At 40.4% G+C, this 245,410-nt stretch overlaps 9 protein-coding genes, 1 long non-coding RNA gene and 1 other non-coding gene across 31 annotated transcripts; 4 read left to right on the forward strand and 7 right to left on the reverse strand.

Moving 5' to 3' along the window:
• Nucleotides 1-541: 541 nt before the first annotated feature.
• Nucleotides 542-8,946, forward strand: LOC115582557 (ninjurin-1-like). Of its 2 annotated transcripts, none has more exons than XM_030418568.1 (3): nucleotides 542-872; nucleotides 5,855-6,095; nucleotides 8,070-8,946. In XM_030418568.1, exons 1-3 carry the CDS (start codon nucleotides 816-818, stop codon nucleotides 8,210-8,212), a joined length of 441 nt encoding a protein of 146 aa, XP_030274428.1. In that variant the 5' UTR covers nucleotides 542-815; the 3' UTR covers nucleotides 8,213-8,946. The 2 variants fall into 2 exon arrangements, with proteins under 2 accessions (XP_030274428.1, XP_030274429.1); XM_030418569.1 differs by lacking the exon at nucleotides 542-872 and adding an exon at nucleotides 885-1,015.
• card19 (caspase recruitment domain family, member 19) lies at nucleotides 7,909-13,969 on the reverse strand. Of its 3 annotated transcripts, XR_003984187.1 has the most exons (7): nucleotides 13,536-13,808; nucleotides 13,278-13,417; nucleotides 12,301-12,457; nucleotides 12,129-12,188; nucleotides 11,849-11,914; nucleotides 10,466-11,713; nucleotides 7,909-8,229 (listed from the first exon to the last, which is right to left on the reverse strand). XR_003984187.1 is itself a non-coding variant. In XM_030418566.1 (6 exons), the coding sequence occupies exons 1-6, from the start codon at nucleotides 13,879-13,881 to the stop codon at nucleotides 11,604-11,606; spliced, it is 540 nt and encodes a 179-aa protein (XP_030274426.1). In that variant the 5' UTR covers nucleotides 13,882-13,969; the 3' UTR covers nucleotides 9,104-11,603. The 3 variants fall into 3 exon arrangements, 2 of the variants coding, with proteins under 2 accessions (XP_030274426.1, XP_030274425.1); XM_030418566.1 differs by lacking the exons at nucleotides 7,909-8,229; nucleotides 13,536-13,808 and adding an exon at nucleotides 13,875-13,969 and having other exon boundaries at nucleotides 9,104-11,713; XM_030418565.1 differs by lacking the exon at nucleotides 7,909-8,229 and having other exon boundaries at nucleotides 9,104-11,713.
• LOC115584194 (U6atac minor spliceosomal RNA) lies at nucleotides 10,276-10,403 on the reverse strand. The gene has a single exon (XR_003984515.1). It is a non-coding gene; the product is annotated as a U6atac minor spliceosomal RNA (small nuclear RNA).
• A 1,024-nt stretch (nucleotides 13,970-14,993) lies between the features above and the next one.
• bicd2 (bicaudal D homolog 2 (Drosophila)) lies at nucleotides 14,994-26,954 on the reverse strand. Its single transcript, XM_030418563.1, has 8 exons — nucleotides 26,572-26,954; nucleotides 21,507-21,719; nucleotides 20,647-20,799; nucleotides 19,870-20,316; nucleotides 18,606-19,595; nucleotides 18,272-18,423; nucleotides 17,554-17,785; nucleotides 14,994-16,268 (listed from the first exon to the last, which is right to left on the reverse strand). The coding sequence occupies exons 1-8, from the start codon at nucleotides 26,809-26,811 to the stop codon at nucleotides 16,266-16,268; spliced, it is 2,430 nt and encodes an 809-aa protein (XP_030274423.1). The 5' UTR covers nucleotides 26,812-26,954; the 3' UTR covers nucleotides 14,994-16,265.
• A 3,374-nt stretch (nucleotides 26,955-30,328) lies between these two features.
• On the reverse strand, nucleotides 30,329-41,219 carry LOC115582555 (transketolase-like). The gene is made up of 14 exons (XM_030418564.1): nucleotides 40,870-41,219; nucleotides 38,779-38,896; nucleotides 38,539-38,652; nucleotides 38,339-38,436; nucleotides 37,370-37,561; nucleotides 37,092-37,210; nucleotides 36,337-36,533; nucleotides 36,094-36,258; nucleotides 34,800-34,956; nucleotides 34,188-34,318; nucleotides 34,018-34,101; nucleotides 33,808-33,901; nucleotides 32,860-32,982; nucleotides 30,329-31,443 (listed from the first exon to the last, which is right to left on the reverse strand). The coding sequence occupies exons 1-14, from the start codon at nucleotides 40,974-40,976 to the stop codon at nucleotides 31,256-31,258; spliced, it is 1,887 nt and encodes a 628-aa protein (XP_030274424.1). The 5' UTR covers nucleotides 40,977-41,219; the 3' UTR covers nucleotides 30,329-31,255.
• Nucleotides 41,220-51,347: 10,128 nt separating this feature from the next.
• On the forward strand, nucleotides 51,348-129,696 carry cacna1da (calcium channel, voltage-dependent, L type, alpha 1D subunit, a). Of its 16 annotated transcripts, none has more exons than XM_030418749.1 (50): nucleotides 51,348-51,804; nucleotides 54,102-54,567; nucleotides 57,460-57,565; nucleotides 82,533-82,672; nucleotides 87,769-87,941; nucleotides 89,017-89,169; nucleotides 89,748-89,944; nucleotides 90,325-90,428; nucleotides 92,992-93,161; nucleotides 95,130-95,204; nucleotides 97,693-97,780; nucleotides 98,093-98,119; nucleotides 98,497-98,657; nucleotides 99,067-99,292; nucleotides 99,452-99,659; nucleotides 100,955-101,075; nucleotides 101,218-101,305; nucleotides 101,403-101,433; nucleotides 101,510-101,664; nucleotides 101,744-101,873; nucleotides 104,115-104,174; nucleotides 104,253-104,312; nucleotides 105,644-105,750; nucleotides 106,835-106,922; nucleotides 107,041-107,148; nucleotides 107,243-107,295; nucleotides 107,389-107,535; nucleotides 107,689-107,890; nucleotides 108,247-108,405; nucleotides 108,981-109,091; nucleotides 110,528-110,611; nucleotides 111,358-111,369; nucleotides 114,835-114,867; nucleotides 115,823-115,951; nucleotides 116,676-116,741; nucleotides 116,821-116,912; nucleotides 117,276-117,435; nucleotides 118,101-118,228; nucleotides 118,313-118,409; nucleotides 118,520-118,622; nucleotides 118,762-118,863; nucleotides 120,348-120,481; nucleotides 121,302-121,418; nucleotides 121,775-122,163; nucleotides 124,035-124,058; nucleotides 124,723-124,851; nucleotides 124,966-125,105; nucleotides 125,645-125,751; nucleotides 125,972-126,289; nucleotides 126,407-129,696. In XM_030418749.1, exons 2-50 carry the CDS (start codon nucleotides 54,248-54,250, stop codon nucleotides 126,710-126,712), a joined length of 6,438 nt encoding a protein of 2,145 aa, XP_030274609.1. In that variant the 5' UTR covers nucleotides 51,348-51,804; nucleotides 54,102-54,247; the 3' UTR covers nucleotides 126,713-129,696. The 16 variants fall into 16 exon arrangements, with proteins under 16 accessions (XP_030274609.1, XP_030274607.1, XP_030274611.1 ...); XM_030418747.1 differs by having other exon boundaries at nucleotides 124,032-124,058; nucleotides 126,407-126,712; XM_030418751.1 differs by lacking the exon at nucleotides 124,035-124,058.
• A 117-nt stretch (nucleotides 129,697-129,813) lies between these two features.
• On the reverse strand, nucleotides 129,814-133,642 carry LOC115583713 (parapinopsin-like). The gene is made up of 4 exons (XM_030420851.1): nucleotides 133,095-133,642; nucleotides 132,533-132,861; nucleotides 131,033-131,275; nucleotides 129,814-130,067 (listed from the first exon to the last, which is right to left on the reverse strand). Exons 1-4 carry the CDS (start codon nucleotides 133,423-133,425, stop codon nucleotides 129,954-129,956), a joined length of 1,017 nt encoding a protein of 338 aa, XP_030276711.1. The 5' UTR covers nucleotides 133,426-133,642; the 3' UTR covers nucleotides 129,814-129,953.
• A 5,857-nt stretch (nucleotides 133,643-139,499) lies between these two features.
• On the forward strand, nucleotides 139,500-176,336 carry LOC115584136 (voltage-dependent calcium channel subunit alpha-2/delta-3-like). 3 transcript variants are annotated; one of them, XM_030421566.1, is made up of 39 exons: nucleotides 139,500-139,760; nucleotides 141,395-141,476; nucleotides 143,732-143,944; nucleotides 145,434-145,550; nucleotides 147,668-147,727; nucleotides 152,519-152,681; nucleotides 153,180-153,311; nucleotides 154,490-154,550; nucleotides 154,681-154,831; nucleotides 155,490-155,564; nucleotides 155,666-155,755; nucleotides 158,834-158,947; nucleotides 159,984-160,062; nucleotides 161,484-161,617; nucleotides 162,061-162,078; nucleotides 163,719-163,790; nucleotides 165,701-165,781; nucleotides 165,885-165,959; nucleotides 166,861-166,944; nucleotides 167,798-167,869; nucleotides 167,987-168,048; nucleotides 168,147-168,214; nucleotides 168,351-168,396; nucleotides 168,512-168,609; nucleotides 168,718-168,811; nucleotides 170,544-170,639; nucleotides 170,762-170,883; nucleotides 171,548-171,625; nucleotides 171,706-171,767; nucleotides 171,850-171,894; nucleotides 171,976-172,038; nucleotides 172,398-172,468; nucleotides 172,595-172,670; nucleotides 172,941-172,981; nucleotides 173,435-173,490; nucleotides 173,624-173,741; nucleotides 173,927-174,039; nucleotides 174,234-174,316; nucleotides 175,252-176,336. In XM_030421566.1, the coding sequence occupies exons 1-39, from the start codon at nucleotides 139,636-139,638 to the stop codon at nucleotides 175,342-175,344; spliced, it is 3,483 nt and encodes a 1,160-aa protein (XP_030277426.1). In that variant the 5' UTR covers nucleotides 139,500-139,635; the 3' UTR covers nucleotides 175,345-176,336. The 3 variants fall into 3 exon arrangements, 1 of the variants encoding a protein (XP_030277426.1); XR_003984485.1 differs by lacking the exons at nucleotides 173,927-174,039; nucleotides 174,234-174,316; nucleotides 175,252-176,336 and having other exon boundaries at nucleotides 172,941-173,014; nucleotides 173,624-173,708; XR_003984486.1 differs by lacking the exons at nucleotides 173,435-173,490; nucleotides 173,624-173,741; nucleotides 173,927-174,039; nucleotides 174,234-174,316; nucleotides 175,252-176,336 and having other exon boundaries at nucleotides 172,402-172,468; nucleotides 172,941-172,971.
• LOC115582901 (uncharacterized) lies at nucleotides 175,999-181,692 on the reverse strand. The gene is made up of 9 exons (XM_030419137.1): nucleotides 181,572-181,692; nucleotides 180,844-181,158; nucleotides 180,549-180,608; nucleotides 180,402-180,440; nucleotides 180,118-180,311; nucleotides 179,426-179,510; nucleotides 178,561-178,638; nucleotides 178,152-178,195; nucleotides 175,999-176,844 (listed from the first exon to the last, which is right to left on the reverse strand). Exons 1-9 carry the CDS (start codon nucleotides 181,690-181,692, stop codon nucleotides 176,752-176,754), a joined length of 1,029 nt encoding a protein of 342 aa, XP_030274997.1. The 3' UTR covers nucleotides 175,999-176,751.
• A 2,059-nt stretch (nucleotides 181,693-183,751) lies between these two features.
• Nucleotides 183,752-184,681, reverse strand: LOC115584138 (uncharacterized). The gene is made up of 4 exons (XR_003984487.1): nucleotides 184,670-184,681; nucleotides 184,545-184,561; nucleotides 184,375-184,423; nucleotides 183,752-184,001 (listed from the first exon to the last, which is right to left on the reverse strand). It is a non-coding gene; the product is annotated as an uncharacterized LOC115584138 (long non-coding RNA).
• A 15,825-nt stretch (nucleotides 184,682-200,506) lies between these two features.
• Nucleotides 200,507-214,837, forward strand: LOC115584137 (NLR family CARD domain-containing protein 3-like). Its single transcript, XM_030421567.1, has 13 exons — nucleotides 200,507-200,632; nucleotides 200,858-200,936; nucleotides 201,890-202,003; nucleotides 203,988-204,100; nucleotides 204,892-205,005; nucleotides 205,218-205,296; nucleotides 205,459-205,681; nucleotides 206,882-208,685; nucleotides 208,799-208,972; nucleotides 210,014-210,187; nucleotides 210,979-211,152; nucleotides 212,702-212,748; nucleotides 213,321-214,837. The coding sequence occupies exons 6-13, from the start codon at nucleotides 205,294-205,296 to the stop codon at nucleotides 213,869-213,871; spliced, it is 3,150 nt and encodes a 1,049-aa protein (XP_030277427.1). The 5' UTR covers nucleotides 200,507-200,632; nucleotides 200,858-200,936; nucleotides 201,890-202,003; nucleotides 203,988-204,100; nucleotides 204,892-205,005; nucleotides 205,218-205,293; the 3' UTR covers nucleotides 213,872-214,837.
• The last annotated feature ends 30,573 nt before the right edge of the window (nucleotides 214,838-245,410 follow it).

Raw genomic sequence — 245,410 nt, forward strand, 5'->3', positions numbered from 1 at the left:
AATTGAGTTTCTTTTGGAGTCACCAAAGGCTGGATTAAAAAAAAAAAACAGAGGGCCTCAAGACTCATACTATCTACGTTCCACTTTATGTCTTTTATTAACATGCACTACCAAAGCACACATAATTAAGGGCCCTAATGGGGTCGTGTAGAGCGTTAACAGATAAGATCGGCTGTTCAAATAAATATGTAGCTCCCAGAGAATTGGAAACCATTTTATGTTTTATTAAAACTAGTCCCCGATTGGAGAGACAGCTGCAGCGCCTTTGTGGTGCCAGAAATGTTTAGTGGGATACATGAACTTCACCAGACTTTCAGTCCACATGGAGGTGAGATGATAGTGACGGCATTTTCATGTTTGGGCTTATGTACCCTTTAATTTTTGGGTTTAAGCATACATTTAAAAAAAAAAAATGTGTCCAAAAATGCAACCCCAGCTTTAAAACGCAGGGTGGCAATAAAGAGTCGCGCTGCCTGCCTGCCCTGTCTGTCTGTCAATGACAAACTCTGCGAATAAAGTCCAAATGAGAGCACCGCACGGCTCGTGTAGCTGACACACTTAATGGTTTCAGTTCAGACATGGAAATAACCACATAACTACTATCGCTGAGTGAATTTCCTCCCCTGCTCTCACTTCCCCCGGCTTTGTGAGGGCAGCCGCCCTCTTGTCGGAGGGGCGGTAGCCTGAGCTCCCCCCTCCTGCCGTCAGCACAGGCTTTATAAACAGTCGGTGCCAGTCTGTTCCATCGACTTTTGGCTGAACCCCGTTCCACGAATGACCGACACACCCGGGATACAACGCGGTTATTAACAAACATGGCTACGGAAAGATTGGAAATGAACGGTGATGCTGACCGAAACGGTGAGACTGAGGTACGTAAACGCAACACCACACGCGACCGTTACAAAGACTAAAAACACGCTTCTTCTTCATCAGTGTTGTTAAACCGGCACTAAATGTCCTCGTCGGGCTCACTGGAGGGTGAAGCCTCACAGAAACATCCTCCAAGTACGAGGTAGTGTTTTCCCACAGGGCTGTCCGTGTTTTCATCCATCTCTCTCATCCATTCAGACATCTTGTGTTGTTTGACGTTAGCCTCCCAAACAAGTGTCGTGTGTGGGGGCTTCATGAAGCTAATGTGAGCGTTAAGCGGCTGAGCTGCGGATTAGTTAGCTCTCGTTTCAGGGCTAACTATTTTTACTAGTTTATGGAACCAGTTCACAAAGTTATACTCGTATGTGTGTTGTTTAGTCTACCTCCGTCCCTCTGCTGTAATCACAACAGGCTCAGGCTCACTGAAATGACCATGTGGCTGCGGGTAACAGTCATGTCTCTGTTCAGGAATCCAGGTGTTTAACCTCTGTCACTGACCCAGAGCTTCAGTTCAGGGACAATGTTCATTTTAGTACAGCCAATAGTCATTATAGTTTTAATGAGTCAACAATCAAATGTTATATTACCCTAGTAAATTATCAAATACATAGTGATGCAGAATGTGTCACCTTATAGATACATGACACAGGATACAGGTGGTGTGTAAGGCTTTCTGTCTGACTAAAACCCCAATATCTTTTATCTACCTTCAGTTTTAGGACAATGATCACTGGAATTTTGTAAGCGTCACTAATCAAACCCTATCTTGTATTACTTTTATTTTGTATTATTAAAAGCTTATTATCAGTAATTTCTTAGTGGGAAATAATAATCTAATCTAATAAACATCCCTGGTAAAGGCAAACATGAATAAATAGGACGGTGACGCAGAGTGTGTCAACTCATACATAAATGAAGCAGAATACAGTTGGTAGGTAAGGCTATCTGTCTGACTAAATTGTTAATAAGAGCGAAGACACTGAGTTTTAGGAAAATGATCATTGGAATTTTGGAAGCGAAAATTTTTTTTTATTATTAAAAACATATTATCAGTAATACCTTTTAGTGGGAAACAAGCTTCCTTGTTAAAGGCATACCGGAATAAATATGACAGTGATGCAGAGTGTGCCTGAATAAATGAAGCAGAATACAGTAGGTATGTAAGGCTTTCTGTCTGACTCAAACGGTGTTAATTAAAGCTAATAGTGGTAAAGACATTTAATCAAATTTACTTGTTAAAAACTAATCTCTTTCATTATGTTTTAGCGCATTTTAAAGACCCACAAACAGCGACACTTCCAACCTAAATTCTCTAAGACGAGGCAAAATTTCCCCCAGACACCAAAATGCAATGGAAACAATGAAAAAGACCTCAGAAGGCATTTCAAACGGAAAACACAGCTGCACCGGTAGAAGAGGTGCGCATGAGAGATGTGATATGTGACAGCGATCATACTCCTCTGTTGGGCCACCACATGAGCGCCCTTTTCTTCTGAGGCTTGACAGGTTTTCAGGGGGCTCAGTTTACACAGAATGATCATGTGGCTGTGGTTAACAATCGTCTCTCTGTTTAGGAATCCAGGTTGGTATCCTAAATAAGTGACCCAAATCAGATTATGGTTTTAACGAGTTTGGTTAAAATGGTGCCTGTTATAAAGAGGTCACGTTCAGAATTGCAAATACAAGTTTAAATCGCCTTTAACTTCAACAATACATCTTTGCACTGAAATAGAAAAGTCTGTCCTAAAGATTTAAGCTTACGACATCAGTTACATTACACAAGTAGTGTAACAAGTACATTCTGTGTTGATTTTATTAAATGGTTTCAAGTCATAACGTCTGTCACGTTTTCCACAATTAGAGACACAATATGTAGCAATTCTGAATTAAAATGTAAAAAAACAAGTAAACTTTTATTTTTTAAAGTATTTCTAACAACGTTCAAACCCAGACTGAAATACGCAAGTTTACTTAAACTAAGGGTACGTTTCATTTGGTCGCCTACTTCTGTTACCTGCCATTACCTCATCTGTGAACATTTAGCTGGTCACATGAGATAGATGTGGTGGTTGCTTAGTGGTGTAAACATCAACAGTGAAGCTACTTCATTTGTGTTTATTTGCATTACTCGTATAGTGTTTATCTTCCCCAAACAGCCGGTTTACTTTACTGTACACTAGCCATAAGCAACGACACCCACCAAAGTTGTGTGTGTCCATGTGGTTAAATTCAGGACCACTCTCAGTTTAGTAAGGGGAAGGTACATTTCCCCTCCAGCTCCAATTTTCAGTTTACAGTTACAATTACAGGGTCCATAAACACCCAAATTCGGAGGTCAGCTCCATAGATCGCTGCTGCAGTCAGGTGGATAAAAAGGAGTGACTCATCGATAGCAGCCATCCAAATGTGCATGATTTTTCTTTCCCATCTCGATTCAAGCATTTGTTTCTCTGAGAGAGTAACAAAAGTGTGGGAAAAAGTCCCATCTCATAATGTCAAGCATGTGAGAAAAGGCCCTGGATCTGTCCCTATATGTGGATCCACACCAAAAGTAAATGGGGTCTATTCTGGGTTGAGACCCATCCTCCAACTAACTCTGGCCATCCCTTGAGCATTTTTTGTGTAACCCTTGCCCACAAACAAACATGGGTAGTATATCAGTATTATGCTATAATGTATGGCAACTATGTAATTCAGATTTTTCATTTTGAGTTAGTTAAGAGGAAGATGGAAGATATGGTTTGCATTTTTGTTTGGTGGTTTGCTCAGAGCATCTTACTACTTAATAGCCTTAACTTTTATTAATTAACTCAGAAAAAGGTTAATTTATTATTATTGTTGATTTTCATCCACCAGATTATAAAGATTCTGGAAGATAGGAGACTGACAATCAACAATCATGTGTATGCATTTATTAATTCCTGTTATTTGTGAAATATTTATGTACATTTAGTCAGGCAGTTTTCAAACGTTATCTATCACGCCCCCCTTCAGAAGCCAACAAAAAGTTAAAGCTCCTCGCCCCACAATTTTTATGGATCATTAACAACAACTGAAGAAGCAATGGATAAAAATAGATCCAAGATGAATCTTAGTGAACTAGGTTGTGTATTTTATCCAAACCAATTCATAGGTTAATTGGTCAATTGACAAAATAAATCTACAGCTATTTTAACAGTTGATGACAATCAAGGCACTCCAAACAACAACATAACACAACGAGAAAGGAATTAATATAAAGCATTTATTTAAGTGGCAAAATCATTAAAAGGGCAATCACTAAATGAGCTGACTTGATTGGACCATTAGGACTTCATCGGGGCTCGGATGAGGCTTTTTAATAATTAATTCCTCATTTTGATATTTTCTCGTTTACAGTGCCTAGATGCCCTCTGGTTTTTGGATCCCTATTTTTTCCTTTTTTTGACACAATCTTTGTCTACGCTGTGTTACACAGAAAAACATCTTCTTTTCGTGGTTCGTTGTAATTTGTAATGTTAGTTATTTTGTTGGATTTTTTAAATTAACCCTCATGTCAATTTAAATATATCTTTCACATTTTGACTGTGACTCAATTGTGGACAAAAACAATTGTGTGATGTCATCCTGGGCTCTGGGAAGCTGTGTTCTTAATTTCAACAGAACAATCTATTAGGTAAAATGAGTTCCTATAATTTATGTCTTAGGAAAATGATCATTTTCACTTATCAAACATATTCTTTTATTATTAAGCATATATACATTTCAGTGATTTCTTATTCTAGGAAAAAAGTATGTCCACTTAATAAATTAATCAAACAGCATACAGTAGGTGTGTAAGACTTTCTGTCTGACAAAAACCTTGTCAGTTAGTGAAAAGTGGTAGAAACATTGAGTCATATTTACTATTATTAAAACCCCAATATCTTTTATGATGTGTCAAGTGAGTTTTAGAGGCTGACAAATATCAGTACAAGTGAGAATAACAACTAATGTGACAGCACTTACATTTCCACACACCCTTTTTCCTCTGAGGTTGGCAGATTTGCTGAACCTCAGGGTGTTGATGGTTCAAACTTTGGGCAAAAGGGCTGCTTTTGTTGGACTGCTGCACTGTACTCCACCCAGATGAGACCCTGAGTACTGAACTAAACATGTGAAGAGAAACAGGGGTCTCGAGAGTGACCACGGTTTCCTGTTGTGCAGTGTTTACAACATGCTTTTAAATTAACCCTTCATAGTCATTTCACTTGTTAGACAAACCTTTCTTAGCTGCTCGGAAAAAAGGGGAAGGAAACTGATTCTGCAACATGACTTTTCAGGGTTCCTTTGACCTTCCACAACATTGCATATGTCATATTTAGTTTATTTTCTTTACAAAATGATATAAAATATATTCAGTAATAATCCATTGATAAAAAACGATCTTGTTCAAGCCTTTTCAGGTAACTTTTATAAAGTTTTTGTGATCTTCACTTGTTCCTCAGTGTCTCACTTCTTCCACAATATTTAGGGGGAGGCTACCAAGAGCTCTTGTGTTTCAGTAATGTGTAACCTGGTTTTTCTTTCAGGTCGACTGGGTCACTACCCGGATATGGTTGGAATGTGGCTTGACAGACAATGTCTGACCTCTGGACTGAAACCAATCCAGTGTCCTTGCTCAGTCGCGGGTGTTCCTGTTTGAATTCCCCCATTAGACACTTTCATTTCAAGTATCTGGGTCTTAGTTTTGGATTAAGTTGATCTGAAACTCACAAAACCCCTTTAGAGCCTGCAAAAAAATCCCCACATAAGCTGCATGTTGACCAAGAAGGTGAAAAACAGGTCACAGGTTTATTTGAAATCCAGTATGATGGCAGCAGCATTAAAATATTGTTTAAATCACAAGGACAAGATCGCAGGTGCTTTTTGCAAAGTGGAAATGGTCAAAATTTAAATTTCTCTTAGGGAGGTTAAGAGACAGAGAGGAAGTACTGATGTCAGGGTTTGTGTTTGTGCTCAGGTCCCGCTGCGAGGCCGCACGAGGAGGCAGTCAGACAGACCCCTGAACATGAACCATTATGCCAATAAGAAGAGTGCAGCGGAGAGCATGCTGGATGTGGCTCTTCTGATGGCCAATGCCTCACAGCTGAAGGCTGTGATGGAGCAAGGATCCGACTTCACCTTCTATGTGCCCCTCATTACTCTAATCAGCATCTCCCTCATCCTGCAGATCATAGTGGGAGTTCTGCTCATCTTCATAGGTAAGCTTGGAGTTTCTCTGTGGTGAGGCCTGTAACTGGCTGATCAGTATTTACAAATAAGAAGAGTTACAGTAACACTAAAACATACGTAATAATTATTGTATTATGTGTCCTCAACTTTACCCAGAATAGCTAAATGTGACAACTAAACAATATTAACCTTGTTCATGTTACATAAAGACAACTGCATGCAAACCTCCCACACAGCATGATGTGTGACACTGAAATAATGCTGTGTTCCAGTCAACCTTGACGGTCTGTGATCTGTGTTTTTGACAAGTGTACACGCAGTTGAAACCTCAACAGTGCAGCATCCCTGCATATATAAACAAAATAGATCAGGGAAACCCATGTAATGGAACACACACATTATACATTGTATTTTATATCTAAATATTCCACTCTGTCCCCTAATATTAATAATTTCATCTATGAATACATCCTAACCCCTTCCCATTGGTGCTGCCATTGTTGTGTGATGACAGACAAGTGCTCGGGGTAGATGGATGTGCCCTGAGTTCACAAGTAAGAATTCCAACTTCAAGTGGCTTTCCATTGTAGTCTTCTGGTACGAGGTTGGAAAGTGTCCAAGTTCCTTTTTGGCTCGAACACAGCATCACACATAAACATAGCCACACATGCAGTGGTGGAAATAACTAATACCACACTAGGAAAATATTCCACTACAAGTAAAAGTCTTGTGAGTATTATCAGCAAAATGTACTTAAGTATCAAAAGTAAAAGAAGTCAGTGCAGTAAAATGCATCCTGTCAGTTTTTACTGCTGCCTTAATGTGTATGTTGTATTTTACCTCTGCAGATGTTTATGTTTGAGCTAAAAACTACTACATATACTTTCTGGTAGTTTAATCTACAGCAATGCATCCTATTCTGCAAGATTGTCATATGTCCTGTGAGAATAACATCAAGTTTTTATGAGCTCAGAAGAACGGTCCGGTTTTTAGCTCGATTACGATGCACTTTCCTGCTAATCCAAAAGGGTTCTTAAATTTAGTTTATTTAGCCTCAGGAAATCAGGAAAATTGACAGGATAGATATAAAAAAATATAATCTGAAGAAAAGTAGTGGAGTAAAAAGTACAATTTTTTGCCTCTAAGATGTAGTGGAGTAGAAGTTGGAATGGAAATACTAAGTAAAGTACAAGTTCAATGTCACATTTGGGGAACACGAGAAACAACTCCTTTCAGTTGGGTGTCAAACGTTCACAAAATCGACATCAATCAACGTCACTAAGGATAGAATTCGACTCACATATATTCACACATTTTCAATTTTCCTCCACAACTGTAAATCCTTTCTATACATTGAAAAATGCACAAACTAATTGCACATGCAGTTTTTTTTTCCCCTAGCTTTACAAGCACAAGCCTGGAAATCATTTATGCACATCGTCGCACAAGCACAAAATCTCCTTCACGCTTATCCGAGCACATAAATCTTAGAGCCACACTCTTGTCTTTATAAAATGCTGATGACTCATGCATTGGACTGAACCATGCAGTACAACTCTTGCCTTCCCATACGCTGGTATGCTCCCTTCTCCCCCTCCGGACAGTATCCTTATCTCATCCCCACAGAGAAAGCTATTGTGAGCTGAGTTTAGGGAGCAACAGCAAGAAGGAACGCCTCTGCTGTCAGCTGTTTCTAGTTTCAAAGAGTCTTAGGAGATTCTGTGTATAACCCGATGACAAGATGAAAAATATGGACTTCCCCTCCATCTGGAAAAATGTTCCCTTTTTGAGGGCATATATCGTCATAATAGAGGAAGAAACTAATGATTCACCTGCGGGCACTGCTGTCAAAAGCTGTTAGTTTTAATCCTAGTGCTCAGTCATAGTGAAGTAATGATTACTTCCCTGCTAAGCTGACAGGAAACTCTGTGCTGCCCCCTTGTGGGGAAAACAGGTAATTCCTGATGACTAATGTCCTCATGTTTTGATTTCTCTTCTGACAGTCAAATGGAACCTGAATGATGAGAGCATGCACTACAAGCTGAACATCCTGGAGAACCTCGCCACAGCCTTTGTTTTCATCATAGTTGTGGTGAACGTCTTCATCACAGCGTTTGGTGTCCAGCGGCCCCCTCCAAGTTCTTGATCGCCTTTTACATGACTCTGTAAAGATGGACCTCTGCATTATTTGTGCAAATGGACAAGCCAGTTATTTATTCACCAAGCTAAATGGCATGAAGGTGTACTGCCATTCTGTAATTCAACCTCGGGAGCTGGTCACTTGACACCCTGAGGATCAGGTGACATTGTGTGTGTGTGAGTGTGTTGGTTGGTGTGAGTGGGGGTTAGAGAGTATCACTTCTCTAACCATGTCTATGGACAAATTTGTAGTCCGTTTTAATTTCATGTGACAATTCACCAGTTTTTTTTTGTTTTTTTGTATCTCTTTTAATGTTCAGGTTACTGAAGCAGTCAGCTTGTTGCCTTTACTTTTAAAACAAACTTATCAGGAGCAATATGCTGTATATCAGTCACGACCAATGTGAATGTTTCAAAGACATTCTGCTGTTTTTTTGTTTTTTTTTGTTGAAGTTTGTCAGTACCAGTCTAAACCTTATGCCTACATCTTTAGATAAAAAAGAAGAAATTGAAGTAACAGCATAATCCAAACGACATCATTAAGTGCATCAGGGCTGTCTTGGTCTCCTGCCGCTCACGAGACATTACATGATTTAAAAGCTTTATTATGGAGGGATATGTTCTGTTGACAGTGTTATAAACATCAACCAATTTATGAAGTGGACCTTACATGTTTGTTTATTTGGGTGCTATGCAAAGTCTAGTCTGTAAAACTGATGTATTCATGTTGTTATTATTTAATGTCTACAAATGTGGATTTCTCAATAGCATGTCGTTATTTTTAAGCTTTTTTAATTATTATTTTTTTTTTTTTAATGGACCAAAACTTTTTCACAGCTTTTATGATCTTGGATGATCCACTGTGAGCTTTATAAATAAAACTACAAAAGCAATATGATGTTTTTATTGTCCTGTTTATTGTCATCGTAAGTCTTTTTGTTTTGTTGTAAAAAAAAAAGACAGAAGTCTCAATCTTACAAATTGTGGCACTTCCACATTTTAGGCATTTAGTACACAACACAGTACACAGTGAGTTTGACACACTGTCAGGCACTGGACCTTAATGAGTGCACAATAAATCTGAAATCAAATCCTCTAAGGGTGCACTGCGTAGTTTTGGAGAAGAAATCTTAATCAGAAGACACAGATCTTTATTGACAGATTTTTGTATGCCTAAAGAAAAAACTGAGTAAACAAACTCTTAATTTCCATGACAGAATAATCAAACTGACCTCAAAGCACAATTTCATGCTTGTTAACAGACCCTGCCACTTTTCTAGCTTCAATTGGTGTTCTGGAGACCTTCCTCTAAGAACAGCTTGTTTATTCAGTTATTGAGTTTGTATTTTTTTCTCCATTAAAATTGTGAATATTAAAACTCTAAGTTTGAACATCTTCTCAAAAACTACTTAGTGCCCCTTTAAGAATAATATTACAAAAGTGTTGAATACAATCATGTACAATCACAAATCATGCAAGTTGTAGAAATGTTTCCAGGTGTTTGTGATAATGGCTTCTGATATCCTGAGGTTTGACCACCATACCATTAAGAAATAAAGCACCATCATGATAGTTACTGTTATGTTCTCTGTCATACATTGTTTACCAACAGCCTGAGAAATACTATAAAAATGTATCTGCTTGTCATTGTGGGTTAAATTCAGTTACTGTCGGACATTGTGTTTAAAATATTTGAAACAAACTTTGCAATATACAGTCAGCGAAAAGGCACAGAACAAACACATTCCCACACTGTAGGATTACAATAGCTATCAATAGCCGAAGGTGGAATTTATAAACCTTTACGTGTATTTTAACTCTCACAAACTCGTCTTCTCCCCACTGTGGGACGGGCAGCGGACATAACTACAGTCCGACAGGAAAAGTCAAATTTTCTGTCTTGCCCAGCCCACTGGAAACAAAGACTTCGGAAAAGATTCAGCTTGCTTCCGGTCTCAAAGCAGGCTCGATGTTGAGAACAAGTGATGTAGTTTGAGATAAGTACGTATGAATTTTAGCCATAGTAAGGCATCGTTTAAAAAAAGTATAAATGTAACAGATGAAGAGGGAAAAAAAACTTGGTTAGAGATGCCACGAAGTAGGTGGCAATGCCTTAACCGTATGTGTGTTGATGGCCACAAGGGCCAATTCCATCCTTGTCAAGGGGAGTGCTAACCTTCTCTCCTTTCATACAACACATCCTTAACGGCGGAACACATCACCATATATATCCCGAGCTAAGCAAGACAATGTCACTTACGGTGCAATTTCCGGGTTTTCAAGTGTTGAATCTATTTCAACAGCTCTTATATGTTTCGCTTCCACGCACGCACTCGCTGTTAGGATTCGCGTTGTTGTTGAGGTTTTAAACTTAACATTTGTTTGTTTTTGACTTGGTCGTAGCTCTCTACCCATGATGCCCTGCGCTGGTAGAGAGGGATATTATTGGCAGATGCGGTCACATGAGGCAGCGCTCTTCAAGAATTCGTCTAAAATGGTTTCATACTAACTCCGCTCCATATTATACCTAGATAATACATTTCAAAAATACATTTTCTCTCAGTGATAGCTGCAGAGTGTCGGGGAGCTCTTATGGAACCAGCACAAACCACACCGACTGTGTGTGGCGGTTTAGTCCACTTTTGACCACAAGAGGGCGATGAAGTTCTACCAAGAGCTCGGCTTCGTGGACAAGTTTGTTTCTTGGATTAGCTTGTGGAGGGTTAGTCTGAGTGAGTCTTTTCAGTACGCTAGACATTGTATGTATATATGAACTTAAATTGCTCAGCACACTGCAAATATATACAAGGACTGCTGTCTGGACTAAAATGAAAACGCTAAATATCATAAATCTGGCCTGAATCTTTCTTTCTATGAAGTGCATTCAAGGACAATTATCATATTGCTGCAAAATATATCGATGAATTGGAGGTTTTCTTTTTAGTAGGGATGAAATTTAAATGTATGCTTATCCTATACAAATAAGAATGCACCTCAAAATGTTACTATTTAGTGGTTTAAAATGCCTTATTTTGTCATTAATGCAATGCATGTTTCCATTTTAATTGATTTGTTAAAGGGGCTTTTTCCCACATTTGTAGACTGTAGCAAGAACATCATGTTATTGATTTAACTGTAATCATCCCTCGAGTGTATTCAATCCCTTTTAACCCAGTTAAATAGGTACAACAACAACAACAACATATGAGGAAATAAGAGCAAAGTGTCAAAAGTAGTTCTGAATTTGCCCCATCTTTCTAATTTTAGATCAAAAGCAAAATATTATATACAATTGCGAACAAAATTAGCATTCAGCTCTTGAAAAGATAAGTTGTGCTGTGCTTTGGTGCAAGTAGCATTAAGAAGAGCATCACTGGTGAAGCACCTGGAGTCACCCTTTACTTCATGAGGCTTTCTTCAGTGTACCATATGAGGACCTCCTGAGCTTTTCTTTTCAAACCCAGAGCGGCCATCCCGAGGGCCCGGCTGCCTCCTGACAATCTGGACTCTGCAGAACAAAGAAAGCTTAATAGTAACTCTGATTAACAGAATTAAGTCAATATATATACATTAGTTTGTGAATTATACTAACAATATCACAATTTCAATGTCAGGTGCGGTTTTAAAGTTAATATGTACTTACCACTGTAGTAATAGAGGAAAGCCATTCCCACTGCAACACTGAAACAGCCCAGAAAGAACAGGGGACCTGGAAAAACAACATAAATGTAAGTCATTATCTGGTGTGTTTGTCAGTGCTTAATAATTACCTGACACACTTCTAGCCTGAAAACAGTTTAAATCACGCAAACCATTCCTTATTTAGTGATTATGAAAAAACGTTTTCTGATTTTGCCACATGTAGAAATAGCATTTTAACAGTTCAAGCACTGACAATAAATCCTTTAACAAAAACATGTTACCTCTGTCGTTCAGAACATACTTCTGCTGGACATGTGGATAGTTGAGTGGATTTGAGTAATCTGCAAACAGGACAGATACATTTCAGTGTGTGGAATCAAATATCTAAATATCATCATCAGAAATGTCTCACTAGCGATATGGAGAGACAGTTTTGAGTTTCGGGGGACTAACCTCTGAGGCGGAGCCGTGTGGGTAAACTGTAGTACACCTCCTCTATATGCAGGTGAAGAGCTCTGTAAAACTCCCTGCATGCTTCCTCTCCTTTCCCCTGCAGATGCGTCAGTAACTCACCCAGTCGAACACCAGTGGGCACGTCCAACTTTCGGAACTGGATGACAATAACTTTTTATTTGACTACATAAAATCCAGATCACGCATGTATGTCAAGAAATATAAAGACACCATCAGGCTTATGTATCTAATTTTACATGCAGTGATACAACATTCAAGCATGTCAGTGAGTACAAAACTTTAAATGTACACTTGTACACAAAATGTACACAAACACACACACACACACACACACACACACACACAAAACTAACTCACTAAGTCAATATATACAATATTAATAAAGTACAAATACAAATCCAGAAAATAATTACATGATATATACAAACAAGCCATCCTTGAGGGGAATAAGGTCTATGCTAAAAGAGTAACTACTTAGAAGGGTCCTGCCTACAAAATAAAATCAAAAACAATATGACATTTTGTTGTTCATTCAAGACAGTTTGTTTATTCAGTCATGAAAATCAAAACATTAAGATTTTTCCCCTTCTTTCTCTAATATTTCTTCAACAAAACTACATAGGGGCACCTTTTAGTAAAAGTTTATGGTATTTGCACACCTGATTAAGCATTTTCTTTCTGTCTTTCCAATTCAGCTGGAAATATTGAAATATATATGTTTATGTATGTTATACATATGTATGTGTTACTCCACAACACTCCTCTCCCTGTAAATCACTTTTCAGGTTAAGATATTGCATAGGAAACCTACTGTGGGTGTAAACACTACAACACAAACATGGTCACAGCATTGACTGCTGTCAAATTAACAGACAGAAACTATTTGGTCACATAAGATAAGGCTGTATGATGCTGACAGGGGTTATACTTGTGCTACTTTGAGCATGAGGACTTACTTTGGTGGCCTCCTTGTCTGTGAGGATCTGTGGGTAGATCCTGTTGAGCTGAAGGATGACTTTGTCCACCAGGTCTGTGTCCAATCTCTGCTCAGCTCTGAGGAAGGCGCTGTCCTCTATCAGCTGCTCACGAAAACTGTCTGTCAGAGGAATCAGAGAGGAGAGGTGTTCTTTAACAAGTAAATCAGCAAGACCCTAGCATAGCATACACTGGCGGGGAAGGGGGAGCCAGTTTGCATATCGATACAGGCTACTGACAGTATTTCCTCGTAGCTGTGGCAGGGGAGGAGTATGAGGGCATGAAGGACCGGGAATGAAGCGAAAAAACACTTTATTCAACTTGCATGTTGGCCGCCATTTCAAAAACAAGGCTCTTTCTAGTCTCAGACGTGTTGAGAAAGTTTTCAGAACGCTCAACAGGACGCAGAATGAGACGTTACATTGTCATTGGCACGCGAGGCAACTTTTCAGCTTGATAATACGACAGTGGTCATGTTTGTGATTTGGACCAGACAGGAAGACATTAAAAGAAACCAAACGGAAGGATTACTAGGTGGTAAAAATGAAGGTTATTTCTAGTTAAAGAAAGACACAAACCTCCCATTGTGGAGTCCGCTCTGTCCTTTGTTTGGACACGCCCTCTTGCGTCACCTCGCTGGGAGGGAGGGGCTTACGTCAACGTCTTCCAAAAAGGAAAAACACACTTTCCTTTTCACCGGAAATGGAAAGGAATGTAGCAGAGGCCAAGCTAGGCTATTTGTTTTAATGTTGACCCTTATCAATTAAATTTATAGATATACTCTAATTTATGTTGTGTAGAAATGGCTATTGTGTTTTAACAAGGCTAAAAGCTATTATAATCATAGTTTAATGTAAAAATTAACTTAATCAAAAATTGAATGTAAGTATCAAGATGGTAATGGCTAAATTTCAGTGTTTTTTAGATCTTCATTTCTGTTTTACCTGTTTATTATGTACATATTTTTGATAATACCATGAGTCATGAGGCCTTTATTTAATGACTTGTTTATGTATTCCATATAATGTGGAATTTTTGTATACACAGTGTATTAATGTGATTAAAGAGCTATATGTTTCAGAGAGAAAGAAAATACACAGATCAGCCACACCATTAAAACCACTGACAGTTCAAGTGAACAACATCTCGTTGCAGCACAATGTTCTTCTGGGAAGGGTCCTGGCATTCATGTAGATGCCACTTGACATACACCACCCACCTCAATTTGGTCACAGACCAAGTGCATCCTCTCACGGTACTCTCTAATGGCAATGACCCTCCCAAGCAGGACAATGAGCCCTTCTACTGCAAAAACTGCTCACGAATGACCCAAAGAATGTGACAAAAAGCTCGAGATCGCAACAAAGCCTCTGAATTTCCTAGATCTCAATGAGATCGAGCATCTGTGGGATGCCTGGACTCTACTTGTTGCCAGACACTACAGGGCACCCCCAGAAATCCTGTGTCGATGCCTCAACGGGTCGGAGCCAAGTCTGATCCACAGCTCATCCTCCACAGATTATAATTGTTCCAGGATGTCCCATGGATGCTCATTCTGATTAGTTTTGGGGAATTTCTCAAAATACTATGAAGTTTTTTAAATTTCTCTACTGTGAAAGAACATAGCTCCACTGTCAAAATTACTGTGGAATGGTTGCTTACTCATGTTCAAATGAAAAAGAACAATGACTACAACATTGTGAAAGTTAGATTTATTTCATCACCAGCCATAACTGTTAGCAGAGACAGTAACCCGCAGTCATGAATCTTGCTAGTGTTTTCCACAAGTTCAGTCTTGTCGACACCCACTTAAGCTCCCTTTATAAAACAAAAAGGATGAGGACATCCTGCAGTCTGAACAGTGTCAAATAAATACAATTGTAGTTATAGTAAAAACATATAAAATCAATTAGGACCAGGTATGTGAGCAACAATGTGTAAAATATTTTCACATAGCATAGACATTTTGCTTTTTTTCCTTGTCATGTTTGCAAATTGCACTTGTATACACAAAACACATAAAGCAGGCTTACTGTTGCAGACAATGGACTCAAAGGTTTACAAAAAGTAGTATTAAAACAATGACATTTAAAAAAAAAAACTCTCCTTCATGAATAAAGTTTATGAATACTATTAACATCTGACCTTAACTTAGACATCTTTAAATAAGCTTGGCATTAATACTTTTCCTTAGTCACAACAAGCATACTTTTAATTTGTAACAGCTCTGCCATGTGTACAAAGGTGGAGCCAAATTATACAAAATCTAGGTAACGCCCTGAATATGAAGCTCCATATTTGCAGGATTATAAAGTGAAAATTAACAGGAGATCTATGTGGCTGTTAAAAAGCCACCTCTAAATCTAAGGCCAAAAGAAAAAGAAAAAAAACAAGGCAGAAAAAGGGATTTCCTCTCTTTTGTTTGATTTCAACCAGTTGGTTGAAAGGTCTGGTTTTAAAAGAATTATTCAAAGTATAATCTCTGATTTTGTTGCTATCAAATAAATACTGATAAAACATGTTGGAATCACTTAAAATGTCATCATGGATCTGTCAGATAAACATGCACATCCAGTAAAAACATTGTGCGACACCTGAAACAATTAGTATGATTTTAGAAAGAAGGGGGAATCACCTAAGTGCTCAGTCAGGGTAACATAGGCAATGAGTAATCAGCACAACACCCATCTTGATTCTTCCTCTTTTTCAGTAATGATAGTGGTGCATATTGTTGGAAGACTGAAGGGACTGAAGTGGGCAGCTGATGCGATGAGTCATTCTTTTTGCAGTCAAAGTGTTTCTCTTTTTTTAAATACGTGTTTTGGCACTATAAAGCATACTGTTGGATTTGTTCTTGTGTTAACAATAATGTGATTCGGACCGTGATTAGAAAGTGAAGGAACCAGGAGCACTGGTGACTGTGTCTCAGACACTGACGGACCTCCTTAAGGACACTTGGCATCAAAGATTTACTGCAAATGGAAAAGATAAAACAGGAAAATCACATTTAATTGACTGTTGATTGAATTTCAATTTCCACTTCATTAGTGAGATGAAGTTTATCAATTAATTAAATTAAAAGTCAGCAATGAGGAAAGTTAGAGGCTTGCAGGGAGCAGAAGATTGAGGAGTGTTATGCATGCAGGCTTCTGTGAGTAGCTCAAGACAGATTCCCTTCAAAGAGTTCAAGAATTTTGAAGTTTTGTGTTAGAATACAAGGGCAAAGTAAAAGGTTTAGAGAAAGGAAAATGGAGGATAGAAAGAAAAAGCTTCTTATTTGTAGTAGAAAAACATGATTTATTGTAGTAACAAACTAAAAATATTCATGCAGACAGTTTGGTTTGTTGTTTTTGTTTTCAACCTACTTGAAATTCACATTTATACATTTTTTTGTTATCAATTTCTCACAAGCTGTTTTAGACAAGTGAGACTGAAAAACAGTTACACTTTGAACTGAGATCACAAAGAGATGAATTTTCGACAACATTTCTACTACAACTGTTGGGACTGAGGTTTAGGTTTGTATATCTAAAAGTGTTGTCAGTTTTAACACATCATGTCATAAAATTCTAAAAATACATTCAAACAGTGAATAACACAAAACTAGTTACAGCTTATGGCAAACTCTTCAGAAAGGCTGCAACTGCTTAAGGCTTTGTCACCTCATGCTTTCTTCATTAAGTGTAGCATGATCCTCACTGAAAGCTCCACCCCCAAAATGATTCACCAGCACCCGAACATGTCACAGAACTCAAACACTGATGAAGGCTTGGTACTTTCCATGATAAATTATACCTGCTTATAGTGAATTTGAGGGATGCAGCCTGGAATCAAATGGCAGTTGAATTAAAATTAGCACGTAGGTTTCCAGTTTCATGTTGTTCTCGGGTCAAATGAGGATATAAATACCTTACATAGAATAAGATTTAAGCTCCACACTTGGGAGATTTATGCTTTCCCTGTGCCAACTGAATAGATTCTATGTATCAATTCTATTCTGAAAACAACTATACTATAGCGTTAAGAAGTAATATTATTAGTGTGATAAAAATATTTCATTAGATGTATAATGGCTACAAAAACAGAGAGCATGGTGTTAGACAAAATGAGAGCATGCAAATCCTTAGAGAGACGCAAATTCTGCAAACGTAGATATAAAAGTTTTAAAAGGCCACAAAAACCCTTGCAGAGGAACCCAGGTCCTCTGCTGAGGCTTTGTAGCTCAGAGTTGGTTCTGCAGTACAGCCTCCGACTTACATGAAGGTTGGAAGCGGCTCCCTTGCCCTTTGTTTTCCCCTTGCCTCCTGCCGCTGTGGCTGTTTTACGACGCGCCTGCTCGTGGTCGAACTCCAAGTCCTCCAGGCGCTGCGTTAAGGCCAGCTTCTGCTGGATGGCCATACGCAAGAGAGAATTTAGGGTCTTCTTCTCGTCCTCAGCAGCAGCCAGCTGCCTCTGCATGTCATCCAGCTGGGTAACATACTCGTCACACCTGCGAGAAAGCGGGAAAAAGGAATAAATGAGAGATACCCATTATTTCCAGCAGGTGCCGCAATGAGCCTTTGAAGTGCTGCTGCTGTCACATGTTTTCTCCATTCCCCAGGCAGCATTTTCCAGATGGCAGGATGAGTTCTCTGCTAGCCGACTCACACAAGTATTACATCAGACTGTTCCCACAATGCTTTGTGTCTTTCTCGCAGACATATAGAGACACTCAGGCAAAACAGCTATGCAGAATATGCACAGAAACTTTGAATTTTCTTTCCATTGCAAGAAAAAGATTCAGAACTGAGTCAGAATTGGCAGAATATAAAGATATCTATGTTTGATATAAAGCATTTATGTTTCCTCTTCCTAACAAACAGTCATACATTATTGGTGTAAGCCCTGGACCACCTTGAACCATCACGTGACATCCTGGTGACATTTCGTGTTTGTCAGGAAAGAAAGGTAAACTGTTGATTATTTATAATCATACCTTGTAGCAAACATGGCTCGAAGAGAGGAGAAGGTAGCAGCATCCTCTTTCAGAGCCTTTAGTTCATTGCGGAGCTTCATCATCGTCTCAGTCACCATGCCCTTCTCACTGTCGTACTTACTCTTCAGGTTGGCCAGAGCAACCTCAGCCGTCTAAAGGGAAGAAGATCTCATTATAATTATCTATTTCATGCATTTCAGGTCTAAACTCAGTGGTTATTTTAAGCTAAAGCCTGTTGGACAGTTTTGGAAACAATGAACATCCTTCCTTTAAAGAAACATACACAGCAGGCATGCATACACACACTTATAGCCACACTGAGTGGTGTCCTGACCTGTTTGTTGGCCTTAAGCACAGCTCTGAGGGTGGCAATCTGTTCCCTTTTGGTGCTCAGCAGGGACTTTAGTTTGAGGATCTCTTCCATGCAAGCCTCTTTGTCTTTGTCTGCCACTGTGCTCAGCTCCAGGTTCGCAAGTCTCTGGCGCGACAGGTCTGTGGTGCGGTCCACTGCCTGCTGCAGGTGGCAGATCTGGTCCCTGATGATAGCTACAAGGTTATAGATGTTCATGGGTTCTGGCCGATGCTCTGGAGCAGGAGTGCTGCTTGAGTTAGACTTTTTCATTTCAGTCTCACTGATCAGCCCATTAGTGAGAAGCACTGAAGACTGGTGCTCCTTCCCTTCTTGCCCTCTTCTTACTATGGCCCTGCCTTGCTTGTAGTAGTCGAGCATGACACGATTAGGAGTTTCATTGTTGCACATACACACGTGGTTGTAGAGATTGGCCAGCTCTTCACTGAAAGCTATGAGCTCATCCTGGGCCACATTTAGGCTGCCGAGTGATTCTCCTGCAGTCTCGCTGACCAGACGGAGCTCCTTCTCTAGGCGAGCCACTTCTGTTTTATCTGCCTGGCTGGTCTTCTCCAGGGACGCCAACCTCGACCTCAACTCGTGGACGTCGCTATCCAGCCGTGCTCGCTCGTCTTCATACTGGGTTCGACACTCATCGTACTTTGCCCTCAGAGTCTTCAGCTCCTGCCTCAGCTCCCCAGCTTCAGACACAGCCACAGTGTATTTACACTGCAGGATCTCCGGTCCGTTGATGTCCAGCTCGTAGTAGTCTCCATCGTCATGGCTGTCCCGGTCTTTTTCACTGTCAAGGGCAGACTGGCGCTCCTTACTGGCCTGAAGTTTCCTCATTGCACTGAGGTTCTCAGTCAGCCTGTTGACAGTCTCCTTTTGCTCAGACACAGTACCATAGGCCTGTTCCAGATGTTTCTGGCTCTCCTGGAGAGAGTTGATCAAGGCCACCTTCTCCCGCTCCACCTAAAACACAAAAGTTAAAATGCATAAGCAACCGATACAGCCATAGATGATCATTAACCATGTAGTTACACTCTTAGCAACATAGATTTTTCTATTCTCCCATGTGAGGACTGTCAACTGTGTACATCTTATACAGTAACATTTTGAACAAACAACATGTTTTGACATTGGCAAAATCGATCAAATAGCTTCAGAACCAGACTTAAACTTTAAACTAAATTGTGGTGTGGTAAAAACATGCCAGCTGGCAAAGAGCATCTCATGGTCTTCATACCTGCACAAGCTGTTGTTTCAGTTTTTGGATCTCGGAGATGTTGAGCTCACTCAGCAGGTCGTCCACCAGGCTGGGTGCAGGCTTGAAAGCCTCTCCTCTCTTGTTTTCATCACCTTCGCCCATTTTGATCAAGCCGTTTTCAAAGCCTCTGATCAGATCATCGTTGTCAGGCTCGGTGGCAGCGGAGGGATCGTCGTGGTGTTTTAGGTTGTCGATGGAGATGTTGAAAGAGCTGTTGTACACAGAGCCGCCGATGGTCATATAGTGGGAGAGCTCCTTGCGCAAGGTGGCCTTTTGCTCACGCTCTGTTTTAATCGTTTCCAAGGCCTCTGTCAGCTGTCGCTCAGCAATTTCTCTCAGACGCATGGCTTCCTCCAGCTGGCTGTGTAGGCACTGGGAGTCCTCCTCCAGACGGCGGATCTCATGCTTTAGACCTTCATATTCCACCTAAGCAGATGGCAAAAAAAAAAATTATAAGTATGTCAATTTTCCTCAAATAATGTGTTCACTGTCATTTCTCTATTGGGCCTCATATCTCTGAAAAACAAATCACTGTAAACTAAAAAAATGTAAGAAAATTGTGTTAAGACTCCTGTTCTGAATTAAAGAAGGAAGGTGACAAGTTTTTGATGTTTTACCTTGTAACTTCCTTACAGGAACCAATGATTGTGTCTTTATATCAGAAACCAAATACATTAATATATCTTGTTTGGGACTATTTTTCAGGATCGTGATGTGTAACACAGTGAGTGTCAAGGTCTGTCTTTTTCAGCTCACCTGGTTCTGTCTCAGTACAGACACTTGTTTCTGAAGAGAGATGTTCTCCTCCTCCAGCTCACTGTAGTCCTGCAGCAGACGAGCCTCCCGCACCTTGTACTCTCTGATGTCATCACGCAGCTGACCACGCTGTAGCTCTGCCAGCTCTGAACTCTGAAATAAAAAATCATAGTTTGAAAAGAAAAACACTCTGGCTGTGTAAACTACATCCTTACAAGTGTCCAGACACTGTGAGGGAAATGAGGATCAGGGTGTCAGCATGTTTCAAATACCACTGGGTCAAGACTTTGGCAGGCAAATCTAATGACGGAAGGAGTACATGGTCCACTTACTGCTCCATGCTACAGAGACAGAGGCCTGGCGGAGGACATCCTTTGTGTCACTCACAGCGGACCATTACATCATCTTTCCTGCTGGTTCCACTGCAGTCCTTCTAACTGACCCTTCCCCCACTACAAGCACAAACTTAGACTCTCTCGCAACTCACCACTAGTGGTGGTGGTCTTCGCTCCATGTCTCAGTCAAAACTTCCATGAACTTTACCTCTTTCATCCTATTTACAGTAAATTGTAACTTAGCCTCAGCACAAGCCCTGTGAACGTGATTGTGTATAAAACAAACAGAAACTCCACATTTGATTTAGGGAAAGCCATTTAAAGTTTCCACAGCTTTACCACACGAAAGGCAACTATTAAAAAACACACATAACTCAACACAGATGTAAATGGTGGGTCTGTCTGTGAACAAAGTCAGGTTAACATATCACACAAAAAAGATCTAGCCTATAAGACCTACTTGTCATTGATATATACTGGCTTTATAGGTAATGCTGTGTAATAATCATATAATGAAATGATCACCTCTCTCAACTCCAGAGAGATGGCTGACAGGCGCTCATTTTCAGCCTGTACACCGCTGAAGGAGACTTTGGCCTGTCGGAGCTCATTCTGCAACTCCAGGATCTTCTGCTGGTACAGAGCCTCCTTACTGGCCGACTCGAGGATCAGGGACTCTTCCCTGCTTTCCCCATCTGCTGCCACCTTTTTGTGGGTTGAGTAAGCTTGTCCGAATGCCTGGGGAAACACAGTAAGAACAAACATCAGGGGCAAAATCATGACTGAGGACTAATAAAGATGCACAAAGAACCACAAGTATGAGCAAAATAACCACCGGTGATAAGATAAGGCTTTGCCTATCCAAACAGTTTCTTTTAAATACCTGGGGGCCTGTCATTCGCTGCATTTACTACTAGTCATTTGTTCCTCAGGAGACCTTTAAGTCACAAGTGCTGTGTCACCCTTATATCATGATGTAACTCCATGGCATCCAGCATGGAAAAAGATTGTTGCAAGCTCTGATTGGCTTTGAAGTGCATCAGTCATGTTCATTTGACAAGCTGGAGACAACTGGAGGCTGCTGTCTGCCAATCCACATTCAGAGACTAAAAAAAAAAAAAAAAAAAAAAAATACTTTCACTCAGTTTGATCTGTCTTGGAAATCTAATCCAGACTACCGCAGCAGCGTCAGTGGAATAATAGATTAGTTGACTAAAAGAACTTCCTACATGTGAGGATCTGCAGCTTTTCTTTGTCATTTATGACAGTAGGAAGTCACTTAGGGCACTACTTAAGTAGAAGGGCTGTTTCAACTTCTTTACTCAAGAAAAAAGGAAGAAAGTACAGGCTTTGAATTGTACTCAAAGTATAACAGTAAAAAGTATCCTTCTGAAGGATATTTCTACTGTCCTTTTCTGTGCAAAGCTGACTGAATCTCACCTCCCCATTTAACGGTTCCTCTCTATCCATTTCTGTCTCATTATGTCTTTTACGTTCTTCTGTCTTGCTACACCTGCCGTGCGTGATGCGCACTGATAAATTGAAATCAATCTTGTGCAGCATGTAACGTGGCAAAAATAAATATAATCAATAATTCCCCTAAAATGCATTCAAACTTAAGTATTGAGCCTGTTTTGAGAATGGTGTAGAAAGTACAGATATTTGTGTTAAAGTGTCGAGAGTAAGAGTAAAAAATTCAGAAAAATGAAACCTTAAAGAAAATATAGACACCTGAAAAATCGACTTTAGTACATTAACAAACTTTTTGTTCTTTGTAACTTCCCACCTCTGCAGACATGCAGACATGTATGTGAGTTTTGCCATGACTGCCCTTTTCTTGATACAATAATTCAATCAGAGTGACTGTCACAAGCCCCGAACAAACCTCAACAAAATACCTTGATAATATTTTCATATTCACAGCATTCAAATCACGAGTTAAGCATCACTTCATCACATCACAAGTTCTGCAAATTCAAATCTCTGCAAAACTCCTTCGTTTCCAAACTTAACCTTGCTTTAATAGCTGATGTACAGCACTCCTTTGCTCCTTTGATATGCAGCTTGAAGGTAAGAACTCCCTAACATCTCAAAAAAAGAACAAAAGTCATGATAATTTACCAAAAATCTATTAAATAAAACTGAATGTCAAAAAAAGTCTGTTAATTTAAATTCTTATCAAAGCTAATCCCACACTGCAACAGTACATTCTTTAAACAATTGTAATTTAATCGCAGTGGATTACAGTTTCTAAACATGACTACAATGTATTGCAAAATAAAAAAAGGTCACTCAGCTACTGACATTTTGGAATATTCAGTAATGTCAGACCACAACAACCCCAGCAAAACTCCAGAAGATGCAGGGGGAACTGACGACACAAATGCCTCGACTCTCAGGTCCTATAAAAATCTTTCCATAGCAGACAGGTGGGTGTAATGGAGGTGGCTATGATTGTGTTTAAGCTAAAGTCAAGATGACAGAACTGACAAAGTAAGGACAACACATTAATAGTTCATAGGAAGAACAGCCTGATGTCGGTTTCTTACAGTCAACTGACTTAAAAGCTTTTAGACATCCAGCCAACACACACAGACACTGAGCTGAACTGGTGATGTAACAACTCCTGTGCAAGAAAGTCCTGAAAGCCACCACAGAGCTGTAGGTCTCCACTGGCATCTGACCCCTCAGTAGTTTTCAGTCAGACCAATTTGTATGTATAACAAGAGGCGGTCAGTCGTGAGGGGAATTGATCTATAGCTTAATAAGAACAGTGGGCGCTGATGGATGGTTCCTTTTCCTACATCAGCCTCCATGACATACTCGACTGAAGAGAGAAGCAGCACTCAGAATCATGAGATACCAAGAGAGTGACTCCAACAATGAGTCAAACAATGAGTCAAACAATGAGTGGACTGTGACCTACATTGTGAATTAAGTAATGTGGACGAAAATCACCATCAACATACAACTGAGAAGAAGTCAGCGAAAGACCCACGTCAGTTCCTCATTAAACTGGACACGTAATTGATTGATTCAGTGTGAGAATCTGATGGTTTTCTTTGTCATACAGGATAGTAATCTGGCTACATTCAAGATTTAGACTCTTGGTCAAATAAAACAAGCAATCTGAATACATGACCTTGGACAGTGGGAAATAACGGGCAGCTTTCTCTATTTTGTGACAGGACTCAATCAGTATGAAGATAGTAATAAGTTGTGTCACGTAGACATAAACAAAGGCTTTATCTCAGCTAAGAAAAAGACTGACTACTCTCTGAGTTTATCTTGTTCTTTACACAGAGCAGTGATCTGCACGCAATATTACACATTTATGGCCTTCTAGCTAGCAGAAATACCACACAGTGAAGTATCCGAATACACTAAATTATTAAGAGTGAGCGGACTATAACTGCTGAATGCTGACGCCAATGTGGAAGTGGTCTTAAGACACAGTTCCTCTAAAGGTTTATAAACTAGATGCTTGAGAACTCTGACTAAACTGAACAGAAGGGAAAAACCCAAGTTCCCTCTGGAGACAGTCAACATTTCCCAAAAGTTAGGACCTTAGCTGCTAATGTAACTTCTTCTTTTGTCTTTTGCTAGGGCAATTTTTAAAAAATCACTGGTTTATGAGGTAGATATAAAGACCAAATGGATGAAATTGTATATTGTATATATTGCTTAACTGACATGTATCTTGGCCTCAGTTTTGCCCAAGCTCCTCCTCATCCACCAATTTAGCATTTTTTGTCTTCAAGAACTGTCGCAGATGGCAGCAAATGGTACAACCAAATTTCAAACCATCCCTTTAGAAATCAGTGGGTGATGTCTCAGATCACCATATTAATAAACAAAGGGAAGGACACAGCATTTGCTTAAGTGAGAATTAAATTACTCCACAGGTGTCAGGCTCATAATGGAGGTGAGGAAAGATTCCTTGACAACAGCTTGGCTTAAAGTCATAACATCTTAAGGCTGAAATGAGCTGGGTAAAAAGAGTCTCGGGCAGCTGAATTCATTAATGATGACAGATGAAAACCTCCTTGCCTTGTGAACTAAGGTCTAAGGAATTCACAGGCCAATTAGGACATCAGGATAGGTGTTGTGAAAATTACTATGGAGAAGATTTTTGAGTCCGCTTGCCAATAAAATAAAATGCATTTTAAAAGGCAATGCTTTGTCTCACGACTCAGTGTCCTGTCCACAACACTATCTGCTTGTTACATGTCACAAGCACGTGCGTAACACTGAATAATCTGAACCTACAGGGTAACTAACAGCACATGTTTAGGGGCTGACCGTTATGGCTTTTTCAGGGCAGACAACGATACTTAGAAATCAAGACCTGGAACCAATATTTGGGACTGATATTCATTTGCAGTAAAAATCAAAGTCTTTGTGTCAAAATTTCAATAGAAATGATGGAATAAACAGTAAAATTGTGTACAGTTACAGTAAAAGTGAAGTGAAGCACAGTTATCAGGTACTTTACCTGTACCTCCATTTTCTGCGACTGTAAAATTCCTCTCCACTACATCTATTTGACACATTTAGCTGATAGTGACTTTGCAAGTTCATATTATTCAATGTTTAAAGGCTACTAATTCAGATTATTAATCAGATATTGTTGGATCTGGGACATTCTGCAAGAGCATGTTGCACATTTTAACTTTAGTAAATTTTACCGGCAATCTGTCAGAAAATTTGCAGATACCGATATTAAATGATAAAATGTTTTGGAAGAGTGGAAGTACAGAGAAACAGAAAATGGAAATTCTTAAGTAAAGTAACTCAAAATGTTACTTTTGTACAGTCCTTAATTAAAAAGTACTTTGTCACATTTCATCACTGGTCATTCTCAATTTTCACTCCACGACCTTCATTTTTGATGCCTATGTATATATCGGCTCCACATATTGATTGACGATCACTTTGACTACTAGTTATCAGCACGGGGCTTGAAAAAACAATACTGCTAGATCCTTTCTAAGGATCCACTTATGCATAAAACCCTGAACCGCAAAACAAGTCTGAAACACAATTCTTTTTCAATACAGCCTGACCCTTCCAGCTACTTTTAGACCCAATAAACACACACCAGGTTGGCCACATAGGCATGTAAATATGATAGACTCCTGCAGCTGCAGACGTCTAATTTGAAGGCCTCAAGTACACAGCAAGAGAAACAAGTACTGGCAAGAAGTGACCGAAAAGAAATATCGATGTTTATCCTCAAATACCAGGAAAGCATTCAGCCAGGATGTTTATGTCATGCTTGAAAAACAGTCGATAGCTATCTGTCATAACCTTACAGACAGGATCCACCTAATCAATATACACTTTATGGCACTTTAAAGTTATATCTGAGACCTCAAAGCAGCCTGGGGCATGACTGATAGCTTACATGATGTAATGATGGTTCTGATTAAAGACTGTTTGTCTGAGTGTTTACCGCTGCTGCCCAAAATTAGTATCTCTTAGCGGGCGGCTAATAGGGTATTTTCTCCATGGCGGGTGTCCACATTCAGACACAAGCACCAGTACATGTTTTAAGGTGTCTGTCTGCGTGGCTATGACCCGAGGTTACCTCCTTCAGCTGATCCAGCTCATGTCGGACCGTCTCGTACTCCGTCTCCAACTCATCGAATCGCTGCTTGAGCTGCTGTTTCTCCTCCAGCACCGCCAGCCCGTACTCCGCCGCCTGGATCTTCTCGTGGGTCGTTTCTCGGAGCTCCCGGGTAAGACGCTCGACCTCGGCTCGGAGCCACTGCGGCCCGGCCTCTGTCACCAGTACCGCTTCGGCATATTCCTGCTCCTCCGTGGACATCTTGGTGAGCCTCGCCGACTCACAACTGTAACGGGACCCAGCCCTGGCTAACAGGAGCAGCAGAGAAAACCACCGAGACCGCAAAATCACTGCCTTCTTTGTTTGAACCGCATTGTCAGGACTTAAATGGCGTTTAGTTCATTTTGCCTTCTCCCGCCACAGACTTCGACAGTGCTCAACCTAGACGACACTTTTATCATTCTCGAGGAGTTTCTTGAGCTTCTTCATGAAGCTGGCGGAGGAAACTTGAGTTGAGATCATCTATTGGAAAAAGCTGCCCCTGAACGGCATTCAAATCTGTGTAAGTGGGGAGGGAAATGTAGTTTTAAGTTGAGCGCGAGCATCCCAACGTTGGCGTCCCTCAGCGGCCACATTGACTTCAAGGACCAGAATGCACCGCGCAAGTTTAGCTAGGATTCGGCCACCTCCTGCAGATGTCAATACAACACTGCCATCTAGAGGCCTTATAATGAACTACAACTATAACAACGAGACAGACACTGTGCTTAAACTATTAAAGACACAATTTGTGTTTATGGCTGCAAATATAATAATTTTCATTATTAATAATGAATTATGTTCTGACTGACTGATTCATTATGCATGTAAAGAAAAAAAAATAAAACTCCCCATCAGAAACTACCAGAGCCTGTTTTTATCCGACAAACAAACCCCCGAATTATTTCATTTTAAATTATTTAAAATGCCGAAAAAGCAGGGTGGGGTCATCAAATATTTGATATTCTTCTCTAATGTAACAACTAATATGATTCATCAATATCCAAACATTTGCAGATTAATTGACTGTCACAACACTAAGTGATTAATTGTCTAATTGTATCACCTCTGCTCAGAATTTAAATGTAAACGCTGCTCCCAAAATGATTGACTTTTATTTGAATGCATAGACCTAGACAGCAAAACTATTAAAGTCAGTTATTTGTGTTTTTTTTTTTTTTTTTTGTTAACACCAGTATTTCCTGGGCAATGTTCACAGACATTAGAAATGCCAAACAAAAATGTTTCTTTCATCTAGTTGTAAAACGCTTGCACTAAATATAAGATTGCATATATACCAATGGAAAACACAGAGAGGTCTCTGAGGTTTTCTATTGTCTTTGATCTTTGACACAAACAGTACTTTTAAAGGCCTCAGGACATACTGGGAACCAAATGAATGTGAAAGCAAACCAGTCTTATGTGGGACTTCCTTCTGTCTGTCACATTACTTGGCAGAGTGGTTTATCTGGTTGAGGCAGCTGACGGGATGTTTGATCGTTCAGTTGTTGCTGCACCTGCCAAGAGACTTCACCTGAATCTGAACCTTCAGTAAATGGTGGGTACACCTGCATTCCTGACTTTTAAGGTCTTCCACATGTGGTAATGTTAATACATTCTGTTAATATATATATATTTAGTATGTATAATATTCTGTGTTTATACATTCTCTCCTGCTGTCTTTGTCTTCTTCTTTCAGTTTCCCTCTCTCTTGCTTTCTCTCTTTGTGTTTATCCAATCAAGTTATCTGAATTGATTTCTATTTACATACAGATCATGATTATGTTTCTTCTTTCAGGAACATGTCAGGAGAGTTGCTGACGCTTACAAACACTGTATGTACTGTGTAGTCTAAATGAAAAGTGTACGGTTATCACACTCCCTAAAACAAATTCATATGTATTTAGAAGCTATTTCTTGACTTTAATCTAGTGTTTCGAACATTTTCAGACAAATATTACCATTTTTACTCAATCTGCTTTGGTCTCGGATGGGCAGCAGCGCTTTATAGTCCTTATCGTTGTAAGTACAGTCACTTTCTTGGAACAATTGACATTTCCAATTCTTTCTTATTTACAATCAAACCTACCTTTTATTGTATTTCAATTTCAACATTAAAACATGCACTCTGTTAGTCTTGATGTCCTTCTTGCATTTCCAGCACTCACAGATCCAATACCTTTTGCTGTGTTCTTCACCTTTCTGTTTGAGGTTGTGGGCATAATATCTGGTAAGACGAACTTTGTTTTAAACTTTCACTCAGTATTTTAAAACATATTAACCAGAACATTATTTTACCAGAGGCTGTTCCTTTTTTAGACTGCTGTACATGGTATTTTGGTTGACGACTTAATCATATGTTTTGTTGCTCAACAATGTTCACTGTGTCTGCTTCCTGTCAGAACTGCCGGCACATACAAGGCAATGTAAAGGTCGTCCATATGACATAAAAGGTACACACACACACACACACACACACACACCTAATAAATAATTTGTTTATGAATCGTGCCAGCATTTTATTTTTTAACTTAGAGCATATAAAGAATTACAATAAATGATGTATTTATCACTAACAAGTGTTGTTTTTAATAATTGGTTCATTAATATCCAATAGCATGTGCATTATTTATAGCTGATCAATAATGGAGTGAGCAATAATATTGCTTGAAAGATGCAGCAACCATCAATACATACAGTTTAAATGATTAAACAATGACCTTGAATGTTATAAATTAGAACCCCCATTCAAACATGCTCTTCATAAAGACTATAATGTTCCTTTAACTGTGTTTAGATGTTTGCTGGGGATTTGGTTTTGCACTTTTTGTGGCCATCCTGAACCTCAGATCATACCACGGTAAAGCTACATGACTTATACAGCACATGTAACATACCTTGGGAAAATAGATTTTCTGTAATGTCATGTTGTGCTTTATTCCAGTCTACACGGTGTCTTATGGATGTGGAATCATTGTGTTTGCTCTAAGAGGAGCAAAACGGAAATACAGCTCTCTATGGTGGGTAGGATAACAAAACCAACTCTTTTTTCACATCGTTCAGATAGATTGGCAATTTTTGTAGCTATATTACAGTTTCTATTCAGTGTCTTCTAATGTTTTTTAAAAGTGACAGGATGGTATTTGTATGATCTGAGAGTGTTCTTTGTCTCTTTTGGTCAGGGAACTGAGAGAAAGACGACACCCCTGGCAGTAGAGAGAGTGTACAACCCCATTGTCAATTTAAATCAGTCCAAAGTACAGAAATGTGTTTGATAGAATGAACTTCAGACTCAAAGATGTTGAATTCTACCGGGAAGTGAACAAGCAAACAAGTAATTCACTGTGGTTATCTGTCATAACTGTAAATAAATAATTAACTTATAAAACACATGATGCAGATATGTACTGTATGAATTGTGTTATCTTGTCAATAATCATGGTTTTCTACCTTTATATTAATCTTTTAATTAATGTATGTATATGTAAATGTGAATACGCAATATTGTGTGTGTGTGTGTGTGTGTGTGTGTGTGTGTGTGTGCGCGCTCTGATTTATGCCACTTTTGGAGACACACATCCGACTAAAGCCCAGTTAATTTGGTACAACTGATGCAATTGGGAACACACATTGTGTCTGTGTGTGTGTGTGCACGCATATGTGAATTGCTTGCATGTCAAATATTGACAACATTTGGGAAGATTGGGGGAAAAGAACAAACTACTGGAAATGCTCAAAGTCAAATGCAGAGGGCTTTATTACATGAAAGTATGGTACATAGAAAATTTCAAGTAACAAAGAAAGTGTTTGTTCTTGGGTCCATAAGTCAGATGTAACTCTACCTTCATCGTCACAATCAGCCAGATTCTCCATTCTCCAGCACTTGAGGGGCCCTCAGCCCTTCCAGCTTATGTTAAAAAAAGGAAGATGATGCCATTGAACACATAATGATTATCATCACACTGCTGGTATGGTCCAGTTGTACAGCACAAATGAACACTGAGGTGTCTAAGTTGATGGTAACTTTAAAATGGATAATGAATAAAAAAAATGTGCTGAAGAGATTAAATTAAACAGTTTAAATTGTCTGAGGATGTGATTCGTTGTTTTGAGTGACTGCTCTTTATGACCTACGTACATTTGTTTGATTTTTTTTCTCCACTACCGTCTACAAACAACAACTCAATTAGCTTCTTTCTGACACTGTAGTCATGAGAAACACTTAGTTAAAAACTACGCCCCACCCAGTTTACTGAGAGCTACATCAGAACAATATAAAAACATTTCCTTTAATTGAAGTTAATCAAAAAAGCATTTTAAAAAACACACCAGAGCATCACATAGTACTCATGTTGAACATGTAATATTGAATGGTTTTGTATCGTGAGCATCCACCACTGACAGAGTTTGTTATTTTGACGACAGTACTTTGAGTTTAGATATGAGGATATGTATCTGTCCTTGTGTGTGATGTGATGCACGCATGAAAGAGAGGTAAACTACTTGAAAGTGTACAGCACAAAATCACATTACTTCGGTACACACTTAGGGGGCATTCACAGTGAAGGAATTTAAAGAGCTGGGTGTCGTGTGAATCAAAAACATATTCGACTTCTTTATTGTCATCTGCAGGGGTGTGATACAAGAGGGTGGGGCGAGGAGAAAGTTACTTGGCATTGGTAGAGCTGCTGAGCATTTTGCGGACAGCTTGGGCAATAGCATCACGGTCGATGCCGTAGATCTTGAGCAGCTCTTGAGGTTTGCCACTGCGAGGAACATGGGACACAGCCAGGCGGTGCAGATTGAAGCCAGACTCGTTGACCATAGCTGAGGACACTGCCTCCCCAAGGCCTCCTGTGGAAGGACAATTTATGACATGAGAGGGATGCTGAGGGGAGAATAATCATTCTCAGTGGTGGTGGAAGAAGTATTCATATCTGTTATTGTAAGTAAATGAATCAACACCACACTTGAAAATCTCCTATGGAAGTAAAAGTCCGGCTTTCAAATTCCATCCAAGCAAAGTATTCAAATGTGATAAAAATTTTCTTCAAACATTTTAAAATGAAATGACCCATTGTTTTTTTAATATGATTCATTTCGAATACTGTTATTGTTTCTCTAGCCTTTTACTAGCTCATTTTAAGTAGTTCTCTATACTTTTGGATAGTTTAATCCACAACAGTGAATCATATTCTATAAGATCATCATATGTTTGTGAAATCTCTGTACTGTGATAACCGTGTATTTCTGTATACAGTGCCATTTTTCAGCATGTGATGATGTATATTCAACCTAATCCTAGAAGGTTTTGATCATAATTATTTATCTTAAGTAAGGGCAACAGTTAATTCTCTAATTCATCTGGAAAAAAAATGGCTAAATATAGCTTTCAGGCAAATGCAGTGGAGTAAAAAGTACAATATTTGCCTTGGAGCTTGACAGCTTAAATGTTGGCTGTGTACAGGGTTGAGGGGGTTACTTTAAAAATGTATTCTAATACAGATCACAAAACAGATTTAATGTAATTGTGCAGACTAGTTTATCATTCTTTATTTTAAAATTAAAATCCTGTTGGTAAATCCCCATTTTATATAAGGTATCTTAAATCTAATTACATATTCTTTCTATAATTTTACCGGATATAGTTATCTTTTTTGTATCATTTTCACGTTATCCTGTTACATGTATTCTGTTACTCCCCAAGCTTGGCTGCTTAATAACACAATTAATCACATGCATTATACATGTACACAAAATAGAGAAGAAAAGACATCATCATCTAAACATTTCCCCTTGAACGCTATGCCCTCTTAGTCCAGATGTAAATGCATGAGATATCCTAACATCAGACTGATTACAGTTGCCAAATATCCTTTGTCTAGTCGAGTCCGTACCATCACCCATCCCCTATCTCTTAACAGGCACAGGGCATGGCTGTCTGTGCTATTTAGGTCACAGAGAGCCCCATGGGCACATGCTCAGTTAAAGAAATCTGACAGCACTCTGCCTCTCTGCCTCTCACACTTACCAAATGCACCACAATACCAATACCTTGCCTGCAATGAGGGGACACAGCAGTCAGCCTCCCTTCACAGCCAATAAGCAAATGCCACCACATCACCTCTCTGTAGCTGAACCAATGGACGCATGCCACCGCAACACACCCGACGATGTGGACCAATGGCTGAGCTGTGTTACGCTGAGAAGCGTGTTGCTGTCATTGCTGTCATACAATATGCAGGAGCTGAACAGTTTAAAAGAGCCTACCTTCATAGTAGTGGTCTTCCACAGTGATGATTCGTCCCCTAGTGGCACGTGTGTGGTCAGTGATGGTTTTGGCATCCAGTGGTTTGATTGTGAAGGGGTCAATGACCCTGACGGAGATCCGCTCTGGAAATTCAGTTAATTTAATTGAATAACACAACATCTAAAAAAATCGCTGCAACTGTGACACGCGGTTCATATAATGTCACTAAGATAAGGATGGCTTTATGAATCCTGTATCTTTTACCTAGTGTTTTAATCACTAAAACGTAAGAACTATCACAGTGAAAATCACTATTTGCTCTGCTGTAAGTGAAGGTTTCTCTCCATGAAAAGCAATTATTGTCTATGTTTGCAAAGCAGTGAAAACAACTAGGCAGTATGTGTGGGGGAAGTCTAAAAAGATGAAAGGTCCCATATTATGGTTATCTACAGGTTCTCCTTCTGAAAGCCCAATCGTCTGATTCAGCTGGGGGTGTGGCTGACTTTATTACTGTGACATCTCAACCTTAAAGAAGTCTTGATGGCTTGTTTAAAGGTTATTGAATACAGGTAGTGTGCATTTCTTCATGGACTGAGCACCTACACCTGTCTTATGATTTAAAAAAAAGACATGGACATCTTTCTAAGTGCAATGTCATAGGTAACTGGACTTATTTCAGTTTTCTTGAAGACATTTAACTTCTCATCGAACAGGCTACTTCAGCTCTTACTAACTGCAGGGTGCATGCAGGCCTGGTTGCAAAGCTTTCACCTCCCCACCTGTTAGAACTGAAGATGCATCAACACATGCAGAGCTTGTTTACTATAATATGGGACCTTTAATAAGAATCACATCAGAGGATGGTTGGTACAAGAGGTTTTATCTCAGAAAATTTAAGATGCAAGTAATTTAACAAATATAATATTCAGTTGTTCTTTTGCTCAAAAGTGGCATTTAATGTATTGTACCTTTCTTTAAATGTTCAGCTGCAGCCAGGGCCTCGTGCAAAGTCACTCCAGCTGCCACCAAAGTCACCTGGTCCTCTTTGCTCTGGTACACCACCTGGCAAAGGGAAAGGTATTTTCTTCTTCGTCATGCCAATCACTCTTAACAGTGTTTTGAGTTTATCTTATCTCCCTTTCAGTGCAAACAGATATGCAAGCAGAAAGACGCCTCACCTTCGCCTGTCCAACATGAAAGTCCTCGTTGCTGTTATAGATGATGGGGCTGTCTTGGCGGCTGGTTCGGATGTAGCAAACACCCTTTACAGAGGGACACATGACAATTAGCAGACAGCAAATGGGATGTTTTTGCTAATGGGTAAATGTTCCACTGATACTGCACTTACCTTTGTGGTTGCGGCCAGTTCCACGGCCTTCTCTATAGACACACCGTCACTGGGATAGAAAATGGTCGCTGTGGGAAGAGCTCTGAACATAGCCACATCCTCTAGACCCATCAGAGAGGGGCCTTCCTCTCCTGTAATATATGTACATTTATAGTTGATCTCCTGCATCCAACATTCAAAAACTCCTCAAAATGTATTGACAGGTCAGGTGAGCTGATACATGCAGATCCAGAGAGCCAGACTTTGCATGCAGTGTACCTGCACTAACAGAGGGACACCTGGTTCCCTGCTGACAGCTTCCAGGGCAGACAGGAAGGGAGAAAAGGGGAGGATTGAGTACTAGCTGCAAGGCCGAAGAGGGTAAATGGTAGGGAAAACAGGATTAGAGGGAAAGAGAAAGGATTGAAACAACTGCACACACAAAAATACACATAATTCTTATATATATATTCATACCAAAGAAGGAATACAGTGGATGTGGTCTCAGAAAGTGTTGTGAAATGTCTGGCTTCAGTGAGGGGGGAGTAAAAGTGGATTTTGTGAAGGTGTGGGTGGGTAAGGTGTGTGAAAGGGGTTGTGGTGGGCACGGCTCATTAGCAGCAGTCGACTAACCAGTGGACAAGCCGCAGTGGGAGCCACACAGATTGATGTTGCTTTCAGAGATGGCTGCCATGCGGAGCTGGTCGTAGGCGCGGGTGAAAAAGGAAGCAAGAGTGCTGGCAAACACAACGTTCCTCTCACGGGCAGCACAGCCCATGGCAACACTGACCTGTGAAAGGAATTTATATTAATTTGATACAAGAGCACAAGAGATATAACATATAGACACAGGTCACACATGATGGGTCCTAAAAAGATCACCCAGAGGGTCAAATACCGGTGGCACCAAACCATATTTTGAAAGACTCTTTGAACCAAATTCCATGGTGAGTAGAGAGTCAGTGAGCAGAGATTTCTCCAAAGCTTTGCAGCTTATTTCCCCATATGGGTGGAATCAGTGGCATACCTCCTCTTACAAATAATTTCCTTTGTCCTGTCTCCACATTTCTCCCCAATCCAACAACGTCTTCCATTTGCTTTGTGAAAAGCAGCAACGAAACATCCATGAAAGTGCAACTGTGATGTTAGATAAATTCTTAAAGATATAATCAAAGAATACAAATGGCTTCTTTAAATGCTGCACTTTAACCAGTTTCACCCAAGATATCCAGTAGAATTTCATTTATCTGTGTTTACAGCAAATGAGGGTTTGATTTATGGCGTTAATCTAAAAAGTGATAGTTTATTTGATCTCATTTCTATAAGACACAAAAATGTCGTCATTCAACTTTTGACTTCCTTTACGCATTCAGCCAGATGGTCCCACCCACTGAGCTGATTAATATTTTAATCTGAATACACTTGTCATGACCGCTCATCATCACACACATGCCTGACCTACATTGGAGTTGGCTGCTGCTGGAGCCGTAACAGCGCAAGCAAGGAATTAATGTCTGATCGCCTCACTGCCATTTACTAATCTAAGATCGGACAGAATAGTGACTGGCAGAAGAAGGATGCTGCCCGCATACTTGTGTCAGCAGCAGCCACATTGGAAATAAGTGGGCAAATGGGTCATGTCTTTACCCGTCCTTACATTATGTATAGATAAACATGAATAATTAAGTGACACAGGCTCAAATGCACAGCTGTGAGATGAAGATGCACTCATGTCAAGTCGGAGCTGAGAAAGAGCAATTTAATCAGCAAAATCTCAGTATTAAAGAGAGAGAGGGAGGTTTTGTCTGCGTTTTTAAAAAATAAACTTCCAAAAAGTATTAGAGTATGTGACCAAAAATACCATAAAGCTAATGTAGATGTCTTTGTTTATAAAAATAATAATCTACAGAGTCATGAGGGGTCATACCATGTTCTGCTGAGCGATGTAGCACTCCACAAAGCGATTGGGATGCTCATTCTTGAAGATCTCTGAGTAGGTGAGGTTGTTGGTGTCTCCATCAAGGGCCACAACACGTTCATTGTAGCGGCCTAACTTGGCCAGCGCCATGCCATATGCCTTCCGTGTGGCAATCTTTAAAGAAAGAAAAAACATTAATCATTTTAAAACATAATTGAGTTATTTCCCTCTGCTTGCGTACAGGTGACAAACCTTTTCTCCAGCCTTGTAGCTGGGCGCACTTGGCATCCTGATGTTCCGCAGGCTGACTGGCGGGGCGTCCTCGATGGGAGCAGAAGGGTACAGGTGCTTGCTGCTGTTCATGATGCGGCTCTGCAGGTCCTTCATCACCATGTCGGCCATGTCTTTGGGCAGAGGTTTGGCATGCCACCCCAACTTGTCCTCTGCGGCTGAAACCACATAAACACGGCATCACATTGGTGGAGAGTATGACATTTGTGCTGCTGGAGGTCTCTCAATTAAAAAAAGCAAAACGCGAGTAGCATGTAATCATAGGAGTTGTTGTCTTTGTTTTTAAACAAGGACCATTCTGACGACTCAGGGCAGAAATGGTTATGGCAGAGGTAATATTTTATAGTTTTATTCTTGTGGTGTGAAAATACAATCACTTTCTCCCAGAAGTTATAGCAACAGGCAGCCAAACGAAACATAATCAAATTGATTCAAAATCTATTTTAAATTAGAGTAAGGATATCTCTGGTTTTAAACATGCTTGTAAATATTCAGGATAATGTATAACTCGGTAAAAAATAGTAAAGTCTTGTGTTGTTTTTTTTGTAATTTCAACATAGAAATTTTACTTAATATGTCTTTATATGTTGTTTGGTGGATGGGATTACATGTTTAGGCTGGAAAACTGATGATGTGTGCCTCAAAATCTCATATGCATTAGAGTGAGAGTGACGCATTTGCAGATGAGGAGCAGACAGCGGCAGACAGACTATTACCTGGAATGCCTTTGCCCTTGATGGTCTTGGCAATGATGGCGGTGGGTTGATGGCGTGGCTGGCTCAGAGCTTTGCAAAGCTCCTCCACACTGTGTCCATCCACAATGATGGCATGCCAACTGTACACACACACACACACACACACACATACATACACATCAAAGGCACCCGTTAAAACACACTTGGTACAGTATGATGTAAAGGAGCATGGCACGGACAGAATTCACTAAATGTAATAGTTGTGGATAGACAGATCTCTAGGATTTCTGCACTTTTACCCAAAAGCTTCGCAGCGTTTTTGATATTTCTCCACATGATGCTGCAGGGGTGCAGGGTCACTCTGGCCCAGACGGTTGACGTCCATGATGGCCACCAGGTTGTCCAGCTGGTAGTAGGAGGCGAATGACATGGCCTCCCAGACAGCACCCTCTGACATCTCACCATCCCCCACCAGGCAGTACACACGATAGCTGAGGTGGAGAACAGGGTGAGATGAGGGTGAGGGCGGGGTGTTCAAGAAGCAGGCAAATCTCACGTAAATTTCCTCTGACACATTTCCAGTCAGATTGATTCTCTTTTCCATTATCTGACAGTTGGCTCGGTAACCAGCTGTGACATGATAAAAGCTTCCCAAGGCCCCTGAAGGCGTGGCTGCTGAGTTTCACACCTGCCTCTGAAACAAGTCTCCCATAAGAAACCCACAGACTCATTGAAATAGGACAAATTACCATCAGATCATTCATAACATAAACGATAAACAGTATTGTTTGGGTCGAATATTACCAATTTCATCATGTTTGGTATTTAATGTGAATTTTTCCCCCATCTTTACAAAGGAAATAAAATCAGTTTGTGATAATAGATTAGAGCAATCGACTAAAAAATGAATGCATGGTTGAAAGCACAATGCATAAGCTTGATTCTGAGATTAGATCTGCTTGGATGGTAAAAATAAGTGAGATATGACTGCTGGGCATGTGATTATTAGAGCAGAATAATTGTGAGAGCAGAGCATGTAGCCGCAGCACACACCCACAGAATCTGGAAAGCCCTTATTTCTAAAGTACGATGCTGACCTTAAAATTTTTGGTCTATCAACACACTATAATATTGTGAATGTTACTATTGTATGTCAAATTAACTTGAGTCAGGGCAAATAATTTAAAACGCGTATATGTATACTAAAATATTCAAACTACAGAGACAGTGTTCTGCTTATGTGTGTATCCACATGTATGACAGATTACCTGGACTTGTCAAAGTATTTCCCAGTGTAAGCCATTCCACAGGCCACACCAAGACCCTGGCCCAAGGAGCCGGTGGCTATATCCACAAACTGCTGCTTCTGAAATGCGCATAACACACACAAAGCGTTATTTCAACATTCAGTGCACTGGTTGTGCTGCATAAGATGATGGCCAGTGTGCGAGTACATGTGGAAGCTTACAGGGGTTGGGTGGCCCTCCAGGGTGGAGTCAACATGGCACAAGCTGAGCAGCTCGCTCTCCTTAAGGAAGCCTGCTTCAACCCACATGGAATACAGGGCCGGAGCAGCGTGACCCTAAACGAAGAGAGAACATAAACAGATCAGTGTTATAAACTAGTAATTCAAGGAAACCAAATTCTGAACAGCGTTTAGACACAACCAAAAGTATAGAAATAACCGGTAGGACTGAGTGATCGTCACCTTGGACAGGATGAAGCGGTCATTGTTGAAGTTGCGTGGGTCATCGTAGCGGTACTTCATGGTGTGGAAGAACAGCACCGACATGATTTCTGCCACACTGCAGCATGATGTTGGATGTCTGCACGACAGAGGAGAGGCTGCTGTTACCCACATGTCAGCCACACTCGTGCACACAGACTGCTTCGATTTAAACACATTTATGATTAAGAGCAGGTTACTAAAAGACCATTTTGCATATTATTACAGGCGGAAGTTGATGCTACTGTCTCGAAATGCTATTCTGTTCTTGCAGAGGTGTAGCTATAGATGCAGCCCAGGTAATCATATTGTGAAATCATCCAGGGATGTGAATTATAATAACTGAAAATAGTGCACATACACTCTTTTGAGAAGAATACAAAAAACTAATATGTTGGTGTTTTTTTAAAACATATATATTAACATATATATTTATATTTAGTCACATTGCCAACCTTAACAGAAAACCCCAAATGACTCAAAGTTGGACAAGTTTCTTCATTAGAAAAGTGTTTGTGGTGCTAATAGAACATGCTGCATGCAAAGGCCCTCAACAGATTAGACAAAGAACCAGTTCTAAATACCATCTTATCGTACTATTAAAATTAGAAAATTGTAACTGGTATAATGGTATTGCTCTGCTCCAGCCAACTCGCCTGACTTAAACCCCTATAAGAATTTATGAAAGACACCAGACCAACAATACAGACAAACTGAGGGCAGCTATCAAAGCAACAGAGGCTTCCATGGCACATCACAAGCACCACAGGCTGATCGCCTACATGCTATGCCACACTGATGCAGTAATTCCCAACCAAATACTGAGTGCATAAATGAACATGTTTTTCAGAAAGTCGCCATTCCTGTATTATAAATCCTTTTTTGATGGTCTTATGTAATATTTATGTAATGATATTTTGAGATAATAGAGATAATAGCTTTTCATGAGCTGTAAGGCGTAATCATCAAATTAACACAGAACGAGGCTAAGTATTTTTCTTTATGTGTAATAAATCTTGAATATATGAATGTTTTACTTTTTGAATGAATGTACTTAAAAATTTGACTTTTCCATGATATTAAAATTTTTTGAGATGCACCTGTGATCTTCTTGATTCTTTGAATTAGACAGACAATTCTGGGCTCAGTTAGCTGTTCAAACAGCGAACATTCTGGGGAAAATCACAATTCTTCCACCGATTTCTAAAGAGACATTTCTTTAATATTATTTATGGTATGATATTACACACTGAATGATGCAGCAACAATCTATAATTAAGGTATAATGCGGACATGATACACAGGATCTTCATCACCTGCAAGTCAACATGCAATCCCTCACCAAGCATTGCACATGGAAGGCGGTCTGTTGTGCCTAATACTGCACAGTGGCACATTGTGTGTTCAGTCAGAAATCAAATACAATATTCATCCTGCAAAGACACAAAAGTAAATATGATAGTTTGAAAAAGCCTAAATGCACCAAAGAATAACACTTTTTTGTCGTTCTCCAGAAAATGAAAATCTGATCACCTGAAAAAAAATTAATTATTCAATTCCAATGTCAGCTGTGATTTAAACGTGTTGCAGATGTGGATGTTAACTGCACTAAATTTAAAAGGATAAAAACGAATGCACTTAACTTTCCTGCAACATGGTGCATGTTTTATAGTTCATAAATGTTATATAATGCAGAAAAAAGGCTGTGTGTAATCTGGATATTTTCATTTCATTTATTTTATTTAGGAGACATCCAGAGCGCAACTCATCAAATAACAACTGTGGATGTTCAAATGATTCTGTCAGTGGATCAGAGGAGGAGAACAAAGGCAGGACATGATGTTCCTTTGGCCCTTCACATGTCTGTGTGTGTGTGTGTGTGTGTGTGTGTGTGTGTGTGTGTGTGTGTGTGTGTGTGTGTGTGTGTGTGTGCACATGTGACTGTGATCATCTATGCCTGCTGCAAAGCAGTTTTAACTTTGCATTATGTTTTGCACCATTTTGTGTTTTTGCGTTGTGCATTGCATTAACAGCTGTAAAGGTGATGTGTGAGAGTCAGTGGAGGCGACTTACCCGCTGCCCGCTGCAGTTGTTGCCTTGATGGAGTTGATTCGGAGGCGGTTGGCGATGTTCCTCAGTGCCTGCACTGTCTGCTGGTCAGGTTTGTGGTAATCCTCCATGAAGGCAAAATGTCAAGTTCCTCAGCACCAGAAAAAAAGTGGATCGGCTAAGAACTGTTTGTTGAGTTTTGTGTGTTTTGAATGTGTGTGTGAGAGAGTGAGGGTTGCCAGAGAGCAGCACTGTATGTGTGTATGTGAGTGATGGAGGCAGAGAGAAAGAGAGAGAGAATAGAGGAGAAGCTGGATTTATCATATGAGGCGTGCAGACACATAGATGCACAAGGACACACACACACACACGCACACACAGACACACACATACAGAGGAGGGGGAGAGGAGGAGGAATCCAGTGACGTGAGCTGGGTGTTGCTGCTAAAATCCAACAGCAGTCATTTCATTGGCTACTGCATGACTGGGATGGTGGAGGTGTGTCACAGATACAAATGTGCATTAGAATGTGTATGTGCATGTGTGTGTGTGTGTGTGTGTGTGCCTGTAAGGAGGGGCTGGATGATTCGGGGGAGGAGGGGAGACATTGTAAGCATCTCACCCTGATTCACTTTGGCTTTTCTGTCTAAACAAATAATTCAGAGCTTGATGGTTGATTGTTCTTTGTTATTTACTCACACTCACAAAGGCCCCGCTCTTATTGCCGAAACTCATTTTTGAAAAGGCCCCAATTTGTTTTTGTTGGAAATTTAATAGGAAATAAAGATGATGAATGAGTGATGAACAGAGAGTTAAAAAAAAGAAAACAAAAAAGAGAAATATAAACAAAGACAAAGGAGAAAGAAAATTAGATTTGTTTTAATAAGATAAGCTAAGATAAAATATAACTTTATTCATCATGAAGAAATTCTTGTACAAGAGAGTGCTCAGAATTACAGTAACATAAGAAAACAATACAAAAACACAATAAACTAATAACACAAAAATGTGCAAGATAATACAAAGTGTAGAAGGGAGTAAATGCTAAAATCAGTGCCAAATAGAATAAAGATTAAAAAAAAATACAAGATAAGATAAAGATACATTCAGGAAAACAAGAAAACTATAATACATTCTAAAAAATTCTAAAAAAAAGAATAGGTGGTAGATAGGCAGTGTTATTGAGAATTAATAAATACATATTACTTGTATCAAATCAGCAGCCACCAAAACGAGAATGAACATCATGGAGAGAGTCAGTCTGCCATCTAGAGGATTATCCTTGCTGGCATGTTTGACCTGTTTCCACTTGTCACCTTCTAATATATGATGTTGTTGGAAAAAATCAATCAAATATGAAGCAAATGAAAACTGTCTTTGACCTTTTAGTAATGTCTTTTTTTTTATTTACTGAAGACACAAAGCACAAATTGTCCATTTTATTTTGAAACAGGATTACATTTGTGCTGATGTGGTACAGTCCAGAATCTTCCACTGGACGGAGGGGGGGTATCAAAATCATTGCACAATGTCATCCTTCTCGGGGAGCAGTGAGCAGATCTAAGTGAACACATTACACTCCATCTGTGTCTTTTAGGCATTTCCCCCCTTTTATTATATTAGAGCTGTAGCAGATTGATCGAAAATTAGTGTAGTGACTAGAAAGGTCACAGTCAAACAGTGAGGCATTACATGGAAATATCAGAAACACATTACACCGCATGTGCCGCAGGGACATGTTTCTTTACTCCATTTTGGACTTCCTTTCATTCCAGGCCAGTTGTATTCCTTACATTAAACACCAGAGGACACTGTCTCCCAATAAATGTTGGGTGACAAGCTCTATAAATTATGGTTTACTACAGGATAGTTCTATCCACTTTATTCACCTATAACTGAAGTAAAATCATTAGAACTTTGACAAATATATTTTGTGGAGAGTTATTTATCTTCTTTAAATTCATGTATTATTTATGAAATCACCACATTTGTATGTGTGAGGTCAAATGTATTTCAAACCATCGCTTCATGGAATGAGACCAACTGGATAGATGTGAAGTTTTTGGCAACCGAATGATCGGAAGACAACAAATTTAAGAGTCAGCTGAACCCATATGATCCTGACACGTGCTCTCTGACTGTCATTGCTGCAAATCATCGTCCACTCCCATCCCTCATTCATTCTCCTCTGCACCTCTCCAGCCATGTGATCCTCTCTCTGGATCCCTGCCCTTTGCTGTAGCTGGGAGGTCACGTCCCAGCACCTCGGCGCTCACAGCCATGGTGATGCCATCTCTTGAGCACCCCCACTGCTCTCCTGGTTCCACCGACATTGTCCTTCTCCCAGTTTCCAGCAACTCCTCTGGGCTCCTGGGTCCTGTCAGAAAAGCTTTTCTTCACAGAGCCCCACAGGTGCCAGCCAATGGCAGCCTGGGAAGCAGATGCCACGTGATGGTGTGCAGCCAATGTCACACACCCACAACTGCACACTTCCTGGAGGGAAAGTACATTCAGAGAGCATGAATGTTTCTATTTTTAATCTCTCTGGCAGAAAAAGAGGAGCAAAGCAACCACTTTTGAAACAATGCCTTAATATAACACAGATCCTGTGTGCGGCTCTTCCAACACAATGCGGAGCGAAGGTAAACATAAACCTACTCAGCATCACCAGGCTTTAACGATAAACAGCATTTTAATCCATGCATGCAGGCCTCCTCAGGTATTCATATGCACAGATGAAGTCAGGAATATTCACATAGTCATATGCATCAAATCTTACACACGCATCCATGAATCTTTGCTTTAATGCCAGTCGCTCCTTCAGGCTGGAGCCTCTTCCACTTTGCTCTTATCACTCCATTTCCTTAAATTGCTCTGCAGTCACCATGATGACATACTGCTTGCCCTTCTATCTGAGAGCCGTCTGTCACCCGGAGCCCCCACCCTCTGACGGTGCACGAGATAAGAGCAAAAGACTTATGATTGAGTTATCAGTGGGAATTCAGTCATAAAGATGTTCACAGGTGGACTGGTTGATTATCCTGGAATGGGGGTTGGGGCTGGGATGAGGGGAAGTCAACTGCCTGAGATGTCAAGACGTGGCCAAGGCATAGAGTTGAAATCAGTGAGCTAACTGAAGCGCAGTAGACACGGGAACCATTTAAAGATGAGGAATGTAAAGATTTAGATGGAGCGCCTTGGATAAGCAGAGAGAGTGGATGAAGAGACAACAAGGAGAGAGAGAGGAAGATTCAGAGAGAAGAGGAGAGTGTGCGAGCAGGGGTTAAGGCCGAGCGTGTGTTGTGGGCTCAGCAGTGAAGTTGACGATGCACTGGGAGAACAGCTGCGCTGCAGGGCTTTCAGGCTCCATCACTACTGCTCTCCTTCAAGCAGCTCCACCAACACACTCCCTCTCGCAGAGATACACACAAATACACACACAGCTCTCATAAACATGCAAAAGCACTGATTGTTGCATCCGTGCTCTGCATCAGTGCCTTCAAACCAGGTTTTATCTGCCTGGTCAGGCAGGGAAATCAGACATCAAGTCGCACATGCTAATATTCAAACTCGTTTCTAATATCCCATACCCTCATTACCACTATATGATTAAAAAGATTTCGGATATACACAGTGAAGATAAAGACATGCGACTGAGATTAAATGAAAGCAGCACTGGGAAGAAAATAGCAATTTTGCAGCTTATAAGCACTCGCATAGATTTATTGCAATCTGATTTAGAGCTGCAGAAAGAGAAGAAGAGCGACTGTTGGACAGTGGGCCTGAGGGATAAAGGAAGTACAGTAAAAAGCTAAGTGCATTCACAGAGAGAAAGGAAAAACATGACAGCTGTTCACTGTAAATTCCATGTGTAAACTGAACACATTTTATTGAGTCAACACATCCTAATCCTTTCAGAGGTCAACAAAACACAGCATTTAAACAAGACCTTCACTGCAGCAGAGTTAAGAGCTAAGGACCTCTCTGTGGAGTAGAGATGACATGACTTGTCTGTTTTCTTTCTTTATGCACAATTTACAGGCACCTCCATAGAGACATTTGGACAGAATTACACAGAAATTAAGATTCTAATGTTTGTTTATCTTGTGCTTTGAAATCAAGAAAAGTCTTCCCGTGGAATGATTGAAAGTGAGTCACCATGTCTGAATGCTAATTTCGGTTGGGAGAGTTTGGTGGCGCAGAGAGTGGAGAAGCAGATCAAATCGAAGGTGGGGGCAGACTGCTGTACTGAGCCAAATGGCATCAGTGGTCCCTTGGGGCCACTGCACCCTCCGTCTGTGTTTTTACTCTATTTTCAGTGAAAATGAACTGCATTGCGCTTTCCTACTGGGGACCAGAGATTGGGTCTGTGTGCGTTCGAAGGGGAGGAGAGACGCAGTTTGAACACAAACTCACACGGATACATGAACATCAGCAGCTCCAGGTGAATGAACACTGAAACATGTCACTGTTATTTCCACCATCCTCACTAACATACGGGGATCATTGTGGGGAAATCATGAGTGCAAAGGAAACCAGGTCAAGAGCAACTGGAGAAAAGAGTGAAAAAAAGAGAAAAAAGGAGACATTTTGTTAAGGGTGAAATTGGAAAACGAAAAAATGTCTGCTTCCTAATAAGGTATATTTGATAATGTATACACATATGCTAATACTATATTTAACTCAGTCAACCTCAAACGTCCTGGATGGGAAAGCTGTTGCTAGAGATTTCTGCCCATTGTTCCGAAAACCCCAATAGTCCAAAATTGCCCCATTGGATGGAAAAGCCAATTTGTTCGACAAACCATTATCCTGAAAACGAAATGCTCTAAAGGCCTCTCAATCCAAAAATACACACTCCCCCTAGAGTTTTTTGCCCTCAATATCTCACTGTTAGGGTTTGTTGTTTGTCGTAAGACCAGGAACAAAGCCTATTAAAAATATACAATCTAACGTTTCTGCAATAACATGCCTTAAAACATCTGGACATCTGTCATCTGTTATATTTTGTCGAGTTGTGAGCTCACATAGCCTAAATGTTTGCAACGATGTTCTCAGTGTAACAGTGCATTTCATTGGGTCAACCAATGCTTTAACTTCCTGGAGAAAATCTGAGAGTGAGGAAGCTTAGCTTAACTTAGTTTAGCTTAGCGTAAAGAACTTGAAACAACAAACTTGGATGCTTGCAAAGGGGAAATAAAACAAGGCCTACTGGCAACTCTAAAGTTCACTTAATGACGTCCAACACATGCTGGAAACATTTCTTAGCCAGATGCAGATGCCATTACATGTCACACATAGGGACACAAATAAAACTGTTAAACATGTAAGATTTAACGTTAATTAAAGCTATGCAGGCTAGTGCTTTCCCCTGTTTTCAGTGCTTATGCTAAGCTAAGCTAATCGCCTGCTGTCTCCATTTTCACATTTACCATTACGAGAGTAGTAACCATCTAACGCTTGCACTCAAAAACTATAATTGTGTATTTCCCAACATAAGTTTTTGAGGTTTGTCTTTATTCACCCACCATCAAATTACTTAAAGGTGACATATGATGCGCGTTTTCAGGTTCATAATTTTATTTTGGGTTTCTACTAAAATATGTTATCATGTTTTACTGCTCAAAAAGCACACCCGTTTTCTCATTCTGTCCAGGTCTGTAGCAATGTATTCCCCCTCTGTCTTAAACACTCTGTTTCAGCCCCTGTCTCTTTAAGGTCCCTCCCCTCCCCACACCAACACTGCACTGATAGGTTCAGCTCACACACACCTGAGCCAGCTCCACTTTCAATAACAGAGCAGCTATGCTAAATCAATTCTAGTGTGCCAAACTAGCCACTAGGAATAAATTATGCAAACATGTGATATGGTGACGTTGTGTGATGTCATAAAGTCACAGAATTAAAGACCGGACTGCTGACAAATATTTCAAGAGCAGTGTTTTCTGTGGGAGAGAGGAGCTTCTGTTGGTGCGGACTTGAACCTTTTTAACTTTCAGGATCTTTAATATATAAAGGAACCTATGAGTGTAACACACTGGAGGAACATAAACTTAGTAAGTCTCAAAGTACAAATTCATATTTGATACATAAACTGGCAAAAATGTTGAAAAATCCAGTCAAACCATTTTCTACCAAATGACATACACAGCCACCCAATACCCAGTAACATATGGGCACACACACACACACGCACACACACACACACACGTGCGCACACACACACACAGGTGAATAATTCAAGATGATTCAAGGAGAAACCATTATCCTGGGCAGACAGGTAAGTTGATACGGAGAGCCTCCTCCTCCACCTCGTGTCGTTCTCCACCTCTCACCAAATGCGGCTGCCGTTCGCTCACTGACCAGCCCGCCAGGGAAGAAGATGAGTGTTCTCTGCTCCTTGTTGTCAGCTGGGACATGTAGGTGAAACGGAGGCCTTGGCTCAGCTGTTCTACTCTGGCAGGTAGGATTTCCATTTCTTTTTTCTTTTTTTTTTCAACACTGACAACTGTGGCTCAGTAAAACTGAACCGTGGTCATTTGAACCGGCTGCAACTAAAAACACCAGTTTCTGTTTCTTGCTGAGGTTGTGGATATTAATGAAAGCCTTGTGCAGTGAAAGGAAAAGGCTCTTGGATAAAACCATCAATTATTATAATTCAACTTTTAAAGGACTGTTTCAACAGTTCTGGTGTTACTAAAGAGGCTTAATCACATAACAATCGACTGAAAGTCAAAGGGTCTTCGGTGGGTCAAAGCTATCATATGGCCATTAGTTTTTTATAAGGGTGGGATTAATGTGTAACAGTATATGCATGATGGACACACGAGTGCTGCTGTATTTACCATGGTGCCTTTTCACTTACAAAGCTTACAGCTACACAGCTTTTGCGTTGAAACAATCCTGACAGTGTTGGCTTAAAAGGTCATGCCTTTTACACAGCCGACCTCAGAAGGTAATGAGCTGGGATGACAATTTATTCTTTCACAGAATTACAGATCTTAACAGTAATGGCACTGACAATGTATTTCTGTGCAGTATTGTATGAAAAACACTCTCTAAAAATGTATATAAATTGTAAACTAACTGAAAGACCAAAGCTGCTATGACACAACATTTTTTTAGAGTTTCAAATTCATTCTGTACAATGTCTTTTTAGATAAAGTATAAAAGTAGATGTGTAGTGTTGTATTCATTAACATACATATAGAATACTCCAGAATCTGCTTGCTCATAAAGACCAGCTGTAACAGGAGAGAAGTGTGTGTGTTACAACTAGATCAGGCAGGGTGGTGTTGACTTACTTTCTCATCACGAACACATGCACTGGAGGCAAACGGGAAATGTAGTTCAGAAGGGAGCAACTTGAAGGAGGGCAACATATTGTCAGAGGAAACGACACATTTTCACTGACCTCGGCAGGACAGTCTTGAACATCATTACAGCGATGATTTGTAATTGGGTGATGACACCTCATTTATGTGACATGCAGACCTTCATTATATCCATCCTATAGGTTGGGGACACAGAATGGATGTGTGACAGCTATAGGGAGGTTTTTATTATAACAATGGACCAAATGATAATGTGAAAATAATGTGAAAAAGGTGGCGCTCATGGTGATTAAACTACAGAGGAATATCACACAAGACATGCTTTTCACACTGCGCTTAGTCACAGGCTATGCAAGCTGTTAACCCCAGGCTAAGTGAGCTGTTAGCCCCGGGCTAGCCCTAGGGTCTATTGACCTAGAGCAGGGTTAACCCTGACTTAGTGCGGTTATCCCCCGAGGTGCCAGTGTGAAACGGGGCTAAAGATAAAAGTAGTAGGAAAACACTCTAAAATGTTCAGATTAACTTCAAAGCGCTTGTTAATAACCCAGGGCTAGTAGAGGTGCAGTGTGAATCGTTCAGCCCTGGGCTTAGGTTAACCCTCAGTTAATTATCTGTGTGTGAAGAGGGGCTAAGAATATGAAGTGTGAAAAGCCCTAGATCTGCAGCCTCCCTTTGATTTATGGAGCTCTCCAGTGTATTTCAACTCTTTGTTTAACTCTCTTCCCCACAGCTTCAAGGAACGTAGGAAAAATTACCAAAATGCGTCCTCCTTGTCGAAACATCTGTATGCTGTGGTGTTATAAAATAGAGCTTTATTCACTTCATTATTTGGGGGCACTTACGCATCCTTTTACTCTCGTCAGTGGATAGATGGTTCAGGCTAATACAACTGTCAGCTCCTTTTCCTATGCCAACCAATGATCTACATGCAGATTCAGGACAGGAACACCAGGACCCATTTGGGCTTTTCATCCAATTGTGAAGCCCGTCTGTGAGAGAAATGGGAAAAGAAAAGGACTGCTCCTTAACTCTGCCCCCTTCTCAGTTACATTTGCAACTTTTTATCAGACATATTATTGATAATAAGAAGCTATATTAATAATAATGGTGTCCAAAAAGTTGCTGTATTATAATAACTGTATGTATGTCAGCAGTCGCGAGTCTTGCGGTTTCCCTCATGATGTATGAGTTGGTTGGCCATCAATGTAGTCATTGCACGCCTGCATTTGTCGTCCTTATAGGTCTTTGCATTTTCTGTGCCATGGTCGGAAACAAAGATTTGAAGGTTCCAGACACACCAAGCCAACATCAGAGACCTATTAACTGTGTTTTGTATTGATAAATCCATTGTACAGTCCTTTGTGCTCAAATCACAGACAAATGTGTAATTGCCTTGGATCTGTTATATTATCTAAACTAGAAACTACAAATACTATACTGCCTCTGTATCCTAGCCAATATACTCTATAGAGTAGTGTCACCTTCATGATCAAAGTCAATTGTAGAGACACAGTGCTGCAACCAGTGCTCCTTTACTATTTCAAGGATAATTCTGTTGCATCTCTGATGCTGACACGGCCTCTGACAAAGCCACCGCTGTAATAAAATATTTTTTATGGGAGCCATGACTACACATGCCCAGCTTTTGCTTTAGGGTTAGGGACAGGGTTTAGTTGGGTGAGCGTTGGGGCTTTCTCTCCTGTTTAAAGTTCAAAAGCCAACTGGCAGCATTCATCACACTGTCTTCTGAGCAAAGTGCAACAGGCTTCTCTCACTCTGTGTGGAGTGTGAGTGCAGAGATAAACAGGAGACCTGTTGTGTTTGGGAGCTGAGGGATTACATATGGCTTTCATCAGGGAGTGTAAATTGCTGAGGCTCCACTCTGCTCACATACTGTCTGCCAGCAAGGGCTGACCCCCGGAATCTCCCAGTGCTGTCATTTTAGAGAAAGCATGCTCACCCACATATCCTCCTAAGGTGACTGGGCAATTTTGTGATATGTGATATGCTTTCTCACATCTTGAGAACCTCGATTGTCAAGCCAGGGTATCTCTGCAGCACTATAGTAGTTCCTAATGAAGCTGTTTCTTTACATATTTTTCACCAAAGTTGCAGCCTCTTCGATTTGGATACTGCACTTGGCCATGTTGTGATTTCAATTATGATGTGATTAACTGTGCAGGAGAACATAAAGAGTGTCATTGCTGGGCTGCTAGATTTTATTTTATCTTTGCTGTCTGGGATTTCAGCCACATTTGCTACCACATTATAAGGCAACCCTTTATAAAAGAAGAAGAATCTATTGACAACTTACAGCTGCAAATATGACGTTTAAAGCCCCTTATTAGTGATCTGTTAATATGTAATACCACATACCTGATCACTTTTTCAGAAAGTGAGGAACACCTGAGGAGCTTTAAATGCCCCGTCAACATTTGTGACTGTTACAGTCTCAAATGAAAACAGCTGCTGATGGGAGGAGGTCACAACTTCGCAACCCAAAAATGTGCTCATATCTAAATCTCATAAGTGACCCTAAAATGAAATTAAATATCATTACCTCCTTGCCCTCATGTTGATGGAAAGACAGAGGAAGTTTTATAGTCCGCAAAACATTTCTGGAGCTTCACAGCTAAATAGCGTTGCAGCATTCTCCGAAGCACCTGAATTTGACTTATTTCAAAAACCTAAAAAAAAAACAAAAAAAAAAACCTAACATAAAATAGCTATATACAGCTCGTCTGGTGTAAATAAAGTCTTGAAAGAACCTTATTTATGCCCCTCGCTGTGTTGTCAAGCTCGCACATCCACTTCAGACGGAACAGACTTTCAGCTTAGCAGCTACCATGAGGCTATAAAGACAGAGATAATAACGTATTTTTTATTCAACTGTGATCCGTTCCGATCTGGACGAGCTGTATGGAGCCATTTTTGTAGCCATTTTTTAAAAGAAATCTGGTGAAACTCCAGAAATGTTTAACTTGACCTGCCTTTCCATCTGCATGAACATGAGAACTGAATTTTCACTTTTCAGTGAACTTTTCCTTAAAGGTGCAATTTATATTTAATTAGTTGCTGAGCATGTGTTTCCCCATTTCCCATCTTTAGTGGCCTAAATAAAACCCAACAGGCTCACTGGTTCCAGTTTCCTCACCAGTCATCTCATGACCTTCACGTGATTAATGGATACAGCATGTGACAACCTGTTTTGAAGGTGTCACCTTCTGGTGGAGCAGGTTAACATTGGGGACATGGCACCCAGTATTTGATGTGAGCAGGCTCTTGTGCAGCAGCAGCAGCAGGAGGGGAGTCGGGGCCAGGAGGAGGAGAGCTTGCTCTCTGATGTGCACTCGTTTCACTGTTCACTGGCGCCGTGACGATAAGCAGGCAGCGGACGAGGATGCTCTGTTGTCTGGTGCGCACTCTCCTGTCTCCAGCTCTCCGCGATCATCACCATGGAAGAGCTTAATTAATGCACAGGCTTGATGTGTCCCTCCTGCCCGCGGAGCCGATGAGTTTCAACCCGCCGTTTGACACCGGACCTGCGATTTTCAGCCTCCGAAGCACTGGAGCCGTGTTAGCGAGCGGAGAGGACCGCGGCTGAGCCACCAAGTCTTCAGAAAAGGTAGCGCACGGTGCGGTTCGAGCTCCACGGTCTGAAGTTAGCCTCTTAGCATAGCTGCGTTTTCCTGCATGCAGCCAGTGATGATGAAGCCGTTTTCTTTTATTGTCAGAGGACAGCAGTTATTAATGGGCACTTAGCTGTCAGCGCGCTCATGTTCGGTGGATTGAGAGGAGATTCACACATTTAAGTAGGTTTTAATAGAGCATGGGCAGACGGCAGGCTGGCACCTCTCCTACAGACTGAGGGGGGCTCCGGTCATGTGGACTGTCCACTGTAGTGTGAGAGGAGCCTGGTGGAGGTTTGTTGTAGCCTAATAACAGCTGTTTCTGCTGAGCGGATCATCTGACTGCTGTGCGCTGCTCAATTTTCACTACGAGCGCCTGAAGTCAGCCTGTCATCTCTCATCAGTTTTTTTTTTTTTTTTTTAGGGGAAGGGGGGGTGGGATTTTCACCGTCTCCTACCTTGGTGGGGTCCAAGGAGAAATGTGAGGACGCTCGATGAGGGTTATTTTGACACCAATCGCTCATGGAAATGTCAGTGCATGCTCATCACGGCCGCACGGTCGACGCACGTCGATGCAGCGGCGCAAATTAATATTCCAGAATAAGCGCATTTAACATGCGCATTGTTCATACGGGGAGCTCGCACTAGCCTCGGCTACATGAAGGCAGCAGCGCAGCACAAAGGAGACGCAGAGAGGCAGGCAGGCAGGCAGCCCGACTCAACCGCAAAGATGTGCGCTGTTACATCACATGAACACGCGTATCACATTTTATCTGTGCAATATGAAGATTAATTCTTCTTGGAGCATCACTGCAGTGTGACCTTTTCTGTTTCTTCCTCGGGGCCTGCTCGCAGTTCAAGGACTCACACAGCTGATGTGACCAAGTGATGTCTGAGAGTGGCAGCTCTGAATGTACAGCTCAGTGTGTGTGTGTGTAAGTGTGTGTGTTTTGGTTGGAGCTGCACATCGTCTGCCTCCACTCCTCCTAAAATATGTTCAGGTTCAGGACATTCTGGACATTTTGTTTTGGCTAAATTAAGACTTTTTTTGAGAGACGGGGCCAACCAAGAGCCTCGGCTTCAGCACATTTCATTCTGAGACACAAACCGGAGGGCATTTTACATTTATAGAATCACATTTGGGGCAAAGCACTTCCTTATACGTCAGCGCAGTTCAACATGTTGTCCAAGGCTTTATTCTGCCGTCTTTGACACTCTGTTTGTTGTGTGTGAGTTAATGTCCTCACTGTCATTATTCCAGTTATGTCTAAGGATAACTAAAAAGTTCTTGTGTGGTCCAAAGCATCAGTTGCAGGCCAGTATGTTCTGTATATTCCTTTATACTTCACTGACTGCCCTTGAAACAGTTTGCAGCATCTACTGTACAGTCTATATTTGGGCGGCTGTAGCTGAGGAGGTATTGTAGGTCATCCAGTGATCAGAAGGTCGCTGGTTCAAATAACCAGCTCCCCCGGCTGCATGTCAAAGCATCATAGGGCAAGATATTGAACCCCCAAAATTGCTCCTGATGAGCAGGTTGGCACTAGCATGGCAGCCTCTGCCATTAGTGTATGAATGTGAAAAGTGCTTTGAGTGATCAGTAGACTGAAAAGCATTATAAAAATGCAACTCCATTTAGCATTTCACCATTTATACCTGCCTGGTGCAACACTACAGCACAACAGGTGACTGTAAAAACAGAAATATTAGAGTTTGAGGTGGATGATCAGTTCTTATCTTGGACAAAGAAATGATACTGGTGATCATTCAGGCAAGGCAAGCTTTATCTGTACAGCACATTTCATACTCAGCTATACAAGAATTAAGAGGAAAGAGATAAAGACTCGCATCTACTATTCAGTCACATGCAGTATATTGCACTGCAATGAATGGCAACAGAAGAAAAGTGTTTTAATACATGTTTTTATGATAATAATAATAATAATAATAATAATGATAGCAATGAGAGAGTGGAAACATCTCACATCAGCCTATTCAAGCACATTTGGGCATAAAAGCTAAAAACAGCTTCACCAGTTGTTGAATTGACTCTAGAATTATTGAGAAATCAACATTCAAGTCAGCCAGGACACAAACAAATGGACACAGGTGAAAACATAACCTCCTTGTTGGAGGTAATAACCTGACTGAAGCCTTTCACCTGGTCCAGAAGAGTCTTTTCTTTTTCATATGTGTGTCAGTGCACCGGTGTAACGTGCTCTGCTCTCACTTAAAGGCTGAATACATTTTTGAAATAATGTGTGTTAAATGCCTTCTCTTTTTTCCTTCTCAGAGGCAAATTATGCCAGCAGGACCAGAGTCGCTCCCCCTGGTGACGTGCCAGCTCTTTGGTCAGACCTCTCTGCCCTTCTTTAGCCTCCCTGTCTACCCTGGCAGATCCATGCTGCTGGATGCTCCTCACAGAGCCACGCCCGCACCATGAGCGCCAACGGGCCCACCCCAGACCCAGCCCCTGCGGCCCCAGAGGCCACTCCCGCCTCCACCCCTGCTGTGGTCCCAGCTCCAGCCCCAGCTCCAGCCCCAGCCCCAGCCCCTGCGGCACCGCCTGCTCCTCCGGCCCTGCCCGCCCCAACGTCCGGCACCATCCCAGTAGGTGCGTTGGCACAGAAGAAGCGGCAGCAGTATGCCAAAAGCAAGAAACAGGGCAGTAACGCCAACAGCAGGCCACCCAGGGCCCTGTTCTGCCTCAACCTCAACAACCCCATACGAAGGGCCTGCATCAGCCTGGTGGAGTGGAAGTATCCTTTACATGTGGTGGTGCTGGGTGCATGTCTCAGGGCCGAGATGTTGAGATCAATACTTGTTTATGGAGCTGAAACAAATAGCTGATTTATCTTTTAGCCGATCGGTAACTGTTTTGATCATCTATTAATCATTTGAGTAATTTAACAAGAAGAATCACTCAACTCTCTCTTGTAAAATGTGGAATTTTTTCAAATTTTATCATGGTATATTAGTGAATATTTGCTATATTTAGGTCCAGACAAAACAAGACATTTAAAGATGCCACTTGACGTCACTGCAGGTGCTGGGAAACTGCGACGGACATTTTTCACAATTTTTCGGACCTTTTATAAAATAGAATGATTTATGGATTAGTTGTTGAAAATAATTGCCACATTATTCAATAATGATAATGATCATTAGCTGCACCCCTACTTGCGCATGGCTCCTCTGTGTGTGTAGATCCTAGTTGTGGTAATTATGTAACTGCCACATCAGGTGATTTCATATAGCGCTTTTCAAGGTAATCAGACTCAAGCTACTTAAAGGCTGGAAAAATAAAGAGAGAGAAAAAAGAACTCTTAGTGTAGACGTCGCCTGCCTGTTTTTGAATTCTACAAGTCAGCCTGTTAATTATAGCTGTAATAAACGCCAGCTGAAGCTTGACATGAAGCGTTTTCAAGAACCAGTCTATCAGTATATAGTTGAGTGCACTGCAGTTGATATATTTTTGATGCGTTCTACTGGGTCACAGTCAGAAAATGATGTTAACCTGAGGTGCAGAAACGTTTTTCCCTCACAAAAGATTAAATGAAAGTCACTGAATCCTAAAATACTGACTGGTACTGCGACTCTGTGCTGGTACAACGCAGCTGTGTGTAGGCCGGTGGGTTTGATGCTGCTTAAGCAGATGCTGTCCTCACAAAAGCCATCGGATGTTATAAAGGAGATTGTCGAATGTGAATCACAAAGATACATTTCATAATCCACCTTTGTGTGTTTGTTTGAAAAGAAAAAAAAAAAAAGGAAGTCAATAGGGATTTACCGGTGCACTTTGGGAAATGCAGCTGTGGTCAGAACAGGAGTCTCAGCTTGTTCTGCATGCAACAGTGCAAAACTGGTGTGTTTACTCTGACAGCTGAAATACTTTGTTATAGATCTAAGAGTGTGAGGAATGTGTTGGTATTACTGTCTGCAGTGTGACATTTTATAAATCGTATAAAGTCATGCAACAGTCACTGTGTCATTGTTACTGTACTGAAGACTGTAGGCTGCTAGGGATGCAGGATATGGATTTCCGGGTAATACTAGGAACTGATAATTAGCGGCATTTAAAATGAAGATAACCGATAGTTTCAGATTTGGGGATTTTAAAAAGAAGTTCACGACCTGTAACTTACAGTTTGCAACCCGGAGCGTAAGAAAGAGAAAGATAGATGGTTTGTTGTGTTACAACTCGGAGACATTATCCCTTCTCTCCTTGTGTGCTATGTGTTGCAAACTGCCATCGTGCTGTCTTCCTCTAAAGCTGTTAAAAAATGTCCACTCCGGCAACAACATGTTTAGCCCTCACTGCATGGCTCTGTTGAGCAGCTGTTTGACGTCATGAGTGCGACAACAAGCGCTTCGCTGCGCTTGTGCTTCTTCTCCATCTTCTTCTTCTGTTTATAGGTGGATCACAAACCATCCACAAACAGACACGTTTATTATTAGGCATCGCAACCAGAGTGCCGTTGCATGAATATTTGCAGGGATAGCAGCAGTGGTCACTCTGATGTAAGTTTTTCTTGTGTATTGAAGAATTGCAGAGTTTAGTCGTGGTCCAACTATAACCTGTACTGTACATGTACTGCTGCTAGACAACTTCACTGCTTAACTTTCCCTCTGCTCCGATTTATCTAACACCGGTCTGCTCCGAGCACCGTTGCTGTGTCCCGCACAACCACACACTCTACACACTGCTCTCTTCTTAAAGGAGCCACGCTGCTCTTATAACCCATATAAGACAAGCTTGGAGGATGATGCATCACTGCCGGATTAGATGACTGCCATTTTAGCAACAGCTTACATTTTTTATATTTTGAGCAAAAATAGTACATTATTTGTCAAAAGATATTTGGAGAACAGTGTGATGGCTCATCAACATTGTCAGGGAAAAAAAGAAATATCATATAAATTCCAAAATACACTGGAGGGGGGCTTTTATACCACCACCAACCGTGTTGGACTGCTTTGATGCTGGGCTTGTTAAAACAATCAAAACATTTAGTTTTTTTTATTATCGGCTCTATTTATTGGCTGTAATTCATTATAGCCTATAAATAGCCGATAATATACATTTCCTGTCATGAGGACATATTGTCAACCCCTGGTAAAATGTTTCCATTATTTCTTCATTAATCACTTAGGATAGTGGTTGTCACTCAGTTTCAGTTTAAAATGTTGATCTGTAACTGCCCAACCTTTTAAACTTCCCTTTATTAAAAGCTTTGTCTACATTTGACCCCTCTCCACAGGTGACTTGTATCTATGGATCAAAGGGTAATTAGGTTTTTTTAATGCTATTTTAGCCCAATGCTTCAGTGGGATTTGAAGAAACAAAAACATTGCAAAACCTTAAATGTGTCCTCTCGACCCTTAAAGGCCAAGGTAGGGAACCAGAGATCTAGTATACAATCAATCCAAAAACAATGCCATGGTTTAAACAGCAGCGAAGTCATACCAAAGGCCAAACAAAATCATACAGACTAAACTTAAAACTCAATCCAGCTTTCATGTGAATGTGAGTTTATGTTATATAATCTCAAAGCAGGGATTTCACATGTACATTTTGTCTGTATTATTTATCATTCTGCTTCATATGTTGCATCATTTTCTCCTGTGTCTTCCTTAACCTCCTCTCTCAGGCCATTTGATATCTTTATATTAATTGCTATTTTTGCCAATTGTATGGCCTTAGCTGTCTACGTCCCCTTCCCTGAAGATGATTCCAACTCCACAAACCACGACCTGGTGAGTAGTCTGTATATGTCATTATAATCCATGCTGTGACTCACGCTCAGTAGCTGCGGTCGAAGACGGACTTGAATTGCTCTGCAAGACTTTTGACGAGTCTGTCTGGCTTGAATTAAGATGTCTGTAAGATTGATATATGTTCTTGTGTCTGTTGTTGTTGTCTTCAATAGTTTGGAAATACAATAAAATGTGTAACTACTTCATCATCTTTGTCTTTGACTTGACAAAGTTTGACTGAATCGTTCTTTAGGGGTGAAGATACAGTCGGACATTTTGCAGAGACAGTAAGACGTTGCATGCAGATTGTGTCTTCAGCATATTGCTTCATCATGCAGATTTGAAGTATCTGCTGTGCCTACACAGAGAAACGCTTTGACAACTATCCTCATTGGTGCTTCATCATGTCATAGTTTCCCCGTACAGAGGTTTTATTCGGCTTTCTATTTTTAGAATTTCTCGTCATTGCACCACTCTGTGTACCTTGTGCATTTATGTCTGTGTGATGAATTATGGGTGATGTAGTGTTGTAAGCATTGTTCCACAGCTGAGGGTGAGTGCACTCTCCACAAGCCAGACAAACACGCAGAAAGTGCTCCTTACATGAGCAGAATTTAGCTGGAGAGCTTAATGATTCATGAGCAGCTTATACAGCGTGTCTGCAGACGTTTGAATGCTCTTGAAAGCTTCGTCGACATTCGAGAAAGGCTACCAGCCGTAAAGTAAAGCTGTTAAAAGACCGGCGGGAGTGTTTTTCCATGTGTTGCACTGCTGAACCCACTGCGCAAAGATAAGACACAGCCCCGGTTAAAAGTGTGTCTGGACTACTTTAGAGAAGTCAGGTGTTCTGCTTCTCAGTTTGACCTCCTGGAGGGTGACCTCAGGGTGTTTGTTTACACAGTGGTGGTGCATCGGAGGAAAGTGGGCCATCTGGGACGTTACAGTGTCTGATACAGTATTACAGATCATACAGGACAGTTCACACCAGTTAGTTCAGGAGTGAAGTTTGAAAGAATTGGATCTTCAGCTTGAAGAAAAATATGTGCACAATGCTGTGAGAGTGGTTGGACTGCTGAGACATTTGTGCATGTTCTCCCCCTAGTGTGACTATAAATACAGCAACAATCAAGTTTAAAGACTATTCTTATAGATTTAAGTGTGCAAACTCGTTGGACTGGAATAGTTACACACATCACAGCTTTCTTTTTGTCTTTGTTGTACAGACTCTCCAATCCGACTTATTATCAGTGCTCAAACTGACCTTAATAACTGTATCGGCCAGTCATGACCAATCAGCATTAGACTAAAAATAGTTTTCTTTTCAGTCACTTTTTGTGAAGAACAAATTTCAAGCTACTGCTAATGCCAAATTACTCTTTTACAGACGTCTAATGTTGCCAAAAATGTACGAGTGAGTGATTTAATATAAATTGCGATCTTTTTTCTCTGTTTTAAAATGCCCTTTAGACTTTATTAAACTGTACAGTATGTTGTACTGTTTACAATACGTCACCCAAAGAAATTATAATTATTTGTCCACCTAGCATAGCCAGCTAGTTGGCTACATTACTCTACTGGTTCTTTCACTTAGCAGAGATAAGAGGATATTCAAGGTCATATTGATAATTGTTTGTTGGGTCCAAATTATGGTTTTGTTTATGTCTGTGTCAGAATTCTGATGGTTGGTTCCAGTTTCTAGCAAGATGTGTGAGCCAATACTACAATGTCGTATTGTACAGTATATGCTCAGCACTAGCTAGTGTTAGCAACGGTAAAGTTAACTAGCATTAGCAACATTAGCAAGTGTAACAAATTGGCAAATGCTTGAGGGGGTTAAAAGAAGATACTCTAAGCCGAACAGCAATGTCTAGATTTTAAAATGACTGTTAAGCTTTTACAGCTCTCAGTGAATGATTCCACTTCTAATGTGTGCCCCACACTGATGATGGACCGTGTGTGTAGTACTGGCAGGTGCTTGTTACCTCCACCAAGGAGTTATGTTTTCACCCACATTTGTGTTTTGGTCGGTTGGTTTGTCAGAAAGATTGCACAAAAACAACTGAACAGATTTCCACAGAACTTGCACTGAGGATGGGTCAAAGCCCAGAATAGACCTCATTTACTTTCGGTGTGGATCCAGATAAAGTGATGAATCTATGAACTCTTTCTCACTTTCTTTAAGGTTTACAAGCGTTTTTTGGTCATTTTCATTAATTTCTCAGGGAATAATGCATTGATCTTGATGAAAAAAATCTGCCATACTTATGTGTTGGTATCTATGATTGAGCTATGAATGTTGGGCGACGGCGGAGGTATGCGCTCTACTGGTTGCCCTCCTTGTTGCCCTCCTTGTTGGTACCATTTTGTGTTGCCTTAAAAGCTCAGGTCTTTTGCAACCATCATTACTGAACCAAACTACTATGTTATATCTAATAAATTCAGAGGGTTGTCATAATTTATGTTCATATGTTTAAAGCTTCACCTTCTCATATGTTCAGATAAAATCCAAGGATGTCTGGAAGAGAAAAAGGTGTGGGAACATTTCAGTATTGACTCTTTAAATGAACAAATGGCACAAAATGAATTAACTAAGCTTGCTGGGAAAGAAGCTACATTGTGCATCTCGTCTCAACCTTCATAAAGCAAACCAGAACTGTAACTGTATTGTGAGATGGATATTTTGACACTCTTAATTATGCCTTCATTATGTCTGAACCTGTTGGAGCATCGCTGTGTAATATTTGTAACTCTTTTCCATTGAACCTTGTGACAGTCTCCTCTAAAAGTGTCAGATTGGATTTATGGATGAACCCACTAAGTATGAACTAGTATGCTGCTTATCTGATGGACCACTGCTGAGCAGTATCACTGATGAAGCTCACACACTTAATGAACATCATTAAGGCTAGATGAGAGGATGTGCTGATGATTAGATATAAAATTATTTATCATGAAGTGACTTCCTTTCATTGTAGTCAGGACAAACTTAACTTTTAAAACTGCAGACCGGCCTTCTCTGCCTCTATGGGTTCTTCTTTGAGTGCAGTGTATGATGTTTTTGCTGATCCTCATCCTGATCCTTGTCTTTACATTGCTTGCGCAGGACTTTGGTTTAATTCTGCAGTGTCAACACTGGTCAGATACCAGAGGGTGGATAATGCGTTCTTTACCTTTTCAGCAGAGGTTGAACAATAGAATACTTTGTAGGGCAGGTGTGCCAGCTTGGCCTTGTTGTTCTACAGAACTCACGCTGTAGTCACAGGAGGAGCGCTGGAGAGAAAAACGCTGAGCTAGTTTTGCTGTAGCAGCCAGCAAGTAAAGCTGTAGTGAAGAGTGCCATTTCACACCGCTCTGCTCTGCAGCCTCACAGGTAGACCGAGGGCTGATATGAAACCTGAGGTGGGTTGCTGAGAGGCCTGATGTGTAAAGCAAGGATCAAATTATATCACTGGATTGCGAGCAGGTTTTTTTTTACCCAGTGACACATTCAGATGGGGTGTAACTTTCAACACAAAGAGACACTGAAACCATGCGATACAATGAGCTGACTTCTAAACCTGTGCATGCAGACAGTTCACTTAACGCATTGTCAGTTAACATGAACTCCTGAGAGGTAAAGAGACCTGGATCTGTGTGCTTGCTTGTGCCACATGGCGTGCACACAGGGCCTAGGTGCTGCAGAGCTGCTGTGAAGCAATGCTGCAAAGTCACAGAGGCCTTAATAGCACGAGTCTGCCCGTCTTGTTAGTAAAGCTTGGTTAAATGCAGCAGCTCATTATAAATAGAAAGCAATTTCCTCCTCAGGCAGAACACAGGGCAAAAGATTGGGGTCCTGCTTCCACCAGGAGGCACAAGTGAGGGAAAGGATGTAGCGAGTAGGTGCATTTACACGCGTAAGATAACAAATCCTGTCAGGATCTCCGAGTCTTTTCTTTCATTCCTCTCCTTTTCTTTCTCTTTCTTTGTTTAGTCATTTTCACTGCGATAGTAAGGAGCACTAACAAGACTGCACGTGACTGTGTCTCCTCCACACCCACCTTGTCAAAGGGACAGACAAATAGTCTGCAACCGTCCTGCCTTTGCTTTAAGGTCATTTCTGACTTATCTATCTGAGACTCAACACCCCAGGCAGCTCCTGCTGAAGGTAGCTGAGCAAAACAATGACCTTTTCATGGTGAATATGATTCATACGTCTCATCCTTCGTAAGGCAACGCGCAACAAACTGCGTCTGGTATCATGTAGTGTTTGCCTGTACCACTGTCATTGCGTAACTCTGGAGCCGCAGAGCTATTTATTTTACTGGGGACAAAAGGACACAAACATGTAAAGACTGAAATGTCCGCTCACAAACCTATTGAGAGGTTGTTTTGCTGCCAGCAGTGAACTCAGTTCTGAATCAGGTTCACATTTAAATGCTGTTACAACTGAGGATGTCAGCATTTTTTAAAATATGAATCAGATTGTTAAATATTTTTCACACATGAATGATTTAAAAAAATATATTAGGATTGCAGGAAGACGGACGGACTTACAAGATGAGTACCTTATTATTTTGAATCTGACCAAAAACGATTTTGATGTTGACATTTGGTATCACAACGAGCCCAAGAAATAAGTTGTTCATACAGCAAGAGGTGAAGGGTAGCGAGAGATTGTCATTGTTGACTGTCCCGCTTGTTTAAGATGAACAAGTGCAGCTTGTTTACAGTAATGACAGCTGCACGCTTGTCTTCTCTCAGTAATGTGATCTAATGTTGCTGTGTTTCTTTAATGACACACTATCAGACAGACAGCACAGCTCTTGTATTGAGACGACTATTGAAACAGTTACAGTGAGTTCATTTTCATTTGCTTTTCTGCACATCTATATTAAAGTGCTGCTATTTCTCAGAGTAAATACTTATCAAACCTCTTTTGGGATAGTTGTCGTAGTCCTTAGAATTAGTTTTGTGATTTCCTGTTTTATCTTGAAAGTTTACCCTCATGTGTCATGTTTTACCTTCCACTTCCTGCCTTGGTCTGTTTCCCTGCTCACCTGTGTTCTATTTTTTAGTCTCTCCCTGTGTATTTAATGATGTGTTCATGTGCTCTTTGGATGATCCCACTTCCTGAGTCGGGAAGTTGATCTTCCAAGTTTGTGGTGTTCATGTGTGTCAAGTCGTAATGTGGGAACAGCATGGACGATGTTATGCATTTTGTCGCTCAGAGTGTTTAAACAACACAAAGCAAAGGAAATTGATCATGTAAGCATAATATGAATGTCTCAATACAACCAATGTTTACCAAGGCCCTCTTTTAGCATCATATGGTGTTAACTCTGCAACTCTTGTACCAGCTTTATGAGTTCAGCTGAATTTTCCCAGTACAAAAATACACATTTTTTTCTATCATTCCGACACTACATAGATGGACTGTAAGCCTGTGTTTTCCCATCACTCTTTGTTGGTTTGTCTGTTTTCTTCACACATTGATGCATTGTTGTGTTTCTGGTCTGTTCCTTGGTTCTGTCTTCCTCTCGTGTTTTACCTGCCTTTTTTGCCTGTGTTACACTGCTTTTTATTTGCAAATAATTTCTTTCTTTTTTTTTCTGTTATATGCTTGCCCCTGAGCATGCTGCTTTTGGGTCCATTTTTGCAAAACCTTGGCAAGATGACTCTTTTTTTATTGAGAAGTTAATATACAAGAACAACAAAAAGTCACACATATCACACTCCTGTCTTGGTATATATGGCCGTCAGTGCACATTAAACATTGTTCCTGTGCTGCAACACTCATTTAAATTCATTTCATATTGAATAATGCTTAGCTTTGTGGCACACTCCTGTGTTCAAGGTATGTTGGCTATAGTTCATCAGCACCATCTGTGGGGCCAGCAGGCAGCAGAAGATTCTGTCACAGGTTCAAATACTTCGCAGATTAACTCATCACACAGATATATCATCAGCTATCCCCTAAAGCTTCCATTGACAGTCAGTTTACACATGCACAATTTAAAACCGACTTCCATGAACTCTCAGGCGAGTCACACAAGACAAAAGCATTGTCAAAGCAAAGTGTGGTTAATACATACATACCTACTGTTATAGGCTTGAAATGCACAAATTAAGCACCACAACATGAGCAATCACCAGCAAACCAGAAGTCATTGATGATGTAGATATGTACCAACAACCATCATAGTTACTCGCAGCCAATCACAGTCACCAAGTGCTCCAGTGTGACAACCAGCCACTCAGAGGCATCTAGCAGATTGAAGTGGTTCTTGTCAAAGTTCATCAGAGGCACAATACAGCAAAGTTTTCCTTTTTTTGGGCTGACATCTATAACATAATCAATCATTTTGTCAGTGCCTCCATAATATCATCCTCCTGGCTTTTTTCTGCCTATTTATGCAGGTAGTGTCTTGTTGTCTTAAGAGTGTCAACAGGTTAGATTAGCCCTGCGTTGGTCAGTGTGCACAAATGTTTTTCAAAAACACTGAAAGTCTCTCCTGCAGGGAACAGATTTAAATCCAGTCTTCAGATCTTCTTCACAATTGTCTTAAATGACCCAGTAGTGTACATCAGAGACAAACAACTAACTGACCAGACAGGCCAGTCTGGGATACCTCTTGAAATGAAATAGTTAAGTGAAGTTAATGCAAGTTGTCACAGTTAGGCAGTCAAGATAAGATAATCCCTCTCACAGCTATCAGACGTGAGGAATATCAAAGAGTAGAGTTTCAATTGACAGGACTGTGGATGCTGTTGTGTTTAACAAGGAGTGTTGCTCGCCTTGTTATGTTTATCTTTTTATTCAAATCCAAAAAAACATTGTATGCCATCAATGTTGTGTCCCTGTGGTGTTGAACATAGTATCGAATACTGATGTTTTCCGAGTTATTGCATTGATGTGTGAAGACACGAGATGACTGAACTTGCTTGTGGATTACTTGATGGTGGACCTTTTAAGAAATGTGTTATCTGAATGTATATAATGTAAATAATTGTATATTAAAACGTGGGATTTCTGCGTCAGACCCCAGGAAGACTCGCTGACATCGTAGTGTTAGCTAATGGCTTATAAAGTGGATGGAGAAAGGAGTTAACACATAAAATAGGAATTAAAGGCAAACGCATATGATACATCTATCTTATACTGCAGCATTTACCTCATGTAGCTCTCCTAGGGCTCTGTGCCAGTTTAACAGTGCATGTTGTACAGCCACAGAATGGAAGGTTTTGGATGTTGATGTTTCCACAGTCCTTGTTTCTCTGTAGGAATCCTAATTATGTTTTGTTTGCTTGTGTTTGTGTATCTGTTCTTTTTTATCACCTGGAATGTTTTTATTCGGGGGAGGTCTATTGTGTTGGATGACGCTTTTGTTGCAATGTTGATGTATTGTGCTTCTAGATGATGGTGGGCTAACTAATATGCCGGGATCTTTGATCTGTTTTAAGTTAGTGTGTAAGTCTGAATACTTCCATTAAGGAATGAGTCATGTATGTGACCAGACATGAAAATGAATTATTTATTCATTCATTCATTCATTCATTCATACTCTGTGGTTCGAGTCTACACTGTGGGAGGTGATGACATGTATTTCCATTTGAGGAGTGCGGCTAAGCTTCATGTGCCAGTGTTTTGGCTGCATGTTTAAATAAGAGTGCTAATGTGTACGTGTGTGACTGATGAAGAAGTTGTCTCTGTGTGTGTGTGTGTGTGTGTGTAATGGTGGGCACAAGCAGCAACGTCTGGACTGTGGACTCCCATAGAGATGATGGTAGAAGTATGTGTTTAGTCACTTAACGTAACTGCTCATTTGTGCCTCACACAAGCACTGTCCCTGCTCGTTATCCTGAATGTGTATTCCTGCACGTGTGCGTAAGTGTGACTGTGTTTGTTTGTTTGTTTGTTTGTTTGTGTGTGTGTGTGTGTGTGTGCGTGTGTGTGTGTGTGTGTGTGTGTGAGTGAGTGAAGGAGACGCAGAGAAAGGGAGCGTAAAGAGGGAGTCAGAGCTTCGTGTGGATTGTGTGCGAAAATGCAGCCATGATGAAGTACAACAGCCGAGCGTGTTCAAAGTGCATGCGTCAAACAGGCTGTCTTAAAGGGGAACAACATGCCATTATGAAATAATTATTTTTTATTCTCAGGCTCGTTACTTGAGACTAAGACATTACTTTCCTCACACTCTGTTATTTTGTCCAGCTAATACTTTTAATGTAGTTAATTTCAGTAATGTAAATGTTACGTCAAGACATTCTCCAGTTGACATAATTGCAGATTCGGACAAAATTTGACGTAACATCAAATCCACACAAGATTCAGGAGAGCTGTATTGCTCCTGAATGGCAGCAAAACTGGTAACACTTTCTATGAAGCATATGTTTATGCATTGTAACACATTATGAATATACTTGTAATGTGTTATAATGCACCTATAGCGCTGTATAACCTCAATAATAAGCGCGCATGAATATTCATAATGCTTTATAGCAATCATTTTGATAATGATGCATTAAAAGCATACTTTAGATTCATTATAGTGTGTCTGTTCTTGTAAGCAATCATGAATATTCAGATTGCTGAAGAACAATCGTATATTTTGAATCATTTTATGATGATGTCGCTGGTCACTCACTATGTCGTATTACATTTCTCAAAGTTGTAATACATTAACATTTTTATGATGCATTATATTGTGATTGTAAGCTATTGTAAGTGGTAATTGGGTGCTCCAGGCTGCGTAAGGCTCTCAATCTTTAATAGTGTATGAATGCAAACACGTTGTTACATTTTGAGTTTGATTTTGGTTTGTCTTCAGATTCTCATGTGCTATTGACAAAAATGAAAGTGAAGCACACAGATTTAACACCATAGAGGGGGAAATAACGAATCACTTTTTACCACTTTTGTTTCCTGGTCTGTTTTGCTAATAGACCAGCATGGCAGCCTTTTATTTAGCACCCAGTTAAGATTGTTTTTCTGGCTTCCACAGTGTTTTATTAGGCTTTTAATGAGGAAGGAACATTCTGTGCAGCGCTGCTGACCTGACAACGTCACTCTTATTCACCAATCAGGGGAGCGCTCCTGCTTATAGGTACTGATTCATTTGGTGACAATCGTGATTCAGTCAGTTCATATTGAAGATTTGTTGTTGAAGTTTTGCTGTTAGATTTACTGAACACCACAGTGACTGAGCGCTGACAGAAAACTAGACTCCAAGGGTTCTTCTGCTCTTGTCTTTTGTTTGGTGCTAAACATATATTATTATATTAAAGTATGTATCAAATACAGCACTACGGTAATGATAGTAGAGTTGCATAATAAATCTCCTACAGACTGCTGATGTGAAACGGATCAAATTGTTCCATTTAAATACTTATTTGTGCTCTTACTTGGCTGACTTTCCCAATGTGTGTCTGTCTATCTTTGTGTGTGTGTGTGCGTGTGTGTGTGTGTGTGTATGTGTGTGTGTGTGTGAGGGAGACTGAACTCGACAGGATGAGAGAGATGAATTTAACATGCGAGGCATGATAACTGAGGTTGACACCAAATCAAAATGTGAAGTGCTGAACAAGTGAGGCTGCAAACCCAGACGGAGTGATGAGGACACCTTTACATTTTAAGTTTTTGTCTTCTCACATCAGCACAGATACTGTAAATGCTGCATGAAGTCAGTACAACCCAGTACTTCTTTATTTAAATACTTGACTTAAACATAGCCTTGTCCAGTACCTGCTTGAGCCAAGAACTACACAGAAAAGATTTTAATGAAACTCAAGAGCCGAGGTGATTGGTTGGCTTTTGAGATTTTTCTTTAATTTCCTGAGTTCAGCCATTGTTTTGGATTCCATGGCAGCCACTGTATGTCATATGTGCTCCCTTACGTGAACACATCTGTAGGCACTCATATGAGATCTTATAGATTTACTGTACCTATAGTAGGAGCACTCACATGTTTACAGGCACGCAGAGAAATGGAGGGGGTGGACCATAGGTCTTTATATTTGTAGTTTGCTTTATTTTTTGGACTATATGTGTTAGAGAGAAAGGTGTGTGTGAGCTGAGAATATAAATGAGAATACATACCTCAGTCCCCATCAGATGTTGCAGCATTCAGGTCACAGTGTTAAAATTTTTTACATGAGTACAGATGAATTTTTGTGTTGATATATGTTGCACAATAAAAAAAATACAACTTGAAAAGCTCTATTTGGAAAGAATTTATCATCATGCATATATCACAGTGATTTGAGTGATTTTCCATTTCATCAAAGAACTAAAGTAGGCCCAGCGTTGTTTGATAAATTGATCAAGAATGACTATGATCGGTAGTTCAATGTGCATGCAGAGCCTGCATGTCACCCAAGAACCCTTAAATTGGACTAAATTAGACAGATTTCTCTTCTAGATTAGTTATGGGTGAATGAGAACCCTGCGAGTTTTGCTTTCATATCATGCAGCAAAAATGTTGTGGCATGATGTCAGTTAGTCTGCGTTACTTGACATTGCATGTCCTGTTATGCATGCACAACATTTATGTCCACACTGAAACAGTATGTTGTTAATGGTAGAATGGTCTGCATGTATATGATGCTTTTCTGGTCTTACCGACCACTCAAAGCACTTAGCAAAACAAATCAACATTCACCCATTCTTACACTGGTGGGCTACCATGCAAGTCACTTAGAGCAATTTGGAGGTCTGTATGTTGCCCAAGGACAATTTCAAATGTCGACTGGAAAAGCTGGGGACCAAACCAGAGAACAAATGAACAACATTAAGAGAAGCATTGAGGATTTATCTAATGAGCTCTAAACTTTAAAACCACTTCACAACCACAGCAAATTGAATAGTAAAGGCTGACGGACTCATGTCTGCTCTACTCAGGTGTATCAAACATGACTGCTTTTAAAAATTGTGTTACCAGTAGTGAGGCTACACTGTGTTGTCTGAAGCTAAACTCTTTGGAGCCTGACAGCTTCAGTCTTTGACAAACTCAATTTAGCGACCACATTGGTTTTCACTCCCATGTCGATAGTGTAACTTTGGAAAAACCTTGGTACTACATCACGGAGCTTATGCAACATGCGTTCAGCGTGATGTTTTTCTTTTCTTTGTGGAGACTTTCACATGGTAGTGTGGGTATACTTAAGATGACCTGCACTTGAAGTGTTTTCCTTGGCAGAGTGACATCCAACATCCTCACAAAACTCCTGCCCGCCCCCACAGTGCTTCTCATATACACACTTATACACACATGCGCATAAAGTTGTGTATATACATGCGCTACACACAAGGATGCATTTGTGTGCTGTACATACCATGACACGGGCTCAGCTCTATAGAGCGATTAAGAACAGGGCATAAGAGCAGATGTGCAGTACGTTATGTTTTTCGTATCATAGCTGCTGGGTTCAATTGAATGCATTTTAGCAACGCAGTTATCATTTCATCGCTGGATTTATTCAGTAGTTAAGTATTAAACACATCTGAGCAATAAAAAACCAATGTAGAGACAAAAGGTTTAATTTCTATACACAATCTACTATGTCCTGAGGAGAAACAGCAGGGAATTATAAATAACCTGCGATAAAATGTGAAATTACTGTACGTAGGAACAGCTGGTGATGCAGCAGGCCTTATTCAAAGATGCAAAAGATAAACACAAACCGTATGCATAACACACACTTGAACAGGCATCCCGATATAGAACGCACACTCAAGCACACTTATTTACTGTGCAAACCTGCAGGAGTAGGCGGTGAAAATGCACTAAATGTTGGCTGCCCTCAGCCCCCCCTGGCTTGGCTGGATGGCACTGACTGATCCATACAGACAGGGGAAGGGAAGAGAAATAGCAGGAGATGGAGCGAGCATGGGGGAGGGAGATGTAGCAGAGAGGGAGATGTGGGAAGTCCTACAGAATATATGTCGGCTCAGTATGTGCAGAATCAGATGCAAAATGACATTATAACATTTCTGTGATATCGGCTCTCAGACTGTCCAATGGCTGACAGTTTAACTTGGTTGAAAGTTAAAGTGCGTGTATTGGCTGATATGATGTCTCGCTGCTGTGTACGTGTAGCATGTGTACGCTCTATTGTTCTACATATGGCTTGTGTTGACATTGGTTTTTATTGCCCGTAGTTTGTTGTGTTTGCTTGTAAGCGCTCTGGTCGCAAACATGGATGATGTCACTCTGACTCATGTAACTGTGGGCTCACCGCCACACACTCAGATGCTGGTTTCTTCACATGCACATGTAGTTCCACTCAGGTGGTCTTGTGATCAGAAATACATTTCATAGCCAGCACTATGTAGAAGGTAGAAAATTCATATATATACAGAAAATATATTAGTGAATTTATTAATGAGTTGTTTGACAGTAAATAAATCTAGATGAAACACTTGAATGGAAACATTTTCTGGTTCTAGCTTCTCAGATGAATGTTGTTTCTTTCTTTGTCCTTGAATATTTTGAAAGGGTTTCAGTGCTTTTTTCAGATAATTGATTCACAAGAAGTAGCTTTTGTCCTTGCTATATTTATTTTTCAATAAAAGTCTAAAATGTTATCCCCTCAGTTTTTCCTCATGGCATCAAACATGATATGAATTATCAACCATTTTCAAGGTCTTGTATGTAAGTTAGAATTTCCAGTATCGTGACAACACTAAAACTTTGACTTTTTGACTGTTGGATTGCGATACCACAAAGGTTTAGGGTGTTAATTTTGGCTTTGGTCAACTGCAATGAGTTTAACAAATTGACTAAATGAATGATTGATAAAATGATTGCTCGATAATGAAAGTAATCGTAAGCTGCAGCACTAACATATACACAGTTTATGTAATGGTTTCTGGTAGATATTTGCCATTTTGACCTGCTCTCTCTCAAAACTAGAGACAGAAACATTATGTGTGTCACAGCCCAATCTTTCGAAATTGCTCAATATTTGCACTGGTCACTTTCACAAGTTTAAACCACATGATATGATACTACACTATACTGTTACTGTGTAAAGCCAAAAACCTAAAAGGTAGAGCCTGATGTTGTACTGATGTATTGGGTGGCCAAGATTTTCGGCTGATATTGGCCTTTTTACAGATATCGGTATTGGCAGTATCGGCAGTGTTGGCAGTTCCCTAATTCTTGAGTTCCTTATAAGTCTAATGTTGTAGTGCATTGGTGTCGTTTTAGACCATAACGTTTATTGTTAAATTGTATTATACCATGGTCTGGGGGAATACTCGATTCTGATTGGCTGCAGGGTGTCCATTAACCCCTGATATATGGACACCTACTAAGTAGTTCCAGTCAAATTGACTGTTCACCGCTGTAAATTAATGCGCTAACTGGCGTATCAAATCTTAATATTTTATTTCCAGCACTGAGTGCAGTCTGTCAGTCCTTCAGTGTCTTATCCTCTGAACACCACAGGGTGGCGACTGTAACACACAAGCTGCAGAAAGTTCACTTCCCCTCTAAACTTACTGCTACGCGAATACGCTGTTCAGCTCTCTACTTCAGGCTGCGGCCACAGTAACGTTACACACGGCCGGTCATTTGTTCGTGAACATCTTGCTATTGATTTGGGGACAATGACATGACTGGTTAGTTAGCTAATCGTGTTAGCTAGCATACTGTCAAATTATATTTACTGTTTGTCAACCGTATGCAATGTTATTGACTTTGAATCTTGCTAGCATAGCGTTAGCTTTCTGGCTCATGGCTGTGCGGACTAGAATATCTCCCGTTGCCAAGTCGTATCTATGGTCCGTCCTATTTACTAGAGGAGTGAACACCGCTTCCGTTGCATAAGAATCTTACGGGAGATTAATGACTGTTCCAGGTATTAGTCAAACCCTCAGGCGTTACCAGGGAAACTAAGTTATGGCTTGTGAAAAACTTTATATTTTGATTGTAAAATGCATGAAAATGTAAATTAATAGTCCAAATTTCTTTTCTTTGGCAAGTGACCATGGCATAAGCGGGATAATGCCCTTCGAGGTGTCCATAAACATAAGTTAATGGACTGCGCGTCGGACGGTTCTTAGGCCTCCGCGTCGTCCATTAACTTCTGTTTATGGACACCTCGTCGGGCATTATCCCTTACATATATTCTGTTACTGTTCTTTGTTACAAGTGTCAGGTCAGGTCCTACTAAAAAGAAAAAAGAAGTGCTGTAGTTAATCATTTCCATTTTGCATTAACTCTTTTATGTTTCACCGTCATGCCAGTAATAGAATATGGAGATAATTTATGGCCACAGGCTTCCTCCCAATGTCTTCATGCCTTCGCTTCTCAACATAAGCGTTGGGATTTATTACAGATCTCAAAATGATTTAGAGGGATTATTTTGAAGTGGTTTTTATTAGGAAGATCCTGCATTGTATATCCTTAAATATAAAGTTTCAGGAAACTTAATGTAGGCTGCTGACTAGGGAAGTTTCGCAGGGACCTATATTAGTTAAAAAGAAATTATCCTATTCACCTGTGTTGTCCTCACTTAATGATGTTGCATGGCACTAGATAAAAATACTCTTTTTGTCATCTCTCACACTGAGATACCTCTCAGATACTATCTACCGTAGTCAAGGTTTCCCATATAGTCATAGTTCTTACAGTGTTCTGTGAATATGTGCTGAGACAAGTGTTGGACAGTGTGAAAACCAGATCAGAATGAGGTCAAGGTGAGATTTTGCTGTTCTGCTTAAACAATGTTGTTCCATACTCTATAAGTAGGACAACTGAATGAGTTTCTTTTTACCTTTGAAGTGACTGGACTCCCAGATGTTAAAGAAAATCAACATTTAACACAGAACAAAGGGGCAACGCTTTAAATTACAGGCTGTAACGTACTGTTTATGTCATGGTGTCTGGCAGATATTTGCCATCTTGAGCAAATTTCTCTCAAAACTGGAGGAAGACTCAAATTTGATGTAAAAGCCTAACCTTCTAAACGTACATCATTACACTGAAAATTTACTTAATATATCACTTTGACAAGCGAGCACACAACAATCATTAAAAAGAAACCTCTATAATAAATCATTTCCATTTTCCATTTTCAGCCATTTCAACCTCATGCCAGTAATGGAATATGGAGATATTTTATGACCTTAGGCCTCCTTCCAAAGTCTTCTTGCTGTCACTACTTAACGTAAAATATTGAGATTTATTACAGACCTTCAGTCAGTTTGACTGCAGTGCCTGGTTGACTAATTCATTGGTACATGAGACCTTTGTAAGCTGGCATCCTGGCTGTGCTCTTAGTATTTTCTTGATGTTGTTTGTGGTTTCAAGATTAATTTTTATATGTCTCTTTGTATCATGTTTGTTTGTGTCTCTGAGGATCAAGCAGATTAAGGCAAACATGCTTATCTGGTTCTTCTTAATGTAGTTTACTGCACAGTAAGTTACGGCTGAATGACTTGGTGTCTCCTGGTGAATTTGAAATGATAAAGCTTAGACTCAGTAAGGTTCAGTCATGCAGTCTATGCAGGATTCAATTATACATTTTGGTTAGTTTACATCATATTCTAGATGATCATGTTTCATTTTTGAAGCTGTGTCTAAATCAGTACTGCCTAGTCTTGCCAGCCATGAGGTTTGAATAGGCCTTCAGGTATTTGCCAGATATAAATCATTGTTTACGCCATTTTAATTTTGTGAGGAAAAAATGCTCTTGGAATATGTTCGATTTTTTCCATAATCGCTGACACATTATAGAACACATTCAGCAAGAATTCTGGCATTTGAACTGTCTTGTGAATTTACGGGAGCCTCAAGAGGCAATTGGAAAAAAATGTAAGGAACTTTGAAACATTATCCTGGTATAGAAAAAAAGAGATCCATGTATTGATTATGTTATAAACACAAGAGAGAAAACTTAAAAACATTTTAAAATCGATCTGATCTTTTTTTATTTGTTTGTCCCAGGGCTTGCCTAAAATCAAAATGTGCATATTCAGACATTACGTGTTTGCTTTAAGCCCCAGGGGTCCACTGTTAAATTTCGGGTTTTGGCCCTCCAACAGAAAGGTTTTTGGCAGCCCCTGATATGAATAAACTGTAACTTCACCCGTCATTCTCCCCTCAATGAAATTTTATCTCCAGGCTTTGTGGGGTTTTTTTCTGCATCTCACTATAAAAGAAACATCTTCGACAATATGTGAATGCTTTTATTTTGCTGGGTTTTTTGAAAGGATTGATATCACTTTCATGGATGTAGGCCAAATGTGAAGCTAATACCAGTAGCCACATAGCTTAGCTTAACACAAAGACTAGTTGAAACCTTTCCTGGCTCTGTGCAGGTGACGTAAAAATACTGCCAACACCTCTTAAGCTTTTAATTAAGATGCCTTATCTTGTTGAATCATTTGTCTCACTTCAGGAGGCTGGGCTTTTAAAAACAGCTCTACTTAGATGAAAAATGATAATGCATGCAATGATGCTATAATTGCAAGTCACGCTGTTTTATTGTAATGTTAAGACTCCATTTCCACTCTTTATTAGTGTGCATGCACAAAATTGAATTGGTGATTTTCTGTGTGTAGTCTGGAGGAGGATGCACAGAGCCTCCTGACGTTTGCACACAGGCCCTCCTGAATCCTTAATAGGTTCACATCACCTCAGTCTGCATGGCTCGATCATATGGCGAGTTATGTAGAAGAGTGCATGGTTCAGCGGGTTAGCATCCTTTGTCATATGGTGATCTGAGCCCTGTGAGTGTGTGAGATGAGCTGAGTCGTGCCTGTAGACATGAACACTCATCCCGTGGCAAAAGGAGGGTCTGTAAAGCTGTGGGGGTTGAGGAGGAACATGTGGTTTTCCTGCTTTTATTATGTGCAGTTAGCACGCATTTTAGGAAGCAATCATGTGTGTGCGTGAGTGCATTAAGTATCATGTTGTGATGTATAAAGCATGTTAGTCGCTGATGATATGCGTGAACTATATGAGAAAAGGAAACATACTACGGTGACTCTCTTTACAGCACAAATAAACTAAGATGAGTCAGAGATATTTATGGTCATCCCCAACGGCCTCTCTCCTCACTCTCTTTCTCTCTGTCTCTTCCTCTATCTTTCTATTCCTGCTTCTGCAGTCGAACATGCTGATGATTGGATAAATTGCTGGTTAATTGAGAGCGAATGGTTTGCTGTTATATTTAACACGCTTTTCACAAACCAGGAAGTGGCAATTTGCATAAATTCCGTGCCTTGGAAAAGCTGCTGTCACATGCTGTATTACAAGCTGGGCTAAGTATCTTTTCAATTATTACTTAATTACTGCTGTGGACCACACAAAAGGAAATCATACCTTTCTCTTTGATCAGGCGGGATTGTATGTAGATATACAGTCAGTAATATATCAGTCAATGGTGGTAATAAACACATACTTTAATAATGTCAATCTAACAAAAATATGGCAGATCAATCAAAAGTCATTTTAATAAATGCAATTGAGCAGGGATGTAAATCACTAGTTTCAGATAGTTTAACTGTATGATACCGATTCTGTGGACAACAATACAATATTTGCAGATATCACAATGTTTGTAACAATATAATTTATGATTTGATTTGTAACACAATCAGTTACAGAAGTAGCTGCCACCACTTTCACTTCTGCTTTTGGTCATAAAGAAATAACAACACATGAATAATTGTGACCAGCAAAGTAAGATTACTTCGATGCACATGACACATGTCAAGTTGAATAGTATTTTTTGCCATTCACCATTGTTAGCTATCCCAGCTAGCAGGGAATGTTCCCACAACATTGGCTAACATTCCCTACAAGTTCTTATTATGTTTTAAAAAAAAACGTTTTTATCTAATATTCAAAGAACATTTTAAGGATGTTCAAATTCATTTCAATTAATGTTCCTATAACGTTAAATGTTAAGAAAAGAAGAATGTTTTAGTGCAACATTCTGAAGATGTTTTGATGACGTTGTTGAAGTAACAGATTATATAATGTTCTTCTGTAAAACATTCCCATAATGTTACAAAATAGCAAAGGAAGAACATTCTTAAGGCAACATTTAGAAAATGTTTTTGGCATGATTTTAAGGCCTCCAATTACAGAACGTTTATTATAAAACTTTCCCACAATGTTTTACGATAACAAAGGAAGAACATTTTCAAAGCGACATATGGAAAATGTTTTCAGAATATTATTAAGGCCTACAATCCCAGAACATTTTTCTAAGACGTTCTTGTAATGTGATATGTTAACAAAGGAAGGAAGTTTTAGCTGTATCAGTCTCAGGATGTTTTGGGGATGTTGGTGACGTAACATATTATAGAATGTTCTTCTATAAAACATTCAGAGAATGTTACATGAAAACATTACGAAAGCAACATTTAGAAAATGTTTTCAGGATGCTTTTAGGGCCTCAGATTATATCACATTTTTTTTATAAAACATTCCGACGATTTTAAATGACAACAAAGGAAGAACATTCTGTAAGTAACACTTGGAAAATGTTTTTGGGATGTTATTAAGGCCTCAGTTCACAAAACATTTTTTCTACAACATTCCTGTGATGTGATATGTTAACAAAGGTAGAACATTTTGTCTGCAACATTCTGAGAATGTTTTGGTGACGTTGTTCAGTTAACAGATTATAGAATGTTCTTCTTTAAAACATTCCCACAATGTTAGATGATAACAAAGGAAAATATTCTCAAAGCAACACTCTGTTTTCAGAGTTCAGCATGTCTTTAAGGCCTCCAATTACCGAAAGTTTTTTAATAAAACATTCCCACAATGTTACACAATATCAACGGAAGAACATTGTCAAAGCAACATGCGGAAAATGTTTTCAGGATGTTATTAAAGCCTCAGATTTCAGCATGTTTTTTATAAAATGTTCCCACGATGTTATGTGATAACAAAGGAAAAACATTCTCAAAGCAACACACGGAAAATGCTTTGATACCTCAGATCACAGAAAAGAACATCCTAAAACGTTCCTGAAATATGATATGTTAACAAAGGAAGGATGTTTTAGGTGTAACATTCTTGGGATTTTTTGGGGATGTAATTAAGGCCTCAGATTACAGAACTTTTTTTTATAGAATGTTTCTGTATTGTGATATGTTCACAAAGGAATAACATTCTCACTTCAACATTCTGAGGATGTTTTGGGGACATTTTTTTTATAAATAATTCCCACAATATGACATGTTCACAAAGGAATAACATTCTCACTGCAACACTCTGAGGATGTTTTGGGGATATTGTTTTATAAATAATTCCCACAATATTACATGTTCACAAAGGAATAACATTCTCACTGCAACATTCTGAGGATGTTTCAGGGACATTGTTTTATAAATAATTCCCACGATATTACATGATCACACAGGAATAACATTCTCACTGCAACATTCACAAGATCTTTTATGGATGTTATTAAGGCTTCAGATTACAGAATGTTTTTTTATGAAACGTTTCTGTAATGTGATATGTTAACAAAGGAAGAACATTCTCAAAGCAACATTTTGAAAATGTTTTGGGGATGTTTTTAAGTCCTTAGATAACAGGTGACAGAACTTTTTTAAATAAAATGTCATAAACCCATGCCAACTCCCGGGAAGCAGGCTAAGTTACCTTAGCCAATGCAAGCCAAGACACGACCAAACACACCACAATGACATCGCTAATCCATCCAGACTCCCAGCCGTCCCAGGGCTGATAAATTGGCCAGGTTGCTGTTTGCAAATGACTTTATCAGCTACAAAGCACCTAATGCCAGATCCATGCTGTCTGGCCACTGGCTGCTTGCTCCTGTGCAAGGTCGCTGTCTGCAGTTGCCCTAATGGCCATCAGTGTCATTCTGATTCTTACACATAGGCCTAGTAGGCCTACCTTTAAATTGGTGAGAACATCCAATTGTAATGGATAAATGAATGGATTCTAACTTGTGACAATCACAAGCAATCACAATCAATGAGTCAAGGATATTCAGGTAAAATCAAACAAATCATTTTATAGCCCAATATCACAAATCAAAAAATTGCCCCAAGGGGCTTTACAATATATTCTACAACATAGGCTACATGGGACGGATTTCCGACAGGGTGAGCAATGGAGGAAACCTCAGGAAGAGCAACAGAGTTGGATCCCTCTCCTGGGATTGAAAGACATGTAATATGCATGTAAAATGCCAGTATGGACAATCTGGGTAAAAAAATTGGAGATAAATTCATGACAATGTCAGATCAACACAAGTGTTTTACAGTACGTTTTACATTATTGTTGTAGCCAAAAAGTTAATGTTAAAGTTTAGGTTTAAAGTGCACATGTCTGGGGAATTTTTTGGTTCTAGCAGAATGTCTAGTGGGGAAAGTGCAATTGAAAAAACTTGACCCTAACCCTTGTTTTAGCTTACATTAGGGCATAACGTTCAAGCAATGTTGTCCCTGAACATTTTAAGGAGGTTATCACAAAACATTTTTAGAATTTTTTAGAGAACGTTATCCTCAAACATTCTGGGAACTTAGAACGAGATATTTGGGGCGGCTGTAGCTCAGCTAGCGAGTAGAGCAGGTCGTCTGGTTGCCGGTTCAAATGCCGGCTCCCCCGGGCTGGGTTGAGCTGCGTGTTGAAGTGTCCTTGAGAAAGATACTGAACCCCAAATTGCTCCTGATGTGCAGTTGGCACATTGCATGGCAGCCTCCTCCATCAGTATATGAATGTGGCAAGTACTGTGAAGTGCTTTGAGTACTAGAAAAAGTGCTATATAAATGCAAGTCCATTTAAAGAAAACTTCCTGCTGAGAACGTTTTCAAGAACATTAGGGCATAACGTTCAAGCAGGGTTGTCACTGAACATTTTAAGGAGGTTATCTCAAAACATTTTTGGAATGTTTTTAGAGAACGTTATCCTTGAACATTCTGGGAACTTAAAGAAAACTTCCCGCTGAGAACGTTTTCAGGAACATTAGGGCATAACGTTCAAGCAATGTTGTCACTGAACATTTTAAGGAGGTTATCACAAAACATTTTTAGAATGTTTTTATAGAATGTTATCCTCGAACATTCTGGGAACTTCCCGCTGAAAACATTACAAGAACATTCTCGGTAACATTCTCAAAACGTTTTAAGAACAATAAATTGCTAGCTGGGATGACATTTTTAAAATGCATGGATTAGTGTAGTTTTCCTCCACTCGTGACTTAACAAATGACATGTAAACGTTAGTCACTGCATCTCCCTACAGAACCGCACCGTTGAACTTTAGTCTGCAAGAACTTTTGACGTTTGTTGATGCTCTATATGTCTGTTGGCTCGTCTTTTCTCCGAATTCCAGAATATTTCGACACTGCAGATTGTTTTCCTGATAGGAGCATGAATTTCCTCTTTGTATACTGAAATAAACACAAGGATGTAGTAAAGGACACAAAGTGAAAACCATTAATGGAAAAGGGATTAAAGCGGATGCTAGAACTTTTAACCCAGTAGTATAACACTGAAGGATTTTCTACAGTTAGTAAAGGTCAACAGATTGTAAAGCCCAAATAGAAACAAGGAACAATGAACAAAAAAGTATTGAAAATAAACGAATGGAACACATTTAAAAGAAGGAAAGAAAGTAGTTTAGAGTCGAGAGGCTTTTAAGATCCTCCACTGTTACTAATTTGTGTCATGTATGCGTGCTGTACACAATTCAAGAGAAACATACACATATAAACTTAAATCTAAGTTCACATAGAAAATATGTCCACATCAGGGTACTTGTTTGATAGGTCTTTGGCGACATGTAAATCTTTATTTGTACTCATTAACCGAAGCCCTGTCTTACCGCAGCAGTAGCAGCACTTGGTCCTTTTGCTTTGTAAAAGTCTCTTAAATGGTTCACTTGTCTCGCCGTCACTTTCCTTGTGTCCGCGTCTGAATTGCCCTGTTCCCTCCGGTCCCTCTGGGTCGAACTTGCTCTGTTATAGAGGCAGCAGCCTTAAGCTTAACTCAACCTTTTACTTCACGAACAAAGCGGCCCATGTCTCTTATTGTGGGCTAAGTGGTTCTCACAATTTGCAGTAAACTGCTGGGAAAACGAGCCCCACAGCCCTCTGTGCTCCTGCATTTATGGTGTCCGCAGAGAACACAGAGCAGGAGATTGAGGACTCCCTCAGGCGGAAGAGGTTATTATGTACAGCATGTGATGTTATATATGTATGTGTAGCTCTTTGCTTTTGTCTGTATTGTGTGCTAAAAAAAAATCCTGTGGGCATCCCAAGTGAAAAGTTAAATGAATGTTGTGTTGACAGACAGATATTACGAATACCAGCCTGTGTGCAGGGTTTTTCGTTGACCTGCCTCATGCATAAAGGATGAAGAGGGCCTCTCTCTGGTTGCATATCTCCCGGGAGGTCCCAGGACTGTCCTGAACAGCTGACTCACCCTTTGGTGTGTTCAACCTCCAGCATCTCACACATTTCACTGCACTAACATGCACACACCACCTTCACACAGCTACGTGTGCCTCTGCTGTCCGCTTCACTTCCAGTCGACCTCGACCTGATGGCTTGGTTGTTCCTGTGTCCCGCCTGTCTTTGAAACAACCTGAGAAAGGCGCACTGCTGAGTTACATCACTGGGTCTAATCTCCACATGCCCTCTAAAAACAGTCATTTTGTTCAAAGTGTACTAGCCCCTTTTTTCTTTAACCATTTTCAGATATATTCATGCATCAGTGAGGGAGAGGTCTCAGACTGGTTCTTTCACTGTTTTCACCCATTCCATGCCATTTTCTGAAACTCAATGGAGCTTTCTTGACATTGAAAACAGACTTTAACATTGTCAGAGCCATTGTGAAATCAACAAATATAGAATAAAAATAAACATATACAGATAAGTACAAGAAAAACCTAGACTACTGTATATAATTTTTCTTACACAGGCACAATGCTGAGTTTCAAAAGATTACTGGCTGAGAAAGCTTGTGCAATTTATTCTAATCTTACATATTATTAATTCATATTCAAAGCAAGTAGGAACAGGATTTTTTTTTTCTTCTTTTTGGATTACAAGCACAGAATATTGACTAGTTTTTAATGTTTTGTTACTGGCAGACCCAGACGCAGAGGCACGCGGTTTTGTGTTAAGTGAAAGGGGTTTATTTCAACAACAAAGATGAATGACGAAGAGGAGGGCAGGCAGGTGGTGAGCAGGTGGTGATGAGTGCCAGGGATGAGCAATCTTGCTGGTTATCTCACGAGAAGAAGCTGGCAACACAGGTGAGCTAGAGAAGGCACGGAGCAGAGAGCTGAGCAGAGAGACACCGGAGATATCTGCACGTGAAACCACGCAAAAAGTAGCGTCAAAAACACAGACATCCACAAATTCACACACGAGATCAAAAAAACACAAGATACTACACTGATTGATCGTGGAGAGTCACCGGTAGAGACGGCACAATCTGGCACCGGAGTGAAGAGAAGATCATAATTATTTAGTGGCAGTTGATGAAGCACAGGTGATTCATCAAGTCATCTCAACTCTCTGCTGCAGCGGCAACATCACGCCTACGAGCGCACACACTGGGAAAGGAGCAGGTGAGGGGAAAGGAGGAGGGAACAGGTAGGGAGAAACAACAAGGAAACGAAAACGAGACACAACAAGTCTGACACAGCACACACCGTAACATAGTTGTTCAGATGGTCCGGGCACGTCAGTGGTCAGCTGTACATCCAGTTTAGGTTATGTGGTGTGTTCACTTGCAAAATGTTCAAGCTTTTGAAGGCCTTGCACATTTGGTTTGGCTTTAATCATAAAGTCAAACAGCTTGTGGCCCAGTCTTAAGATGATACTGGATGAAAACTAAGAAAAAGGTTTATATATATTGTCACAGGTCTCACAGTGTTCTGTGAATATGTGCCGAGACAAGTATTGGACAATGTGAGAGCCAGATCAGAACAAGGTCAAGGTGAGATTTTGCTGCTCTGGTTACAATGTGGTTCAACATGCAGTACACCTGGATTTTTACCTTTTGGTTTGATTGCACTTTCTAATGTTGAAGAATAGCAACATGTTTATGCTGTTGAACTCTACTGTATAGTCATTCTCCTTTGCTGTGGTTCAACAAGAATGAGTAACTAATCCAAAAACATCTCATGAGTTGATTTACTTTACTAATCGCAGCCATCACAGTGACTGGCAGTTGTGTTACAGCATGCACCTTTTTAATTTGTTTCTTGCTTTAGTTTATTGATAACATTATAATATATTCATAAAAATACAACATATATTTTGTCATGGATGAATCAAAAGGCAATGTTTTAAGTCATGGCCTGCAATGTACAGCATATTCTTTCCCTCTCTACTGTGTCATTTTTTTGTACTAATTGTCCACCAGTACAGTACACACTGGTGCACACACACGGTATAGGTACAAGGGAACAAGATGTGAAATAAAGGAATAACGTGGCACCAATATGTGAATTTAAAAGTGATTTATATTGAAGGTATTTCTGAACTCAGAAACCTATTCCAGTGACAGGACAGTAGTAAGCAACAGTCTCTGCTTTAAGTATTTTTAACTGTAATGGTACGAATCCACTTATTAAACCCACTACAACCACTGTGATTGACACAAGTGTTCTGTGTTGGCAAACCTCTCATACTACAGAAACCTCTTGCTGCCTGTTCAAGCCTCGAAGAAGGTGTGCACACATTAAACATATTTTTTATCCGACAACAGTGATTGGGGTATGATTGTTGCTGTACTATTATTGTATGGCCTGGTTTAGATAAAACCTCTTTGTAAATGTGAAAAACTACATACAGAAAATGAAAACTAAATTCACACATTTCTCAATACTACAGCATTGGATTGAACTGTTCACTTCAAGTGTGTGTGTTGTCCGCTCAACACTCTTTATTAATACCATGCTCCTGCTGTTGCCTGATAATCAATCAGATGTTGTCCCCGTTAAAGAGCTTTGTTTGTCTTTTTTCTGCGTGTCTGCAGGAAACAGTTGAGTATGCCTTCCTCATCATTTTCACAATCGAGACCTTTCTGAAGATTATCGCTTACGGTTTGGTGATGCACCAGAATGCGTACGTGCGAAATGGTTGGAACATGCTGGATTTCGTCATTGTCGTCATCGGGTAAGTCCTCTAGTTTTATTTCAGTTGATTAATTATACTTATACATAGTGTGTATTGTTTTTTACCTAACATATCATCTGCCATGGTGGGCAGCATATCAGCTGATCTTTTGCAGGGTTTTTTTTTTTTTTGGGATGTGCACCTTGATCTCAGTTTGACAGTTTACAGTGTTTCTCTGAAAGACAGTCAGTGTTAAAGTTAAAGTTGGTTAAGCCTCTGCTCCAAGCGGCCAAGTGCTAATAGAGACCCTCATACACCCACAGTATATGACCCAGAAAAGACAGAGAGAATAAATCAGAGCTTTACCACCACTGGAGTGAGTCACCATCTCTCCATACTTCATCTCTTCTCCAACACTCTCTCCCGTCTCTCTCTCTCCTCTCGACTGTCTTTCGCTCACACTCTCCCATCCTCCTTTGCTTTGTCTCTGTGGCACGTTCTTATACTTCCCCCTTCCGTTTTGATCCCTCAAATTCATTCTTTACACTTCCCCACCTGACTCTGCCCTCATTCCCATCTCCTGCACACTCTGCTCTCGTTATCTTCATCCTCATCGCCGCTTCTCTGTTCTCTCCCCCCCCCCCCCCATCTCTTTCTCTCTCTCTCTCTCTCTCCTTCCTCTCTCTCTCCTCTAGCACACACAGTCCAGTGAGTAGCTGGGTCAGATCTCTGTCTGTATGCAGCATGCAGGGTTGATTTGCCATGCAGTCAAATGCAAAGACGGCTGCTCCTGCTATGAGGAGTGACTGTTGCTGCTAAATCACTGAACTGCCTCACTAGAATAATGCTGTCAGTGTCTGATGTCAAAATATAGCCATGCCCAATACAGCTCTGAAAGGGCTATATAAATTCACATCGAAGGTCAAAGTTTTTGTGTGTCTTGTATTTATAGATTAGAGCAGGTCACGTTATGGTTTAACAGAGGTTGGATAAAAGGTTATGGGCGCTTGATGATCCAGCTGTGGTTCACTGAGGGCTTCAGTGCTCGCCACAGAGAGGAAAGTGTTAAAATGCAAGACAAATATTGAAGGCTTGTAAAGTGTAATACAGTAAAAACCCTTTTATTTCTTTTTCCTGATGAAAACAAAGTCAAATACAAGTGTGGCGTAATGTATTAAAAACAGAATTGTATTAAAAGGATGTGGGTGTCAGAAATGTAAATTAGGTTTGCAGCAAAGAAAGGCTAACAGTAAGGTCACATTTAGTGAATTTCAGACAACATTTTTTAGGGTAGCCAGAGGTGACTAATTATGAAACAGGAAACACAACATACAAATAAGGCACTGCATAAATAAAGATTTTTATATCAACAGTGGACTAAATGACTGTGTAATTCTAAAAGGTGAATTCCCTGTGAGAAATCTGTAAAGAATAAATACCCTTATCTGTAGTTCCCTGCAGCTTTAGGGAACATTTTAATGTCTTTTAAAAGGTACAAGAGGTACAAGGTAATTTGTCATTTTACAACACAGGATTGCATGACAAAATGAAAGTTCATAAACTCCTTCATGCCACATATATTACAGACGATATATACAGTTATTGATATGCAAATATACATTAACACGTAGAGCATCTTTAGAATTTGAGTCAGGGTAATTGTAAACGGCAGCAAAACGCATCTTTATATCAAATGTTAAACATCTTGGAAACACTGTCCGTCAGCTGTGACTGTGTGTGAGCAATAAGCATCAAAGTTACAAACACAGAGTCCACCTCTCCTCGTCAGCTCAGAACAATGTCCGCCCGCTGAGTGCAACAGCTTGATCCGAGATGTCATAGTGGGGACCGGTCTCTGGGCACAACAGTCTCAGATTTCACATTGTTTGGTTTCCTGACTCCCATTTGTCCATTTCCGTTTACCTACTTTAGCCAGGAGCAGCCTTTTGCTTGATTAGCACAGTTTTTTATTCCACCTGGCCTCTATAGGGGGATATTATTTTCATTTTTAAATACTTGTTTTGCAGTTATATACATTTTGATGTACATTTTCCTAGTTTTCTATGTAACAGTTCCTTCCATTTCTGTCTGTACAGTGTAAAAATCAATTGGTAGACTTTAACAAAGGCGAGTTTGCCATATGGACAGAAAGCATATTTATGTGTGAAAGAGCATGTGTAAGTCAGTAATCAGTAATGTGGGCATGTTTGGGTGCTTATGAACGTCTGTAACAAAACAAAACTATAGCCAAGCTAAGATGGGACAGGGGAATATTTCATTAAGAAAGGAGGTGGTATTAAGCTTTTTATAGAGAACCACATAGGGTCCAGTTGTGGCTCATGACTCTCTCTACCCCGGCTGCTGCAAGACAAAAAACCCCCCAGCAAAACAGAAACGGGAACACCTATTGGAGAGTTCATCACATGTTTCCAGAGTCAGCTAATTGATTCTTTGTAACAGGCAATAACAGAGTGAATCTAATGGATGCCAACTTAGTTGGAAAACAAATGTAATATCTGGTGGTTTGCAAAGTGATTGTAGAGAAGAAACATGTGATCTGTAGTAAACAGGCTAAACCCACTTGTATGATTCCTTAAACAGTGGAGGAGACACATACCTTTTATCCGAGCGACTCCTCTCAGTTATGTTAAGTAAAAAGATGTCGATATGTGATGGGAGGTTTTCTGTTCAACATGACTGAATGAGTAATGAAACCCCAGTGGCAGGCGGTCAGTCTTACAGCTGTGACTCAGTATAACATAAGTCTGAGCAGACTGCGCTGATACGCCCTCAGAACTCCTTCCAGCCCCTATCGGCAGCTTCATTCACCGCTTTTTAGTCCGCAGCTTTGATGTGATGTGGCGAGATGATTTCCCTCTTGGCTAGGTGAGGAATATCTAGCTGACTGTATTGAAGTGTCCTATCTCTTGATAAAAGATTTGTTCACTTCTGATTTCACTTTTGTGACTGCAGAAGGAAACAGTTCTGGATATATCTGTTGTATGATGCAGTGCTGTGAAACTGTAGGTACCCTCTTCCTGAGTTCTTCTCCTTTTTGCATATTTGTCACACTTAATTATTTCAGACCTTCAAACAAATTTAAGACGACAACCTGGGGAGATTAAATACAGCTTTTACATGATCATTTATTCAAGGAACAAAGTGATCCCATCTATATTCCCCATGTGAATAAAACGGTGATGTGCGATATGTATGGGATGGTGTTATATTATGGACTATTTATCACTATTCTTTTTAAATAAAAAATGTGAAACTATTGGTAATGTTAACAGTATCAACCATGACAAGCAAGTTATTTATGGTGTTGGCTGAAAAACATTCATATGGTGCATCTTTACCCACTCATATTTAGAAACTGGTTGTGCCACCTAAATCAGCAGCAACTGCAATCAAACATTTCCTTTAACTGGACGTCAGACTTTCAGATTGCTATAGGGGAAGGACTGTTAAGGTGACGCTAGCATGCCCCTGGGTGTATATTGAAAATGAATAACTGTTTTTTTGGTCCGGTCTTAACCCTGTGAAAACTGACCTCTGGTGGGCGACCCCAAACTGCCCCTGGGAGGTTGTTGTTTGCACGGCAACCCTGTTTAAATTGATCTGAAATGAATTGGATAATGTTGATGAGTTACATATATATGTGGTGGAAACCGTACAGAAAACACACAGTGGCATCATGGGAGCGGAGAAGCTGGTAGATAATTCATGTCAGAGAGAGATCGAGTGAAATAGGATTTGATATTAAGAAATATGTTCTTCGTTTGTTGTACATGTTGTTTTTTTATATAGTGTTTATTCAGATTCAAAAATGTCATCAGTCATTGTTTAGTGACTCACACAGCCCAGATTGTACACATTATAGGCATATGAAGCATTTTTGGACACTCAAAGAATACAATGGCTCAGTGGTTAAAATATACTATGAATATATGGAACCTATACCAGTCAAGTGTTCAGTGACCGGTTTTATATCATCTCTTGACCACGCATTGTATTTCACATATTTGTAGACTTATAAATTGAACTGTATCCCGTTGATATCAATATGGTTTGTGGGTGGCTGTAAAGTAAACTGATGACACATCCTTCGTTATAGTTCCACAGCTAAATAATAGTTTGAAGGATCATTATATATACACACACACACACACAAACACGCATATGTGTATATACATATATATATATATATATATATGTGTATATACATATATATATATATGTATATATATACATATATATATATATGTATATGTATATATATATATATATATATACATAAAAAACATATGCTTAGGTTATAAGTTCAACACATTGCACTCATTGTTACGTGTGCTTACTTTTAGATCACATTAACAGCATAAACAACAACTTATAAGCTCTTTAGTATAATATAATATGTTGTTGTTGACAGAATTAATTAAGAAAGTAAGTGTTGGAAGATTAGGCACACCAAAGTAAAATCATTTTCTTTCGTCTGTAGCCCATCGGGTAAATTACGTCTCCAAACTAACATTAGTGAAAGTGTTAATAATGAGATGTGAAAAAAAACAAACGTGCATTGTAGATGAATGAAATGTATACAATTTAGAATAACGATTGTGAGAAAGGAATAGTACTGTAAAGTGATTGTAAACACACATCATGATTGGTTCTAAAGTCGTTGTGCTCTGTTCAGTTTTTGGCCTTCGAGATAGGTGTCTCAATAAGATCATAAAATCTGTATCTGATGGTTGTGCTACAGTAATATGTGTGTGTTAGTCCAATTTTTTGTAATAAGAAAAATGCACCTCTAGGGTACTGCTTGACAAACCATCTACTAGGAAAATGTAAAGATTTAAAAATGATATTGTTAAGGACTCTAACTATTTTCATAATCTGTTGAATATTTTCTTAATGAATCAACTGGTTGTGTTAAAAAACGTTCTTGTTTTTGGCTCAAAGCTGAAAAGATTTTCAGTTCACCTTCATATATGACAAATAAGAGCAGCAAATCCTCACATTTGCAAGCTGGAACGACCAAATGTTTTGCATTTCCGTCCTTGAAAATGGACTTAAACAATGAATCGACTGTCAGTTGTCAGATTGTCCTCCTTGGCAGACTAATAATGTGCATTTCTTCCTTTGTTTTCTGACAGACTCTTCAGTGTTGTCCTGGAGCTATTGACCAAAGAGGAGAAGGGAGAAGGCGAGGGAGAAGTTCCCCATCCTTCAATGCACGGGCACGGGGGTAAACCAGGTGGATTTGATGTTAAAGCCCTTCGAGCCTTCCGTGTGCTGCGACCCCTGCGGCTGGTCTCAGGAGTACCCAGTAAGTGCTGCGATGTGCTGAGCTCCGCATACCAGTGTAACCAGTGTAACCAGATCCTTAAGATCCACAACAAATTATCTGTACCTGTTATATGTATAATGTTGTCAGTCGTGATGAGCCCCAGTGAATTGTAGGTTGAGAGGTTACGCATGACGAGTCCAGATGGTCGATGTTCCATCCCCAGGGACTGTTTTCAGAAACATCTCTTCAACATCTACATCAGCTCCCTGGAGACATGAGCTGTGGCTGTAATAGAAACAAACAAACTCAGAGTAAAACACTCCTGACACATTTCTGGACAACAGTATCTGTGGTTGTAGATGTGCTGATATATACACATTGAAACTGGTATCACATTTGTTGAGAAAGGGTTAAGATTTTACAATAACAATCAATAAATTGTAAATGTGTGGTTAATTAAACTTTCGTTGATAGTTGTTTTACTTTTAACTAACAATGAAATGCACTATAAGCCGTTTATTGAACAATTGTTGGTGGTTAATAGATATTGTGGTGTTCATCTATAAACATTTTCTGGATTAGTTGCTTAATAAATGGTTTACAAGACATTTAATTGTATATGTGACAGTGACAGTGAATTAAATACACGATCATCATGACCAAAGGATTTAATGCGAACGATTTCATCACTCTCATAGTCGCAACAAATTCTGGTAGTAGCTTGTTTGCTTCTTCTCCTTCTTCTTCTTCTTCCTCATCAGTACCAGTATGTCGACACCTTTAGAAATAACCCTTAATTACTGTTAAATTTAGCATTTAATAATGACTGCTAAGATAAAATGTATTTTTCTACCTGTGGGAAAAACATACAGGAGGCTAGGGTTGCATTCATACTGTACGTTTTAAATCTGTTTTTGAGTCTTCCTATTTACGTCATCATCATCATGACTTATATCCTTTCAACAGTTGTGATTAGTAAATGATGCATGGCCAACCTACCTGCACTCTTCAACACACCAAGCTCATGCATGATCAACCACTGGACCAAACACAAGAGTTCATATCTTCATGCAGCCGAGCGTTGTTTAATGTGTTTATATTCCTCCTTGCTTAGGTTTACAGGTGGTGTTGAACTCCATCATTAAAGCCATGGTCCCTCTCCTTCACATTGCCCTCCTCGTCTTGTTCGTCATCATCATCTATGCTATTATCGGCCTGGAGCTTTTCATCGGTAAAATGCACGCAACCTGCTTTCTTCCTGGCTCAGGTAAGGTCCTCTTGATTTGCTGCTTCACATGTAATATCAAGTCATCTTTCTAGTCGACTTAACTTGTCGACTGTTAAAGCGATTTTAACAAACACTTTTAACTAGTTATCTAATAGTCAAAGTAGCCAGGTCTTAAAGCGACTGCCCATCATCACAAGGACATGCTCCTACAGTTTAGACTCCCTTCTAAATTACCTGGTGGCCACTGGCCAGGTTGTTCTCTCCTCAGGGGGCTACTTAGACTCTCCTTGTGCACATTGCTGCTCTGCATGTTCATTAGAGGAATACCGACTGAAAACAGCAGCTTTCTACAGTACCTGCACATGAGGAGGGAGGCGGTCACATTACACTGTATGAAAAAAAGAGATATCCACCTCTCTTGAAACCCTTTGTTCTCCAGGTCAACCTTCCTTCATGGTTTGAAGTGTGAGTTGCTGTTGATCATAGGGAGAAATGATACTGATATACCAATTAATCAAGCCAACCAATATTTTTTGACCAACACACATTTGCAGTAAAATGGATAAAGTAAAGAACATATCATTCCATACACTGTTTTCTTTCTTCTCTGCCTATAGATGGGTTAGCAGAAGAGGAACCAGCTCCGTGTGCGATCTCAGGGCACGGGCGCCAATGCCCCATCAACGGCAGCGAGTGCCGGGAAGGCTGGCAAGGTCCCAACGGTGGCATCACCAACTTCGACAACTTCCTGTTTGCCATGCTGACGGTGTTTCAGTGCATCACCATGGAGGGCTGGACAGACGTGCTGTACTGGGTGAGTGCTCCCGCTGTGACCTCCCAGTTCAATTTCCTGTGACTGTCACACGCCTTCAGCTTAAATGTCTCCTCGGATCAGACACACGGCAGTAATGAGAGTGACATTCTGATGATGAAGCTGCTGATAATTTCCCGAGGCACCTCTTATCACTCTGATATGATTGATTGACTAAATGATTGAGTGCATGCAACAACTCCCAATAACAACATGATGCTATCCTGGCACTTAAACTATCCCTTCAAGATCTCCATCTAAAGAGAAAGCTACTTTTGTCTAACTTTTGTTCTGCTATTCTTTACCTTTAACCACTGAGTTCACTCTTTTCTTCCTCTCTTCCCGTTGCTCTTCTGCCTCTTTGTTGGCGCCTCTTCCTCCAGATGAATGATGCTATGGGCTTTGAGCTTCCATGGGTGTACTTTGTCAGTCTTGTGATCTTCGGCTCCTTTTTCGTGCTGAACCTGGTTTTGGGTGTGTTGAGCGGGTAAGCCTTCCTCTCTTTGCAGACAGAGACCTCCTGCTTGATTTCAGGCTCGAGGATCTCTGTTCTTGTACACGTTTCTGTTTGTTAACCGGCTACTGTTTTGGCTCCTGTAGGTCAACGACGCCATCGGATGGGAAACACCTTGGATTTATTTTGTTAGCCTGATCATACTGGGCTCCTTTTTCGTGTTAAACCTTGTGTTGGGTGTGCTGAGTGGGTAAGAGGCAACGTGTGCAGTGGGTTTGGTCTGCAGTATTCAAAGCACAGTGTTGGGAAGGCTTTTTTTTAAATTTGGTAATCGGTTACAGATTACTTGTTACCTTGTAAAATGTTATGATAATGTAACATATTACATTTGATTTACTTTTTCATAACATTTCTCAGACATTTTTGAAAAAAATTGATAATAAAGCACAAAAAAACACGAATAGGTAGAATGCACCAACAACATACAGAGCCAAACTACATCTTGAAAACACAAATATCAATCAAATCAACCATCAGTCAAATCCAGCAATGTCCAATTAGCAGAATAGAGAACCAATCAAAATCAACACACAGACTTTCAGGCCTACTGCCCAATGAATGGAGCATATCCAGATATAGAGACATCTCGTGGTAGTTCATCCTAGTGGCCACACTGTGTAATTACGGCGTCACTTGATGCACTGGAACCCAAAGAGGGTACATTGCAAAAGAAGGGGCTGTAAAACTGTGGATACTTTTTTAAAAAAAGAATCTCTGTGAAATGATTGTTTTCACAGTCAGAACTTGATCCCTTCAGTTCAATAATATTTGGAAAGTATTTATTCCCATGATACAGAAGATCCAGGTAATTATTGGATAAGATAAGGCATTCCTGCTCTGTGAATGTTTTTTTCCTCAGTAACTGTGACAAATTACATTATGTTAATAATGTAATTAAATTATATGGGATACGTTACATCTAAGTAGTGACTTCCCAACACTGGCAAAGTGTGTATGCAGTGATTTATTTATTACTGGAATTACTTGCTGTGTAGTGTCAGCCTATACAAGCAGTGTTTCCCACACATAGATGTTACTTGGGAAGGTCATCCAGGTATATTAATGGCTGCCCAGGCATATTTGGTGACCCAGTTTAGCAAATTACACTTTTGTTGTTTATCCATCTGAGAGAAAATCTGTGATCAACTAGCTAGTGGACAGTCTGCCCTTGATCTGCCCCTGCTGTCTACAGGAAATCGGACATGCTCTGCAGATAGAGATAGATGTTCTCTGGTATTAAATCTCTCCTGTAATTCCTGTAATGCCAACCCTCCTATACATCTAGGCCTACTTATGATGTTATTCCATACAAGCTCACAAGTGCACCCGGTTGGTGTGATGTCATTTTGTTTCACGTTGGTTTGAATTTTTCCGTCAACGTCAAGCCTCCTCCACATTTGGCTCACCTGCTGTTGTGACAACTGAATCAGGGAGGGGGGGATCAAAAATGCGAGGTTTGTTTTTACTTAATGAAAAAGATGTGGGAAACACTGAAATTAGTTGATATGCTGCAGATTATTGTGATGTCGGCCACTGCAATGCATAGATCCTAATAATCTGTAAACAAATATATGGAGATATTAAACTCGTGATTGGCCGTTTTGCACTGGGACCTCGAGATGAAGGTATATTCTTGGCCGTTCTTCCCTGACCTTTGTTTGGCGCCAAACTATCACGTCCTTTCTGCGGCATCTGCAAAGTGAGCGTTTCCTCCACCACCCCTTCCTCAACTCATCCAACCTCCTGAGAGAGAAATTAATCTTATTCCTCGCCCTTCACTCCCTCTGCGCTCCTAAGCTCTTTCAGACCCCCGTTTGCTTTCCCAGCTCTGTGGAGTGGGGGTGGGGTATACAGTAGAATTAACTCTGGATGGTTGACCAGCCAGCAGAGCCTGATGGGGTTTTTTTTGTTTAGTTTTTAAAGCCAACAAGGTTAATACAATCATCAACTCAGATGCTGTTAGACGCTGGCCACTTGAGACAGGCATCATTTTTTTATCTGCATCGACTTTAGAAAACACAGTTTTACAAAACTGCTTTGTTTCTATGTTTGACTTTTTCCATCAGCACAGCTTAAACACACATTTTTCTCAGTAATGACAATATCCCAGCATGCACTGAATCTATTTACCTCCCGCCTTCTGAATATGGATTGCAGCTTCAACAGTGGTTTTATGTAATGGATCAGTTTAGATGTTGCCGATTCTTCAAACCATCTGTCTACCTAAATTGCCTTTTGTGTATGATTAAGACGCTCCCCTGAAGGATAAGCTACTGTACTGTGGGGCTCTAAATATAGTGCTGTTGTCTTTCAAAGGTGTACATCTCCCTCCAGTGGCTAAGGTTCACAAAAACACACAAGGCACTGATAGGTTGTGATTGAAGCATGCAGTTATATAGAAAACAATATGGACAAAGATGCACATGATTTTGTGCTGCATTTTGTTGTTTGCAGTGAAAGTAAGTTTGTCTTTGTGTGTGTTTGTGTGTTTGGTTTGTTTTTTGTTTTTTCTCCACGTATGCTTCTGCAAACCCAGAGAGTTCTCCAAAGAGAGAGAGAAGGCCAAAGCTCGTGGAGACTTCCAGAAGCTGCGTGAGAAGCAGCAGCTGGAGGAGGATCTGAAGGGTTACCTGGACTGGATCACTCAGGCTGAGGATATAGACCCGGACAACGAAGATGAGGCCGATGAGGAGAGCAAGCGCAACCGTAAGCACCTGCCCCCAAACTCCCCCCCCTCCCTTCCTTCATGCAGTGAAGAGTAATGCTGCGCCGGCGTCACACGCACCCTTCGATACAGCAAACTGATCGAATCTGTTCCGCTGCATTGAGAAAAACATCAAGCGGGGTGCATTATTGTTGGCTTGAGGGGGTTGTGCTTTTTGCAACTATAATTAGGCCTTATATTTACAAAATCAGCAATGAAAGAGATCGAACTCCAGAAATCTGAGTTTTGTAAGAAGTGAAAAACACAGTAATTTCCCTCTGGAGGAGAAATTTTTGTCCCATAACGCTGCCTCTCATTTCCCCAGATGACAGGTCAATCACGAGACACATCGAGCACAGACACAGACGGCATTCATTCATTAGGAAAAATGATCCGACACTCTAAAGCATCACACTCATCTGCTTCAATATGTAACAATAATGCAGGATGACATTTGCCAGAGAGGAGAGAAGTTCAACTTTTTCCATCAACAGTGTCAGTAGTCCAGAATGCAGTTCTTCTGTGGGTCCGATTAAAGGGTTACTCCACCAATTTTACATATTAAAGTGTGTTTGCAGGTCTTGACGAGTACTACGTCATATGTGGAAAAAAAGCGGTATGAAGCCTTTTGAGTCTCCGAAGGAGGCTGGATGTAATCTGATAACATGCCCCCAGTGATGTCACTCAGCGGTATTATGGGTAATGTAAGCTAAATGTTTTGAGAAGCAGCCCACTGGTCTAGTATCGTGCTGTTATAAGACTGACTCATTATTCTTCTTCCTTTTCATAACCTGATGCCAACATTACCCACAATGTAACTCAGCCACTGGTTGAAATCACTGGAGGCTTTAGAGATTACATTCAGCTTCCTCGAGAGCCACAAAAAGCTTCATGCTGCCTTTTATCACACATGAAGTAGTACTCTCACACACTAGTATGTGTAAAATTGGAGAATTTAGCACAAATTAACTCTGGGAATTATAGTTAATCAGCCAAAGCAGTAACAAAGGCAAAATAACTAGAGATAGATTGACAGTTTACACTTCATTAACAAATGATGAGGAAATTTTCACTTAAAAATTGCAAAATTAGCGATGATATTAGTGTCAAATAATCAACAAGACTGTCTTGGCCACATGCATATCAATGCACACACACACAAACGCTTAGACACACCTGCATATGGACATAGAGGCATGTATTAACAAAGAGAAAGGAGACCTATATAAACACATGAAAGGTGTTTTGCCGCAGAGCCGCACACACTGTTTTATCTTCACGCTCAATGTATGTCACTGATGGAAGTGGAGCACGCCGTGAGCACCACGAGAGTTTATCTGAGAAGGAAAAAAGGAAAGAAAGAAAAAAATATTACTTGAGTAGTCGAAAAACTCTTAATCCAAATCCTCTTTATATAAGCAGCACACATGATGCAGAACAGAGAAACTGCGACTGATACACCTTATAGTTTGAGAGTACAGTAGGATCTCTGCACGCCGTGTGCTCATTATGTTCTCCCCTCATTTTTACCTCTCCCCCCTGTCTTTTCCTCTTCTTCATGTATAAAGTCCGATGTTTAGTTTTCATTGCAGCAAACATTTTAACCATAAACTGAGAGGCTCCCGAGTAAAAAGCTGTGGAGGTTACGAGGAGGCAGGTCCATACTGCTTTTCTTCAACATCCATCACGGCTTTTGGTGTGTGTCGCCTCGTCACCTGCAGGCGCTTCCAGTGACTAACAGCTCTCCATGTTGTTCTTCTGCCCTCCTCAGTGTCCGCGGCCCCTGTGGCTCCTGCTGCTCTTGTCATTGTTGGATATTGATATTTTGAATACTGTTGTTGTCCTGTGGTGCTTGTCTGCTCTGACCCATTTTGATAGCAGCCCATTCTCGCCCCCCCCCCTTCCCCACCATGTCCCTCTGCCGTGCCATTGTGTCTGAATGCATGGACTTGCATGCATTACACATGAAGGGGTGACTCTGGCTGACCTTACTGAGAAGAAGAAAGGAAGGTTTGGGTGGTTCAGCCAGTCGTCCGACACTCATGGTAAATCCTGTGCTTTCCCTTCAGTGTTCTCTTGCTCTTGTGTATGTGTGTGTGTGTGTGTGTGCGCGCGCAACTGAGAGTGTGTGTGTTTGATGCTCGATTTAATTACATACAAAAAATGTTTTCAGTTTGATGTCAGTAGAGTTTTTTGTTTATAAATATTAACATTTTAGGTGTTGAGTTAAAGATATATGTTACATTTCTGGATACAATTTTTCTGAATTTTATTGAGTTGTGTGCTTATGTTATCCCAAATGTTTCTACCAGTGTTTGAAAAGCTGTAAATTTATTCGAGGTGCGTTTCATTTTCTCGCCTGCTGCTCTAACTTTCCAGGTGGGAAACATTAGATGATACATCAGAGTGAGAAAGGAGGTCAGCAAACATGACTAAACAAACATAAAACTTTTAAACATTACCTCATCTGTGAACATCTCTGCCCGAGTTACATCAGATAGATTTTCATCTGCAATGGTAGCTGATAAAGAATGAAGGCAAAACTCTCATAATCCAAACTTCAAGACATCAAATTACTTTGTGTTAAGTAATTTCCATTGAGAGCATCAGAAATTCGCATCTTTTTTACCGTTACAACAAACATTGTTAGAAACTTGCCTTAAAGGAAACGAATCCCAGAGCCCCTTTAATAGTACAAAACAATCATATATATGTTTTAATATATGTTTATGTATAAGAATGTATTAAAATATACAGACAGCTAAAAAAATATCCCTGTGTGAAAGGAAAGTTAAATAACCTACACATGTGCAAATATGCAAAATACCATAAATGATAATAAAAAAAAAACCTATAGAAACAAACCAAAAATTTAGGACAAAATGTACCTTAAAGGACAGAGGTTAAACATTTGTTGTTTTAATTACCATGCGGCTGCCTTTCTTTCCATTTTGCACATAAATAAGAAAAAACACAAATGAGAGATCAGTGACCTGTTCATACTCACTCATAGACGCCAGCCCCCTAAATATGCCTGATTTTTTTCATCAAGATCGTGCATTTTTCCTCAAGAAATCATCAAAATGGTCAAAAAAGGCTCTATCCCACAGTGTTAAAGAAAGTGAGAAAAGATTGCTGGCTCTGTCCCTTTATCCAGATCTGCACCAAAGGTTAATTGGGTTTATTCTTAGCCATCCAAGTTTCATGGAAAACTGATCAGTAGTTTTTGTGTAATCCTGCTGACAAACCAACAAATGAGCATGGATGAAAACATAATCTACTCGGCAGAGGTAAAAAAAACAAAAAACCAAATTAAACATCAATGATTCTATAATTGAAGAATCGTTGATCATAAGTGAGTAGATTTTTACTTAAACCTAAAAGATAAATCCAAAAGGTAAGCAGCAGTTACAGTTGGATCATCCTGATTGATTGCTGAGTGAGTCTGTGTGTGTTTGAGTGTGTGTCGTGTGCAGCCTGATGTAATACCTCATCACTGTGTGCTTTATTAGTGTGTTTATCCCGTCGTGTCCGAGCATCACAGCCTCTTCCGTTTTCTTTTCCCTTTTTTCCTCCCTGTTTTGTTCCTGTGAACGGTCTACTGGTTCAATTTTTTTTTAAAAAGCCCTTCATTTATCCATTAAGTGAGTTTAATATGGAGTAGAAATGCAGCTGCATTTGATAGCAGGCACGCCCCGTTTCCTTCCCCAATTCAAAAGCAGGGGCTCAGTGTGAATATAGGAAACAGGGCTAAACCCAGATCACTACTCCAGCAGTCAGCACTATTTTCAGAGCTGAGAGCTGTCCGACCACTCAGGAATCAAAGCCAACACGTCTTCATAAGCTAAGCGCTAGCACACACGGCGCTCCCTCGTACAAGTTAAAGCACTGAGACGTTTCACACAGTTAATCATCGTCTGTCTGCGCTGATAGTCTCTCCAAAGCGCTGGCAGTACTCTGAGCATAGCATTTCAGAGACAGCTTTAAGAGCTCTGTCCTCGTCGGCCTGCTCCCTTCTTCCCCTCTGCTCCTCATTGTCTGCATCAGTCAGCCCTCGTCGAGCAGCTGTCCACTCGCCTGTCCCGTGTCAGCTCCCTTTCAGCACTTGGTAAATGATACTAATGATGACAGTGATGCACAGCCACAGTGCATAGCTCCTTTCTCTCGATGAGGGCCAAAGTGTTTTTGGCTGCAACATGGCTTTGGAGATGAAAAATAAAACTATTCTTCTTTTCTTTTAAAAACAAGAGGAAATAAGTGCGATGCACTTGAATATATTTTGATGGAGTGTAATTATTTTATCTTTGCTGGTTCCTTTTGTACTTTTCTTAGTTTTTTTTTTTAGTTTTTTTTTTTAAATATACCAGCCACAATAGTCTGATGTGATGCCGGCAGTCTGCGTTTTATTTCTTTTCACACTTGTTCCCCCCGGGATGCACTGCACTCTGTTTCATCTGGAGAATCCAGAAGCCACTGCGCATTGCATGTGATTATTTTTTTTGTAAATGTCTTGCTTTTTTTTTGCTGCCGCAGCGAGCGTTCCAGCCAGCGAGACAGAATCTGTGAACACCGAGAATCAAAACGGGGAGGATGAAAAGACGCCGTGCTGCGGACCTCTGTGGTGAGAACGTACATCAATCCTTTTCAAAAAAACACAACCACTGTTCTTTCTTTCAATTACAGTACTTAAGATTGATGTCACTTGTGGTCCAACCATTTCTACAAAGTTCAGTCTGAAGAACTCAGGCTGTCACCAAATGTATCCTTAACTTTGTTACAAGTTGTTGATGTGTGGTGAAAATAAATGGTTAAAACAAACAACTCACCTCCATGTTTATATTGTCTTCATGCCCTGAAATGCTTCTGACAGGTTTAATGTTACTTTAACCAGTTACTGACCAGTCAATCTTTCACTAATTCTTCTGTCTTTCAGTCAAAAAATTTCAAAGTCAAAGTTCAGGTCAGTATATTTGTGGGTCTGTGTGTCTGCATGATGCTTATAGTATATTACCACAGCATGTGTGCCTGCATCAGATTATACAGATTTTATTTGTAACTGCTTGCCTTTCATTTTACTGTATTTTAATGAGACTTTACTGGGGATGATAAATCAACAGCTTCTATAAAGTCAGCATAAGGTATTTTTTCAGAGAATAGTCTTACGCAGAATTTTTCAGCCCATTTACTGTAAAGTATGACTTGCAAAAAAATACATCAGTGCAGTCCCCCTGTGGCTGATCCCCCCCTACTCCTCTGCATTCATGTTATTAATGGAAACAGACCGTAGTGATTACAAAGTGAGTCATACTGTACTGACCATGACTTCTGCTCCTGCAGTCGGCGCTGGCGCCGCTGGAACAGGTTCTGCCGCAGGAAGTGCCGACTGGCTGTCAAATCGGTGCCTTTCTATTGGCTGGTCATCATCCTGGTGTTCCTCAACACTCTCACCATATCGTCAGAGCACTACAACCAGCCTATGTGGCTGACTCAAGTGCAGGGTATGAACAACACTGCAGCATGCATTAAAATCGAATTACCTCATTTATCTGTTATTTGTGTTCTATGTATATTTGCTTACTGAAATACTGAATGCTGAATTTTGTGCACCCTTGGTCCTGGGTGTTTTACCCAATTTTGTCTATCAGTCGTAAAAGAGAAACTCTCTACAATATCTTTGTTTTGTTTTTTATTTTTTCATTTTTATTTGCACAAAAAACAGTAGCATCAAAAAATATAAATAAATATAAATAGAATTAAAGATTCACCCAAAAGAAAGAGAGAAATCGATAACATTCCAAACCTACTATAAGCGCTCTCTACAGTCTCTAATGTGTCACCCTAAATCTCTCTCCGTCTATTTCTAGTGTTTGTTTGTTTTTAATCTTAAATCTTCTCTCTGTGTTTCAGATGTGGCCAACAAGGTGCTGCTTGCCCTCTTCACATGTGAAATGTTGGTGAAGATGTACAGTCTCGGGCTGCAGGCGTATTTTGTTTCACTGTTCAACCGCTTCGACTGCTTTGTGGTGTGTGGAGGAATCACTGAAACCATCCTGGTAGAACTGGAAATCATGTCTCCGCTCGGTATCTCTGTGTTCCGCTGCGTCCGCCTGTTGAGGATCTTCAAGGTCACACGGTGAGAATGATATCATGCTGCGACTGTGACTGTGTGTGTGTGTGTGTGTGTGTTGAGTGTGTGTGTGTGTGTGTGTGTGTGTGTGTGTTGAGTGTATGTGTGGTGCTCACTGGATCACCTGGCTCTCGCTCATCTCTGCTCCCCTGTGATTATTCACAGTCACTGGCAGTCCTTGAGCAACCTGGTGGCTTCTCTGCTCAACTCCATGAAGTCCATCGCCTCCCTGCTGCTGCTGCTCTTCCTCTTCATCATCATCTTCTCACTGCTGGGCATGCAGGTCTTCGGTGGGAAGTTCAACTTTGACGAGACCCAGACCAAGAGGAGTACCTTTGACAACTTCCCCCAAGCCCTTCTGACTGTGTTTCAGGTATAAACAGTCAGAATCAGTTCAGATTAAGACACAACTGTGCAACACCGTCTCAACATTCCGCGTTTGTTTATTGTTACATTTGGTGGAAAATCTGATTTAATTATATATAAAAAAAAGCTTTTATACATACGCACAGACAGATTAAAAAAAGATTTAGTGCATGTTTCAGATGTTTCTCTGCCCCAGCAAACCGGAGTCAAATAAATGGGTCATTATCAGAATTTAGCAGCTCTTGATGACAAGCCGATTTGAATCAGGTGTGCTGGTGCAGGGAAACATCTAATACATGCAGGACAGGGCTCCCTGAGCACGAGGACTGAATTGAGAGGTTTCACAAACTGTTGACGATTAAAGAGAAAAGAACAATAAATCTGTCAGGCTGATGTATTGAGCAATATTAGTTTCTATGACATACACATCTGTGTACGTCAACTAGAGGTGTAACAATACTGAAACCAAGTCCACAGCTGACTGCGCTCTACGTAGTGCATTCAGGTGCACTTGGATATAAATATAGACTAGTTAAAATAATAGTTTATTTATTTGTTTTTTTTTACATAGTTAAGTTATGCGAATTTAATTATAAAGTTAATCTGCCCTCTGGCATTTTTTAGTGTTCCTGATGTTCTAAATTGTAGTTGCTTTAGTTTAACCCTGAAATGTGTTTTATCTCAAGTGTAAGCAGCAAGCATAAGGCAGCCTAAATGAAAAAGAATAAAACATTGTAGAAAAATACAAAGATGATTTGTGTGGACAAATCTATTGGATTTCTATCACGATCAATGTTTATGATAAAGAAATACGCGGTAAATCTAACCTTAACAAATCTTTTTAACTCCCAAATATCAGTAATAGTATCAATAGTCCAGTATTTCTTTGGGATACAATGAGAAACTAATGCATAAAAGCAATTCTAGAGCCAGTCATGAATATGTAGTTGCAGTTTAGTGTCAGGTGCAGTATGTTACATTGCCCTTGGATTTGTTTTGAGTCACTTGGAAAGCGCACCTCATGACCTTGTCTTTCAGCTGTTTGACTCTGTTTGACTGAAGTCAAAGTGAAAATTGTTTGGCATACTACCTCAGTGTACTCCATTGTTTCTATCATGCACATTCATCTCCTGTTATCTGCCCAGTTATAGAAGCTGTAACAGATTAATCGTGGCCACTCAGCAGGGATTCGTGTGGTTTTACCATGTGAAAGAATGTCTACACTCACCCTCTATGATCACTGAGCATGACCCACTGCTGTTGATGCTTCTCCCACGAAATATTTATTCTGATGGATTTTAGATCCTGACTGGAGAAGACTGGAACGCCGTGATGTACGATGGGATAATGGCGTACGGAGGCCCGTCCTCTTCTGGGATGATCGTGTGCTTTTACTTCATCATCCTCTTCATCTGCGGAAACTGTATCCTCTGTCACAGAGACAAACATACTTAAAAACTGCAGAAGTAGCGAATCTATCAGCTAATGTACACTTAACATCTGAAAGGAAATATAAAGCCATGCTTTTATCTATAGAGTTGTCCTTTACTGAACACCTCGCTCAGATATCCTCCTGAATGTGTTCTTGGCTATCGCTGTGGACAACCTGGCAGACGCAGAGTCTCTCAACACAGATGGAGGAGACAATAAAGGGTGACAGCTTGATCTCTACTCTGTCTCTCTGTGAAAAAAAACTGAGCTTTTCATGCCCAAACTCTCTTATTCATAACACTATGTATGTTCATTGCAGGGACAAGAAGGATGATGAGAAAGATGAGAAGGTATCCTTAATCCTAGTAACTTATCTTTACAGTATGAGGAGTTAAATACACTGACACACTTTCTGCTTGACTGTAGGAGGAGGAGGAGGACAACGAGGAGACCGCAGCGGAGGAGGAGGATCCAGAAGTTCCATCAGGGCCCCGGCCGGTCATCTCTGAGCTGGTCAAGAAGGAGAAGATCACTCCCATCCCAGAGGGAAGCGCCTTCTTCATCTTCAGCAGCACAAACCCGTAGGAAACACTGACCCGTCGTGCTCAGCGCACTTAACACGTATGGACATGCACTAACACCGTTTCCTTCGTCCTCCAGGTTTCGAGTGTTTTGCCACAGGCTGATCAATCATCATATATTCACCAACCTCATCCTGGTGTTCATCATGCTCAGCTCCGTCTCACTCGCTGCTGAGGATCCAATCAGAAACTTCTCTGCTCGCAATATTGTAAGTCCACAAACCTGCAATAGAAACTTGTATTTAGGGCTTCTAAGTAGCAAAGATAAAGAGGTGAAGTGAACAAAATATTTATATCTGTAGAACTTTGCGTTATAATTCTTTAGACTTTTAAATGACCATACTGGTGGCTTTGCATGTTTTAGCCCATTTATTATAACTTGCATACTTTATTTTACTACTGACAATTTTCCAAAGAAACATAAAAAATGTTTGTTTTACTAACACTTAAAAATATGCAAGACACATGCAACTTCACAAGATCCATCATCAACAATGTCTCTGGATGTAAAGCGTTTTCTGCACATGTCACGTGTGAAGCAACAATCAAACAATACATTTTCAGAGGGATGTCAATGATATCATTTTGCTGGCATATTATCTTTCGCGTCCATGGGTTTGAACACTACCAATCTGCCTGTAAATCACAGATTTCTCTGCTGAAGACTAAAGAGAGGGCAACAGATGATGACGAAAGAGAAAATCTAGATCTTCTTTTCCTTTGAAAATATCTACGTTATCTATCCTGTCCTTGACACATTATAAAAAGATACCTCACAGTTTATTTTCAAAAACATTAATTCTAGTGTAATTACCAGGACATAGACTGTTCCTGTCAGGACACTGGGATGAATTCTTGAAGATACCGGGCAGTACAAAGTTAATGGCGGCATCTGGTGACCCAGTTGATGTTGGTCTGTTCCATACTTAATGATTTAGGGATTAGGTACTCAGCAGCAACCTTTAAAAACCAAGCAACTACAGCAGCACATTCACATTATTCTTCTGACAATGTTGTTTTTTTTATCTTGGAAATGTTTTTCCAGCAACATAGATTATGAGTGCAAGGCTTTTAGAAGCTCACTCACACATAACAAATGTCAGATTGTTCTAGAATGCAACGTAAAGGAACGTTTTTAGAGACGTTGCCTGCATTAAAGGAGCAATTTAAAAAGATATGGCCAGATATGTAGTTTAAATCATTCACAGAGTGTGAAAAACAGTAGTGACATTCTGTTAAATGTGTCTGTGCACGGTGTTGCAGGGATATCTACTAAAGTTAGCATGCTAAACATTTAGCCCCAGCTCATCCTGTCTCATAATACAACTTTGCACTGCAAGAGAAGATCGGTGATGCTTAGTCGGATTTGAAACAATATAAACTCAGAAAAAAATCAAGAAATTGAACATTTTTGCAACTGTTTTTCTCACAAAACAGGAAAATACAATTGTTCTTATTTGAGCTTACTTGTCTCGTTTAGTCGTCCCAACAATGGCTCTGAGGCTAACGCGGCCATGAGCTAAAAGCTAACAGGTGCTGGCTATAGCCAAGGATAGCCAGCAAAGGTAAGCAGTTGTTGTTTACTCCGATGACACGCCGACCCCTATGACTTTGTAGTTAGCTTCAAATTCTGACCATATCTTGCAAATCAAATCTTAACTGTAACTCGTTGAGGACACAGCTCAATGATAAGGCATTGATTGTTTTGACGGGACGTTTAAATGTCAAGCTAGTGTCCTGTGTCAGCACACCTCCCTTGCTATCTAGCAGGTTTAAACTTCTTTTTCAGTTTGTTTGGCATTAATGTTAAAGGTGCATTATGTAAGAATGGGCCACATGTTGAATTCTTCCTCAAAACAAATAGGGAACGGCATATCACCACAGCAATCGCTAACTGCATCCTCTCTATACATCCATGACTGTAGCTGTCTTTGGCGAGCCAGCTCAGTCAGCCATGCAGCTAGCGGGACTACCAGGGTCAAGTTGATGTTTATGCTGGTAGCACAGGAGCTTTGGACCCCAAGGAGGAGGAGGTTTTTGGCTATTAAGACAGGACGGGCCGGGGTTTGATGGTTAGCATGCTAATGACATAGTGTCTGTTCCTTTTTCACATTCTGTTACTTTAAAAAATTACATTTTTGAAAGCCTTCAGCTAAAAGTCTTCCATATTGCACCTTTAAGTATATGTAATTTATATGGTATGAGCTAAAACAGGCAAAAACACTGGCATAGTCTTTATATAGTCAATTGGAATATACTTCATCAGAAATTAAGATGATTCTTTGTGCATGTCATTAAAAAATGACTGTGTTTCTCTAACAATCCTCTTCCAGAGAAAGCTTCAAATGTTTTCTTATTTTTTTCGTATTCTTATTCATCTTGTTTACATAATGATGTATGACGCTGAACGATGAACTGTCTCTGTTAAACATCTACGTTGCTTTTTGCAGATACTTGGTTACTTTGACTATGCTTTCACGGCTATCTTTACTGTTGAGATCGTTTTGAAGGTAAATGCCCTGTGTCCCCTGTCTGTGCTGTGACTAACCTCACCCCAATAACACTCCAAACGTCTCGTTGCCTTCCAGGTCCTAGGCTATGCAGATTATGTCTTCACTAGTATGTTTACATTTGAGATCGTATTGAAGGTAACCTCTTAAATGACAACGAGAGCCTTGCTGCATTCTCTCCTTGTGTGTCACCTGCCACTCAGTACAACCTGGCTTGTTTGTTTCCTTTCTCTTATTTACTTTTTTTATTCATGGCACCTCTTTTAAAAAAAAAGCCAAAACTAAATATTGGAGTTTTGCACACACTAACACAAACATGAGATTTGCTTAAATCAAAGAAAAACCTCACGTTGGGGGAAGGAAACATCACATCAGCATTACATTCTACTCACATGGGTGTCACGTCATTCGGGCAGTCATCGCTAAAATGATTTTGATGATGCAGATTATGTAAAAAAAACAAAAAAAACATGATGCAACCCCTTTTGTGCAGTGCAACACATTTTAATGGGCTGTTCAAACATCGTTCAGGCATTGGCTGAAGTTGAGTTTCATCTGCAGGGAGGTGTTCGAAAAGACGTAAAGTCAACTCCAGTCAAAGCCAACTCCATGCCTCTCGTACTGACTGCTCTTCAGATTATCCATAAAAGAGGGGGCAAAACCAACCATGTTCCTGCCGAGCATGGTTCAGTCTGCTTTCCCTGACTGAGTGCATAGAAATGTGGAGCTGTGTCTAGAGCCATTTGTGGCACACAAAAAAAAATCGCTGTTTTACTCAAAATTCTCTGATGCTCCTAGTTAGCACTGTCTCTCTCTCTGCGAGGCTCCACATTTACATGCACCCGGAAAATGAATCCTTTACTTTTATTATTTGGAAGAAGAGTTATTTTTGGCCGGTTTTTCTTCTCTGCCTGCTGAACTCTTGAGAGTTTTTTAATTGGGAGCTGCTTCCCCGTATTCTCAACTATTAAAGAACATAATGGAATGTGCTTTAAGATGACGGTCCACATGAATGTGACAGTAAGGCCATTTCAACTTTCCAATCACTATAACTAGAGCTCTTGCAGGTACTAAATATCCCTGACATCGCGGCAACAAAATGCATGTTTTATTGCCTCATCCCATAGTCGATTGTGAAATGAATGACTTACTACTACATTCATGTAGTTAAGGGCTGTGGGGGTGGCGAGGGTAGATTTAGCTTCCTGTTTTCACTGCTCTGAGCTCGCCACCCCGAATCAGAGTGATCAAAAAGAGTGTGGAGAAGTGTGCGCGTGTGCCTGGTGGAGAGTGATGTGTGTGAGCATATGTTTCTCCTTTTCAATATGTTTGTGCTTTCTGTCTCTGTCCTCTGAAGTGTGGAGCGGAAGTGTAACTGTTTGTGCGAGTCTAGTGCGTGTTGGATAAAAAGTGTTTTGTTTTTTTTTCTTTATCAAATGCTCCTCTAACTTCCTCCGTCCTCTCCTCAGATGACGACATATGGAGCCTTCCTCCATAAAGGAGCATTCTGTAGGAATTACTTCAACCTGCTGGACCTGTTGGTGGTGGGAGTGTCCCTCGTCTCCTTTGGCATCCAGTGAGAAAACATGCACACATATTTTCTCTGAACAGCACATCTTTTGTTAGGGTTGCACAAAACTTGATTTTTGCTGAAATCGAAATGGCAATATTTTCCAACTAATTTCGGCTGATGCTGATACATCAGGTTTCCTGTGTTGTGGAATTAACATAAATATGTATGATGCCTACTCTTATCCAGTTATGGCCGCTGGCAGACACAGATATACAATACTTTTTAACATTACATAAAAAATAAAAAAATAAATATTTCACCTTTTCTATTACCAGAAATATTCTAATCGAACTTCACAATCTTTTACAACTTCTGGCCAAGACAGAACTTTCACATTAAAGTGAAACTCTCGCCAAAAAGCAACCAAGGCTTTATTTGCGATTGAATATGAGTTAAACCTTCGTGTAAAAGCATAATTACCACGAAAGAGGCTCTTTTAAGATTTACGTATTTGCGTTTTCGGGCAGGGCAAGGTTTTTGAACTACTCACGTTAGCTGCTGCAGCTAACGTGAGTAGTTCAAAAACCTTCTTTTTCATAAACTCTGTGTACACAAACAATGTTCTCAATGCTCGTGTTCATGAGTAGAGACCCTGGTGATACTATGAGCAAAGTTTCATGTTGTGTCGAGCCTTCTTAGTGTTCTAAAAATAGTGACTTTGATGCTATCGTATCTCTGCCCCTTGCACTCCCGTTCAAAATTAACGTGCCTGAAAACGCAAATACGGTAAATCTTAAAAGTGCCTCTATCGTCGTAATTTTGCTTTTACACGAAGGTTTGACTCATATTCAATTGCAAATAAAGCCTTGGTTGCTTTTTGGTGAGAGTTTCACTTTAAGGAACAAATGATAACATAAAGCTACTTAGTCAGTGGTTCATGTCACTTGATAACAATTAAAGCATCATCTTCTTGGTCTGTTATATCTGAAATAATCATTTTGGGCTGATGCCTACATTTTAGGCCTTAGTAGATTGTTATTATTGTGTATCCCTAGTTTTAGCCCATTTTGACCAAATAGTTTCAGGAACTTTTCTAGAATGTCTTGCTTTAAAACTAACACTGCACCCATTTGTTTCCATTGTTCAGGTCTTCGGCCATCTCAGTGGTGAAGATTCTTAGGGTTCTTCGTGTTCTTCGCCCCCTGAGGGCCATCAACCGAGCTAAAGGCCTGAAGGTGAAACCTCATCACAAAGCCGTCCTGCTGCTTTACCACATTAAAAACTACAATCTTAGACTTGTCTGTGCAGAAAAGACACCACAGCTTATAAACGTGTATGTTTCTGTTTTCACAGCACGTGGTGCAGTGTGTGTTCGTGGCCATCCGAACTATCGGTAACATCATGATCGTCACCACTCTGCTACAGTTCATGTTCGCCTGCATAGGGGTGCAGCTGTTTAAGGTCAGCAAGTATTGAGTTTTTAAAAAATCTAGTGTTACACATAAAGACATAGTTTTAATATTTGTTTAATTGGAATAATTACATTTCTCCATAGGGAAAGTTTTATCGCTGCACGGATGAAGCCAAGTCCAGCCCAGAAGAGTGCAAGTTAGTTTTACCCGTCTTGTTCCTTCACAGTAAAAGTACTTGCAGTAATTATCATAGTCTTGTTCTTAACCTCCATTCAACACTTTCTCATAGGGGCACCTACATCCTGTATAAAGATGGAGATGTGAACCAGCCAACTATCCACAAAAGACTGTGGCACAACAGCGACTTCAATTTCGACAACGTCCTCATGGCTATGATGGCTCTGTTCACTGTGTCCACTTTTGAAGGCTGGCCTGCGTAAGATTCAGACTTCTAAATCCCTGTGTTAAAGCTTTGAAAATGAGAGAATTCAAAAGCTCATGATTTGAAGTGGTCTAACAGAACCGAACAAAACACAGAAGACATCTAGAGAACTTAGATCCAACGGGTTCTGGTTTCTTCTCTCCTCAGGTTACTGTACAAGGCCATTGACTCCAACAGGGAGAACCTCGGGCCCATTTACAACTACCGTGTGGAGATTTCCATCTTCTTCATCATCTACATCATCATCATTGCTTTCTTCATGATGAACATCTTCGTAGGTTTTGTGATCGTAACATTTCAGGAACAAGGAGAGAAAGAGTACAAAAACTGTGAGCTGGACAAGAACCAGGTCAGAGTCAGAACACGGTTCACAGAATGTGTGTTTATGTGTGTGTCAGGTCAAAAAATAAACTTAGGGAATGCTTGAAATATATAAATATAATATGTTGAGTCCTGAAAATGCTTCAGTATGTTTTTACTGACATTTATCTATAGAGTCAGAAGAGACATATACATATCTATATATATATATATAGATATGTATATATATATATATATATATATATATATATATATATACAGATATATATATACAGATATATATATATATATATATATACATCTTAGAACTGTAGCTCATATAAATGAAATATGAAGTGTGTTTTTAACAGGGCATTAAAACCAGTTTTGTATGTTTCTTCACAGCGTCAGTGTGTGGAGTACGCTCTAAAGGCTCGTCCACTGAGGAGGTACATCCCTAAGAACCCGTACCAATATAAGTTCTGGTATGTGGTGAACTCCACCGGGTTTGAGTACATCATGTTTGTGCTCATCATGCTCAACACGCTCTGCCTGGCCGTACAGGTAAGAAGTCATCAGCTCTATGTCTGTTCAAAAGAATGAGATTGCTTGTGAGAGCAAGGATTATTCAGTGGTCCTACTTCAATTTGACACACAATGAGCGTCATATATATTAACAGGTTAAATGTATTTTGTGTATGTTCATTTGATTTAAAAGCAGAGGCTAAGAAAAAGTTGTGGACATATAATGATCCTTCTAAATGTGTGGACATTTTGAGCGATTAAGTCAAATGTATTTCAGTCTACATTGTAGACAAGTATCAAATAATTGTTGAGTTCAATGATATACTAAAGAATATTTGTTGAACCCTAAAATCAAACATTTCACCAACTAGTAAATACACATCTCTGCATTTGTTTAAACTGTATAGCTGTACCTATGAATTTCTTGCATTATAGACATGTGGATAAGAATCAGTATATATAATAGCATCAGTATAAATGAATTAGTCTGTAAACGTGTTATACAGTATTTGCCAGCTTTGTACCTCCCTAATCGCCATGCACCACCTAGTGGTAAAATGAAAAAGACACTGTGGTATTAAAAAGCAGATTCCCTCTTTATCTCCGTCCTGCAGCACTACGGCCAGTCGGCGCTCTTCAACTATGTGATGGACATTCTTAATATGGTCTTCACCACTGTCTTCACTGTGGAAATGGTTCTCAAACTCATCGCTTTCAAACCCAGGGTGAGTCGACCTGCGTACGTCTTTTCATCCAGCCACTTTCACTAGAACACATACACGTACCAACTCAAACTGAAATTTACCTTAAGCACACACACACCGTGTTTCCTAGCTACTTTAACAAACATTTTACACAGTTTTATTTAAAGTTTCAAAGGCATATTCGAGAATACTGCGGAGACTTAAATGAGGTGATGAATACCAAACCTATATCCATCTGTTAAAAATTAAGCTACAGCTATCGTAGCTCAGCGTAAAGACTGGAATCAATGGGGAACAGCTAGCCTCGCTCCGTCAAAAGGTTACCAGTCTCCCAGGAGGTCATAGTGTGCTAATAGTGAGCTCCAGGCCAAGAAACAGTCCTGTACATAACTGCTGTAAACTTGCTGTTTTATGTATTTTTGAGGTCTGGTTGTGTTCCAGGACCAAGACATGCTACCTCTATCTCATTAGTATGCAAAAGATTGCAGTGTTACTGATTCTTCAGACAGTAGATTTGAATTTGAAGTAGTTTTCTCTCCCACAGCTAAACATCCTCTGTATGTACATTTCACAATGTTAACATTAGCGAGCTCCTTTAATAACATGTTCATGACACCGGACAGATCTCAGATTTGGTTACCTTTGGACAGAGCCGGGCTCGCTGTCTCAGCCTGTTTTATCAGTCGTTATGCCAATCCAGGCTAACGGTCTCCTGGCTGTAGCTTCATATTCAGTGGACGTGTATGAGGGTGGATTCACCCCTGTCATCACAGTGAACAAACGTCTGATCTCATAAAATGTTGAACTACTTCTGAAATGTTTAAGAGTGGAGCAGCGGATTCAGTCAGTGAATGATTCTCCTATATTTCTCCCTCAACGATGCGGCTCAACAGCTCTGTGTTGAGAAGAAGGACAGGATGCTAGTAAGAAACTGAGTTTGTGTGCAGTGCTGACTTTCTCCTTTTTCTGGACTCACTGTTTTGAATGATCAGAATAAGTCCAAATAGATTTCAGTGTAAGAATAAAGACTTTTTTGCTTTTTGCTGATCTCACATCCCACTTGCACACCACTCGCTGCACCTCACTCAGGGCTATTTTGGGGATGCCTGGAATGTGTTCGACGCCCTGGTTGTGATTGGCAGCATAGTAGACATTGTTCTCAGTGAGATTGATGTAAGTAAGCTCAGCCTCAGCGAGTCCCGCTGCTCTCTCCCCTCCCCCTGTCGGGGCCGCCTCGGCTCACACTGGCTCAGATTTCTGGGTTTTTGTCTAATCTTTCTTAACACTATATCTCCCTTTTTCCCTCTCTTTTTGTCCTCCCCTGACCCACTTCATTTCATTCACTCCGTTGGCCATCTTTACCTTCCACTCTCCTCTGATCACGATCATCTCCCTTTATATTCCTTCTCTCTTTCACTCCCATCTCTACTCTTACATTTATCGCCATGCATTAACAGCACTATTTCGCTGATGCTTGGAACACATTTGATGCCTTAATTGTTGTTGGTAGCGTCGTCGATATCGCTATCACTGAAGTTAACGTAAGTACTACTTTTTTCTGCTTCCTGAGTTGAACTAAAGCCTTGCAGGAAAGCCACATGGCAACTGACGGAATTATTTGTTGAACACTGATGGTGGTGACAGTTGATCCCAGACTTTTTTGTCTTGAGGACCCTAAAAATGAAGCAATGTCTACTCAAGGAGGGTTTTTTTTTGTTCTTCTCTGATTTCTTTTCATTATTTAAGAGCCCTTCAAAATAAAAGTAAAAGATAGAACTGTCTAATTTACTTTTATCTTCTGAAGACCCCTCAGATTTTCTTCTGGGAACTATTTTCCATTTTTAATTTGTTATCTGTTCAACTGTAGTAAAAGCTTTCATATACATCATGACAGTTCTTATTCCAAAACTTTGCAGCTCAATTTGTGAAAGGGCATTCATCGTTGTCAAAGTGCCATTGGCTTGTTCTGTAAAGCTTCAGTTTGACCTTCATTTACACCCTGTTATTAGTGCTACATCCACAGTACTAGCCTGTCCTGTTGGATCTTTGATTCTGCTAAATGTCATATTATCCACGTGTTGCAGAACTGTTTGTTGCAGGAATCCTGACATAATTTTCTGATGAACGTGCTGATTGTAAACCCCTCGGACCCTGGAAGTGAAAATATGTGTCAAAAACAGGAGTCTTCTCACAATTCTTTGTGAACTGAGGCCTGTTTCGTTCAGAGCAAGATGATTTATTGGTGTGGTTTTTCTAATTCTTACTCTTGTTCGTTTTGTTTCCATAGAAACTTGTAGAGGCAAGTATGGCAATGAACAAAAATGTTTTCTGTGTGTAACCTGTGGTGTATAACAACTTTATCTTCAGGGACCCCTTTACAGTGGATGAATAACAAAAATTGGTCATTTAATGTTTTATTAACTCAGGCGACATATAGATTTTTTGTTATTTTGGAGAATAGTAACTCACTGATTTTCCATATTAATCAAACTTGGTGAGTCAGCTGCTTTGAGAGAGCAATAAAAGTCACGTTAGATTACTTAATCTGTACATTGAGCAACAGTGAAAATACTCCCATTTAATGCTTCGCTCGTCACTTGAACACCTAGAACAAAGACTAAATATGTCTGTGATCGGCTTCGTTGTGCTGCAGTTGAGAGTAACTGGTACAAAAATGACGAAGATTCACAAACCAAAAGACAGGAATGCTTTGAGACCAAATTTCAAGTTTGAGACGAACAGTTATGGTGATGAAGGTGCTTGTTAGAGATGCAGCGTACCCAAGACTCAATCTGCCCCCTCCCCCACCGAGTGCTCTCGTTTCTGAGCTGCAGTGCTGTTTTTCTGGAGTTTTGTTTCATGTTTTTCTGTGTTTACTCAGTTCCCGAAATGTGTGTCTGCATGAGTATAAACACGCACTAACTTTGTTTAAAACATACGGTGGTGGTTATTAATTATCATTATTATTGTTCTGCATGTGTGTTTTACATGTGAACAGTGTGTATTTTAAGGTTAGTGTATGTATGAATGAACAAATGTGTGTGTGATGTGAGTTTTGGGGACTTGATGTTGATTTCACAAGGACTTTCATACCGGTTCTTGTGAGACATTCTCATCCACCATTTATGTTTATTTGTGGTTTGTGTTGCATGTAGTTGTTGCTGTCTGTGTCATGCAGCGAGCTGGCGAGATCAGATATTAAACTTTCATCATTTAATCAATTCTAATAGCTGATCTATAATGGGTTTGCATTTTTTATTTATTGCTTGCTCACTCTTACCACTGTGACCTCTCCCAATGCATGCTGGGAAGCCATTCACCTCATTTCTTTGTAACACCCTTTTCATGTCCCGCCTCTCACAGATGGCGCTTGGCCACCCGCTCCATTCCCCTCCGGTCAGTTTTTTCCCCATAGAGCCTTGAAGTTTGTCCTTTCTCTCTTGCCATACCCCTTGACCTTTACCTCCAGACAGAATGGCCCTGGAGCTCAGAGCTTGGAAACGTCCATCCTACACAACATTAAGGACAGTTTTAACACAGAACCTGTAAAACCAAAGCATTGCTTGAAAATAGAGCTGTACAAGATGGTAGAGAAATGTATATTTCAATTATTTTTGACAGATATTATGATTGGGATATGAGCTGTGATTGGTGGTAATGATCATTTTTGATTCACAAATGTTTGTTTTCACTGAAAAAAACTATTCAAATCATGATGAGGTGACATTTGTTGGAGTCTGTGCTTAACAAAAACTGGGCCAGGACATCTCAGCAGCTTTATGGTTCTTCATAATAAGCATGTTTTTTTTCCACACATTTTAGCTTTAGTAAGCACTGCAGTTTACATGACTTGGTCATGTTTCTATTTAAGTAGAATTTCAATCAATTGTGCAGCCCTACTTGAAAAGCTGAAATCATAATGAGATATTTTTTCAAAGAAAGAAAGAAATGTCTTTGTTAACTTTCCTTAAAGTTGTGTTTTAGCGCGTTCTCACAGGTGGTTGATCTAACGCATCGATATTGGATAAAACAGATAAGTCATGGTGTGAGCTGGATAGAGACAGCGACTAAAAAATTAGATTAGGCTTCAGTTACAGTCCTCAAATGACAGTTAATGTCTGAGCATCCTTTTCAGCATACTGTTATCAGGTAAGAATCCGTGAGCGGATCAGAAGAAAGACTTCATCTTTGTACACTTTCACTGATGGTGGTTTAATGCAGCTGAGTCTGAGGTTCTTTGATGATCTTGTGTTTGTGTCTCTGTGAGTGATTGTCTCTGTGTTTTGTTCTGTCTTCCTGTAGTGAGCTCTTAAAGCTCAGAATGGAGCTCATGTGTAGCGCAGGTGTGTAGACTCCAGTCAGGTGCATGAACTCTCCAACAGTGAACCTCTCTACTCTCTCCCTCTTGACACCTCTCTGCCTCTCCTCTTCTTCCAGTATGACTCAATCTGTCTGATTTCTATCCCAGTTCTGGTCTCTGGTTCTCCCCCTCTTGCTCTTGCCTCTCTATCTTCCTCTCTCCTCCTCTGTCATTGATCCACCTCTCTCTGCACCGGACTGTGAGAGCGCCCTGCTATGGCAGTTTTGTTGCAGGGCACTACTGACATGCATGAGTTGCTGCATTTGCTATGAGTTCACCAATGGCTCCTCATCATCAAAAAAAAAAAAGTGTCTTGCGTGTGCGTGCAGTGCCCCCCCCCCAGCAAACGTGGCAATGCTGAACGCATGCTCCATCAACGCTGTGGCCAGGATTACCTAAAGAACCTCCTCAAGCTAATTCTACATTATTTTTAATCATCTCTGCTCATTCTGCGCCTCATACTGTCGTGTAATGTGCTGAGGGACTTGAATGAAGCCATATCTGTCTGGAGTATCTCTTTGTTTTCGAGTGCTGAGTTAATCTCATTCTTTTGCAAAGATCACATTATCGTTATACAGGTTCTGCCTAACCACCACCACTGTGATCGATGTTCCTATTTTACTTTTGCACCTGGACTTTGTCTGTGTACAAAATGCTCGCTGAACACGACTGATATCCTGTTATTTATTGTTAATGACGAAAACTGTGTATGAGTGTGGATTTGTGTGAGCAACAATCAAATTATTTTATTACGTCAACCGTCTTAAGCATTTTCATTTCAGCCACAGGGGAAAAAATAAAAATTTAAAATACTTGGTTCACATTAAGTCATTGCCACCCAGAGGAGACAAACAGCCTACTGTGAGTCAAGGCTCTGTAAGGATAGCAGACGGCGCTTTTATCATGACTTGACTTTACATCATTTGTTACGTCAGTCGAGTCAACTTTCTCATTCACATCTCCTAAAGCTCAGCAGAGACATCTCAACCATACAGTCCATTTAATCCCATCAGTAATGACCATCACACCGGGGGAGTGATAAAGTTGTGTGCCAGTCTTACATGTTACTAAGTTATTAAGTAAGTTTATGTTGTTCGTCAGCCTGACATGCAAGCCCTACATAGAGAATGTTAATCCGTAAACCTGTTTTGTGGCAGTCCTTTAAAGTGTTTAGATAATGTTTGATGTGTGTACATAGACAGTGATACATGAATGTGTGTCTGTGTCATAGTGAAACGATAAGACAGTTTTGTCCCGTCAATGAGACGAGTAGTGACTCTGTTCTGTCTACGTCTTGACTGAGACTTTTCAAATGTAATGTTTACATGTTTGGCCCAATGTGTGTGTGTGTGTGACACCAGTGGTCTCTGTGCAAGTGATTAATACAGGTCTTTGATTTTAAAGCCAACGGAGACTCCTCAGGTGGATGAGCTGGGGGTAAGATGCTCCACCTCCCCCCCTCCCCCCCTCCTCTTTAGGGCTATGTTCAGATCTGCATTTCCTTGTTTGGTATTTTTTCTTCATCTCCTATGATCTACTGCTTATTCATTTATTTCCTCTTGATAAGGTTTTTCATTTCTGTATTTATTTTTGTCATTGGTTTTGTTTGTTCATTTCCTCAGAAAAAAAAAAAAAATGCTTTTCATATTCCTAAATGTTTGGAGTTATTTCTAAGGAGAGTGTGTCACTCAAACGTGATGCTGCGTGTCCAGTTAGGTGGGAGCGGTTTAGGGCCGCTCCCCACGTTTGTACTGTTGACACAGCTACATGGTCTCTCTGCCACCATTTTGGCGTGGGGTAGTGGCCTATGGATGACCCCTGGGATCAGGTCACCTAGCTCTGACCTGTGAACCTCCTGGCCGACCCGCTCGGGTTGGCCCCACTGTGACTCCGCATGCAGTGACTCTGGACTGAGGGTGCCATGCTTGTGCAGATGTGTCCTGTCAAGTATGGCAAGGTTTTCTCCAGCATGCTTGCCTCCTTGCTTCCTCCCCTGTAGGTCTGTACAGTGACAGGGCTCCTGACAGTGCTTTGGAAGCAGACTAAGAGACACATATCAGCTGCAGCTACACTGGTTTACAGACTCTGCTTCATTAGGTTTCGACCAGAAATTGCCTTAAATCTACATGCTTGTATATGCTGTAGTAAAACCTGCACTTTGAACATCCTAAAGATGACACTGCTACATCAGAAAACTAATCCTCAAATGCTAAAATTCAGTGCTCTAAACATGCAGATGTAAAGATGCAGTGCTGCTGTCTCAGCCCATATGTATCTGGCTTTGGGGTCTTACTTCAGACCTCATCATCCCGTAAAGCACAGCCAGATGCTCTGTTTTCACTACATATACCATCACCCTCCTGTCCTCTGACTCTGCATTGATTCTCCTCAGAACACGGAGGACAGCGCTCGCATCTCCATCACCTTCTTCCGTCTGTTTCGAGTCATGCGTCTGGTCAAGCTCCTCAGCAGAGGGGAGGGCATTCGCACCCTGCTCTGGACATTCATCAAGTCCTTTCAGGTGAGGCGTAGTAAAGTCAGTCAGTCAGTGACTGTTGGACATTTTAGAGATATAAATTGTTAGAGTTTTGCAGAGAAATCCAGTCTGTGAACGCGACTGAATATAATGTTGGAGTCCCCTCAGACAGATTTTCAGTAGCAGTGGTGGTTGTTTAGTGGTGTTTACCACCATCGAAGCAAGTTTGACCAGTTGATCATCATCATTCGTTTATATCGTGTTACTTGCCTGAGCCTTGCCTATTTGCCTCAAACAGCCAGATTACTTTACCATACATTAGCCAAAAGCTAGCGAACAACAACACACAAAGGGTGAGTGTATCTGCTTATTATTTGCATTTGCGCCTTACACGCCCCTCTGTAATGTAATCTCCATGGAGTGCACTTCCCTCCGGCTCCAGATTGCAGTCGCTTAACAGCAGATAGTGACAGGACCGTAGAGGTCACCCGTGCAGAAGGCTGCTGCAGTCAGGTTGATAAATGGGAATGAAGAAAAATCCACTTTTCTAAATCCCAAAAATTAAGAATTAGTCTCTGAGTTCCCCTCCCATCAGTAAACAGGTCTGGATCAGAGCAGAATCCACTGTGACTCAGTGTTTATGCCTCCAGAAGGTCTGGCTCTACATCCTCCTCAGAGAGAACACTGCAAACATCCCTCGCGGCAGAAAGTACATACTGTGCAAAGACGCTCATATTTATCTACTTTCTTTCCTTTCTTTTGCCTGAAGGCTCTGCCATATGTTGCTCTCCTGATAGCCATGCTGTTCTTCATCTACGCTGTCATCGGCATGCAGGTTGGTAACTACATGTGACAGAATATATGTTTCCTCTGTTTTAAAGCTGCAGTTAAATGTAATAATATTTGTGCTTCAGGTGTTTGGAAAGGTGGCTATGGTGGACGGGACACACATTAACAGAAACAACAACTTCCAGACCTTCCCTCAGGCTGTGCTCCTTCTCTTCAGGTGCGTCAGGTGTATTTTAAGAGGCAGGTTGTGACATCTCAAGTAATTTGGAAGTCAATTCTAGCTCAATTTGCAACTTAAAAATGTGATGTGTGAACTTGAAGCCTTCAGTGCACAAACACCCTCATGTCCAGCGGTTAAACTTCAGAAATTAACAAAGTTAGTAAATTAATAGACTCTGTAGGTAACTTTTTGAGAACTTCAATGTGGAAATTATACTTTTTGCAGGAAAATGTCAGACACACATTCCATGCAGACTATTTTTATATATGTCTCAATACATGCTGGAGGGGATCTTTAGGTTTTTTGTGGGTTACCTTTCCAGTGATTTTATAGTGTCTATCTTGCTGGTATGTTTCCCAGATGTGCCACCGGAGAGGCGTGGCAGGAGATCATGTTAGCGTGCATGCCGGGGAAGCTTTGTGACCCGGAGTCCGACTACAACCCCGGCGAAGAGATGACTTGTGGCAGTGGATTCGCAATAATTTACTTCATCACCTTCTACATGCTCTGCGCCTTCTTGGTACACACAAACATGAAACAGCATTTCGCTTAAAACTACTTATTTAGCTCTACATATTTTGTCATGCACCACCAAGGACCTCTACAGATATTCGGAAAACAAAATAGTTTCCAACTAAATTACAATACACAATAACGTGCTCAAAAAAATAATCTGTAATCAATGTGAATGTGGGAGCATACTTTCCACCTGCTGTTGCCATACTTGCCAACTTTGAGACCTCAAAAAAGGGAGAATTTCGAAATGAGTTGCTGTCCTTTAAGATTTTACAAAAGAAATGGGAATTCTTCTCTCCGGGGTGTCTGAAGTTTATACAAATATTCTATCTCCTCTTCATTTATTTGTCATACTCTCACTGACCGTGGAGGACAAGGTGCAACATTACAGCAGACTGCAGGCTGTACAGTGCCAGAAACAGGTTATGTTAACTTAAAAGGCAAAAAGTGTGAAATGTGTTCTTAAATCAGGAGAAATACAGGAGAACTGTGACCCAGGGAGCAAACTGGGAGAGGGCAATAAAAAGATGAGAGCCTCCTGGGAAAGTCGGAAAGGTTGACAAGTATGGCTATAGTTCAAAAACTACAAATGTTACTTGTCTAGTGATTGTTCTTAATAAAATGAGACTAAGCGAATGTATGTAAGACAGCTTTCTTGTGCCCGGCTAGATTATCAATCTGTTTGTGGCCGTCATCATGGACAACTTTGACTATCTGACACGTGATTGGTCCATTCTTGGTCCACACCACCTTGATGAATTCAAGAGAATATGGTCAGAGTACGACCCAGAGGCAAAGTATGTGCTCTATTACCTACAATATCCAAAAGTATTTCATTTTTTATCATTTTATCTTACGTCTGTTTACTTTTCTTCCTACAGGGGCAGAATTAAACATCTGGATGTCGTGACACTCCTTCGTCGTATCCAGCCTCCTCTGGGCTTCGGCAAACTGTGTCCTCACAGAGTTGCTTGCAAGGTCTCTGCTCCTTCCTTCTTTTATTATCTAATTTTTAAAATGCACAACATTGATCATTAAGCTGACCTGTTCTACCATGTTAAAGGCCTCTGTCTGCTCTTCTCTTTCAGAGGCTGGTAGCCATGAACATGCCTCTGAACAGTGACGGCACAGTCATGTTTAATGCCACTTTGTTTGCACTGGTGCGCACTGCCCTGAAGATCAAAACAGAAGGTATGAGCTTCACTAAAAACAGTACTGATGCATTCACTGAGCATTCTCTGTTACCTGTAATTACGAGCTCACCTGGACTTAAAATGGCTGTGAACTGGAGTGCTGGTTTCTCAGGGACGTTTGTGTCCCTGTGGTGCAGGTAATCTAGAGCAGGCCAACGAAGAGCTGCGAGCCGTCATCAAGAAAATCTGGAAGAGAACCAGCATGAAGCTGCTGGATCAAGTGGTGCCCCCCGCTGGTGGTTAGTGGAACCGACCTGTGTCTATCAGTGAAATTACATTTAGTCCTTCTGTTGCAGTTTGACACACACACGCCACGCTAGAGCAGCTTAAATCGCACACACACCATATGCAGCCCACATGCTGTTTGCATAAAATCACAGGAAGCTCCAAACTGCTCCTTCATAACTATATCCTTAAATAAAAAACTCACACACAAATTCTCACTCAGAAGTAAAGCTGTACCATGCTGTTTCTGCTCTGCTCATGTTCTCCTGGTTGCCCCCTCAGCAGTGTGTCTCTTATCCATGTGTGTGTTTGATCCGGCCCTGGATGCTGATGGAGGCCACCGACTGTCCGCTGGGCTTTGGGCTTTGGGCTTGCATGGCCGTATAGACCACAGTGCAAGAGCATGCTCTCTGTCTCTCTCACTAATCTCTCTGTCTCTCTCCTTCTCTACCTGTCTCTCCCCTCTCTCTGACTCTCTCGTTTGTCTTCTTCTCACTGCTTGAGCTTCTCACACTTTTATATCTCTGTATCCAAAACTCTGAAGCACTTCAGAATATTCTGAAGCAGTTCTGTTTTAGGGTGGTGGCATGGAACTAGTGTTGCCTCTCTCTCCGATCTCTGTCCCCAGCGTGCTTGTTCAAAGTGACTCAGACCCCTGCTTCAGAATGATTCTCACACAAACACTCTGATCAAACGGGCCAAAAAATATGCAAAGAACATTCCCATAAACAAAGTGCAATATCCCCAGACTAGCACACATCATATAAAAAACAAAGGCATACACAAGCACAAAGGTGAATTAATGCAAACATACTGACATGTTTGATGCATACTGTAGATCTGCTTGCTTGCATGTGCTAAAGTAGTAAATTAAATGGCATTCTCAGATATCTTCCAAAATAGTTTGGTTCATACACGTAAAATACATTCTCAAAGATTAATGGTTGTTTAGGATTAATGTCATCCAAATATTTAAAGTCTCTATTGTGCAGCTTATTGAAAAGCAGCATTATTCTCTAATTATACTGTGTGTTGATTCTATTTGACCTGAATTCTGCTCATCTGTCCTCTCCGTTAGTAGTCCAACATTAGAAAATAAGTTACACCAGTCATTTTTCTCAGCTTTAATACTGTAGGATGTGTGTTCTTTGAAATTCTCCGGTTTAAAATCAAACATACATATAATGTAAAAGATCTAACTTTTCATGCACAAGAACAACACAAGGAGTTTGATCTTCTGTTCTTTCTGAAACACAGTGAAGGATTTCAGGTGGTGCACACCGAGGTACAGTATATACACCATCAAGATGGATGTATATAATTTGGATTTAAAATCTTTTGGGGTTGATTGGGGTGTCTGCAGTCCCAAGGTGATGGACCTGCATTTTTTTGAAGGAGGATGGACGAGGGAGGAGAAGAGTCTCTCCTTCTCTCTCCCACGGTGCTGTGTGTAGTGACCTGCTGACACAGGAAGCATTTGTGTGGTCTGTTCACTCAGATGATGAGGTAACCGTGGGGAAGTTCTATGCCACCTTCCTGATACAGGACTACTTTAGGAAATTCAAGAAACGTAAAGAGGAAGGCCTGGTGGGTGCTCACCCCTCCCAGAACAACACGGCGATCGCTTTGCAGGTGAGTCTCACGGTGTCTGCGTATCTTCTTATTGAGAGAGGAGAGACTGACATTGTGTGGAAATAAATGAGCGTTGTAATGTTGTTTTTGTCTTTGTGCATTTCATTCAAATATCATCAAGTGTGCTAATGTTATGGTTTATGATCCAGCAGGTTGTTCATGATCTTGGTGTACAGTATGAATCTGTGCTTTATATGTTTCCAGTGTGTGAATTTGTTCTTCGTGTCTCTGCGTCTCTGAATATCATCGATGTTGATGTTAAGCGTGTGTCATCGTCTCCAGCCATCACTTCATGTGTTTTCTGTGCATCACAGTTCACTCATCCATTCATGAAATTCACATGCAAAGCTTGTTGCCATTTCTGTTACCTTATTATGTACGATATATGGCTACAACATACCACCATATATCTTTATTCAACAGGAAACAGCTTTTAAGTTGATTTTATAATGATATTTTTGTGTACGTTATGCTAATTTGGTTAAGTACACCTGCAAAACAGAGGAAAGGATGAAAAGTAGGTGTTTACCGCATACACTGCAGCATATGTGAGAAGAGCACAGCTGGATGCCACACAAGACATTTCAGCTGAGTAATCCTCACAGCTGGTCGCTTTCAGGAGAGCACATCTGTCTGTCTGTGTGTTCTCATCTCTCACAGTCCGTCAGTACTGTAAATGTCAGTATCCCAGCACAGGTGTGTGTATGCCCAGTATGTGTGGTGGTTGTGACTGTATGATGTCAGATTTTTTTCCTGCTGTGAGTTGTAAGATGAAGTTCCCCCGCTGTAGCATTTAGCCCTCTTATTGTCATGGTTACAGGCCGGCCTTCGCACGCTGCATGATATTGGGCCCGAAATTCGCCGAGCGATATCATGTGATCTGCAGGATGACGAGCTAGTAGACTTTATTCCTGAGGAAGACGAGGAAATTTATAGGGTAACTGATTCAATTTTACATGACAGGAGGAATGTTACATTTGAATATTGTGCTTGTTAAGTAACTTAATGTTAACCAGCTAAATATGTAGTCGATGTTATGTCTTTATTTTGCTACAATATGTAGCTTTTTGTTCATTTTGGCTTCCTTTGTTTTTCCTTCATTTCAATTCCAACAAACTACAAACAGTGCATTCATTTTGCTCACGTCATGTGCCATGAAACCAGCTTCTGAACTTAATTTTGCTCATACAGTTTCTGAAAAGAAAACCAGACTTAACATCAATAGCACATTTGTTCAGCTGCTTTGTAAGATGTCGAAGCCCTGGTGGTTTTACTTTGAGCGTTCCTTCACAGCGTAACGGCGGACTCTTCGGGAACCATCTCATGAACGGTGGCCACCGGCGATCCAACGGCCATCAGACCAATGCCACACAGCGACCTCTACAGGTGCAGCCTCCGCCTCACTACGCCCACATGGAGCAGCCGGTGGGACGCCTGTCTCGAGCCAATGCAATGTCCCACCCCAACCACCATCATCACCACCACCACCATCACCATCGCCACCACAACTCCTACGGCAAGTCTCCCAAATCCACCAACATCAACCTCAACAATGCCAACGTGTCCAGTCTACCCAACGGAGGACACCATCGTTACTACGAACACGCACCTCCCAATGGCTACCCAGGTCATCGCAGCACCTACTATGACTACGACAAGCCCCGGACACCCCAGGGCCAAAGGTATCAACACACCAAGCATCAGCCTTTTAATCTGACTCAGAAATGGTTCAAATAATCCATGCAGAATGAAACTCTTGTTTCCCAGGATTTGCTAAATGTAGAAATTAAAGTTACATCAGGATTTTCCCCATATAACCACGATGCTGTAGCTGTAACAATGAAGGCAAAACAGATCAGAGAGAAATTCTGTATCGAACAAGCAGAAAGCAGATTTATCAGGAGGTTCGTGAATAACTAATGTTACATGTAATTTGATAAGAATGATAAAAAGTGGAAAATAACTTTTATTTTGAAAGTGCAAATTATGCCATGGGCTATTCTGAAGATCATTCTAGTGTCATTTAAAAACAATCAATTTGAGCTCTTCTTACAGTATTAGTCAGACATTTTGGAAAATATTTGTAATTACTTTCATGCCAAGATGAAAAGACGAGAAGATTGATACCACTCTTGTGTCTATATCATCACTATAAAGCTTCAATCAGGAGATGGTTAATCAAGTCAAGCTTAGCATAGATACTGAAAGCCAGGAAAATAGCGAGTCTCGCCTACAGGATAACTGTTTCCCCCTTTCTCCTAGTCTTAAGGCTAAGCTTTGTTCAACTCACCAGTTGAAGACTGTTGATATAGCCTGCCACTGGCTGAATTTTTGACATGGCATCCTCTCCTGTCTGCTATGTGAGTGTTAGCATTTTTAAAATCCCTGTCTCTACCGGAAACCTTCAACATAGCAACCTACATCCTAAAATAACTCATTAAGCTAACTCTAGCTTTGTCCCTGACACTACGAACACTAGACAAGCATGTTGTTGTCACCTTTTCTCTAGCTGGGATTGAGGTGTTTTAATGCCAGAGTTCACAGGTTCCCTCCAAAGATATTTTGAAGGGACATTTTATAGTAATTACTTCTTGAAAGCAATTTAAAAGTGGTCATTGTGTGAGTTCAAGGCCCAAGTTGGGTGTGTTTTTCCCATTAAGCAAGTGTTTCTCATAACTTTTGTAGTTAGGAGATAACCAAAATTACTTAACAGTTACTCAAAAAATACTGTAGCTGATAGAATAAAAAGAATTCATATAGAATTGATAACATATGACAGTAAGTTTAGGCGTTTCAGAATTTATAGATATAGATTATGGATTCCCCTTTAATTATTTGGGCATTACTTCAGCAGAGAGAGCAAAAAAAGCACCTGCAGAAGTTTTAAAATGTATTTCTTGTTACTCTGTTCTCCATCAATGCAGCTATCTTAGTCTGTATGACAGCACATAACTGAAGAAATTTTAATAACACTGTTATTACTTTCTTTGCCTCAAGTGCTTGCTGTAATGAAAACACCTGTGCACATTATCTGTGGCATAAGTATGTTTGTTCCACAGGCAGGACCCGGCTTCTTATCAAACCTTCCCGTTTCACAAACCTTTATTGTAAAACCCTTCACTTCATAATGGATCACCAGCCGACTTTCATACTGACAGTTAATTTCATAAGTGACCAGAAGAACACTCATCTCCTGTATTCTCACGCTCTGTTCAGTCAGACGCTCCAGTGTTGGTATCCAGTTTTTCTTTAGCACCCAATAAGTTAGGGGGACAATTTCATTGCTGCCACTTTACGAAAGAGAAATGGTTTTTAGTTTGTGTCTTATCTGAAAAAGAGAAAATGGAATTGTCAGCCAACACTGGAGTCAACGTCCACCATCACACTCTGTCCTCCTCATACATATATATGAGAATGCTGTATATGATTCATATACTGTATGATATATATGTGTCACGCTCTCTCCGCCCTTTTCTCTGTGTTCTCTCCTCCCTTCTCCTTCCTAACCGAAATGCTTTCTCTCAACCCATCCCTCTGCTTTCTTGGACAGAAGGCGCTACTATGAGACCTATGTTAGGTATGTTTTTCTAGGTTTGGCTCCAGCAGTATGTCTCCACAGCAAAAGCAGGACTTTATTTTTTATGTTTATTTGTCTCATTGTGATTTGATTTTGGATCAGTGAATGGTTGCATCCTTGCTAAGTCAGTGTCATGTGCTATATGCTGGCCAGCCATTTGTCAGGTTACCAGCTGCCTCTGCTATGATGCAGTTGTGTCAATGGTTTGAAGTGAAAGGAGGAGTAATATGAATGTTAGTGGCCAGCATATCGCTAAGATCAGCACTGCTTTATGCATGTGTCAAAGTGACGTGCTTGCTTTGAAGAAGGACCCAGATGCTCGAAAACAAGGAAGTGTATGAGAATGTTTTTCAAAGTCCCACTGCTAGTCACCATCATAGTTCTACACTTAATTCACGTCATGATTCTTAGCCATTAGTGTTTTAATTAATCTAATGAAGGACCTCAAAGAGAATGGGATGTTATAGATAATAGAGTGATGCTGTTCAACCTGAAACTTGCTGCCTGCTGTCTTGGTCTGGCTGTGGTTAATATCTGGGGGTGGTCAGTTGCATTGCTGCCCCCTGGAGGCTTGCGTCTGCATGGCAGTGCATGGCCCTATTCCAGTAACCCCTCTAAACAGCAGCGTGTGCACACTCTGACCCCTGTGCTCACCTCTCGTCAGGTCCCGCGGTGTGGATGGACACCACCCCACCATCTGCAGGGAGGAGGAGTTTGATGAAGACCGCTTCTCCGGGGAGTATTACAGTGGGGAGGAGTTTTATGAAGATGACAGCATGCTGTCAGGGGAAAGGTAGGACTCTTTCAGACTGCCTGTTGAGCTCATTTAGAGAACACTTGTGCCACTATAGCCTGCTCAGATTATGAAACATAGATAAATAAGGATTTGTTTGTGTGTTGTTGACAGGTATCAGAACAGTGACACAGAGTATGAGACTCCCAAAGGTTACCATCACCCTGACAGTTACTATGACGATGATGAGCAGCCTCTCTACCGAGACTCGCGGAGGTCGCCAAAGAGACGGCTGCTTCCTGCCACACCTCAAGGTACATACATCCTGCAGCATGAGTTACATGTTAATCAAATAATCAAGGTTTAGGTTCTAAGTTTAAGTATTTTGCAGAAGCTTTGAAAACATTTAGATCAAAGATGTTGTGGGTTTGAAAAATTACGTAGAATCACTGAATCAGTGACAAAGTAGTAGTGCAGCATGGTACACAGAATCTAACATTATCAAAGAAGATGAATTTGCACGCATACATGAAATATTCCCATATACAAATGATGAGTAAAATGTTAAAAGTAAAAAGTTTGGACTCATGTTATCACCTTTTCATTCAAAGTACCAATCTGATATGTATGTGTTGGTAAGGGTGCATTTAAAAACAACACGCTGTAGGGTAGCTATAAACAAACTGTAGACCGTGCAGCTAAGGGTAAAATAAGTCATCTGTACTGAATGCCCTAAAACATTTAACACTCACTGTATGACTCACCACTCAGTCCTAAAGCTTTTTTGCAACGTTGCATGTCATCAAAGTTTCCTGCATGAGGTCACTCACTGGTCCCCTCCTGACTCATTCAGGTAACAGGAGGCCATCCTTCAACTTTGAGTGTCTGCGCAGACAAAGTAGCCAGGACGAGCTTCCACATCAGCGCACCGCTCTACCACTGCACCTTATGCAGCACCAGGTAACACAAGCACATGTCTCACCTGTACTGTTTGCTCACTTAGATCGATGTAAACACCTTTTAGATCTCTTTTATCACTTTCCTCTTTCTCTGAATTGAAAAGATCTTGTCCTATTTGTGCAAGCATTCTCCCTGAGTAGCAGGCGGTAGCTGTTAGTCACAGAGTAGTACAAGGAAAGTGCAGCTGAGTTTAATGTTTGTTTATCTCCTGACTCATCAGGTTATGGCTGTAGCAGGCCTGGACTCCAGCAGAGCCCACCGCCTCTCCCCGACCCGCTCCACTCGCTCCTGGGCCACACCCCCTGCCACCCCGGCCAGTAAAGACCAGTCACCGTACTACACCCCTCTCATCCGTGTGGACCATCCACAAAGGGGGAGCACTGCTAGCAGCCAAGTGTCGGTGCGTAAGAGCTCCTGGTACACGGACGACCCCGAGTTCTCTCAGAGGACGTACTCGCCGGTCCACCTGCAGGTGCCACCTGAGTACCACAACCAGTACCACCAGAAGAGAGGCAGTGCCACCAGCCTTGTGGAAGCGGTGAGTTTGAGGCTTTTGGATTGATCCCACAGGCACATTTTTAGGTTAATGCTTCAGAAAAGTGAAACCAATAAAAGTAAAACAAGATAAGTAATACATATTTCCTCTGTCGAGCAGGTTTTGATATCAGAAGGACTTGGGAGATACGCCAAGGACCCCAAGTTTGTTGCTGCCACAAAGCACGAGATAGCAGATGCGTGTGAGATGACAATAGATGAGATGGAGAGCGCAGCCAGCCATCTGCTGAATGGAGGGATGGCTCCGGCCATCAACGGGGTCAACGTGTTCCCCATTCTGACTCCAAGGGACTATGAACTGCAGGACACAGCAGCCAGCTACAGCGACGAGGAGCCAGAGACAGAACCGAGAGCTCCCTATGAGGAGGACCTGGCAGATGAGATGATCTGCATCACAACTTTATAGCAGTGGCTGGAGAATTCTGCAAACTAGAAACCTTGACAGACTAAATACGTGAAAATAAAAAATAAAAAATAAATGCATCTGTTGGCTCTGACCAAAAGAAGTGCCTTTTACATTGAAGAGAAAAGGCATATAGATGAGAGACACATTAGTCCCGTTCATTTAATTGTTCTCCACCTGCCAGCAAAGGAGGTCACAGCAGAGAGCCAGACACCATTCCTGCTGAGCACAGAGGGACTGACTGGACCCTCCTGTCAGAGGAGGTGACACACAGGTTCAGCCTGCAGCCAATCAGAGATGAGGACATTGATGCCAGTGAAAGATGGACCAAGTGGCAAAGGTGTGAGATACTCTCTCGGGCGGGTCTCTAAGGGTGATGACAATCAGATGTACGATGTCATTACCTCGGTCACTTTATTAAGGTTTGGCATATCATGCAAGAATTCAATGCAAGCATAGAAAGGCATATCTCCTCCCGTAGTCGTTAGTCTAACTTGATCCCTTTGTTGTTTGAACAGACCGTTAAATGATCGATACAGCTGAGTCAAAAAGTGAAGAGCACCTGTAGAGTTGTACCAGATTATGCAGGAACTAGCTGTCCTACTTATAGCATCTTTCAACTTGAGATATGTTCTTTTGAAGCGACAAAAGCATTTGTGATAAATGCACTAGCAGGCAGGTTATTTTAAACTTTTAGAATAGCCTGATTAATATTTCATAGTTGATATGCTGTAAATTGTATTATATAACAAAAAGAAACTTTGTAAAGAGATATTCTATATTTTGTAATTATGTATCATTTAAAAGATCAGCAATATGGACCCTTGTGACTCCTGTTATGCTATAAAAGCAGACTTGCATTATTTTATTAGGTACAAGATTCTGATATTCATTTGCCTTTTATTTTTTTGCTAATATGCACCCTTTATTTTGCCTATAAAAACAGCATTTTTAAGAGGATCTGCTTGTGTGACAACACTACTGCACAAGATATGCAAATGGCTTTGATTTCTTAGCATAGAGGTACACGTGTTACTTCATTCTACCAACACCAGTTGCATAAGGTAAAGCCCCCTTTAAAGGAGCATTTTTAGAAGGCGAGCCTCAAGGATCCAGTGCTGAAATTTTATACAGATGTGATGAACACATTTGTTTGCATATTTTGTGCAGGGCATGCACAAGAATTTAAAATGCATAGTGCATTAACAATGCTGCTTTTTTAGTTGGTTTCAGAGTCAAACCTAGGTTTCGTCAGCCCCTACTGAAATGCCTTTTTGCTGCTGAAAGAAAGAAAAACTGATAGCTGGTGATAACAGGGATAAATTCATACTTCTCATAGCTTGTGCTGGGGTTTTCCATGACGTACTCTTCGTTGATCATGGTGTAATTCCATTAAACCTTTGTACTGAATCTTGGCAATCACATCTCAGCCTTCATGTAGTGCGTGTGTATGTGTGTGTGAGGCCTTGGGTGGCCGAAGACACACGCACACATCCAAAGGTCAGAAACGGTCCAACATGTGTTGTAGGTTTAAAGGACAGAGGGTGTCCTGGTGTCAGGATGCTGGAGAGAGGCTAAGCAATACTAACCCCCCGCCCCTTTCTCTCTCAGCCTGCCTGGTTCCTGCATACAGTATACCTCGTTAGGCAACGGTGACAACATATCATTGTCTCAACTTACCTGTCTGTCACAGTGTCCCACAGTGGAGTCTTTGAGAGGGAATAGGTAGGATTGAACCTGGATGTCGTGTATTTTCCCCTTAATCATATTTATTAATGAGATGAGGAGGGAAAAACCAATGGATGCATAAAAAGGAGCAAGTGAAGCCCAAAGGTTTGAGCAACAAAATATCTTTTGATCAATTATCAAGTATGGACGCTGGATAAAATAAACTGCGGTGGTCTTTTTCAGGCGTTACCATGGAGAATTAGCACCGAGCATATTTAGGGTTAATGTGATCTGTTGTTCATGAGTGTTTGATTTGTAGGCGAGTGCGTCCTGTACTCTAATTCAACCGAATACTGTCATGAAAATGTAGGTTTTCCATTTTGTGTGCACATTGAAAGGGCTCTTTGAATTGTTTGTGAGTATTAAAAAAGAAATAATATTAATGTGTTATAGTCCTTTTGTTGATGACTATCATATAAAAGGACCAATGCACATAACAGGCACATTGTACTATTCGTAGCAATTACAGTACTGACGAACTGAAGATATGCATTATTTTGTAAAACACTTTTAAAAGTTGTGTTAAACTAAAGATGAAAAAGAACTTACTTTTACCTCATGTCAGGGATTCCTGAGAAAAGAAAAATAAAGATTTGGTTCAGTCTATACCAATGGTATTTAAATATTAGCACATAGCTGTTTGTCTTTGCACAAGTAACTGTATAGTGCTTTTGTTTCTCCTTTTTCTAAACAGATTTGTGTATTAAGGTGAGACAATTTTGTACTTTTTGTGACTGTGTGTATGGTTTAGTGGAATCTATATTTGTCATTTACACCTCACCTTACAATGCTGGGAATGAAAGAGTATTAAAAAATATTTTCAAGGTGCACTGTTTCTCTGTTTGCGGGTAGGGAGAAAAAAAAAATGACACGTTAAAGCTACCAGTTTACAGAGAAACACTTATTGATTTGAACGTTTCTATTAATTTTTCTTCATATTGTTATGATTCTAATTACTATTACAAATATTAATGTTCTGAAAGCTGTATTAAAATAGAAGATAATGTAAAATATGTACAAAGGTATGGAAAGACCCATGGTAATGTTCTCTACTTGAAAGTCTTGATATTTGCTCCTTAATGTTTTTATTCGGTAAACATCATTTCTCTTAGTAGCAAATGCTTTACTATAACCTTCTAGGTTTTGTATCAATACATTTTTTTGTATTTTTCATTTTATTTTGGCCTTGACTTTATTTGAATCGATACTGATATTTTATTTTCTATTGATCATCATTGAATAAACTTATGCTGAATTACTGTTGTCATTCATTGACATTCTGTTTTCACCCACAACATAAAAAAATCTCACAAACATTCAAACATTGCAGTCATAGTTTTACGGATGGCGACAAAAACAGATGCGCAAACTGAATCATCAGGCGAAAAGCATTTTAATGGGTTTGTTGCAGGTGTGTGTGTGTATGTGTCTGTGTGTGTGTGTGTGTGTGTATGTGTGTGTGTGTGTGTGTGTGTGTGTGTGTGTGTGTGTGTATGCGTGTGTGTATGTCTACATTTCAGGAAGGCGTCACTTTGTTTAATGGCTCTGTGGTCGTCACCATTTCTGATTCTTCGTCCTCCAGCAGCGGCTCTTTCCCACACAGCAGGAAGGGCACTGCGTATTTGCGGAACTGTAGAAAAATGCAATGAGCCGGAGTGTAAAACATTCAGACAAAGCATAGTGTTGTTTTTGATGTATCAACAAACACTCAGACATCATTCTCAGTTGGCATCAAAAATAAATTGTAATTTTATAGTAATTTCACTGTCAATGAACAAATGCTTTTTAATACACACATTAAGCAATTCTGAAGGTTTACAAACACCTGTTGCAACCTTACCCACGCATTTGCTTGATGAATGGGTTAAAAAGCATTTTATTGTCAACAGTGAAATAGTCATGAAATTCTAATTAACTTTAAAAAATACCATTTATTGATGAGGGTTATTATAAAGTGCTTTTAGATATTGCTGATTGAGAACAATAACTTAATGCTCTTCTTCGGCATCCTTTATTTAGCATTTATAAGCAGATAACGAACATTTAATATATGATTTATAACACACTAATGTCATTCCGAGCAGACATTTTTATGTGTCTTTATAGGAGAACTTGTAATTGTTGACAAATACTGTTCATTAATAACGACATGCCTTTATAACTGCTTAGAACTACACTTGTGGTAAATAATTTAAGAAATGTTGAAGTAAGACGTAAGACGAGATGTAATGTCCTTTTAGCGGCTTACAATGACATTGTAGTGTTATAAATTCCTGACTGCTTAAATTATGTAGTGCTTAAATGCTTAAGGCAGTTAAAGTAAAGTCCTCAGGGGAATTGGACTAGTTTATAATATACAGTTCTGTAAATCCAGTTTTTGTTTTTCATTAGGCTTAAAAAATGTGAAGACAAATTTTTTATATTTACAAGACGACACAAAGATTTATTCAGACTTTATCTGTTCCAAAACATCTTTCAGTACCACAAGATGGTGCCAACGTCCCAAAACAGAACAGTATTGCAAAGCTGAGACTCATCGAGCTGAGCCTCTCCAATATTTTCATCTCTTCTGACTGAGTTGTGGTGTCACAGTACCTGATTGTTGAGGTAGATGTAGATGATGGGGTTGTATACAGTGCTGCTCTTGGCCAGGTAAACTGGCACTGTGCCCACCAGCGGGTGAATCTTCACATCAGGGTCGTAGACCACCAGCATGGCCAGGCTGGCGTAAGGCATCCAACTGATCATAAAAGTCAGGACCATCAGGACCACCATGGACGCCACCTTCATCTCGCCTTTAGCTACTGCACCACCTTCAACACAGGCCATCCTTGACACCTGGAGCACAGAATATAAAGAGGTGAGAGGTTTATAGTCCTCCTTATGCCATATTTTGTTTTATTTTCTAACCTTATATAACCAGAAATCCCATATAGATTCAAAATCCCCTTTACAAGGGAGCCAGTGTAAACAAGAAAGATAACAGACTTAAAACAACTGCATACAACATCAAACAACAAATTAAGAGTAATGAGTAACAGGATGTGTATTTAGTCATCAGCAGTGGCTCACACGAAGAGAAGGGTGCAAAAACTTAAAAAGCACTTTCACCAAAGACAGTACAGGACTGCAAAGTGTCAGGTACGAACTGACAGGGTGTCACTCATGTCATGACCCTTAGTTCTCCTTTTGTGGCGACCAAACCAGGTTTTTTAAGGAGACTTCTGGACATCTCCGGCCGTGTTAAATCAGATATTTTAAGCCAAAACATAATGTTCTCCTAACCCTAACCAAGTGGGGTTTGCACCTAAACCTCAAGAGAGCAAGAGAGAGGAGAGAAAAAATGTAAACTAAACTGACTGTAATGTAAAGTTGCAACTTAAAGAAACATAACATTTTAACGTATCTGTGATTTTTGCAGAAACATACTTTGCCAACATAGATTCTGGCGATTGAGTGGTCAAATCTGAATGAATACTGTCGTGATTCCTGATTTTGTGTTGTGTTTTATGTTTGGATTTTCATGCCCCATGTGCCTCTAAGTGAGGAGTGAAGGGAACACAGAGACTAAATACACAAACACTGAAGAACAGACGAGGAACAGGTGAGGAGAGAGAGGAGGGAGGAGCCAGGTGAGGTAACGAGGGGGAGGAGCACAGAGAAGAAAACCAGGGGGGAACGAGACTGACAGACAGAGGGAGATAGAGGGAAGACCACAGGAAAATGTACAGGGAGAACTTAAAGGCACATGGGGCATGAAAATCCAAACATAAAACACAACACAAAATCAGGGAATCATGACAAATACAAGTGATTTAACATTCTGTCACACAGTCAAGTTGCAGTTTTGTTACCTTGTTTCTTATATTATATTAAGATTTAATTTAGTAATTAATTGTTAAATTTCTCAGTTAAATTTTGTGCTTTTTGCACCTTTGTCCGTTTGCCTTTCTTGCTTGGCCCCACTGTCAGGGGCAACAGTGCAATACACTGTATCTTATAAACTTAACAATAGTTTTTTTAGTGTGCAAAAAAAGTGCCCCAGGAGTATTATTACAGTGATACTTTCCACCACTGCGTATGATGAAGGCTCACCTGGTGCAACGTCCACATCAGCTTCGAGTAGGATGCCACGATGATGGCAAAGGGAGCAGCAAAGCACACTGCAAAGTAAGCCAGGATGTAGGAGACGGTATGAGGGTCTCGGCTGTGCCAGTCCGGTGCGCAGGACGTCCCGACACCCTCCAGCTCGTACCTGCCCCATCCAAACAGGGGGGGTAGGTTCCATGTGAGGGACCACAGCCAGGATAAGACGATACCTCCAATGGCGTGCTTCTTTTGGAAGGTCATCTGGCCCAGCGGTTTACATACAACAAACATCCTCTCCACTGCGATCAGAGCGACCGTGCACAGAGAGGTGATGCCTGCAGGAAGAGCAGAGTCAGTGTCTACTTACTGAGACATGTAAATGAATATCAGACTATACAGTGAGGAAATGCGTTTCCTATTAAAGTTTGTCATGAATTTGAATAAAAAACTGCAAAAGAAACATCACATTTTACATATGAAAAGATATTCATGTTGTACTATAATGCAATATTAATATGAGCAGTTAAAAAAACAACTGAGTCCAATCTGTGCACCTCTTTTCACTCACCAAACAAGGACACTGCAAAGCCCTCCATCACGCAGCCTGTTCTTCCCAGGGAGAAGTACCCCTGGGCGTTGTTGACCACAGACAGCACCCCTCCGGTCATGGCTGTGCCCAGGTCAGCCACAGCCATGTTCACCAGAGCATAGTTGAGCGGCTGCCTCAGCTGCTTGTGCATGAGGGACACGATGATCACTGTGGCGTTGAGTATGATGGCCGGGCCGGTGAAAAGAGCCATGATGATGGAGAGGATGATGAAGCCGACGCGTGACAGAGGGGGCTCCCCATGGGGGTCCAGGTAGGAGGAAGCATTTGGGTAAAAAACAGATGGCTGCATGGATGCAGAGCTTTAAAAAATGCTCAGGTTCGTTTCTTCTTGTCCTGGAGCTTCTGGACGATCAATATGTAGCTACCCAAGTGTGACAGCTGAGATTAGATGCCTCCGGTGTAAGGATAAATCCTCCAGAGCGGGACTAAGAATAATTCCTGCAAATGATGATCCTTGATCCTTCACCTTTTGCTTGATTGTAAATGCACTTTAACAGGATGACTCCACAGTGCTTTTCCACAGGATCAGTCCACTAAGCAAGTGTGAAAAACACAACAAACCCTGTGACCACTCCTACCTCCCAGAGGGATAGAGGGACTGCTGGTTTAGCCTTCTTAGAACTACTCGGTGGATGTGTCATAACCTAAAGTAACTACAGCAAAGACTGATGACGGCTGTTGATCTCCTGGTTCTCTCTCCCATTTCTTTCTTTTATCCTCCTTCTTGCATTCCTTACACAAACCAGGGGTCTGTGGAAGTCTAAACAGGCAAATAGGTGTTGCCAAGAAAATAAAAGTAACAATGTTGTTATTCCCTCTTGAGAACCAGTGAGGAGTGTTGCTGCTGGGTTGTGGACGAACTGCAGTTAAGGCGAGGAATTACTCACAGCTTGGCTTAATGATCTCCTCGTTTTAGGAAAAGTGTTTATTTTAAACACAAACAAAACAATAAATTACAAATTCAGTGATTTGAACCTGCTATAAAGCATGATTTTTCTGAGGATTTATTCATTTCTTAATCAATGACATGACAAAAATTTAACTAGAGAGAGAATACTTAGTCCGGCATTTGTTATTTGACGTACTTGAATATAATTTGGTGCACACTTTTATTAGTCTTGGCTTCACTTGTGGTCGACAGAAACGCTGCGAAAATGCCCCCTTGGATGACCCTCATGATAAAACATGATGAAGTGTCCTCTATTGTGCCCTTACAACAGAACATTGACAATAAAGAGCACTGGCAATAAAGAATGAAGATATTTGTCCTCCAGTGATGGGGATGGAGATGGAGGGGTTTTTTTGGCATGCAAATCTACAGTTTGTTTGTTGGTCAGAATGTAAATAACACCTTGATTTTTTGTTTGTGTGAAAGCTCCATCATGCAGCTTAAAGGAATCTTTACACATTTTTATGGGCTCTTGGGGCTTACAGAGTTACAAATCTTATTAAAGCTGATAATGGTTTCGTTTGGTCACCAATGACCAAATTGAAATGGTACGAACATACATCAAACCTAGTGTAGAGCTCGTACACCTGATTATACATCATTCAGCCCTCATCAACGTGGCAACAGTACAGTTCTTGTCATTGGCAGTGTTTAATTACGTGTAGATATTCCATCTAATGTGAAGCGTCACATTCAATGCAAAGCTTTTTTATCACGTTGAGCCAATGTGTATAATTTAAATAACTACATGTGGGATTTATTACAGGAGACAAAACACCTAATTTGAAATTCATTATCCTTTATGTATAACACTTGAATAATAAACACTTGGAAAACACCTTATATTTATGCAGAAGTTCCCCTTATGGGTAGAGAAGGCTAGTCTAGAGATATCCAGGTTTTCAAATACTTTCTGCATTGGTTTATCATTTTGGGCCAAATACAAGCGTCAGTTTCTTCAGAGTCACCTTTTACCTGTACATTCTATGTAATAAGTGAATAAACACATTAGGTTTATGAATACATATGCATTAATTACAATTTTAAAAACCTGACTCAACACAATGGCGTAAAGACTTTGCATTTGCAAGACATGCAAATGTGACACTTTACATTAAACTCATGCAATAAAATTCGATGGAAGATGTACATATGATTAAAACACTTTAAGTGTATGAACTTGCTGTGAGGTATTTTGTCTATTCCCTGCAGTGTTACAACTCAAACAATATACATTCTCTGCACTGTTTACAAATGAAAACATTAGATAAGATCTGACCTCAAATGTGTGTGAACAGCTTTCCCTTTCTATTTAGGGATTTCAAAATTAAGATGTCAGATGTCAGCTTAAGACAAGTAAGATCCCATAATGGTGAAGTAACTGGTTAAGCTTGTATTTACGTGGACAGTGTAACGTGCTGTCGGGGTCGGGATCACTGCGATGTGTGATGTGCTATTAATAGGTCTCTACTAAACATGTTATCAAACCCAGATTCAGAATGATGCTGAGTAACACACATGATAATGACACACACAAGGAGAAAGAGATAGTTTTTATATGTGCACTTTGCATGTTTAAAGCCTGGTTGATTTTGTAGGTTAAACTGTGTCATTGGATCAATGAAACATAAAAACACATCAAGACAACTGAGACAATAAAACTGCTATAGACTATAGACTATAAACACAATTCTACATAAAAGAAATTGTGTGTATGAGACCTTTGAACAAACACATGGCACGCTGAGGTGTGATACAATCTCTCTGCAGTCACAGTTCACTGGATGAGGGTAAACTGACTGTTGCAGGTGGTCTAAACAGACTTACTCCCTGCTGCTGAGGGCAGGAGGTGAGGTTAAGCTCCCAGACTTAACGTGACAACAAGTGCCCGTCGTTTAACCTTCTAAGAGGGTTACGTCCAATCAAATCAAGACAGAGATTACAACTGTTTGGGTCGAGGGCTCAACAGCAGTCTGGCTCCAATTATAGAACAAAACCCTTGTCTTTGACTTATTTGAAATGACACATGACTTTTTGAACAGAGAGGCTCATTTACCTGAACATGACATTATCTATTGTTTTGACCTGACAATCCAAACAACACTCCACTAGCTAACTTGTGGCGCAGATTTAAGATGTTTCATTATTTTAAGAGTTTTTTTTTCCAGTTGTTAAGCTCTGACAAATGCAAGCAAGTGGAACTTTAATTTGAATTGTTTCATCAAACTATTGTTTATGAGGTGAACGTAGATTTACACTAAGCCAATAGGGACAGGGACTCCTCAAAGTGCAATGGGTTATATGATAACAGCTACTGAGCTGGCATGTCATCAGATCCAGCCCAGTTCAACAGGATGAAATATTGACCATTACTGTTTTCTGCAAACCACTAACACGTTCACAACTGTATGTGGTGGAGGTTAGGGTTAGTGCTAGGTTTTAACATATCTGTCAACCTTATCTTTTTGCAGAAACGTACACTGCCAACATTTATTCCAGGGATTAGGTTGAGAAACAGACGCTGTGGACCAAATTCAGCACCATGGAGAGCACCTGAAGGCCTGTGAGCCTTTATTTCAGATGATAACATGTTAAGTTTCTCTGAGCTCAGACACAATTTAAGACGAGCAGCATTTTGTGATATCACAACTACCTGGGAAGCCAATCCTGCTCTTGTATGAAACTTACACTTGAAGCCTGCAGCACCCACACACTGAGAGCAGACTGTGTGGATCTCGTATCCACTAGTTAAACAAAAAAAAAAATTGGTATAAAGACCACTGAGAAAAATTCATGTACGTAATCCGATGAAGTGCCTCCAGTGATGTTACTCAATGGCTAATTTGCATTGTGGGTAATGTAGGCAGCAGGTTTTTAAATAGAAGAAAGACTGTGTGGAATGTAAAGGTGATATCTCTGGTTCTGCCGTGCTGAATATGATCAATTGTTTTGAACTGTCCGAGTGCAGTGCGAGCCCAGTGAACTGCTTTTTACCACCTGGTTACCCACAATGCAATTTAACCACTGGGTGACATCACCGGAGGCAATTTATGGGATTACAAATTATTAACACATTATGCAATAGTACTCCCTGAGACTTGTGAACACACTTTAATGTGTAAAAACTAGTGGCGTTACCTTTTATATATTTGCCTGTTCATAGATTTTAAGATTTTGAAGAACGCAAAAAACTTTAGAAGATTTTATGAGGAAAAAAAACATTTCAGATACAAAATTAAGTACTTTTATACATCTTGAAGGGGTCAAAGAAACACCGCCTCCCACTAGAAGTGTGATCCCTGCTGTGTTTACTTGACCTGCTGCACTGTGTGGGTGGAGGTCGCTTGTGGGTGGAGGTCGCGACACTGTTCGAGAGATCCAATCAAACGATGAAGTGTGTGGTTCGTATCCTCGTGCGTAACGGTGAGGCTGGTGCAACGACCCGGAAGTAGGTAATACATCCCTTGCTCAAGGATACTTCAGCAGGATGGAGGTGGAGGACTTTCCTCGGTGTTTTATTCGCCGTCGATAGTTAATTAAAGCGTCGAGGGAGGCGGCGCGCTGAGAGGGGAGACCGGATGATATTGTCCGTCAGCCGACAGGCAGGCAGCTTATCGGCACGTCCCAGACAGTACAGGCTCCTCACAACTTTGATGTACGATGCAATTACTAAACTAATAAAAGCCTCAAGTCGAAACACGGTTGCTGTGGAGGTGGAGGGGTGGAGGGGTGGCGCATCAGCCCGCCCGCTGCCTTGACAACATTATCGCCTCCTAATCAGCAGTCTGGAGTGGACGGTGGCCCCGCTCCTGTTTTATAGTCAGCAGCAAACTTTGTCTTCATGTGTGGAGAGTTTATTCTTTTCCTCCGTTTGTTCACTTCAGCTCAGTGACTGTGGGTATGGAAGACAGTTCAGGAAGAATACAAAAAAAGAGAAGCATAAAAAGAAAAGAAAAACATCGCATCGTAAATCATACTGACTTTATTATAGGACAAAATGTTACAATTATGAGTCAAAAAGTCAACATTCACGCCATAATCTCGTCTGTTTATCTCAAAATCTTAGTGTATTTTCTTTTACTTTTATCTAATGTTTGACTTTTTAACTCATAAATATGACTTCTTATCTCATAATTTCCACGTTTAATTTTCTTTTTTGACTTTTTAATCTCATAATTTGATTTTTGTCACATAATTTCAACATTTAATCACATTTTTTGAATTCTTATCTCACGATTATGCCTTTTTATCTCGTAGTTTCCACTTTTCAACTCTTCAACTATTTGAATTTTTATCTTTGTTTTTTTTTTTTTAACAGGCAGAAACAGGCTCCCATATAAGAAATAATCTCAGGGGCCCACGTGGAAAAGTTGCGGGAGAGTGACATGACGTCATTGGTCAAAGTGATAAATTGTTCAGCCAATCATAGACGAGTGCGCAAATCTAACAGATTTCAAGTGAAAAAGATTGACTCGTTGACATGTGTCGCTGTCATTTGAGTTGATCTGTAGTAGCTTCATCTTATGAACTCTCAAACACAAATGACTCCAGTGACTAAGTGTGTGTTTTTGTTGTATTGTGCTGCCGGCAGTGCGTAAGCCTTCATCAAATATCTGCAGTCTCATTATCGCCCACAGAGCCATTTTAGGGAAGTCATGAATCTCCCCTTCACCCTCCGCTTCTTGTTGTACCCTCTATGCTAGAAAATGATACTTCTGTGCTGGACGTGGTCACATTTCAATCACGGTAAAAACACTCCAGATGTTTTTTTTTGTGTGTAGCCTGGAGGTCGGAACACACAGCACAAAACCGTGAAGCGTGCACAGAATAACGCAGCGTCAGCGTTAAATTTAACAACTTTAGAGCAGTCGACGTTAGAGAAGTGTGTGACACAGGACGACCAGAGTTCACTATGTGAATTTTCAGCATTTTTTTTGTTTTGCAAATGAATTTCATTGTTCTCTTCAGCTCTGTGGGCGATACACCTGTCCGTGCTGCTCCTCTCGGCTGAATTTTTTTATTTTTATTTTTTGTTAAAAACCTCCTTCGTCTCCAGGAGTCGTTTTCTAGCCGACTTCGAGCTTTTAATTGAAGCTTTGTGGGGAAAGCTGACGGCTCGTTTCCAGGAATAAAAAAAAAAAAAGCTTCGTGATTGTTGCAGCAGAGGAGAAGCGACTGAGGGGGTTTTCCCTCTTCAGAGACGGAGCGGAGGATGGAGGCTGGAGGGTGATGCTTCCCCCCCCCCCTCTCTCTCTCTCCCTGTCTGTCTGTCTGTTTGCAAGTCTCTCTCTCTCTCTCTCTCTCTCTCTCTCTCTCTCTCTCTCTCTCGCTCTCACTCTCTCTCTCTCCCCCCCCCCTCTCTCTCTCCTCCCTCCCTGTCTGTCTGCACGTCTCTCTCTCACTCTCTCTACTATCAAATACAGTAAGCTACGTGCTGGCAGTGCCGCGGCTGGAGAACGGTGCACCGGGGTCCAGCCGTCCTGCACGCTGCTGCCTGCCTGGGACTGGATTTCTACTGTACAGATATATTTTTTATAAGCAGAGCTGAAGATGTTGGGGGACTGGAGGATCCTGTTCTCGCACGTGTACAGCACCAGCCTCCTGCTGCTCTGGATCCTCGCCGGCCTGAATGTGGTGGAGGTGACGGGGTCTCAGCCAGGGATCCCTCTGTCAGTGTGAGTGAGAGGCAGCTCTGCAACTTTTTTCTTTTTGGTAATATGTTGATCTGTTACATGCAGTGTTACAGAGGGGCAGCATTTTTAAATGGACATTTTAAAGGTGTTCAAATTAGGTGTTTTTCTTTTTTTTGGGGGGAGAGATGTTTTTTTTTTTTAATGCATCTCATTCTTGTCTTAGTTAAGTTGAACACCATGTGCAGTTTAATTTAACCTGACATGTCATGTTACAGTTTTATTAGCTTTAACTCATCGCTTATTGTTGGAAAGTGGTATGACTATTAATGTGGGAGGAAACAAGCAATTACAGATGGGATTTTAGTGATTAAGCATCAAGATTTTCTTCCTTTCTTTAAATCAAAAGGATGGAACACATTTCAAAAGAGCATGCAGACATCCTAACTCTGCATCCCTTTTTGTCTTATTTTGCTTTTCAGGTGCATTAAACACAGTAAATTGACAATAATAAATGTTTGTGTTATTATTAATAAGTCAGAAACGATAAGTGTTACCATCCATTGCGTAATTCTGCTAAAAAACAAGACAGAAATGTTCAGATTCATAGAGGGGTACATATTTAGACCTTTTATTGCAATCTTTTTTTTATCATAAGATTTAATTCAAATTGATAAAGTGAGATTTTGTTTTTTAACAACATATATATGATAACAGTAAAGTGTCACAGTTGGAATCACATCTGCAGGCCTTTACACGTGTAATCTTAATACCAATTCTTTACATAAAAAGAGCAGCAAGCTGATCACTTAAATCCCATTTTTCTTTTCAGTCAGATTGTTTCTGCAGCAAGTCAGGAGTGTTGTTAAAGTGCACATCGTCTCCTTTTTTCACAGGGTTTGTTCCACCTCCGTCAATTTAAAAAACAAAATTCCAAAATAAAAAGTAAAAGATGTAGTTGCAGATTTCGAACACTCACGGCAGAGCGGCATATCTTCTAAATCAAAATAAAGTTCAATAAGGTTCTTTCGTGCGCCTTTAAAATGAGACTCTTTCATGTAAGTTCATTTAACGGCCTGTTAAGTTTATAAAACACAATATTACATCACAACTCCATCAGATGTAGCAAACCAGTAGAAAATAGGATGAGATCAATAGAAATGAAATGATTCCTGTACAAATGTGGTTTTCCTGAATCCTTAGAACGGGCCACATTCTTAGAGCAGCGTCTGTGTCTCCTGAAGGACGGTCACATTCAACTTTGTTTTACAGCTCAGGTACAGTTTTCCTCTGCCACGCTGAGTCAGATTCATTTAAAGTTTAATAGGAGAAGCTCCAGTAACTACAGTATAGATCATCAAAATCGCAAGCAATCATCTGTCAGGAGAGTGAAGGTCAGGGTCGGCGGGCCTGCACGATTATATCTTGACTGATCGTGTCAGAAATAAAGCTTTTAAAAAAATAACAGCTTAGGAGAGATGAAAGGAGGTGAGGAGAGGACAGGGAGTGCTCAGTGAGGAGAGGGTGAGATTTGAGCCTCAAACTGAAGCTCTCATCATTTGTTAGAAACAGTTTTAAACAGGTTCTTATTTGAATTGAGTTATTTTCAATTGTTTAAAACGATCGCCCACCTTTCTATGTATTTTCTTGTCTAAGAATTGTCCCTCTTTGTGTTCTAGCGTGAAGCTCTGGGCCTCCGCATTCGGTGGTGAAATCAAATCCATCTCTGCAAAATATTCCGGATCCCAACTACTGCAGAAGGTATTCTTCCTATTTCCCAGTCTCGTGTGAGCCCAGATGCATTCCCCCCCTTTTGTCTGATGGTCATGTAGTTACACACATTGTACGCTGTAATGCCGTATTCCCTCTCTAATGGCTGCAGAGACATTTTGGTGTCTCAGCTGAATGCTGATGCGTTATTTTAGAGGAGACTCAGGTGTGTTTGGCACAGACAAGGCTCTGCGTGCGTGTGCGCTGGCAGAGCTGCGTGTGTGCATGTGTGTTTGTACTCGACACGGCCCATTAACCACGGCTCTGATTCCTCTCCCATCTCATCTCTTCAGTTAACTCTCTGGAGTCAAGAGTTTCAACCTCTGGATATGAATGCGACAAGGAGACAAATTGAATTACAGCGCGGTGGGGTTCGATAGCGGGCGAGGGGGGTTATGATATGACGAACAGGTGAAATCAGCAGAGAATGAACGATGACACAGCGCTGTGGATTTTACTTTCTGACTATATAAAGGAAAAAGGTGTCAGGTGGATTGATGGCGAACTGTCCGCCGGCACGCGTATAATGTGTTTTAAATCTCATGTTTAATGTGTTTATATAGACGCCTGCACAGTCACATTCATGTCTTTTTGGCATTTTAAAAGGCATTTAATCCTAAAGAAGAAATCCACCCTGCTTTTAGCCTTAGATTTAGTAAAAAAGAAAGAGAGGCTAAATGATTCAAAAAGTGGATGCAAACTGCACAAGTCATCTTGCAGAATTACTGTTATATTTAAGAAGATCTACATTTAGAAAAAAGACTCTTCACTCACTGGGACAGTTTCACAGACAGCTTGTTACTTGGATCATGTACAGAAAAGGGAGATGGCTGTTTGCTCTCTGTAACACAGGGTAGATGAAAATTGTGTTGTGTGCTCCTGGAAAATGGGAAAAAGACTTCTTTAAAAACCAGAGACAAATCAGGTACTCCAAAATATGTAGACAAGGAAAAAAATATTTTAAAAACCTCAGTGGCTAGTCATTTAAAGGGCAATCGATTTAAGAGCCAGCGTGTTTCGACCATTACGTCTTCATCAGGGCTCCAGACAACAACAAAAAACACTATGAGGCCCCATTTATATAGTAGCAACAGCCAATATAGAGGCATTCACATGGCCCACATGACAATATACCAGTTAGAACACACACAAACTCATGAAATACCAAGAGATCAGATGACGTGAGAGTTTACATGCTTACAACATACTAAAAAAAGACACCCATATATGTATCATGACACCCCAAAAGGCTGTAAAAATGACCCAAAAACATGTTTTTATTGCTGCATCATCACATCAAAAAAGAGTTAAACAGTAAAATAAAGTTGCACATTATTACATCCATAATTTGAAAGTTTGAAGGGGATTTGCATTAGAATTATATCATGTATTACATTTCTGTGAGTCTGATTAAAGCTCAGCCACAAAACTTTGAGTTTGTAACAATGGAGCAATGAAAAGATGGGAGTGTTAACTCAAATGAAGGGATATTTCCTTGCATATCTATCTATCTATCTATCTACAGTAGCAGGTTTTCAGAACTTAGTTTGCAGCCAAAGTAAATAATGTCTCCTGAAGGTGATGGACTGCACTGCATCGGGTCTCTTCACTGTCTACTAAGCACTAAAAACAACTTTTTGTACCTCAGACTAAACATCATGCTTGTCTTTGTTTGGTCTTAAATGAGGTTTTGAAGAACACACATTTTATAGTGTACTGTACAGTGAAATATGACTTTACTAAGTAATGGGGGAAAAAACTGTCCACATCGAGAAGTGTTGGGATACATCCTCATCGTCCCTGGTGTGAATGACACATGCGAAAATGTCAGGTTTTTAGTTATCTTTCTCTTTTGGTTTTAGTTTTAAGTTTCAGCTGTTTGCACAGTGACTCAGTTCTTCGTGTGGTGTTAAATTGTGTGGCATTGTACTGAATGGTGTTTTAAACACTGTGTGTTAGTCACATTGATATGTATTAATCGTTCTGGGCACCTTTTAATGATGCATTTTAAGTCAGGAACACAACAATCAACGCTTCTCTGACCACTGAGTAATACTGTTACTGGACTGCACTACAGTGGACAGTTTCTATATTTCTGGTCACTTAGTTAACGTGGCATCAATCTTACTCATGGACAATATAAATCCTGTTTAGACCATTTTTTACACAAGGTACTCTTTTTTATTACCTGAAACCTCTGTAATGCTTTTTAATCCTCTGCATTTGACCCATGTTAACTATTCTAGGAGCTGTGGGCTATCACAGCACCGCGTCCAGGGACCAACTCCAGTTCTGAGACCAGCACTCCAATCAAAGTCAATAGCAGGCTCAATCCTAAAACTACAGCTGCGTGTCTGTGGGAGGAAAGCGGAGGAGCCAGAAGTCCACGCAAACATGGGGAAAGCGTTCAAACTGCAATCAAGAGGCGGCTCCAGGCTCCGGGGCCCGCTTGCACCGAGGTGACACTTCTTTAATATAACACACATGACTTCAAACGTGTGGTGGAAGCTGAAGCCTTCCATTTGTTGCCATGTGTGCATTTTGTCTTTGTGCAAAAAAAAACATTTTTCCCAGTATGCCCCGCAGATTTGTTCCTATTCTGTTTTTGTGTGCATGTAAGCACTTTGCTCGTGTTCCTGTTCATGGAGGCATGTCTGGAGAGAACTGCGCAGAGCCAGTCAGCACAAAGCAGTGAGCTGTGAGGGAACTGACGGGTCGTTAGGGGCTGGTCATTAGGGCTGATCATTAGATGCTTTTATGGTGAATTACCCGATTTTACTAAGATTTCTGAAAAAAAAGGGGGGGGGGGACACAGGGCTCTATGGGCTCCCGGCAGGCAGGCCTCACTCCTGCACTGGTCATTACTCTAATCAATAATCATGATCAGTGCCTTTGATGGATGGGGCTTTACCTCCTCATGATGACTGGAGGAGTGTGAGGGAGTAGGAGTGGGGTGTGGGGGGGGGACTGGGGGGGACTGGGGGACACGGGGTGCTGAGGCGAGGAGGACAGGCGTGAAATGAACTGTTCTGCTCCACTGCAAGCCCACACTCTTCCTTTCAGTAGGTAATTTGTCGCCTCATGTACTGGAGTGTGTGTGTTTTTGTGTCCGCACAATGCGTAATATGTTTGAATGTGTGCTACGAGCCCTGCGCGGCTCTTGTTTATTTTTAGATAAGGTTATTGGAAGTGTGTGTGATGTGGCTTACTGGACAGCGTGAGAGGATCAGGTTTTTTGTTTTTATTTGACAGGTGTGTGTGTGTGTGTGTGTGTGTGTGTGTGTGTGTGTGTGTGGGTGTGTGTGTGTGTGTGTGTGTTTGTGCGTGTGAGTCAGGTGTGGGATTATGTAATGTTATATTCCTCCGAGCTGTGGCGGGCTTTGTTCTGTACCACTGGAGGTCCGGTGCATCCAGCAGCATCAGCATTATGTGAGGTGTAGTTCATTACCCAGAATCACCCGAGCTTGACACGTTATTATCTTTCTCCTGTGCTTTGACTCCATTTCAATTACCCTCTTACCATGCATAGCCTTCAGATCCAGCCCCGCCCCTCCCCACCGGCCACCCAACATGGCCATCTCCAGCCAATCGGAGAGGAAGAGGCAGCATGTGCAGCCAATGACTGAGACAGGATAAAGACTATCAATCATTCTGTGTTGCAGCGAGGGTTTTATCAAGCGTTCATCTGAGTCTGGGCTGCATGCAGCTTGTCAGCCAACATGTTGACGGCTTATAAGCCTTGTTTAACAATTCCCCACCTCTCAGGGGTAGGACGCGGAGGAACTGTAGTGCTCTAAAATGTTGCAGAACTCACATGCACACAGAAGAAGATGATTAAATTAATGTTTTAACGGGTTTATCAGCTCCATTAGAGTGCATTGCGTTTTCCTACAGTCGGTGTTGTGTGATTTGTAGTTGTTCCCTCTGTAAACGTTTGTTTGTTTTCAGAAATATAAAGAATTTGAAAAGTCAGTCAGAGTGGAAGAAATTGATGGCGTGAAACTGGTGAAAAACCTGGCGGTGAAGATGGAGGAAGTCTTCCGGAAAAAAGCAGAAGCCACCAGGGTAGGTTTGAAAACAGCCTTTTTTTCTGTATTTATTTACTCAGTCATTTTGATCTATTTCAGGGGGAAAGGGAAAGAACATTTTATTTATTTCAGCTAAAGGGAGGATGTTTTAAGGTTTTAAAATGCACTCATAGCACTGAACTTGTGTTTTCTGTATTTCATGGTGTGCTGTTTGGCACACTGCCCAGAGGAAACAGCCTCCTTTGAGCCTCCAACCCATCTGGTTATCAGGCACCAGTGATTGGTTTAATTATGATGGACAGTCATTTTATCAGACATCTGATCAAAACAGGCCGACAGCACTGGATCTAATTCATCTTTTATTGTATTATTTGGATCAAAAGACTGCAGGGGTACAGCCTCTGGAAATATACGAAGGCTGGAATATTTCATAAAAAAGGACATAACGTTTTTTTGATTTTGCAGTTTCTTTTGTATTGTTTTACTTTTATTTTGGCATCACAGATCTCTTTTTACAAGGGAAACCTGACTAAGAATTGCTCCAACACAGAGTTACAAACGTGAACTAGCAGAAAAACACACTAACATGATCAGATAAAACCTTTGCACACAGACAACCTGGACTCACTGGATTTTACCTCAGCTTTAAAATTGTCCAGCGGTACAATAAATTGGAGATTAAGTTTCGTCTGGTTTGTTCCATGCAAAAAATGTTGCAATCACTCTACTTTTAATGTGATTTTTGGTGTCAATGTGAAAATTATTGTTTTTGCCAACAGATTAAGATTTAGATAGAATAACATAATTATAGAATTTTCAGATTTAAGAGGGGTTGGTGTTGCATTTTTTTCTTAAAGGCTCCAAAGAAAATATTAATAAATATTCAGGAAGTGTTTTTTTGTTTTGTTTTGTTTTAAAATTCAAGTATAACCCTCTCTCCGCTCCATTAAAGGCCTCATTTTCCTACAGTCCCTGAATGGAGCTGATTAGTCAGGAGGAGAAGCAGAATATTGTGCAGCGTTCACAGATTAGGTCTGTGATCAGTGTTGTCTGTCATGAAAACTGTCTCGTGTTATTTGTGACAGTAGCAGCCTGTCTGCGACCTCAGCGCAGAGGAGCCTGCGACCATTTTAATGCTGCACCTGGCAGGGACTGCTGGGAAATGATAACGTTTATCTCCCCCTTACAATTCAGCCAATAAATGACACTTACACAGGGATATCAAAGTGTTGTTTTTTTTTAATTTAATCACACCTAAACAAGCCAGTCTGATATTTAAACCTGCCCGATCACAGGTGTGATTAATCCCACTCCAATGACGTCATCACGCTTGCTCCAAATTGAGTTTGAAAACGAGGCAGTGACCTCAATAAAGTGCTGAAGGTGAGCTGTGTGACCACTGCGCGTGCATTTTATAAGAAGGGACATTATGGAGGGGGGAAATCAAACGTTACATTCATTTTATTATGTTTTTATTGTTATTATTATGATTATTATTTGCGGAGTGCTGACGACATGAAAAACTCACCGTGAGGTCGATTGAATCTGTCCACCACCGCTCAGCAGATATTTTGACACATGTGACAGATGTTAATTACCTGCAAGAGGGAGACCGGAACGTTAAGGTGGCATTTCCCCCGGAAACACAGAGCCAAGCACATTTTTCCAGGAGCCGGTTATTATTATAGAGGCTATCGCTGCTTTGGTACACGGCGTGAAATCCTGCTTCAACCTGCCTCCATCAATCATTTTTACAGCGGCGCTCCACAGTGTAGTGCCCTATATTTTATGCATATATATTTTGGGGCCTTTAAAATAGTATAAGGATTGTCAAACGGGGGGACTGTTCTTGAGTTTGCTCTTTAAAAAAAAAAAAAAAAAAAGGATGAAGAAGAAGCTGGACATCGATTCCATCCAGAGATTAATCTAAAGCCTGGAAATGGTGCTCGATCATGTTCGTCCGCAGTAGAAATGACGCGTGTTGAGGTTTGGAAATGGCAAACAGAGAGAGGGTGACGAATACATAGAGCAGCAGAGGGTAACAGGAAACTTGTGGAGGTCCTGAACAATTACCTACTGTAAATACGCCTGTACATTATAATTTTTTATGTGCGTAATAGTTATTTTCTTAACCAACTTTTGTTCTCCTCTCAGCGACTGGTGGAGGCGGCGGAAGAAGCGCACCATCAGCACGAAGAGAACCCCGATCTGCAGGTGAGGTTTGAAGGAAAGAAAAGAAAAGAAAAGACAATAAAAGAAAATAAATGCGTAATGTAATAATTATAAAATGTGGTGCGTCATGGCGTGAGACCTGGGTGAATCATTTTTAGGAGGAGGTGCGGCTGCAAGGTGAGAGAAGGGCAACAGGCCCCTAAAAGTCTTTAACTGCAGCGTGGCACCGTCCTTCAGGTCACACTGACGTCCTGCCAGCCTCCTGATGCCTAATGCGTCTTCGATAAGCGATGCAGCGCCATGTGTCATAACTCACCCTGACTGTTTTTTAAGTGTAATCATGGCTCACACGCAGCTCTGTGCAGCTGCTGCAGTGCACTACACTACAGTACAGTACAATGTTACCTACAGGCAGTGTTGCATGCAGAATTAAAACGCTGCTGCAGGCTGTAAAGGTTGAACGTGTGTTTTTAAGTATGGACAGTTTAGTATTGGGTGACCGTGTGATCGTTGGAGCAGAGAGACAAACGGGAGACAGAAGTCGGCCTGCAGTGCTTCTACTTTTAATTATATTTCACAGGATATGCTCGCTGCTCTCACTCCGTGCAGGACATTATTTAGCGGCTCTCATTGCGGATTTCCACCGAGCCCTCCTGAGAGTCTGCAGAGGGAATGCAGCATTTCTCTCTCTCTCTCTCTCTCTCTCTCTCTCTCTCTCTCTCTCTCTCTCTGTCCAGTGGACAAAGATAAATGAAACTCTTTTGCGCGGCGCATTGTTTCACTTTCATGGCTCGAGATTGGAAAACCCAGTCGAGCAACAAAACACTGAAATAACGGCGGCACTTTACAGTTAATAGAAGCATTTACATCATGTGAATACATTTCAGCCACCTTGTTCCCCGCCCGGTTTCTCCTGCTGTTCACACGGCCGTAACAAGACAGGGCGGACTGGACCTTTTAAAAGCAAAAACAAGACATATGTTATACGAATAATAAAGGAAACGATCTGAGACTTGTTTTAAAACACATTCCTATTGTATTAAATTCAATTTGGCCTGTTATTACTGAGTTTCGGTTTTCTACAGATGCTTCTTCGACAATTTGTTGTCTTTCACTTTCAGTCCACGGATCCTCATCAACCAGTATATAAATGGACTCCACCAATGAAAGAAAACTCCAGTATTAATTCAATTCTTTGTAATATTTTGGTTGCAGAAATCCATCTGTGAACATGATTTAATGGCTTTTTTTTTCAGAGACACATATTTGTGTGTGTTGCATTTTAATAGCATCAACACCACCATTAATGTGTTTTTATAGATCGTATAATAATATTAAAAAATAAAATAAAAAAAATTCTTATACACCTTTGTTAAGTTCCAGCTCTTTAACAGCACACAGCACCGGCCTCTCACGCACACATCTCATCGTAAAGGCCATAAAAAATAATAAGGAAAATTCAATATCCACCTGCGATAATGATGTGATGTCATGATATTACTCCTCGTGGCATCATTTAGCCAACCTCGCCTCCCCTGACACCGCACATTTTTCACGCACCATTTCACTGACCACAATGAGATAAGCCGGCTGCTCTTATCTCAGCTGCTTCGTGTCAGGACAGTCAGTAGGGGGTTTGCATTGACCCCGCGGTTCAAGGGTGTGCAGATCAGGCCTGGTGATGGAGCAACAGAAGATTGGCTGTTACTTGATTAAAATTAATTTGATTTAATGTGTCTTTAGTTTCGTGATGGCTTGGAGAGCGTTTGCTTTGAACTCACAACATTGACGTGGGCCTGTAAAGCCTTCTGACAGATTTGAGAAACTTCCACAAACTCTTTTATTCCCGCTGTCGCTTCCATTTTAAATAGACTGTCACCACCTCTTAATGCTGCCTTGTACGCCTGCTATGAGTTATTTAAAACCTTTATTTAAACTCAAAGATGGTTTAAGAAAAGAAAAAGGATGAGACAAAAAGCATATTCATCTTTAGATCCATGCATTTCAGTCACTAAAAGAAACAGGATGACTTTCCAAATGTATGAAACTGTTTAAGCTTTAATGCAATTTTATGTGATTCTTTCACTAGTTTATGTTTTCACGTTGGTTTTTCAGTTTTCAACTTTTCTGACATTATGCGATAGATGATACAGTTTTTTTATCTTGAATCTTGAGGAACACTTTAGACTTTTAATTTTAAATTGAAAATCGAAACTCGCATTTTAGATAAATGACGAGGCACGCCAGCAGGATAAAAAACAACACTCTGAATGAAATGCTCTTTGCGTGCTTTTAAAGATTTCTCAAATCTTTCGGACGAAAATCCCTCCAAGCTTCACGCTAAAGGCTGACATTTCTGCTTCTGTGGTTGCCCCCGAAACATCTGAACCATAAGTAAAAAAAAAAAACAACAAAATGCTTTGCGTAATGTGTGTGTTTCATATGCTTTGTTTGAGAAGAAAAAAAATAAAGAGAGTGAGAAGGATGTTGGAAAATATTAAAATTCAGATAATTTCTTTAAAGAAAATATTCAATCAGTGGCTGCTAACATGCAGGTTTTATAAACATTATAAAAATTTGTGTTGAAAATAACACTGACACAATGCTAGTATTGCGAGTATTTAATAGTCTTTTCCCCATTTATGTTAATGCGGCTGAACATCTTGTGCAACGTGATCCGGGAAGCTTCAGATCAGTTAGTTTGGATTCTATTAAGAAGTAAGTTAAAGCAGCGACAGCGTGAGTCAGCGCCTGTTAAACCTTTCGGCGTGCAGAATAAAGCTTATTGAGACCCAGCATCTGCAGACATGTGACTGTGGGTACAGTAGGGCCCAGCAGCCTGTAATGGAGGGCACATCTCTGCAGTGGGGCCTCCAGCTAACTGCAGCGGTGTCAGAGTCAGCGGGGCGTCTCGGAGAGCTGCAGTGTCCCGTGGCCTGCTCTACAGTAATAACCCTGGTGGTTAACGTGCCTCTCTACAGCACTATCAGATCTGCTGAGGGTGCACGTTTCTCTCCCCTGCTGCTCCCCTCTCTGCAGCCCGTCCCCCCCCTCCTCCCCCTCCTCCTCCTCCCCCTCCTCCTCCCCCCTCGCCCCGCCGCAGCTCGTCAGAGAGCTGCTCAGGCGTGGTATGAGCTGTCAGGGGCTGCTTGATGGTGATGCCCGCGCGGCCTCCCCCAAGTGTGATGCTGTAGAGTCCATCACCCATCTCTCTCCCTCCCTCCATCTCTCCCTCCATCTCTCCTCTCCTTCCCTCTCAGTGCAGACAATGTGGACCAGAGGCCACAGAGAGGCCGCTCAGACAAGATGAGGCAGTCTTTTCCTCTGCTGCAGCAGGCAGTGAAGGACAGGACAGACAAACTGTTGGCTTTCACTTCAGGGAGGCCCGACTTTTCATGGGCGGTCACAGGAGTGCAGGTCCTTCTTAAACTGCAGTGACAATTTTAGCTAACACCCTGGTAAATTTTAAAACCGCGCTAAATAAAGAGTGGCACGGAAGAGCAGATGAATTGATTCCTGACTCGTCCTGTTCGTTGTGTCAAAGTGTCCCTGAGTTCCAAATAGTGTGTACAAATACCTATGATATATTTTATATTTAAAATGTGTCATCCTTTTCTTTTGTTTTATTGACCCTTCATTTTGTCCTGTCTACTTCTCAGTTTTTTTAGGATTTGAGATTTCATATGTTACAATGCCAGGACAACAGATTTAGAGTTAGCTCATGTTATTGTGCATTTGATAGTTAATCTGCGTTAGCAAGGCCTTAGAAAGGGGATGCTTACTTTTCATGTGCACATTGAAACTGTTTTTAGTTGTTGTAATTGTTCCTCGTCTTTCTATAGATTCCTACAGTCCTGCTCCCTTGTCTCAACGTGTCAGTTTAAAAAAAGCCTGAGACAGGGTCTGTGGTTACCACGGGCTTAAGATACTTTCACACTTTGTAAAGTAATTACCCCATTTGAATTAAAACATTTTTCACGTGTCATAAAAAACGGCGGCTGCTAACAAGTGGCTAAATAAGACTACAGCAGTTATCAGGAACATTAAACATCATCACACCAAAAATGCAGACTCATCTATTCACTAGTCCGTGGACCTTAATCTAACTCTTAACTTTTCAGTAAGTGTAGAGTGATCAATTTATAGTGACGTGTAGTAGGAAGCTCAGTGGTGATGTGATGTAGTTAGTGTTTAGTCAGACATTAGCTTTTTACTCCTGGTAGTTTCATTTATGCCTTAAAAATCACAAAAGTTGTGTTAATATGTGAAGATTATCTTGCTGAGCAGAAGTATCATAAAGTCTAAACCAAAATCCAATCCAAAGGGAAAAATCTAACAGGCAATATATTTCGATTGAGAGCCAGGGCATTGCTAACTCTCAGCTTAGCCTACAAAAATACGTCACCCCCTGCAGCACTGCAGCAGCACATTGTTGCTCCAACATAAGAGATCAGTCCTGGACTCCATCTTTGTGATCATAAACCTCTGCTGCAGCAACATTATCAGGGGAAAATGAAATCAGTTCATTAATTTTGTACTAAAAAAACTGTAAATGGAAGATGCTCGTTTGATTTGACTGATTCAGACAGCTCAGATTTGACTTCGACTGAATTTAAGGGTGAGGACGGCGGATTTGCTACTGTATTGTTGGATTGGATTTGTATTTGTATTGTTTCAAGTTAGGTTCATCTCATAAAAATACGAACCAATCCTTTAATATCCATATCAACATTGCTATTTAAGTTTTGTGATAAAAGAATAACAGTTCACGACTGCACATTTACGTCTCTCCAGGCTGCAGTTAACATTTGCCGTGTTCATTGCTCTCCACAGTATGAGTACTTCAACGCTGTGCTGATCAATGAAGTGGACGAGCAGGGCAATAACGTGGAGCTGGGGGGAGAGTTCCTCCTGGAGCCCAACGACCATTTCAATAACCTGTCTGTCAACCTGAGCCTCAGCGTGGTGCAGGTGCCCACCAACATGTACAACAAAGGTGAGAGCTCAGCCTGGACTGTGTGAGTGTTTATTGTGAGCCGATGAACGGCAGTGAAAGTGAGGAATGGTAGCTCCCGCTGGGAGAAGTGGAGTTAGGGGGATCGATAACAGTCCAGACGTAAACAGAAACAACTGCAGACCCCTCAAAGAGACTGGAGAGAGTGCAGATGGAAAAGCTGTTAGTCATATGCTGGCTGTTCACTCGTTTCTTGTTTTATAACGGAGAGTGTCACCTCACCCTGTGTATGGCCTCGGCCGCTTTTGTGTGGCTATAATGGACTCCCCATAACTCTCTGTTCACGGCACAAAGGGAGGCTCGTCCAGCAGCAGGAGAGGAAGGGAGGATTTAGTCACAGGCTTTGTATCTCCTTCAGAGGGGTCAATAAGGGACAAAGGTCAACCGCTCACTCGGTAATGGTGACCAGAATGATTACTATTATCACCATTTAATTCACTTCTCTGTTTGTGTGTGGGGGTTTGCCCTCTTCTTTTTCAGATCCCGACATCGTGAACGGAGTTTACTGGTCCGAGGCTCTCAATAAAGTGTTTGTGGATAATTTTGAAAGGGATCCAACGCTGATCTGGCAGTACTTCGGGAGTGCCAAGGGTTTCTTCAGGCAGTACCCTGGTGAGTGCTGTCTGTCGGTCTGTTGGCCTATTTCACTGTCTTTCCGTGTGTGTCGGTGTGTGTGTGGGAAGAGAAAGGCTGGTCTCAAGGGAGCCATCAGCCGTCAGCGCAGAGGGGAAAAAAAACAGATCAGAACAAATGATTTAGAATTACTAAAAGGGTAATTTGGCTAATGTTGTAATTTTACAGACCATCAGAGAGGATGCATATATACAGGCTGTAATTAATCAGAATTTGTCGGAGTGGGTCCACAGTCGTACGGAGGAACAGTGCGCGGCTGCTGTCTCCAACCGAAGCTATCAGACTGTTACAGTGATATAAAACAGGCGGTGGGCTCACTGCAGTGCCGGAGCGAAGCCGCAGAGATGAGATACAACTGATGATAATGTAATATATATAAACTCTGTATGTTTTATGCATTTGGAGCCATTCATATAATATATACATATATATATTTTTTAACAATACACTTTTACTAATGTATTTTTCATTTATCTGGAAATTACACTTTACTGAACTCCTACTGGTTTCTTATTTTGGAAGTAAAAGAGTGAGAGTGAAAAAAAAGAATAAAGATCCAGCCCTCAATAATAGTTTATATCCTAGACAGTGGTTGAAAGTACATTCACTCAGTTTCTTCTCTTCAGTACATTTTTTAGTTTTGCCCCTTTATGCTTTTATACACTTTTATTCCATTAAATTCCTATTTTTTACCATTACATTAATTTCCCTTACATATACCTTTCAGATTAAGATTGCACAAACAAAACATATGATAACTCTATAAAATATTATGTATTCTGATATATTTAGAAAACCCATTTTTTCCATAAAATATTAATTATTAATGTCAAAAAAGGCAATACAATTTAAAGTATGAAAAAAACTATTAAAAAATGTTTTATCAGCACTGTAAACTTCTTAGATCCAAATCGTGTACTCTCTATACAAAGTTTATTATAGCGTGGTGTTGTTAGCTTTACTTAAGTGAAAGGCTGTAATTACAACATGTGCAGCACCTTCAGTGATTCCAGTTACACTTTGAACTGACAGACTTGTTAAATGTTTAGTTACGGCAATATGTCAAGGACTCAGCGTTTGTGTTTGTCCACAGTCAAATGTTGTCATTTTCTGTGTCGTACACTTTCTCTTAAACAAGCGCCTGCTCTGTTCCCCAGGAGTGAAGTGGCACCCAGACGAACATGGTGTCATCGGCTTTGACTGTAGAAACAGGAAGTGGTAAGCCTCCACGTACCAGACAAAAATCACTGCTTGTGTTGCTGCATAACATTGTCTGTTAATACAGATTGTTCATGAATCGCAGTAACCCAATGTATCAGAATGTGTAATGTAGTCATTTGCATCTCAGGTACATTCAGGCAGCGACGTCTCCGAAGGATGTTGTAATCTTAGTGGATGTCAGTGGAAGCATGAAGGGACTGAGGCTGACCATCGCCAGGCAGACTGTTTCCTCCATATTAGACACGCTTGGTGATGACGACTTCTTCAACATCATCGCAGTAAGTTTTCGTTGAACCGACCTGTTGCCTTTTTCTCAGTTTGTGTCTGTACATGTTCGTCCTTGTTAATTTATACGCATCTCTCCGTCCTGTTGCTCTGTAATTTCATTTCAACATTTTCATTAATTTATCAGGGAATAATGTATGGATTTTGATGAAAAAAAAGGTTTATATTGGAGACTTGCCCAGTATATATGAATGAAGGAGATTCTAATAAAAATCTGTATTTCGCAGATTTAGGTATGTTTTCATAGTGGATAGTCTTTTTTCAGCTGCTTTACATTTAAAAAATGGGATATTGGATTGGGCTTTATTAAATTAATCGTGACTGTTGGGCCTTGGTGTTCATAAACACAAGTTTATAAAGTATTGTTAAGGGAGAATAACTGTTCTAGTGGTACCGCCTTGTAAAGCACATACTGAGCAAAGCATATTCAGATCTGAATTCATGGACAACAACTTTATCAATAAGCAGTACAGAGGATGTTCTGGAGGGAACACATGTTAATGGCGCAGTAGTGATTTAGACATTAATAACTTCTTCATAATGACTAATAAAGAGCCAGCATGTCACTGCACAGTAGCAAGCAGCTAGTTAATGGTTAATATGTGTTCTCTAACGTAAAGTGCAACTTGAATGTTACTTGTGTCTCCTCAGTATAACCAGGAGATCCACTACGTGGAGCCTTGTTTGAATGGCACGCTGGTCCGAGCCGACAGAACCAACAAAGATGTGAGTGTCGGAGTGATGAATGTCTGCGGATCATATCAGGTTGAATTTTTTGTGATTAATGCTCAAAACCTTTCTTTTCGACTTCTGTCATTATCTGTTAGCATTTCCGCGAACATCTGGACAAGCTGTTTGCCAAAGGGATCGGGCTGCTGGGTGAGGCGCTGGCTGAAGCATTCACAATCCTGAGTGATGTAAGTTCCAGAACTGTAGAGCTCTTTACACGAGCCTCGTCTGCATCTGTCACTGTCATCTTCACAGGGACACTTTGCAAACATCAGTCTTCTAATGTATCATGAGGCAGATCAACTAAATTCTGTTTTACTGTTTACTGATTATGTGACAGTGCTGTTGAGTATTCATGAGCCTCCTCCAACTGATTTATTTATGTATTGATTCATTTGACGTTTAAATAATGAATCTGTGCTCGACTATCACGGATTGCACTTTATTTTCATTTAATTGACAGACTCCACTTGACCAGAACATTAGGAAAACTTTCATTTTACAAGCCACATTTGTTTTCAGTGACAGAAAGTATTGGAGTACAACACTCCGCATGTTCTCCGCTAATCATAAAAAGTCTCACACTCCAGTCGAATATATTTGAGCATTTGGGGGGTGTGTCGCCTGTCGAAACGCTCCAGTGCTATCCCTGTTCCGCCCTCCAAACACAGACACATCTATTCTGAAGCGTGATTAATGGCTCTAATTAATGTCAATGATTAATAACGTGGCTGATTGGAACACAAAGCAGATAAGGCCAGGAGCCATGGCGCACTCCTTTTATCTCCCTGTTTTCAGGCGAGCTCTGGCTGCGCCAGAGAAGCTGAGGGACCGCAGCTTTTACCTCTGCATTTGTCAGATTAATTAAAGCCCTGCAATGAATATGGTAATCGGGTAGCCAGTAGCCTACTCTTGAAATTCATTGTTACACCACTGGCCAGCGAATAAAGTCAGAATTTCTGCCTATCATCGAGGAAATCAAAAAAGAAACACTTAAAGAGCACTGCAGCATTTTTGCAGCCAGTCTTGCCCAGCTGAAGGAGAGCAGTGTCTCAAAAAACACAGTGTCCTCCTCTCACAGGCACAAAGACATCACATATCTATACGTATATAAATCACAATATGTAAAGCTTCCCGTTGTTGGATTATTTGAGAACATCATTGATTAGACTCCAAAACAAAAGTGTTCGATTGATTAGATTTTATCAACATCGATTACCTGATTATCAAGGTGATTGATTATGTCTTTTATCATTAACATGTATATTCACTAATTCTTATTCGCCTAAATTACTGAAACAAATTGCATAATAAACCTTCCAACAAAAGGATGCAGGAACATCTTCAATAATGACTTTTGACATTTCCACTCTATACCCGAAAATCCTCCTCTGTCCAAGTAAACAAAAAAGAAACAGGTGCAGGTGGACGCCAGCTGCACAGAGAGAGAAAAGAGCATATGAGCTGCCATTTACAGTCCAGGTGAACTGTATGAGCTGCCGACCCTCCACTGTCAGCCAGTCGCCTCTTGACGAGGACAGCCCACTGACCCTGAAATAGAGCAGAGCCATCGTTCCTGTCATCACTATCGTGTTTTCCTACGAGGACAAGTCAAAACGTCTGCTGTGAAAAAAATCATATTATGAGCAAAACAATTAGCATTTTATCGCATTAAAATATTGTTGGCGAGGATGTTACTTTTCCTGTTCATCCTACAAGTAAATGAGCATGAAAATGTGTTTGTGTCAAACTAATCTTTAATGTCTGGATCACGTGTTTCATCCTTTTCTTGTTGTTTTCTTTATTGGAGTACAGCCTTCCTGCCAGCTCCAGCCTGGTTTGTAATAATAATAATAATAATAATAATAATAATAATAATAATAATAATAATAATAATAATAATAATCTTGATTGTCCACGAATGTGAAAATGTGCCATCTGCTTCACAGGTTGGTTAAAAACACAGTTAAGTGAATCACAGTACACACAACAACAAACAAGACATGAATATGCACAGTACAGAAAACAACAGTGGTTTCAGTGTACATGATGTTTACGAATTCATCCAAGCTATTTTATCTTTTATGAAAGACTGAAAAAGCTGAACTGGCTCTAGTTTTATGAATTTTGTGAAAGAGGGATTAACAGGATCAGACACAAATTTCTGGGCCATCCGTGGCCATGTTTGTAAATCTGGACACTATGCTTTCGTCCTTCACACCAATACCAAGTGCATACAGTATATTAAGTATATTACGAGTTATAACACTTTTAACAAGAATTCAGTAAAGTACAGCCTCTAAATTGTTCTGATTTACGTCATATGAATCCAGTTTCTGGATTAGACACAAGTGCTGCATTGCCTTTTCTTTTTTAAATTCTGTGATGGCTGTAAAAGGGCAATCAAAAAAGGCTTAAAAAGTATTCAAACCTCATCAGGCTGATCATGAGTCAAAACAGGTGGAAAATAATGACAGGCACTGTGGCGAGTCAGAATAACGATCTCGTTATTCCTAGCTCTGTTAATAAAAAAAGGGCTCTGTTAATAAAAAAAGGGCTCCATCTTTACACCACTCAGTTAGCTCAACAATATGGCGGAAACATTTTGTCTGACTAAACTGTGTACCCTGCCTGCATCAGACAAACTATCACCACATCATCAGCGTGTTAATACAATTGACAGGATGTGAAAGGAAATAAAAGGAGAGGTCGCTCTCTGGGAGGAACTCTTTAAATCCACCTGTCTAACATGACTGTGGGCATTAAAGCCTTTTGATCAGAGTGGATACAATTAAAAGTGTCTTCGGTTTCCCGTCCTATAATGTCGCAACTTCACGGTCACTCATGCTTTCAGACAGCAGTGTATCAGGCAGACATGAGTGAAGATTCATGCATCCATTACTCCGAAGGCCCTCTGATGCTCGGCTTGTGTGATCTGAGAGCAGCGTTGCTCAGCAGGTTTCATCTTGTGATCGTGTCATTACGCGCTCCTCTTTGTTTCCACATTCACTGTAACAGGTCAATAAACCACTTAATTACTGCGATGCATCTTCTAGATTCTGAATAAAGTGTACCACTCTCCTCAGGTTTATTTACTAAGACATTAATCTGTAGTTTATTGACTGATGGCTGCACAACTACCATTTCGTCCTCATGTACAGCGGAAAGGGACGTTTTTGGGTGTGTTTGTTTAATGTTTAAACAACAACTCGGGTGTGATTTGGGTTTTCAATCTTCGTCTTCATGTGTTTTCGCTCTTTCTGCAGTTTAACCAGACCGGACGCGGCAGCGTTTGCAGCCAGGCCATAATGCTGGTGACGGACGGGGCAACTGCAATGTATGACGACGTCTTTGAAAGGTACAATTGGCCCGAAAGAAAGGTGAGTCTCTGTCTGTCTCTCTCCTTTCTCTTTCTCCTCTGATCCACACGGTGTCTAATTTTAATGTTACATGTCCTTTTTTCTGAAGTTTCTGCTTGCTCTGCACTTTCATTCTAGCAGGGATTGATGTACATTTTAATACTTCATGTCAGGTGGAGCTCTGGTCTTGACGTTTTGAGGAATTGGCTTCCTACTTCATTACCACTCATCAATCTCTGATATTAAATCCATGTCAATAGGATGTTTTTCAACATGTTGACACATTACAGAGGGGTATTTTCTCCCCATTAGAGATTAAAAAACATGGGAAATTAACTGTTCAAGGGCAGAGTGTGTACAAGCAGCTCGGTCTCAGAGGCTCTCGTCCTCTTCGCTCTCCTCACACCTCTTCCTGGGAATCAAATCTTTTGTTCGCCTCCCTTTGAAAAACCTAAACGCAATTGAAAATGAAATGGACTGCGGTGCCACTCACAAAGCAATAAAAACAACAGCTCAAGGGCTTTTTCTCAGTCCTCTCAAGCATATGTATGTTGGCAGTGTTTGGCAGCGTACAGGGCAGTGTTTGGCAGGCTACCCCACCCCCCCGCCCATACACCCTCAGGGCTGTTATATGGCAGCCATTCAGTGTTTTCTATAGGCTTTATGCTTAGCAAAGCATCTGGAGCCAATGAGCCATGCAGGTTTGGCAAAGTGTCACACAGCGTTCTTTAAAAGGACAGTGTGACATGCCCTCGTGCCCAACCCCCAATGGAAGAAAATAAACTGAATTTAACTGCAGATAAAGCAAAGTGAAATAAAAAAAAAAATCACAGCTTACTGTTCAAAAAAATGTGCAAAGACGGACTGAAGGGTAAAGAAGAAGAAGAAGAAGCAGAAGAGAAGCTTAATGCTCAGTGTTTTCTCATGAGAATGTAAAAACATGCAGCGACTTCTTGCACCAGAGCAGATAGAATCAGGACAGGAAGATAAAGCACAGAGGAGACGAATCACTTTGCATGTTTTTTTTAATCCCTCCATCTATGTGTCCTCTGCACAGGTGCGGATATTCCCTTACCTGATTGGACGAGAGTCTGCATTTGCTGATAACCTCAAATGGATGGCCTGTGCCAACAAAGGTTTGGGACTTTTTGATAAACACTTCTCAGGACAGCTTCCTATCAGAGTGTCGAGAACGTTCTGATGTGGCGTTTCCGCGGCACGATATGAGGTTGAAGATGTGTCGTGTTTGTGTGGTTTGGCTGTGTGTGTGTGTGTGTTACGTGTGTTTCCATGTGTGTATGTGCTGGCTCAGACTCTTTCTGCCAAGAGGCAATGAAGTGGCACTTGGGCGGGTCAGAGGTCAATCCGCTCTAATCCCTCTTCCTGTCAGAGTGTCTCCCCCTTGGCTGCTCGCTGCTGATGGCTCCCACGTGTCAACGCTCTGGATGAGTGCCCTCTGGAAGGGAAAGTCGCAGCCAGGAAAACAGATCACAGAGCGACTGTGGGGAGACGAGCCCCAAACATCCTTCCCTATACAAACCCCCACTGTGGGGTAACCTTACATGTCCAGTATGAGGCATTGTCAGCAACAGCGGGAGCTGACAGCAAGTCAAATGGCTCCTGTGTCGCTCTAAGCTGAGCCACTGGAAGCCTGTTCCCAGTGTGGTTCAGTGAAGTCAGGGACATTAGCAGGCATGGGAAGTAGCTAAGTACATTAGTGCATGTAATCAGGAAACAATGTACTCTTTCTCTATTATTTTACAGCCATCATCTGTGGTTAATATGTCGATTAAACTGGATTATATCAAATACTTGAGAACCCAACAGTATGTACTGTTAAAGGATCTTTCAAATTATTCTGCGTGTATATACTTAAGGGTTAAAATAAATCAGTCCTGTTGAAAATTGCTGCTATCTCTATTTTGTTCTCACTCCACAAAACACTTTTGGAGCTTCAGAGCAAACTACTGCTGAAGCTTTCCTCTAAACAACTGAAGTAGTTGGGGACTTGTTTTAAAACGTAAAAAGTAACCCACACACACACACACACAAAAAAAAAACATGAACGCTCCATACAGCTCGTCCAGTGTTATCCACATCTGCAGAAGCCCAAAATCCAGAAGACTTGAAAATACGTTATCTACACTCACAACTCATGGTTGAGGTCGTGCTAGCTCTTTTAGCAGCTACAGTGAAGATTTCAGCTTTAAAAAAGGTGAAAGTAACCTCTTTTCAAATTAATTTGGGTTCCTGGGCGTCTGGAGACTTGGATTATACCGGACACACTGCATGAAGCCATTTCATGTTCATGACTACGAAACTTCTCCCGCCTTTGCATTGGGATGAGGATGTGTAGACAATGACTGCATTCTCATGTTTGGGACAAATGTTCTTTAAGTTTTAGACGCAGTATTTCACATCAGCTGGTCTGGTACTTATTCCACTGGGTATCAGTTTTAATGTTTTGACATGTAGTCGTAACTGACGATGATGCATTAAAAACGGTGCTCTGTGGAGGATGTGCCTCATGTTAATATGTTTGTGTATTCAATTGCAGGATACTTCAGTCAGATCTCCACCTTAGCAGATGTTCAGGAGAACGTGATGAGGTATCTCCACGTCATGAGCCGCCCAAAGGTCATTGATCACGAGCACGACACGGTGTGGACTGAAGCTTACGTGGACAGTGCTGTAAGTACGAGTCTCTTCATGACTTCCTGTGATTGTCTAAGTTATCAGTCCTCATTCCTACTTTACATTTATATATGAATGAGAGTGCATGCTTGAATGCAAAGTGCAGTAGTCATGCTTTTAAACAGAGACTGGACAAAATAACAGAAATCTCTTGTAATACTGTTAACTGTATTGTATCACAAAGATGTCCTGTATTACATTATATTGCAAGACATTCATGTTATTTTATCCGTCCTTGTACAGTAAGCGTGCACACGTGTGCGTCTGCTTTCTCATCATTATTCTTCATGCTGCTGGAATGATTCTTCATTATGAGCTTCATTAATCTGCATGGATCATCCCCCCGCGACGTACATCTGCGTCCACAAATTCAATGCACAATGTGAAGGCTTTAACTCACCGGATGATTCAATTTTTATGCGTCTTGTCTTTCATTTCAGCTTTCGCAGGCTTATAAGGTAAATATCTACACATGAGCTGATCTTTCATCATTTACGTGAAAAGAAAAAACATGATTTATTTGTTGTCTTAATATAAAAGAATCAACTGCATGCTGTGGGAAGTAGTCCTGAACAAGCATCAGAAAGAAGATCATGGGAGGTAATTCAAGGTTTCCACTGGGACTCACTAAACATAAGTCATATCTTATGAAGTGGAAGTGACTTTTGAGGTTAAATAGCTGCTCATTGTTCCTACTTTTCTACATTATGCTTTAATATTTCCTTGGAGGTCTAAAGTGAGGAGAGGCTGTTCTCTCTGAGGGGCAGGAGAAGCAGAGGAGCATTTATTGTAGTACTTTTCTCTCTCACACACACACACACACACACACACACACACAGAAGGGTTGGGAGATTGTCCTCTGGAGTGTGTGCTCTTGTATCTCAGCCTCAGACACACCATTCATCATTCTGTGGATCATTGCATTTTATCTCCTAAAGCCCATAATAAAACTGACATTGGAGGGGCGATCAAGAAAGGGAGAGAGAGAAAAGGAGACCGAGAGAGAGAGAGAGAGAGAGAGAGAGAGAGAGAGAGAGAGAGCGGTGGAGGTGGGTAGACGTTTACCTGGGTGTGTGTGTGTGTGTGTGTAAAGCAGTCCAGTTTCCACTTCCATTGTGTGTTGTGATGAATTTAAGGACCCACCATTCTTCATTTTGTCAAGCTGGCCAGTACACACTGCAGCTCACGCAGCTCCAGCGCCTCATATGCATGCACGTACACAAATGAACATCAACCACACACACACACACACACACACACACACACACACACACACACACACACTCTCACTCTCACACTCGGCTGTGTCAATTGACGAGGTGAGGGAATAGCAGACCTACTTTAGCGGCGCTCATGTGCTTAATTATGTCAGCCTTCATCCTGCTGAGCTGACCTCGTCTCCTCCTCTGAGGACGTCAGACTCACACGGCTCAGGTTTTGACAACAGGAGGGCTTTCGAGCAGGATCCTGTGTCATTCTGCAGGAATTCATTTTGGCGCTGGGTTTTAAACATTTCGTGCAAGAAATGAATGTTGAATCTGTGTTTAATAATACGCTGTTACTAGATCTAATGAAACTTTTCAATGTGCTATTTACTTAAGTTTGTAGCCACCTCTGGCATTGATAATGTCACGTCCTGAAGTCATTATTCCGCACTCAATAAGTCACACTCTTCTCTCTTCTATCTGGAAATTTTAATTGAATATCATGTCAGTTAGGCTGTCTCTTTACTGGTAATTGGCTGCTGAAGCTGTTCATTACTACTAATTAATTTCCCTGCCTGCTGTTTTGGTTTTGGTTTTTCATTCACTTATGATTGTATTGAATAGTTTAGAGGTTTTGTTAAATGAAAGGATTAATAGCATCACCTTGGAATTCAAATTTGTCTGAACATTAAATACACTGGCAGGATAATATATTGCATGAAATGCTGTGTTGACTACTGTTTAGACTTTCTTGATAATATCATATCTTGAATAATATAGTTTGAATATTTGTCTCTTTGTTGAAGAACCTGATCACAGAACACGCTAACGCTCCTCTCAGTGCGATGATTCAGCTAAAAGCATTCAACTATAAGAAATGTCCTTCTTTTCAGATGAAGGAGAAAGCCGGCCCAGCTCTGATGACCACAGTTGCCATGCCTGTGTTCAGCACAAAGAATGAAACAGTGAGTGATTGAGTTACAGTGGTGGAAATAACTACAGTAAATACTTTTTTTTGACATCCCTGTACTTTACTTGAGCACTTCCATTTTTTGCTGCTTCATGTCATGTTTCAGATGTCTATAACGTCGAACCTCTGAGATGCTTTTATTTTAACAGTTGTTTCCACGCCCAAAGAAGTGAAACTTTTAAATATGTTAACTAACAGAAAGATCAGAGAAAAGGCCATAAATGAAATATGAATTTGTTTAGCAGCATTAGTGTAGTGTTTTCCAACCAGATCAATCAACTCACAACCTGTAACGGTTGTAGTGGAACTGGTTGATCCAAAGTTGACGCCGAACAGGGAATATATTTGGAAGGTGAATTTACTGATCACAAAGGGATCACTGCCAGGTAAAGGTGGTAAGCTCGAGCTCAGGCAGGTGGCTGCCAGGGTGGCGCAGGTGGAGACTCCCGGTTACGCAGGTGGCTGGCTCAGGCAGGCAGATTTGTGTGGGTTGGCAGAGGTCCGGGAGGCTTGGTGGCGATAGGTGGAGGAGCTGGTTCACAGGAATGGTCCGGTCACACACTGGAGCTGGCGACAATAATCTGGCACAGTTCAGAGGGAAGATCTGGGTATAAGAGCAGATGCTGATTACATTCAGTGCGATTCAGCATCAAAGCCATGCCCAGCCTCACTAAGGACCTCTGAAACACAAAGCACAGAGACACAACACAAAACAGGCCACCACACAGTCCAATCATAACAACAAACAATCGTTAACAATGTAATGTCTATGTATTGCAGCGATTTTTCTAATAAAGTTAAAGTTAAAGTTAGCATGCTAACCAGCTAGCCCCAGCCCGCTCCTGTCTTGTTATACCACTCCGAGCTCCAAGTCTGGATCGCAAGCTGCATGGCTAGCTGAGCTAACTAGTTAACGTCCACTACAATTACTCTGGTGAAATGCTGCCAACTCTTTATTTGGAGTGACCTTAGGTGGGAAGCCAATTCTTACATATTGCACCTTTAAGGAATCTTAAACAAATTTCAAACAAAATTCCCATTGTATGTTTTTGATAACTTTTAAAGTGGAATGATGGAAAGCATCCCTACTGTAAACACTACAAACTGCCATGGTTTGACCCAGAACATGAAGGCTCTGCAGCAAGATGTTAAATATGACCAGAACATGCCTGATATGCATCAGAGATGTTGTTAAGGTTTCTGCACAGAGCCCACAAGATACTAAAAGACACCTCCTACCCCAGCCTGTTAACCCTGCTACCATACCACCAGACTACAGAGCTTCTTTGTTCAGACTGTGAGACTCTTGAACTCATCTTCAGCACTCCACCATGAATTACAAGTCTGTGTAGAATAAAAAGGGACTAGTCTACCTAATTAAATGTGACATGGTTGAACAGTAGCTCCACCTCAACCAGCTACAGCAGTGAAATGCTGCCTACACATTGATTAATCAGTATTAAAAATCTAAACATGTCATATGTAACAAGAATGTGTAACACCCCCTATGTTAAAGAAAGTAAGGGAAAGAATCCTGGATCAGTCCCATCATCAGGATCTCAACTAAAAGTTAATGGGGTCTTTTTTGGGCTGAGACCCATCCTCCATCCAATGTTCATAGAAATCTGATTGGTAGTCTTTGTGTGATCTTGCTCACAAACCACAATAACAACCAACAGTGGGTGAAAGGGTGAAAACATAACTCCATTTTTTTGTGTTGAACACCTGCTTTTACTTTTGATACTTCAGTGACATTTTAATAATACTCTAAATTACGTAGGAACTTGAATTCAGCACTGGAATTTAATTGTACTGGAGTACTTTTTCCACAACTGCTGACAGGCTGAGTTTTCATGTAGTTTTCATCTAAAGTTTTGTCCGTGTGTTTTGATTCTATTCATGCAGAAGAACCAGGGTATTCTGTTGGGGGTCGTAGGAACAGACATCCCTCTGCAGGAGCTGATGAAGCTCATCCCTAAACATATGGTACAATCAGCTGTTCTTGTACATTTTGCTTTGCACAAACTAATTCACAATCATGTTTATTTTTTAAATTACTTTCCTTGTGTTTCTCATCTTGCGCCTCTAGTTAGGAATCCACGGGTACGCGTTCGCTATCACGAACAACGGCTACATCCTGACACACCCGGAACTCAGACCCTTGGTAACCCAGTTTCTTAACGTTACTTTAACACCAAACTGTCTCACTGCATTCCTTGATTTTACCCTGTTTTCTTTCTTTTTGTTTTGTCCATGCAATTTAATACTTAACCGAAACTGATGAACTGAACGCCTCCGTTAACGAGTGCACACAGAGACAAATGTGTTATCTGGTTAGGAGGCTTTGTGGGCTCGTATAGTCTGTAATCCCCACCTTTTCCTTTGATGTATGCATGCAGGGATAAAGGCCACTCATAGGGCTGGCTGGCCTGAGATTTCCCAGAGGTAATTTAACACTCGCTGGCAGAGACCACAGCCGCTCGCCCTGGGACCGCTGGTTCCTCAGGAGCTATGGCTGTGCTAGTGGATCTGTGTGTGCCAGTGTTAGTGCTATTCCTCTCTGTGCAACTGTGTGTGTGCGTGTTAGTCTGTGCTGGTTTTTTCGTGAGTGTATCTTTGTGGCTAAGACTGTGCTGTGGTTGTAGTCATTGACTTTCTTGTTTCCTGTCAAGTTTGACGTGTAAAGTTAAATGCATTGTTGTTGACTTTTTTTTTTTAGCCTGGATATCCTATCAATCATATTAATTATTTTTAATTTACCTGACAGTGTTAATTTCACACACGACTTGTTAGATTATTAAACAGCAAAGTAGCTCCCTCCAAAGCAAGGCTTGATGAATAAGAGCACACAGCATCATTCTAGCACTGAAAGACAAAAAGACAGATTGCTACATTGATTTATTTCTTTAATATCAAGCTCATACATTTAAAAACTATGTGTCACATGCAGATTTCACAGTTGGGTGAGGCTAGATTAGCAGACATGTTTAGGCCATTAAGTCAAAATGTGCAGCATCACACAAAAGGGGAGCGTTGAATTGTGTATGTTGTGTTCCTGTGTGCAGTATCAGGACGGTCAGAAGAGGAGGAAGCCCAACTACAGCAGCGTGGATCTCTCGGAGGTGGAGTGGGAAGATAAAGATGATGCCGTATGTGTTCAACCTCTAAAAAAAACAGCGTTATAAAAGATATCATCCTTAATTACAAATGTCTTATGCATAATACAAAACACTAGGGGCATGTCCAACTCCCTTTTGCTACTTAAACAGCGGATTATCTAGTGAGCGAGGTGCACAGCGCAAAGGAAATGTATTTATACTCTTAACGAGTCACGGGTGTGTTATGGGCATAACATGAATTAAACAAATCCAAGAGTCATCTCCCATTCCCTTTAAGAGCCGAATTAATTCAGAGTTACCTCTATCCTGCCGAGTTTTTAACTAAAGCTTCTAGTTTTGCTGCTTACATGTATTTGTAACTGCAACTTTACTGCATGCAGGGAAACTGGGATCAGCCTCTCAAATCATTAAATCTGAGTGTATGCGCACTGTGAACCTGGCTGTGTTGGCGCATCTTACAATATGAATAATGCACATTTTAAATAACAAAGAAAAAATACTTGCCTTGATATTAGACCAGCTTTTTGTTGGTCCGTGGCGCAGTTGCTCTCTGCTGCATAAAGATAGCTGTGCCATCAGTGCGCCTGACCACACCTCATTTTAAGAACGAGAACACACCCAGAGGCGCACAGGAGGAAGCAAATGCATTTGCAATTTACACGACGAGGGCGGTGGGCGTGAAAATGGCAACTGCATCGGCTTGAAACTAGCGCTGACACTTGCTCTGCGCTGTTTTTTCGGATGATCAGGGAATTATCAGAAGAATTGTCAAGTATTATCAAGGTATTTTCAGTGAAATGGCCGTCACTTACAGGCTGCTAGATCAGCGACCCAGCCTTGACTTCTCTGCTCTATGAGCTTCTCTGTGCACTTTATCTTTCAGCTACGTAATGCTATGGTGAACAGAAGGACAGGCACTTTCTCCATGGAGGTGAAGAAGACTGTGGATAGAGGGGTGAGGCTGCAGATAAACATGTTTAGTGTCTCCATATCAGATGAGGGTTGTTCTATCTCTGTTGTCTCCAGACTAAAGGAGCAAATCTCACCTGCACCTCTTCTGCTTCTCCTTTAGAGACGTGTCCTGAAGATGCACAATGACTATTACTACACTGACATTAAAGGGACACCATTCAGGTGGAGGAAGGGTTTTATTACATTCCCATAACGACTTTCTTCCAGTTTATGTCTTGGTTGCACTTAATGTTAACTCTTTTCTTTGGCTGCGTCTCCAGTGTCGGAGTGGCTCTCTCCAGAGGTCATGGAAAGTACTTCTTCCGAGGAAATGTGTCAGTTGAAGCTGGTATGTCACTCCAGACTTCGGCATTTACTCTATACAGTGAGACGCATGTCACTCTGACCTGCCTGTTTCGAAGACCTTATTGGCTCGGTCTTCCCAGGCTGGCATTGCTGAAGCGTTACTGACTTGTGTTTTTCAGGGCTCCGTGATCTGGAACAGCCAGATGTCGCCCTAGCAGATGAATGGTAACGCCGGGGTTATGGAAGTGGGCATTCATGCGTTATGTAGGTTATCCCTCTGTGTTCATCAGGGATGTGGAGGCCTGTGATGTAACAGTGTTGGCTCTGTTTTGGACCACAGGACTTACTGCAACACAGAGGAGCAGCACGAGCACCGTCACCTGACCCAGATTCAAGCCATCAAGCTCTTCATGACGGGCCGCAGACCACACCTCAAATGTAAGACACTTGAGACAAACTGACTACAGGGAGATTGTTATAAAGCAAATGGATGTTTTGGGGTCATAAAGGTCCTTATTTGTTAAACTGGTCTGAAATGCTCCGCAGGTGACAGAGAGCTGATCCAGGAGGTGTTATTTGATGCAGTGGTCACAGCTCCACTGGAGGCCTACTGGACTGGACTGGCCCTCAACAAGTCAGAGTGAGAACATTTCTGCCACTAAAGCCCAGGCTAAAGTTACAATCCATTTACTACAACCCCTTTATAAAGTATGCCTTTATAGAAAACAGCAGCCACATTTTATTAAGAAACACTAAAACTATATCTCTTACCAATGAATGATACAATATTCACTAGCTTACATGTACTTGAAAGTACGCAGTTGGACACTTTAGTTGGATTTTTAAGTCGAAATGGTCTGTATTTGTTAAGCAGGTGTTTTTCAAAGATGTGATTACCATTAGCATTCCTTCTTAAAGCAATTTCCGGACAATATATAAGTTCCACAGGCCTCGCTCTGTGCAAAAAAGCATTTCACAGTTCAGCTGAAGCTAATGTGATCATCTGTCTAAGTTACCCAAATCAAGTTTGTATCTTCCAAAGTCAGTCTTTGTACTTACCCAGACACACTTCGCGTGTTTTGGGTTTTTTTTTTTTTTTGGGGGGGGGGGGGGTTTTGTGCAGTCGTGCAGGGAAGGAGAAGCTTAAGAGTCTTTTAACTTTGGGGGACAGACACTTTATTTCTTTAAATCAAACTACTGAAGCCTCATATTGGCTTCAGCTGAACTTTAAAGTTAATTTCTGCACAGAATAAGGACTGTGAATTTTGTCCCCCAACACTTCCAATAGAATTATGTTAGAGAGAAACCATCGAAGTAACCAAAACCTGTTAAAGCACATGGAAGGACACGGAAACATGGAAACTAAACTTATCATCAAAATCTCCTATTACAGTGCCATGAGTTACATTTTGTATGAGATCTGTCTTAGGATACATGTCATGTCATGTCAATGTGTATGTGTAACTTTTCAACTTATGGGTATTATTGATATTATTTAATAATTTTCATGGTAATAATCATATGATAATCATCAAAAATCAGAAACCTTTATAAGAATAGAAATATTTATAAGAACAGCTTATAGCTTCATGACATACTGTGCATGCTAATTAAAACCTTCATCAACCATGTAGTAATACTTGTTAGTACATCAATTTCGTAAGACAGTTGATTGTTAAGTCTCATTCCAGGCGGTCGGCCGACCTCCGAACCCGAGAGCGTCAGTATTTGACGAGTCTGGAATGAGACTCAACAAACAACTATGTTACAAATTGTACCTTTTCATTAACATGCAAACCCTGGATATATGTTTGTTATATAGCAATTTGTTAACATTTGTTGTTTAACGTTACTTATTGTTTATTCTTATATCAATTAACTGTTGATTGATGCTTATTATAGGATTAACTAATATTGATTAATGTGCCTGTACATAATAATAAATAACATAATGTACATAAAACCTATTAGCAAATACACAATAGACAATACAAACACAAACACAAGAATAAATACATACAAAGGCCCAAAGTGATGTTTTGCTTATTTACTAATATAGCTATAAAGCTATATAACCATGAAAAATTGCAAATTATTAACATAATATGAATAAATAAAAAGCAAACTAGTCTGAGAAGATGTTACTTATTGTATAGTATAATTATTTTAAAGTGGTATTTTTACATTATACCTCCAAAATAAAAGCTGTAACAGCAACCAAAACTTCCCTCTATATACTAATCTATTCAATGATAAGCAACCTAGTCGCACTCCATGAATACATTCAGAACATTATATAGCAAATACAATGTCCTACATCATATATGTAAAAGTACAGATGTGTTTATGTGGCCCTGCTCTGCATTACACAGGAACTCAGACAAAGGAGTGGAGATTGCCTTCCTGGGAACACGCACCGGCCTGTCGAGAACCAACCTGTTTGTGCCCGCTGATCAGCTCTCCAATCGGTGAGTGCCGCCGCTCAACATCTCTGTAATCATTACTTACAGCTCGAGGTGCCGCTGTGATTGTGCTTGATGAATCTGATCCTTCACTCGTCACGTCAGCTTCATTGTGTGTGCGTCCTCAGAGACTTCCTGACAGCGGAGGACAAGGAGGGTGTGTTTAATGCTGATCACTTCCCTCTGTGGTACAAGAGAGCGGCAGAGCAGGTCCCCGGCACATTTGTCTACTCCATCCCCTTCAGCACAGGTATGCAGAACAAAAAAACACATACAAGACATGGCAGCAAGTGTGCAGTATGGAAATAAAGTTCCCTGGGCCTGCACAAAGCTGCTGATCTACTGCTGCTAAGTTATCTGCATTGTACATTATACAAGTCACTCTCAATATACTTTCAATTATCAAGTGCAGCATTGTATAGGGTACTTCCAGGAAATCCATCTGGTTTCCTTAGTCACTCAGCATTTAAACATCTTAATCAGTCTTTTTCCATATCCCTCTTTCTGTTATGGATTGTGGCTTTTACTGGTTTCCACTGATAGGATGCGCAGCACAGCTCACCACCCTCACAGCTCTCCTGCAGTTAATGTGGCCCACACTCAGCCTGCTGTTCAGGGTGAGGGAGAATACAGCGTCACTCTACAGGACATTTACCACCTTTCCTCTGTTAATGATGACTGCGTCCACTCAGGCTTTGCCATGATAACGTGAAATGTCCAATCACAGCACCCATTACAGAATTATTAGAGTCATCTGGCTGTAGAAAACCCTCGGACTGCACTCCATTAGTGTGAAGTAATGGACTGGTGCTGCAGTTTCTTTTGAGGCTGCTGAGTAAAGGGTGCCATCTAGTGAGCAGTGGATGAAATCTGAACAAATCACCTCAAGTGAATTCTCTGCTCTTCCTCTCTAGCTTTAGAAAATAAGAGCGTGGTCTTGGCCAGCACTGCAATTCAGCTCCTCGATGACAGAAAGTCCCCAATTGTTGCAGGTAAAAACCTCTAAACCATCAATCTTAAAGTTATTTTTAGATACTGTGTCGTCTCTTATGTCTCTTGGTTTTGTGCTCAGCTGTCGGAATCCAGATGAAGCTCGAGTTCTTCCAGAGGAAGTTCTGGACCGCCTGCAGACAGGTAACGACTTCTGCAATATGTTTCACGATAACTGAGCTCCCTGATGAGGTGTGAAACTAAGCCACTCGTGTTTTGTGCTCAGTGTACAGCCCTGGATGGAAAATGTAGCATTAGCTGTGATAACGAGGTAAGACCTCTGGGTGACTCTGGGTTTTTTATTTTTTTCTCATGTTGTTTTGTTAAAATAATCTGTTTATTCTTTTGACAGGACATTAACTGTTATCTCATCGACAACAATGGCTTCATTCTCGTCACAGAGGAGCAATCTCAGGTACTGTGTACTTCATTGTTTGTGTTTACATGTTTGCATCTATGGACAAGATAACATCTGACAGAAGAAATTGTTCTTTTATGAGTTGAGAAATTGCTCCTACTTCTTAAAATAAACTGCTTCAAAACCTTGATTACAAAAGCAATACAGTCAAGAAAAATATCAAAAAACAATGCAGCAAATATTTTGTGGCTAAATCATGATTTGATCAAAATGCTCATGAGTATAATCTTTCACTTTTCATTTTTAATAAGCTTGGGGGTTTTTCTGTTACTTCGTCCAACCACGCGTGCGTGCGTGTGTGCGTGCGTGCGTGTTAAGCTTTCTGCCAGTGTGCATTGACGTAACTTCTCTCTCAGACAGGGCTCTTCTTTGGAGAGGTGGAGGGTGCTGTTATGAACAAACTTCTACAAATGGGGTCCTTCAAAAGGTGGGTGAGAGTGTATATCATTTCTAAGAGCTTGAAGTGATACATTAAACCTGACATTAAAAGCTTTTTGTAACAATGTCGTATTTATGGTTGATTGCAATTTTTTCTGTCCCATCTGTATTTCAGGATCACGCTGTATGATTACCAGGCCCTTTGCAAAGAGTACGCTGGGAGCAGCGACAGTGCACGCACTCTATCAGATGTAAGTGACACAACGTGAGCTGCTATATTCAAAGATGGAGACAATTCTAATCTGTGGTTGACTGCTGTACGTCTACAATTGTTCTACCTGAGTTAAAATCAGCAGCATAGATACCTCTCTCTGGGTTTGTGGTTGACGCTGTTTGAATGCTGGTCAAACATTAGTTTACTGCAGAGCGGTCTCATAATAAACAATGACATTTAAACCGCAGTAAACAATATTTCATTTCAACTCACAGAATCTAAATGTATTTACATTTCTCTCTTTCAGCCCTTCACTGTTGTTAAGTGGCTCCTGACTGAACTCGTCATGTAAGAGCAACTCAAAAACATTTTTTTTATATGGTATATATATTTTATATGGACTCATAAATAACACTATATAATGTTCATTATGTGGTAACTATTTTTGATTAAAGTATATTAATTAGTATTATTGTTATTTGATAAGAACAATGATACTTTTTAAATATATCTTTGTTTCCTGAGTGTTATAACTCAGCTATAAATACATTTACATATTACATCCTTCAGCTGACTATAATATTGACAACTGAGCATGTTAACCAGGAACAAGACACACAGGTTCATGGTTACGTACTGCTTATAACTTTTGGTTGATGTGCTTGATTAATTAATTATTAATACCCCTTTGTAAAGACAGATTCATCAGCTTACCCTTACATTAAGTCATATTCAGTATTTCCCATATCTGTCGCTGGAAATATATTATTTTTAATATGCCGTTTGTGTTTTTCTCTTCAGTTTTCTGCTAGAATTTAACCTGTACAGCTGGTGGAATATCGATCTTTCTGTTAAAGGTAACCATAGTTCATATATTTATATGTACATTACAGCCATGTACGAGTCTGTGAGAAAGCATTATAGTGAACACTGGAAACCTCCACTGGAAATTTCTGCAGTTCAGTTAAACATGTTTTGTCACACATTCAGCTCAGAGATCTCGAGGTAAACACATGATGGTGCCATGTGATACAGAATACCCTGCCTTTGTCTCCGAACGCACCATCAAAGAAACGACAGGCAACATCGACTGTGAGGGCTGTTTCAGGTACTGTATCAGGTGCTTTAAGCCACCTTAAAGTAGTTAATCACCCCCTTTGATAATCATATATATATATATATATATGTATATGTATATGTATATATATATATATATATATATGTACATATATATATATATAACATTATTAATAGTAAATGTTCAGTAATTGTTCATCTCTGTTTGGGCTGCAGGTCTTTTGTCATACAGCAGATTCCCAGTAGCAACCTCTTCATGGTGGTCGTGGACAAAAAGTGTGACTGCAGCAGTGCCCCTCCAGTAACAATGGATCCTATCGAGATAATGTATATCCTTTCAAGATGAAACACAGATATTTAATATGTAGAAACTTGGAAGTATCATAATAATAATACTTGTTAATTGCATTGAGAATTATTTTAAGCTGCACTACTAAAGTTTCACATCACGTCAAAGGAGTTATGTTAATGTTGGTGATGCTCTGAACTTGATAGTGTATTTTCATCCTTGACGCCTTTGAACACAATGAATCACTTAAATGTGACAGACTGAAGTTTCAGAAGGACAGGAAGAAGCCTGAATCATGTCATCCTTTCCACCCTGAGGTATGAGAGTGTGTGTCTACATGTATAGTTTTATACAGTGACGTTGATACTTGAGCACAGGAACAGCACAGTTTACAGTTAGTGATTTGGAGATGCTCAAAGGCAGATTTTTAACCCTTGCCTCTCCCCCTGTTTCCAGTCTTTATGCTTAGCTAAGTAAACAAGCTGCAGTAGCTTCACATTTACCATGCATGCTTCTGAGTGGTTACTTTTCTGATATCGTTCATGGCCAGGAAGTGACTAAGCATATTAAAGATACGTTGAATAAAATGTTAAATAACAACTTCAGTCTTCAGTCATAGCTATTGTTAATAATATTATTGTTCTCATCAATTTAAAATACTGTTGGTTGGCTGGTTGGTTGGTTGATTGGATGGTTAGTTTGATCAATGGTTGGGTAGTTGGTTGGATGGTTGGATGGTTGGTTGGTTAACTGGTTGGTTGGTCAGTCAGTTTGATTACACAAAAACTAGAGAATGTATTTCCATGAAACTTGGATGGGTCTCAACCCAGAATAGAATAGACCCCATTAAATTTTGGTGCAGATCTGGTTAAGGGGCTGGTCCAACACATTTTTCTCCCTTTCTTTAACATTGAAAAATAATAAAAATTATGAATAATAAAACATTTTGTTGGCTACTATCCATAAGTGAGTACAGTTTGATGTGGTTAAAGGGAGCTGTCGGGCTTGGCGGAGGTTTGCGCTCTACTGAGTGCCCTTCTAGTGTTGGAACTGTGTTATCACGATTGATCAATATAATGGCCAAAACTACAAGAATAAGACCCAACTTGTTCAACAAGTACCAGTACCAGTTTATATCTGTTAGCATCCATTACTATCTTTCCCAGATAAAACAAGAGTATATAATCCACCCTGACAATATTTATGTTCTTTACAGCTCCATGTGTATCACAAATGACTCTGTCTTCCACAGGAAAATGCCATGGAGTGTGGTTCAGCAACACGCCTCTCCAGCGCTCTGACAGCAGCTCTGCTCCCTCTGATAGCAGCGACCATCAGCAGGTGACCTTTAGCAGGAGAGCTGGACGTCAGTAAGGACTAAATCAACAGAAGGACGCTTACAGTATAAACACATAGAGAACATGGCCAAATGAATTTGCTCATACCTCTGCAACAGGCAGCGCTCTACTAAGACAAAATCTTTACCTGTAGTACCGAGGCTCACATCCATTAAAGCAGAAAACATGAACAATGTGGTGCAGCTAAAGAAAATTAGAAAAATGGGAGTGTTAAGTGAGTTTGCTCAGAGCATCAAGTCACTGACAGTTGCCATATTGTCCCGAATGTGTGCTGAAATCAAAAGAAAGAAATGCAGTACGTCAGCAGTAAAAACAGATGCCTGCAGTAGGAGAACAGGTATTTCTTGTAAAAGTATAAAACAGGTCCTTTGTGCAAAGGATGATCATAAGAAAACAAATGTATTTGTTTCTTTCTTGTTAGGAAAAAATGAAGGCTAATATAAAAGTCTGCGGAATGTAAAATGCACTTTTGTTGTATGTGGAAAAAAATGCAGAGCGGTCTATATTTTTGGCAGTAAATTGCTAAAAACAATTGACAGTGCCGTCATAGTTTTTCTTTCTTTAAATAGTTTAAGTTTATTTTGTAATTAAAATGTTTTTCCATGTCTATATGTATCATGTAAAATACGAGAGAGACAACAGAACATTAAAACTTGCTTTATTCTGCCAGTTTTTAAGACATTTCTGACAAGCTAAAGATGCATGAAGAAGAAGATGATACATTAATATATTCAGTCATAATTTGTCAAGGTGACCTCAAGGTGATACTCTGAACCACATGTTTAAGAAAGCTGATGAATAAATACAAAGAAATATTTTCCTTCCTTTATTTAACAGTTGTGTTATTTTCTCAAGTGTGTGTGTGTGTGTGTGTGTGGCAATGTTGTGATGATGCTAGTTTGTATAGTATCGGACATGGAACATTCCTGGAAAGAATGTGGCTACATAACACAACTAACAAATTAAATGTATAACAACATGTTGGAAATGTATGTGGATTTATTTACAGAATACAGTCACAATTGTCTCAAGCAAAAAAAACCCTGTTACATAAAATATGATCGAGATATGCGAAGACACATCAGATAACAAAAGTTATTACAGGAAGCGGTAAAGTAAACGTTTGCCTTTGTTAAAAAAGAGTAAAACTAAATACATTTTCAAATTTGACTTTAAAAAATCTCAACTTAAAAGCAGGTTAGAACCCATACTGTGTTTTGTACGTGATAAACCACAACTTAAAAATGTGACCTGGCGGCAAAACCAACAAAAAGTTTTGATTTAAAATCTCAAAGTTATTTGACTACACAAGATTATTTAAAGGTTAACATTTCTAACAGTTCTTCAGGCTTTTTGCTTTCTCTTTCTGTACACAGTATAAAAAAGTTTGAGTCTCAGTGTGGCTGCACGGTGCTGTAAACCATGTTCTTCAGGGCCGGTGCAGCCAGCAGCTCAGGGATGGTGTCATAAAAATGGTATGTTTCACGCTGGGGGAAAAAAGAAAACACTGTAGCATCTATTAAAAAATAGCAACTATTTAAAGGTGCACTGTGTAGTTTTGGAGAATAAGGGAAAGATCTTAAGTGACTGATTTTTTGAGGCCTAAACAAACTAAAGGAACAACACTAGGGATGCTCGATATCGGCTTTTCTGCCGATATCCCATATTCCGATATTGTCCAACTCTTAATTTCCGATACCGATATCACCCGATACCGATATATGCAGTCTTTTTACAACAAAACTGTTAGGTAACAACATAACATATCTCCTATTGTGGAATTAACACATTATGCCTAATTATATTGTGATGCATACATAAATGCAACATGGCTTTCCAAATGTAAACACTGTGCAAGAGTGAAGTACAGCCTTTTTCAACACAGAGTCCTCATCTAGCCATTGTGCAGTCAAACTCAACATGCTAACCTGGTTAACGCTTGAAGATGCTTATCTGTAGTGAAGCTAATGCATATGGCACCAGAGGTTAGCTTCTCGACATGGCTGTAAACAATAATGTACAATTCGGGTAAGCACTGGTCTGAGATATACTTGCGACTGGGCATAATGTGGCTCCAGGAACTCCACAAGTTTGGAGAATCCGGTGTCTTGAATGATAGAAAAAGGCTGGTTATCCAGTGCAATACACTCCAGTTGACTCTTTAAGCGACAACCGTGAGGTTTTTTTCGGTGTTTCGTTACGTCTTTTCATCACTTTGCTGCACAAATGTAGCGTGTAACTCTGCATGATTCTTCTTGAGGTGGGTGATCAAATCTACTTGTAGGTGACACTTGGAAATAGTTCCAAACCACAGACGTCTCATGCACCGGGCAGCCACGGTTAGCAACCCACGAGTGTAGCATCTGTTGTTGTTGTTATACGTCATCAACTGCACGCCTGTCAACGTCCCATGCTGCGTTCATGCAGGCTCGGAAATGCTGAAGCCTGAAGAACAAACATCGGTTACCAAAAACCCGATACCGATAATTCCCGATATTACATTTTTAAGTCAATATCGGCCGATATTATCGGAGGGCCGATATTATCGGACATCCCTTAACAACACAGTATTATACTGTTTACTTTCTTTATAGGTGGCAGACCCCACCACCTGTCTAGCTTCAAACAATGTTCTGAGGACCAAATTTACTTATTTACTCAGTTATGAGAAAAAAATATTTCTAATTTTGTATTATTACCTCATTGACATTGTAAATATTAAAATTCTGAGTTTGAATGTATTCTCCAAAAACTACATAGTGTCCCTTTTAATATTGTCACACGTCAGACTTACATTCTCATGTCGTGGCTCCGGTTTTTTCACTTCCTCACAACCTGCTGCTGAGAAAGACTTACATTTAAATAAAACTTTCCCATGAATTGAGTTTAATAGCAAAATCTGCAGGGATAAAACATGATCTGAATAATGTCTCTTGGATAGCGTTAGACATTAAAATCAATCTTTAAGCAAAAATTAAATAAACCAGTGGTGTTGTGTGCTGCTTAAAAACTTTATTGTTGAACAATGTGGGCTATCATCTACACAATCAGATATTTAACTTAAAAAAGGAATAAGCATCTTCACTGTTTACATTCAGGATAATAACGTCTCATAAACATATTAAATATTTTCATTAAATTGTATCCTCATTTATCTGGTGAACATTTTTCTAAACAATAAGTGCAAATCATTGATTCATTACCTGATGCTGGTTTGACTGGTGTTGACTGGGCAGTAGAGGACAAACCACCAGTATGATTTGGCCTACCAGCAGACCAGCCTGATGGAACAACACAAGTACATTTCAGCACACCATCTGTTTTCATACAATATGCTTTTCACACGAGAAAAGGAGGTACAGGTTATTTGTATCTCAGTGCAGTGGTGGTTGACCACTCGCGTGGTTTTCTTTCGGTTACAGATGCAGGTTCTGTGTTTTTGTCCTATGCGAGCTGTTAGTTATCTTAGTAGCTGTGAGCATGAACTCGGTTCAACTGAAAAAAATGTGAGCTGCTTCAAAGTTCCTGAAAAATGCAAATAATTTTTCAAGATCCAAGCTAAAATATGTATATAGAATTACCGTTTGGCTCATCCTAACCTAAATGAAGAACAGTGTCAGGTCAGGCATCACCGTTCATACGTTATTTTGCTGACACACTGATGTCAACAATGTCACTGCCACAGCTCCTTTCACAAACCTGGTCCTCTTATGCTATACTGTATTTTAAGCACTGTTGATTTAACTGATATTCAATGGTGTTGGATTCTTTGACAGCTCCCTCTGAGAGCACAACCCTTTTGCTAAATCAAACTGTACGACTAATTCCTGTAAATGGCCAGTTCCTTTATCTGTGTCTGAAGTATCTTTTCAGTAGTTGTTGAAGCTCAAACTGAGTTAATCTCAAGATACAATGTGAAAGACAATTGTGAAAATGCAGTTTACATACAGTTAATTGTCCGGCAATGTGTTAAAGGCTTTTAGATTATCTAATGAAATTCTAACAACAACAGTTTGTGTGAACACCCAGATAAAAATAGATTTAGAATTTATTAGTCATAGTTCTCACCAGCTCTTTTTCGGTTACAGCAAATCGCAGAAATGAGCAAGATGACGCCCACAGTGACTCCACAACCAGCCATGACTGCTGCAAACTTCAATAGCCAGTTTAGCCACCCTTCTGCTTTGAAACAATTGAAGCAAGTGTCAGTTTTCTCTGCACAACTTCAATGAAAAGCTGACATGTAATGTGCATGAATAGAGTATTTCAGCCACCAAAACCAGTGCATTACTAATATATGAAAAGGCAATAACTCTCTGTCATTTCATCACCATATCCTGGATTCATAGGTTTCATACTGGTATCTATTTCTTGAAGGCACATAAAACATGTTAACATTAAAAATACATTCTGGCTTCCTTTGCACCAGGAGTACAAATATTAAGCAGCACATTGTTGTCTTGTGCTGCTTTAAACTTTACTTCAACTATGTGGACTACCATCTGGACGCGAACAGGAAGTCTAACTTCCCATACACATAAGCAAATCCATCACACGCTATCTGTAACAGCTACCATCACATAGGTATGTTCTTTGACTGACAGTCAGGATAAACTTTTTGTTGAGTTCATATCAAATGTTTTACTATATTGTACAAATCAAAATGTTTTAATCAATCAGTTTGAATCATTAAGAAATTGGATAATTACACCACCTGATAGTGGATAATTTGGTGTTAGATTCACTGATGTTGGTTTCACTGATGTTGGATTCACTGATGTTGGATTCACTGGTGGTGGATTCACTGATGTTGGATTTACTGGTGCTGGATTCACTGGTGCTGGATTCACTGATGTTGGATTCACTGGTGCTGGATTCACTGGTGCTGGATTCACTGTTGTTTGGGAAGTAGAGATGGAACCACCAGTATGACTTGGCCTATCAACAGGCCAACCTGGTGGAACAACATTAGTACATTTGAAAATACCGAATACACTGAAACATCTGGAAAAAAACCCACTTGAAATGTCTCTTTTTTTATTACCTGATGTTGGTTTAACAGGAGGGGAAACACCAGTCTGACCTGGAGAATAAGAAAACGACAGACCTTTAAAAAATGTTCAAACTGTTCATACTGATGTGATTCATAATGATGTTCTGGACTTCTACCTTGATATATAAAATATCCTACCTGTGGTCATTCTTAATGTTGGTGTTGTCTGGATCATGCTTGACTCTTTCTCCACAATATCTACATCAAGAGAATGTAAATTATTTCCCATGTGAACAAATGAATAAATATGTAGGTAGCCAACTGTATATGTATCTGTTTATGGAGATGTTTCACAGTTTGATGTTAAATTTATAACAGGCTCTGGGGTGCTTTCAAGCAATAATGTACTGTAAGTTTAATATACCATATATATGTAATTTGTCACATTCATTAAAGTCATCGTAGCGAATGTATTAATATTTCTCTGACTTACCAGTCAAGCTGTATCGATCACTACGAGCAGACAGAGAGTTGGGTTCTCTTCCCAAACTATAATCACAGGTGGCATCACTTTGTTGAACTGAATGTAGACGTCTCAGCAAAACATCAGTTGTGACAGTAAACTGACAGAACCACTGATTTGTTATTGTGGTTCTTTCACTCCAGATGGTTGTTGTTAGAACTGGATCACTGGATTCTCCAAAGTACAGGTTACATCTTGTGTCATGATTAGCAGACCCAGGCAGAGAGCAAGTAAAGTGAACATCTACACCAGGAAGGTGTTGAAGACTCAGTTGTGCTTTTTGATCTATAAAAGAGATCAATAAAAAGTCATTATACTACTACTCTACTATCAAGTACACTTCAAACGACTCTTTCAAACAGTGCTGACATTTAAAGAAGTCCTACTGTTATAAAATGCACAAAAATCATGTTTAACAAACAAAATGTGTGTAGTCTGATGTGAGTCTGTAATTTGTAATACAAAGAAAGTTTAAAAATGTATTATTGATCAGAGTAACACATATTCTGACATTTATAAAAAACTAATAAAAAGAATAGCTGTATCACCTTCACCCACAAGTGAATATTTTAATGGAACTGGAGGTTGTTGAATCTGTGTTTCCCTATCAATTTTGGGTTGTTAAGACAAGTTCACACATAAAATATTGCACCATTTTGTAACATGACACAATGATATCAGTAGAAACAGTCACTCACTTTGAGTTTGGATGGAGATGGAGGCTGTGTCACTGTGTGGAGATGCTGATTTTTTCTCGCCAAGCTTTACAGTGTAATAACATCTGACTTTGACCTCAGCAGGGGGAATTTGACTTGACATCTCTAGCAGTTCCACTCCTGTCAATGTCTTCACACAAGAGAATTCTCTGACACTGACTCTACTTAAAGCATAGAAATAACACTGAGACACAGAAACAGATGGAGTCTGACAGTCCAGTGTGACTGAGTCTGTCTCTGTGATCACCGATGGATTCACTCTCAGTTTAGATGGATGAAGAGCTGAAAATTTAGAGGTGCACATACAATTTATTCACTTTCTTTATTATGGTAATATTGAGAAATTGTGATTTATTCATAAGTAAAGGAAGATATACTGAATTACCAAACTTTAAGGAAAAATATATTAAATCAAATTAAATACAGACTAACATAAACTGACTGACCTTGTGCTTGAATCTCATGAAAGGAGTCTGTTGAAAATACAATGTGTTAACAATCGATATGATATGAATTCATTAATAACTTTAACAAAATGAAGAAAGACACCGAAACTCCACCAATTGCATAACATGACATTCAGAGATAGAAGTCTCAATCAACATATACTTCATTGATCCCAGTGATGAAATTAGCTTTGGCCTTGGCAGTTCTACAGTGAGTTTAGAAATAAACAGCACAGGGCAACAACAACATAGACAATAACAACACATACAATATAACAGAAGATTTGCTGTAACATGCCAATGTTGGTTATACATTATTGTCATGTTACTGATGTTTAAAAGTAGAAGAGGTTTCACTTACACATGAGGAGAAACAACAGGCGTCCAGACATGATGAAGCTGAATAATAAGACCGTCCAGAATCCTCCGAAGAAGATACGTGCCTGTGCTGCTGACCACACTTGTGTACTCGCTCTCAGAGCAAACCACAGCTAGCATCAGAAGTGACTTTATTAATAGTATTAATAGACAGGCCACAGAAACACACACACGACATCCTTTGTAAAGTACCTAGTGTAGCCTGTGTTTTATTAGATAGAGAGGCTGACCTTTGAAAACTATGAATAAACGTTTTCATGAATTCATTATTCTTTTTCTCACACATACAGTTGCTCTGTTTCAGCTTTTTCCTTTTCAGTGGAGACAATGCTTTAGTTTAAATACATTTTTGAAAACCACCATTTGCAGTTTCTGGCAGCTCTGAGTAAACATGCAGTTATGACAACAACACATTGTGCTCTTACATCTAGTTGGTAAAATGTTGTCTCAATGAATAATGTAAGGCTGGTTAACTTGATCTACTGTGAGGCTGTGGGTAAAGAAAAGCTAAACTTCTCCTCAGAAACTATGTGACTTTACCGTCTGCTTCTTTTGTTGGACAACGGAAAACTCAGCAAAGTGATGCATCACTTCACAATCTCTCATATCAATCCACCAATCTCAACCATCCTTAACATTCAAGGCAAAGTGCATCACATCATGTACTTCCTGATTTTCACTTAGAAAATAGAAAACAATATGATAGGTAAAATAACCAATAAGGAAATTAAGAATAAAATAATAAATCTCCCAATACTATCCGACAACAGTTTAAAGTGATCATTAAAATTGTATTTTATGAATATAATTGTTATTGATTTAGCTTCTTTGATGGGGTTCCATTTCATTGTATTGTTATGTGTTAAATGTGTTAAAGTTGGTTATCTTAATTTATGTATATGTGTGAGCCACTGTTATGTCCAAGGCTATTCTCTGTATTTTTCAGGTGATCAGAAACTCTTCCCCATTATTCCCTCCTGATCTCTGGCACCTGCTGGGAGGCCTTAAGAGCTCCAGGTAGCTCCACCCACTCTCTCTCACACACTGCAACTTTGACCTGCTGCAATGCCACCAGCCTCTATCTTTGATTTTCTTTGTTATCTATGGTTTGTCTTTTTTGTGCAATGAATGTTACACTTTGGCTGCATTGATTGTTGTTTGAATCCTGTGTTGCTTCCCAAGAGCCGGGGTCGTAACAGCCCCTCATCTTCTCTCAATAAACATAAACATAAACTTCAAATTTCAAAATAAATCAAAAAAAATTTATTAGTTGTATATTATTTATTATTTACAGCATTGCAACACAAACAGTAATACATGTTATATGCAGGCAGGACTTCGGTTTCTATCAATTCAATAGAGTTCAATTAAATCATTACACCATTCTAATCTCTGCTCCAGGCGATGCACATGTAGATAATGTACATATCAATTAACTGGCACATAAGAGGGCAAAGCAAAACAGTTGCAGGAAAAACATTTGTGTTAAAAATTATCTTGTACACTACAGTAAAAGAAAACAGTACAAGTGCTGTACACTGAATCTCTCAGGGCTGATGTAGCTGACTTCACTGCTGCTGATGTCACTCTAAAAAGAAATAAACACATGACTTAACTGATTCAGCTGATCATTGAGGTGTAAATGTTTGAATTATCAACGCAGAGAAGTTGCACATGCTCAGTTTCTGCCACATGTAGGGCTGCAATGGTAATAGTTTTTCACAATATGACAACCATCTCATACAATATCACTGTTACACTGTATTTGTACTTGATGTGGTTTATTTCATTAAAAGCTATAGCCTGACAAACATGGAACTTGCACCAACTTTAAATGTAATGACATGTTCTGTGTTATGTGTTCAACTTCTGACCACTTTTATGCATGTCAGCTAAAAGTGCAACAACAAGTAGTGAATCAACCTGTTGTCTCTACATTCAGGAAGAGAAAAGCAGCTCACCAGTGTTGCATTCATAGGTGATGATACTGTAGGTTGCATCAAAACCACCCTGCAAATCATTTGATAAAATGTTGGCAGGAAGAGAGATCAGCCTCAACTAAGACAAAATAATCACTGCAAGACAGTTTGGTAGAAGCAGTGGTTTTAACGTTTTTACTCTTTAAACTTACCAGATATTTCCTGTAACCTAAAACAGGAACCAAAGCACAACTTAACACATTATAGAAACATTCATGTATGAATAACACTGTCACATTAGCAAGATTGTTGTAGTTTCTGCACATAAGCAACAAACCTTTTGATTCACCAGTGATGTTTGCTTTTGGTCTGAGTTGAAAAAATAGAAAACCAGGTTTTGTAAAGAGTGAGTCTTCATTACAGAGGAAAGTAAAAGCACAGTAAAAAATTTCAGATAAGTATACCATATTACTCTCCCCAAATATGTCTGGAAAACATGGCTGAAAAGTATGAATCTTCTGCTTGGACAATATGGGCTGGATCCTGTCTGACCTGATTATTCTGCCAAGTCACTCATGTGAAAACCACCTTGCATCTTGTTCCAGCAACTCAAACCTCCACCCTCTTATGCATTTTTAGTTTAGTCAAATTGATGAATTTAGAAAGATATAGTTTGATGAAAGTTAACAGTGAAAAAGATGTCTTACCTTTTGGAATCACACTTTTCTAGAAAACGAAGAGACAAAAAAGATAAATCAGTTTTGTTCTCAGGATGCATCAATGATCCCCAAATAAATAGTGACATTGGATGAAGGAGTTATTCTTTTCTAAACTGTAAGCTGCCGTTTGATTGAATTACATGTAAATATATCCAGCACCTACAGCTGGGTCCTAGAATAGACAATCAACTAAACTTTATTGAGGATAACATTTTTTAATTCTTACCAAACTTGCTTCGGATAACGAGAAGTGCAAATCCAAGCGAGACGACGCCCACAGTCAGAACTACTTCAATCATCAATATCATCTTACCTGCATTAAGAGAAGAGTTGGGAAGCCCGGAGGGTCAAGTGAGAATAATAATTTTTTTTCTGGTGCTATTTTTTCATGTGTGTAACAGAGTGAAAATAAATCAAGATGTGAGGGCCGGCATCTAAATTTGAAGCACCGCCCTGTTAGGTAGGGTCAGAGGTAGCTCCCCGCCTTTATAAGGACAGGTGAGGGCAATTAGTGCCTCTTCGTTTGAGGCCTGGTTGTGTGGCAGGATTGCTGTGTCCATGCAGTTGTGGTGTGACTGTCCTGAGTGATCCAGATTGAGCATGCTCTGTAGCCCTGTGCTGAAGAAGCAAAGATTCAGCTCTCCCCTTTGACAGAGTAGAGCCTTTCAACTATTGTGTTGCTATTCAACAGAGCTCCATCTTGAACAAGATTTAAGGCCAGACAGCTGCTTTGCCTGAACCAGTTTGCTAAGGCTGGTCCCTACAGACAGTACAGCTGAAATTATTTGTAGAGGGTCAAATATCATCTCTTTATACTGTTGACCGCATTAATACTGAATACCTGTGAAACTGAACCAACTGAATCTCATTGTATTTTATGTCTTTTTTTGATTAGGCAGTGGGACGACCTGTGGGGAGTAGTTGTGGGATATGCACCTCTCCTTGCATGCAGTGTGGTATGTTTAAAGGGTAGTGGTCACTTCACTGGTTGTTGTTGGTTTTCTTGCCGTGTAAGTTGTAGTGTTTGCAGTGGTCAGTGTGCGCACAAGGTGGTTCCTATTGGGGTCTGCGATAGAATCTCCCCGCAGTAAGTGCCCTGTCCTGCCTATTTCTTGCAACCGTTTATCCTTTTAATGTATTTAAATGTTAATGTGAAGCAGTTGCTATTTATACTAGTTTTGACTTTTAAGATTGTGGAATAAAATAATTTGGACTAGTCTTATGACTTTTCTCTTTTCTTTTTCAGGTCTTTCGCCAGTATAAATTACCTTTTTAAATAAACCTTATTTGAGAGCTGAATGCACGTCTCCCGCTCTTCTTGAACCCTTTAAGAGTTGTGTCAACGCTCAGATGGTTGGTGTTTAGGGCTGGTGTAAGTGTAGTCTGTGCATCTGTCCCTTTTGTAACCTGGGTGGGGTCACAAAGAGAATACTTTTTTTCATGTGTCAAGCTGAGTGAAAAAAAAAATTGACAAGAGACAACAAATTTGCTGTGTGTGTGAAACTCATGAACATTTTTTTAAAAATAGGAAATAAATGCACATTTTTAGGGCCTGGGCAGGTCTTGACCTGCGAGGTCCCTTTTTTTGTCCCAAATGATCGCATTTTTCACTGCCTGAACATACCCCAAAACTCACCAAACTTGGAATATACGTCACACCTCCTGAAAAATGTCATAATCTATTGACGTCCTCAATTTCCACCACTAGGTGGCGCTATGGTCAAGGAAAGTGTGTTTTGGCTTACAACTCGAATATACTTTCGCACATTCAAAAACCTTATATCCACGCGTTCACTGAATTGTGCTGAATCTCGTGATATAGGCCACGGCCATTTCCGCCTTCTTTTTTTCCCGCAAATTCACGAAATGTCACAAACCTACTTTTTCGAATTCCTCCCAGGCAAAATCACCGACTTGCACCAAACTTTGCACACAGCATCTGTGGACTCTCCTGACAAAAACGTATTAAAATAATTTTGATATTCCAAACAATACTCAAGTTATTAAATAACATTTTCCTGTACATTTTGCTTAAAACACAAAGTTTTGCCATATCTCCACATTGTTCCTTCCGAATGACATGAAACTCAGGCGATTACTTCCCCATGAGCCCCTGAAGCTCTGTGCAAAGTTTTGGCGGATGATCACTAGGTGGCGGTGTTTAAATTGAAGTATTTTATATCTCCACATCGGTTGGTCGGATTAAGAAGTAACTTAGTAGAATCTTTGCCAATGCCCTATTGAGGACAGTTGACAACTAGGTGGCACTCTGTTGGCAGTCTTATTTTGATGCCTCGAAATATGTGCCGGGACCCTATTTCTAATGTTGCTGAAGTTTGGTGCTGTTCTGAGCATTTTTGTGGCTTTTTGATGGCAGTTTTATATTTGGACCATTTACTGCAGTGTATTGTTGTCGTGCGGTCGTTTCTGAGGATGCTAAAACTACGTTAGCTAGCGGTCTGCAAACTTTATCTCTCGAGAGGGAGTCTAACACAGTTTCACGGTGTGTTAGACCATGGATTAAACTTACACCGGAATATCCCCTTAATTGTGCCTCGTGTAATGCAAGGCCCAACACAGTCACGTTGTCAGCATCAACAAATGACAACGTTAATGTAGGAATTAATAACAAATAACACATTTTCCAACCTCCATCTCAGACACATACAACCTGTTTTCTGTGCCTGAAATATGCACTTTGTTCATCTTCCTCTTGGTTGTGGTGATTCACTGTTCACTGTAGACACCCATTGATGAGAAGGATGCTAATACACAGTATTCAACCTGTGACAATGACGGCTGATTAGCGCCAAGTATCACATATTCCTCGACAGCCATGTTGCATATCCTGCTAACATATACTGTAATAGATACATCCTGTGTTATTTTTTTTTCACTCTGTTACACACATGAAAAAATACAAATGTTTAAGGGCTTAGAAAATGAAGCACCAGAAAAAGTCAGGGCTTCTACAGAGTAAGCCATTATCAACTGTCTAGTGTTAATATAACACATTTAAAGACATGCAAAAATCTGTCTACAACCACAGCAGTGCAGAGCTAACACAGAAACAAGACTACAAATCTTGATCCCTGCCAAATCTACCTGTCATTTCATCACCAGATTCTGGATTCAGAGGTTTCATACTGGTATCTATTTCTTAAAGGCACAAATAACCTGTTAACATTAAAACTACATCCTGGCTTCCTTTGTAGCAGGAGTACAAATGTTAGGCAGCACATTGTTGTCTTGTGCTGCTTGAAAACTTTACTTCAACAATGTGTGCTACCATCTGGACGGGAAGTCTAACTTCCCATACACACAAGCAACTGTATATCCATCACATGCTATGAGTGTAACTAATCAGCTACCATCATATAAGTATGTACTGTGACTGACATTCAGGATAATATCTTTTTATATTCATGTGAAATGTTTTACTATATTGTACAAATCCAAATGTTTTAAAGGAGTCATCACCCGGAAATCGCAATTTCTCTCGTTAAATCATGCATATTGGTGTTGGACCTCTGTTGAAACTTGCCTGAAAAGCTGGAGTTTGAAAGTGGCTTATTTTTTTCGCTTTGGCTCTTTTTCTGAACAGGAATAGCGCACAATAGTGCGCGTTCCTAAAGCACGAGACTTTGACTCTGCTCCTGTGGTGACGTTACCACAGGAGGCTACTTGCACATGCATCGGCTCACAGCCGTCCTCAGCCAGAGTGAGCACGCCGAATCTGCTTATTTCTCTGTCATTTTCACGCCATACATCGTCACCGCCAGCATTTAAACTCAGTGTGAAAAGTAAGACGGAAAAAAAAAGAATTTACCATTCAGAGACATCCTGCTGTAAACGTGTCTCTTCCACCGTCGCTGCCTCTTCACTCTCCCGTTCGGTTTCCGACTCTGGCTCGTACATAAATGCCTGAATTCCGTAAGGTTCGTCATTTAGTGTGTGCGCCATAACAGGGGGCTGTTTATGTTTTGGAGTCTGTGTGTGCATGCAGGCTCGCCCCCCATTCCGGCTCCGTCCTTCCTGCGGCCAATCAACGCGCGCCTTATTACATATTAATACAATGCACATCCGGACCGGTCAAAACCTCGCGCATAATCTCGCGTGAGAAAGTCGCGGTATGACAAAGTGTCAGAACAAGCTCTATGTTTGATTTTTTTTTTTTTTTTTTTTCTAATAAGTTTTAAGAATTGATCTAAAGCGATCCAAGAGGGACTGGATATGTAAAAAACCAGGCTATGACTCCTTTAATCAGTCAGTTTGAATCATTAAGAACCTGAATAATTATGTCACCTGATGTTGGATTCACTGATGTTGGATTCACTGATGTTGGATTCACTGGTGCTGGATTCATTGATGTTGGATTCACTGATGTTGGATTCACTGGTGCTGGATTCACTGATGTTGGATTCACTGGTGCTGGATTCACTGATGTTGGATTCACTGGTGCTGGATTCACTGGTGCTGGATTCACTGTTGTTTGGGAAGTAGAGATGGAACCACCAGTATGACTTGGCCTATCAACAGGCCAACCTGGTGGAACAACACTAGTACATTTGAACATACCAAATACACTGAAACATCTGGAAAAAAACCCACTTGAAATGTCTCTTTTTTTATTACCTGATGTTGGTTTAACAGGAGGGGAAACACCAGTCTGACCTGGAGAGTAAGAAAACGACAGACCTTTAAAAAATGTTCAAACTGTTCATACTGATGTGATTCATAATGATGTTCTGGACTTCTACCTTGATATATAAAATATCCTACCTGTGGTCATTCTTAATGTTGGTGTCTTTCTCCACAATATCTACATCAAGAGAATGTAAATTATTTCCCATGTGTACAAATGAATAAATATGTAGGTAGCCAACTGTATATGTATCTGTTTATGGAGATGTTTCACAGTTTGATGTTAAATTTGTAACAGAATCTGGGGTGCTGTCAAGCAATAATGTACTGTAAGTCTAATATACCATATATATGTAATTTGTCACATTCATTAAAGTCATCGTAGCAAATGTATTAATATTTCTCTGACTTACCAGTCAAGCTGTATCGATCACTACGAGCAGACAGAGAGTTGGGTTCTCTTCCCAAACTATAATCACAGGTGGCATCACTTTGTTGAACTGAATGTAGACGTCTCAGCAAAACATCAGTTGTGACAGTAAACTGACAGAACCACTGATTTGTTATTGTGTTTCTTTCACTCCAGATGGTTGTTGTTAGAACTGGATCACTGGATTCTCCAAAGTACAGGTTACATCTTGTGTCATGATTAGCAGACCCAGGCAGAGAGCAAGTAAAGTGAACATCTACACCAGGAAGGTGTTGAAGACTCAGTTGTGCTTTTTCATCTATAAAAGAGATCAATAAAAAGTCATTATACTACTACTCTACTATCAAGTACACTTCAAACGACTCTTTCAAACAGTGCTGACATTTTAAGAAGTCCTACTGTTATAAAATGCACAAAAATCATGTTTAACAAACAAAATGATAATAATGTGTGTAGTCTAATGTGAGTCTGTAATTTGTAATACAAAGAAAGTTTAAAAATGTATTATTGATCAGAGTAACACATATTCTGACATTTATAAAAAACTAATAAAAAGAATAGCTGTATCACCTTCACCCACAAGTGAATATTTTAATGGAACTGGAGGTTGTTGAATCTGTGTTTCCCTATCAATTTTGGGTTGTTAAGACAAGTTCACACATGAAATATTGCACCATTTTGTAACATGATACAATAATATCAGTAGAAACAGTCACTCACTTTGAGTTTGGATGGAGATGGAGGCTGTGTCACTGTGTGGAGATGCTGATTTTTTCTCTCCAAGCTTTACAATATAAAAACATTTGACTTTAACCTCAGCAGGTGAACTTTGACTTGACATCTTCAGCAGCTCAGTTCCTGTCAGTGTCTTCAGACAAGAGAATTCTCTGACAGTTCTTCCATTTACAGTGTAGAAATGACACTGAGACACAGAAACAGATGGAGGAGTCTGACAGTCCAGTGTGACTGAGTCTGTCTCTGTGGTCACTGGTGGATTCACTGTTAGTTTAGGTGGAAGAGATTCTGAAAAAGTATATGTTGGATTGAATGAATGAAAATTTAATTCATTTAGAAAATATCTGATGATAAATTCAGAACTGTATAGAATGTCTGCAGGCTGCATTTTTTATTATTTCCAAGACATTTCTGATGACAAATTACAGTGGCAGAGGATGCCCATTGAAAAACATCTAACACTTTCTCTAGAGACACAATTTCAATGTTGAGCCACTTTTTTATTTCTGATCATACTGTAGAAAGATGTCCTCAAAGTTATCCATTGCAGTTGTTTGTACTCACTGGTTATAGAGATGGAGGCTGCGTCACTGTGTGGAGATGGAGAATGTTTCTTGCCAAGCTTTACAATGTAATAACTTCTGACTTTGCCCTCAGCAGGGGCACTTTGACTTGACATCTCTAGCAGTTCCATTCCTGTCAATGTCTTCACACAAGAGAATTCTCTGATACTGACTCTACTTAAAGCGTAGAAATAACACTGTGACACAGAAACAGATGGAGTCTGACAGTCCAGTGTGACTGAGTCTGTCTCTGTGATCACCGATGGATTCACTCTCAGTTTAGATGGAAGAAGAGCTGAAAATTTAGAGTATATTCATATGTTAATATCACATACTTAATAGTGTTAGAAAATAATTACATTCATAACAGACTCCAATCAGTTTCCCATACTGTGATAGCAGCACAGCCGGACATGACAGACTGACGTATCAGACTGACCTTGTGTTTGAATCCCGTGAAGGGAACCTGCTGAAATGTGTTAAAAATAGACGGGATATTAATTATTTGATAACTTCACAGAATGTAGAATGTTTAGAGACAAACAGAAAAACATAACTTAGGTGTTGTAAAAAATGCTGTTACACACAGATGACATTACATATCAATGGCATGAATGTCAGTTTTAACTTGGATGATAAATAACGAAACAAACAAAAAGGTTTAACTCAAACATTATGATGACAAACAACAGGTGTCCAGTCATGATAAAGCTGAATAGTGAGACTGTCCAGAGTCCTCTGAAGAAGATACGTGTGTCTGACTCTGACTTACTATAAATTCCCTTTTTCAATTGTGAAATTTCTCTTAGTAAAACCACAGCTAGCGTCACAAATGAATTACATTAATAGACAGGCCACAGAAACACACAAAGTATCTGTGTTGGTGTTTTATTTAGATCGAAACAACCATCTGAAGGTTGCTTTTGTTTTTATGTAAGCAACAGAAACAGATCATTGTATCCAACAGCTGTTTCAGCTTTTATCCATATTAGCAGATATTCTTACTGGTACCTAATTCCTCGTACAAATCAATTTATTTCCATTTATTTAGGCTACACCTAGCTCTTTGGACAGAGATCTGCTCCAATAGTTTTCTTTTTCAGGGATATGCTGAAAAAGTTATGGTTAGTGTGTATATACATGAAATTCTGATATTTTCTAAGATGGAAAAAATCATGCGTAATATGTACAACATTGCAATCTTGTTCCTAGGCTTTATTCTTTCAACAGAAAGTCAAGATAGAAATGTTCAAGGTCAAGGGGGCTTCATTCACAGCTTCAATTCATGGCAGTTCTATTCAATGTCCTCACTTTTACTGACTCTTCCCAGTCAATGGTGGTGGAGATCAAACCTTTTGATACTGGAGTGGGCACTTTACCCTCTTCATACTTTCTCAAAACTTTTCCATTATGGTTCCTTCGGACTTAGACTACTGCTTCCGAGCCAGCTAACTTCTGGTTTTGCTATCTACTAACTTGAATAGATGAAGTTATTTAATTGTGTGGCTCTGCTAGACTTTCCAAATGGATTAGTGCAGGGTGATATCCTTTTGATTGTATCATAATGTGTTTTTTGTTTCAGAGTTGGTTTTAAATGTGTTTTCTGCGTCTTTGTGTACAAGTAAAGTACATGTGTGAATCACTCGTCTCAGCCCAGGCGTCAGGAGGTCAATTAGGGGGGCAATGCCCCCCGCCCGTGCCTCCTTGCCCCCCCATTGGCTGTCAGAGGGGTAATGATTTTTTTTCTGGGAGGAGTCATAATTTTTTTTGTGTGTCACCTTGTATTAATTCATATTCAGTTAACTGAAATCAGTAAAATTTAAAATACAAAAGAAATATTTTAATATACGTCTCGGCTTGTGTCACGTGACGCATGCGTGCTGCCGCAAGTGATGCACTGACGTCTGTTTACGTTAGGAAATCATTCGGATATCACGAAAAAACGAATATCACAAACAATAGGGAAATTCTTCCGACCACTGCCACCACAAACTAGCTTGCGGTAGCAACACAGAGGCACAAGTCCCCCCAGCAGAGCTGGAGCATGCCTTGAGGACAAGCCCGCTCAGATCATTTTGAAGAAGTTTCCCTCTCGCCTTTTCAATAGTCAGAAACGCTCATTTGTTGCCCTGTGGTACAACCATAGAGACTGGTTAGAATACAGTGTTAAAGCTGACGCTGCATTTTGTTTTGCATGTCGAAAGTTTGGGACTGTAGATGCTGTGTTCACGAAAACTCGCTATTGTGACTGGAAACACGCAGCAGAGAGAGGATTGCGCAAACATGAAGAGTGTAAAGAACACATGGAAAGTGTGGCAAAGTGGCGAGAGAGAGTGAAGAGGGCTGATTCAGGACAGGAGATTTCTACCCTTGTGAATGAAGAACAACTAGCCAGAAATTGGTACCACATCGGTGCTATTATCGACATGTTACAGTTCCTGGCCATAAACCGACTGCCTCTCAGAGGGAGTGTGGAAGCATTTAATTCTCAAGGTGATGCAAGCTGTGGACTTTTTTTGTCATTGTTTGAGTACTCTGTGAGTAAAGACCCAGAGCTTGAGAAGATACTGCAAACAATCCCACAAAATGCCAGATATACATCACATGACATACAAAATTAACAAATTAATATGAGTGATATTTTAACTGAAGAAATTGTACATGAAGTCAGTGATTCATGGTTTACCATTAAAGTTGATGGCACCCGAGACCCCACAGGCTGTGAAAACATTTCCATCGTGATCCGCTTTGTAGCAGAAGATTTGGAAGTTAGGGAGTGTTTACTGACTATTGCTACTGCAGATATGGGAGATGCCAAAACTCTTGCAAACACTATAATCACAGCTGTGCAGAGTTGATTTAAATACATCTAAAATTCTGAGTCAGGTGTATGACGGAGCATCTGTCATGTCCAGGAAGCATGGTGGGGTTCAGAAGATACTGCAGGACAGGCTCGCCAGAGAGATACACTACGTCCATTGTTTCAATCATCAGCTCCACCTAGTGGTGATAAATGCAATGTCGAGCGAGGGAGCAATAGAGGACTTTTTTGGAGTTTGTGGGTCTCTCTGGGGGTGGGGGAAGGTGGGGGGCAGGACGTGAAGGCCTATTTCCACTGGATATGTGTCCCTTGCATTACGTCTCCGTCACGCCAGCGGAGCTGATAGGTTTCACTTTCACTTTAGTCTATGTGTTACCCCCAATTTCCACTGGATACATCTTCACTGCGTTGCGTCTACGTCTAGCAGATAAGTTTCACTTTGGGTGTGCTGCGTATCTGCTCCGTCCCAGCTCCGGCAGTCTGGAGCCCTCCAGCACAGATACGCACGACTACTATTTCTAGCGGATGCCGGAGCACGACGCAGCAATTCAGCTGAATATAGTAACGAGCAGACAGGAAGTCAAGTGCCGAAATAACAAACAACATCCGGTTACTTTTCAAAATAAAACACTCCGTGTTGACACAAGTACACAAATCTAAAAAAAAAAGACAAACACAAGCTCTTCTGCTAATCCTTCGGTCGGGAACTATGGAGCAGGAAATATGACGATGCCTACTTAGACCTTGGGTGTGAACACGGTCGGAAATGAGGAAAGACCTGTTTGTGTTTTATGCCTAAATCTCTGGCAGCGGACAGCATGAAACCATTTTGACTGTATGCAGAATGCTGCAACTCATACAGTGGTTTATACAGATAAATAAATAAATATTATCAGGTTCTAAATTGTATTCAATTCGGGGGGGGGGGGGGGGGCGTGAAAACATTTCTGTCCTATGGGGGGGCATGACAAAAAATAATTGAGAACCGCTGAATTAAGCCATTACACCATTATAATGTCTGCCCTTGGAGATAATGATGTTAATTATGTAAATATCAATCAACCTGTACACATAAAAGCAAAGTGAGAAAGCAACATTTTTATTTCAAATGGTCTTTTGAGGGCTGTACATGGTTTCTCTCAGTGCTCAGTCTCTCTGTGCTTCTCTGAGCTGCTGTTTATGTCACCCTGTTAGAAAAAAGAAACACTTAAAGTCTGTTCGTTCGTTCGTTTTCTTTCGCTTTTTCCGTGAGGGTCGCAGGAATGTTTTATCCCTCCTTTTTCAGGGGGGGTTACTGGGGCCAAATCCAGTTAGCTTATGGGCAAAGGCCAGGGTACACCCTGGATGAGTCGCCAGCTCATCGCAGGACCCTTACTGATGGCAGAGGCTGCCACACTTAAAGTCTGTGTAAAGCAAATTCAGCCAATTTCTTCTAAAAACATTAAAAAGGTCATAAATGTATTTCCTTAAAACATGTAAAAAGCCATTCAACCATTTAGAATTTAATTTTGGAGCTAGGCTCGCAAACTGTGTTTCAAATTTTCTGTGTTCAGGATATAATGTGTGGGTCAGAATTCATGGCCGCGATTTGCATAAACCCGTCCCTGCTGCGGAAGTGGTATAAATACATTCAGCGCATTAACTTCGGTGGTTTTTCCACTCGCTCTCTTACAATAGTTTGCAGCTAGCTAACCAGTCAACCAGTCAGCTAAACAGTCATGTCTCCTCCACATCGCTCGTGCATCTTTCCCGGATGCCACAGTGTGCAGGGTAACGGCGCTGTTAGCTTATTTAAGTTTCCTAAGGACAACAACGTAAGGAAACGGTGGAACGATTTTGTCAAGAGGAGCTACTGTGTAAAATCACCACCATCACCCATCTCTGCAGTGTCCACCTCACCCCCGATAGTTACAGCAACTGTCACCAGGTAAAGTCTGGATATCTGAAGAGTCCGTTGACGCTGGTCAGTGGGGCCGAACCGACCCTCTCCGTCCCCGGCTTGCATCCTCCCGTCCCGCCGACAGCGCATGCTCTAGTGTTGTGTTGGTGGCGAACATGTCGTTCGAACGAACAAATCTTTTGAGTGAACAAAGTGAACGGAATCACTTCATGTACTGATTCGTTCCTTTCTCAGTTCAGTTGAGCTCAGCCAGGAGCATGCCGGCCGGGAGTGGACCTGCCGTGACTCACACAGAGAACTGTGAGGACGTGATTCACGTTTGCGCTTTGATTCGTTCATGATATGCAAACCTCCTGCACACAGAGAACTGTCGCTGAGGACGTCATTCTCGTTCAGGTACTGTGCTGAAAGTGGCGCTGTGTCACTCACTCACTCACTCAGGGCAGAGGAGTTGATTCACGTTCAGTAACCGTACTGCTAAAATTAGCGCTGTGTTGCTCACATCCGTGTAGCATCATGTTAAGTGATTTTATTGCACAGTAAAAGTCACTCAGGTTCACGTCTTCAGCAGGTTGTTCACTGACGTTCACGCTGATTCAGTGACAGGTCGTTCGCGAACGAGGGACGCCAGGACGTGAATCACGTTCGCGTTGTCACTCACTCATGATTCGCGTCGCTGAGGACGTGATTCTCGTTCACGTACTGTGCTGAAAGTGGCGCTGTGTCACTCACTCACTCACTCAGGGCAGAGGAGTTGATTCACGGTCAGTAACCTTACTGCTAAAATTAGCGCCGTGTTGCTAACATCAGTGTAGCATCATGTTAATTGTTTTTACTGTGCACAGAGGACACTTTCACTGTGTAATAATTTTAGTGCATGTATACCACTCAAAGCAGCGCTGCGTCTCCGCACGAATGAACGAATCTTTTGAACAAATCATTTTAATGAACGGATTTTAGAGATTCAGTACAGTAAAAATAACTGCCGTTCCCATCACTAATGCTTTCATCCCTGCGACTGTCCTGCCGACAACAAGTGCTCTCATCCGGCATTACGTGCCCGCCAGAGAGTGTCAGTAGAGTTTAGAGTCTCTGCCCGAGGCCGATATTTCCCGTCAATATCCTCAGGCCGGGTCATGCCGGCCCTTGATCAAGCATTTGTGTGTGTGTGTGTGTTTTTTTTTTTTTAATAGCTCAAAATAATGACTGTATTTGAGAGACAGCAAGCTCAATTTGCGGCAGCGGCACCCAGCTTCGGCATCTCTGGTGGCACCCCCAGATGCCGCAGCTAGGTGCCGCTAGCAGTCGCGGCAGGTGCCGCTGCATGCCAGAAGGTGCCGATGCATGCCAGGAGGTGCCAGACATTGTTTTTGGTTCCTCTCTGTTTCCTGAATATACCCGTACGTGTGTGAATGTGTAAATGAGGCATTAACTTATAGCACTTTGTAGAAGGCGCTTTATAAAGTTCACTCCATTGACTTGTGTTAGTTCACGGGGCGGAGCTGCCACATCCAATATGGCGGCGACGTCGACGTACGGTCCAACACTGAATGAGGCGTCTATGTATTTGTCTATGCTGGATGCGGTCCAAGAGCGGAGTCTGTACGGGAAGCAGCCTCACGCTGGAGGCAGCCAGACCCTCTCGTCTCGCCTATACAGCGGCATAAGCAGTGACATCTCCCCCCAACAGCTGCATCTGCCGCGACATCCCTCCTGGCACTCCTAGATGCCACGGCAGATGTCACGAGTAGCGGCACAAGCAGTGGCACCTCTCGGCACGCAGTGGCAAAAGCACTGGCACCTCCCGGCATGCAGTGGCACAAGCACTGGCACCTCCCGGCACGCAGTGGCACCTCCACCAAACAGCAGCTTCTGCCGCGACATCTCGCCCAAACAGCGGCATTTGCCGCGACATGTGCCGCGACATCCCTCCTGGCACTCCTGGATGCCACGGCAGATGTCACAGGTAGCGGCACAAGCAGTGGCACCTCTCGGCACGCAGTGGCAAAAGCACTGGCACCTCCCGGCATGCAGTGGCACAAGCACTGGCACCTCCCGGCACGCAGTGGCACCTCCCGGCATCCAGTGGCACCTCCCGGCATGCAGCAGCACCTCCCGGCATGCAGCAGCACCTGCATGCCGGGAGGTGCCGAAAGGGCTCGGGTCGGGTCGGGTCGGGTCGGCTCGGGTCGGGTCGGGTCGGGTCGGGCTTGATTTTTTTGGGCCAGATCTGAGCTCTAAGTGTAAGTGTGTGCTTATGTATGTTATAAATAATGTACATTTGGGCAATTAAATGCATTTTGCTGAAGGTGCAAATCCTGAAAGTGATTTTACATCGTGCATCCTGTCATGCCCATGTAATGTTAGCAAATGTTATTGCATTTAATCATGACGTGATTTGGCCTCATTCCCTGAGCGGAGTCCATCTGACAGCACAGTGATAATCTACAGGTAATATTTTATGTGCACCAATATAGCTATGACAAGGAATTATATGTAGACTGGGGTTTTACGTTTGTGTGTAATGTAAAACATGGACTGTGAGGAATGAGGCTGAGCACTATCAGTGTCTGACTCAGAGTCAGTTTCTGGCTCTGATGGCTCAAACAGGTCGGGCTGGGTCAGTCCGATGACGCTGCTAGCTTCCATTGTAACTGTAGGTTGCGTCAGTGTTGCCAACTCATTTCCAATGAAAGTAGCTAGGACTAGCTCCGAAATCGCTAAAAGTCGCCAGATGACGTCATACGCGCATTTACATATTGATGACGTAATCACTTACCAATTTCCATAATACTTAACTGGTTGTGTCTCATGCAGTGAGGGGGAGATTATTTTAAGCAAATGATTGATAGAGAAATCTTTACCAAATAATGACACTACAACTCACTACAGGGACAAATATATTTGAAGTGAAAACAGTAAAGGGAGGGAAAATATCAAACGAACTATGCGCATTTTTACAAGATAGAGGAACATCCTAATCTGCAGAAAGGGTGAGAGAGAAGATCAAACGTGATCTAGACTCAGCAGCTTAAGGTTATCACTGGTAAAGTACCAGTGGAACCGCGAAAGAAGTCGGAGAATTAACCGATCAAAACAGAGTAAACGGCAGCTATCGGGTCTCAAATCCACAGAGCGAGCGGCCGCGGCGTCCGCTCCTGCCTGCCCCAGCTGGCCCTCACACACTGGCCTGCCGCCTGCGCAGCCGCACGGGAGGGGAGGGACCCTGGCGCTGCTGCAGAGGAGTAGTTGACTGCGATGACTCTGAGCAGTATGTGAATTACAATATAATATATTTCTCGCCTTTCCCCTGATGATCTGAATAAGTCGCTAAATTTGTCGCTAATCACTTTTTAGAAATTAAGTCACTAAGAGGGTCTGAAAAGTCGCTAAATCTAGCGATAAAGTCGCTAAGTTGGCAAAAACACTTTTTTAATCTTTCAAATTTGGCTCAGTGGTCAATGACACATGTTTCTGTGGTGTGACAAACTCATAACACAGATTTATTTCTGCTTTACACGGACTTTAACTGCTCTGAGTGACGCATAGATATTTGCTAAAATTATGCATTCATCAAGATGTCAAAGTTGCATATAAATATTTTCCACAAAGTACACACATTTCCATTACCCTATTTGTAATGTTATGTGATGCCTGTTCAAGTTCTGGCCATTTTCACTGCATTTCAGCAGAAAGTGCGCCACCAAGTGGCAAATCAGCCTCCCTTATAGTTTAATACTACATTCAGGAAGAGAAAAGCAGCTCACTAGAGTTGCATTCATAATTGACTGTACTGTAGGTTTTCATCATAACACTATCTATCTATCTATCTATCTATCTATCTATCTATCTATCTGCCATGCAAGGTCAGGAGCATTTTGGGGGACCTTGTCTTGCTCAAGGATACTTTGACATGCTGTCAGGGGAGCCAGGGATTAAAACCGGCGACCTTTCAAATACTTGCTCTACCTCCTGAGCTACAGTGATGTGTTTTTTGTTTTAATTTGAATGCCCAGGATAACTTATATCTAAAACCAACCTACTACAGGCTTAAACAGCCACATCAACTAGTTATCAACAGCAGGGAGATAGGGACAGAAAGCCCCCAGACAGGTTGTGGGTTGCTAAGTTAGGTGAAACTTCATAAACTTTGTGAAAAGCTGTCTCTGACAAATTCTTAGTTATTTGATCCTTGGTGTAAATTCAGCAAACATCTACATACAATTCTTTCTTTCTTTGTGTAATAAACATTTATCCTGCTGTGGGTTAAAATTTAACACTGATGATATAAGGTCATAAAAAGAAACTGATCTTTGAGCTGCAGTTTCAGAATGGTTTATTCTGGTTTACTGACAGCATCGTGCAAAAAAAGAGGACTGATGAAGAGGAATTTTTCATCCTGAAGCAGCAGATCAACAGAAAACAGTTTTTCTACACAGACCTGATCCAGACAGCTGCAGACTGATGAAGTTCATGAGGAGGAACTGAGTAAGTGAGCTTTGAATTATCATAGTCTGTTATGTTTTCCTTTGATTTGTTTATGTGTTTGCTTCTACATAAGTGTATATACAGTTAACACAGCCCACTGCTCACAGAATTTATTTCATGAAATCAGACTGAAGGCTAATGAAGAACTTTTATGTCTGTCTGTCTCTGTGTATATGTGTGTGTGTGTGTGTGTGTGTGTGTGTGTGTGTGTGTGTGTGTGTGCAGGCGCGCGTGCGTGTGTCTGTCTGTCTGTCTGTCTGTCTGTCTTCACCAGGTGGCTGCAGGTTATCACCAACATGAAAAGGTACCACATTAACACATTAGCACATTATATTTGAAACTGTTACTCTTCATCATATTCACTCTCACTAACTCTGGTTAATGTTTTTCAAAGATTCATTATAAAATTATGGATCTATAAAACAGCTCAATTGAAGTGTGACACTGGACTTTGCTCTCAGAGAACAATTTTAACTCTCCTCTGTAAATTAATAACTGTACAAAGCAGGAGTCTCAAATTGCCCCCTGTGCAACTTGAGCCGGCCCAGCCCCCCATTTTTGTATTTTATGTGGTTTATTGTTGTACTTTGAACACTGAAGCGGCTCTCCTATGAGATGACAATACCAGCAGTGGCCCAAAGCTTATTTGAGTTTGAGACCCCTCTATTATGATAATAAAATAACCAATAAATGAAGTATGAGCAAGAGTAGTTATTACCGGTGTATTGAGGTTTGTCTGTTTGTTTGTTTGTTTGTCTGTTTGTTAGTGGTCAGCAAGGGTTCCAGCTGGTTTTTGCCAGCTTGTAAGAAGCATGGTGTGACAGCGTTCCTTATGATGTAGACAGACTGAAGAGATAGCAGAAATCATTCAGTGTGAGCAGCTTCTTCTGTTCCACCATTTTGTTTTATGTTTCAATATCTAACTCATCCAACACACTTTGAGCTGAAAACATCCTTCAAACATGAAACTGTGTAGCTCATTCAGCAGATGTTTGCTTATATTACTTCATGATCACTCATGAGATTTTATATTGCATGATTTTTTAATGGATGCCTGAGGAATGGTCCAACTCAGTTCAAACCTACTCAACTTCTTTGCGCACCTCGGTGATTGAATATTGTCAGTTCAGATCTCCTTTTCTTCAGGAGATCAACTCCATCAAACTGTTTTGATGATTTTACTGTTGACATCTACTGATTTCTCAGCTTCTGTGGCTGAAGACTAAAAATTAACTGGTCTTCCTCTCTGTGTGCTAGGATCAATCAGAGACCAGACTCCCCTGGACCTGATCCCAGCTGTGTGTCTGTCAAGAGTAGCGGGTCACATAAACTTGCCCTGAATCTTAAAGGACAAGAAGTCTCTGCTGCAAAGTGAGCTGCTGAATTAAAGATGTAACTGGTAGCCGCCCTGTTTCATGAAAGCCAAAGTCAAAATGAACCACACATTACAGTTTAATGTCATGTTAACACATAAGGCAAAACATTTTTTGGAAGTTTGATAATCGGGCTACTCTTATATATTTATGACAGGTTATGTAGTCTTGGTTGATGTAGAGTTGATATAGCAAAGACATCTCAACTTCACATTAAAGTAAGTAAGTAGTCAGAAACATTCATAAAGCATTTTGTTGCTTCATATGTGCCCAAACTACAATCACGGCAGCATGCATGAGCATAGGTAATCATCAAGAAAATTTACAGATGCAGTACAGGATCTTATGCAGTACTTTTCTTCATGTCACAAAGCTGATCCTCTGAAAAACTCATGAGAACCTCTGTCACAGTGGTCACAATCATGTGCTGTCCACTTGCGGACCAAGTATCAGTGGTGCCATGTCTGTTGAGGCTCAAATGGAGCAGCAGGATAACAACAGACAGCAGAAGTTACCTTGTCAAAAAGTCTATTTCACATTATCATTGGCATTACTTTGGTCTGTTCAAAGTAAAACATGGAAGAAGTACACTGAAAAGGTAAAGTGTTATTTTTATTGTTATTTTTATCCATGCAGTACACTAAGAGGTATTGTCCTCACTGGACATGGACTCCTTTCTCAGTGCTCTATGTTTTAAGAGGCCAGTTGAAAGTGCTACACTCGAACAACTGATGAACCTTTGTTGGAGCTGAGCCGGACCTGGAGAGAGCCACTGAAGAGGGGAATTTCTCCAAGATTGACAACACAGTCAGCGTGGCATCCAGTGGAAGTATTATCCTCTCACAGGCTCCTACTACAGAGGTGTCTGGTAGAGGTTGATCAAGTCCATAAGGAAGATCCTGAGCACCACCCGGAAACTACAGATACTTGATGAGAAGGGCCTACAGACCCTGTTATGTGAGGCAGAGGCCATTATCAACAGCCAAATAATGCTAATAGTGACAAAAATGGTGCAAGAACTGAATTTTCACCTTCATAGCAACATGTCGTGGGTTTCACTATTTGGGGTTAACAAAGACAGCAAGTCTCTGTCCACCTGAATGTGCATAAAGCTGGTTAATACCACTGAACAGTTTGATATTTTCCACTTCAGAAATGTCTCCGTCAGGCATACACTGCAGTCCTGGAAGTCAAGCTGTTCGCTGAACTGGGGCAAGAGTTTGTTCACCTCGTTAGTTAATTGAGCGTACATTCGCTATTACCCTCGATAGACGACAGAGGTTGTACTTCTACCTTTTGTCTGTCTTCCTGCTCCTCACAAAATCACACTAAATCAGGCATTCCAGTGGAAACGCAGGTCCTCTCATTCATTCTTTTCAGACTAATGCATTAAGCCGTGTTGTTGCAGAACCCATGGATTCCGGGGAAAAAAAAAAAAAAACACCCTGTTGCGGTGAAAAGTTGAAATAGTCTCAGCTTTCTGTGAAATGCAGCCTGAGGTCTGGAAACACACTGAAGAGGTCTGGACACTTTTTAAAGAGGTCTAGAGACTTGCTGCAGAGGTTAATGGACTTGCGGCACAGGTTTGGAGACCTGCTGCAGAGGTATGGGGACTAGGGGCAGAGGTCTTGAGTCTTGCTGCAAAGTTTTGGGGAGTAAGAAAAAAAGGGGGTAACACTGTTAAACCCTGATCCTGCTCCCAGGTGCTGAAGCCCAAAACCAATACACCAAATACACTATATTGTACACTAAACAATATTAAGGCTTAGCACACCGAACAATACCACTAGTTAAAAAAAACAATCATACGCTCAAGTAACACGTTAGATATGACTTGTTATTGCATCTCATTGTCATGCCTACTGGGTTGAATAAGCATTATAAACAACATGTGCCTTCACTGTTTAAATGGTGATAAAATAACTGTTCAATGAAACCAGTGAAAGTCTTGTGTGGTCAGTCTATTTCTGTGTTTCTCTCAGTTTCCAGCAGCAGAGACAAACGTCCCCTGCACCAACCTGTGTTTCCATAAAGAGCGACTGTTCTAAGGGGGTCTGATTGTATTCGAAGATGGAGACTGTTCTGATGATCCAGTGTAAGTACTTAAAATGAAACAGACGAGGTTCATTAGTAGTTACTCATTTTTCATTGGGACCAATGATGACAGAATACCTCATCTTTAACTCTTGAAGTGGTGTTGAGCGTGACTTGTAGAGGTCTAGCCACTTGCTGCAGAAGCCTGGAGATTTTATGCAGAGAAGTGGACACAACCTGCAGACTAGCAGACTGAAGACTAGCAGCAGAGGTCTAGAGGCATACTGCAAAGTTCTGGAGACTTGCTGCGGAAGTCTAGAGACTAGGTGCATAGGTCTGAGGACTAGGTGCAGAGGTCTGGACACCAGGTGTAGAAGTCTGAAAACATACTGCAGAGCTCCAGAGACTAAGTGCAGGGGTCCACAGACATGCCCTAGAAGTCTAAAGACTTGCTCCAGAGGTCTAGTGACTAGCAGCAGAGGTCTAGAAACTAGCTGCAGCGGTCTTAGAGGTATCAAAACAAGGTGTAGCACTAATGCCTAAAACCAAATACACTATTAAGCTCACCTAACAATAGACTGGTAAAAAAAAAGATGTGCCTTTGCAACATTCTTTAATGGTAATAAAGTAACTGTTTAATAAAACCATTAAAAGCACACAAGACTCGATTAGCTGATAAGCTCAGTTGGTAGAACAGGCGTCCCATGCACAGAGGCTTTGTCCTCGCTGCAGCAGCCGCGGGTTCAAGTCCCAGCCTGTGTCGTCTCTTAAGCTGTTCTATGAATAAAGCAATATAATACTTAAACAAAAAGAAAGCCTTGTGTGGTCAGTCAATGTCTGTGTTTCTCTCAGTTTCCAGCAGCAGAGACAAACGTCCCCTGCACCAAGCTGTGTTTCCATAAAGAGTGACTGTTCTAAGGGGGGTCTGATTACATTCAAAGATGGACACTGTTCTGATGAGCCAGTGTAAGTACTTGAAAAGAAACAGATAGGGGTTTCTGTTATAATCCTCAGTCATTAGATATATAACTAGTTGTCTGCCATTTTCTCTGTTGTTGGTACCTGGTTTTCTTTAGAATCAATCATGACTAAATGTTGCGGTGTTGTTAAACAATATAAACTGTAAACAGTCAACAGCACAAAACAAATGTGAGCTAATTCTCATGACTTCTCCTCAGAGTTGACCAGGAGAGCTCAGAGGTCCCCAGTGATCAGTCTGGCCAGGAGCATGAAACGCACTTGGACTCCATATTTATGGTCTGTTCATGAACAATGAATACTTTTACATCTATTCTGTTTACAATATTCTCTGTACTGCCCTTTTTATAACAGTGGATTGTTTGACTGTCCAACATGGATCTATTGTTTAGTTCCATGATTTTAGTTTGATTGTGTAATTCATATAATATTCTGTTCCAGCTGCTGGAAGAGAACATCATCACTTTTGTGAAGAGCGAGCTGAGGAACATCAAGAAGATTCTGAGTTCAGATCACTCAGAATGTCAGAGTCATAAGGATGCGGTGGTGATGGAAGGTGAGGAGGAGGAGCAGAGGAGGAGCAGCAGAGAGGCATTTCTGAAGATCACACTGCACTTCCTGAGGAGACTGAAGCAGGAGGAGCTGGCAGACTGTCTGCAGAGTAGTAAGAGAATTTTAACAGATTTAACATGATGGACAAATTAGGTGTTTATTGATGTCTCGACAGATGGAGGTGAACTTATTCATAAAGTCATTCTTTCAGGAAAAGAAATGCTGAAATACACTGACTAGCCACAATATTAAAAGCATTAAGTGAATACCTGTTACAAAGAGGTTGCAGTGTTGACCCAAATTCAAGACACAGAGTATGAGGTAGGGCAAATTAATAACATTAATGATAAAGAACTAGAGAACAGGGGTGGTGATGAAAGTGACAGGCTTGAGAGGTGCAGGGATAACAAGCAGACCATCAGGAAGGTTTGCAGATGTGTAGCAGTCCTGAGTCACTCAGAGAAAATCAGGTCAAGTTAGGTGGCAAAATATGTTTGGAGTGCGAGTCTTGTTGGGTTTGACATGCTTGAGAAGATGATGAGCAATATGAAGCAAGTGAGTGGACTGGGTGAGGTCATAGGCCAGTTGTAGACAGGTGTTCCGAATGAGTAGAGCCAGGAGCCAGGAGCAGGTTTCAGCTGGATAGCTGAAAGGGAAATAGGAACAGATCTAGGCAGGGGTGCAAAATGGAAACTAGAAACAGGTGGTTGCCAAACCACTGACTGAGAACCAGGATCAGATTTGAGCCAGACTGCTGACACAGGAACTCGGAAACTCTGACATGCATGACATCTGTGGGAGCCAGGCTTCCTCATGAGGAAGAGGAAAAGGAAGCTAGGCAACAGGGCAACAGGGCAACTGGCTGGATACTAGCAGTCTGAAGACTATCTGACTGTAGAGCAAGGTCAAGCAAAAAGGAGACCAGGGAGCTAGAGGTACGGATGTCTTGACGTAATCTAGAACCATGCTGACCTGATGGAGCTATCCTAAAAGCTAGCCAGGTCCCCCAGAAAGGAGACTAGAAGTTAGCTTGCTGGTCACATGGCTGCTGAGTCTGGGGCATCGGCTATGGCTTGGTATAAGAGAAGTCTGGATGAGCAAAATGAGGGATGTTAATATAACACTGCCACTGGGATTATGCCACCAGTTGATCCAATTCAGAGTCCTGAGTAAGAAAGATAAGAAAAATAAACTAGTTTGGTGACATAAGATTCCCAGCAGAACTTTGCAATGTAACAAGATGTTCAATGTTTTTCACTTTTCCTATAAGTAGTTTTAATATTGTGTATTTTCTTGTTTTGTGTCCATTCAGAATATCCTGCTGCAGTTTGTCAGCGGAAACTTAAATCTTACCTGCAAAAGAAGTTTCAATGTGTGTTCGAGGGGGTTGCTAAAGCAGGAAACCCCACCCTTCTGAATCAGATCTACACAGAGCTCTACATCACAGAGGGAGGGACTGCAGAGGTCAATGATGAACATGAGGTCAGACAGATTGAAACAGCATCCAGGAAACCAAACAGACCAGAAACAACAATCAGACAAGAAGACATTTTTGTACCCTTACCTGGAAGAGATGAACCAATCAGAACAGTGATGACAAAGGGAGTTGCTGGCATTGGGAAAACAGTCTTAACACAGAAATTTACTCTGGACTGGGCTGAAGACAAAGTCAACCAGAACATACAGTTTACATTTCCATTCACGTTCAGAGAGCTGAATGTGCTGAAAGAGAAAAAGTACAGCTTGGTGGAACTTGTTCATCACTTCTTTACTGAAACCAAAGAAGCAGGAATTTGCAGGTTTGAAGAGTTCCAGGTCGTGTTCATCTTTGATGGTCTGGATGAGTGTCGACTACCTCTGGACTTCCACAATACTGAGATCCTGACTGACGTTACAGAGCCCACCTCAGTGGATGTGCTGCTGACAAACCTCATTAGGGGGAAACTGCTTCCCTCTGCTCGCCTCTGGATAACTACACGACCTGCAGCAGCCAATCAGATCCCTCACGAGTGTGTTGACATGGTGACAGAGGTCAGAGGGTTCACTGACCCACAGAAGGAAGAGTACTTCAGGAAGAGATTCAGTGATGAGGAGAAGGCCAATAGAATCATCTCTCACATCAAGACATCACGAAGCCTCCACATCATGTGCCACATCCCAGTCTTCTGCTGGATCACTACAACAGTACTGGAGGATGTGTTGAAGACCGGAGAGGGAGGAGAGCTGCCCAAGACCCTGACTGAGATGTACATCCACTTCTTGGTGGTTCAGTCCAAGCAGAAGAACATCAAGTATGATGGAAAATCTGAGACTGATCCACACTGGAGTCCAGAGAGCAGGAAGATGATTGAGTCTCTGGGAAAACTGGCTTTTGAGCAGCTGCAGAAAGGCAACCTGATCTTCTATGAATCAGACCTGACAGAGTGTGACATCGATATCACAGCAGCCTCAGTGTACTCAGGAGTGTTCACACAGATCTTTAAAGAGGAGAGGGGACTTTACCAGGACAAGGTGTTCTGCTTTGTCCATCTGAGTGTTCAGGAGTTTTTGGCTGCTCTTCATGTCCACCTGACATTCATCAACGCTGGTGTGAATCTGCTGTCAGAAGAACAAACAACATCCAGAAGGCCTGAAGCAAGAAGAGACAAAGCTGCTGAAAGACAGTTCTACCAGAGTGCTGTGGACAAAGCCTTGCAGAGTCGAAATGGACACCTGGACTTGTTCCTCCGCTTCCTCTTGGGTCTTTCTCTGGAGACTAATCAGAATCTCCTTCGAGGTCTGCTGACACAGACAGGAAGTGGCTCAAAGACCAGTCGGGAAACAGTCCAGTACATTAAGATGAGGATCAGTGGGAATCCTTCTGCAGAGAAAAGCATCAATCTGTTCCACTGTCTGAATGAACTAAATGATCGTTCTCTAGTGAAGCAGATCCAACAGTCCCTGAGTTCAGGAAGTCTATCCACAGATAAAGTGTCTCCCGCTCAGTGGTCAGCTCTGGTCTTCATCTTAATGTCATCAGAAAAAGATCTGGACGTGTTTGACCTCAACAAATACTCCACTTCAGAGGAGGCTTTTCTGAGGCTTCTGCCTGTGGTCAAAGCCTCCAAAAAAGCTCTGTAAGTACAGAGATTGCAAGATGCATTTCCATAAAAACTTAAGAGGTATATTTCAAGAGGTAATTAAAACAAACTTACTACTTGTATTTTCCTTCTTACTGTATCTCAATCAGATTGAGTGTTTGTAATCTGTCAGAGACAAGCTGTGAGGCTCTGGCCTCAGTTCTCAGTTCCCAGTCCTCTAGTTTGAGAGAGCTGGACCTGAGTAACAACAACCTGCAGGATTCAGGAGTGGAGCGGCTATTTGCTGGACTGGAGAGTCTACACTGCACACTGGAAACTCTCAGGTCAGATCAAGTTAGTTTGTTATACATAAATGAAACTAAACCAAGGGTCAGGATAACCAGAATAGCAATCACACCCTGCAGAGGTAACTATCTCCCGTTACCACCGACACACATCCCCGTACCCCTGTTTAAAAGCGTCCTTGTCTCCAAAAACGGCACAACTGGGAGAAACAGCGGCCTGTAGGAAAATAAACACTGCTGCCAGAAAGGTAACTGAGTGTCTTGAGTTCCCGTACTGGGCTGGTTTAATAAGAAAATAATATGTTACTGCACTGAGCAGCAACATACTTATTTTGATTTCCTCTCCCCACATATCACAAACAATACTCTTGTCCTATAGCAAATCTGAGGGGGAAATGACTCGTAACTGTGCTCTCTGGTTGGGAGCCTTTAGAATCACAATGTTACAATGGTCATGGATTAGTATTTAATGGCGGTCAGCCATCGGCAATGGATGATGGCATTGTTCATCGGCCCAACCCTAATATAAACATACTTGAATGTGTTCTTATTCTGCCTCTAGCTATGTTTAATCAATGCTGGAAGCCCTCATATATAATCAAATTGCCTTATAACAATAATCATGAGACATAATGACACCAATATCTCTCCTGAATTATAAACATACTTGGTTATAGCCCCATCCCTTCATAAAGTACTACCCCTGGAACAGGGACTTTGTTAGTACCTTGCATTATTAAACTTCTAAAGATGATGTTGGTCCCCAAGACAATTTCTTGCTATGTAAACTCCCTTATTCAGTAGAAAGGCTATAAAATTTCCATAAGATTTTCGTAATTTAGCTTCATACACTATACAGAAAATAGTTTAACTCTTGCAGATACACAGAAGTCCTGGTAGCTCTGTTTTCTGTGGATATTTTAACCAGTGTGGAAAAAGAGAGTATACTTCATCACCAAAATGGCTGTTGCAGTTGTACTTTTGTCAAGACTCATTTTGAAATGAATAACAATAATATTTTGACACAAATGTAATTTATCTTATACTGTATTTTCTTCTTTTTGACTATTGTCTCTTTAGACTGAAAGTGTGTAACCTCTCTGAGAAAAGTCTTGAAGTTCTGTCCTCAGTGCTCGACTCCGAGTCCTGTAATCTTAGAGAGCTGGACCTGAGCAACAACAACCTGCAGGATTCAGGAGTGACGCTGCTGTGCGCTGGACTGGAGAACCAATGTTGTAAACTTGAGACTCTCAGGTCAGGTTTCATTCATCCATTCAGTGAATTTTAAAAAATTTAAAAATGTTATCTCCATGAGAATGTCTGTGCGTCCTGTAGCCATCACAAAACCTCCTCATGGCTTACTTTCAACCATACCTTATTGTGTATTATGCATCATATCATCTGAACCTAACATGAAAACACAGAAAATGTTAAGGATAACAGTGATAACAGTGATACCATAAACAACATCAGAAATTGTTCAGGTAAACAGTTAATGCTGAATTCAGTGACATTGCGAGAAAGAAGTAACAGTATCTGAAAAGCTAGGTGACTTTGTAATGTGGTGTTACATGCAAGATATGAGGAGTTTTAAAGGATACTGTTACTTATTTCTCGCAATGTACCTGAATTCGCCATTAACTGTTAACCTGAAAAATTAATGATGTTGTTTATGGTATCATTGTAATCCTTGGCTATCTTAACATGGGGGTAAACATCGCCTTGTTTGTATTATCATGTTTGGTTCAGGAGATATGACACAAAATAGCAACGGCCATATAGCCTACTGTTTTTGAATTGGCACCATATCTGAAAGTACTAGGCCCCCTAATTGTACAATTCTACCAAGTTTTGTGTGTTTATGAAAAAGTTAACAATTTTTTTGTGTCAGATTATTGATGTACATAAGTGGGTGTTTAATTGTGGCTAGAAAAAAGACAGTGTTTATGTATAGTAGCCAACAGTTTGGTAGTACTGCAGTAACCTTTCAGCCCTCACAGTACCCTCCGATGAACTGATGTGTGTCGTGTCATGTATATTTCCAGGCTGTCAGGCTGTCTGATCACAGAGGAAGGCTGTGCTTCACTGGCCTCAGCTCTGAGATCTAACCCCTCCCATCTGAGAGAGCTGGACCTGAGCTACAATCATCCAGGAGAGTCAGGAGTAAAGCTCCTGTCTGCTGGACGGGAGGGTCCACAGTGGAGACTGGACACTATCAGGTACGAAGAGGCAATCTCTAACAGTCTCTGTGTGTGTGTGTGTGTGTGTGTGTGCGTGCGTGCGTGCGTGCGCGTGCGTGCGTGTGCGAGCTAATTATCAGGATTTGGTCAAGTTAAATGATGTCTAGACTAAAGGGGGGAGAAAATTGAACTCTAATACACAACAAAATTGGATCAGTTGTATTCAAAGCACAATGAGGCAGAGCTAAAGTGGCTCAACGATCAAAAGATTATTACATAATTTTTAGCAAGAGATAGAAAATCACATCACATTGGACATGTAAACAGTGCTTGGGAAGCTACTTTGCAAGTGTAGCTTGTAAAACTACATGTAGTTCAGCCTGGCAGTAGTTTGAAGAAACTACAGTTCTACCCCTGGAGAAATGTAGTTTGTAAAACTACTGCTAAAAAAGTAGCTTTAGCAACTACTTCTACTCATTATACTCATTTAACTCAGCGTTAAATAAATCAACATATGGTGTATAAGAAACAAAATATAATAGCCGACAAAAAATTCTCATGCGAGCAGAAATATGCCTCTCAACTCAAGTTTTATTTTTTAAAGAACAAATCTGACATTTTTGGTCAACATCACAGGAACTTCAGAGGCACTAGAACTGGATGCCAGGGCAGAATTGCTTGTTGACACGACAGGTTGTCCATGGCATGCTTATGCCATATGAGCTCTGCCTTCCTTGGCACAAAGACCCACCCGCTCTGAGAAACATTTGAGTGCCGCCAGGGCAAGCCAATCAGAGGCAGTGTTTGCTTAGCATATCATAACATGTTTTCATGCCTTTTTTCATATTAAAAAAATTTTCATGTTATTGGCCAAAATTGTAGTTTGTACATTGAGTAGTTAAACTACAAAAAATGACCCAAAAAGTTTAAATACTTGACGCAGCACAAAATATGAATGTAGTTTAACTACCAGCAAATTACAGCAAATTGCAGTTAAGCTATGTAGTTCAACTAGTTTAAGTCTCCCCAACACTGCATGTAACTAACACAAGACTCCAGTCAGTAGTCATCCTTTCAAAAGAAGACTTGTTATAGTGTCTCAGAGGACAGGTAGCAGTTTCTAAACCATTTCTCAAAAGAGGAAATATGGATAAACACTTCAGGTAGGCTGAAAACAGGATTGGGTACTGTTCACATTTCAACTGATACTGGTTATGATAGCACTACCTGGAATTTGTTACTGTTACCTTTTTTTGGTACTTTACTCTCTCCCTAATAACAAAAACCATCACTTCAGTTCTAACCATTTCAATCAGTCACTTCTAGAGACAATGTGTCGTGATTCATATTGACATCACGTGAATCAGTCTATGAAGTTTGTTTTTTCAATAACATCTTGCTATACTGCATATAAATCTGTGATATAAAATAAAATTGACTCAGGAATCATAGAATGCATACTGTCATATTTCCTTGTAGACAGTATGTAGTTCACATATTACTGGTTTTATACAGAGGTATACTATACTTAGACATACTATAAAACTGTTTTAGTAAACTAAGTTGTTACCCCCCTCCTTCCTTTCAGGCTGGAGCCTCAAGGGGTCCAATGGTTGACACCAGGCCTAAGGAAGTGTAAGTATGGTTTTAATGTAATGTATTAAAACAAATTGTGACATCACTCATTCAGATCTCATATGCCATCATCCTAAACCTACACTGTACATACACTGTATCTCTGAATTTATCTAGAGTTTACCTGGAGGAGCTGGATGTGTGAACACAAATGTCTGCATTATTTGCCTTGTACTTGTACACCATGCCAGCCTCTAGTCCTCAGTCTAGGTGAACAACATGTGTGAATACAGCAGGCAATTGTCCAGATAGAATTCACAGCAAGCATGTGTGCATGTCAATGATATGTAATCTTCTGTGCTAGTCCTGGTTTTATCAGCTGTAACACAAACTCAAACACAAAGACATGCGAAAATGTGTTTAAACTGCCCATAATATTTCCCTGCACTGACTCTTGTGCTTCCATATAGCCTGTTCACACCGCTGCTGGGCACAGATCCAAGCAAATGTGGACAGACACTATCACAGACAACATCCTGATCTGATTCTCTGGATATTGTCAACAGTCCACAAGTGAAAGGGTCTACACTATGTAATAAATGCAGCTGTATTTATTCTCTTCCATCCATCAGATTCCTGTGAACTCACAGTCGACACAAACACAGTCAACAGGAAGATCAAACTGTCTGACAACAACAAGAAGGTGACACATGTAGAGGAGGATCAGTCATACCCTGATCATCCAGACAGGTTTGATGACTGGCCTCAGCTGCTGTGTACAAATGGTCTGACTGGTCGCTGTTACTGGGAGGTAGAGTGGAGAGGGGATGTTTCTATATCAGTGAGTTACAGAGGAATCAGGAGAGGAGGCAGTGATGACAGCAGGTTTGGAGAAAATTATCAGTCCTGGAATCTCAGCTGCTCGGATGGTTGCTACTATGTCTGTCACAATGACAGAGGAACATCCATCCCCCCCTCCTCCTCCTCCTCCTCCTCCTCCTCCTCTTCCTCCTCTGGTAGAGTAGCAGTGTATGTGGACTGTCTTGTTGGCACACTGTCCTTCTACAGAGTCTCCTCTGACACACTGATCCACCTCCACACCTTCAACACCACATTCACTGAACCTCTTTATCCTGGGTTTGGACTCTGGTCTGACTCCTCGGTGTCTCTGTGTTGTCTGTAGGATGGAGAGGCTGTCTGTAGGATAGAAAGGCTTCTCCTAATACAGACAGCATCTCACTGCTGATCATATAATTCAGTCTGTACAGGATCACACACAGCTGGTGATAGTACTAACAAGGCTGCATGATCATTGGCTGAAGAAAGAGAATAGCAAAGGATGCTGCAGCTTATTTTTATCCATTCAAAACCTCCCATCTCCAAAATGTCATCATGAACAGTCAGCATTTTGGAGGTTTGTTCTGTTTTTGTTTTATGTGTGGAAGTTTCCTGGTAAACAAAGACTTATTCGGCCTCTCTCCCGGTTGTCTGCTGCTCCTGCCAGGGTCACGTATCCTCCAGAGACAATCTTTACTATCAGAGTTTTTCTGGTCTTGTCGGGTAGAGCAGGTGCAACAGGCAACAATTGGGCTGCCTGCCTGAGCACAGAGGAACCAAAAACAATTATCCACCATCTTACATGTGCTTTTTTCATAAGCTTATAGGAAAAAGGCATCACGTAATGTTGTAAATACACACTTCTGGCCACTGTGTCAAACTGGGTCCAAAGCCCTGTGCACTTTCTTGAGACCAGGTGCAGATGGAACGCTACAGTGCATGAGGAAATGCAGATGGCTCTCCTGTGCTCTGCCTCCAACACCCTGACCCCTGCCTCAGACAATTGCAGTGGGTCAAATATTCACAAAACAACCTTCATTTAATGTCCCTTCCAGTAGTTTGTTCCGACCATTTTGTATCAACAAATTGCTGCACAAGCGGTGTGTTCTTTCATTGAGCGGGTTTAATATCACATAATATCAATTGTTATTTTTGATTAATCTTGAAAACTGTTATTTCCTTGCAAACTGTTGTGACTGGTGTAGTTTCTTTGATGGGTTCTCATCTTCATTGTGTCATAACTTGTGATGTGTTTTTGAGCTGGCATTAACTGTGCTGTCAATGTATGTGACTTAAAGTAATTTCTGTACATGTACAGTGTGGTCCATGTGTGAGTCACTGATCTCATGTAAAGCATTTTGGGAACAAACATGTTTTGTGTTTGAAGAACGAGAAAAATATACATGAACCTTGACTTTACTTTCAGAACATTTTTTAATTCAACACATGATACATGATATCTTCTGTTTCTGTCAATTCAATAAAGTTCAATTAGGCTATCACTCCAGTCTAATGTCTGCTCTCGGAGACAATGATGTCAATAATGTAAATATCAATCAGCCTGCAAATATGAAAGCAAAGTGAAAAAGAGGCAAGAACAACATTTGTATTTCAAATAGACTTGCAGGGCTTTACACTGTTTCCTTCAGGTCTGATATACTTATCAGAGCTGCTTCTGTTGTCACTCTGTAAGAAAAATTAAACACACAAAACTGCTCTCAGTGACGCATTAATATTTGCTAACATTACTTATTTATCATTTATTATAGTTTAGTTTCTGTCAAATGACACATTTATTTTTTCCACAGAATACACACATTTTCATGATGTGAAGCCTGTTCAAGTTCTGGCCACGTTAGCAGTTTTGCAGAAATTGCACCACAAAGCCAGGCAAACCACCCTGTCTAAGAGCTTTATTCTACATTCAGAAAGAGAAAAGCAGCTCACCATTGTTGCGTTCGTAGGTGACGATACTGTAGGTTTCATCATAACCACCCTGCAAATGACAGAGTGAGGAATGCGTGAGAGCAGTCTAACCACACAAGACAAGACAAGATAGAATCATCAGTGCACAGTTTTGAATTTACCACTCGTACAATGTTGACACTTACCAGATACTTCCTGTAATCTGGAACAGACACCAAAGCACAACTTAGTACACAATAACGGAAAACTCAGTGCAGTGGTGGTTGACTGCTCGCGTGGTTTACTTTCCATTAAAGACGCAGGTTCTGTGTATTTATTCTATGCAGGTGTTTCAGTAGCTGTGAGCATGAACTCTGTTCAACTGAAAAAATGTGAGCTGCTTCAAAGTTCGTATTAAATATTTTTATAAAAATTGTATCATCATTTATCTGGTGAACATTTTTCTAAACAATGAGTTCAAATCATTGATTCATTACCTGATGCTGGTTTGACTGGTGTTGACTGGGCAGTAGAGGACAAACCACCAGTATGATTTGGCCTACCAGCAGACCAGCCTGATGGAACAACACAAGTACATTTGAGCACACCATCTGTTCTCATACTATATGTTTTTCCTATGAGAAAAGGAGTGATAGACACAAGCGAAGGAGGTTATTTGTATCTCAGTGCAGTGGTGGTTGACCGCTCGCGTGGTTTACTTTACATTAAAGACGCAGGTTCTGTGTATTTATTCTATGCAGGTGTTTCAGTAGCTGTGAGCATGAACTCTGTTCAACTGGAAAAATGTGAGCTGCTTCAAAGTTCCTGACAAATGCAAATAACTTTTAAGATCCAAACTGAAATATGGGTATATAATGACCGTTTGTCCCATCCTAACCTAAATGAAGAACAGTGTCAGGTCAGGCATCAGTGTTCATCTAATATTTTTCTCACACACTGATGTCAACAACGTCATTGCCACCACTACTTTTACAAACCTGGTCCCCTTATGCTATACTGTATCTTAAGCATTGTTGATTTAACTTACATCTAATGATGTTGGATTCTTTGACAGCTCCCTCAGAGAGCACAACCCTTTTGCTAAATATAACTGTAGGACTAATTTCTATAAATGGTCAATTCCTTTACAAGTGTCTGAAGTATCTTTTCAGTAGTTGTTGAACTGGCTCAAACTGAGTTAATCTCAAGATGCAATGTGAAAGACGATTGTGAAAATGCAGTTTACATACAGTTAAACTATCAGGCAAAGTGTGAAAAAAGGCTTTCAGATTTTCTTCATGAAATTCCACATAACAGTTTGTGCAAATAAAAATAGATTTTGAATTAATTAGTCATAGTTCTCACCGGCTCTTTTTTGGTTACAGCAAATTGCAGAAACAAGCAAGATGATGCCCACAGTGACTCCACAACCAGCCGCCACTGCTGCAAACTTCAATAGCCAGTTTAGCCATCCTTCTGCTTTGAAACAACAGAAGCAAGTGTCAGTTTTCTCTGCACAACCTCAATGAAAAGCTGACATGTAATGCACATGAATAGAGTATTTCAGCCACCAGAACCAGTGCATAACTAATATATGAAAAGGCAATAACTACTCGTCGTTTCATCACCAGATTCTGGATTCATAGGTATCATACTGGTATCTATTTCTTGAAGGCACGAAAAACACATTGTTGTCTTATGCTGCTTAAAAACTTTACTTCAACAATGTGTGCTACCATCTGGGTGGGAACAGGAAGTCCAACTTCCCATTCACACAAGCAACTGTATATCCATCACACGCTATCAGTGTAACTAATCAGCTACCATCACATAGGTATGTACTTTGACTGACATTCAGGATAATGTCTTTTTAAATTCATATCAAATGTTTTACTATAAGTACAAATCAAAATGTTTTAATCAGTAAGTTAATCATCATCATCATCATCATTAAGAAACTATATAATTACACCACCTGACACTGACTTGGCGTATCAGCCGGCCATCCTGGTGGGACAACAAGTACAATTGAAAATACTGAATACACTGAAACATCTGGAAAAAACCCAACTTGAAATGTCTCTTCTTTTATTACCTGATGTTGGTTTAACAGGAGGGGAAGCACCAGTGTCAACAGTCTGACCTGGAGAATAAGAAAATGACTCTTTCAAACATTGCTGACATTTAAAGAAGTCTCACTGTTATAAAATGCAACAAACATGTTTAACAAATAAAATAATTATATGTCTTCCGATGTGTGGTTGTGTGGTTGTAATTTGTAATTCAAATACAGTTTAATCATTTAGCATTGTTAAGAATAACAAATGTTCCGACATAAAAAAAAAAACGAACAGTCAAACTAATAAAAAGAATAGCTCTATCACCGTCACCCACAGGTGATTTTTTAATGGAACTGGAGGTTGTTGAATCACCTTTTCCCTCTTCATATTGGTTTGGAGCACCTGAAGACAAGTTCACACATAAAATATTGCAACAGTTTGGAAGGTGATGGAGGCTACTTTACTGTTTGGAGATGTAATGGTTTTCTCTCCAAGCTTAACAGTATAATAACATTTGACTTCAACCTCAGCAGGTGAAATTTGACTTGACATCTTCAGCAGTTCAGTTCTTGTCAGTGTCTTCAGACAAGAGAATTCTCTGACATTTACGACACTTAAAATGAAGAAATGACACTGAGGCACAGAAACAGATGGAGGAGTCTGACAGTTCAGTGTGACTGAGTCTGTCTCTGTGATCACCGGTGGATTTACTGTTAGTTTAGGTGGAAGAGATCCTGAAAATATATATATGTTTGATTCAATTAATGAAAATTGCATTTATTGAAAATAACTGTGACGATGAATTCATAACAGTAGAGGATGGTCCATAGCAGTCGTGTACTCACTTTGTATGGTGATGAAGACTGAGTTGCTGTCTGGAGAAGTTTTCTCTCCAAGCTCTACAGTGTAATAACATTTGACTTTAACCTCAACAGGTGAACTTTTACTTGACATCTTCAGCAGCTCTATTCCTGTCAGTGTCCTCATACAAAAGGAGCCTCTGACAGTTCCTCCACTTAAAGTGAGGAAACCACTCTCAGACACAGAAACAGATGATGGAGCCTGACACTTCAGTATGATTGAGTCTGTCTCTGTGATCTCCAGTTGATTCACTGTCAGTTCAGGTGGAAGAAGAGCTGAAAATTTAGACGTGCACATATAATTTGTCAAATTCCTAATTGCTGCATTAATATGTTAATATTCCTATTCAGAAGTTGTGATTAATTAATAAGTAAAGGAAAATATACTGAATAAACAAACTTTGTGGGAAAATATATTCAAATTAAATACAGACTAACATAAACTTCCTGTTCAGTGTTAACAGAACGTTGTGACATGAAGATAATAGATCAGAGACTGACCTTGTGCTTGAATCTCATGAAAGGAATCTGTTGGAATACAGTGTGTTGAAAATCTATAATTTATTTATATTGATAAGATAAAGACTGAAACTCCACAAATCGAATATTTCTGACAATCAGAGATAAACGTATCAATCGACATATACTTCCTTGATCCCAATGAGGAAATTAGCTTCAGCCTTGGCAGCTCTACAGCAAGTTTAGAATTAAACAGCACAGAGCAACAACAACACAGACAATAACAACACATTATATAGTATTGTCATTTTACTTATGTTTTAAAGTAGAAGAGGTTTCACTTACACATGAGGAGAAACAACAGGCGTCCAGACATGATGAAGCTGAATAATAAGACCGTCCAGAATCCTCTGAAGAAGATACGTGTGTCTCGGCTGCTGACCACACTTGTGTACTTGCTCTCAGAGCAAACCACAGCTAGCATCAGAAGTGACTTATAATAACAGACAGGCCACAGAAACACATACAACATCCTTTGTAAAGTACCTAGTGTAGCCTGTGTTTTATTAGATAGAGAGGCTGACCTTTGAAAACTATGATTAAATGTCTTCATAAATTCATTATTCTTTTTCTCACAAATACAGCCACTCTGCTTCAGCCTTTTCTTTTTTAGTGAAGACTATCTCAGTTTATAGACGTTTCTGAAAACCACCGTTTGCAGTTTCTGTCAGCTTTAAGTAAACATGCAGTTATGATAACACATTGTGCTCCTCAATCTAGTTGGTTAAATTTTGTCTGAATGAATAGTGTAAGGCTGGTTAACTTGATCTACTGTCAGGCTGTGGGTAAAGAAAGGCTCAACTACAACTTCCCGTCAGTAACTCCGTCACTTTACTGTCCGCTTCTTTTGTTGGACAACTGAACACTCAGCAAAGTGACGCATCATCTCAAAGTCTCTCGTATCATATGTCTCCTTAACATCCCATGCAGAGCTCATCATGTAGTTCCTGATTTTCACTCAGAAAAGAGAAAACAATATGATAGGTAAAATAACCAATTAGAAGAATTAAGAATAAAATGATAAATATCCCAATAGTATCTTACCATAGTTTAAAGTGATCATTAAAATGTTATTTTATTAAAATGATTGGAATTGATTTATTCTCTTTAATGGGTTTCCATTTCCATTTTATCATTATGTGTTGGTTATCATAATTTGTGTACATGTGTAATTCACTCCTTCAAATCTGAACATAAATCCACTTTTTTTACAAGTTGTTTATAATGTCTTTTTTTCTTATTATTTACAGCATTGCAACACAAACAGTAATACATGTTACATTCAGGATGAACTTCTGTTTCTATCAATTCAATAGAGTTCAATTAAACAATTACAAAACAATTACACCATTCTATTCTAATTTCTGCTCTACGAGATAAAGATGAAAATAATGTAAATATCAATTAACTGGAACAATCAACAGGAAGATCAAACTGTCTGACAACAACAAGAAGGTGACACATGTAGAGGAGGATCAGTCATACCCTGATCATCCAGACAGGTTTGATGACTGGCCTCAGCTGCTGTGTACAAATGGTCTGACTGGTCGCTGTTACTGGGAGGTAGAGTGGAGAGGGGATGTTTCTATATCAGTGAGTTACAGAGGAATCAGGAGAGGAGGCAGTGATGACAGCAGGTTTGGAGAAAATTATCAGTCCTGGAGTCTCAGCTGCTCGGATGGTTGCTACTATGTCTGTCACAATGACAGAGGAACATCCATCCCCTCCTCCTCCTCCTCCTCCTCTTCCTCCTCCTCCTCTTCCTCCTCTGGTAGAGTAGCAGTGTATGTGGACTGTCTTGTTGGCACACTGTCCTTCTACAGAGTCTCCTCTGACACACTGATCCACCTCCACACCTTCAACACCACATTCACTGAACCTCTTTATCCTGGGTTTGGACTCTGGTCTGACTCCTCGGTGTCTCTGTGTTGTCTGTAGGATGGAGAGGCTGTCTGTAGGATAGAAAGGCTTCTCCTAATACAGACAGCATCTCACTGCTGATCATATAATTCAGTCTGTACAGGATCACACACAGCTGGTGATAGTACTAACAAGGCTGCATGATCATTGGCTGAAGAAAGAGAATAGCAAAGGATGCTGCAGCTTATTTTTATCCATTCAAAACCTCCCATCTCCAAAATGTCATCATGAACAGTCAGCATTTTGGAGGTTTGTTCTGTTTTTGTTTTATGTGTGGAAGTTTCCTGGTAAACAAAGACTTATTCGGCCTCTCTCCCGGTTGTCTGCTGCTCCTGCCAGGGTCACGTATCCTCCAGAGACAATCTTTACTATCAGAGTTTTTCTGGTCTTGTCGGGTAGAGCAGGTGCAACAGGCAACAATTGGGCTGCCTGCCTGAGCACAGAGGAACCAAAAACAATTATCCACCATCTTACATGTGCTTTTTTCATAAGCTTATAGGAAAAAGGCATCACGTAATGTTGTAAATACACACTTCTGGCCACTGTGTCAAACTGGGTCCAAAGCCCTGTGCACTTTCTTGAGACCAGGTGCAGATGGAACGCTACAGTGCATGAGGAAATGCAGATGGCTCTCCTGTGCTCTGCCTCCAACACCCTGACCCCTGCCTCAGACAATTGCAGTGGGTCAAATATTCACAAAACAACCTTCATTTAATGTCCCTTCCAGTAGTTTGTTCCGACCATATTGTATCAACAAATTGCTGCACAAGCGGTGTGTTCTTTCATTGAGCGGGCTTAATATCACATAATATCAATTGTTATTTTTGATTAATCTTGAAAACTGTTATTTCCTTGCAAACTGTTGTGACTGGTGTAGTTTCTTTGATGGGTTCTCATCTTCATTGTGTCATAACTTGTGATGTGTTTTTGAGCTGGCATTAACTGTGCTGTCAATGTATGTGACTTAAAGTAATTTCTGTACATGTACAGTGTGGTCCATGTGTGAGTCACTGATCTCATGTAAAGCATTTTGGGAACAAACATGTTTTGTGTTTGAAGAACGAGAAAAATATACATGAACCTTGACTTTACTTTCAGAACATTTTTTAATTCAACACATGATACATGATATCTTCTGTTTCTGTCAATTCAATAAAGTTCAATTAGGCTATCACACCAGTCTAATGTCTGCTCTCGGAGACAATGATGTCAATAATGAAAATATCAATCAGCCTGCAAATATGAAAGCAAAGTGAAAAGGAGGCTAGAACAACATTTGTATTTCAAATAGACTTGCAGGGCTTTACACTGTTTCCTTCAGGTCTGATGTACTTATCAGAGCTGCTTCTGTTGTCACTCTGTAAGAAAAATTAAACACACAAAACTGCTCTCAGTGACGCATTAATATTTGCTAACATTACGTATTTATCATTTATTATAGTTTAGTTTCTGTCAAATGACACATTTATTTTTTCCACAGAATACACACATTTTCATGATGCGAAGCCTGTTCAAGTTCTGGCCACGTTAGCAGTTTTGCAGAAATTGCACCACAAAGCCAGGCAAACCACCCTGTCTAAGAGCTTTATTCTACATTCAGAAAGAGAAAAGCAGCTCACCAGTGTTGCGTTCGTAGGTGACGATACTGTAGGTTTCATCATAACCACCCTGCAAATGACAGAGTGAGGAATGCGTGAGAGCAGTCTAACCACACAAGACAAGACAACATAGAATCATCAGTGCACAGTTTTGAATTTACCACTCGTACAATGTTGACACTTACCAGATACTTCATGTAATCTGAAACAGACACCAAAGCACAACTTAGTACACAATAACGGAAAACTCTGAAACAATGCATTATATTGATTGGCATGATCATTGTAGTTGATGAGTCATATACCTTTTGATTTGCCAGTGAAGTTTGCTGTTGGTCTAAACAGTAAAAACAGATAAAAAGGTGTGTGTCTTAGTACAGATGGAAGAAGAAGCATAGTTCACATTTCTGATCGTCCCGGGCAGCTGCCAGATTGAATGTCTGAAACTATCAATTCAAACCAGAGCAATGATGAAAAAGAAGATAAACAACTGGTGCTCACTCAAGTTTGCATGTTAACATTTGAGACATAAGATTTCTTACCTCTTGGAAAGAAATGTTTCTAGAAAACGCAAAAAAATAATAAGTGATTACTGATATCATGAAGATGAAAAAAAATGTTCAGACATATTTCCTACAACTGCAGCTGAGTTTCAGAACAGACACTAAAACTTTGTCAATATTCTTTCATTCTTACCGATCCTGCTTTGGTTAAAGAGAAGTATCAATCCAAGCAAGACGACAGTCACAGTCACAGCTGCTCCAATCATCGATATCATCTTATCTACATTAAGAGAGGAGGCCATTAACAAGTGTCCGTCTACAATGTGAACATAAAGGATTAAAGACATGCACAGTTTATCTCTACCACAACACTAGTGCAGCAGCAGTAGGATTTAGTACAAGTTTGAGAGCATTTATAAACATTATCAGTATTTCAGCATTATTTATCTTAAGTCTATCGTTGTTTCATCACTAATTGCTGGATTCACAGGAGTTGTGTCAGTGGGGGTGAAAATACCTTCAGCAGTGAAAGTGTTACCAGGATCTGAAGACAGAAAAACATGAACATTAGAAAAAAACAATTCGGGAACATTTTCTGCTGTCAAGCTGCATCGATATGAAGGTATTATTAGTGCAAAAGGTTTGAGCACCTGTAACAGTGGAATTTGTTGTTGTGTACAGGGATTGTGTAAATGTGTGGTCACATACTCTATGAGTTGTGTACTTGTAGATTTTTTTCTCTCCACAAATACAACACAACATTTACACATTCACAAATTCTTAATTACAGGTGCACAAATCCTATTTCACAAGTCACAGATTAAAAAACTGACACGCTCACATTTTTGCTCCAATTGTTACAGTATATTTCGTGCAAAACATATTTGTGCACCTGTAACAGACAATGTGAACTTGTGGACAAAATTTTAATATGTGCAAATCTGAATGTGAACTTGTGCAATAAATGTTCAATGCATGTAAAATAATTTATCACGAAAATATGTGTTCTTTTAAAACACAAACACAAATCGATAAGTACAAGTGCGCGAATCGTCCCCACGAGTCACAGATTCTGTTTCCTTCAACTACAAATCACGAATCGCGCCTCCACTGAGATGTGGTGCAAAACTATCTGTGCATTCAGTCTACTAGTGCATTGCCCATAGGAAGCATGTATTTCTATAGAAAAGTGTGAGGTTAAGTAGCTTTTTCATGGATGGCCAAATGAGGCTGTGTTTGAAGGTGGGACATCAGGGATATAATTGGCTGTTTTTGATTATACCATAATATGTCACCTTAAAAACTATTTACCTTGCCTTACTTGGTGTAATTATTTTTAGCACAACCTCACATGTGTGACTGTACAGTTATTTTTTCATTTTAAGATACTATATTAACACTATGGACCTAAAATCACAAAATAACATAAAATCAGAGTAGAAAAAGGTAGTTTTTTTTACTGTGAAAACCACAAATATGTTTAATGGACCAATTGCATTAGTTATAATGCAAATATAAATTGTTGTTTGCTAAATTGGTGCATAAGTTTTTGAAATTTACAAAGCTATGTGTAACTTTTTACATTTAAATGCAGGCAATGCCTCAGGCTCAGGGCTCAGCTCATTCCTGCCTGTTCCACATTCAGCCGTCTCCTCCTTGGTTTGCCTCACAACACAACTCCACTACTCACTAAACACACTACACCAAACACTACATAACACACTAACTATACACTCCAAACACGCAATATGTCACAAATCTCTCAACTCTCAAAACTTGCTATCTCTGTCGCTGTCTCCAACACATCACTGCTGCTGTCAATCATCCGCCGATGTCTCTCCCACATCTTCCTGTTCCTCAACAACCAAACTTGCAGCTTGGACACTTTCGTGACAAAAGCACATTTTTACTGTTTCTTCCTGCACCAGACATAAAGTAAACGTAACGGCAATGTTCACGTAACTCCGTCACTTTACTGTCCGCTTCTTTTGTTGGACAACTGAACACTCAGCAAAGTGATGCATCATCTCAAAGTCTCTCGTATCATATGTCTCCTTAAGCTCATCATGTAGTTCCTGATTTTGACTCAGAAAAGAGAAAATAATATGATAGGTAAAATAACCAATAAGAAGAGCTGCCAAACAAACATCCACAGATTCCGATCCCACTTTGTTGACCGCGCGTCTCCGGATCTCCTCAGACCCGAACAGACTCAGTCTGGACTTGTTTAATCTCATTATAATCCACAAAAATCAGTTTAGATGAACATAACAGAACAGAATGGGGCCGAACCGCCGGCAAAATCCCGGTCCAGCTCGCGCCACTGCAGGTATAAATCCGCTTGTGACAAAAGCACATTTTTACTGTTTCTTCCTGCACCAGACACAAAGCAAACATAACGGCAATGTTTGCGAAAAGACGTGTTGGACATTATTTACCCTAAATCCGGTTTTGGACGTGCCAGTGCGTCCGCTCCGTGGACTCGGGCGGTGGGCCGTGTAGCTAGCGCTAGCTAGCGGCTAGCGCGGCTAGCGCTAGCTACACACAAACATCCACAGATTCCGATCCCACTTTGTTGTCCGCGCGTCTCCGGATCTCCTCAGAACCGAACAGACTTGGACTTGTTTAATCTCATTAATCCACAACAGTCAGTTTAGATGCACAGAACGGAACCGAACCGCCGGCAAAATCCCGGTCCAGCTCGCGCCGCTGCAGGTATAAATCCGCTTGTTTTTTTAAGGTATGTCGTGGGCTTGAGCTCTGCAGTGATTGGCTCTGGTGCGCACGTGGCCACGGTGTGCAGTGGTTGGCTCTGGTGCCCACATGACTGTGGTGGCTCCGGTGGACAATGCTTGCAGAATTTGTAAAGCATTTATGAAATAATTTATTCACGCTATCATTGCAGTCCAAGCAAATGCTTATTGCACACCACTGAACCACGCAGCAGCCATGTTGAAAGTCTCAGGTCAGTCTGATCCTGATCCGCAGAGATATTTGAGGAACACACACACACACACACACACACACACACACACACACAGACAGACAGAGATTCCTTGTATTATAGATAGATGGTGCAAAAGGCGGGTGCTGATCTGAGATCGACTGATCCCACAGCCAATCAGAGGACAGGGTGGATTCAACACATGCTAAACTAACAGCAGCAGAGACAGCGTCTCCTGCTAGCTAGCCGGCTAACGATTGTTCAGCGGTGGGTCTCGCTTGCACCATTTTGTACAAGTCGACATGTCAGCTGGCAAACTTCAAGCAAACATGACAATTTGTGTTTCTATACTTTAGCCCCTGTCCTAGCAATGAGCAGTTATTACAGCGACTCCCTTTAGCTTCACCAAAGCTAGCTTTGGCTAGTGTCAAGCTCATCAAGCCAGCCATGGTTCGCGTTAGCTTGGTCAAATCAGCCGCACGTTGTTTTCTAGTGCGTGAATCTACTAACATTTACGGTAATAATAATGAAACCGCTCTGCAGAGCTGCTGGTAGTGAGTGTGGGTCAGACTGCAGTCTCACAGTCAGACCCATGAAACATACGGTACTTTACAGTCATTATTCCCGGTAATAAACTGAAGGTATCACGAAGGCAGGGATGGACTGGCCATTGGGCAGTGTGGGCAAATGCCACTGCGGCTGCCTGATGCATCACAAATAAATAAATAAATGAATAAATATAAAGCGTACATCAATAGGCGGCCGCGGCCGCAAATGAATAAATAGGCTAAATAAATAAATAAATAAATAAATATAGCGGGGCGGCTGTGTCAAAAGGCGGCCGCAAATGAATAAACGGCTAGCGATTCTCATGGGCCATTCGGGCCGGCTGACAAATCACAGAGCGGTGTCAAGCTCGTTTCTCCCGGCTGTTTCGAGCGTCAATAAAGTTTTTATGCTAAAGGTGAACCAAATTTCTCTTACTCCAATATACTATGAAATTGCCAATCTAATCAATGTTTATATGCCACATACGAGTCTCTATATCACAGTCATGGTTACTTTCTACAGTCTCAAACTTTTATATCACTCTGCGTTGTTTTGTAGCAAAATGTCTTATTCAGATGTTCAAAAACGTGCATGGTTTGAAATGAAACAAACCTACCTGCATTTTTTTATTTGAATAGTTGTTTGCAAAAGTTAAAATGAAGCAATGCCTTCTGGGAATTTCAAGACTGAATCAAGTGGACCGTCTGAGTGTGGTTGTTGGAAGTTGGAGGTTGGAAGTTGGAAGTTGACTGAGTTTAAGCTAGCAAAAAAATGAATCGAGGTATCAAGCGACACAAGGTGGGAGTGGAGAAAAAGAGAGAAATCTCAGAGAGCACTGTTGGTTGACGGTGAAAAATGCTGCAAACCGACTGATTTGTTTTTAAAATCAAGTGCAGCTTCAGCTAACACTAGCGCTAATACTGCTAGCACCAGCACACCAGGGAGAAAGACAAGACAGTGAGGAATATGAGCAAGAGGAGGATGAAGAGGTAGACATGGATGACTGTGTGACGGTACACGTTTGTATTATGGAGCGGCTGGCTCTGATGATTTATTAATGTGTTTTATGTATTGGGGTGTAGTTGTTTATAGCTTGGGAATTTACATTTACTATCACCGGGGCTATCAAAAGTGCCTGTTCTTTACGTGCGTTAAAAATTGCGCGTTGCCCGCTGGTGGGTGAAAATGCCAGGGCCGTTTTTTGTTCCCAGTCCGTCACTGCACGAAGGTATGCGCCCGGATTTCAAAGTAAATTACGACGTGAGGGAAAAAAAAAAGTTTCCATAAGTAGTTCAAGATTCATATACTGCTGGACTTAGTACTTCCTAGACTATGTGCATGCATAATATTAAATACTTTTACTGTGTACTTTTTGAGTAATCCTGTGTCAAAATCCTTAACAGAGAAAAGAATAAGGATATTTCGCCCAACTTTGACATGGAATACAAAGCTTATTTTCCATAAGTAGTCCAAGATTCATATACTGCTGAACTAAGTACTTCCTATACTACTTGTATAACTAGTATGACGTACTTTTACTCTGTAATTTTTAAGTAATCCTGTGTCAAAATCCTTAACAGAGAACAAGAATTCACTTACTGAGGGACGGTGCGTTCATGGACTACAGTACACAATCATTCAAGGGAGACGCAGCGCTGTTTTGAGTGGTATACATGCACTAAAATTATTACACAGTGAAAGTGTCCTCTGTGCACAGTAAACGTGAATTAACTCCTCTGCCCTGAGTGAGTGAATGAGTGACACAGCACCACTTTCAGCACAGTATGTGAACGAGAATCACGTCCTCAGCGACGCCAATCATGAGTGATTGACAGCACAAATGTGATTCACGTCCTCAGCAGGTCGTTCGCGAACGACCTTTTAAGGATGTGCTAATTTTAGCAGTACGGTTACTGAATGTGAATCAACTTCTCTGCCCTGAGTGAGTGAGTGACACAGCGCCACTTTCAGCACAGTACGTGAACGAGAATCACGTCCTCAGCGACAGTTCTCTGTGTGCAGTAAGTTCGCGAATCATGAACGAATCACAGCGCGAACGTGAAACACGTCCTCACAGTTCTCTGTGTGAGCAGTCCCACTCCCGGCCGGCATGTTCGCGGCTGAGCTCAACTGAACTGAGAAAGGAACGAATCAGTTCATGAAGTGATTCCGTTCACTTCGTTCACTCAAAAGATTTGTTCATTCAAACGATATGTTCGCGACCGACACAACACTAGTGGGGACGATTCGCGCACTTGTACTTAACATTTATTTATTTATTGCACAAGTTCACGTTCAGATTTGCACATATTCAAATTTTGTCCACAAGTTCACATTGTCTGTTACAGGTGCACAAATATGTTTTGCACTAAATATACTATAACGATTGGAGCAAAAATGTGAGCGTGTCAGTTTTTTAATCTGTGACTTGTAAAATAGGATTTGTGCACCCGTAATTAAGAATTTGTGAATGTGTAAATGTTGTGTTGTATTTGTGGAGAGAAAAAAATCTACAAGTACACAACTCATAGAGTATGTGACCACACATTTACTGATACACATACACAATCACTGTACACAACTACAAATTTCACTGTTACAGGTGCTCAAACCTTTTGCACCAATAATACCTTCATAATATGAAGGCAATTAATCGCGATTAATCTCAGCAAATTGTACGATTAATTATTTCATTTTTTCTTTAATTGATTGACAGCCCTAAGAAGTACTAAATCAATTAGGTTGTGAAAATGATTTAATGACAGTGGTGAGAAACTACACAAACTGTACTCACCTAAAGTAGTTTTCTGAGGGCTTGCGGACAACGAGCTGCCTTCAGTGCCAGCTGTACTGACACTCGAACCTTGTATGAGCACATGCACAAATGTTTTTAAAATACTGACAGCTACACAGTAAGCATTTGGATTATTAGCGATAATAATAATCTTTGGTCTACCTGTTATTTCATCACCAGGTTCTGGATAATTAGGGGTGGTACTGGTTTCTGTTTCATGAAGGCACAAAAACATATATATTAAAACAATATATTGTCTTCATTTGTCTATGGGGCACACATTTTTTTCATATGTAACAATGTGGGCTAGCATATGCACAACACAAAGTCTAGCTTCACATATTCCTAAGAAACTGCATATCCATCACGCACAATCATAATAACCAATCAGCTACCATTACTTTAGTATTTATTTTCAATGAATTTCAGGATAATCACTTTTTATGAACATATTCAGGGTTATCAACACAAGAGTCAGCGTGAAACTGCATCATCACCTGATGTTGGGAAAGTTGACGTAAAACCATCAGGGATCCCAACCGGCCTTCCTGCTAGATAAAGAAAAGTTACTTTCAAAATAGTTAAGAACTCTTAATATACACTTAATATATCTGTAATTCTGTTACCTGTTTGTTTTACAGTAGTCACAGGAGTCGAAGTATACATTGTCAGACCCGGTAAATAAAAATATTTCAAAACCTTAAGTCATTTGTGATAATGTTCTGATTTCTCTTTAAATTTCTAACATGTCCCACCTGTGGTCAGTGTTAATGTCGGTGTAGATATGCTTGACTCTATTTCCACAATATCTACAAAAGAAGCAGAAGGATTTGTTGTGTTCAGTTTCATGTGCCGACAACTGTGTGGGAGTATCTATGTGCAATCACTTGAGCAGTTCCACAAACCAGGAACTACAGAACATACAGTAGAACCTTTTATCAATTTGTTTTTTGATGCAATGGTCGCTATTTTCATAAACTTTTTAAAATATTATAAACTTTTATCATGGGCCCTGGTCCTTGAATGTGTGAATAGCTTTTGGTCAAAAACATAATTACCAGTTCATATGATCACATTGCAAGGTGGTATTCTAGTTCAAATTCTACATTTAGAAAATAGAGACCATCGAACTGTCACAATTACAAACTTCCAATGACATTCATTTGAATACAGACACAAACATGGGAGTCGTTCTATTGCCTCCATCCAATTTTTCACAGTAATCACAAATCAATTTCAGTGGATGCGTGAAGCAAGTGTATGAACATGTCTTTTCTGACTTACCAGTCAGGCTGTATCGATCACTACGAGGAGACCGAGAGTTGGGTTCACTACCCAAACTGTAATCACAGCTGGCATCACTTTGTTGAACTGAACGCAGATGTCTCAGTAAATCACCAGTTGTGACAGTAAACTGACAGAACCAGGTTCTTTTCCATTCAGTGTTTGTTGTTAAAATTGGACGACTTGCTTCTCCAAAGTACAGGTTACATCTTGTATCAGGATTAGCAGATATAGGCAGAGAGCATTTAAAGAGGACGTGGTCACCAGGAACATGTTGAAGACTCATCTGTGGTTTTAGAACTACAAAAGGTTCATGAAAATATATTAAACACAAAGAACTATTCTGCTATCAGGTACAAACAGATTGATGATTGACAGTCCTACATACAAAACTAAACACATCGTGGGACTAAAACTAAAATAATTCTGTATCATTTGATGTGAGTTTGCAATACATTAACGAATAATGTGATTTGTGTAAAATGGATGTGTAATCAAATTTATCTTTGCTCACAATAACAAACATTCTGACATCAAAACAATCTATCGAAGTAACAAAACACACTTCTGCATTGCTTTCAACCATAGGTGGCATTTTAATTTTAAATCGAGGTTTCTGTTTTGGTTTGCAGCCCCTTGAAATAATTTCACCATTCAGCTTTTTTTCTGCTGATGTAGAATCAAGATGTACTAATATCAGAAGAGGAGAGAAACAGTAACTCACTGTGTATGGTGATAGAGGCTGTGTCACTGTGTGGAGAAGGAGAATCTGACTCTCCAAGCTTTACAGTATAAAAACAGGTCACTTTAACCTCAGCAGATGAACCCTGATGGGACATCTTCAGCAGCTCAGTTCCTGTCAGTGACAGCAGACAAGAGGAGTATCTGAAGTTTACTCCACTTGAAGTGTAGAAATGACACTGAGACACAGAAACAGATGATGGAGTCTGACAGTCCAGTGTGACTGAGTCTGTCTCTGTGATCACCGATGGATTCACTCTCAGCTGAGGCGGAACAGATGCTGAAAATGTAAGTGTACGTTGGATTAAATAACTGAAAATTGCATTCATTTAAAATAACTCATAAAAGGAACTTCTGTGTGGTAGATGCAGTCATCTTATTCTTAAATGATTTCCATTCTCAATCTTTTAACACTTCCACTGAGGACCTGACCCCCATGTTGAGAGACAGTTTGTTGTTTGTACTTGTTTTCTAGCAAGATATCCTAATATCAGTCCATAGCAGTAGTGTTCACTTACTTCGAACTATGATAGAGGATGTGTCGCTCTCTGGAGATTGATACACTTGAAGGTAAAAACATTTCACTTTAACCTCAGCAGGTGAACTCTGATGGGACATCTTCAGCAGCTCAGTTCCTGTCAGTGTCTTCAGACAGGAGAATCTTTTGGCTGGTTGTCCACTTACAATGCGGAAATAGCATTCAGAAACAGATGATGGAGACTGACAGTTCAACGTGACTGAGTCCGTCTCTGTGATCACCGGTTTATCCACTGTCAGTGTAGGTGGAAGAAAAGCTGAAAATATTGAGGTGGAAGTTATATAACAAACTTAACAGTTGCACTGCGATGATAAAATTCATAATCAGCTATTGTGATTTGATGTGTAGTCAAAAATGCAAAACAAAAGTACTGTACAGCCAAATGATGTGGGGAAATTGGCAAAACTACAGCAGACATTTCAAAATACTGTGATAACAGCACACATATATATTTGATGTTGTTAATAGTGTATTTTATACTAAACTGTACAACTGTGATAAAAGAATAACTTGATCATGAACACTGAAGTCAAACGCTGGGACTGACCTTGTGCTTGCATCTCACAAAAAGAATCTGTTGGGAGAAAAAAACAAGAAAGAGATGTAAACAGTAAATACTTTTTCAATGTAAATAGTGCACTTCTCTACAAAATGTCATGTCATTGTCTGTAACAGCTTTATCCCTTTTTCAAGGGGTCGCTGGGTTTGTTGCTGGAGCCAATCCCAGCTGTCTCCGGGCAAAGGTGACGTACTCCCTGGACAAGGCGCCAGCTCATCGCAGGGCCCTCAGGAGCAATTTGGGGTTCAATATCTTGCTCAAGGACACTTTGACATGCAGCTCATCTCAGCCCGGGGGAGCCAGGATTTGAACCAGCAACCTTCTGATCGCTAGCCGACCTGCTCTGCCTGCTGAGCTACAGCCACCCCCTTCCCTACAAAATGAGAATGAGAAATGAAAAAAAAAACAGAGGAGAGGTTGAACTTACACATGAAGACGACTAACAGCAGGTGTCCAGCCATGATGAAGTTGAATCATGTGAAATGTCTGAGACGATGATGTGTGTTTGACTAGATGGACTTTGACATACAGACGTGACGTTTTGCAGAGCAGGAAAACCACAGCAAGTATGAGACGAGACACTGGATAGGCCAGAGTGTGTGTGGTCCTTTATGTTTAGAACAAATCTACCACAGTGTTGCTGGTTCAGAGAAATTAAACATTTGGCTCATCATTTCTGTTGCTTTCTTCCTGTTTGTCCTATCATTTGCTTGACTTGTTGCATAAATGGCAGGACTAGTGGTATATCTACGTCACATGAAGCAAAAATCCAACCTTTATTTTTTATTTGTCTCGTTAGTTTTGTTTAATTAACTTTATGTTTCATTTAAAACCAAACCTGTGCTTGACTTAGATAGCAAAATGAGGAACCTTTGAGCCTCAAGAGCCTTTGAGAACGTAATTTGTTCTTTTGAAAATAAGATATGCAATAAGGCATTATGAGACATAATGGGACACTTTTTTTGTCAAAAACCTATGTTTTCATCAGTCAGACCAAGGTATAGACATATTTTTATTTTTAAATACTGACCAGATTTGATAAATGTCACAATTTTACAATGCTGCCGAATGGGATTGCTGTTCTTTCATACAATGACAGTAAAGTGCTTATTCTATAAAACAGTTGTCTTATCAATATGCTCTGTATATGTGTGATGAACAGTCATCTAAAACTTAAAAAAAATTGTCTTTTCTTCTGTCTTTTGTTACAGACGCTCTATTTGGAAATGTGCTATTGGTTGTTAAGACCTGCGATTAATTATGTGTTAGCTTACCACAGGATGGCTGTGGGTAACTGTGACATCACTAACTCAGTGTGGGGGCCATCTTTAGGCTAACTTGGGCTGCTTGAGTTCCTTCTTCAGTCCACATGGAGGGACCACAGATAGATGGAATAACTAAACATCTGACTGTTAAAGGAAATCACAGGATTCTGATCAGTAGATTATAATAGGTATTCTTACACATGATGATAAACAACAGGCATCCAGCCAAGATGAAAATGAATACAGTACAGCAGCCTCCAAAGAAGACTGACTACATGGACTTTGACGTATTAATGTAAGTACACTGTGTGTGCACAATTATTAGGCAAGTCAGTGTAACCCTGTTAAAAAGATAAATAAATAAATAAATAGTGGAATAAGAAGCACTCATTTTATTTATGTTTGATATTTGTTTCATTTCTTTTTCTCTGTAATAAGTGTATAGTTTTGTTTAAGAAGAATATAAGAGTAATATTTAAATGTGAAAATATGTATTGGTTTAAGTTTTGTTTCCTGAGAAAATCCTATGAGAGAGCGGGGCGAGAGGTCAGAGGGGGCGGAAGTGAAAGGAGGAGAAACCAGAGAGAGGAGCTGCATGGCGGAGAGGAGCTGTGCTCCGGCCTGAGAAAAAGAAAGACGTTAATAAAGACGCAGGTTAATGAAGGTGAAGGAGACAATAGGCCAGAGAGTCTCATTGCGACTGTCCATGTCCATTGAACTTAACCTGTTGTCGAGTTGAAAGGGGGCGGACTCCGGAGATAAATGTTCCCCGAGGATTACAGCTAAAGTTAGCATAGTTCATGCTAGCTTGCCCGACGGCCTTCACGGAAGAGAGCTAACGCAGCACTCCCGTAAGTGAAGTCGACTTGCGCATGCTGTGGTAACACACCTGCTGGAGAGACCGTGTGTGACTGTCTGTCACAGACATCATTGGAGTTGGAGTGACTCGTCTGCGGCCCACGTCCAAGCAACCCGCTGACGGACCAGAACGACGCCATTACAACGAGGTCATTATCAAAAGTGTTTCTTTGTCTTTCTTCCTGCGCACGGCGCGAGGCAGCCATGTTGGAGACATGCACCCAGACAACATCTCAGGCCTGCAACGATTTTCTCATTGGGTACCCATTTTATTTTCATTTGAGTAATAACAGTGCCGGTTTTAGGTGTTTTGAGTGTTTGTTGGTGATTTTGAGTAATTCACTAGAGACATTGAAGAGACAATTGTGTTTTATTGAAACAGTCAAAGATATTTTTTATTTTGGGTTATTGACTGAAACTTACCAGAAATATCAGGACTTGAAAGTGCTTCATTATTTCTTTGTTTATTTTTCCATAATTTAAATAGTGTTTCTTTGCCAAACATTTACTAAAGCATTTACTAAAGTAAATAACGAAATATTTCCCTGTGGCTATTTCTTTATCTTTAAATGTATATGTAGTGTGGTTTATACTTGTATGTCGTATAAGAGTGCTGAAGAGTGAGAGTTATCAGTTAGGTAAAGGGTACACAGGAGGAAGAAAATTCTTTGGTTAAAGGTCATGTGCTGTAGTGGTTAAAACACGTTCCTGAAAATAAGACCCAACGAGTGAAACAAACCTTTTAATTAGTTAGAATAGTATAAATAACAGTGGATAACAAACAAGGTGTTACAGTGTACTTACCTTATTGCATTAATTAGCTAAGAGGTTGTAAGAGAAACATAATGAACTTGGGGAGCGCACCTCAGTAAAATAGACCTGACGTCTAGAGGGCGCTACATCAGTATTTAGACCATATCATCATTATTATGCATATTTTCCAACTTCAAGCCATATAAACTGGAATGCTTATTGGATTTAAGCATATAAGGTGATGTGCATTGTGTAATGAGGGAGGGTGGGGCCTGAGGAGATTTCAAGTTCATGATTATTAGGCAGAATCTTTTCTTCAGGCAAAATGGGCCAAAAAGAGATTTAACTGATTCTGAAAAGTCAAAACAAAATGTAAAAACTATTTCAGAGGGATGCGGAACTCTTGAAATTCCTAAGATACTGGGGCGTGATCACAGAACCATCAAATGTTTTGTTGCAAATAGTCAACAGGGTTGCAAGAAACATGTTGAGAAAAAAAGATGCAAATTAACTGCCAAAGATTTAAGAGGAATCAAACGTGAAGCTACCAGGAACCCATTATCCTCCAGTGCTGTTATATACCAGAACTGCAACCTACCTGGAGTGCCCAGAAGTACAAGGTGTTCACTGCTCAGAGGCCAAGGGAAGGAAGGCTGAAACCCAACCAGCACTGAACAAGGCACATAAGTTCAAACATCAAGACTGGGCAGAGATATATCTGAAGACAGATCTTTCAAAGATTTTATAGATGGTTGAGATGAGAGTGACCCTTGAGGGACCAGATGGATGGGCCTGTAGCTGGATCAGTAACAGGCACAGAGGTACTGGACTGCACCTCCACCTTGAAACTCTGTGACTAGCCAGTGAAGGTAACTGAGCCGTTACCCTGCACACTGTGGCATCCAGGAAAGATGCACGAGCGACATGGAGGAGACATGACTGGTTAGCTGACTGGTTGACTGGTTAGCTAGCGGCAAACTATCGTAAGTAATGCTATCCAAGACTCGAGAGCGAGCGGAAAACCGCCGAAGCTAATGCGCTGAACGTATTTATACTGCTTCAGCAGCAGGGCCGGGTTAATGCAAATCGCGGCCATGATTTCTGACCCGCCCATTAAATCCTAAACACAGAAATTTTGATACACAGTTTGGAAGCCTAGCTCCAAAATTAAATTCTAAATGGTCGAATGGCTTTTTACATGTTTTAAGGAAATACATTTATGACATATTTAATGTGTTTAGAAGAAAATGGCTGAATTTGCTTTACACAGACTTTAAAGATGAACGAATAATGACATGTCTCCCTTACTCACCTGACCTAAACCCTATTGAGAACCTGCGGTCCCTTCTTAAACGGTCGATTTACAGTGAAGGAAAACAGTACACCTCTCTGAACAGTGTGTGGGAGGCTGTGGTTACTGCTGCATAAAATGATGACCGTCAACTGATCGAAAAACTGACAGACTCCATGCATGGAAGGCTAATGACTGTTATTCAAAAGAAGGGTGGCTAAATTGGTCACTGATTTAGAAATGTTTATTTGTAAATTTTTTGTTGTTTTAACAGATGAAAACAAACACGTAAGATGGGAAACTTTTCATTTTTCATTTAGCTGCATAATAATTCTGCACACTAATAGTAGATACATAGATATTCTCCTAAGAAAGCCAAAACCTCACTTTCACTTTCTTAAATATACAGGTTTGAGCTTTATTTACATTTTGGATTGACCAAGAGCGCCCTAGTTGTTCGTTTATAGAATTAATCCTCAAAAACATAACTTGCCTAATAATTGTGCACACAGTGTAACTGTCATTGTGACACTGTCATGAAAACCACAGCTAGCATAAGGCTGAATCACATTAACACAGGCAAGAAATACACCTGCTAGTCATCCTCTTTAAAGCACATGGTACATGTGTTTTAATTTAGACTGAATCAGCAGCTCAGTCGTCGTGATATATTATTACCAGTTTGTGTTGCTGCAAACCACAGATGCGTCCAAGGTTGACATTTGTATCAAATGTGGCCCGTCAGCACTGACACTGTATGCATATTAGCCACCTTTCACAGCAAGAGCTGGAAGGCATGATGGTGGTGTTATTACAGCCAAAAAGGCTGCCAAACGACTGGTTGCAGCTCAGCGCGCGCGTGCGTGCCTCATAGGTTAAATATCACATTGACTGGCTGTAAACATTTGATAATATTTCCATGCACTCAGTTGTGATTGATTTATCTCTCATGGTTTCCCCTTTTCATTGTATGGATATGTGTTAGTAAGTGTTGTTGTTGATTTTGTATGTTTTCTGTGAGACTATTTCTCTTATGTAAAGAACATACATAAAAACATGTCTTGTGTTTAAAGCATTTTATTAAAAAAAAATATGAATCTGTACTTCAACCTTTGGAATTAATGGGAATTTTAACTGTTGTGTATAATGTTTTATTATTTAAAGCATGGTGAAACATAACAAGCATCATTAAAGTTCAATCAAATCATTACATCATTCTAATGTCGGCCTTTGGGGAATTAAGATGCAGTTGGCTTGAACATCATATAAAATGTATATAAAATAGCGAAATGAAAAAGATGCAGAAGAAACAAGGCTATTTTAAATTGACTTCAGAGTGCTGTGCTCTGGATCTCTGGGCTGATGTAGCTGACTTCTCTGAGATGTTGTCACTCTGTGAAAAGAAGGAAATACAAATGACTTGGCCTCCCTCAGCAACATGCAGAATTATTAATCTATCAAGACACATTTTTAGTGTTTCTCATATGACACAACATGAACTTTCTGAGAAAATACACACATTTCCATGACTGTACCTGTGATGGCATGTTGTTTCTGTTCAAATTCTGACCACTTTCAAGCATATTAGCAGAAATTGCACCACCAAGTGGTGAATCAACATGTTTAGGAATCTGATGTTACATTCAGAAAGAGAAAAGCAGCTCACCAGTGTTGCATTCATAGTTGACGATACTGTAGGTTTCATCATAACCACCCTGCAAATGACAGAGTGAAGGGAGCGTGAGAGCAGCCTTATCTAAGACTGAGTCATCACTGCAAAACTCACCACTCGTTCACTGTTGACACTTACCAGATACATCCTGTAATCTGAAACAGACACCAAAGCACAATGCACTATAACAACCAAAACTCTGAAACAATTTATCATTTTGATTGGGATGGTCATTGTAGTTAATGACACAAAATGAGCCATATACCTTTTGATTTGCCAGTGACATTTGCTTTTGGTCTAAACAGTAAAAACAGATAAACAGATTTTTTATAAAGTGTTCAGACCTCAGTACAGCCAAAAGAAGAAGCATAATACACATTTCTGATTGTCCACGGTAGCTGCCAAAGTGAATGTCTGAAATTATCATTGTAAAGCAGAGCAATGATGAAAAAGAAGATGACTGGTACTTACTCAAGTTTGCATGTTGACATTTGAGGAAAACATTTCTTACCTCTTGGAAAGAAACTTTTCTAGAAAATGCAAAAAGAAAATGATAATTATCAACCAGTGAATCATGAATATGTAAAAATGTTAAGACCTATTTCCTACAACTGCAGCTGAGTTTCAGAAGTAAAACTTTGTCAGTATTCTTGAATTCTTACCGATCCTGTTTTGCTTAAAGAGAAGTACCAATCCAAGCAAGACGACAGTCACAGTCACAGCTGCTCCAATCATCGATATCATCTTATCTACATTGGAGGGGAGGCCATTAACAAGTGTCTGTCTACAGTGTGAACATAAAGGATTGAAGACATGCACAGTTTTTCTCTACCACCACACTAGTGCAGCAGAAGTAAGATTTAGTACAAACTTGAGAGCATTTAGAAACATTCCTAATAAAACATTTCAACATTATTTTTATAATTTTGGTCTTCCTGTTCCTGATCACTAATTACTGGATTCACAGGAGTTGTGTCAACGGAGGTGAAAATACCTTCAGCAGTGAGAGTGTTACCAGGATCTGAAGACAGAAAAAACATTAACATTAGAAAAGACAAATAAGCCAACATTTTCTGAAAAGTCAATGTGAGTCATTGAGAACTCAAATAATTATTTTACCTGTTGTTGGTTTTACCGATTCGAGGGAAGTAGAGACAGAACTACCAGTGTCACTTGTACCAACATGCCGACCTGCTGGAACAACAAACCCACCATTCGAAATACTGGATAAACTGAAACATGTACAATCTCTGATAAACTAATGTCAAACATAATGTTTCTGTTATTTTGCTATCTGATGTTGGTTTAACAGGAGTGAAACCAGCAGGCCTGCCAACTGTCACATCTGGTCAATACAAAGACAGACAAATCAACTAACACTGAAGTGTTATGCTACTTATTATGTTCTGGACTGATTTATAAAATGTCCTACCTGTGGTCATCCTAAACGCTGGTATTCCTGGGGCCATTCTAGACTACAATATCTACAGGAAGAGAAGATGGATTTGGGGTGATATTTTCTGGTATGTGTACAAATAAATTTGTATGTAGACAGCTGTGGGTTTTCGTGTTGATGTATTTATGATCTGTCTTCTTTAGAACCATAAGCATGTGTAAGTACACAGTGAGCATATTTAAATGATTATGACTCTTAAATCAGAATTTAACCTTTAAAATGACAGTACAATTAAACAGAGTGAATGTGCACTCGTCCTATAATGTCTAATTCATGCAGGTTGTGACATTCACAGTAGAAAGTCATTGTAGTATGTGCATTAATAGGGCCTCTACTGTTCCAAACAGTGCTCACATTCACAGAAGTGCTACTGACACACCTCAGTCATCATGTTTTACAATTAACATTCAACTTAATGATTCATCACGATATTTTCTTCATCATAGTTGACTGTGAATCAAACTGTAATACAAAAATAACGAGAAAGAGTAATCTGACAACAGAAAAGCAATTCATCAAAAATAACAAAAACACTGTAAAAATGGGAATGAAGTTGTTGAATCTTTGTTTTTTCTCCTTTCGTATTCGTTGCAAAATACCTGAAATATGGGACTACTTACACTATATGACATAAGACAGAATGAGAAAAGCAGTAACTCACTGCTTATGGTGATGGTGGATGTGTCACTTTGTGGAGATAGAGAACCCGAAACAGTATAAAAACATTTCACTTTAACCTCAGCAGGTGAACTCTGACTTGTCTTCACCAGCAGCTCAGTTCCTGTCACCGTCCTCAGACATGAGGAATCTCTGATATTTTCTGTCCCTTTTCGTTTCATCGTGTAGATAAAACACTGAGACACATGAACAGATGATGGAGTCTGACAGTCCAGTGTGACTGAGTCTGTCTCTGAGATCACCGCTGGATTCACTGTCAGTTTAGGTGGAAGAAGAGCTGAAAATTGAAGCATATATCCTTTAATAATTTAAATTTAAATGTATCCGAAAACATTCTAATGATTAATTTATAGTGGCAGAGGACACCCCTTCAAAATCTTCTAGCACATCTGGAGACCTGATCTGTTGAAAGCCACTTTGCAGTTTGTGCCAATACCATAGCAAGATATTAAAATATGAGTTCATAGCAGTTCACTCACTGTGTACGCTGATGGAAGTTATGTCACTGTGTGGAGATGGAGAATCTGAATCTCCATACTTTACAGTGTAGAAACATTTCACTTTAACATCAGCAGGTGAACGCTGATGTGAGATCTGCAGAAGTTCAATGGCTGTCAGTGTCTTCTGACAAGAGAAGACTCTGACAATTGATCCAATGTGGAAATAACACCGAGACACAGAAACAGATGATGGAGTCTCACAGTAGAGTGTAACTGAGTCTGTCAGCGTGATCACAGATGTATCCGCTATCAGTTTAGCTGGAAGAAGAGCTGAAAATTTAGAGGTACATGTTGTTCAATGTTAGTATACCTCATGCTAAACTGTCAGTACTGTGATAACAGCACACCCGACCATTAAAACTAATATTCAACTTTGAGGCTTCCATCTCACAAAAGGAATCTGTTGGAGATTGTGACGGGTTATGACAAGATACAAAAACAAGAAACAGATGTAACAGTAAATAGTGGGATAATATATTAGATTGGCATCTGCAAATGCATATACCTGTATTGGTGTGTAACGGTCTATATTTAAAATTGAAAAAACAGAGGAGAGGTTGAACTTACACATGAGGACGACTAACAGCAGGTGTCCAGCCATGATGGAGCTGAACGAAGATGTGTTTGACTACATCGACTTTGACATACAGATATGACCATTTGCAGAACAGAAAAACCACAGCAAGCATCAGACGAAACACTGGCCAGGCCACAGTGTGTGTCTTCCTGTATGTTTAGAACAAATCTACCACAGTGTTGCAGGTTCAGAGAAATTCAAAGTTAGCTCATCACTTCTGTTGCTTTCTTCCTGTTTGTCCGATCATTGCTTGACTTTTAGCTTTTTCGTAAATGGCAGGACTACTGGTATATCTGTGTCAGATGAAGCAAAAATCCAACTTTTATTTTTTCATTTGTCTCAGTTTATTTCAATTAACTTTATGTTTCATTTAAAAGCAAACCTGTGCTTGACTTGACAGAGATAGTAAAAAGAGGAACTGAAATTAGAGTCGATCTTAAAGGTGCATGCAGTGCCTTTGAGAATTGAACTTGTCCTTTTGAAACTAAGATATGCAATAAGGCATTTCTATTATTATATGACACTTTTTGTTAATATCAACGTAATTTTACAGCAATAAGACCAACTATAAATTCAGCTGGGTCTCCTCCAATGTACACAACCTGCAATTATTTTGAAGAAAGACATGCAACAATTCTAACTGCTCGTTCAGTGGCATTGTTTATTCTGCAGCTCTTTCTAAATCTAGATATCTTTATTTTGTTTTTCCAACATACAGGTTTTGATTTAAATATTCTTTTTACTAAATATATTCAAATAGTTATATATTTACTACTGATAGTTTATTTAACAGTGTTGTATGCTGAATAAAAACTGACTGTGGCTTTAACAAGAAGCAAGAGCAACATAATTATTTAATGGAGCACAACTAGTTCTATATGCACATAACTATGGATATATTTGTATTTTCATATACTGACCAGATTTTATAATGTCACAGTTTTACAATGCTGCTGAACAGGATTGTTGCACACAAAGTGTTGCTGTGTTCTTTTATACAATGACAGTAAATTGCCTATTCTTCAGTCCTTCAGTCCACATGGAGGGACCACGGATAGATGGAATAACTGAACATCTGACTGTTGCAGGAAATCACAGGATTTTGATCAGTAGATCAATTTTGAACTGATGAAAACAGTTTAATTCAGTGTAGGAACACAAGCCTTTGTCTCTGCATCTTAAAGTGGTCTCATTTCGGCCATGATTACCTTTAACCCAAATTGACTCCTTTTTCCAGCATACGGGACTGAAAGCCCCCTCCTGAACTGGCAGATCTCTTTCCCCCACTGAGTGGGAAGATGTTGTTTTTCTTGCAATAAACAGATCAATAGAGACCTTCTTTTAGTAATTTACAACGACTATGCACATCTGGTCTGTTCCCCTTCCTCCAAAGAAGATGAACCCCTTTTCCTCAGGTCAAACAAGGTCAAGCCCGATAGAGTTTTCTTTGGTCGCACCAAAAGGAAGGAGGACTGTTTTCTAACATAGATGTGGTGATTTAAGATGTCTTACTAATCTACGTCTCTCTCCCTCTGGAACATTCTCCAGTGGGGGAAGGCTTAATGGGAAACCTAATCTGTGTGTTCTTCTCCTCATATGTCCAACTGTTATTTACGACCGTTGTTGTTCCATACCAATACCAATCCCCCTTGCAGTCTATCCTCACCCAAATTCAAATAAGTCCTAAATAACTAATAAACTACATCTCAATTTCTTAATTTTAGCAGATTCCGAAATAGCGTAAGAAGGTCATACAATAGATCTTTCCCATGTTATTGTCAAGCCCAAATGAAGTTTATTACTCAATAAGTTTGAGGTCAACAGAAACCACCGCTCCCCTTTGTCGATGGAGAAGAGACTTGGGGATCATCATTCCTTGTGTAATACTTGTGTTATTTACCAGTTAAATGTCTGATATGTTTTGTTAAAGACAGAACTACAAGGAATATGTATAAGTCATTGGTTCTACTGTGTATTGTATACTTTATTGTTATTTGTTGTGTACTTTATTGCTTCATGTCCAGGGCTGTAAACTAGCGGTCGCCACTCGCCAAATGTGACTAAAATATTCCCCTGGCGACTTAATTTTGGAGGGATACATGCCACGGGGCAGGTAAATGTTTGTCCCGATGGTCGTGCTCTTGCAATAAATTATGCATGATATAGCAAAACATTGTTGTAGCTGTAAAGTGATAATTTATGACGGTAGCGAACGTTAGCGCTAAACCGGCTATTTGTTGTGTGTCGCACTGAAGTAGCTCCCCCGACGTCACCGCTGTAGAAAATAGTTCCCCTCAGAAGCAACGTAGCGTGCGCGTCACCGCTCTTTAAAAGTTTGGCGCAGTCAGGGGCGTCGTACCCATGGGGGATGAGTGTGTTTTAACACCCACACTTTTCCCGGTGAGAGGGTTCAACACCCACACTTTTTCTGCAGTTTTTCTGCAGTTTTGCACATACGCCTTACTGCTATTTTCTCCGGCCTGCACTCGCTGCAGCTGCCTCCTCTCCCCCTCCCTCTCCTGTTGCTTCTTCAAACATGACGACTAGCTAATGATTGGCTGTTCTGCCTTAAGTCCCGCCTCTCTTGCTGTGTTAGATTTATTGTTCAGCTCGTGCTGATGAGGCGGGATCTACCGTTAAATACCAAATAATAATAGCCGGGCGTGTATTTGTCTCAACCACTTAACAGACCAGGCATTTATTTGGGACAGGCGTTTAATTCCCTCCTCACAAAAATCCGGGATGAAAATGTCACAAACTTCTCCAGCTTCTCTGTGAATTCTCTGGAACCGGAGAGCAACCAAAAACAATGTCTGTAACGTTCTCTGATGATTATAAACGTTGATTACTCCTGACACGTTCAGTATACAGGTCGACACCAAACCACATGATGTGTTTTATAATGTTTTTATGTGTTTACAGCTGCTAATGTATGTAACGCTGTTACTGTGATGACATATGACAGTTGAATATTTAATCTGTCTATAATAAACACATCCTGACATGTAACTGAGATTTTTGATAGTAAGTACTAATAATAACAATCATGACAAAAAATTAGCAAAGACTGCAGATCAAGATAAGAAGCTGCAACTGGCAGTGAGCAGATGTCTTTTCTGTTAGCAGTGAAGTGATGTACTCCATGACAGAACATTATAGAATATGATAATGTATAAAATAACATTTAATGGTAAAAAAAAAAGTACAGTTGCAGTAGGCTTCTATTATAAATATTATATTATAATTACACAAATCAAGACAGATGTCACATTTACATGTCAGGGTGTGGTTATTATAGAAACAGATTTAATATTTAAGTGTCATTTATCATCACCCCCCTACCCAAAATTGTTTTTAAAAAACACCACCACCACATCCATCCCCCGCACTTTTGAAAAGCTTGCTACACCTCTGGGCGCAGTGACTGTGATTCGAGCGCAGCAATGACGACACCTCTAACTCATGAGCTGAGGGAAGTTGTACTTCAAGTTAACTTTCAAGTGGCTTAATATGAGAACAGTTGTCACGTCACAAAACGTGTAAAACCATGGGTCTATCAAATCCAGTGTAAATGTTATTATGGTACAGTCGCCAAGTCTATTACAGAGCCTGATAGTTAATTAATGAGTGTTTCCTTTGTCAAAGTTTTGCACTGTTCAAGTTTTCAATTTGCAATGTTATGAAATTTAATTAATAATATTAAAATGTATTTCTAAATAATACTTTGTATTGGTATTTGTATTGGTATATAATACTGTTATCTCCTTGAAAAGTACTGAAACAGATGTATATGCAACAAAAAGAGGCAATTTATTATTTGGCCGGTAAAAAATTTACTTGGCCGGTAGATTCTTTCATCTACCGGTCCCCTTGGCAGGTGAGCCAAAAAGTTAGTTTACAGCCCTGTTCATGTCTTAATCAGGTTATAATTCTTTTGAATGACAAATGATCATTATCATGTTGCATCTTTTCACGAAGGCAAAAATTCGACTTTTAAGATGGTGAAGTTATGGAAAGGTTGAAACATGATTTCAAAACATTAAATCCAATAGTATAGTTAG

Source organism: Sparus aurata, chromosome 6, assembly GCF_900880675.1.
Source record: "Sparus aurata chromosome 6, fSpaAur1.1, whole genome shotgun sequence".
NCBI lineage: Eukaryota > Metazoa > Chordata > Actinopteri > Spariformes > Sparidae > Sparus > Sparus aurata.

Excerpts from the sequence above, each read along its gene's own strand:
- LOC115584136 (XM_030421566.1), top strand. The coding sequence starts at position 139,636 with ATGTTGGGGGACTGGAGGATCCTGTTCTCGCACGTGTACAGCACCAGC. Across the intron at positions 171,768-171,849 it reads TCTGGACCGCCTGCAGACAG|TGTACAGCCCTGGATGGAAA; the intron begins GTAACGACTTCT and ends TTTTGTGCTCAG. Across the intron at positions 174,040-174,233 it reads GGATCCTATCGAGATAATGT|ACAATGAATCACTTAAATGT; the intron begins ATATCCTTTCAA and ends ACGCCTTTGAAC.
- card19 (XM_030418565.1), bottom strand. The coding sequence starts at position 13,578 with ATGCCCTCATACTCCTCCCCTGCCACAGCTACGAGGAAATACT. Across the intron at positions 12,458-13,277 it reads CAGACAAGGAGGCCACCAAA|TTCCGAAAGTTGGACGTGCC; the intron begins GTAAGTCCTCAT and ends ATTGTCATCCAG. Across the intron at positions 12,189-12,300 it reads CACACGGCTCCGCCTCAGAG|ATTACTCAAATCCACTCAAC; the intron begins GTTAGTCCCCCG and ends TCCTGTTTGCAG.
- LOC115583713 (XM_030420851.1), bottom strand. The coding sequence starts at position 133,425 with ATGCAGCCATCTGTTTTTTACCCAAATGCTTCCTCCTACCTGGACCCC. Across the intron at positions 132,862-133,094 it reads CTTTGCAGTGTCCTTGTTTG|GCATCACCTCTCTGTGCACG; the intron begins GTGAGTGAAAAG and ends CTCTTCCTGCAG. Across the intron at positions 131,276-132,532 it reads TGATGTGGACGTTGCACCAG|GTGTCAAGGATGGCCTGTGT; the intron begins GTGAGCCTTCAT and ends TCTGTGCTCCAG.
- bicd2 (XM_030418563.1), bottom strand. The coding sequence starts at position 26,811 with ATGTCCACGGAGGAGCAGGAATATGCCGAAGCGGTACTGGTGACAGAG. Across the intron at positions 21,720-26,571 it reads AGCTGGATCAGCTGAAGGAG|GCATTCGGACAAGCTTACTC; the intron begins GTAACCTCGGGT and ends GTGTTTCCCCAG. Across the intron at positions 20,800-21,506 it reads TCTCTCTGGAGTTGAGAGAG|AGTTCAGAGCTGGCAGAGCT; the intron begins GTGATCATTTCA and ends TTTTTATTTCAG.
- LOC115582901 (XM_030419137.1), bottom strand. The coding sequence starts at position 181,692 with ATGTCAAGTCAAATTCCCCCTGCTGAGGTCAAAGTCAGATGTTATTAC. Across the intron at positions 181,159-181,571 it reads CATCTCCATCCAAACTCAAA|ATCAAAAAGCACAACTGAGT; the intron begins GTGAGTGACTGT and ends TCTCTTTTATAG. Across the intron at positions 180,609-180,843 it reads TGATCGATACAGCTTGACTG|ATATTGTGGAGAAAGAGTCA; the intron begins GTAAGTCAGAGA and ends CTCTTGATGTAG.
- LOC115582557 (XM_030418568.1), top strand. The coding sequence starts at position 816 with ATGGCTACGGAAAGATTGGAAATGAACGGTGATGCTGACCGAAACGGT. Across the intron at positions 873-5,854 it reads ACCGAAACGGTGAGACTGAG|GTCCCGCTGCGAGGCCGCAC; the intron begins GTACGTAAACGC and ends GTTTGTGCTCAG. Across the intron at positions 6,096-8,069 it reads AGTTCTGCTCATCTTCATAG|TCAAATGGAACCTGAATGAT; the intron begins GTAAGCTTGGAG and ends CTCTTCTGACAG.
- LOC115584137 (XM_030421567.1), top strand. Across the intron at positions 211,153-212,701 it reads TGGAGACTGGACACTATCAG|GCTGGAGCCTCAAGGGGTCC; the intron begins GTACGAAGAGGC and ends CCTTCCTTTCAG. Across the intron at positions 212,749-213,320 it reads GACACCAGGCCTAAGGAAGT|ATTCCTGTGAACTCACAGTC; the intron begins GTAAGTATGGTT and ends TCCATCCATCAG.
- LOC115582555 (XM_030418564.1), bottom strand. The coding sequence starts at position 40,976 with ATGGAGGATTACCACAAACCTGACCAGCAGACAGTGCAGGCACTGAGG. Across the intron at positions 38,653-38,778 it reads ACCGCTTCATCCTGTCCAAG|GGTCACGCTGCTCCGGCCCT; the intron begins GTGACGATCACT and ends CTCTTCGTTTAG. Across the intron at positions 37,211-37,369 it reads AAACGCTGCGAAGCTTTTGG|TTGGCATGCCATCATTGTGG; the intron begins GTAAAAGTGCAG and ends GTGTGTGTACAG.
- cacna1da (XM_030418747.1), top strand. The coding sequence starts at position 54,248 with ATGAGCGCCAACGGGCCCACCCCAGACCCAGCCCCTGCGGCCCCAGAG. Across the intron at positions 108,406-108,980 it reads CGCTCTGCCTGGCCGTACAG|CACTACGGCCAGTCGGCGCT; the intron begins GTAAGAAGTCAT and ends TCCGTCCTGCAG. Across the intron at positions 118,229-118,312 it reads GAGTACGACCCAGAGGCAAA|GGGCAGAATTAAACATCTGG; the intron begins GTATGTGCTCTA and ends TTCTTCCTACAG.